Source organism: Sciurus vulgaris, assembly GCF_902686455.1.
Source record: "Sciurus vulgaris genome assembly, chromosome: 6".
Taxonomy (NCBI): Eukaryota; Metazoa; Chordata; class Mammalia; order Rodentia; family Sciuridae; genus Sciurus; species Sciurus vulgaris.
The window spans coordinates 71,600,763-71,811,263 of record NC_136466.1 but is presented as its reverse complement, the minus strand read 5'-3'; the positions used below and the strand labels follow the sequence as shown (position 1 = coordinate 71,811,263).

The 210,501-nt window shown below is 40.8% G+C and overlaps 5 protein-coding genes and 1 long non-coding RNA gene across 15 annotated transcripts; 4 read left to right on the top strand and 2 right to left on the bottom strand.

The window, feature by feature from the left end:
• The first annotated feature begins 20,032 nt into the window (after window positions 1–20,032).
• Window positions 20,033–27,911, top strand: PURA (purine rich element binding protein A). Of its 5 annotated transcripts, none has more exons than XM_079143983.1 (2): window positions 20,033–20,051; window positions 26,643–27,911. In XM_079143983.1, exon 2 carries the CDS (start codon window positions 26,793–26,795, stop codon window positions 27,762–27,764), a length of 972 nt encoding a protein of 323 aa, XP_079000109.1. In that variant the 5' UTR covers window positions 20,033–20,051; window positions 26,643–26,792; the 3' UTR covers window positions 27,765–27,911. The 5 variants fall into 5 exon arrangements, with proteins under 5 accessions (XP_079000109.1, XP_079000107.1, XP_079000106.1 ...); XM_079143981.1 differs by lacking the exon at window positions 20,033–20,051 and adding an exon at window positions 20,517–20,832; XM_079143980.1 differs by lacking the exon at window positions 20,033–20,051 and adding an exon at window positions 20,517–20,966.
• Window positions 27,912–36,501: 8,590 nt separating this feature from the next.
• Window positions 36,502–41,453, top strand: IGIP (IgA inducing protein). Its single transcript, XM_079144015.1, has one exon. It carries the CDS (start codon window positions 41,128–41,130, stop codon window positions 41,287–41,289), a length of 162 nt encoding a protein of 53 aa, XP_079000141.1. The 5' UTR covers window positions 36,502–41,127; the 3' UTR covers window positions 41,290–41,453.
• A 15,284-nt stretch (window positions 41,454–56,737) lies between these two features.
• On the top strand, window positions 56,738–61,383 carry LOC306663590 (uncharacterized protein). Its single transcript, XM_079143992.1, has 2 exons — window positions 56,738–57,420; window positions 58,618–61,383. Exons 1-2 carry the CDS (start codon window positions 56,775–56,777, stop codon window positions 58,680–58,682), a joined length of 711 nt encoding a protein of 236 aa, XP_079000118.1. The 5' UTR covers window positions 56,738–56,774; the 3' UTR covers window positions 58,683–61,383.
• An 18,003-nt stretch (window positions 61,384–79,386) lies between these two features.
• Window positions 79,387–144,776, top strand: CYSTM1 (cysteine rich transmembrane module containing 1). Of its 6 annotated transcripts, XM_079144007.1 has the most exons (5): window positions 85,897–86,265; window positions 92,446–92,556; window positions 102,583–102,783; window positions 135,630–135,670; window positions 144,295–144,776. In XM_079144007.1, exons 3-5 carry the CDS (start codon window positions 102,603–102,605, stop codon window positions 144,490–144,492), a joined length of 420 nt encoding a protein of 139 aa, XP_079000133.1. In that variant the 5' UTR covers window positions 85,897–86,265; window positions 92,446–92,556; window positions 102,583–102,602; the 3' UTR covers window positions 144,493–144,776. The 6 variants fall into 6 exon arrangements, with proteins under 6 accessions (XP_079000134.1, XP_079000132.1, XP_079000131.1 ...); XM_079144008.1 differs by lacking the exons at window positions 85,897–86,265; window positions 92,446–92,556 and adding an exon at window positions 79,387–79,495; XM_079144006.1 differs by lacking the exons at window positions 85,897–86,265; window positions 92,446–92,556 and adding an exon at window positions 85,680–85,890.
• A 1,282-nt stretch (window positions 144,777–146,058) lies between these two features.
• PFDN1 (prefoldin subunit 1) lies at window positions 146,059–205,513 on the bottom strand. The gene is made up of 4 exons (XM_079144013.1): window positions 205,392–205,513; window positions 202,935–203,101; window positions 178,461–178,545; window positions 146,059–146,476 (listed from the first exon to the last, which is right to left on the bottom strand). Exons 1-4 carry the CDS (start codon window positions 205,422–205,424, stop codon window positions 146,393–146,395), a joined length of 369 nt encoding a protein of 122 aa, XP_079000139.1. The 5' UTR covers window positions 205,425–205,513; the 3' UTR covers window positions 146,059–146,392.
• LOC306663613 lies at window positions 196,315–199,671 on the bottom strand. Its single transcript, XR_013764487.1, has 2 exons — window positions 197,426–199,671; window positions 196,315–197,369 (listed from the first exon to the last, which is right to left on the bottom strand). It is a non-coding gene; the product is annotated as an uncharacterized lncRNA (long non-coding RNA).
• Window positions 205,514–210,501: the final 4,988 nt, after the last annotated feature.

The window sequence follows — 210,501 nt, the reverse complement described above, 5'->3', positions numbered from 1 at the left end:
GATTCCAACTCATTATTTTACATCTGGAAATCTAGTCGTTCTAACACCATTTGTTGAAAATACTATTCTCTACTGAGCTGTCTCGGCACCTCCATTGAAAAAGGAAGCATTCGTTTTTAAGTCAGAAAATAAAATCAAAATGTAAAAATTTATATGTTATGTTCCCTTTTTTCTTTTCTATTACTTCTGTTACCATTTGTCAAGTTCATATGCTGTCATTCTCAGATTAACGCAACAGCCTTCCTACTATCTCATCTATCATTGACAGAGTAATATCTCTTCACTACCATCATGTTATTACCTGGTTCAAGGATAGGTTAGGTTGCTTAGGTATTAATTGGCGATTACACCTTAAGTATAAATGATGAGCTGGGGTTGTGACTCAGTGGAAGAGGGCTCACATAGCTTGTGTGAGGCCCTGGGTTCAATCCTCAACACCACGTAAAAATAAACTAAAGTTATCGTGTCCACCTACAACTAAATATATATACATATGTGTATGTGTGTGTATATATATATAAATATTTATAATATATAATATATATTTATAATATATAAATATTAATATAAATAATATAAATATATTAATATTAATAGATATTTATAATATATAAATATTAATTGGTGATTGTACCTAAGAGTACTGTTATTCCACCAAATGATAATTGCTTCTTTTTTTTTATTGTAAACAAATGGGATACATGTTGTTTGTCTGTTTGAATAATTTGCTTCTTAACCTAAAATAACCAGCCAGCCTTACCCATTACTAGACTAGAAGAAAAGCTGAATCAAAATATTATATTCAAGATGGAGGAAGAAGATAACTTTTTAGCAGAGGATAATTTTTTTTTTTTATAACAGGGACTGAACCCAGGTGTGTTTGATCACTAAGCAACATCCCCAGCACTTTTAGTATTTTATTTTAAGACGGAGCCTTGCTAAGTTGCTTAGGGCCTCACTAAGTTGCTGAGGCTGGCTTTGAATTTGTGATCCTCCTGCCTCAGCCTCCTGAGTCACAGGGATTACAAGTATGTGCCACCATGCCCAACTAAAAATATTATTTTGATCTCAAAATTATCATTTACTCTTTCCACAAATATTAACTGGATATTAACTTAAATATAATAAGATTCAATCACTGCTTTCTAGTTATTCAAAGCTTATATGAGATAGTTAAGAAAAAACATAAATTGAAATCCAACATTTAAGTGAAATAATAAAAGTTTGAATAAAACACTGGAATTACTGAAGAGAAGCAAGTGTCATAGTAAGAAGTTTTCCTTTTTTACTTCATAGATCTGTTAAATTGCTACTATAATTATCTAGAATTATCATTTTTCCCATTATCAGTTCATCTTTAATTCATTCATTTACAAATATTTATTATAGCCTTCTTAGTTCAGACAAAAAGACAACAGAATTTCTAATCTGGTTGGACTTGAGTTGTTACATATAAAAAGCTAAAAAGTAATAGTTATTTTGACATTTTAAATAGCATTTTCCAATTTAGTGATGTATTTTTAAATTATGTAAAATTAATACATTAGAAAATATAATATAGTGCAAATCAATAGCACAAAAGCTGACCAAAGGCAAGAACTGAGGGAGTAGTTTAGATCAGCTGTTCCCAGCAATGGGGTCTCAGTACCCTGGGTATGACACCTGTGAACTGTGAAGCATGCTACAGTAACATGTCCATAATTGTTATCAATTCACACATTATTTCACACACACACATGTACACACACATATTAGAAGGAATTGAAGTTTTTTTCTTGTTTTCATTTATTTACATCCTGTTAAGCTTACTTGGGTGCTTTAGCTCATGAATTATAAAGAGGGAAAAGTCAGTGTATCCAGGAAAAACTCCATGAAGAATTAAAAGAATGGCAGAAAGTATTCAGAGAGAAGTTAGGGGAGAGAATATGCCCCTCTGTAGGAAAGATGGGAATGTGCATGATGTATTGGGGAAAATAAATAGGTCTAATTGAGCAGAGATTTAAAGGGCGGGGAGAACAACAAATGATCTGGAAAGCCTTGTTAGTGGACAATTGTTCTGGTTGCTCTGCATCCTTTAAACTTTTTCTAGTAATAAGACTCTAACTTCCTCTTGCAAACCAACTCACCCTCTATTTTGAATGAATGAACTTTGAGTTGACTTTACTACAGAAGTGAATATATAGCTCAGATTTCTGGTGAATCACTGTCATATTCCCTGTATGCCAAGATAGCTCAGGAATGGACAAAAAGATGCAATGAAACGTTTACTGTCTTGCCTTCTGGAATTACTAATAGTAAGGACACTGTATGCTTGGCACTAGTGAGAGGTCAGTACTTGGTGCCAGGAAATGATTCTGAAATAGCAGAAGACAGAACTGGAAGATGAGAAGGAATGAATCCTGGTGACACAATTTCAACTGAATCAAGGCATGACTGAAACTAATTCTCTTTAGACTTTTCACTTATGTTAGTCAATGAACTTCTACATATATTTTAACCTTTTTTTTTTTTACAAAAAGGACATGAATTGACAAATAATAATCCAAATGAAAGCTATTTGAGGAATATAATTTTTTTCATTATCAAAGGAGCAAATCACCATCATAATAGGATGGACTAGCAGGAGTAGAAATGAGACTGAGTCCCAGACTTTCTGGGCTCTGAACTTGTTCTTCGTGTCAGTCTTTTATAGATAGAACTCAGTACTTCTCATATATGGGACACTATATTTTACTGAGTTCAAGTTTGGCACAGAAATTATTAGGTCTTGAGCAACTGGGCTTGTTGTTTTTTTTTTTTTTTTTTTTTTTTTTTGGTGGTGCTGGGGATTGAACCCAGGGCCTTGTGCTTGTGAGGCACGTACTCTACCAACTGAGCTATATCCCCAGCCCGAGCAACTGGACTTCTTAGAGGATGGTCCATTTTCATAACATGTTCAAGATAATATGGGTTTTCAATGAATAATAGAAATAATGTTGCCTATTTTAGCAACCAAAGAAATGTGACAGAAAATACAATGCCATATAAACAGTGCATCTAAAACTATCACATGTGAATTTTCAATGCATATTAATTATCATATAATATTGATAATTGATTTGTGAAAAAAAACTCAAAAGGGAAAACTAAGAGAACTGACTCCTACTCATATTACTCATGGTTACTGAACAGTATTGTTTGATTGAGTAAAATCACTTTCCTTCTCTAAATTTTCATACTTAAAAATTAGGAAAGCTGTAATACTGAACTTATATTCATAGTACAAGAAGATTTAAATGTGACCTGGATTTATATTTATCTTCATTTATATTAATCAGGCATTTAAAGAATATACACATATGCCTCATAAAAACCCTATAGGATAATACGATTATTATCCCCACTTTTCTGAGGCTCAGACACAAAAAGCAGAATGAAACATAATTTGAACCCAGAAAGGTCTATATTGCCTCACTACTTTTCTAATACTATAGTAAACAATCTAGAATAGATTGGGTATGACACCTGTGAACTGTGAAGCATGCTACAGTAACATGTCCATAATAAACATAAGGGGAAAAACTGAACACCAAAAGAGATGTCAAAGTTTTTAATGTTAGGTTGGGGAACGTAACACAGTGGCAGAGTGCTTGCATGAGTCCCCAGGTTTGATTTCCCAGTACCCCAAAAAGAAAAAATGTTTTTAATGGTTTTTCATTTTGTCCTAAGGAATTCTCTTGGGCTCCAGACCTATTGACTTTTATTTATTTATTATTTCTTCATTTCTAATTGACACATAGAAATTGTACATATTTATGATATACTATGTATTTTAATACATATATACAATGCATAAAGGCCAGGTTAGGGTAACTGGCATTATTCATCACCTCAGATATTTATCAGTTTGACTTTTATTTTAGGCACAATTAATAAGTGTACTAATGCTTTTCAAACCCATGGGAGATTATAAGGAAGAAATAAGAATATTCATTTTAAAGAAAAAGTTAAGAGGATAGGAAAATGAGAATCCTGAAGAAATAACATATTGCAGAGCAAGTCTGGGTCTCTTTAAGGTAAGGGCAAACATAGCTATCTATTGCCTTACCCAATGAGCATATCGCTATGTTATAGTATATGGACATTGATGTTCCCAGTACCTATCCTGAGTCAGCAGTTGAAAGTTAATGGATGGTCAACACTTTGTTAAAGAGAAGTTAGGTTCAAACTAGAGGTTCCTCTCCTAGAAACATCCCAGAGAGAGATTCTAATGAAAGGAAACCTGAGGATCATAGAAAGATTATTTCTTAGCAGCCATATGGGAAGTTCAGAATCCCCAAGAGAAAGAAACATCTTCTCAGCGCATACAGTCTCATTTATTGAAGAAAAATAAGGACTGAAATAGACTGAGAGGAGGTGACACATGCCTGTAATCCCAGCAGCTCTAGAGGTTGAGGCAGGGGGTCGTGGAGTTCAAAGCTAGCCTCAGCAACTTAGCAAGGCCCTAAGCTACTTAATGAGACTCTGTCTCTAAATAAATTATGTAAAAGACTGGGGAGGGGGCTCAGTGGTTAAGCGCCCCTGGGTTCAATCCCTGGTACAAAAAAAAGAAATAAGAAAAAAAAAAAAAAAAAGACTGAAATAACCTTCACTGTTTAGGTTAGAGAAAATTCTTCCCTATTCCACTAGCAAAACAAATCTGGGCTCTCTTGAGAGAGATAAAAAAGATGCTCCTTTGTTTCAATCCAAAATAGACATAAGAATAAAAGCTGATAAAGGTACCACAATCAAATAAAAGTTATTGAGAAATATTACTTAAGAATGGTGATGCAAAATAGTAACTAGCAAATGAAATTCAACATCTCAAAGTAATTGAATTCCAGACCAAGTGGGATCATAGCAGGAATGCTAGGATAGTTCAACATTAGGAAATTTATTATAAGAATTAATCATATGGACAATCAAAAGAGATGAAGTAGGGTTGGGGATATAGCTCAGTTGGTAGAATGCTTGCCTGAAAGTACAAAATGCTGGGTTCAATCCCCAGTACCACCAAAAAAAAAGAGAGAGAGAGAGAGAGAGAGATGAAGTATATTATTATCTCTTGAGTGATTTTTTTGATTCATTCATCCAACAAATACTTATTAAGTACCTACTATGTGCCAGGTACTGTATTAAGTGCTTGGGATATGGAAACAACCAACATATAAATCAATAAGTAAATAAATATTATTATCATTTATTAATATCTGATATTATATACTAATATTTGGTAGTGATAAATGCTATGGCAAAAATAAAACAAGTTAAGAGAGAGAAAATGATGAGAAGTATTCTATTTAATATGGGTGACCAGGAAAGATTCTCTGTTAAATTTAAGCCAGGTGTACTAGTGTGCACCTGTAACCTCAGCTAGTCAGGAAACTGAGGCAGGAGGATCACAAGTTCAAGGTCAACCTACATAACCTATTGAGACCTTGTCTCAATATTTTGAAAAGGGCTTGGGACATGGCTCAGTGGCAGAGTGTTTGCCTAGCACATGGTACCACCAACTAATATATATGTATGTATATATATATGTATATATACATATAACACAAACTAATATACATATATACACCCATATATATGTATATATAATATAATATATAATGTATACATTATATACATCATATACATCATATATTTTATAATATATAATGTATATATCTATATCAGTTTAATATACATATTAATTTAAGCAAGACCTAAAGGAGTTGAGGGATTCCAGGGAAAGACCAGAAGTGGAAAAGGGCTTAGCATTTAAGGTCATCAATAAGATTGGAGTAGAGTTAGCAAAATGGAGACCAGAAGAACACAAATTCTATAGGTCATAGTAAGGATATTGATTCTTATTCTGATTGAGATACTTAGTTTCTAGAAGGTTTTGAATAGAAGAGTGACATAATTTGGCCTTCATTATATTATGAAAGATTCTTTGGATTGCTAGTTTGAGAATAGAATTCAGAGATAAAGGTAGACACAGGTGACCAGACAGGAGAATGCCATAATACTCCAAGTAAAGAACCATGGTGATTAGCACCAGGGTCAGTAGGGAACGTGGTGAGAGGACGTTATATTCTGGATGTGTTATTAATTCCAGTATACTAGAAAGTTGACCTTTTCTTTTAAGTAGGGATCCTCAAATGTTGGTAATGTAAATATTTCCTCTGTATCCCTTCAGGTTCTCCAAAGATCCTCTCCTGCCTGGAGATAACCAGTCTTTGGCTCGCTTTTTGCAGTGGGGTAGGGAAAAGAGTAGAGCATTCTGTTTAGATTGCAGGTACGTTCTCATGTCACATCCTTATTTTCCTAAGCATTCCTTTCCTTAAAGCCTAATATTCTGAAGTCCAGATCCTTTCTAATTCAGTTTCTCCAGAGATGACACTTTCTGTCTTCTGTATGGTGACAGAGAAGAGAGTATTCGACTGCTTGGGTAGGCATGGGGGTAAACTGCTGGGTTCTACCTGATCCTTATATAGACTCTTAAGTAATCTGCCCCCTATAAGCCTCTTCCCTCCTTGCATAGTACTTCATTTCAATTTCTGTGCTTTCTGAGTTTCCACAGGACAAATTCTTTTTTTCCCACATTTTTTATTGGTGCATTGTAGTTGAACACACTGGTGGGATTTACTGTTACATATTCATACATCCACACAAAATAACAATATAATTTGGCCAATATCCTTCCCCAATATTTCCCTTCCCTTCCCTTCTCCCTCCCTCTGGTCCCTTTCTTCTATTTTACTGATCTCCCATCATTTTCACCAGATCCCCTCACCTTTTTTCCTTTTTCCTCTCTAGCTTTTACATGTCAGAGTAAACATAAAACCCTTGACCTTTTGAATTTGACTTATTTTGCTTAACATAATATTCTTAAGTTCCATCCATTTTCTTGCAAATGACATAATTTCATTTTTCTTTATGGGTGAATAAAACTCCATTTTGTGTGTGTGTGTGTGTGTGTGTGTGTGTGTGTGTGGGTGTGTGTGTATCCATTTCTTTATCCCTTCATCCATTGATGGATACCCAACCTGGCCTCATAGTTTGGCCATTGTGAATGGTGCTATTATAAATATGAGTCTACATGTATCACTATAGTATAATGACTTTAATTCTTTAGGATAAATACCAAGGAGTGATACAGCTGGGTCATATGGTGGTTCCAATTCTAGTCTTTTGAGAAACCTCCATACTGCTTTTCATAATGACTGTACTAATTTACAATCCTACCAACAGTGTAAAAATTATTCCTTTTTTCCATGGAACAAATTCTTGTGCCAATTGCTCAGGTTCACCTTTGAAGTACCTCAGTTTGACCTTCCTCTGCTTTGCTAAGTGATTTTTTCAATTCACCACCTACTTTTAACCTTCATATGCTATGCCTTGGGGTAAAGATGTTTCCTACCAGCCTGGGGATGTGGTTCAGTGGTAGAGTGCTTGCTTCATGTGCATGAAGCCTCTGGGTTCAATCCCTAGCATTGTGGGGGGAAAAATGTTTGTGTTTTTGTTTCTTGTTCTCTCCCATAAATGCCTTTAAACATGTTAAAATATGTCTCACATCACTCCTAATAAGAATCAGCAAATTAAAACTTCCTAAGATACCCCTTTCTGCCTATCAAACAACAAAGGTCATTAATAAGGTTTTTGACAACTTTAGTTCCTTGCCGGTTGTTGGCTGGAAACCTCAATTCCCTGCCATGTAAACCTTACCATAGGTAGGCAGCCTGAGTGTCCCCCCGTATAAATGATAGAGAATCCAAAGTTTCAGGGTTTTTTTTTTTTTTTTTTTCAAAACCATCCTTATTGTGATATCATCCAAATAATAAACGGTTCACCCATGAGAAGTGTACAATTCAATAGCTTTCGTATATATTTAGAGTTTTGTGATCCCTGGGTCTTTGCAGTCTTTTATAACCTAATCTTTCAGGTGACAGACTCTATTTTCGACATAGTCTGTTGGTCACACAGACCAACTCTCATATGACTTGGGAGAGAACTACACAGGTTGTGACTACCACAGGCAGGCCACTGGAGGCCATTTTGGAGGTTGGCTTAAATTACAGTGAGTAAGTGGGCATGTTGTAATCCATGTAAGGGCTTAAGCTCTAGCTTTGTCCCATATTTTAGATTACTACTTACAAAATAGAAAACAAACAATGCATACTCTGCAGGATGTAAAGAAAAGTCCTCATCTGGAGTTTTGGCATGAGTCAGTTGTGCTTCACCAGCACCAAATGTCCCTTGAACAGAATAGAAGTGAAAATCCAGCATTATAGGAATGAGGAAATGAGGCATAATACTTGTCTTTAAAAGAGAACACTGAAGCCAGATTCAGTGGTGTGCATACCTATAAGTCGAGCTTCTTGGGAGGCTGAGGCAGGAGGATCTCAAGTTCCAGGTCAGCCTCAGCAACCTAGCAAAAGTATCTCAAAATAAAATAAAGGGCCGGGATGTAGCTCAGTGGTTGAGTGCTTGCCTAGCTTGTGTGAGGTCCTGGGTTCAATACCCTAGTACTGGAAATGAGAGAGAGGGGAAAAAAAAAACTTGGAAAATAACCAATAACTGATAGAAACTTGACTGAACAGTGTTAATTGTATAAAGTTGAAAATACTTACTCCCCTGGCATAAAAGTATTTATTTACTTGGTGAATGATTTCTTCCAAGAATAGAAGAAAGTAAATATAGTTTTCTTGTGGTTTGGTCATGAATATTCACTCAGTCTTTTTGTCAATCAACAAATACTAATAGTATATAGGAGACTTTTACACTCCCTTAATATTCTATGAATGACCCTTTGAGATATGACACTGTACGTAGCAATATAATAGAGAAACATGAAATAAATATGCAGTCACCTACTTAGAAAAGCTTTCATACAAACATAGGAAGAAAGGGTTGGGGATGTAGTTCAGTGGTAGAACACTTGCTTAGTGTGCTTAGTGTGCTTGGGGTTCAATCCCCAGTGTGGAGGGGGTGGAAAAAGTCACAAGCCAGTATTTCTTTGTTTTAAATAACTGTAAGAGTTCCTAAAAACAAATATATATATATTACTATTTGTCTTGGATTTCTTTTCCATCTCCATGTGTTTTTAGTTATTGATGAAAACTGTTTATATACAGGATGGCTTTTTCAATTAAAATAAACACATTTTAGGGCACAATGCAGCAGCACTGTTGGGACTTATTTTTCTGGTTAATGTGTGTGGGGTCAATTCCACAGATAATGACAAAATGAATATTGGGGTCTTTGAAATTTCATTAAGAGATTAATTTGTGTTGTATCATGTAACATGTGAAAAGAGAGTGAGGGTAAGTAAAATCTCTTTGGTACAATTAAAATACAGGGGAATGCACGAATATATCTTTACTAAAATTGGTTCAGTGGAAATATTCCAGATGAACAGATTGAAGGAGCCTTTACTTAAAATAGTTTTGCAGATTGCTATAAGCTCAAAATCAGATTAATCTGTGATAGTAAAGAATATCATTTTTACATGTTTCTGTTTCTGTATTAGGAAATTTTAGAGTGCATATTTGATATTTATTTGCAAGACCAACTCAAAAGCAACATTCAAACAATCCTGTCAGCAGACTCCACTCCATCTAAGTTTTTATATCGTAGTAGAATCTATTACATAAATAAATAACTTTCTCTCAAAGAAACTTCCAAGTACAGTAAGGTCAAATGAGCTGCACATTCTTAATATAGAAAGAAGATATTTTAAAATCTTTAAGATGACTCTTTCTTCCTTATATTAAAAAGAGATACTAACATTTTATCCCCACTAGATTGGCAAAAAATTGAAAAGTACGATAATACTAAGCATTAAAGAGTACACAGAATTCTTATAAACTGTGGGAGAGTGGAAAATCATTTGGCGTTAATTGTGTCACCAAGTTGAATATTTGCATATTCCACAACCCGTTAACCCTACTCCTAGGTGGAAACACTTGCAGGTGTGGTCAAGAGGATTGCATAAGATTATTTATAGCAATAAAAATTATAATAATAAAAAATCTGGAAACAACCCAACTATGTATCAACAGAAAAATAAATTGTGGTGTATTCACAAAATAGAATGTTATATAGTACTAAAAATGAACAAGCTATCATATACAACATGAATGAATCTTAGAAATATAATGCTGAGTGAAAAGGACAAATCCCCAAATTCTCTATATCAGATAATAGCATCTTTATAAAGCTTGATAGCATGCAATTAAACATTGTTCTGGCATATATACATTCATGATCAAACTAAACTAAAATTTAAAAACAAAACTGTAGTGGAATGATAAGCATAACCCTTAGATTGCTGCTTACCTCTGAGGGCAGGGGAAGAAGAGGGCAGAGAAACACAAAGATAGATGCAAATGACTTGGAAATGTACTAGTTCTTGGGTTCCATAGAGGTTCACGGGTCTTTTTTAGATTACTAAGTTTTATACTTAATATATGTGTTACATATATATTTTGTATGTATTAGAAAGCAAATTTGTAAGAGGTTGATCTATTTCATCCTCACCTCCTTCAAGTGAGAAATAAAAAAGCTGATTCTTACACTGCATGCAAAGAAACTGAAGGTGGCATAGCTCTCTTCTCAAATAAGGAATGAGACAGAATTCCGCCAACTAGAACCCTTCTCAAAGCCATTGATAGTTTTCTTCTTTCTGTGTGTGTGTGTGTGTGTGTGTGTGTGTGTGTGTGCGCGTGTGTGCACGTTCACATTACTAGTGATCAAACCAGGGGTGCTTTAAGTTGAGCTACATCTCCAGCCCTTTTTAAAGTTTTGAGACAGGATCTTGCTAAATTGCAGAGGCTGACCCACCCATTTGAGATTACTCCTGCCTCAGCCTCTTGAGTAACTGGAATTACAGGCGTTTGCCATCACAGATGACTTATGCATAGCTTTTAAAGGGAATAATCAGTCTAGCAGAAGCCAAGAGAATGTAAGTAAATTAAATCCAGGTCAATTACATGAAACTTTCCTCCCTAATATGCTAATGAAATGTGCAGACCTCTTACTGGCCAGTCAGGAAATAAATTGTGATGTTGCAGGATGGAATCTCAGTATCACCAGGTGAAATTAAAATTTCACAGAAAAATTTTCAGGAAAGCTGAAATCAGAATAAAATACCCAGGAGAAAATGAGCAAAAACAGCAGGGCACGGTGGCACACTCCTATAATCCTAACTACACAGGAGGCTGAGGCAGGAGGATTACAAGTTTGAGACCTACCTGGGCAATTTAGTGAGACTGTCTCAAAATAAATAAAAAGGGTTGGGAATGTAGTTTGGTGGTAAAACGCTATGTGTTCAATTCCCAGTACTGGAAGGAAAGAGGGTGGGGGGAGCAAAAGCACAGAGGCTAAATGAATTAGCATAGATTGAGCAGCAGCTGGGAGTGAGTTCTTTATGGGTAGGCTAAAGAATAGAGATAAAGACAATCCCTACACTCAAGGAACTCACTCTCTAGTACTTAGGGGGAAACCTTCATGTATAAACAGAAGAGATACTCCTACACAGAGCCCATAAAGGGGTATCCATACAGAGAAAAATGATCCAAAACCAAAAAAAGGGAAGAATACTTGGAGGTTTTCAAGTATAACACAGTTAATGAATTTAGTAGTGAGAAACATGACAATTTTACTTAGGTCAAAGGATAGTAAAATATGAGAGCCTAGCAAGCAAACTCAAAGTGCCTTTTCCCCCTGGGTATTAAGAATATGAACAAGAGAGAGAACTTTGCTTGGACTTGGAGAGAAGGACCAGAAAAATGGTGCCACTGTGGATGGAGGGTCGCATTTATTGAGTACTTACTATGTGCCAGCTATTTTTCTAAAGGCTTCCTATAATTTAATCTTCATGATATACCTACGTGGTTGTTGGTATTATCATCTTTTTTTTTGATAAATGAGGTAACTAGGGACTATGAAGGTTAAGTAATTTGCCTATAATCACAGAATTAGGAACTTGAAAGCAAAATTTTGAACCTAGAAGAAGAGACTACACAGAACCATGTTCTTGACCACTACATGAAAGAAAGGAAGCTTCCAATCTTAAAATTAGGAAAAAGAGATGAGCTAAGAAGTTGCTGCCAGGGATGGCAATGCCCTCACTGTAATCCTAGCAACTCAAAAGGCTGAGGCAGGAGGACTGCAAATTCCAGGCCACCCTCAACAACTTAGCAAAACCCTGTCATAAAATTAAAATTTTCAAAAGTGCTGGAAATGTAGCTCAATGGTTGAGAGCCCCTGAGTTCAATCTCCAGTACCTGGAGGCGGGGGACATGAATAAATAAATAAATAATCAACAAATATTTGCTTATCAGGGTTGGGGTGTAGCTTGGTGGAGGAGTGAATGCTTAGCATTAGCAAGGTCAGGGGTTCAATTCTAGCACCAAATAAAGAAAAAAGTGGGGAGAGTTCTGGGAATGTAACTCAGTGGTAGAGATCTTGCCTATAATTGGTGAGGCCCAGCACTGAAGAAAGAGAAGGGAGGGAGTTCTTTGTCCATGAAGTCATTAATATAAAACTTTAATACAATTGAGGTAAATTATAAACATTAAATTTGTGTCCCTAAGACATTGCTATACCTTGCTAAACTTTACTGTGTACCTTAAAATCTTCATCCTGGACACTATGAGAAGCAGAACATGGCAAAGAAACTAGTGTAGAAGAGCTATATCTCCAGAACACATCTTAAGAGAAAACAATTTTTTTAAAATTTCCTCATGAGTTGATAGAGGTAGAAAGTTACTCAAGATAAGCCTTGGCAAAGTCCTCCATTTGTCATAAACTAAATTAATGTACTTTATAGCCAATTTCAATACATGTACATATTCATTCAATCTCTTTTTTCTTCCTCAGTAATTTAACAACTGAGTTGTTGGTTCACTTGGTTCAGTATTGTGCTAATGAGATAAAATTGATGGATTTAATTACTTTTTAGCTCTGAAGGCCATGAATTGTACCCCTAAACTTAGCCAACACAAGCTGTGAAACAACCTCAGAGAAAATGTTTGCCCCGGAACAAGCATCAACATCACACAAAAGGTAATACTTTATTCAAGGGCAACACATTAAGTTTCACAGAAAAGAACTAACATGATATACTTAATGTTTCACAATAGATCTCTAAGACAATCAAGAATAGATACTTAGACAATTCAATACACTATGACTTATTCAAACTGACCCTACTTATGTTAAAGTCATAATAGAATCATTGTCCATCCTCATGATCCAGAATCCAATCAATCCATCCTGCTTCTATACAACCAAAATAAATTTTTAAAAAATAACATTAAAAAACTCTTACCTAAGAACAAGCTAATGAAAACAAAATCAATTCCACCTCAAACATGCAAGTTTAATATGTCTGTAATAAAGTGACCTGAAGCAAATTATACAATTCATCAAGTAAGAGAAACCTACAAAACAGTAAAAGCTTCATTTAACAGGTACTACTGCAAACTAGATCCAAAATTGTAATGTTCTGACATTACAGATGTTTTGACATCTGCCAAAGCAATAACAGTAAAGGAAGGTGCCCTGTAATTATCAAAAGATATTCAGAGGAAAGGAAAAGAATGGTTAACATGAAAATTTATCAGAATGAGAATGAGGATAAGTAAATCTCCAATCTCAGTTGGAAAGAGAAATGTATACAATTATAGCAGACGCAAATAAAATGAAAAATATTTGTAAAAAATGTAAAGTTTTGATGTGCGATATTTCGGACAAGGAAAGGGTTGATATTTATTTATTTATTTATTTATTTATTTATTTATTTATGTATGTATGTATGTATGTATGTATGTATGTACCAGGGATTGAACCCAGAGACACTTAACCACCGAGCCACATCCCTAGCCCTTTTTATTTTTTCTTTTGAGACAGGGTCTTTTAAGTTGCTTAGGGCCTCACTAAGTTGCTGAGGCTGACTTTGAACTTGCAGTCCTCCTGCCTCAGCCTCCTGATCTGCTGGGATTATAAGCATATGCCACCACGCCCAGCTAATATTTAAAACCTCTCCAAAGTAGATTAAGTAAATACAAATGCAACAGAAATAGGGAATGTGGAAAAACAAAGAATTAAGAATGGAAGAGAAAGGAGTTAGTGGCAAAGAGTGAAACCTAAGAAGGAAGACTGTCTAGTTCAATTCCTAGTTCTGCCATTCAGTAACTGTGTGAATTTTGCAAGTTTCTTAATCTCTCTTCTCTCTGTGCCTTAGTTTTCTCATCTATAAAATGGAGATAATAGAATTTACTCATAAGGTTGCTGTAAGGGATCAAGCCCACCTCCCACCTCAATCTCCTTAGTACTGAGGCTACAGTGGGCACCACAGCACCAAGCTTTGTTACAAGAATTTGATGAGTTGATATATATAGAATGCTTACACAGCATAAGGTACATAATAAGAGCATTAAATAAACATTATTATATTAATCTAAAGATTAACATCAATTAGGGTTTTTAATCAGAAATCAAGAAGAAATCTTGTGGGGTGGGGGGGAGGGAAAAAAATAACAGAATGAATCAAACAACATTAACCTACGTAAATTTATGATTACACAAATGGTATGCCTTGACTCCATGTACAAATAGAGAAACAACATGTATTCCATTTTTTTACAATTAAAAAAAAAAAAGAAATCTTGTATAGGTCTATAGTACTTTATCTAAAATTCATTGGGGCTAGATGCATTTCTGAATTTTAAATAATTTTTCATATTTTAGGAATATAATACATGATATTATCTATTTTTACTTAACATGGGTATTTAACATTTACTTAACACACTATTCTGGGCAGCTGCCCAAAATCAAACACATTAATATTTCTACAATGAAATGTATCAATAGTTACACCAAGTGGAATAAATGGAGATTTAAAATAGACTATTTGTGTTCCAATTAGATTTTGCCACCAAATCAATTAAAAAATATTTTTTGGATTTTGGAATTACAGATAAGGGATTGTGAATTTATATCTGTAGAGAGTTATTTTATTAAATAAAAGAATGATAATCTTGGGAAATTTAGAGCAATGGTAATATTAAATAAAAAGCTTTTCTGAAACCTAATGACCACTTTTATGTCTTAAGAAAAAAAAATGCATACGTAGATATCAAATGAGATGTTACCTGAATTACACCTGAGTAACTTTGTGTGGCATAAATTGTTCCCAATTCCTGGAACACCTCCCCAAAATTTCTATTACAATTTGGGATCTCTGTTCAAATGTTACCTTTTCAGAGAGACTTCCTTGATCACTCTATGTAAAATATCAAGTGGGAGGCATGCACATATATATTCACCACAATCATAGAGAAACTCTTTTTTCCCTTTCCTATTTTCTTTTTATTCTTTGCATATATCACTGACATCATATTACATGTTTATTCTACTTGAGCATTTAAAACAATGTCTGGTAAATAGGTATTTAATGAATATTGTTCAAAAAAATGACTCAACAACAAAAGGTTTCAAGAATTAGTCCTGATATAGCAGGTTACATGTACTTCCCAGAAGGAGGTTCAAAGAAAAAAACCATGAATACATATTTTTTAAAGAATCAGCTGTACTATTTATGTAAATATCTATTAATGATATTCCAAAATAGTGATTTTAAAACATTTCTTCATCCTACACATGCTTCAATATTGATTACTATCTAGGAAGTAAAAGTTTATCATTACATTTATATTTAATTAATTAATTTTGAGCACTTAAACAGACAAGAAGAAAAAGTATACTCAAGGGCTGGTGTTGTAGCTCAGTAGCAGAGCACTTGCCTTGCACACATGAGGCACTGGGTTTGATCCTCAGCACCACATAAAAAAATAAAGGTATTGTGTTCATCTACAACTAAAAAAGAAAGAAAAAGTACAATCAAAAGATAAAAATAGGGGCTGGGGAGAGAGCTCAGTTGGTAGAGTGCTTGCCTTGTAAGCACAAGGCCCTGGGTTCGGTCCCCACCACCCCCCCCCCAAAAAAAAAAAAAAAAGATGAAAATAATTTCAACATACAAAATAATAAAGAACTTACTTTGTGTTTTTCACTTGGAGTAGTCTCTTGATTTTTCCCCAGGCACATATTACTCACCATAGATAGAACTTCTACTGATCTTCATCTAATTGCAACTTAACACTGCACTAGGTTGTAAGTATGGTCTGGGTTAGCTTCAGAAGTCAAAGGCATATGTATGTATGTTTGTATGTATGTATGTATTTAGTCTTGATCCAGATAGTAAAATGGCAGCACATTGATATTCTAAAGTAAACAAGCAAAAGAGTTTTAGGGTCATCCTAAAAGGTACAACAAAGTCCAATAATGCTTTTCAGTTCAGAGACATTATTTTGAAAAGCCCATCTCTAACTTCATTCACATTTTAGTTCTGATATTGGAATTGCTTTTAAAAAGAAGGAAATAAAAGTGAAAGGTGCAAATAAGAAGTTGGGACACATTTGGAAAAAGTATCAAGATTAACCATCATTTTCAAATTAATATACTTGTAAGCCTACAAACTGACATTCCATTGATCATGGTAAATATAAGACAGTAGTATTATTTTGACATCGGCTACTCCCCCCCACTAGGGACTGAACCCCAGGGGTGCTCTACTACTAAGCAACATCTCCACCCTTTTTATTTTTCCTTTTGAGACAGGGACTTGCTAAATGCCAGGCTGGCCTCAAACTTGTAATCCTCTTGCCTTGGCCTCCCAGTGGTTGGGATTATAGGCATGGGCCTCCCTGCCTGGCAAAATTTGTACTTTTTCTTCCCATTCCTCTTAATTGGAAGAAAAAAAAAATCCATCAGCACTTCAATGCCTTTCAAACTGTTATCCCAGATTTTGCAAGTATTTTCTGTTAAAATTACTTGAAAAAACAATGCAAATTAAGATTGTAAATCTGGTATGGTGGGGCAAACCTGATCCCAATAACTCAGGAGGCTAAGTAAGGCAAAAGGATCCCAAATTCAAGGCTAGCGTCAGCAATTTAGTAAGACCGTGTCTCAAAAAGTAAAAAAGGACTGAGAATGTAGTTCAGGAAGAAGATACCCCTGAGTTCAATTCCAGTACCACACACACAAAGAATATTTCCAACAGGAAGAGGAACCCCTGGAATAAGATGAATTAGCACACACATTTGTGTCAGGTGCTACATACTATTGACTCCAGGATGGGAGTGGGTGTGTCAAAAAAAGAAGTCACACAACTGATACCAAAAAAGATCAGAGACTCATAAATTACATAAAATTAATACATAAAATCTGATAAATGAAAGAAAGCTTAAAATTACTGGTCCCTTTGCGCTCAAGTTGCACATTGTTATCTAGTGAGTTTTATCTGAATAAACAGATTTTGGTGATATTGTAGGTAGAAGGATGAAGAATGATTTTCCCCAGTTCTATTCCCATAACAAAGAAGGCCTGCTTACCTGCTTAGGAGAACCAGTGCAATATCATGTTAGCATTTAAGGAGCAAAACCAGTGCAATATCATGTTAGCATTAAAGATTCACTTCAGTAACTCCCACACCAACAAAGAAAAATCTGTTCCTCTTCTAATTGAAAATTCAAAATTGCTTGCATAATCTATTGTAGGGCACATAGGAGCTCTATAAGTTTCAGGCTTCTGACCCTCGTCTTCAAGTCCCTAAACTGGACTAAAACCAGATAAATGCCTGAGAAACCACTTCGCACCCTAAACACGTGCAAACTTTGTTCAACAGAACATTTTACTGCCAAAATGGTGCTGGCAGAAGTTTGGAGCAAGGCCCCCAGGCTGCATGATCTGCTGGCACCAGAGAGTTTTAAAATCTTAACTTAATACTGTTGAGTTTAAGAATTACCAATTTGCTTAAGACTCCTCCCCCAGGTTTGACTTGAGAAAGATGGAAGCTATCACTGAGAAAAACTTTATTAACACTTTATTGTCTATGCAGAAATGATTTCCCACTCCTGATTGTCATACCTTTATATTCCTTGGTGGTTGTATTTACACAGTAAATCTAATGCAGTTCATTTTTCAATGCTTGTAAATTCAATTTTATTGGATTATTTGGATGAAGGGGAACTGGAAGAACTACTATAAACACACAAAATTAATTATGACAAAGTTCTACTTAGAAAATACTTAATCCAAATAACTTTCATATATCATAATTTATTATCCTCAAAAATGTAGAAGAGGGGCTGGGGTTGTAGCTCAGAAGTAGAACATTTACCTAGTACATGTGAGGCACTGGGTTCTATCCCCAGCACCACATAAAAAATGAATAAAATAAAGGTATTAAAATGAAACTTTAAAAAAATGTAGGAGAGATTAAGATACAAAATTACTTATAAATTGCTACCATTTTACATCTGGTTCACCTTGTCTTCTCACTTTCTAAATTTGAGTGATGGTAGTTTGCTTGTATGTGAACAATATAGGAAGCCAGGAAAGAGTCAAGTTCTCTTCAACAAGGTCAAGTGATAAGGAGTCTATTTGGGATCTTCATAAGCCCAATGGTGTTTAAGAAGAAAAACTGCACCTGAATTTGAAAATTGTAGTTAGAGAACTGGCAATTATACAACTAGCAACTTAATTTATATTTGATAAATATGAAGCATTGAGAAACCATGGCTTACTTCAGAAAGCTATATTGTGTCATGTTTCAATTAAGAGACCAGACTTAAAGATGTTACTTGCTCCTTACACAGTTAAAAAACAAAGTTTTTTGAAACTTTACAATCTTTTCTCTCAGAGGCTCCATAGCTTTTGTGGTTTTGCTCCTCTAGAACCTCCTAGGTGTTCTAATTCTCAGCTCCGATTTCATATTTTCACCAGCTTCTAATCTCTGCAATTGGAAGCACTGAAGGCAAAATATTCTTTAGGATATCAAGTTGCAGAACAGTGTAGTTTTAGATATATATAGTAGTGCTGCCACCTAAAGATGAGGTGAATAAAGAAGCAATTCAAGGAAACGACCCATCACTCTTAAACCAATCTCATTTTCTCACCTCTTACTAGGGATGAATATTTTGTTACTGTTGAAAGTATGGACTTGAATTGTTTTTCAATAACTTATTGCTGAGTCGTGATTTTCTAAGGCACAAAATTTCAAACTCAAAAATTTCTCTATGATTCTCAGCAGTTAAGCACTACCTATAATATATAAGACGGAGCATCAATAGAAACCTGAAAGAAACCCCAATTGAGGGACTGCTGGTTTAGTTGACAAAGTAAGCAACAGACCTGCTTGCCCCTTCACACCTCAATCCTACTTGCCTGGTAGGATTCACTACATAAACTTCTTAGAAGTTTAGTGAATTTAAAAGTATATTATTGAGGGGAGGGAGAGTGGCAGTATTGAGGATTGAAATAGTATATTCATTTATGTATATGTCAAAATGAACCCCACTAATTCTAATGTACTAATTAAAAAGTCTACTATTGCCTAAGGAAAGGGCGTTTTGTGGTGTATTTACGATGTAACTTCAAAACAAAATATAATCAGTTATTTAAGTTGGGGCAGTGTCTCAATTTTTGAAAACCGTAGGTTGACTTCTTTAAGATCTATTTAAATAATTACAAAGACGATGCAGTTTTTATTTTGAGGAATTGTTAGCTGATCGACGTTGCGTCTACATACATAGTACTGCAAAATTAAAATGTGACGGCATAAAAGACTTACCATGCACCAAAAACCTTGTCAAACTTTGTAAGATTGCAAGAAAACTGTCCTAAAGGACATTTTATAATTCAGCATTTCGCCTTTGCGCAGCAATTTATGAAAATTGTCAGCTCTTTTACTCTCTCCCTATCGGCCCAAGGACGCATAAATAATATTTATCAGTTTTGCCCTTAGTCACATTTCCTCAAAGGGGCCCAGCTTCACCTACACGGCGTGGGAGGCTGGGCAGCAACCCCACATTTCCTGTCGAGAATTCCTGAGGCTAAAGCCTGAACGTGATCTAGCCTTTCTTCTTTATGCTAATTCTGCCCTTCCAGCCCCTCTCCGCGGGTGTCTGAAGGCCAAGGTGAGACCCTCCCGGGAGATGAAAGGCCTATTGCCGCCAGAGGGAGGGGGCGGAGGGCAGCGGCTGCTGAGGAGGAGGCTGTAGCCGCAGCGACGTTATGGGCCTTAACTTGGAGCTGGCGCAGGCCCTTTGGGGTTCTATTCCCGACTGAGGTTGGCCTCGGCCTTCAAAAGCCCAAAGAGATCTAAGTTCTCCTTGGACTCTGGGCTGTGAGCGAAGGAAGTGCAAGCAAAGTGGCCCCAGACAGCACCCTCCTCAGACGCGCCCCAAGGCCTGGGCCGCGGGATGTTGACGCGCCAACGGCGGAGAAGGCGCGCTCACGCGCGAAAGAGACAGAGGGAACGCGCTCAGCGGCCGCCGTGGCTGCAACTGAAACCTAGGGACGCGAGAGCTGAAGGCGCGAGCCACGGAGGGGGGTGGGGAGCGCGGAGCGCGCGCTGACGTCGCCTGGAGTCACGCACGGAGCGCCGGGTTACGCGCCGACGTCTGGCTGCCACGACTTGCCGTCTGCGGCGGCGGCGGCGGCGGCGAGCGGATCCCGCAGGGGAAGGAGGAGGAGGAGGGAGAGCCAAGGGGGCTGTGAGTGAGCGGGAGAAGCAGGGTGTGAGCCGGACTTGCCCGCGGGAGGGAGAACGAGCGAGAGCCGAGCCAGCCATCCGAGCCGCCGCCTCCTCCTCCTCCCTTCGGCGTCCCGCCCCCGCCTGCCAGCCCGCCCTCCTTCCTTCTCAGCCCGCAGAGCCGGAGTGAGGCGCAGCTCGGCTCGCGCCGCTGTCCAGGACAGGTGTGCGCGCGCGCGCCCTCCTCCCCTCCCCCCTTCCTCGCGCCTGCCTAGCGCCTGCCTCGCGCGCACCCTCCCTCCCTCCAGACTGCGCCCTCCCTCACCTGCGGCAGGACAGCGCCCGCCCGCCCGCCCGGGTAAGCCCCTCGCGACCTTCCTTGCTACCGCTGACACAGCTCGAGGTGTCGCCCACCCCGTCCCCTTTAATTGCCCTCTCAGCCCAGCAATAATGATTGTACCATTGCAGACATCCCGCACCCTTCTTCTTGGGGACCCAGGCAGTGTAGCAACGCCCCCCCCCTCCGGCCTCGCACCCAGGAACGAATAAACCCCCTCCACCTCTGAAACAAAACCAAAATAACATCCCCCATTTCTTTTAAAAAATCCTACACCCGCAGGCGCTGGAGACCACCAGTCATGCCTTTTCTTAGCAATCCCTGAGCCCCATTTCCCCAGACCATCTTCGCCCCGGGGCCTGGGACAGCGCGCTAGACGTGGCCGACACTCCCTGAACGGCAACACAGGAAGGAGGGGAGAGAAAAGAAAATTCTGTAATTTAGATTCCACTACCAACCAACTCCTCCTCTCCACTGTTTCAAACCTACCCCCCCCACACACACCCATTGCATACACCCGCCCTGGATGCGTTGTTTAAAAAAAAAAAAAAAGCCAAAACAACAACAAAACCCCCCCATTGATGCTGACATCGCAGATGAAGACAGGCCCAAGGATGGGTGGCCCGAACCAGGCATTTTTACCGCCCCACAACCTCCTCTGCCTTTGTTCGGGGGCAAAAGGAATCGATACGAAGCTGGAGGGTCTTCCTTTTGAGCGACCGTGGGCTATGATATTTTAAGGGAAGGAACCCGATCAGTATTTCTGCCATAAGCCTGAACTTTGGTAGAGGCCCCGAGAGACTGGTTGGGTAACTTTGATTCGTAACTGTCGACCCCAGAATAAATGCCACCTTCATTTTCGTTGCCTCTGCGGGACTTTCTTGACGGTTCTACTCGTTCTGATTTGGGACCTTTACGTTTCTGTCGGGCCAGGGGCTTATGGAAAGCTCTTCGCGACGTTGTCTGTGCTTGTGTCCCGTGTCCTTGGTAGGGTAGTCCTAGTGTTTTACAGTAGGCTGGATTTGTCGAATTTGGTTTGACATCTTTTAGTAGACTGTCAGGGGGAAAAGGAAATGTGGGGATTGTTTCGAGACCCCTCTCTGCCCCCGCCCAACTGACGTTTGAGAATTGCGGTTCTGGAAATTGGAGTGTTGACTAGAGTGTGGAGAGTTGCTGATTTCATTCCTTTGGGCATAGCACTAGTAAAATCATTTAAGTATCAACCGGAAGAGAGGAAGCTTTTGACATTTGAGTCAGTTCTGTTTGGACCTTTTGGGTAAATGTCGGGTTTTCTAAATCTTTTATCGAATTTAGAATGTGTGTTAATTTTATTTAATCCTTTTACAAATGTTTAAAATGAAGACATTAGGGAAATGCAAAGGTTCTATCACATGAATTGTTCTCTTCAGATTTTTAATGCTTCATATCCTTAATCCTAAACATTAGTAAAGCATTGAAGAGGCATAATTTTCAAGAATAGGTGAGCCATAGAAAGGGGACATGCTTTTTAAAAAATGATTCGTGGAATGCTGGTATTATGAGATGATGTTGTTAAATGTTAGGATTTACTTCAGGGTTTCCTTTAACTTTCCTGATAGATATAGCCATGAGAAGAAATGGGTAATTTCTACACTTTGAACATTTACAGTACAACATTTGTGTTAATTTTAATGGTTTGGGTATTGAAGATAATTGTCTGGTTTAACCCAAGTAACACTTGAAAACAAGTTTAATGTTCACTTTTATTTTGGAAATTTGTGCTTTGGTTAAGTACTAATGAACATGTTGTTTCTGTTGGGAACTCTAGAATCAAAAGGGTTTACCAAAGGTAGATACCCTCTCTTTCCCAAGTTTAGTTTATAAATATGGGTTGATTTTTGACTTTAAGAAAAACAGAGCTGAATTAGATTATTTCCAAATCACCTGTAGTTCAGGATGAGAAGAATTTAGACGTTTTTCCTTCTTCTTCTGCCGGATGTCTGTTTTCTTGTGCAATTTTTTTTGTGACTAACAGTTTGCTAAATACATAGTGAGATTAAAAATAGTCTCTATGCTCTTTAAAATGTGTGTATAGTATTAATGAAATAAAAAAATCTAGAGATGTTTATCAGGTTTTTAAAATATAAGCAAGTTTTTAAGAGAAGGAATATTTTTGATGATTTTTCATTAACATGGATATTTTGCTGCATATTAATTAGCTGCATGTTATATTTCGTTTCCATTTTGTCTTTCCTGCATTGTAGTGAAATTGTAAATTTAGTTTTACAACTATTTGTTTTAAAGTAACAAATTCAAACAGCTGAATACTAGAATAGGTTTTTTATTCGAGTTAGTATATTATTTAGGTAACTAATAAAATGGCTAGTAGCCTTTTAAATCCACAATTTTATAATGACTCTTCAATGTTACAATACTCATATAACTTTGAAATTCTACTTAAGGTCCTAAACTTTTTCAGACTTTTCTACAAGTTAATATTCATTTCTCCTGCACAGCTTTTCATGACTGCTGTATACTGTAGTCTAATGAAGCCACCTTTTACTTCCTAGTCTGAGAAAAAGCCCATACTAACAGGCTTATCTTGAAATTAACTCTATTTTCAGTAATGAAAATATGCTGTCTCCTTTATTATTGAACTGTTTTGGGAAAGGCATTAGCCTTGTTACTTTTTAGATACATGTTTAGGAGAGAAACTGCCATAGAAGGGCAGAAATCTTATACATATGATGAGTAGTATAAAACAAGTAGTATTTATGTGGCAAGATCCAGGTCTCAGTCATTTGCTGGTTTTTGACTTAAAACTCTCAGTTTATGTGTGCAAATAATATTTAACTTATGTTCTGTCTAGAAACTTAATCAGTTGCCTCTGCATTGGGGAACTAAAGTAAATTCCTGGTGACAGTCGCTCGCGCGCGCGCCTCTCTCTCTCTCTCTCTCTCTCAAATCAGGGCATTCCCAAACTCAAACCGCTTCAGAACTCCCTAGACATAAATGTTTGGGACAGAAAGCAAGAAATTTAGACCACGAGGTTGGGCACTTTTGAGCCTAAGGCTTCTATCCCTGGTACAGTCATTGTTGGCAGGGACTGACAGGCGGTCTCCCTTCTTCAAAATCTCATTGATCTTTTTGCTCTCATTAAGGGACAGGAGTTTGGTTTATTGTAAGACAAACCCTTGAGGAAGAGCAGCAGCCTTTCTAGATCGGACTTCAACAGACCTTAGCCTTTGTTTACAGTTGGTATTTATATAGAGACCCTGCCACTCAGCCTTTATGTTCGGGGTCTATCCAGGGTCCTGATCACCTCTGTGTGAGTCTGGAGGAGACACTGCTTCTTCACACATGTATTTTTGTGTAGTAGAAGTACTCTAAAAGTTCCTGTGTATCCTTCCCAACAGACTGAGGGATAGAGGAAAGAGTGCAGAAAATAAAGCACTGAGGGAATCTATACTGATAGAGGCTGCCCCCAAATTTAAAATGTATTTATGGGGCCCAAAGCCTGGGTTTCTATCTCATAGAATGTGCCTCCCCTTTAGGAAGCGATTTCAGAGACCACTGGACATATGTACATGGTTTTGAGGCTGTATCATAGGACTACCCCAGTTTGCTCTTTGGTAGCCAGGGTTCTTTGCCCTGTTTCTTCCTCTTTAATGGGAACTAGTGAACTTCAGCCCAGAGCTGAAGAAGCTAACGCTGAGTAGAATGGGGCTCTTGCTAAAAGAAAACGGATGTTATAACTACCTAGCAGGCAGGTTTGCCCCCAAAGTGAAAGGATATATTATGGGACTTTGAGGGCTCAGGGATTGACAAGGCTTATGCCCTAGACTGTTCTTGGTTTCTTGATCATTAGTCTTCACTTTTGGGCAACCATGTAGTCATTTTGTTTCAATAACTAAGAGTGGGGGAGGCAGGTCTCCTTACTTTTGAAGTAGAGGAGATGTTCAATGGGAGTGGAAACCACCAATGGAAATAGTCACACTCTTTAAGATCCGAGGCGAGGCGGCAATCCTTGCTTGATTAAGCCAGGAATAAGACTGCACGATCTGTGTTCTCAGCCCTCTGCAGAAGGTGATGAGGAGTATGGGGGCATTGGTAGGGGTTCCCTGGAAATAGGCCTTAGCTTTCTCACAACTGTGAGGGCTGCACACTGCAGTGAGAGAGTTATAAGCATCCACTACCTAGCTGGGAGTTAGAAAATAGGGCCTAGATTATATATCAGATCTGGGAAAAAAAGAAACCAATTATTTCTGAGTCTCCTCTTTACTCCTCAGACCTTTTCTGTTATCAGAGAAGATCCCCTTTAGCTGTCACAGTCCAAAGAGTCATTGGTTAATTAATGGTCGGTAACGTAGCTGTCTGCATAAAACCCAGCGGTCATTTAATGTTTGACTTTTTGGGGGTGAGGCCCTCCTTGACACTTACAAGTTTCTGGGAGGAAGAGTAAAAGGGGCAAGCGAACCTGCTTTAATGAATCCCGTAAGGAACTGCGTTTCCCAGGAAATTCCTGACATTTTTAGCTCATGAATTTCCGAAAGCCTGCTTGGTTTTCGCCTCCATTCTGGGTCCTTCCAGAGAGGAAAAAGAGTGGGGTAGGGTCTGAATGCCCGGCAGGGCCTGGTTCATCCGCAGAGCTGGCCAGCAACCCAGGCTAGGCTCAGCCCTGAGCAGGGTGCCCCCCTTCCCCAAATCTCGGAAGGAGGAGGGGGAGGCAAGCAGACTGTCTTGGTCCCAAGGGGGGGCTGGTTGCAGGTTTTTGGGTGAGCGTGGGGTTCCTTTCTGATTACTATTTGAGAGTAAGGGTAGAGCCTATTGGAATAAACACTGCGGGCACCCCAGCCCTGGTGCGGCTACTGTCCTCCGCCTGGCTCCCCCCCGCCGGTGAGTGCGCCCGCCCGCCCGACTGTGCGGGGCTGCGGTTGGGGGGAGGGGGAGCGGGATCATCTGAGGCCAGAGCCGCTGCCGTGCGCGGGGAGGGGGAGCGGCGGGAGCGAGGGGAAGGAGAGGGGAGAGACAGGCTAGGTGTCTGCTGCTCCGAGCCACTGCTGCCGGCGCCCGGTTCTCATCCCCAGCAGCCCCCTCTGCAGCTAAGGGTTACCACCGCACCACCTTCTTTTCCTCTCCTGCTTCTGCGGCCAGGGCTCTGCGGTAGGAGACAACCTAGCTGGGTGGCAGGCGGGCCTGTCTGGGTTTGGGTCTGGGTCTGACTAAGGCCCGCATGGGAGGGGGTGGCTGTGACTCGGTGTCCCTTCTCTGCAGTGGGCTATACTGCGCTGCGCAGGCCCCTCCCCCCGCATCCTCTCTCTGGGGTCACTGGAAAGCAGAACTCAGTCTTGCTCCTTGTGTTTAGAATGGCAGACCCCTTCTCACCCCAGTCCCCCAACTCCTTGGGCCAAGGCCGCGTAAGGTCTGGCCAACAGCGACAGCCACAGTGGTGGTGGTGGTGGCATTGGCGGCGGCGGCGGCGGCAGCAGAGCTGCGACGCGGCGCGTCCCACTCCCTCCCCACCCCCAGCTGGGGGTGTAGAGTGAGGGCTAGTGGTGGGCGCCGCCTGGCGGGCGGGCGGACAGGGGGCTGGCATTGGGGAGGGGGCTCGGGTCACGTGCTGGCGGGCGGGTGGGCGCGTACAGTAGGGCGCCCTGCTACTGTACTGGGGAGTCAGTGCCCTGTTACCGGGTCTCGTCTGTCTCGTCTCTCCCGCAGATCTCGCGAGAGTGGCTGACTGGCTGTGGGGGTTGCGGCGGCAGCAGGCGGAGCCGGGGAGGGAAAGCAGCGGCGGCTGAGGCGACTGAGGCGGCGGGCGGAGCGGCAGGCGGCGGCGGCGGCGGCGGCGCGGCGGCGGAGCGCAGCATCATGGCGGACCGAGACAGCGGCAGCGAGCAGGGTGGTGCGGCGCTGGGCTCGGGCGGCTCCCTGGGGCACCCGGGCTCGGGCTCGGGCTCCGGCGGGGGCGGTGGTGGCGGCGGGGGCGGCGGCGGCAGTGGCGGCGGCGGCGGCGGCGGGGCCCCGGGGGGGCTGCAGCACGAGACGCAGGAGCTGGCCTCCAAGCGGGTGGACATCCAGAACAAGCGCTTCTACCTGGACGTGAAGCAGAACGCCAAGGGCCGCTTCCTGAAGATCGCAGAGGTGGGCGCGGGCGGCAACAAGAGCCGCCTCACTCTCTCCATGTCAGTGGCCGTGGAGTTCCGCGACTACCTGGGAGACTTCATCGAGCACTACGCGCAGCTGGGCCCCAGCCAGCCGCCCGACCTGGCCCAGGCGCAGGACGAGCCGCGCCGGGCACTCAAGAGCGAGTTCCTGGTGCGCGAGAATCGCAAGTACTACATGGATCTCAAGGAGAACCAGCGCGGCCGCTTCCTGCGCATCCGCCAGACGGTCAACCGGGGGCCCGGCCTGGGCTCCACGCAGGGCCAGACCATTGCGCTGCCCGCGCAGGGGCTCATCGAGTTCCGTGACGCTCTGGCCAAGCTCATCGACGACTATGGAGTGGAGGAGGAGCCGGCTGAGCTGCCCGAGGGCACCTCCTTGACTGTGGACAACAAGCGCTTCTTCTTCGATGTGGGCTCAAACAAGTACGGCGTGTTTATGCGAGTGAGTGAGGTGAAGCCCACCTACCGCAACTCCATCACCGTGCCCTACAAGGTGTGGGCCAAGTTTGGACACACCTTCTGCAAGTACTCGGAGGAGATGAAGAAGATTCAGGAGAAGCAGAGGGAGAAGCGGGCTGCCTGTGAGCAGCTCCACCAGCAGCAGCAGCAGCAGCAGGAGGAGACCGCCGCTGCCACTCTGCTACTGCAGGGTGAAGAAGAAGGGGAAGAAGATTGATCAAACTGAATGGAAAAAAAACCCACACACACGCACACACACACACACACACACACACAGCCACACACAGAGAAAATATACTGTAAAGAAAGAGAGAAAATAAAAAATTAAAAAGTAAAAAAAAAAAAGAAAAAAAAAAAGAAATAACTGTTAACTCCAAGGGAGCACCACCCACAGAACCTCCACCAACTGACAGTTTCTCTTCTTGACTTGCCACCCATCGCTGGATGTTGTCCACTTTATCCACCATATAAAACAGTAAGCAGCTGCTAAAAACAAAAAACAAAAAAAAAAAATACAAAAAAGTAATAACATTATATGAACTGTGTTTCCTACTTGATTAAAAAATATAAAGAACTGAGTGTTTATTTCCCTAATTAACCAAGAACTTTTGTACACGTTTAAGCTATTATTATTAAAAGTGTTTGCAAAATGGTCAAGATTATAATATTGCTGAATTATATAAAAGTCCTTTTCATGTTGAGCTAACATTTGACTTTAGCACAAAAAAGAGATATTTTAGAACACGTAAAATAATATTTTTAGTTTTTCTCATTTTGTTACCAAATTTCAAACCTTACATGGAGGTTATTATAGTATATTTGACACCCTATATACCTGTGATTAGAGATGTGTATATATATGAGGGCTAGGCATGCTGTGTGTCTGAGCTTTGTCTAAATGTTATGCAGAAGTTTGTAGAGTTAAAGGTACGTAGGTTTAATTCATGCAAGGTAAACAATAAGTGCTCTCTTTTATACAATATGCATTGCATCTGGACCTTAAGCATAAAAATGGTCAGTGAAACTTCTGTGAACATCAAGAAATTATTAAAAAAGGCATTTAAATGAAATTTGCTAAGTTGTGATTTTTATGGTTGGAACCAAAGTTATTCAAATAGTAAAAGGAAAAAGAGAAAGAAAGAAAAAGGAAATCTCCCATATTTTTCTGCATCTGTTTGCTTTGAGTAGGCGTTTTGTTATTGTGTATATGAGATGTACTTGTATTGTTCATAATATATTTTTTTTATTATATGTAGAAAGATTTTAAAAACTTAACTAACGTGCAGCAATTTCCAGTGAACCTGTACTTGGACTTCAGGTAGTGAGTCTATTTGTGATCACTAGCACTGTCTCCTAAACTTGTAAGAGGTCTGAAGCTATCCTTTGATTTTCGCCAGTGCTATTAACTTATGTAGACCTGTTAAAAAGCAGAGCAACACAATTATAGTTATCCTACTGAGCCATGGATTTTGAGTTTTATTTTAAAAGTGAAAGCCAAGTTGGTGTGTGTAAAGGATTTCCATGTAGCTGTGGTGCTAGTTATTACTGGCTACATTATATGCTAAGTGTATTTGTGTTCCCCAAGTGTACAAGCCTTCTATCAAAAGTATGTTCTATAACTCATATATTCAAAGCGTAGGGTATGAAAATGCAAAGCTTAGGAGAGCACTTTACCAAGCTAGTGTCCTCCAAACTGAAATTGTTTGTAACGGTAGTCTTTCACAGGTTTTCATTTAAAGATGTTTGTGTGCTTTTAATTGACAACTAACTTCTTGCTGCTGTATAGTAAAATATTAATATATTTTTATCATTAAACTGCTGCATGACTATCATCTTTGAGTGAAAAGAAAATGTTATAAAAAAGATGCCTTAAACAGTACATTTTGATTTTTGATTTGGAATTGTGTAGAAAGTATTTTGGTAAAAAAAAAAACAAAAAAAAAAAAGGATCTCAGATCTTGTCTGACAGAGAGTTCTGGGGATGGAATTGTTGGCAAATCCAGCCATATAGATCTAACTGCTGTATGTAGAAGACACCACCTGTAGGAGCGGGAAGGTATCATTGCTTCTCACGTTGTAAAGCATTTGGCCTAGGAAGGCGAAACAGTTGTCTTTTTGAAGGATTTTTTTTCTGCTGGTTCTTTGGGTTTTGATTTGATATTTTTAAGCTCCCTGGTTGAGTGTGTTGTCTTTGTTTTTGAGATCTACTGTATGTGTTGAATAACAAGCTATTTTCATTGTACTGTGCATTTTCCCATTAAATTGTTTGCTTTTAATATTCATACAATGTTAAATATGAGGTGACCGTACAGTAGTTAGGAGTTTCTTTACTTACTAAATCACTGGAAATGATTAAATTGCTTTTCCCCTTCCCCCAAGGTGCATTTTTCTTACTTCCATATAGTAAAGATGAGCTTTTACAGTGCATAATGTGACATTTGGAATGCTTATCAACTGCATGTAAACATTAATAACCTGAACTTTTTTGTCTTAAGGTTTGTTGAGCTGTTCTGTTCACTGTACTTTAACTGTGATATGGAAAAGATTGCATTCTCTGTGCTGTTACTAATTAGGAAAGAGAATTGCTTTGATTTTGTCTCTTGTTTACTATAGCTTCTTAAAGTTAAGCCTTGTACTACAGGTTGTTGGAGTACTCTTAGATCAGTGTTTCATGGTAGCCAGCAATAAGTAGTGCAAGTCAACAAAAACACAGCATACTTAGGCAAAGTGTCCTTTCTTTGAGATGCGAGTTCTTTCATGAGGTTTTCTTTAGGATCAGTTACCTAAAGTGAAGCCTTTCTTACCTATAGACTTCAGATTCTGTTTGGAATCCTACCGGATCAAGAAGCACATGTATTGTGCAGTTGTCTTTACACTCTTAACAGTTAAACACAATCTTACCAGGATTTTGAAACCATTGTCTGATTTATGGTCAGTGGATTTAAAAAGAAATCCACATACAGATCTTTTAAGACTTAAGAAGTGATCATAGAAAAGACTGACTGTAAAGATGCTCTTTTTTTTTTTTTTTTTTTTTTTAAAGCATCTCACTGTACCCTCCCCAAACGCCCTCTCAACCTTCCCTTCTCCCCTCTCCTGTTTCACCTTCTCCTACCTTCCCTCTCCCAGGTGCTCAGTACTTTACCAAGGTTCTATTATCTCAGTGTTTTATGTTATGTTGGAATTTCTCCTTGTTTTTATTTTACTAGTTGGTAAACCCTGTTTGTGCTGAAAAAAAAAAAGGTATATTTGACCATATGTGTTATTCATAGAAGACAGTATGATCAAATGTGCCAAAAATAAGCAAACAAAGCTTAATTCCTGACAAGTATGCCTTATTTTTATTGATCTGCTTTGTCTTATAAAGAAGGTCCAAAAGCTTGGTTAAACTGTTATTTGCCTAAGTAAAATAAGAAAACTTGAAACGCATTGCAATATTGACGTTCTTTAAAATGAGAGACACTGTCAAGTAATTTAATCCAGAGATCAACCACCAGATTTGAAATGCTTGTGTGTGTGTGTGTGTGTGTGTGTGTGTGTGTGTGTGTGTTTGGCGTTGTTGTTGTTGTTGTTGTTTTAATCACCAAATCTTTTTTTTAAGCTACTTTTTATTTGTACCTCCTATTTATCATGCTGATGTTAGAAGCAGCAGTCATCCAGCCACAGAGGGAGCTAAAGTTAACTAACCAGAACTGTAGAAATCATTATACATTCCTTTGACAACAAAGGAAGTTCATAAGAAAAGCCATGTCGGCTTTTCCTCTACTAGATACAGATTGGATGTAGATGAATATTTGCCAAATGGAAAAAAAGACAATGCTAGTCAGGAAAGACAGACTGTTTTCCAGCTTCTCAAAAGCCATGGAAAGTAGAAACCAAAACAACAGGGAAATTAAAAAAAAAAACAAAAAACAAAAAAAAAAAAAAAAAAACAACAACAACAAAAAAAAAACTTGAAAGTCTCACTTTCTGGTTTTCCCACGCAGGGGTTGAAATTTGATTCAAAATGGAAAGTATATCAATATTTTTTTTAGGCCTTCACATTTAGAGATGGATAACTCTTCCAGTTTGATTTTTCAGGTATGGAGAAAGCTGCTAGTAATTTTAACCCCTGCCTAAAGAAGACAATTTCATTTGGGAGCAAATACTTATTGCCTTGAAAAATAGCACTGTAATAGCCTATGGTAATTAGTCTTAGAATAACCTTTATCCCTTTCAGACTATGCAAATTATTAAATAAGTGTAAGTGAGAATTCAATTAAAGATAGTTGATTATATTGCAATCAGATGGCATTCACGAACTTAACTGGAGCATATACAAATAAAGTCTATTAGTTTAAAGAGTTTTTTATGCTAACAGAAAAATATAATTTAGCTACCTATTCTAAAAATGGTGAATACTATTAATATTGTATAATAGGACTGGGAAGACTGCCTCCTTTTTTGAAGAGAGATTAAGGATTTTTATAATTGTTTTTCATCAAATTTTAATATTTTTGTCAAATTTTTAGGTATTTAATTTGTAAAACAGTTTGCTTTGTACTGGCATACAGAAAATAGGGTATTGATTTTAAACTTTTTGAAGCCAAGTGATCAAGTACATTTGTAATAAAAGTCAATGGATCTATATCAGTTGTACTCACTGTTTTCATTTCATATTATAAATGTAGGAATGCTGTACTTTTTCTGCAGGAAAACTGAACTAAACTTGGGTGGAAGGGAGGGGAAAAGTTAAATCCGTTGATGATAAGAATCTGGGTGGGTATGATGGCCCAAGCACTTTATATCATCTTTAAGTCAGTTAAGATTTAGTATGTTTTAAAAAGATGCTATGTCAACTTTTTTCTTCCTGGTTTCTTGTGGAACTTAATGTTTGGAGAGGTTATCTCATTCATTTTTGTTTCTCTGCTTAACATTTTGTGTTTTGGCACTGTTGAAACTTTCTAAAGTAACACATTTTTCTTTTATGACATTTTGGGTTATCTGCCAGCCATGGTGACCCCACCATGAGCATGATTATTTTTATCTCCCACACATGGTTCACTCTCTCTTCTTCAATATTCCCACTCATTTTTTCATGTTAAACACACACACACACACACACACACACACACACACACACTCACACATACTCACTCCCAGATAATTTTAGAATGGGATTTTCTGAAATTATTGCTCTGGTAACTTCCATAACTGTACATTTCATTTTTTTAAACGTGGATATTCTTGTAAGATTTCTTATAAAAAGTGAGATACTAACGCTAATGAATTTCTTTTTCAAAGTTTTGGTTATCAGAATGAAATCTTGCTTTCTATTTAAAAGGATGCTAAAACAAGAGCACTTAGATTTGAAACAGTTGGTGATAATTATGACATAATATTTATAGTTGATTACCCCTCAATTTGAATATCTTAATAGTTTGGTAATATATGTATGTGTATATGTACATGTACATAGACATTTATACATATATGTACTTTTTCACAAGCGTGGAATAAATAGAATTTTGTGGAGTTAAGCAAATCAGTTATTTGTGTAAAGTTAAATTTTATTTTTAAATTATACATTGTAATATTTGTTTTTCTTCATTATATGTCAACCAAATTTAGGCCATTCATAATGAAGTGTGCCATAAACTAAAATGATCACTGCTATTAAAAATGCAGTTTTTACCCAGCAGCATTAATTACTGTAGAGTCTTCTTAGCAGAGTTTGCAATGTATTTTTAAGAAAAGCTGATTTATGAAGTTATTTGATCCTAAAATAAATCCTAAGGCCTTGGCCATTCAACTGACTCGTTTGAACAGAAATTTCATGATTATGGGCTAAGTAAAGATAATCTATACTACCATTAGCCTGAGTCAGGTAGAATTTCAAGGTGCAAGAACAATCAGACGAATTGTGAAAAATATGATTGGTTTTAAGTCAACAGTTTGTCATCTTTTATCTGCCAGACTGATTACCAAATTTTGACGTTAATTGGCCTAGGCAATTTGTCTTTAGAAAAGTTGACTATGGCAAAAGTCACTTGTTAAAAACATTTCTCTTAAGAATTTCATAGCTACTCATTCATTTAATTATCCATATTACATTTGGTATTGTTTCTTTCCTTCCTTTCTCTTCCCTTTCCTTATCCTTTCTTCTTTCCTTCTTCCTGATGTTCTTTGCTTTTGTAGAAAATTGTCTTGTTGATGGTGGTGATCCTCTAAGTAAAATAAGAACCAGAAATATTTTGCTCATTTTTGGAATCAAAATACATACTTTGTTGTGATGATTATTAATAACTTGCTTACTAATTATTTTGTAGCATTTCATGGGAAAAAAAATTAAGCTAGAGAGTTTAATTTTCTTGATTTTGAGTCCACTTTAATAATCCAAGAAGTCTCCAAATTTAAGGACCAAGCCCTTGTATTCTAGATTGTGAAAAACATGGAAATACCCTTGTTAGCATGTATGTTGGTCTAAGATGTATTAATACAGAAGGCTTCTAGGAGGATTTAGGAAAAGATATCCTTGTTAGGTAGCAGTTAAAGTTACTGGAGAGATGATGTCTATTTACCTTGACTCGCTCAGTGATGACCATCGAGTAAAGATTTTTTAGGATCATATTGAAATTGGGTCAAACTCCCATTCAGCTGGAGTGGATTGGCAATTTCTAGCAGTTGTTGGTGGCTCTTAAGCTACCTCCTTACCTTATATATCTGATATCTTGTCTCTCCTATCCTCTTTTTTCTTTGTTTCTCTCTCCTTTTCTTCTTTATTCTTGCCATAGGCCTGCCAGTGGCACTCAAGCTTACCCACTTGAGAAAGAAGTAAAGAAATTGCTGATTCCTGTCTTAGAACATAACTAACTGGTGATCCCAGAAAGATTTCTATATTATGAGGTAATTGGGTAATTTTTTTTTTTCTGACTGCTGTTCTCTCTGTTGTTGGCAATTTGAAGAGTATCTAAATTAATGTTTGTTAAGAAATTTGCAAATTGAAGAGAGTAAGAAGTATGTGTATTTTAGGTAAGCTACTGGGAACTGAGGCTTACTGGTTTGGCAATTTGAGAGCAGGAAGGGGAAAGCTGTTTAATGTGTTTGTGAATGGGGGTGTGGGAGGTACATAAGGGAATGGTTTGGAGGCAGAGTGGGAGGAATTTTTATTGGAGGTAGGAAGCTAAGATGAAGTCTGAATGAGAATTGTTTGCTAAGAACAATGAAGTTGATCTTCACTACAGAAGTTTCAATAGCCAGAGACAATGGGTTCCTCATTTGCTAAGAGAAAACTTTTGGTCTGTAGCTTGTTATGATGCTGATGATACATTATGCAAATCTGTTTTCATGTGTAGGATGCTTGCTTTTCTGAGACAAATTTAAGTAGCACAGTTGTGGAGTGGCAGCTTTTCTGGTCAAGGCAAGTTGGTGCTAGTGACTTATTTTGAGAAAAAGAAGGTAAAGTTTCAAACTTTCAGTTATCATTTTAATATATCAGTAATATTTATCACTACAGATAAGTATATCATTATTTTCTTGGGCACTTGTCACAGTGTAGTTTACTTTTACCTTTCAAAATGATCCTTATGTCACATTATTTGATTTTTGCAGTCTAAAAAGATCCATTTCCAAAGGTTCTTCCTTTTAAAGAAACTTCAGCATCTGGTCCACATATATTTCTTAGAAGAATAAACCAGGTGATGGCACTAAATTATAATTTTCAGTATTTTTTAAATTTCTTTGACATTTGCAGTCCTGGCAACCATTTAACACTGTGGACCTTATGAGGTCTTCAGTAATACTACATTTCTGAAATTAGACAGCACACCTCCTAAATTCATGTTACTATTTGTTTTCCCACTTTCTCTCTTACATTAAAATTACAGAATTCCCAAGAGTTCAGTGGTGGCAGATGTTAATTATATAATTTAGTACATCTTTGAGGTTCTTAACGTTCTTTGTAGAGTGAGCTGACAGTGTTTTCTGTTCTGTAATCCCAGGGGTATTTAAAATTATTTAAAATAAAGAATTGCTATATTTGTTTTTAAAGTTACATAATTTAGATATATTTGGATTAACTCTTTGTTGGAAAATTTACTATGAATTTATTCCCAATGATTTTGACAAATTACTTTCAAGTTTTGTTATAATCAGATCTCCATACATTACTGATAAAAATCTCTTTTAAAGTAGCCCATAAAGAGGTTCTGATTTTGTATTTGAGGTAATTTCTTTTTTATAAATGTCAAGTTCATTAACAATAGAGGAATTATTTTTACATAGCTTATTTTGTAAAGTTGGCATTTAGTGTATAATCTTCACATTTTATTGTGTCAGATTTTAAATTATAATAGTTACCTACTATAACTTAAGTCAGTGCAGAGCCTTCTTAAATAGCCCCTCCCTTAGGAGTCATTTAAAAAGAAGTGAATTCCCAAACCTGTGTCAAGAAGCAGTGATTTAAATGATTCTGAGACAAGTCTTTGAAAGGCTTCCTTGAGTCTAATCAGTGGAGATAAATGATAGCCCATTTCCATGCTGCATACAGTTGTTAGGGTTTACAAAGTTGTCAGTATGTTAAAGTGGAAAAGCAGGAAAGACTATGTAAAGTTGCCTATAAAATTTCTAGTTTTAATTATTTGCACTACTTATCTTTGCACTTGATTTTTTGAGAGTTAAGACTAGTCACTTTCACTTTTGTTTCTAGTCTTTTCTAGTTTCTTGCAGAATTATGTTTTCAATATCCCACCCAAAGCAAAACTTATATGCAATTAAATATGCTTTATAAGGACAAGAAAATATTCCTTAGTGTTAGCTATGTAATACAAAAATTTGTTTTGATAAAATATTTAATATGGACCTTTATTTGCCAATAAAATCCTTGTGTGAGCTTTATTAAATTGTTAAACTAAACAAAGTGAAAGCTTAAGAGAAAAGATATATATATGTGTATATGTGTGTGTGTTGGCTCTCTAAGAGCCAACTTCCACCCTGAAATAGTTTGGTTTTAGAGTGTTGGTCTGTTTTCACTTAATCAATGAGTCTTACTGGTTACATGCTTATAAAGGTGAAGTAGGTTGCAAGTGGCAGTTCCCTATTTCATGTAGTTTCCCATAATATTCATATAGTTGCCTCATGGTTTATATAATAGAACTGGTATTGAAATAATTACATTAAATGTCTATTCTTTGGTATTCAGGATTGATTCACATTTTGAGGGGTAAGGGCAACAAGGGATGAGACTGTTTTAACCAGAGCCAGTCTTACAACCTCAAAGATGTGCTCTAGAAAAAACAAAAAAATGTACCTGTGAGCATAATTTTTGTCTCAGTGAGATTGTGCAACTCTGTTCAGAACTGCAAAAATAATAATAATAGGTTTATCAATAGAACAGAAAGAGGTGTTTTGGCTAAATTTGTTTTTTGTAAGTTATTGAATTGTTTCATTTTATGTTTCTTTTCCCATAGCTTTTTACACACCTTATACTTAAAAACCAACAAGTGGAGAGGCCCTCTTTTCAAATCTGGTTTATTTTTGGAATGCCTGAGTGTGTTTCTGGATGGGGGGGGGGGGTGGTTTAATTCTTGACATGCTCTTCTCAGCATATTTTGCTAAGTTGTTCTGAATCTGTTTGCAAATTCTGTTGAAAATTCAGTGATGTATTTAAAATGAGACTGTCCTCTCTGACATAGTGTGAATGTTTCTGACCAGATTCTATTTTGGAAGATGTGGTTTTGTTTTTAATTTGAGTAAAAAGTTTTTAACTTCATTGTCCAGATTTTAGGTTTATCTAGTGGAATTCTGCCAGGTAGTTGTCTAAACATGGACCAGTTTGGGGAAATGAAGGTTAATAATGTGGTTTTGACTTTAGATAATCCTGTAGTCAAAACTGCAAGTTAAAGACTCACATCATTATCATTAGAGTTGCCTGTTTCATGTTGTGGATGATGTTCAGCGTTGTATCTATGAATTTCCTTCAGGAAAGGAGAAAAATTTAGTCTCTAAACCTTTTCTTAGAGACTAAATTTACTACTTATGGAAAATGAAAAAAATTAGAAAATGGTTTTGGTTATTTTTTAATGGAGTTTAACCAGCTTAATTAATGCTTTTTCACAGTTTGAAGCTCTGATTTCCCAAAGGTGAATAAAGGGAAAGATCAGCATTTTCCTTTCCACTCCCCTCTCTTTTAGGCCATTTTTTGTTTTCTATCCCCATTCCCAATCCTGATATAAATGCATTACGGGTATCAATCTAAGTCCCTTGTAACCCTTTTTTGGGGGGTCACAGGTACCTTTAATAATTTGATGAAAGTTATGGGACCCTCTCCCCAGAAAAAAAAATGCACATACACAGGTAATTTTGCATTTAACCTCAGGGGGGCATCACATATCTTCTGAACCCAAGTTAAGGATCTCTGCTCTAAGTAAAACTCTAGAGAAGATTGTAATACAAATAATTGATAAAATTAGGAACTAACTATTGGCCTAAAACATTTCAGAGTGGAATTTATTATTATTAAATGGTGGCCCCTACTAGCAAAATGTGACATTGCAACCAGCTTGTTTAACTTCATAACATCCAGACAGAAGGAAAAAAGAAAGCAAAGTTCTGAGAGCTATTTATAAGGAGTCAGGCATCTCTAGACATGGGAGCCATTCTTGGTTCAAGACAGGGGTCAGGGTGCCTGACAATTCTAGCAGGGTAGAGTTGATAAACCACAATGCTCAGGATGCCAAGGGGTTAGCCATTATCTTAACCCCTTCTTCACCAAAATAATTTAGTTTTGTCTGTTGGGAAACAAGATGTCACTAGGGAAAAAAAGATTTGCCTTACAACTTTGCTGGAACACATCAGTTTGGTGACGAATGGGACACTAGTTATTATTTTTGAGAAGGTGCATAAAAACCAAAGTAAATTATTCTCTATGTAGAACATTATTACTAGTAACATTTGTTTGGGTGTATTAGCTTTGACAATTTTACCAGTAAATACTGATTTATTTAAAACTGGGAATCCAGTTTATAAATAGGATAGTTGATATATCCATTCCTTTCCCCCATGTAAAGAATAGTTTAAAGATTTATGCATACTTTTTACTTTTCTCTCTTGACGCCATGGGGGGGAGGATCTTTGAGTCAACAACTGACAAAATGTCTTCAAATTTTAAAATTTGAGAAGCAGCACTTTAAGTCTAACTACAACCATTTTAGTGCATGTATTAGTTTAATGATTTTTGGTGGCATGCCTTTGGGCTTATTCAAAAGTGTACAATAGGAAAGTATATTTCCTTTCTTAGAAAGGAGATGTTTTTCTACTTTGCAACATGTGATTACAAGAATCTTCCTCTGTGGGAAGATTAACCATGTATTGAACTACTGAAAAGTATATATTTTTAGATATACAGAAGGAATCTACATGGAGCTGCATTCAGACCTATATAGAAGTCATAGCATTCTGTATAGGACCAAAAAGGAAGTAACATTAAACACTTAAACAGACTTTGTTGGGTAGAAATACCTTTCGATCTTGCATTGACTTCCAAAAAGAAAATGCCACAGAAGTTTGCTGAAACTTTTGTTGTTTGAATTTTCTCTGTCAGTGTATTTAGCCCAAATACAACAGCTTTGGGTTAGCACATATATAAGAATCAAAAAACAAAACTAAATAGATCAGTCTGGTCTGCCAATCCAGCTTGACTGAAATAAGTAAACTAATCACTTGCAACATGAAAAACTGTCCAACTCCTCTAAGTTTTGACAAAATAACCTTGGCCAATGTGGGAAGACTCCCACTTTATTTCTGACCTGACAGTGAAGATTCATGTTTGACATGATTTCAACCCTGACAGTGTCTGTTTAAGGAGCCATGGTACAGTTTGCTAATTCAATCCCAGATACCTGTTGATTACCTGTGAGATCTAGAGTCCAAAGTAGCCAGCAGCCGTATCCCTGAGTGCTCTGTGCCCATCAGATATCTTAAAGTAAGCAGGGTTGGGACAGGTCACAGCTCGGATGATTGACCTCAGGTGCCGTAGACAGCCCCAGATTCAAGAATCGTATCTGCTTTCTTAGGAGTCGTCACTGAACTTATGTCCCACACTGTGTTACTTACTGTAGATGCTCTCTTTTAGAGAAGGCCCAGAGCACACATCCTAATTGCTGGTGGTACTCAGAGAGGGGGTGCTAACTCTGATGCCCTGGCCAAATTCCAGTTTAGGGATGTGGGTCTTCTTGTCATTCTAATTGGAAATGTGCATCACTTCCCATTTTCCTGTTGATCACAGTGCAAACTACACTAATCTGTTTCTTTGCCCCAGTCCCAAGTCTCTAAGATACTGGTGTGTATTATATGGGCCAAGTTCATGCCTTATCCTAATGGACAAGAATTGGGGAATGAGTAAGCTTGGGACTCTTATGATGCAGTGGGGATGAAATCAGTCCCCTTTTGGCATAAGTTAGGGAATGTGCACTGGCTGGAGGTTTCCAGCTATGAGGTGTAAGCTGAATCCAATTTTCCCTCTTTTCTTATAGCATGATGAGAAAATCTGTTGGGTTTTCAGCAGTCAGGGAAGGCCGGAGTTCTGCAGCTTTAATCTGGTAACTGAGGCTGGTTTGAGCAAGACTTTGGTTAATTACTGGGTTCTCAGATGCCACAGACTCCGTGAGAAGTCACCATTATTTTCAATGGTTGTGATAGAATTTTCCCCTAGTAGCCATTATTTTAAGATTATATTGCAGAGTTGCTTTATTTTGAGCTTTTCGTGTATACACAATCCCAAACTGGAAGAAATTTTAAAAAAAGGAATCCTGCTGTGAAAGGTATATATTACTCTAGATTTTTCTTACTGTAAATATTGTAAGATTGTAATACTGTTGATATTTTATTAACCAACAAATGTTAATCTATGTGAATTCAGATTTATTTTAAATGTGCTTCTTATTTACTGTGTGTGGTCCCTGTTGCTGACAGTATTAAGTTATATTCTGATGTAAGATTAACTTTATTAAAGAATGTAAACATAATGTTTCCTTATGGGAAAACAAATAAAGTATAAAGAAGACAATTCTTTTCATTGAAATATACTGTGTATTTACACTTGCTAGACCCAGCACCACTTATAAATTTAGTACACTGTTCAGAATTTTAGTTAACACAGCTGACATGATTGTACTCTGTTGGAAAGTCTAAGAGTAGGTATTGTTGGAATATAAGCAGTTTGTATTTGTCTGCTGTGAATCATAACCTTGAAATTTCTAATCGTTTGTAAATTTTTATAATAAAACATTTTAATGACAATTTAAAAATTTATCTTCTCTAAAGATTGGTCAAAACAAGATCCTTTCAGAAATAGAATTGTTCTTTAATATCTTTCCAAAATGACTTTGGTTAAATGGACCAGATGTATATTAGTTAAAATTTAGAACTAAGTTGTTGATATTCTTTGAGTTTACAAGTTAATCCTTATTGGAGATGTGCCAATATACAGTAGAATATCATTAATTTGCACTGTTTGGGGACCCCATTTAAGAATGCTGAATTTTGCCAACTAAAAAATAAGCAAATGCAATTTAAAAAGTAAATTTGAGCATTCTGTATTAAATATGTGCAGTTATTATCACACGAAGAAGCGCAGTGTGTCGGGCTGTAATATAACCATATTTGCTGTCATGTTCTCCCATCTCAGTGCTGGGAACTCACCATGTGGAAACCAAGCAAACGTGTTGTGCATCAGCCGGCTTGAGTTTGTTCAATATCAAAGCTGAAACTAGCGAGGTCTGCTGTACTGCTTATTGAAGTATTGTGATTCTTTTAGGCATTGATTCTTAAAAAATATATACTGTAACAGTATACTTTGTACAGATTTAAATTTTATTTGAAAAAATGAAATAAAGTAGGCAAAAAATAAAGATGTTTATTTTTCATGTGACTATATAAACAGATTAGTCTTTTGTTTCAGTGCTTTTTGGGGGCAAGGGGTCTGGTGGCTCTGATTATTTTTTGTTTGTTTTGTTTGATAGATGGAAACCATTTTTAGGACTCAGTAGCTGGTACACTATTACTTGCCTGTTACTTATGATCATTAATTGACTGCCAACATTAAATTGCTCTCTCACACTGTAAAAGTCTATTACTTTAAAACAAATTTATTTATATATAAGGATTTTAAGTGACTAACAGGCATATTGGGTCAGTTTTTTTCTGATGGTGTGACAATTGACCAATCTATCACATTAAAGAGAAGGCAAAACCTTTCCTATAGGTCAGGCTCCTTTCCTGTGGAAGGTATTTTGTTTTCTGTCATTTTAAATTTGAGGTGGGTTTGGGGTAGTGGAAATATTGTAAAAGAGCCCATATTGAAAAACAAAGAGAATGCTCTGCAGAATATGTTGTGTTTTAAAATAAGCCTGCTTTGGTCTGGGGATGTAGCTCCATGGTAAAGCCCTTGCCAGCATGCACAAGGCCCTGGGTTTGATCCCCATCACCACAAAAACAAAAAAGAGAAAGGGAAAGAAAAGATTCCTTTCACTGTATAGAATGCATGGAATGACAGGGAATTAAGTTAGCCATGAAAACATGGCACAGGGATGGTCCTTCAGAATAGTTTCATTGGGACCTTCTCCTAGAAGAATAGATTATCTGACCAAAGAAAACCACCCCAGTTTTGACCTCTAACTCAAAAACTAGCAAAGTCCTTGGGTATGTTTTTTCCTCAACTTTTGAAAGTGAAGCTTGAAGTTTTATTTGTGGCTTTCTTCATTTGGTTTATCATTTTTGATACTTTCACTTAACCTGCAGGCTGGATATTAGGAAGATTAAGAACAAGTAGATCTCCAAGGTTCTTGGCAAAAATCACATTAAGGAAAATCTTTCAACATTATTTAAATATATATATGACAATGATTGGTTATATTTTAAAAACTGATGCATGGCCATAGAATATCTCAAGTTTATAGTACTACAGTTCTAGGCTTCCCAGCTCATCATTATAAATTACTGTGTATTGTTTTCTTGCTAAAATGACCCTCCTTTATAGAGAACAGCAGGAATGAAGTGGCCTTCACAGCTGACAACCACTGACTTAAAATAACCTTTATCAAAACTTAAAGCTGAGGGTGCCACTGTGTGGAGAGGTGGGTGGGATGCCTAAGAAACCTAGTTTTCCTTAAGTTCTGCAGTACCTCTGATTTTAGGGGATACGCAGAAGTACTTCCTGAAAAAGAGACCAGATTCTCCTATCTCCTCAAAAGTGAGAGCAGATGAATCTCTGGGTCCTAGAGTAGGACTTAGAAGAATAGGAGCTTGTGGTGAAAACTCCAGCCACCATTTGCTCCCAGCGAAAAACACCCCTTCCTAACTGTCCTGTGACCTTATTCTTTCAAAGACTCGAAGTGGTACCATGATAAATATGCCCAGTTGTTCATTTGGATAACAAGAGATCTGGAAGCAAGGTCCTGCAACAGGACCGCAAGGGGAGCATCCCAGACTTCAGATAGATAGGAACTACAAGGCAAGGCTGGTAGGGCCACAGGTTCATTCAAGCCAGGGGCCCAGCATAACATGTTCAAGAACTTTTTGTCACTTTTCTTTAGCACTTTGATTTCTAAGGTGATATAATTGGCAATCTCTTTCCACCCTCACCTTTAAGGGATATAAGCTTTTATTTAACTATATGATATATAGTTTATTTTGACTATTTTTGCATGGTTTTTAGAAATCTCTTTGTTCCTAGTTGTAGTACCAATTGCTTTCTAAGCAGAGGATTTTTTGGCTTAGGGTGGTGGATTTTGGAAGTTTCTGTTCATTCAGGATTAGAGGAAAGAGATCTCTTTTTCAGTGTCAGCTGCCAGCTTTCCCAGGGTCATACCTCCATTGTCATTTTAGCACTTTCCTCCATACTTCTGGAACTTAAGTAGGAGGAGCCACATTTTTTCCTGAAAATGGGGATTCCTCCTTAATGTTGCAATCTCTAGTGTGTTTCCAATAATGTCAATCCAGTATTCCTACCAACATTGATTTTTATTCACTTCAGTTCAAATCAGGCAATTTGGCACTTAGATTGGCAGTGAGAAAATGTCACAAAATAAACTTAATAAACGTTAGTGTTTAAAAGAGTAGGATATCCCCACATTACAGCCAGCAGGTTGTCTAGTTGATTCTATCATCCTCCCCCAACCTGCCTGATTCACCTCAGACCTCTGTCAGTCTCCTGTAGAGACTAGCAGCACCTCCAGCCTACCTCCATCTCTGTCTCTGGCAGCAGCACTAAGGATGGGTCTATGTTGCCACCATCCTAAATTTTTCTAAGCCCACCACCTTTTTATTTTCAAACACAAGTGCTTAAAATATTCAAGACACCAAGCTAAGCATTTTAGCTAAGTTATTTCATTCATTCTTACTACCACCCTGTGAGGTAGGCACTATTATTACCTCCATTTGACAAATGGTGGTGTTATAGCACAGAAAGATTAACATGCTCAGGGGTCCACAGTCAGAATCCAAAGTCCAGTCGGACCCAGTAGTGTACATCTGTAATCCCAGGGACTCAGAAGTCTGAGGCAGGAGGTGTAGCCTCAGCAACTTAGCAACACCCTGACTCAAAATAAAAAATAAAAAAGACTAGGGATGTAGCTCAGGGGCAGAGTGCCCCTGGGCTCAATTCCAAATACTGCTCCCCCCCCCCCAAAAAAAAAAAAAAGGTTTTGTTTTGTTCCTAAAATTCTGGTAGGCTGATGTCAAAGCAAATCCATGGTCTCAGTTACCCTACTTTATTGCCTTCCTCTGAAGTTTGGCCTCCACATCCCCTAATATGTAGTGTCTCCCAACTTTGACATTGTCTCACCTCATGATATATTTAGCTGGATGGCAAAGGCAGTGTTCTCTGTACAAAGATTTTCTCTGCATAGCCCAAAAGCCACACTTCCTGTTCTAGAGGTTGATTCATGAATGAATCCACATTTTCATTTCTCCCTCCCTTTTATGGGGACATGGCTTATAGCAGGTCTGAAGGAAGCTGGCAAGTGGCCCTTCCAGGCCTCTCTACTGCTCTTGCTTGAAGTAAGCACAACCCTGAGTACTATCCCTGCCTTTTCCCATCATTACCACAATAACCTAAATAAAGCCTTCTATGAGCCAGTCTCTTGAACTCTGTCTCATTGAATTTTTGGTTTCCTTCTGTCTCCCAGATTCTAGCTCCAGAAGACACCCTTTCTTCCATAGAGCAGGCCTTCTATCTGAGTGAGGCAGTCTCTAGGAGAGGATGTGGGTCTTCACAGATTCCCAAAACCTTTCTGTTCACCAACAATTGGCCCAGGAATTGGGTCAGCCAGAGTCAGCCATGCACTTTCCAACTCAGAATTTTGCTTGGGCTTTTAAGTTTCTGGAGGCATTTTCCTGCACCCTCTAAAATGTTGTTTCCCAGATGTTTTCTGACCTCCAGAGAAAGGTCCAGAGTCTGTCACTCTCCAGGGGCTTCTTCCAAAAATAAAATCTCAAATTCCTTGGGATATATGGGTGGTTCAAAGGGCTGTGGCATCTGTTAAACTTGTGTGAAAAGCAGAGAAGATAATTCAAACTTGAACACATCATGATTTTTTTGTAGCCTCTAAAGCAGTGGTTCTCAAAGTGTGAACACTGGATCAAGAGCTAATGATTAGCAGCCCCTTGGAAATGGTTGTAAATACAAATCTGGGGACCCCATTTCAGACCTAGCAAATCAGAACCTCTGGGGCTGAGGCCCAGTGCTCCCTGATGAAATAAGCCCTCCAGGTAATTCTGATGCATACTTCAGTGTGAGAACTACTGCTCTTTCTAAAGCAAAGGTTGTCTCTTTGGAGACTTAGGTTTGAAACTCATGAAAGCTTGGGGCTCTCTCAGCTGCTCTTCAGACCCTGCTAAGGCCCAAGTTAAGAATTACTGCTCTGAAACTTAAAGTTTATGCATCCCTCTCTGGCTACCACTACAAGAAGGGATGATTTAATACTCTGTCCTGTTATTGGTATGCCAGATGTCATCAAGGGTGTGGATCCCCTGCACCAGAGAGCACAGGGATAAGGGCTTGCTGCTCCCTGCATGTACTGCCATTGTAACCCACAGACATTAAACAAAAACCAAATGTTCAGGCACAGGCTACAGGTGACTCCTGGAACTGAGAACTGTATGTCATATCAGAACTGCTAAAAACTACTGAGCTTCTGTGACAGTCCTGGCTGTGCAAGTTGACTATAGCCAGTGGTTTTTCAGTGATAAGTTCCACTAGAGGACTTCCCAAGACAAGTTTCAGGCTTTGATTCCCTAGCTAAAAGCATCTTACCTGGCACTTTCATAAACTATTTGCACCTGAGTAGCCAGTGATTTGTCTCAGGTGTCAGTGCTCAGCTTTTCCTCCACAGTTGTTCTTGGGCCATGATAGAGCAACATCATTGGGAAAAGTCCCTATGTTAAAAGCAGGACCTTCAAAGAAGGAGACTGACTGAAAAGAATGCCTAATGCTGCAGAGCTTGGGCAGCCCTATGAATCTCTCCCTCTGGCTGGTAGAACTTCCTCATTCTGAGAGGTGGCCCAGGGAGAATGGCCTATTTCTGTACTCTTGACTTCACACATCTGAAACGGAAGCTTAATTACCTCAGGAAACCCATTTCTTCCCCCATGTTAGTTCTCGCATTGCAGTAAAGAGCACCACTATACACAAATTGCCCAAACTAAAAGCAAAGAGCTCATTCCATGTTCTAGTTTCTTACAACACTTGTAAAATATAACCTGTATCTGGTCACATCCCCTCATGTACACTACTGTGTGGTTCTCAAACTTGAACCTGTATCAAGATCTCCTTAAGGGCTTGTTAAAACACCCATTGCTTGCTGCATGGGCTGGGGGTGTATCTTGGTGATAGAACACTTAACTAACACACCTGAGGGCACTGGGTTCAATCCCCAACACTGCAAAGAACAGACTGTTGGGTCCATCCCGAGTTTCTGATGCAGCAGTTTTGAGGTGAAGCCTGAGAATTTGCATTTCTAACAGGTTCTTAGGTGCTGCTGTTGATCCTGTGGCCTGTCATATTCAGAATGTCCATTCATCTCACTTTGTCTGAAACTATCCTGGGTGTGCCTAATGGCCCTGCTTAAGTATTTGTATCAGTCTTGTTCACTTGCACAGGTGTCCCTGTTTGGATAACAAATTACACACTCACCCATTTTCTTACCTAAAACCTCCTCACTGGTCTCTGTACTGCCATTCTTACCCCTGCAATCCATTCTTCACACAGTAGCCAGAGTGATCTTTTTTAAAATGCTAATTGTGTGGTGTGATTCTTCTGTTTCTCTTCCATTAAGAGTAAAGTCTAACTCTGCTGTGGTTACAAGGCTGCTATGATCTGGCTCTGCCTTCCTTTCCAGCTTTCTCTCCTTCCTCTCCTCTCCTTGTTAATTTTTCTCAAGCCATGCTGATTGCCTTTCTGCTGCTTAAATGCATGGAGCCCATTGTCGCCTAAGGGCCTTTGGCTTTGCTCTTTCCTTTTCCTGGAATGCACTTCCTCCAGATCCTCCCGTGGCTGGACGTTTTTCATAATCAGGCCTCAGCTCTTCAAAGAGGCTTCCCTTGACAGCCCACACTGAAGGAGCCCCTCCCAATCATTCTCTGCTCTGTCCAGTTTTCTTCATACAGCTCACCATGGTCCAAATTGTCTGGCTCTTATTTTTGTTTTTGTTTCTACTGATGGTCTAATGCTGAGGGTAGGATTCACTGTGGCATCCCCAGTGCCCAGTCAAGTTTGGCACACAGCAGATACTCAGAAACATCTGATGACTAAATGACTTGACTCCAGTGAGTCTAGACCATTTCTGAGTCACCTGTCTCTGGGACTTGCTCCCTCATCCACTTTGAATGAAGGTTTGTTGTTATGTGTTATCTCATCTCTGGCCTACAGGTGGCATAGAACAGAGACCCTGAATAAGACATGACTCTCTGCCTGCTGCCAACCTCTTTAGCTTCCTGCACTTCCCATCTCTGTATAAACCTCTCCCAAGCTATTTCATCTACAAATGAGACTCTGGGGCAAGGAAAAGTAAACCTAGACTCATCAGATAGCTTAATGCCCACCCAAACCTTAGTTCCAACCCCCTCCCCCCCCCACCCCCCCCACCCTCCCCCCGCAAATTACCACTAGTTGTGGCTCTGCCATTCAGCACGCACTTGGGGTCCCTTTGGTCACTGGGCATATGATAGGCAGCATTTTCCTGGACCTTTTTCTTGGTGAGCTGGGCACTCTCCTGAATCCACTAGCCAAGGAAAGGGAGGGAACTAGCTATTTGAGGGGCAGTATATCCTATTTTCAAATATTGAGGATAGGAAGCACATGGGGAAGCCTGGCCTCCATAGAGCACTAGCGCTATTGGTGACATTTCACCAAATTCTGGCTTCTTTGCTTTCTGTTCTTCATCTCCTACCTTCCCCCTTCCCAATGCTAGGGATCAAACCCAGAGCCTCATGCATGCTAAGCAAGTACCCTACTACTGAGCTACACCCCCAAATCCCTTAGCTTCCTTGTCAAATCCTTAAAATGGAAGTGATGACAACCCTACCACCAACAATATAGCTTTCTAGGGGTGAAGTAGAAAAAAGTCTTCTTCATACTAAACTTGAGGTAGAAATGAGGCTCCTGGACTCAGCTGAGTTTAAAATAAAATTAGACTCCTAGATAAATTTAGGGCTGTGGAGTATGAATGCAAAGAGCAAAGTCATCTAGCAATGGAGATAGAACTTGAGAATTTCCAAACAGCTCTCCAAAAAGTGAGTCTCTTTTTGAGCACCAGACTGCTACTCAGTGGGCAGGGAATGAAGAGGGGTGGAAGACCATATCATTACTCTGGAGGACTTCTAAGACTTTTGTCTGAGTTCTGGTCTTTTGGGGAAGAAGCAGTGGGAGTAAAAAGTATTAGGTTTGAAATCAGGCCTGGGTGCAAATCCAGCTAGCTCCTGTGACCTTAAGCTACTCAGTATCTCCTGGTCTCAATTTCCTGATTTGTAAATGAGATAAGAGTGCCTACCTCATTTGATTGTTGGAAAGATTAAGTGAAATAACTTGTCAAGAATTTATAACACAGTGGTTGGCACAAAATAAGGTTTAATAAGTGCTACTATTATCATCATTATCCTCCTCCTCATTGTTATTGATAGAAAGGGAGTCCCATGTGGAAGTTGGATAATAGATAAGGGCATAGCCTCCAGTAGCCTCCACTTTCCCAGTAGGGATAATGAAAAAGATCAGGTGTCTCTCCAGGATGATCAACAAAGTCTTCATCTATCTGGAGGAAGGGAGATCCATTCTGACTCTTTCCCAGTGCACCTTTGGCTCCATCCTCATTTTCTCCTTTCCACCCAAGGAAGACCCTCAATTTATGGCTCTGACTCCACAGATTTGGCTTATCACTTTGTATCTGTTCCAGGCCTGAGCCCAAGGTTTTCGGTTGTGGGGTAGAGAAGAGTGTGAAAAACAAAATGTGGTCTTGTTCTAGGGACTTTACTTCCTTCTGGCTACAGGCAATATGTCTGCCATCTGCCAAGGATGTGGGACAACTAGAGAGAGGTCAGAGCTACATATTAATTCACCTGTTGGACATCTAAGATAGCAGCTGATTAACCCTAGGAAATAGCTCCAGTATAAGAAAAGGAGTAATTTGCCATTTACAGGACTCTGAAGCAAGGACCTTCAGGGTTTGTAAAGCTCTTAAAATTTTACACGTGATCAGACCTGTATGTGTAATGAACATTTTTCTGAGAACAGGATCCATAGTTTTCATCAAAACTCTCAAGGGAAGCCACATCCCACAGAAGTTCAAAATCATTGGTCCCAATCTGAGAGCAGAAGTAGAACCCTTTTCCTGGGAGTCTCTATGAGGTCTCATCCTTCTGCCTGACTGATTGGCAGGACTATTAGTAAAAAGGGTCCAGAAGCAGGGTTGCTTAGGCATCAAAGGAGGAGAGCTACTCTCCTCATTGGCTGGCCGGAGCCTCCTGTATCTATTTGAAAGTTGGGGGTTCTAAGCTCACTATCTCCTATTTTTCCTGAAAAATAGGAGTTTGATTAGAAGGCATTCTAAACTTCCATATTTTGTGCCAGATGAGTGAACTACTCTTGTATCACCTCAGAGGTAGGAGGCAGGGTTGGGTGACTTTGCTAGGTGTGTGTTGATGGTACTAATGGCAGGAGGTGCAGAGCTCTCTTCATGCTGCTCTTACTTGAATACATGGTACATAGTTGGTACTCAGCCATTGTCATGTGTTGATATGAAGGAGTTGTTTCCTTCTGTAGACATTGAAGCTAAGCTCCTTGGTCCATTTTGTAAAATTTCCCAAAGGTCAGTGGCTTCTCCTTACTGTTGTGTCATCCTTTCATAGGGGTCAGGAGCCTTGGCCTTAGCCCCAACAGCAAATTACTCCTTACTCTCACCCTCAAAATCCTGATGCTTCTTGGAATATGATTCCATCATTAAGTCTATGCTCCAATTCTGGCCAGTCACTTAAGTCTATTGCTCCTCTTAGTCATGTTACAAAATGGCATCTCTCTTCCTTGCTAAGAATTTTTCCCCTCTTCTCAAACCCCAGGTCCATGTGCTCAACCCAGTTTACCAACTAGCATAAAATACCACAAAATTTCCTGAGACTTGAATATGGCTGTTATCCTATCTGAATCAGGCAGACATTCTCTGAGCTCAGAGTCAGTTCACAAGTAGGAATGTGGGCTGAGAGTAGCCAAGCAGAGTGGTTCCCTGGCTCTCCCAAGAGCAGATCCTGATCCTCTTAGGGTGAGTTGGCTGATACATTCTTCACAGAAAAGTTTCTTTTTGTTTTGGGGACCTTGTATCAGAGTGTTCTCTAGACATGAAACAGAGTGAAGTCTCCAAGATATATGCCTCTGACTCAGAACTGTCAAACCATACGAGGCACCTCACTGACCTAAGAATATAGGCACAGCCATTATCACTGCCATTGTGGTCCAACAGCAGTTATCCTCCCAGAAGAGAACAAAGAGGGTCTCAGATGATTAAAGCCCACACTGGGTGACAAAATCCTCTCTATGCAGGAGAAATGAGGTCTTGGGGGCAGCTGTGTGTGCCACATCTTCTCTGTGAAAGATGCATTCAAGGACTGCAGGCTGATGTCTACTGAAGTAGTCCTTCCTCCTGCTTCCCACCTGAGGCCAGCAAAAGTCCTTTTATTTCTTCCATCTTGCTGTACCTTCTCCTCTCCGACATCCTGCTCCATTTAACCTATTTATCCTCAGCTGTTTCTCAGCAACTATGACTTGAGTTAGCTCTTGTCCGTAGGGCTCTAGAGATGACGGACAATGAAATGCAACAACCTTCTGGTATTTATTTACCTACTCCTGAACCATGACTTACACACTTGGAATTGTGAAGGAGCAGACAGGCCTCCAAGGCCATCTTATCTCACAGTCTGATCCCTAGAAGAATGAGCCACCCCAAACTCCAGACGGACTTTTTTTTAACTTTTAATAATGGTGCCTTGGGTTGTAAGAGATTTTTTTATTTTGATATCATCCAAATGTGTTATTCCTCTCCTTTATGGCTTGGTATTTTATGGCTTCTAAAGAAGTCTTCCCTATCTACAAATAATAATCATATTTCTACTTTCTTGTGCTTCATTTATGGTTATATTTGTGTTCTTTAATCCATCTTGAATCTATTTTCATAATAAATGGTGTGAGTTAGGGATCTAATTTTCCCCCCCAAGAGTTGGGTGCTGCCCAGCATTAGTTATTCGGTAGGCTATCCTCTTCCCCAGTGTCTTGAAACACTACTCTTCTCATATTCAAAACTCCTATAAAGCCAGACGTGGTGGCACACACCTGTAATCCCAGCAGCTCCTCAGGAGGCTGAGGTAGGAGGATCGCGAGTTCAAACCCAGCCTCAGCAATTTAGTGAGGCCCTAAGAAGCTCAGAGAGTCCCTTCTCTAAATAAAATGTAGAATAAGGGACTGGGGGTGTGGCTCAGTGGTTAAGTGCCCTTGGGTTCAATCCCCCGTACCAAAAAAGAAAAACAAAAAAACCCCAAACACCTCCCGTATATACAGGTACTGTTTCTTGATTCTGTTATTCTTTTTTTGTACTCTTGAACCCATATCACATCACTTTTGTTGTTGTAGCTTTGGGGTGCTATTTCATACAAAAGATTTTTCTTCTTTGTTTTTCCCTCCAAATCATTTTTCTGTCCTTCCATATTTTTTCATTCCAGATGCACTTTCTAATCAGCTTATCAAGTTTCGTTTAGGATGTCTTATTAGAATTTTGGTTGGGACTTTATTAATTATAAGAATTACATTGGGGGAGAGTTGACATCTTTACAATATTGAGTCTTTTCATCTAGAAACAGTGTCTCAGCTGTGTTCTTAAAGGACTCCCAGGGGAGACATTCTCTATTCTCCTGATTCCCGGAGTCCCTCTGCTTCCCTGGGCTGGTGTCTTGGGTCACCAGATCCTTGTATTGCCATGTCCTATGATCCTAGCTTACTCATTCCCTCATCCCACCCAGAGATAGATTAAATGGTTAGGCATTTGCTTTTGCCTAGGAATTGGGAGCTTTATCTTTCCAAGATCCAAAAGAACTCCAGAGAGATTGTCCTATCTCTCTTCTCCCCTATTCTTACAGCTCAGTCTCAATCTCCCTTCTCATCTTGCTCCTTCAGAAATTCTAATATTTCAAATCTGGAGTAGGTCAGTCTAGCATTTCCTTCAGTTTAAACTTCCCTGAGATTCTGGTTGACCTTGATACAACCCCTATTCAGACCTTCTCTGTTCACATTGCTCTGTATCATTTCTGAGCTCCACATGAACTCATATCTTGGAAGAAGAAGAGTGCTCACCAAGTATTTGGAGGAATAGCAGTGTTGGTGATTGTATGCCAGCTGCCCATAAGCAGAAAGAACTTATGACCCCAGATTTGCCAACAAATACTAGCCTATGACTCTGCTTACCTGCCTGACGTCCACAAAGCATCTATGAATTCCTAGCTTTTCTTCTTCTTCTTTCTCCCCCTCTTCCTCCCCTTCCTCCTCTTCCTCCTCTTCCTCCTCTTCCTCCTCTTCCTTCTCCTTCTCCTTCTCCTCCTTCTCCTCCTCCTTCTCCTTCTCCTTCTCCTTCTTCTCCTTCTCCTCCTTCTCCTTCAAAGAAGAAGAAGAAGAAGCAGCAAGTGCTGTACCACTGAACTAACTACATCCCCAGCCCCTAGCCATTATTGATCCCTGACTCTGCCAGGTGCACCAACCTCAGAGACAGGCTGTTACATCAGACTGAATGACAGAGGCCTAGGGGTGAAGGAAGAAGGGCCTAGCCCATCTACTCAAATCCCTTTCTGGAATAGTGGCATCCATTGTTTTTATTGCCAGTATGAAAGTTAGCCGTAACTACAGTTGCATAGGCCCTCAGACCAGGTGTAGCAGCCAGGTAATAGGGAAAAGGAGCCCTGAGGTCCCCCAGAACAGCAGAATGCGTTCAGGCCAGGTACATTAGCAATGCAGACATAGGCAGTTTGCCCAAAGCCTTTTGATTATATACCTTGACATTCAGAAAGGCCACAGAGTTTTGACATCCATACATGTTTTGCCCAGCTATTTCTGCATTTGCTTACCTCTCCCTGCATGACCTCCTCCTGCTTCCAGGTCCTGAAAGCTTGGAGTGGTGCTCAGTGGTAGAGTGATCCCCCAGATCAGCCCAAGCTAGCACTAAAATATTCCACCTGGCCTTGGTGAATCCTCTTCACCTAATGTTTATTCCGGGGATAATATTTCAGGGAAGGACTATGGAATTTATAAGAGTAGTTGGTAAGTTACTCTAACTTAAGATGTTACAGAAATGATTCCTAGACATTTGGGTTTCAAAGGACAGAATGAACTACTCAACAGAGTGAACCAATTTCAGGGACGAGAAATCTACCACAGTGGCTAAAAATTCTAGTAACACAAACAGCTAAAGCATTAGATTCCTTGAGATCTCCCTTCCAAAGAAAACACGCTACAAAGATTAGTCTCCCCAGCCAGTCCCCACCCCACCCCCAAGTCGCTCAAGGCCCAGCCAGCCACCCAGTTTTACATGTCTAAATCTGAAATCAAAGTCCCAGGCAGGGAGAGGGATTGTAACAAGTAGTTGCAACATCCCACAAGAATTTGGGAGTTAAAGGGAGCCAAACCTGGGCCTTCTCCAAAGCTTGCAAGTCTGAGATTTTGAGAACCACATTTGATCCTTCCAAAGTATTAGATGTAAATGTTTTGTCTTGTGTCTGCTTGGCAGTTCTGGAGGATTCTGCATGGCTCCTGCTAACCCATCATAGTGACAGGTGCACGTTTCCCTGGGAGAGGAAATGGTGAGGAACTGCCTGCCTTAAGCCACAGGTCCACAGAGTTGGTCTTCACCCTGAGCCATGCTCTGGACACTGCTCAGGAGAGGGTGGGGGGACTCTGAGAGGGAATGGGTCTCAGGTGGCTGCAGAGATGGACCTGGATGAGAGAAGAGGCACAGGCATCCTGCCTCAGCTTTATTTCCTTTTTCAGCAATTCATACACTCTCTCTGCCCTTCCCCCAGCCCTTACCTCATTTCTTACAGGTAATTTTCTTTTTTTCTTTCTTTTCTTTTTTTTTTTTTTACTTTTATTTATTTATTTGCATTAACTTTTTTTGACAATGATTTTTTAAAAATTCTTTTCATACATGTATATAGGGTAATGTCTGTCTCACCATCCTTCCCCTCCCCACTCTCCCCACCCCTCCCTTCACTCACTCCCTTCTGTACAATCCAAAGTTCTCTACAGGTCATTTTCATAGACATTATTTTGAGACTACGTTCTCCCTTTTTACATATTGAAAAAAAAAATCTTAAAACCAGGTGCAGTGGCAATGTTTCTAATCCCAGTGACTCTGGAGGATCTCAAGTTCAAGGCCAACTTGAACACTTGCCTAGTCTATGCAAGACCCTGGGTTCAATCCCCACTAAACAAGGAAAAACTAAGCCATCCTTAAAAAAAAAAAAAAAAAAAAAAAAGTAACTACTCTAACTATGTCTTGAGATAGCTGAGCATTATTGGGAGTATACAGTTGGTTGTTGTGATCCACATACTATCATCATCATCAAAATCATAGAATATCAACCATTTACTGAGCTCTTATTTTGTGCAAGGAAATGGGCAGCATTTTATAACCTTTGTAAATCCTCGCAACCCCTTTGCAAAACAAATATTCCTATTTTTTCATCTCACAGAGAAGGGACCAAGCCTGGCAAGGTTAAGTAGCCTGCTCCAGGTCTTCTGTTGGCCAGAGGGTCTAGGACGTTGCCGTAGCTTTTTTTTTTCCTGAAGGAGCAGAAAGCAAGGCACCTGCCAGCTCCAGCAGTCCCAAACTGCCAGGCACAGTTGTAAGACGTGTTCATACTATGTCTTTTCTGTGGCTCTCAGGCCTGCCCCAGCTGACCCAGCATCATCAGGATATGATGCTTTAGGGATGGGGTTGAAGTGGAGGTGAGTGACACCAAAGCTGATCCATGTTCTCTCTTTCAGCTTAGGGAACAGTATTCAACCCCTTGTGCCTGTCTGGGACTGGGAGCCAGAGCAGCCAAGGAGTCTGGCTATTGGGCTTCAAGCTACTTTAAGGAGCAAATGAGGTCCTGTGTACCTAGCTTGCTTGACCATAGTGTCTGACACTAAGTAGAAACTTATAAATTGATGACCGTGTTTATAACTTTTAAAAAGGAGTGGCAGAGAGACCATGTTTGAGAGACCATGTTTCCCCTTGGGGCCTGTTCCAGGAGAGAGAGAGGGATAATGGAAGCAGATGTTACAGGTGTCATAAGCCTTTAGGAGCACCCACATAGGAATCATATATGAATAAATGAGACAAGTTTCTCCCTGTGTTCACCTAGGCCCCTTATAGAAGAGGAAGAAGGCAGTGGCTGACTGTGGAGGAATTCAACCAAAGTAAGAGTAAATGAATTCTCCTTTAGATGCAGTTTGATTGATAAGGAAAGAAAACCTGACCTGGGCAAAGGAGCATGGGCCTGTGTGGTCCCCTACTAGGCCAGGACCCTTCCCCGCCTTCCCTCACTCCTGTTCCTGCACACACACACCTCTGGTCCACCCTGCTCCTACCCAGAAAACTTTTGACCCTGCCTCCTTTCCCTGGTGGTGTTTCTTAGGGCCCCAGCCCAAGAACCCATTCTGAGTTTGTTCCATCTGTACAATACCAGACGCTGGATGGGAAGGGGTCTTCCCAATTACCTTAAATGACTTCAATAAGGAAAATGGAATGGGAAATGGAGCAGAAACTGACACAGACTGCCAGTTCCTGCCAGCCCTGGTGGACCTGAAATTCAGAGGCCCCCACACCTGCTCCTGGTCCCTTAGTAAGCTCTTTTGTCTTCCTCTCCAGGAGGCTTCCTGTGCCTTCCTTCTTGCCCAAATGTCCCACCTGACTCTTTTTAATCTTTTTGCCTTTGGAACTAGCCTGGAGCTACTCCCTCCCCAGTGTCATGACCTGGGCTTCCTTCTTCCTGACAGAAACCTAGTCCAGTCTTTTGGAGAAGCTGGGGACACCTGCTGCTCCGCTGCTCAGGTGGCAACCTTCCTTTCCCTACTTCAGCCTGCACGCAGGTCTGCCTGCTGCTGCTGCTGCTGCTGCTGCCTCCCAGAGCAGCTTCCAGCCTCCAGTTCTTGCTCTTATTCTCACTGAAGAAACATACCCTTTCAGGGCCTCTGAGGTCTACCACCCTTGCTTTCCCACATCAGCCCTCCACTCCACTCCACTCCACTCCACTCCACTCCACTCCACTCCAGACTCGGCCAAGAATACACTCCCTTTCTCTTTCAAAATCTTGTCCATTTAACAAGTTTTGATAGCTCCAGTATTTACAGTCCATCCCAGCCCCAGTGTGCCCTCGCCTGAGGCTCCTGCTGCCAGGCACATCATCTCCTGAGTGTGTTTGTCTTCTGAGATTCAAAGAACCCAGAGGTCAAGATCTTTACCTTCCATAAGGCCTTGGGCGGTGCCAGACTCCTCGAGAGCACTAAAGGGACCACTTAAAATGCTGTTCCTCTTCCAAGGAACCCTCCTGGCACTGCCTCAGAGCTCTCCCAAGGGTGTCAGGCCTGGGGTGATCCTGAGGCTGGGTGGGCCAAGGCTGCTATTGTCAGGTCACTGCAGAAGGAATGGAGATATGGGCCCATGTTCCAGAAAGGGTGAGAATAGGCATGAGGCTTTTATTTCTAGGGAGTCTGGGTGAGGGAGGGGAGGACCATTCCGGTATGAGATCCCTGGGTATCAGTCACCATGCTAGTGGAGCAGCTCGCACAGGATTTGGAGGATATGATGCAGAGGAAACCTCAGATCTCACAGTTGTTTTGTTTAATCGACCCCCGCCTCCCAATTCCTTCCAAGCCTGCCTTCTTCTCGGGTTCCCAACCCAGGGCAGATTCTTGCGTGACCTCGGGCGGCGCCCAGTGCTGCTGTGGACAGCTCATTCCGCAGCGGCGGCGTCGCTTGGCTTGTCCCGGGGCCGCCAGGGGGCGAATGGGATGCCCGCCGGCTCCTCGGACGCTGGGCGCGCCCGCACAGCGCTCGGGAGAGGCCGGGCCAAGGGGGACGCTTCCCCGCGCCGCCGCAGCCCGGCCGGGCCGCGACTTCCAGCCCCGCCCTCAGGCCGGCTCGGTGGCCCTGCGCGCCCAGGCCTGGGACTGAGATGCAGCCGCTGCACGCCTGTCCAGGTGACCCGGCTGTTCGTGAGCCGGGCAGCGCGCTTAGGATGCTGCCCCCGGGACTCAGCGCGGTCCCTTCCTGTCCCACTGGCCCTCTCCGCTCCGGCTCTACTCTCGCCGCCGCCCGGCTTTCGGGCAGATGGTTAAGTAGGCCGCACCTAGGGTGCAGAGAACCTAGGACATTGAAATTTAAGGAGGAGCGAGGGAAGATCAGCTCTGGTCCCCGCTTTCTCCCCTGGCACCTCCGAAGAGGGTGCGGGGAGCCCCAGGACAGCGACTAGCACGCGCTGGGCACCTGTTAGAGCTGGGGTCTCAGCTTGGCCTCCTGGATACAGGCATCTGGACCGCAGTTGTCTACTAAAATGACCACATCTGGCTTTAGGTTTTTTAAAGGAAAACAAAATGAGAGAGAGGAAAAATGAGTTTACAGTTGCATGTGTGAGCCCCTCTCTGGGTCTGCCCTCAGGGAGGACCCTATTTCAGAAGTCTCTCATGGCTGTCAAACATCCCCATGGCTCAGGACTTCCCAGCCTTGGCATTGCTAGGGATCATTCCACTTGATAACATGCTGTTTCCATAGAGAAATACTCTTATTATTTGAATCCCAAGTCAACCTTTGTGAAAACTGCCAGAGTTGGTGATAAACCTTTTTGTGTTAAAAAAAAAAAAGTTCTCTGTGTGGCTACACACTAGCCTGCATCCATTCTAGATATTTCTACCTTTGAAGAAATGCTTCCTTACTACCCCCCAAAACAAATCAAGTTTAAAAGAGAGCCCTTGAAACAGCACCTCTCTGCTTGCCTGCTAGTCAGTCACTCACATTTTGTTTTGGTTTGGTTTAGTTAAATTTGGGGAGTTTGCAACCCCTGAGTTAAGATTAAATTAATTCTCAAGTGGCACATAAGCTGTGGTTTCAGATCCTAACATTAGCATAGGGCTGCCTCTCTGTCCATCTTGTTCTGATTCATGGCTTGTCAGATGGACACTCAAATCCTTGCCAGAGTGGGTCCTGGAGTGCACTCACATCAGGAGGTCCACAAGATACTTTACAACCTCAGTTGCTTTCATGCTCTGAGATGCCATTCTGAATTGGAAACTCCAGACCTCAAATCTGTTTAGAACGGCCCTGGGCCCCAGGAGGTCTTACCTCCTCAATTCATCCAGACATGAGGATGGGCCCTGTAACTCATCCCATGGTCAGAGACCTGGGGGACCTCCAACCCTGAGGAGAGGATCACCTCCCAGGACACAGTGCTGTCACTTTGCTGATGGTGCAGGGGATCTACTCCAAGCACGGCACAAGTCCCTATCCTGTTCTCACTGTTCTTCACTTCTCCAGATGTGTCAGAGAATTCCCGTCTGTGCAAAGGCAAGGGATGGCCTGAAGGTCAGAGCCCCATGTGACCTCAGGTCTAAAGAGTGGCAACTGTGAGGGCTCTGGATCCATTCCCCGCTCTCAGGAGGCTTTGGTGATGTGAGTGGGTAACAGCCTGTGTGGCCATGGCCTCTGGTCTTGCCCTGGGTTCTCCTCATTTTCTCAGAGGTGAGTGCTTACTAGGTGTAGGTCCCACAGAGCTTCTATATTCACCCCGACACAGCAACCTAACTGGAAGAGCACCCACAGTTCAACCCACTTGAGGCCTCACCTTTTTGAGACAGCACTGCCTTGTGCCTTCTCAGCCCCTCTGGGAACCCTTTGTTCCCAGGACAGCTACCTAGAGGAGAAGGCCATGTCCTCACGGCCTGAAGGATAGGAAGGGATAGATAAGATTCTCAGTACCACATTTTCAAAGGTCTCTCATAGCTCACCTTTAATCTCAGTCTTCTGTGATTGAGGAGCACCCATTTTATGCCAGGCACAAGGCCAGAGGTTGGGGATACAAAAATAAACAAGAAGTTTATGCTGTCTGATGGAGGAACTTATTATTTAATTCATTTACTCACCAAATGTATATTGAGCACCTACTTTGTGCCAAGCCCTGGGGAATGCCAAGTGCTGGGGAGGCAGTCATGAAGACAGGCATAGCCCCTTCCATCCTAATAGCACCATTCCATAGACTCATGATCCATAGGCTGTGTGGACATCAACCAAACCACTTAGCAAGTAGAGAGTTATGAACTGTGATAAAGAAAGAATCACAGGATCCTTTAAGAGTGGGGAAAGGGAAAACCAGGCTGAGTGGGGTTGGTGGGGACAGGACCTGGACACACACCTAGCGGAATCTGATTTGGTGCTTATCTTCCTCCTGAAACATCCTGGAGAAGGCTGCTCTATGCATTCTATCCCTTACCCCCCACACCCTGGAAATCAGCCAGCCTCTCCACATGGCCCACTCCTGAGGATGCCAGCATCTTCTCTTGCCACCTGTTGATTGGTGACAGGAAGCTGCAATGCCCTGTGTGGTTCCTGACTAAAGTTTCCAGGCAGTGAGAGATGGGGTCTTTGGCCATGGGGCTGTGGTATCCCAGCCTTCTGTGCTCCATCAGCCATAGGAGGAGGAGCTGGGATTGGGCACTTGATAAAAGAACTCCTAGGAGAGAAGCTATGGGGTTTGGCACATTGACATTTGCACACATACACCCCAGCCTCCACTCCCCTGGTTCTCTGGCCTTCTCATTTTCAAGGCCTGGCTAGGATACATCCCCAGCCCCCATTCCTCAGAAGAATGGCAGGGCCTGGGCAGCAGAGCTCCGGGCCTGGGACCCATCCAACAAAACAGCCATTCCAGATGCCTGGTCCTGACTGGCTTTGGCTTCTCTTCCACTCCACAGTCTGGCTGAATCTGGGTGGGACAGGCTTCTCTGCTTCCAGGTAAGGACTCACCACCCAGGGGCCAGAAGGCCTCCTCAGGAAACATCAGTACCCATCAGCCCCTCTGTGGCCCGGCCCTTTACAGACTGCTGAGAAGACTGAGGACCTCTGTGATCCCCCTAAAGAGGGGTGCAGGACCCCTCAACAGGATGCCAATACCACCTGTTCTGGTGGCTGGGAGGGAGGGTGCTGCATAATGCCAGGAGTTTAACCCAGGCCTCAGCCTTAAAGAGCAACTGTGGCCAGGGTCATCAACTGGCTTAAATCCTTGGGCAGAGCCTCAGTTTTATCCTCTTGGCCAAGGTGGCCTGCTTGGAAATCCCAGGGTCTCTCAACAGGCATACGAGTATGGTTATCCAGCTATAACCTATAGGCAATGAGGCAGCCTACACTCTCCAGCAGCATCTTTCTTCCTTTTTTCTTTAAAGGTATGGACAAGCTTGGTGGGAGTGGGGACCGAGGTTAATCCTTGAGTTCTTCAGTATATTGAGGTCAGAACCTTGGACTTGGGAAAAACTTTTTAGACCTGCTTTCCTCCTGTGGCCCAAGAACTTTGGGTATGTGGTTCTCTCAGCCTTCCCCCCTCCTTCTGGCTAGCCACTCCACACTGAGGGTGGTATAGAGCTGAACTTGGTTACCCCTGAGACCCTAGCACTGAGGAAGGGGGCCCTTCTGCTACTGGTGTCATTGTCTCTGAGCAATCTCTATAGAAAGAATAGATTAAACTTGCTGGAACACAGTGGCACAACCCTGAGACTCTGTCTCAAATTTTTTTTATTTTTTTATAAAAAGGGCTGGGGATGTGTCTTAGAGGTAAAGTGTCTCTGGGTTCAATCCCCAATACCATAAAGGGGGGGGAGGTGAGAATCTTCTGGAAAGCCAGAGATTGGCACTGAGCAAAGATATGATCTTCTTGTCATTTTTCTGGTCAGTAATCCCCACTACCCCACTTTCCTCCTTTCTAGCTCCTGGAGCACCCCATGGCCTCCAATCCATGATACATAGCCCTGGGTGGCAGAACTGCCTACCTGCCTGGGTGTCCCAACCAGGGAAGAAGTAACAAGATCTCCCCAAGCTCTGGGACATGGAAGGGGTAAGGACAGCTTGGGACCATCTGGTGCTCAGCAGGAAGCAGGATACAGAAAGCCATGGCAGCCCTGTCTGGGAATCTGGGGGCTTCTTTTCTCCCCTTGTTTGAGCACACTGAGCCCCTCTTTATGGAATCATAAATGTTAAGCAGACTCTGTTAGGTTGAACAACATTAAAGTATCCTAGGTAGATGCTGGAAACACAGCAAGGACAGATAATAATATAATATCAGGCTGGATGTAGTGCTGCATGCCTGTAATCCTAGCTACTCAGGAGGCTGAGGCAGGATGATCGCAAATTCAAGGCCAGACTGCAACTTAGACCCTTTCATAAAATAAAAGAATAATTCTTTTTAAAAGGGCTGGGAATGAGCTTGGCGGTAGAGTGCTTGCCTGAGCATGTGCAAGGCCCTGGGTCCAATTCCCTGTATTCCCCGACTCCCGCAAAATAATTCTGCCATTTGTTGTTCACTTAATATGTGCACTCTTGGCTTACTGTGTAAATTTTATTATTTGATCCTTTAATTCATTATTTAATCCTATTTAATTATTTAATTCTTACAACTTTTAAGAGCTATATGCTGCTGTTATCCTCATTTACAGCTTAGGAAATGGGGCTCAGAGAAATGAAGTCACTTGCCCAAGGCCACACACAGCTAGACTGCCTCCAGGCTTCACACCTTCCATCCCCTTTGTCCCACCCCCAGGCCCCTAAGCTGGGGGAGGAAGAAGCAGTGGAGAGAAGAGGTGGGTGCATGCTAGCCTCCACACCTTCCCCAAGTTCCTTCTGCCTCCACCCAGGCTGTCTTTCTGGCCTTTGGGACAGTGTCTGAAGGTGGGCAAATTTCCCACAATGCCTAATCTAATGACCCGGGAGGAGGCAGGCAGAACCTGTCATTCAGGGACTATGGTGGTGGGGGACCTGGCCTGACAAGTGGTCTCATTGAGCTTTTTGGGAAGGTTGGCCCTGGCCCTTTCTAGTGTGTCCTCTCAACTTGGCAGGGGGCAGATGGCCTGGCAGGGAGGTGACAGCTCACATCTTCTCAGATTCCCATCTTTCTGGTGCCTGAACTCCCTAAATACTGGAGCTGTCTGCCTCCACTTTCTACCTTGGGCCTAGATAGTGACTCCCCAGGCCTTTGGCATCTGGACTGCTGTCAGCACAAGACCAGGGAGGGGCCTGTGAAGTGAGAGGCATTCTCAGAGCCTCAAACTAAACAAGACCATGTAGTCAGAGAACCTTCTGCTGAAGCCACTCATTTTTCCCAGGACCTTTCCCTATAACCATATAGCCCAGACTGCTCCAGCATCTGCAGAGGTGTAGCCTGAGGGAGGAGATGGGGCAGGGCAGGGACAAAGGGTGCAGAAATGCTGCAACTGGAATGTCAAGCCAGACCCCAGAGCTTCCCTCCCCTCTCCACAGATCTCAGGCCTGGGGGAGGGGTAGGAAGTAAACAGGTGGGAGGCTTCTTATGGGAATGGTCACTTTCAGTCCTTATAGCCACCCTTAAAAAGTGCTGTTATTATCTCTTTGACAGAAAAGGGAACTTGGGTCAAAGTCCCTTAGTTGGCTGTGGCCCCACGCTTGACTCCTTTCCTGTACCCACCTCCCAGTCCTTATCAGCCTGTGACAGGAGGATGGAGTTGAGTAGAAGGAAAGAAGGCCTAGAACATAGGGCGAGGAGCCTCAGGTGTGGGAGAAGCACTTGTGAACAGGAGTCACCACCCCCACACCCACTGTGGCTCTTAAACCGACCAGATGGGACAACCCTCGTTTGTCCATTCTAATTGGGCACCTGCCTATGAAGGGCTTACGTACCAGGACTCAGAGATGACATGGTCCCTATCCCTGGGTAGTACTCTGGAGCCAACATAATGAGGGCCGCATAGAGTAAGTACTTAGGACAGGGAATGGGTCAGCCGGCTGGGCTGGAGTAAGGGAGGGGTCAGCAAGGTTGCCTGGAGGAGCCTTTAAAAAAGCATAGAAATTAGCCAGACAAAAAGATGATGGGTGGTAGGGGAAAGTTTCTGGCAGAGGGAGCCAAGTGGGCCTTTGTGGGCTGCTGAGGATCCGGGGGTGAGGTAGACAGAGGCAAGAGGACCGGCTTGGGGGCGCGGGGGCAGCCTAGGAATCAGAGGCCCTCAAGGCAGGGCCTGTGGCTTTCCAACAGGAACCTGGGGCCAGATCCGCCCACAGTCTCCCTGGACCTCGCTGCGAACTGGACCGGGAACATTCCAGCCTAATCGCAGCTCAGATCGGCAGCTCCAGCTCCAGCGGCTCTGCCTCAGGAACTCCTACAACCCGGAGTCTGCGCGGGTAGGCACGGCCTGTTGGAGTGCGGCGGAGGGGTCCTCGGATCGACCAGACTTTCCACAGTTAGAGAGGGTTTCCCCTGTACAGATTCTGGGGAATTGGGTAGAGATGGAACCAGAGGCCCCAATCACGGGAGAAGAGCAAATATCCCTACGCAGGAACAGGACTTTGGAGTAATCCCGGTTCTCAGGGGCCCCAGCTCAGCTCGCTATTTGTGGAACGGGCTGAAGGGCAGAATTTCAGCCCCAGCTGGGGCCCAAGCCTGCGCAGCGCCCTCCACCAGGTCCAGCCCCACCTGCCCTCGGCAGCAGGGAGGACACAGGCCAAGGATGTGAGAGCAACAGACCCCCAGCCCTGGAAAGGAGGTATAAAGGGCCAACTGGACTAAGGACTCTTATTGTCTTTTAAGATGTTGTTTATTCGCGGAAGCTCCCTTTCCTTTATTATGCAAACAGCACCATGCTCTCCAGGGCAGCTCTTTGCTTAAGGAGGTGGCAGTGGGGGCATGTGCTTTACCACTAAGGCACACCCCCAGCCCTTTTTTTTAAAGAGAGTCTTGCTAAGTTGCCCAGGCTGCCCTCGACCTTGCCATGCTCCTGCCTCCCACATCACTGGGGTTCTAGGTGTGCTCCACTGCACCCACGGCGACATGGGTGTTCACCACATCATTCAATGTCATCAATTTCAACCTGAGGTTTAAAAGACAAAGCCTGCCAGCCCCTTTCCTCTCTGTGTTGGGGAACCTCCTCTATGTCTTTGCCCTGGCTCCCTCTCTCTCCGTGGCATAGGAGAGCAGGTGAAAGGCCGAGAAGCAGTGAGTGGAAAAGAGGAGAAATCAGGCATCACCTTGTCCTAAGGGATCCCCATATCACCTCACAGGCTAGGTAGAAACCTTGCTTTCTGGAGGTCAGCAGGGTGTCAGGGGTGAGGTGGGGGGTGGTGACTCCCTCCTCTCTGTTTCTGTATCAGGCCCAAGGACCTGGTGTCATCAGCAGCATGATTAGGCAAGGAGGAGGAAAGCACCCGGCCCCTGCAGACTTGGTTGACCTCCCTCTGAGGCTTGGCCCAACTCTACGTGACCGTGACCGTGTCTCAGAGCCATCACCAGCAACAGCAGCCCCCGCAACAGTAAAGATCACTTACTGGGTGCTTGCTGTGTGCCCTGCCCTGAACTCTTCTTTATCTTTTTTAATCCTCACAAACCTCATGAGAGTTTAACTAAACCCATTTAACAGATGAAGTAACTGAGGCTCAGGGAAATGAAGTGACTTTCCAAGGTCACACAGTGTATAAGTGGCAGAGGCAGGATTCAAACCTGATCTGCCTTACTCCAGGGCCTGCAGATGGTAGCAGCCTAGGTCAGCATTACCCCTCCCCCCACCATGCCAACTCACCCCCAAACCCGAGGCCCTCCTGGCAGCGCCTCCTGCACTGTGCAGCCCATCTGACCTCTTCCTTTGTGAGGTCTTCCCAGCCTCCCAGCCCACCCTTCCAGAACTGGAGAGAGCAGAGAGGGCTTAGGAAAGTCTGCTTCTGCACCCTCACACCCCAGGGCTGTTTAATTCCAGTGTCTCAAAAACGAGAGTCATTTGGGTTTTCATGAGGGAACAGGCAACAGGGCCAGTGTATCCTGGTACAGGGGAAAGGGCTGAGTTCAGCTTGATGATTTGCCTGGACACAGCCTGGCCAGCATTAGCATTACATGTCAGAGGAGCCGTGGTCGCTTTTGTTAGGTGGGATTATTATGTTGAGGGAGGAGGAGAGAAGGAGGAGTCCCATACAAAGGTGGGTAAGGGAGAGGACACCACAAATTCCTGGGGGCACAGAGGCAGGGGCAGATATTCATGGCTCAGGCTGGTGAAAAAATCATGCCAGAGCTCTGTGGGTGGTCTTACCACAGCTCCAGCCCCTGGATCTGGGTGTGCACCTGCCCCAGTGATTTAATGGGCCCTTCCCACTCTTGCCTGTCCTGACTCCATTACACTGGTGCACTGGGCCCTGCAGGGAGCCCTTCCAGACTCCTGCGCTTTAGAAGAGGAGGTACGTGCCACCTTTACCCCAGTTTACCTTCATCGGTTGAATCCATGATGAAAATATGGTTTAAACAGAAGCCCAGTTTCTTTCCAAGCAGCCACTGATCTGGTCCCTCCCTCCATCTCCAAGGAGCACAGGTTTCAAAGTCAAAGAAACTTTAAGTTTGAATCTGGACTCTTCCACTTTTTAACCTGTGAGTGGAGTCCTACACAAGTTACTTAACCTCTAGGGTCTTAGGTTCCTCATCTCTAAACTGGCTGATTCTTGCCAGGCATCACACACATCTGTAATCCAAGTGCCTCAGGAGGCTGAGGCAGGAGGATCACAAATTAAGAGAACAGCCTCAGCAATTTAGTGAAGCCCTAAGCAACTTGGCAAGACCCTGTCACAAGATTAAAAAAAAAATTTTTTTTAAAGGCTGGAGATGCAGCTCAGTAGTTAAGTGATCCTGGGTTCAATCCCCAGTTCCAAAAAAAAAAAATAGCGAATTTGAACTGACTGATTTTTGTGATAAAAGAACTAATAAAAAAAAAAACCACTAATGTTTATCAAGTGCCCACCATGTACCAAGATGTTTCATGTCTTATCTCACTAAATCATCAAAAACACCCTGTGAGATTGGTACTGTTACATTGCTCCCATTTTATAGGCAAGATAACTGAGGTTTAGTTTAAGGGAGTTGCTGAAGCTGGCAACTGCAGAGCTGGGACACTCCCCAACACCCTGACTCCATGCCCAACCATGCTCTCAGCTACCCCGATGTGGATGGGCACCCATAACCACAGGCTGGTTCCCTACCCCACTCTGCAGTAGCAACCAGGAATGCTGACCCCAGGGGCTGGCTCACAGCCCAAGGCCCCTATCCCCACCCAGGTCTTGAACCCCTAGCAGGCTTCTCCTGACCACCTTCCTGAAAGACTGTGCTTCCTCCCCAGGCCTGGGGCTGGGGCCTAACATCCTGTGGCTGTGTGCTGGTGGCCCAAGTAAGGCATCAGGTCCCAGGAAGAGCCTGTAGTTAGGGTGTGTTTGCTTTGAATCTTCTCCCATCTGGCCACTTGCTTGACCCAGGAAGAGCCTAAGTTCCTTTGGGACATCGTGGTGTGGCTGTTTTAAGGGAAGGGTCTCTGGATAGCTCCTCTTTCTCATTCTCCAGCTCCCAGCCCTCAAGTCACATCCTCAGGGAATGTCCCAGACCAGGCCCTTTCCCCTATAAAAGTTAAAACAAATGCATTTTTTCCTGTGTTGCTTTGATCATTAAACACACACACACACACACACACACACACACACACACACACACACCCCACAGCAGAGACAGATCAAACCTCTAACCAGAGGGGAAGACCTGCCACCCAGGTAGAAGAATAGGCCCTACCAGCCTCAATTTCCTGGACCACTTCACAGAAAAAAAAAAAAAAAAAAAAAAAAAAAACCACAGACCAGAACTACCACAGCCCCAGACCCCTCACTTCAACTGGCACCTGCCTTGGGCACTTGACTGTGGCCTCCTTGCCCAATAATGGCAATGCAGCAATAATAATAATGACTAATATCCCTGGGTGCTCAGTGTTCCAAGCTCAGAACACACTCACAATGAACTTTAGAGAGACAGATGGCATTTTTATTCCCATTTTACAGATGAGGGGACTGAAACCCAGAAAGGTCCATATGTGCAAAGTTGCTCAACATATGAAGGGTGGAGGTGAAAACTGTGAAGCCAGGTGGCCAGAACCAGTCCAGATGTCTTAATCTAAAACGTTTTGCCACAGGGGCATTCCTCTCTAATTGATGGTCTGGGCTAAATGCTAAATGGGCCCAGGTGCTACCTGTGTTCACACATGCCGAATTCTCTGGAACTTGAAGGCCACTTCCACACCCATTGCTTGTTCAATGGACATCATTCACTCATTACATTCTCAGATTTTTATTGAACACCTACTATATGCTAGATACTGTACTTGGCACACTGGCGAACAAAATCAGACTCTGCTTTCATGGAGGGTGTATTCTAGTGGAAAATAATCAGACAAATATGAATCCTATTGCACATTGTGATATATGTGAAGAAGGAAACCTATAACTTGCTTTGAGGGAAAACAACAGGGAGGAAGGACATCATTGGGGGTGGGGTCAATAATATTTATACACTAACATAACCCGTCAATCAGATGGTTTGTTATTCCTGACCGGAGAGGCTGTCAGGGTTCCTCCTTCTGGGACTTGCTCAATACAGGGGCTCCTCTCTGTTTCCCCCCCACCAAGGAAAAGTACTGCACTTCAAGGCCATTTTGCCATTTGCTGAGGCAAGAGCTCCTGAGATTCCAGGTCTCTGTGACCTTAGAGTAAAGGGTCAGGGAAGGCAAATCTGACTCGGATTTTTGTCGCTCTGGGATAAAACAGGAAGGGCAAGGTTCCCCCACGCCCTGATCAGCGGTTGAGCAGCCGCCCCTAGCCTCCCTCCCGGCGCTCAAAAATGTGGTGCTCTGTCGCCACCTGGTGGAAGGAACAGACCATGCAGGCCCGGCCGGGCCGGCGCCGCCTGGGGTAGGACCCAGAATGCGGCTCCTTTCGGGCGGAGGCTAGGAAAGAGGCAGGCGGTTTGGGTGACTTCCTGGCAGGGGTCGGGGGTGGGAGAAGGAGCGAGGGTGGATGGGGAACTGCTGCTTGAAAGTCAACTGACTGGAGACCGACAATGGCCCCATTGTGTCCGGGGCCTTGACCTTGATTTCCTGCCACTCTCATCTCCGGAGTGGCATCACCCGGGCCTGATTGGCCCGGAGTCGGCTCGGCGACAGTGGGCGGGCCGCCGGGCCGGACACCCGGCAATGGGCTGGCTCCCCGAAGGCCGAGACACCGGGCTGGCCTGGGTCCCCCGGGAAACCCAGGGCGGGAGACAAGGAGCCTACGCCTCTGGAAAGTCATTTGGTGGTTGAGTCGTCCCCTACACCAGCAGGAGGCAGGCCCCGCGGCTCCTGAAAGGCTGCGCAGTCTGCGGGTTAAGACCTGCGATCTGCAGTCCTTAAAACCCGGCTCCCAATTAGCGCTGGGATTCCTGAACACGGGCACCACCCCCTCCCCCACGCCACAAGGCTGCACAGCCCCAGTGTGAAAAGAGTTATGCAGCACAATAAAAGCCCAGGCTCCTACCTTTACCACAGCCATCAGTCCTCCTCGGAGAACTATTATTGTTCGTTTAATGTGTGTCCTTCCTGACCTCACACAACCCGGAATCTCAGGAGCTCAATGCATTCATGCACCAGTTTGCACATATGAAAATATACGATTTGGTTTACTTGCTCTTCTGGGCCTCAGTTTCCTGATCCGAAGATGGGAATGATAATAATTAAATTATAGAGTTACTGAGAAAGCTACCTGAGATAATTCGTGTGAAGTGCTTAGCACAGAGACACCTGTTGTCATTGCAATGCTTATTGTCATTATCACTGGATCCCAGACTCAGTTCTGAGATCTCCTTTAGTCCCTCTCCACAGACTGCTCTTCCCTTCCCCCTTCTCCCTTATAGTGAAACATACTGTGATAAAAATCTGTGTTCCCTAATGCTTGTGTTTTTTAAAAGCTAGAAAGAGCATCTGGTGTTTCTGCATGTTCTTCCCTTCCCTCTCTTTTCCTCCCATATTTGACCTAGATGCGACCACTCATCCCACTTCAGAGAGAACATTCCCCTTCTGTGCCCACGTGGTGCTGTGGGAGCCCCAGCGACTCTCCCTGGCTGACCCCAGGTAAAGGTAGGGCTGGCAGCTGAAGCGGGAGGTCGGGGGCTCTGCAAGAGTCACATGTGGAGGAGATACGTGTGGGGTCAGCTGTTAGAGCATCCCAGGATGTGGCCAAAAGCAAATCACTTCACCTCTGAGCCTCAGATCCTCACCTGTACAGTGAGGCTATGTAACGCATTCAAATGCTGTGACGATAACGCGGTACCTGGAAAAACCCCTAATAGATCATAGTTCTTATTCTGTTATAAAACAACATGTCATGTTTGTTTAGCATTTCAGCTTTGCAAAGGAAATTACCAACATCTTTCTTCTCTTTATAACAAGCTAGCCTTTGCAGCATGGAGAAGGAAGTTTGATTTCGATTTTATAAACCTCTGGAGAAAGATAAACGACTTTACCTGTTGAAGTGCCCAGGTGCCATCTCTTGGAGTGGTTGCTGATACCCTCAGATCACCCACAGAACTCTCTCCACCCAGAGACCACTAGGACATCAAAGGACCTCAGTGTTGCAGAGGATGCCATGGGCAATATGTCAAATGCTATGGGGGTGAGCAGGGCCAAATCATTCATTCAGCAAGCACCCATTTGGGCACCTGCGCTGGGCACAGCTTGCCCTCCAGAGTGCTTCATAACCAGAGGGTCCCTGGAACACAGCAGTTTTTTTCTGGGGGAAAACACCACAAATACTGGCTAACATTTATTCAGTGCTTATTGGTAACAACTATTTTATAAGATATGAAACAAGTCTAAGACAGGTAAGATCCTCACCTTGTGTAACTTGCTTTTTTTTTTTTTCTTTTTATAACTTGTTTTTTTTTTAAATATATTTTAGTTGTTGATGGATCTTTATTTTATTTTATTTATTTATATGCAATGTTAAGGATTGAACCCAGGGCCTCACACATGCCAGGCAAGCGCTCTACCACTGAGCCTATAATTTGCTTTTTAATTAGTCTTCTGCACAGGGTACTTTCTGTTTTTTTAAAGATATAATTTATGTACATTAAAACTCATCTTTTTAGTATATAACTTTATGATTTTTGACAAACACATGTAGCTGTATACTCACCATCCTGATCAAAATATAGCACCCACAAGATCTTCTCTTGCTTTTTAGTAGTCAACTCCTCCCCGCATCCCCAGCCACTGGCAACCACTGATCTAATTTCTGTTTCTACGGTTTCACCTTTTGCAGAATGTCATCTAAATGTGTCTTTTGAGCCTGGCTTCTGTCACTTACCATAAAGCTTTGGGGATGCATCCATATGATTGTAAACATGAGTGGTTCATTTTTCTTTCAACTTATTATGAACATTTTCAAATATAAGAGAATAATACAATGAACACCCATAAACTGACACCTAGATTCAGTAATTGTTTTTATTTTGCCATATTTTAAATGATGTATATACACAGACATGTATTTGCTGAACTGTTTACAAGTAATTTATAGACACTTTGACACTTTACCTCTAAATCTTCAAACTACATCATCTAAAAATGTGGACTTAGGATAAGCATACATTATCACACCTAAGGGATGGGGAGGTAGCTCCATGGCAGAGTGCTTGCTGGCATGCACCAAGCCCTGGGTCAAATCCCCAGTAATGTAATAAATAAATAAATAAAACCAACGTTACAATACTGAAGGATATTGACAGAAATTATCAAATGTCATCTAATACCCATCCATTTGCAAATTTCCCCCAATGTTAAGAAGTCTTTCATAGCAGGCCACAGTGGCACATGCCTGTAATCCCAGCAACTCAAAAGACTGAGGCAGGAGGATTGTAAGTCAAAGGAACCCAGCAACTTCATGAGACTGTCTCAAAATAACAAATAAATAAGGGCTGAAATGTAGCCCAGTGGTAAAGTGCCCCTGGGTTCAATACCCTGTGTTAAAAAAAAAAAAAACAAAAAAAAAACTTTATAGCTTTTTACCCCCATCTACTAGAGTTTTATTTCTAAAGTTTGAAATAATAATAGGTGCATAGAAAGTTGCAAAAATAATAGTCTCCTCTACCTTTGCCCAGTTTCCCCAATAGCAACATCTATAAATGGCTGCAGTGCAATATCAAAACTAGGAAATTGACACTGGTGCATTACTTCTAAGCGGACCATGGACCTAATTTAGTTTTCACCTGCTTTCATTTGTTTGTGGGTGTGTGTGGTTCTATGCGCTTTATCCCACAGATTCATGTAACTATCTACCTAGCTGTCAGACCATCACAAAAAAACTCTCTAGTGTCACTTTCTTTTACTCACATCTATACCCACTTTTTGCTTCTCTGTGCCCTGACAATTACTAATCTGTTGTCCATCTCTAGTTTTGTCATTTTGAGAATGTTTTATGCATGAAATTATAAAGTATTTAACTTATTGAGGTTGAATTTTTCTACTGAGCATAATGCCCTTTAAGCTTGTTGATTCTTTTATCATAATTCCTTTTTTATTGTTGTATTCTTATATTTAGTATTTATCAGATGAAGTGTATTTTAATTGTTTTCCGTATGGGGCAATTATAAATAAAGTCCTAGTAAACATTTGAGTACAGGTTTTTGTGTGACTTTCATTTCACTTAGGTACATATCTGGGAGTAGGATTGTATTGTGAGTATATATTTATTTTATGACAAAGGGCCATACTCTTGCAAACTGACTGTACCATTTTGCATTCCCACCAGCAGTGTATGAGAGTGGCAGTTTTTCTGCATCCCTGTCAGCACTGGGTGTTACCACTGTTTTTAGTTTTGCTTTTGTTGTGTTTTAACCATGCCCATAGGTGGAGACACAACTTTTGAAACAAATAAGACCAAATTTTAATTCTCAACACCTTCCCGTGGCTTCCCATCATACTCACAGTAAAAATTCAAACTCATTTCTGAGGCCTGTCAGACCCTCCAACTGGTCTCTTCAAATCCATCTGCCCCCCGCCCGCCAGACTTTGTTCCAGCCCCAAGTGACCTCCTTTTGTTTCTCTGACATGCTAAGCTTGCTTCTCCTCACGCTTGTCACCTGTGGTTGCCTCTACCTGGGATATTCTTGCCTGGGTATTCATGGCTCTGCTCCTTCCCTTGTTTGCTCTCTAACACCAGGTCCACAGAGGCCTTCTGGTGGTGGCACTGAGCCACCAAGACTGCCCTCCCCGTGATGGTCCCTTATCCTGGTTGATCTTTGTAGCACTTATCTCTGTTTGCTATGACACTGTAGCAATGCAATCATTTCTCTCCATAAGGACAGGGCTTGGCTTATGGATGACACTCTCCAGTGCTTAGCATGGTGTTTGGCACATACAAGGCACCTATAAACGTGTGCAGGATGAACATGCCAGGAAGCCTCCTGGGACCCTCCCTTCATCGTTTTGGCTCTGCTTTCACTCGGCTGTCACTGTGGCAACCAGTTTGGAGCAGGTAGCAGCTCCTTGGCTTAGCTGCTCCTCCCAGCTCCTGCCTCCTTTCCTGGGCTTCTCTCTGGCCTCTAGCACTACATCCTGGGAGTCTGAGCTAGGTGACCTTCTGGAGCAACCTCTGGCCAACTCTGAGGGGCACTCCACACCACTCCTCAGCATTGTCCCAAGTGGATAGAGCCCCATTTGCCCCACAATAATGACCGGCCCCCAAAACACCACTGTACTGACTTTCCTGCCTTCCTATTTCACTCTCCTGGTCCCCTTCTCCTATTCCAAGGATCATGTCTTGAATTAAGCTTCCAAGTAAGCACTTTCTTTGATTTCTCTACCTATAAGTAGGTAGCAGGAATGGAAAAGAACCCAGATTTAAACAAGGACAAATGTATAGAACTTATAAAAAAGTGGAAAAGATCAATAATAATTAAAGAAAAAGAAACACAATTTAAATAACCAGTTGTGAAGAGAGAAACTTTTCAACCAATGGTGTTGGAATAATTGAGTAACCACATGGAAAGCAATGCAACTCAATCCCGACTTCACCCATACTTGAAATGGATCTAAGATCCACCTTTAAGAAAAAAAAAAAAAAAAGGAGGAGCTGGTTTGTAGCTCAGTCATAGAGCGCTTACTTAGCACGTGCGAGGCACTGGGTTCAATTCTCAGCACCACAGATAAATAAATAAATTAAATAAAGGTCCCATTGACAACTAAAAAAATGTTTTAAAAAATTTTAAATGAAAATAGCAAGAAAGAAAGAAAAAGGAAAACAAGAAAACTTCTAGAAGCTTTGGGGTAGGCAGTGACCACAGAAAGAGCCAAGAATATAAAGGAAGGAAGAAGGGAAGGAAGACAGCATTAAGAAAATGAAAAGGTAAGCCCTGCACAGTGAAGCACATGTAATCCCAGTGGCTCAGGAGGCTGAGGCAGGAGGATTGAGAGTTCAAAGCCAGCCTCAGCAACATGGAGGCACTGACTCAGTGAGACCCTGACTCTAAATAAAATAGGGCTGGGGATGTGGCTCTCAATCCCTGATACCCCCCCCCCAAAATCAACAAAAAAGAAAAGGTAAATCATACACTAGAAGTTTTGTGATATATATCTTTGACAATTTTTGATTTGTCTCTAGAACATAACAAGAAATCTTATAACTCAAAAATAAGACAAACAACCAAATAAAAATGTAGACAAAAGATTTTAACAAATACTCAATAAGATGTACAAATATTAAATGAGTACATGACAAGTTTCTCAATATCATGGCCATTAGGGAAATGTACCTTAAAGTCACAATGAAGCTGGGCATGGTGGCACTTGCATGTAATGCCAGCTACATGGGAGGTTGAAGTAGAAGGATCCCAAGTTCAAGGCCAGCCTGGGCAACTTAGCAAGAACCTGTCTCAAAATAAAAAATAAAAGGGGCAGGGATGTAGCTCAGTGGTACAGTGATTGACTAACTTGTGTGAGACCCTAGGCTCAATCTCACTGCAAAAAACAAAACAACCCACTGCAAAATGATATCACCAACGCATTAAGATGGTTAAACCTTTAAAAACTAGTAATAATATGAGTAGGTAAGGATGCAAAACAATTGGAACTCAGATGCATTGCTAGCAAGAGTTAATCACTTTGTTAAAAGGTTTGGCAGTCTCATAAAATTAAACACATGTTTACCAAATGCACAACAACCTCCATTACAGATGTTTATCCCCAATACATGAAAATATATTCATACAAAGATTTGTACATGGACTGTCAGAGCAGCCTTGTTCCTAATGGTTAAAACAGGAAATAGTCCAAGTGTCCTCAGTAGGTAAATGGATAAATTGTATTATATTTCTACAGTGGCTAGCTACTCAGTGATAAAAAGAGAACAAAATACTGATAAAATTCTACATGAATGAACCTCAAAAACATGCTGAATGAAAGAAGCCAGATAGAAGCATAAATTGTGTAGGCTTACATTTAAATCAAGTTCTAGAACAAGAAAAATTAAGCTGTGGGGACAGAGTGCAGAGCAAAAATTCGACTGGGGCTGGCCATGGGGAGGAGGGATATTGATTAGAAAGAGGAATTAGGAAAATCTGACAAGTTATGAAAATGTGCTATATCTGAGTGACAGCACGATGACACAGGTCACTTATTATATGCAAATTATATTTCAGTAAGGCTGATTTAAGAGTGAATTGACTAAAGCTTGTGAAAAGTACTAAAAAGGGAAGAAAATATGGAATTGTGAGAGCAAATATTGGAAATGGACTAACTTTTTTTCTTTTATGGTACTGGGGTTTGAACCCAGGGTGCTCTATCACTGAGCTACATCCCCCGGCCTTTTTATTTTGAGACTGGGTCTTGCTAAGTTGCCAGACTGGTCTTGAACTTGTACTCTTCCTGCTTCATCCTCCCAAGTAGTTGGGATTACAGGCATGTACCATCTTGTCCAGCTGAAAAGGGACTACTTTTGATTGATTGGCCAGGGAAGAACTCTTTTTTTTTTTTTTTTTTTTTTTTTGGGTGCTGGGGATTGAACCCAGGGCCTTGTGCTTATAAGGCAAGCACTCTACCCACTGAGCTATCTCCCCAGCCCCCAGGGAAGAACTCTTTAAGAGGTGATATTTGAGCCATGGATGTCAAGAGGGGGCCAGCCATGGAAAAATCAAGTGGAGGTCATCACAGAAGAAGGACACTGGGGAACAAAGTCTCAGGATCAGGAAAGAGTTTGGTGAACTTGTGACTGGGACACATGGGTAGGGCAGAGCGTGGTAGCAGACTGGGTGGAGAGGTAAGGGGGAGCCACGTCATGCAGGACCTTATCAGTCCTGATAAAGGTTTGGAATTTGAAATGAAGAAAATGCAAATCCCTCTCAGTCTAGTGGGAAGAAACACTTCTCCAAAGAAAAGTAATTCAGAGTCATGGATAATATATTTGGGAAGTGGACTGGGATAGAGGAGGGAGCGGTCCATGCTACCTGGGGACATTTGAGGAGGAGCTGACATTTCAGCTGAGACTTGAAGAGAGGCAGAAGCGTCATTCCTGTGGAGGACACAGTGTCTGTAGAAGCCCAGAGGCGGGAACGTTCAGAGCTTGAACATAATGTAAGTCTGACTGGAGTGTCCCTGTAGGAGGGGGCCAACAGGGGACAGAAGGCTGGAGGGAAATGATTCAAATGCCTTGTCATGCTTGATCCCACAGGAGATGGAAACCCCTGAAAAATTCTAAGTCAGTGAGATCAGGGCCAGATTTACACTTCACTTCAAGACCTCCAACCTAAGCTGGCAGCACCACCACAGGTTCTGGTGTGAGACAAGGGGACGGCCTCAAGGGGGTGGTGCAGGGAGAAGTGCCAAACTCTTTGAAGAGGTCTTTGGGGCTGCCCAGGTGGAGGGAAAGATCTGCAGAGTTTGAGGTCCCGGAAGACCATAAGTGCTAACTGTTGCATGCATCTGCTCCCTTGGAGGGCTTGTTACACCCAAAGAGCTATGGGCCCTCATCCTTGGGATTCAGAAGCAGTGGATCTAGGATGGAGGCCAGAAGTCTGCCACTGCCCACTCTGATACAGGTAGACTCCATACCTTGCAGATTGACAGCTGGACCTCTCCAGGGTCCTGGAGTGGTAAGCAAGATAGATACATTCTTATCTGGACTATAACTAAAGCAGCCCAGAGATCCAGGCAAAAGTGGCATCTAAACTAGGCTCTGGATGGGATGGGGACAATGTAGCAAGTTGTATTGCTACTGCTGCAGCTGAAGCACTGGAATAGAGTGGCCCTGGCCATCTTGTGTTACCAGGACTCCTGATCATCTTTCCAAGAAGCCACAGAAATAAGTGGTGGAGCCAAGACTGGAAGATAGACCTGCCTTTTAACTTTTAGGGTGTGAGCGGGGTGGGGAGGGTTCCTTGGGGGTGCAGTGAACTAAGGGCAAGTCCAATGCAAAGGGAACAGCTCATAGCATGCAGCATTTCCCCCACTAAATCCTCATGATGGCTCTGTGGGGTTGGTCCTGTATTATTGCCATTTTACAGATGAGGAAACTGAAGCTCAAAAGGGTTTAGTAAATTGTTTGGATCTCAAGGTGAGTATGCAGGAGCACCAGGCCTGGAACACAGGTCTCTGGACATTTCTAACCATAGCACTGCTCTGCCTCCCTCTGAGTGGGAAAAATCCCTGCATAGTCGAAAACAGTCTTCCAAGCAAGAGGAGGGGTGACAAAGTTTCTTTGTCCCATTCCTTTCGGAAGGGATCTGAGTCCTTCCTGTGTGTACCTCCCAAAGAGAAGGTCCGCAGGACCCAGAGGAGCTGGGGTTCAGTACTTTGTGGTGCAAACCAAGTTGCAGGGTCCCAGCTAGCAGTACTTGCCTGGATCTTCTAAGAATCTCACAACAGTGCCACATGTCTCAGCTTTATCCAAGCAACAGAAGGAGGTGGTGGAGGCGGGAACAGCAGCAGCAGCAACAGCAAATCTGTCCCCAGTGCACTACAGTGCTGTTTTGCTCTGATGAAACACACATGGCATATGGCTGCAAAGTTACTATCTTGAGAGCAGATAGAAATGGGATTTTTCCTGTGCCAGATTTCACTTCCCTTTCTGAAACAATTCTTGTAGTAAACAGAGGTTTTCTGATCTTGTTAAGATCTGAGAATGGGGATTCCTTTACACTTTTTAAGTAAGAATATTGTCTTGCAGAGTTTCAGTCTGTTGATGTCACAAATGTTTTTGAACCATGGAAGCCATTCTGTGCTCCCTGCCTCTCCCTCCAAAGGCCAGGACAGGAAGAGGAGCTGCTGCCACCAGGCAACAAACTCCATTCGTTCCAGACCACCCTGGTGATGAGACCTCCATATGTCATCCTGTGGCTGCAATCCCTTGGCAAATGGACTAGGGAAAAGGAAAGACTTGCTGAGTGTGGGAGGCCATGGGAGGAGGCAGCAAGGAAGGACCAGGAAGCTGGTAGAATGTGACTTTAAGGAGGAGAATTATTTTGAACTAAGCTTTGTGTGCTGACAGCATAATGATCATTATTAGGGCCTCAGATATAACACAAAGCCCGCCCTGAAGTTAAATTTTCCTTTTCAGATAAGCATGGCCTGTCAGCCCAGCATAAGATGGTTCTATGCCAGGCTCCTCCATGACAGGAGGTTGGAATGCTCTAGCTGTTCCCTCCCTGGTACCTCTCATTAAGACCTTTGCCTTTTGGGTAAATAAGGATCCTATTTTTTTTTTTTTTTTCACCTTTTAAAGTCAACCTGAGAAATACTTTATGTAAGCACAAAGATATTTTGCCCTTTTCTACCTACAGGGTTGCTATCTAGTATTCTACCTCTCCAGGGCAGCGTGACCTCTTAATGGAGAGGCAGATCTGTGGCCTGATTTGTGCCCAGACAGATTTTGCTTGACTTTCACAATGTTTTCTGAATTGGTTTTCATATCAAAATTCTATTTGCTGGCTTCTTTTGAAAAAAATCAGAAAATCTGACCACATAGAACTACATTCCCTTATAAAAACTGTCTGGTGCACCGAGTTTGTTCTCCAATGCACCATAGTCCCCAACACTCCCAGCACCCCCACCCACATCCCAAGAGAAGGTAGAAGCAATAGCAGATATGGGTCTATGGGTTTGAGTCTTGCCCACCCCTGCTTACTCTCTCTCTCTCTCTCTCTGATTCTGGGATTGAACTCAGGGGCACTCAACCACTGAACCACATCCCCAGCCCCTTTTTATATTTTATTTAGAGACAGGGTCTCACTGAGTTGCTTAGGCCCTTGCTAAATTGCTGAGGCTGGCTTTGAACTCATGATCCTGTGCCTCATCCTCCCGAGGTGCTGGGATTATAGGTGAGCACAACCATGTCTGGCAGATGTTCACATCTCTCTGAAGCCTGTTTTTAATACTTAGGAAGAAGAGAATAATGAGATGATGCATGTGGAGCCCTGGCAGAGCCTGGCATGGAAGAAAATTTACTGAGGATTTGCTATGTCTATTTATTGGTGACACAGAGGAGGCTTGAAGATGGCATATGAATGGACACACCTACTGGAATTTAAGCCTCATATAAGCAAGAATTTTAAAATGTTTTGCTTTCTTCTATATCCCCAGAGACTAGTATAGTTCCTGTCACATGGTAGATATGTGGATTCAATGTTCTCTGACTTCTTATTCTTCTGATGTGATATGCTATATTATTATCGGCCCACTTTATAAACATAAATGGAAATGGGCTTGTAGGCAGATTATTTCTAAACTACACGTGCTGATTTTCTTTTCTAATACTTTAAAAGATTGAAAAGCAGGGAATTGCTTCAGAATTGGTGGGCATTTTATTGCCATAGTCAGCTGAGTCATAGCCTGGAAGAAAAAGGTGTTCTCCAGTAGTCCTGGTATTCTAAGATGACTAGGAGAACACCAGGCTACTTCAGGAATCAGTGCTTCAGAAAGTCACAATTAGAATTGCAAGCATTTATGTGATGCCTCTTGAGATCTCCAGGTGCTGTACAAATACCTTTAGAGTTATTAAGTGCTCCTTGAAACACCTTCTTCAGAAGTGACACTTTCAGAGGAGAGTACACTTAAGTAAAATCAATGGCAGGTCTCACACCCTGCTCTTGACTGGGAGCAAACTCTGAGTCCTGGGGTTTGCTCAGCATTGGACGCAGCTTTCCTGGAAATGCAAAACAAGGTAAGCTGACTCCCAGATAAATTCAAGACTGCTGGACTATGATATCACATCAACCTGCAGGAGCTTTCAGTGGACCCAGTTTTCAGTATCGGTGACCTATAGGAGTCAGACGTGGTTTTTGTTTGTTCAGCAACCATTTCTCTTACTTCTGGTAAGTAACTTTCAATCTTCCTTGGGAAACCATTCCTTCCATACTTGCATCTTTGGGATTTGGGGGAGGCTAAATTCATTCCCAGATTCAAAGGAGAACACGGAATCAGCCAAGAGGTTACATCCCCTGGCTGCTGCCATACCTTCAGAGGAAAGCAAGTTCCTTGAGTCAGTCCGAACATTAAAATTCCGTTCTGGAGCTTTCCTGAGTACTAGGAAAGAAGAAACCTTTTGTTTGCTGGGACTTTTCACTGTGAGTGTGTAATTCTAACATTCTCAGGGGAACTACCTGAGTGAGAATGAAGTCATGCAGAGGAAATAGAGCTGAGAGAACAAGAGAGGAGATTCCTGCAAACAGTGTTTAAATTCCTGGATCCAGGTGTACCTGGAACTCAGAATGAATCCTGGATTTTTGGTTTCACAAACCAATATATTATCTCTCCCTCTTAAACTGACTTGAAGAGATTCCTGACTAGCAAGTTGGATTTTATTTGGAGGGGCGGGGCATGGTACCGGAGATTGAATCCAGGGCATACTACCACCATCGAGCTACATCCCCAGTGCCCCCCCCCCACCTTTTTTTTTTTTATCTCGAAACAAGATCTTCCCAAGTTGCTTACGGCCTTAGTGCTAAATTGCTGGAGGTGACCTCGAATTTGTGATCCTCCCCTGCCTCAGCCTACCAAGTCATTGGGATTTAAAGTGTGTGCCACCTGTGTAAAGTGGAATTTGGAAATGTAGATTGGAAAAAAGGCCCAAAACGTTAGACCCAACTGGGTGTGGTGACACATGACTAATCCCAATGACTCTGGAGGCCAAGGCAGAAGGATTGAAAGTTTGAGACCAGCTTCAGCAACCTAGGGAGACCCTGTTTCAAAATAAAAATGATTGGGGATGTGGCTCATTGCAAAGTGCCCCTGGGTTCAATCCCTAGTATAAAAACAAAAACAAACAAACAACAAAACCCTGTAAATCCCCATTGCTGCGGTGAAAACCCAAACCTTGAACTATGGCCAGAAGCAAACTGATGGCTTTGCCTCTTTGTATTTCATATGCGCCTCAAATTCTGTTAGAGCAGTAGACTAGGAAACAGTCGGAGAAGTGGGATTTTTTTTTTCCTTAATATCTCCACATGAAAGGAGACTCTGGCTGTCCTTCCCTGGTTTCTGTATTGGTCACACTCACCGGTTTTCCTTTCACATCTGTTCCTTTGTCTGTTTCCATCAGGGAGAGGCCTTGAAATAGGCCAGAGGCCAGGTCTTGGTGGACTTCTCCAGTGCTTTGAAACTCTGTACTTGACTGAGGGGAATTCTGCTAGCGTTTGCCATTGAGCCTGAGCGATGTTCAATTTGTGAAGCATCTAGAGACATTTAATAGGACTACTGACGACCTCTGTGTGCCAGGCTCCTATTCCCACACACACCAGCAACTGGACAGCTTTCTCTTTCTCAGAAGGGGTGGATTCTAGTCCCCAGTCATCCCTTCGTCATTCTCTGGGGCTGCCCCTTTGCTGTGGCCCTGCTCTCCCTTCTGAGCCAGCCTGAATACTGCTGCCAAGTATTCTTCACAAAACACTGCATTCCACTCCCGTTTCTCATGCAAGGAATTTCAGTGGTTCCCTAGAGTTTTTGTATTGAATCTATCTTCCTCTGCTCAACCTTTTAAAAACAAATACTATTAATAAACACTACTACTTTAGAGCACTCACTATGTGTCAGGCACCATACTTAGGCCACATAGGTTTCTCAGCTAATCCTCAAAATGATGCTATAAAGCAGACATCAACTTCATTTTTTTTTTTTTTTTTTTAAGATGAGGAAACTAAAGTAACTCACTCAGGTCATGATGGAGTTCAAATGCAACCCAACAGGGTTCTTGATCCAGACCTCATGCTCCTACCAGAAGAATCTGTTTTCTCCAAAGTTCCTCTACAGTCTGATATAACTGTTTTATTTCCCACAACTCTCTGGTTTTCACAGTCCACTTAGGCGAGTCTTATGGCAATGTCCACCATTCTGTAATTTTAGTCTTTGCATATTGTTTAATCATTCAATCACTCATTCAGTCAACAAAGCATTCATCAGGCCTACCTTACACGATGCCCAATAATTTCATGTTTTATCTTTTCTTATTCATTCATTCATTTATTCATTCACTCAACAAATATTTACTGAGCCTGTACTACCTCTCTGACCCAGAATGCTCTTTTCCTACCAATTCTCCAAATCTCACCTATTTTACAAGGCTCTGTTCCAGGTCCTTTCTTTCATGCCTCCTACCTTAGTCATGCTGCCAGCATGGTCCCCATTTCCATGAATACTGAGGGCACAGAAGGGCATGACATAGTTTATCATTCAACTTCACTGTGGTCTGGCAAGGTCTCATGCTGTCCCATCTTCCCACCAGGAGTCAGATGTCTAGAGAACCAAGCCAGAGTATGTGCTCCTTTCGTATCCATCCCAGTGTTGACTGCACATCAGACATCTAAGAAACATTCTTGGGGTTGTTGGGTTTTGTTTGGTTGGGGTTTTTTAGTGCTACACCTTCAGACCCTAAGAAATACTTCCATTCAATCGTTGAGTTGGGATGAAATGAATATGTAATGAATTCCAAGTTCAAGTTCAGCTTCAGCAACTTAGTGAGAACCTGTCTCAAAAATAAAACAAAAAGGGCTGGGTGATGTAACTCAGTGGTAGAGTGCTTGCCTAGCATGTGCAAGGCCCTGGGTTTGATCCCCAGCACCAGGAAAAAAAAAATCTAGGTTATCTTTCTTAGCCCTGAAATTGAACTAAAGTCTTTGATAGTCTTGTGCAATAGGCATTATTATCCTCATTTTATAATTAAGACTGAGACTTGTCCAAGTTCACAAAGGAAAAATCTCAGAGCATAGATTCCCAACCGCTGCACCAAGTTGCCTCCACAATTGTTGGAGCATTCTCCTGAATGAACACATGTTGAAGATCCATCAAAACTTCTGTAGCTAATAGACTTTCAAAAAAGGTATGCTTGGCTGGGGGTTTGTACCCAGACATGTTTCTTTATTTCCAGTAATGGGTACCCATTGCTCATTGTGGAAAAAAAAAAAAACAAAACGACTCGATGAAACTCCAGCAACTTCTGTGTCTAGTCTGCTGCTTGGTTCTGGGACTTTAGGTCAAAATCCTAGAGAAGAGTCAAGTGAGATGTGCTCCCTGGCCACATCTTTGGTTCTTGGTGGCTATCAGCAACATTCCCTGAGTTTTACCCATATGATAGCTTTCCTTCCTCAGTGATGGAGGCCGGGGTGAGGAAAGCTGTTTTTCCTTTGACAGTTACCCCTCAACCTACCTACTCAGATAAAGGGATGTGACCAGGAAACTTGCTGAAGATGTGCTTTAGTATCTTTTCTCCCATAGCACTCCCCCAATATTACCAGCTGCCATGAGACACTGCCCTCCTTTTCAGGATAATTACTCCTCCATTCCACCCCATCTTCACCTTGCTTGGACCAGATTAGAGGCAGGAGGTATGGAAACCCCTCAACCAAAAAGTCTTATTGTCTTGATGCATACTGTCAAGAGTGTAGTTATGGTCCCAAAATAGTTTAGGGTGTGCATGGATGAACCTCATCCTCAGAGGCAATCAGACCATGCTGCTTTTTCTCTGTCAGCCTATTGCCTGGTCCTGGGGAGATGTTGGCTGCCCTAGGTTCTAATCACATGCTTCTTCCTTTCAGCCCTCACTTCTGGAGCCTGGCAGCCTCCCTAGGCTCTTAGCACCCCGTCAGAGGACTCTTTACCTTGCACTTCCTTTCAGAAATCCTTTTCCAAACCACTGCTCACTTCTTTCTTTGGAGCCCTCCTCCCTGCCCCTGGAGAATTCCTCAAACCTCATTCTAACTCAACTTCCTCTCCCCACCCCAAACCTGCCCTACCAAACAGTTGGAATTTTCAGATCTGCAAAACACCCCAGGCCTGTTTTCACCACCTTCCTGCCCCCTCTTCTCTGCTCCTGGATATCAGGGCTCATGTTTTCAATCTCATCTCTGCTATTAAGCTCTTTTTATCTGGAGCCATGATTCTTCTCTACCGTTCACAATTATCTTACCTCCATTCGTATGCTAGTTTCTTCTAAAAATAAATTTATAAAAGTAAAAAAGTGCTGCTAAAATAAAACAATTAAACAATAAAACAGTATAAGTGGTACCTAAATGTGAGAACACAACACATATGCTTCCCCTGATCCCTGTGCTGGAGATGAATTTATTTACTCTTTGTAAAAACTTTTTTACAAAAACTTTTTTACTGTCAGAATACAGTGTATTCTGACATATTGCACATACATGGTGTATTACTTCCCATTCTTGTGACTGTACATGGTGTGGAGTTACACTGGTCACGCATTCATATATGAACATAGGAAAGTGATGTCAGATTGATTCTACTGTCCTTCCTATTCCCATCCTCCCTCACTTCCCTTCATTCCCCTTTGTCTAAGCCAATGAACTTCTATTCTTCCCTCCCCCCACTTGTGTGTTAGTATCTGCATATGACAGAACATTTGGTCTTTGGTTTTTTGGAATTGGTTTATTTCACTTAGCATGACATTCTCCAGTTACATCCATTTACCGGCAAATGCCATAATTTCATTCTTCTTTATGGCTGAGTAATATTCCACTGTGTATATGTACCACATTTTCTTTATCCATTCATCTGTTGAGGGGCACCTAGGTTGGTTCCATAGCTTAGCTATTGTGAATTGAATTGCTATAAATATTGATGTGGCTGCATCACTATAGTATGCTGATTTTAAGTCCTTTGGGTATATGCAGAGGAGTGTGATAACTGGATCAAATGGTGGTTCTATTCCAAGTTTTCTGAGGAATCACTGTACTGCTTTCCAGGGTGGTTGCACCAATTTGCAGGTCCACCAGAAACATAGCACTCATTCACTCTTGATCTTAAAGGACTATGTCTCAATCAACCTGGCACCAAAGGGTGCTCACTAGAAGTTGATTGTAAAATAACTATTTGGTCTGAGTCCATACTCTGACAGGGAAGGACAATGTATACAATATTTCATAGTGGCCCATCAGTGGGAGAGTAAAACTGAATGAAAGTCAACAAGAAGTAAAAGGATGAGATAAATGGTGTCTCTCAAGCTGAGTTCTCCATGGGATGTTTCATTTTCCCTTAATCTATTTAAATTCTTATGGTCTGTTGGGGGGGGGGGGGGGAAAGAGAGTCACAAAGGTATAGGCATACCATTACAGCAAACAAGAAGATGAATCTGGACAGAAAATCAATTTCTTTTCTTTTTGAGGTGCTGGGAATACCAGGGATATAAGCATACAGGCAACCATCCTACCACTGACATACATCCCAACCCAGAAAATTCATGCCTAAAATGAAAAAAAAAAATTTAAAAAGTGCAAGTAGGACTTGCAAGCCTGTTCAAGGCTTTGTTTCTGGTTGAGTTTCAGTGATTTGCCTACCTGTGTCAACAGGAAGAGACCATCAGGACCTTCCGGGTCTGAACTCAGCTTCTCCCATACCTCCTCCCCCCATTTTTAAAAAAAAAATATTTTTTGGTTGTCAATTAATCTTTTTCAATTTTTATTTATTTGTTTATCAGCTCCTCCCATACCCACATCCTGGGCTTTTTAAAAATATTTTTTAGTTGTCAATGGCTCGTTTTTAAAATTTTATTTACTTATTTATACGCGGTGCTGAGAATGGAACCCAGGGCCTCACACATGCCAGGCAAGCGCTCTACCACCGAACCACACCCCCAGCCCCCCGTCTTCTGTCTTGAAGCGAGATGTAAGGAGAAAAGTTGTCAGAGAGCAATCCAGTTATCAGCCTCAGCCCCAGCCAATCAGGTGCAGTTCGAACTCCTTAACCTAGATGGGTCTACACCGAGAAGATGCAAGGAGGCAGTAGACTACCCGCAGCAACGCTGGCCCTTTCTCCCGGGCGCATGCACTAGTGGCCGGTTGAAGTCTTGGAGAACCGATTTAATCAGAGGAGTGGGTGCCTGCTGGAGTCTCAGGTGTCGGTCGCAGCTCCGACGACCGAGCAGCGTCTAGAAGCTAGCCTCACGTCGGAGTGGCGCCTACTGCCGCCGAGCGCTCCCGGCGGCGTCCGGGAGGTAGCGCCTGGGGCGGGGCTTGTGCTGTGACGCCGCCCTTCGCCTCGCCCCGCCCCACGCGCGTTGCCAGGGAGATCAGGTGACTCCAGGCTCCAGGCGCTCCGGGCGGCAGTGACGTCAGGCGAGCGGCTGCTCCTCACTTGTTCGCAGCAGGTGCAGCGCGTTTAGTGCGGTCTCGTCCTGTCTCCTCCGGCAAGGACCCGATCGGTGCCCAGCCGGTTGGAGGAGAGGTGAGGAGCGGCGGACTAGGGAGGCACCAAGGAGGGGGTGAGGCATAGCGGGGCGCACTTGCCTGCGCTCTCCCTGGTTTCCCCAGAGGGCGCCCCGAGAGGCGGCAGACACAGAGACTGCCCGGGCTCCGGCGGGGCGCACACAGTCGCTGGGGAGACGCGGGGAGACAGGGAAGCGGCTGCAGCCCGCCAGACACCCACCCGGGCGTCCAGCGGCTGCCCTAGGGTTCCCACAGTTGCACCGCCCGCCCGGCTTCCCAGAGGTGGACTACGGGGTTCCAGGTTTCTGCCGGTCTCTAGTCTCCAGGAGTCGGCGGGCTGAGAGCGGCGCTTGCCCCACCCGGTCTCTGGGGACGTCCGCGGGAGGCTGTTGGATTTCTTCGCCTTGGGCTGCGATTTCTGAGGCGCTGCAGTACGTGCTCCAAGCTGAGCCTGCCGGGAGCTGGAGGCCGGTCGGCATCCCCGCGGTTGCGAGCAGAGGGCGGGGTGGACTGGATGCGGGGGACGCAGAACCGGGCGCTGGGTGGCCGGGCTTTCAGAGGTGTTGCGGGAACAAGGAATCCCGGCTATTGCTGAGAGCGCAGAATTGGGATCTGAGTAGACCTGTTGGGGAGGTGAATCTGAGCGATTTCTGGGGATTGGAAGAGTAGGCAAAGGGAAAGGGGGGATCCTTCAGAGCAGGAGACTATGAGCGTTGCACTGGAATTATAAGAAAAACGATTTGGTGATGGGACCGCGTGCTGGGGCTGTTCGGAGGTGAAAAGTTTGGAGAAATATGTTAGGGCCGATTAGAAAGAACTTGAGTGTCTAGCTGAGGCTTTGTGTGCTGAAGAGAACCACTGGGGCATATTTGGTGTGATAACCCGTAAAAGAGGTGACAGCACCCTAACTCTTCTCTGATGGAATTCCTTGAACCCTGCATATGAATTATTTATATCGGACATGGTGATGGCATAGGCACCCAAGTACCCATTAACACCCCAGCCACTGTTAACAGATTTTCAAAAAAATGCCTTCTTTGAGAAAGGACACACCCAACAGCAGCTCATTTTCTTATATCTCATTTGCCTATGTTAAATGACTGAGCTTCTCTCCTCAGTGTGCATGGAAATTGTAATGTCCACAGTACTTCCTTTTAAGTGTCTTGCAAAGACCTCTTACCCTAGCGCAAAATCCAAACCCCGAGTGACTGGTGGATTTAATTGAAGTTATTGAAGTGAATCAGCACCCAAAACACAAATATGAAACATTGCCTTAAGCTGTAATTGTAAAACAAAGATTTCTAGCTCAGAGCCTTTCCTACCAGCTTCTCTCAACTTACGGACTTCTCTTACGTGTAAGACTATTTAAATCTTAATTGGCCATTTTGTCTTAATTTCCTGACAAACAGGAAAAAGCTCTTTGGATTAAAAAGGGGAATGATTTAGTGATTTATAATTTTTCCCAGCCCTGAAGTATATTGTTGATGTGGCCAAAGATACACAAAGCTACCTATCCATTTTATATTGAAACCTTAAAAGTTCTGTTTCATTGGAGGAAGCCACTGAACCTTCCCACTAGTTTCTTGACTCCAGAAAACAAAATTGAACCCTCAGGGATCGTGTATAGGAAAATGCAGTTTAGGGAATTGCTAGGAACTTAGGAAGGTGACTGCAGCTGGTTGTGTATAAATGTGAAAACCAGCTGCAGCACTCCAGGGAGGGCAAATTCAGAGTGGTGGTGGGACCTGGGGAAAGGAACTTCCAGTCAGATAAGTGAAGTCATTCTCTGTACAAAAAGCCTGAGGTACTTTTAAAGCTTCAAAGTGTGTGAAAGGCTGCAGTAGTTTCTCAGGTGCTTTGCAGGAGCCTCTTAAGATTTGCTGGCAATTAGCTGTCTTGGCCACATTTAAAAAAAAAAAAAAAAGTTAACCATTTTCTAGACCTCTTTGATCATATTTTAACTGGCCAACTAATTATGCTTTCTTTGGAAAGAAACAGTCCACCCCCCTCCCTCTCCCAGACACAATAACTATATGCTGTCAGGAAACAAGAGGTTTTGGAAATTTTCCACTTTCATTCACCCCAGCCACCCCCACACGTTTCCCATTGGTAGAGCATTTAAGACCTCACTGTCATGAAAAAATGTTTAGTATATTGCCCTAAACACAATCTATGATTAAACAACCAGGACTGGCCTTCAACAGAAAGAGTCTTCCTTAAGGGGAACTAGGCCAAGGTGAGAGGCAGGCATGGAGTTTGGGTGAGGACATTCTGAGCCCTTTACCTTTGTCACCCAAGGACCTGGGCAGGGCACTCCTTTCTTGGCATAGAAACATACTTCAACCTTGAGCCAAGTTTCAGTACCCACTTCACATAAGTCACAAGGATAATTAATGAGAGGTTATATGAAATTTGAATTACTCCAAAGCAGAATATCTTAATTCTTGATGAATGGTATATTTTGAGATATAGTCAAATAAAAAAAGTGGGAGTTTTAAACTTTTTTAGAAGTCTTACTCAAACCCTCAGGTCTTTTTGTGTTTGTTTTTGTTTTTTTCCTGGAGTCTGTGGACTTAGGTATCAGTCACTCTATAATCAAGATCTGGAAGACCTGAGGTTAAGTGTGCCTTTTTGCATTTGATGTGTAAATAAGCTCAGATTGTTCACCACCTTTTATTCTTTACTGTGTCTTGGCTCTTGATCACCTGCTAAAGTGGGTAACACTGTAGGCTGCCGAGCTGGCAGCTTTCCACCCAGAATCCTTTTAACAAGTGTATTACCGGAAATTGTCTGAGCCCTAAAAGAAGTTAGTCATTAAGTTCATCAGAGGCAGAAGTAAATAATAATGCTCACTAAACTGGATGAAGAGTGAAACAGTCATCTTTTAAAATTTCCCTATTCTATATCAGGCCACCAGTCCTGCTACACAGTCTAGTGCAGATTCAAAGTGCTTGCCCAGGATCTTTATGAAACTACAACATCCGGCTGCTGGACTTCTGACATTTGTTGGCCAGGTACAGCTCTCTTACCTGAAGGAAATTCAGTAAGAATAGACTTCCTGTTTTCCTCAAGCTGACCTGACTGCTGTGTTCTAGGCCTCTAAGCTCCCCACGCTTGGCCAACATGATTAATTGGCTTGGCTATAAATGGGAGTCAGCAATTAAAAAGAAGCAGTATAGAAACAAGGGAATTGGACATGAGTTGACCCTCTAGCTTCTCAATCCAAAAGGTTTATACTACTTCGAAGACTATATAAAAAGGGATCTTCAGAAGAAAGTGATGTTAAAATTGTCTATGTAGGGTTTTGTTTTGTTTTGTTTTGAGACAGGGTCTTACTTTGTTGCCCAGATTGGTCTCAAACTCTTGGGCCAACTGATCCCTGTCTTAGCCTCCCAAGTGAATGCAGTCAACAGGTATGCATTACCAAACCAGGCTAGTTTTTAGGAGACATGTGAAATATTAGTACAGATGGCCCCTGATTTTATGATGGTTCAGCTTCTGATTTTTCTACATTTTGATGGTGCAAAAGTGCAAATATAGCCATTCTGTTTTTTACTTTCGGTACAGTATTAAGTTACAAGAGGTGTTCAACGCTTTATTATAAAATACACTTTGTGTTAGATGATAACTGCCTAATTGTAAGCTAATGTAAGTATTCTGAGCACATTTAAGGTAAGCTAGGCTAAGCTGTGGCATTCAGTAGGTTAGTTGATTGACTGCATTTTTATTTACAATATTTTGAACTTAACAATGAATTTATCAGGGTGTGATCCCATCATAATTTGAGGAGTATCTACTGATTTAGACTTCAAAGCCAGATCTGTGTGTAACTGAATGGGTCCTTACATCTAAAGCAAGAGAAACAGTACATGGTGGCTCACACCTGTAATTCCAGCAATTTAGGAAGGCAGGAGGACTGCCAAGTTCAAGGCCAGTCTTAGCAACTTAGCAGGACCCTGTCTCAAAATAAAAAATGAAAAGGACTGGGACATACATAGCTCAATGGTAGTGCACCATTGAATTCAGTGCCCAGTACTGCAAAAACAAAAAACGAGACAAATGGTTTGAATCCATTCTCTGTGGGCAGAAAGACTGTGGTATGACTTTGCCACAAATGAGGGATGATTTGTATTTTTCTGAACTTTTGATAAGAAGGTTTAAGAGCATTGATAGTTGTGCTGGGAGGAAGGTTTGTTCTATCTGAATTTACTCATTAAGAAGTAATGCCTCAATCAAAGGTGCCTGTCACTCATTCTTTGTGCTAAAGAATTGTTAACCTGTCCTGAGAGCATTGGGTCTGGAATGTACATCATAACTGAAAACTATCTAGTCATGCTCAGGGTTCATACAAAGGTAGGGATGGGGAACAGTTGAACTGCAAAGGTGTCTGGGGAGAGGAAGACCTGGGAAATGTCCTAGACTTCTGCCATGTTCAGTTTTAATGCTAAACATAGTACTTTACCAGTCAGCTTTCAGTATCAGGACCTTAGGTAAGATCTGTCAGGGAGATTATATATGAAGAGGGTGACATTTGTGGGAATGTGCCTATCCCCCAAGTCCTTATTGATAAGACTAAAATTTGATCCTTTCCTGCTGCCACAAGTCTCATGGACACTCTAGACTCTGTCCTCCTCATTCCTCCTCACCTCCAGTTTTTTCCCCATCACCACCCTCTCTCTAAGGCCAGTCTAATCTCTGATCCTACTTTCTGCATCCTTCTGACTCTGCTAACTTGAGAGTAATTCTGGGTGATTTTTAATGTCTGGTAGTGGCCACATGAGAAACTCCAGTAAGTTGTTGCATTTCAGGTGAAACCATGGAAACTCCCAAGTGTGTGACTCCCAAATGTGACCATTTTCGTGTTCTACCTACGTGAATTTTGTCTTGTCTCCATGACTCTTTATTGCTTTTTAAGTGACACTTTTTAAATCAACTCATTTAAAACAAAAAAAAAAAAGTAAACATTTGTGTAAAAGGAAAACTGTTCTGTTGCCTTAAATTGAAAACTATATCATATGCAACAAGTACAAGATAATTATAAAAAGTTGAAGTTGTTGGTCCACAAACATTCCCCAAATCATGCCACACACCCCATAAGTGGAAATACTGCCTCACCCAAGGGTCTAACAATGAGATTTTCAAGTGGCAGTAGGGATGGTTTGGGTAGGCAGTTCTTTACCCAGATCCCTTAAATTCTGTCCTCCTAAAATTTGTATAACTCTCTAATACTAGGAAGACCACAGAATGAAGAATCCAGAAGCTTAAAAAGAAATATGTGTAACACAAAGTTGCTGGCACTTTGATGCAGAGTTTGCCAAAAAGAGGCCTGACTTGTGGTGAGACTGTATACTTCGTTAAATTCTAGGCCCTTAACCAGGGACATGGCTTCATTGATGCTGAGCTATATTGTTCTTTCTATGCAGGAGTGCTCCTGAAAAAACTCTTAATTTTTCTTGGGGGCTAGGGGGAGAAATTTTTAAAAACTCAGTAGTACCCCAAACTACTTTGAGCCCTCTGTCTTTTACATGTAGAGGGCTCTCTAGATTTTACTAAAGACAGCATTTGAAGTTATTGTCTAGCATTTGTGTTTTCTAACCTTTGTTGTCTGTCCATGATGCCTGTGCCTTAAAAATCCTGTGGAAATAGGAAAGGACAAGGGTGAGCTGCCCTCTGGTTGTATGATCTTAGGGTGCTGCACATGGTAGGCATGAGTGGTACTTGCCAGTATGAAGTGAAATTCACTGTTGTCCCTTGGAACTGCCCGCAGTGCTAACTGAGCTGTGGCTTCCTAGATGGGTTAGGAAAAGCCACAGGAGCTGTGGCTTTAATGGTGGGGCAAAGCTGGGCTTGATATTCATCAGGAAGCAGGAGTGCTTAAATTGCTAGCACATTAAGCTACAGGGGCCTTTTTCTAAGCCATCAAGATTTCATCTTTCCCACAACGCCTAATCTAATGCTCTGGGAGGAGGCAGGCAGAACCTGTCTTTCAGGGGCTATGTTGGTGGGGGACCTGGCCTGGGAAGTGGCCTCATTGGGCTGGTTGGGAGGGCTGGCCCTGGCCCTTTCTAGTGTGTCCTCTCAACTTGGCAGGGGGCAGAGTTCTTTCCTCCTCTTCTCTCTCTCTCCAAGCCCTAACCTCTCCTTTCATTTCCCTAACTCACTTTCCATGTTAACAGCTTTCTTCCCTTTTCCCTCCCTTCTGTTCACTGCTGCCCTCTCTTTTGATCCTTTCTCTTGCTGAGCCTCATCTTCTCTCTGTTCTCACTTTGAGAGCTGACTATTTGAAGTTCCAGAGTTACAGTGCTGTCCTGTATGTCCCAGTGACTAGATGTAATTCAGAGGCCTCAGCCTTTTTTTCTGAGGCGGAGCCAACCTTTACTTCTCCACTGTCTTTCAGTTAGCCGTGTGAGCTTCCTACCACAGTCCCTGAGTTGAATGGCTGAGTGAGGCTGGGCGTGCCCCTCCCCCAGACGGGGGGGGGGGGGTCAGCATTGTGTGGGGAGGCTGTGATTTGCCAACAAGGTCAGACAAGGTGCTGATTAGACACTCCTTCCCGAAGCTGAAGGCAGGCAGGAGTCCTGCACTGAGGCAGTCCTCTGGTTTTTTTGCAGAGGACCATACATGATGAACAAAGGCTGGAGAAGGGGCCCTTGATGAACTCGGTCTGGAACCCGCAGGACTGTTAAAACTGTGAATCCTGCCTTGAAGCCAGGTCTTTCTAGGTAGCAAATGGTACAAACTGTGTTCTTGGTGAAGTCAGATTAACATTTGAAACATATATAATCATGACTTCCCTTCTCGATAAGTTAAAAAATGAATTGTTTTCTTCTCAAAGCCTTGTGGCTGACTTTAGCCAAAGATAATCAGCAGGAGTTTTAATTTTTATTGTTGAATATGACAGTATAAAAAGTATATTAACATAAATCTACAGTTTAATCAATAATTATATGCATTAATATAATTGTAATGCATTCAGGTCTAGAAATAGAACTTTACTTTTAAACCCAAATGGGGTAATTGAATCCACTGTGTTGTAAATCATTTTTTTCTCACCATGTTGGTGATTTTCCTTATCAGCACATGTAGTTCTTTCTCCTCCTCCTCCTGTTCTTGTTTTTCTTTTCAGTACTAGGGATTGAACCCAGGGGCACTCAGTCATCAAGCTGCACCCCCAGCCCCTTTATTTATTTGTTTATTTATTTATTGAGACAGGGCCTCACTAAGTTGCTGAGACTGGTCTCAAACTTGCCATCCTCTTGCCTCAGCCACCACACCTAACTCTTAAGAGTCACAGCAGTTCAATGATTTGGACATACCTGGTTTATTTAGTCATTCCCACAATGATGGCTGTTTGGGGTGTTATATATCGTGTGTGTATGTTATATAGCTATTGTAAACATCTGTGATAAACTTCTGTGTATCTGTATGAAGTTGGATTTTTTACATACTGGCACAAGTGTATACCTGTAAGATAAGGTAGAGTTGCTGGTTCAAAGGAATAGAGCATTTTATTTATTTGGGGTTTAACGAGAAATGTGTCTTTATTAAAGAGTTTATAAGACAAAATAATGAACTATTTAGAAAAAAATGAATGTTTCCTCCAAACAATAGGGAAGAATGGGACACCAGTGACAGAGTGGCTCAGAACAGGCCATTTTAGTCATTGATGTTTTCAGGTAATGATTTTTCCCCAAGGACTGTTTAATAAAAGTTATATCTTATGGAGCACTAGGTCCTGGATCCAACCAAAGATTCTTTACAGAAAACTTTATGCAGAAAGGTTTTAACAATATGTTATTCTCTGTTGAAAAAACCTTTGAATTCCCTCAAATTTTCCAAATCTGAAAGAATGGTAGTATGTACATACCAAGTTTAATATTGGAGGGAGAAAAGATTAATAGGCTGTAGCCATATTTTCAAATAATTGTGAATCACTATGGATAATTAATATGGGTATGACTCATCAGACTTTGTTGCTCCTGTTCCAGACTATCAGGGCAAGTTGCAAATGCTTATTACATCTTCGTGTTACCTTAATTTTGAGGATAGTGGCTTAAAGCAGTTACCTGAACTGCAAATTAGCGAACCATGTTACTAACTCATTTGTAGATAGTCTTAGTTTCATGCATATTATTTTAAAAGCAGCATATAGTTTTCATATCAAATATTCTTTCTTTTCTTTCTTTTTTTTTTAAATACAGAATTGAACCCAGGGGCACTAAACCACTGAGCTACATTCCAGCTCTTTTTTAAAAAAAAATATTTTTTGTTTTGAGACAGGGTCTTGAGACGTTGCTTAGGTCCTCACTAAATTGCTGAGGCTGGCCTTAAACTTGCAATCCTCCTATCTCAGCCTCAAGAGTCACTGGAATTACAGGCATGTGCTACCATGCCCAGCCCAGGCCTTTTGTCTTGCTGAGTTGCCCAGACTGACCTTAGCCTTGTAATTTTTCTGCTTCAGCCTCCTGAGTTGCTGGGAATACAGGCATGCACTACTTCCCTGGCTATATCAACAATTCTTTATGAGAGAGGAAAATTAGTGCCTGGACCTCTTCATCACATAGGCCAAAGACTCCACAGATAAATGACCCACTATTTTTGCCTTCTTTTTTTTTTTTTTTTTTTTTGGTGGTGCTGGGAATCGAACCTGTGGCCTTGTGCTTACTTTACCAACTGAGCTATCTCCCCAGCCCACTTTTTGCCTTCTGTGTGCACTCAGATGCTTTTTTTTTTTTCAACGAAGAGTGCCATATCCAAGTTGTGTGTCATTGTGTACTAGAGAGAGACTATTCTAAAGCCACAAGTTAAAATGGTGATTCAAAAGACATGTTCTAGCTGGGTGTGGTGACACACTCCTGTAATTCCAGCAGCTTGGGAGGCTAAGGCAGGAGAATTGCGAGTTCAAAGCCAGCCTTAGCAATTTAGAAGGTCATAAGCAACTTAGTGAGACCCTGTCTCTAAATAAAATTTTTATTTTTTAAAAAGGGGGCTGGGCATGTGGCTCAGTGGTTAAGCACCCCTGGATTCAATCCCCAGTGCAAAAAAAAGAAAAAAATATGCTCTGATATTATTCATTCATTAACTATACGAGGGTCTCATATAACTCTGGCAAACAAAAGATTGTGAACAAGGTAGGGGATGGCCAGTAATACTGGGTGGTCGATACCAGAATCAGTATTTGGACGGTAGGGGAGTAACTCTAGCTTATCTTCTTCCAGTCTGCCCTCCAAAGGGAAACAACATAGGAAATGGCAGTACACAGCAAAATGTGTTAGAAATGGTGAGCAAGTCATAAAACCAAAGATCTTGCCTTGATTATGCTAAGAATCAAAGGTCTCCTGATGTGCTGCTGCTGGGAGGCCCACTATCATCTTTAAAAGGGAGTTCCTGCTGTTAGTCTTCCCCTGAGCCCTTGGATTAAGCAGTCCATCTCAGGAGTAGTTCTTTTGAAGTGAAGGCCTAATGCTAGATTGGCTGTTTGGGGTTTGGATTTGAGATGGTCCTTTCTTTCTTCTGCTCCTTGTACATTCCTGTGTGTATAGTAGGACACTCCTAACTGGAGAGTCATTGGTGCCTCTACCTATACCTCAGTTTCAGTAATATTGTATTATTCTTTGGGATGACTGCCATCTGGATCTCCCAAAGTGGGTTTTTTCCTACTTTGCATAGCCAAACTATCCTTAATATACCCTTGAACTTTGGAGAACTTCCAGCATTTTCCATGTGACTTATGAAAAAGATAATTTGAAAATATATATATATTCAACTTTCCCACAAAGCTTAATCTAATGCTCAAGTTCTTTCTTGTGCCCAACTCTGGCCTGCGATAAATACCTGCCATAAGCAGGTATTTGATAAATATTGTTGAATAAACAAATGATTAAGTGACACATGCCTATAATCCCAGCAACTCGGAAGGCTAAGGCAGGAGGATCACAAATTCAAGGCCAGCCTCTGCAACTCAGTGAGACCCTGTCTCAAAATGAAAAAAAGAACTGGGAGTGTAGCTCAGTGATAAAGCACCCCTGGTTCAAACCCAGTACCATAAATGAATGAATGAATAGTTTGATAATGGTATCAACAAATATAGTTGCATGAATCCTTTTTAAAGAAATAAGGAATAACTATAGAAAACGAACATACAAAAATCCTATGAACTGATCATTAGGCTCATTTCATATGATTCACTCATAATGAACCTGTTTCATCCCTCAAATGGGCTTTATTCTTTCTTTGAGACTTCTCACATATTGTTGCCTCTGAAGAGTGAAGTTTGGAGTAATTCAAATTCCTCCTTATGCATAGCTCTCAGTGTGATCATCACTTCCTCTTGGAAGCTATGTCTACCCTGACTAGTCATATGTGTACTTTGAGCTTGCTGTACTGGGTGCTTCTTCTGTCTTACCTTGGTTTTATAATTTTTAGTGTCACTGTCTATTCCTCTCAGTAATCTGAAAATTGCTTATCACTGTCTTGGTAGTGCTTGAAACCACTAGTGTTGGATTATAGTTGATGTTCCTGGAAGTTTTCATGGAATGAATAAAAGACTGTGTGAATGGAAGACTAACCAGTCATCACTAAAATTTAATGAAAACTGTAAATCAGAGATGAATATGGTAGCACAAAATGGTAATTCTAAAGCCTTTTTTAGCCCAACAAACCACACAACTTACAATTTTGTAAATTACTAAGAAAGATGTTTAAGGATACAAAGATAAGCATGACTTGAGGCTTTGGTAGTAGGAAGTGTCCAAGGTAGGAAGTCTGCACGTAACCAAAAGAATTTTTTTTAATTTACCCCACATCTTGTATGCAACCAAGTGACTTCTCAGTTTAAAGTAGAAAGAAAACATTTCAGGACTCCAGGGAACTGAAGTGTCTTATGAAAAAAGAGTCATAACTACAAAAATCATGGCAAAAAAAGAGCAGATGTAGAATAGGGTGTTCACAGGAAAGATTGGTGGTCAGAGGGAAAACTGGTGTCTCAGAAATGTATAGGTCTAAATAGGTATCATAGTCAGTGAAAGAAAAAATAGGCAGCATGAAATCTCAGAGAGTTAAGAAAAAAAACAAAAAACGGAATTTTTTGGAGCTGGGGTTGGGGCTCAGCGGTAGAGTGCTTGCCCAGCATATGTGAGGCTTTGGGTTCAATCCTCGGAACCACATAAAAAATAAATAAAGGGATTGTGTCCATCTACAACTGAAAATATTTTTAAAAAAAGAAAACTGGAATTTTTCTCTTACTACTTGGGTTCTTCTATTGGAAATTTCAGAAACACAGGTAAGGATAAATAATAAAAATTACCCATAATAAGAGTACCTAGGGAAAACCACTATTATTTTTTTTCCTTTTAAGTATACTGTCTCTTGCTGTTCCTCTATACCTTAGGGTGTGAAAATTCTAATGTCCAATTCAGTAAGTGTAAATATGACTCAGGTCAAGATACAGAACATTTCCATCATACCTGAAGGCTACCTTGTGTCTCTCCCTCAGTGTTCCTAGATTAATCTTGACTCTTTTTTTTTCTTCCCCGCAGTACTGGAGATTGAACCTAGGGCATTGTGCATGCTAGGCAAGCACTCTGCTCTGAGCTGCATTCCCAGCCCTTTATACTTTTCACTTTGAGACAGGCTTGCCTCAATTTTGCGATCCTTCTGCCATGCTGGTTTTTCTACTGTATAAATATATCATAATTTGTCTGTTCTGTTGATGAACATTTGGATAGTGTCCAGATTGGAGCTGTTATAACTAAAGCTGCTTTGAACATTCTTGTTTATGCCCTTTAGTGGATTTATGCCCTCACTTTTCCTCAGTATACAGTCATGGACTGAATACATTTTGATCAGCAACTGGCTGCATGTACAGCAGTAATCCCATAGGAGGATATCACCTAGTGATGTAGTAGCCATCTTAGTTTGTGTAAATATATTCTGTGGTGTTTGCACAGCAAAACCACCTAAGGTCACATTTCTCAGAATGTAGAAATGCATTACTAAGTGTAGTGGCTGGGTAAAAAAATAAATCCTGCTAAAATCATGTACAATATGATTTTTCCTAAAGACTTGATTGTTTTATTTTTTATTTATAGATCTGTGATATATTGTGAATTGTTTTTTGTGTGTAAGGGTAGGGATCAAGGTTTGTTCCCACACATAGACACACACTAGGATGTCCAGTTAACTCAGACTATTTATTGAAAACACTACCTTTTCCTTTCTGAATAGCAGTGGTACCTTTCTGTTAAATTAGGTGATTATTGTGTTGGTTTGTTGTAGGACTGTTATTACACTGATCTGTTTATCAGTATTTTAAAGAAAGTTGGGGTCATGCTGACTATATATCTTTTAAATTTTTCTTACACAATGTTACATTAACTTCAAAAGCATAAATTAAAAATGAGGGCTGGGGGTATAGCTTTGTGGTAGAGCACTTGCCTGGCGTGCACAGGGCCCTGGATTCAATCCCCAGCACCATTAAGAAAAGAAAAAGGCAACAAAACAAAAACCCATACAATGATTATATAGCTACACAATAATGTATTTAACTATTTTTTTCTATTTTGGATATTGAGGGGTTTTTTTTTAATACTCTGCATATTGTTTTGGTCTGTCTTCTATGTGGGAGGATTTTCTCTAATGTCTAATGATCTTTGTCTATTCCTTTATGTATGTGATAATAAAAAAATCAATTATAAGTTCTGGGTGCATGGGCTTTACTGTGGGTGATTGGATATTACTATCTAATTAGTAATTAGATATTACTATCTAATTTTTTTTTTCCATTGACACTCTTCATTTTTTTTCTAGAGGAAAATTCACTGTACTGCCTGCAGTCAATGCTAGTCTGGCTACCAGGTAGACTGTAACTTAATATTTTTCAAAGTTGTTATTTTTTTATTTCCTGGATCTCTGCTTTGATGAGGTCTTAAAAAAAAAAAGTGTGGGACTGGGGCTGTGGCTCAGTGGTACAGCGCTTGCCTAGCATGCATGAGGCACTGGGTTCGATTCTCAGCACTGCATATAAATAAATTTAATTAATAAACAAATAAAATGTCCATCAACAACTAAAAAATATTTTAAAAAAAGAATGTTTTAAAAAAAAAGTGTTATATCTCTGTGGACCACATTCACAAAGAATGGTTTCTGCCCTTCTCATTGTACGGTTGAATGACTGCTAATCCTGTGACTGAGCGTGTCTTAATGGGATCGTGGGGTAGCAGTATTCAATAGTCTATTAATGGATCTTGGCTGCTGCACTGTTTGAGCTGTCCCTTTTGGAGGTCTGATTTGTCTTTAATGCTACAGTTTTCACTGTTTACATTTGATCCTTAGTGTAACACTTCACTATAGTAGGGCTTATGTTTTACCTGACCAAATTTATAAGGAAAGCAGTCATGTTATAAAGTTTAGATCATATGTTAAACTTAATCCTTGTTTGTATTTTGGTTATATTAAGTGGTTCATGTCATTGTTAGGTAATCTGTTTTACTTTGGTTTGCTTCTTTCCCAGCTTGGGAACAATTGATTCACACTGGGTGAAGCCCTGCTTTTCAAATGCCAGCCCTAAGATCTTTGGTTTTGTTCAGATGCTCTTTCTATGACTTCTGCTGTTCTCTTTCTGGGACTTTTTTTTCCTGCATAGAGGAAACTGAAAATAGACCCAGATCTTTATTCCTTCAAGATTACCGTCTGTCCTGGGCACACAGGGAGGGTGTGTGTGGGAGGGGATGATAGTGGCAGGAGCACCTTTGTGGTTGATGCTTTTTCTAAGTGCCTCTGAATAATAGCAAATGGCATTTTCCCTCTAGACATTACGTGATTCCTCAGATATAGGGAGAAAGATACACACTATAAATGAGTGGAAGACATGATTTAGGGTAAGTGGGGGGAATACATATACCTGGAAGAGAGTTTTGAGGCCCTGAGAGAGAATTGCACAGGATAATGAGGAATTGATGCAAACAGATGGATCAAGAAAAGACATGGAACACGATGGTCTGAAATTATAGTTCTCTGCTCTTCATTCTTTATTCCTCACTGCTCATTGTTCTTAGACGAATAATGTCTTCAGAGAAATATAGGTCCATACTTGGCCTAGAGTGAGAGAGATTGTTACTACCGTCTTGTTGGACTGATCAAGTTCAACTATGGTTTTATTAAAATTAGGTCACATACACTGAATTTCAGGACAGAGTAGTTATGCTAGCTGTGTTCTACTTCTGTGATTTAAAAATAAATAATGGAATGGGCATAGCTGGGTAATGAGACTGATTTTGGTTAACCCAGGACTCACTAGATTTTCCAAAGCCTTCCTGGTGGGAGAAAAGAAACAATGCCGAAGGGGCCAGCATTTACCTGTGGCCAGACTCAGGCGATGACTGTAGTGTTAGTTACCATGAACCTTTGCATTAGGATAAGCACAAAGGCTTCCTATAGATCTGGGTATGATGCCACGTTGGCATAGACCAGAGATCAGAGAAGGGGAAGAACTGAAGGGTTAATTTTTTTTTTTCAGTGCCTCTAAGGTCCTAGAAAAACAAGAGTTTCCAAAATGGGGCCAGAATGCAGGTCTGATCACAATAGCTATCCTGATTCCATGTGATAAAGTTTCAATTTACAATTACCTCCTTCAAGAGATTGTCTCCATCCTCCACCTCCTGCTGCTGGGTTTAAGCCCCTCCTCCAGCAGTCTATTTACCCTTTTCTAAAACTCATTGTCTCTCTGTTGTTTTTTCAACTAGTTGCCCAAGGAAAGGGTTTGAGCCATATTGATGTCTGTCCCCCACTACTTAGCCCATTGTCAGGCACTGAGTCAGCACTGCATAAATGTATGTTTGGGTAAATGTCACTCACAGGGGCTCATTAGCTTACCTTACCATTGGTTCTCAGGACTGGAAACTCTATAGAGGTAATTTGGGTTAGGCTGGCTTCAGTCTTTGATTTATGAGCTGTTATAAAGTCATCTGGAATCCCATTTCTTTTCTTCTTTCTGCTCTGCCTTTCTGAAGTACCCACTTCATCTTAAGGTTGACAAATTGGTTGTCAGCAATTTTGTAGGCCATGTCTTTCCTAGACTTTGCGTGTGCCTGTGTTAAGGGGAAGGATACATGGATGGGAATGTGAGGAGAACCTTTTACAGATTGAACCAGCTCAGAACCAGTCCCAGTGGCCAGGGGATACCATTTGTGATTGGGTTGGTCCTGGATTCCTTGAATCAGTTGTGATGGAAGAGGGGAGGTAATGCCCTGTGTTGCCTTAGACAAATTGGGCTCACCCTAGAACAAGATGAGACAAGCTTTCCCTGAAGCATGTCAGCTATGGGAAGAATGAATGGATCCTCAACTGGAAATCTGACTATTAAGGAGAATATGGATGTTGTGTGGGCGACCAGAAAATTCCACTGTTACTTTAATCCAGATTTTCTAGGCAACCTTATCTAGTGACCATTCTGCCCTTCATATGAAGTTGCTGAATTTATTGAATGCATGTTTTAGAAAAGAATTAAATTCTTTTATGAATTAAAAGTGAAGTTATTAAATCTTGAGTATGAGACTCTTACCATTTAGTCAGGGATAAGACACACTCAAAAAGTTAAATATCAGTACAAGAGTTGGGTAACAGTATAGCTAGCAGTATGGCAGGCATCCTGTTGTTTAAGTGAGTCATGTGTACAATGTATACTTAATTTTTTCCAATAATGGTTTGTCTGATTTTAATCTGGAAGACATTGAGCCAGGCACTGTGGAGATTACAAAAGGATGGAAACAAAATGTTAGCCCTAAGAGCTTTTAAGTCCAGTCAAGAGAATGGTTAATGTACTTGGGGGCTGGAAAGCATGGCCTGCCTCACAGAAGCAAACCTGGAGGACAGGAACCTGTAAACATAACTGAGGGGTCCTGGTGAGCTCTCCAGAGTCCTGGGAGCCTGCTTGGTTGAAGGAGATACTCAGCATTCTCCATAGGCAGCTCTGTGCAGCTGGTCAGAGTGAACAGATCAACCCATTGCCCATTGCCCCAGGGCAGGGGTGGGAGTTATAGTCTTGGTTGATCACTGCTGGCAGTGCTGCTTGACAGAAGACCCCACTGTGACCCAGCCCTGTTTATTGGAGAGTTTCTAATAGTGGGTCAGTTTCTATGGATCTGATTCATAGTGGTCTTAGAGTTTCTGCCATCTTAAAGTTATCCAGCTACAGTTATGAATATTTCAGGGAATTAAAAGAAGATCTTGTTATTCCATCAGCACATTTATTTAGGACACTGCATAAGTTTCTTTTTGGGTGGGGGGAGCTCCTGGGGGGTTGAACCTAGGGGTGCTTTACTACTGAGTTACAGCCCTAGTTCTTTTTACTTTTTGAGACAGGGTCTCGTTTAATTGCTGAGGCTGCCCTGGAACTTGGATCCTCCTGCATCAGACTCCTGAGTAGCTAGGAATAGGCATGTGCCACCACACCCAGCCACTACACAATGTGGTAGTGATCCAAAACTGACTTGAATCCCCCTTTTCATAACCTACAATCTGGTAGAGGAGACAGACAAAAAACAAACAGATACATAATTCCCAATTGTGATCATGAGAAGGAAACAAAACAGACAGAGCTAGGCATTTGCAAGAGTTTTGAGACAACTGTAAGGCGTTTTCTAAATGACCTCATGATTTGGAATATTTTTTCCCCTAGTGATTTCCATTAAGAAAAATGCAAATAATTAATCAGGTTAAATGCAAATAATTTCTACTCATTTGTCTCTTAGGTGCACTTTGAAGGTTCCTGATGAATCACGAGAACCCTCCACCGTATCCAGGCCCAGGCCCAACGGCTCCATACCCACCTTATCCACCACAACCAATGGGGCCTATGGCGGGGCCCTACCCACCTCCTCAGGGATACCCCTACCCAGGATATCCACAGTACGGCTGGCAGGGTGGGCCTCAGGAGCCTCCTAAGACCACAGGTGGGTGACTGTGAATATGTGGTGTATATGTGTGTGGTGCCACATCACCAAAGAAAATGATCATATATTTTTTTTGGCAGAGAAGAAACTTGCTTTTGTGATGTGGTTGATGTTTGGTGGGGATAACTGAAGGTGCTTCTCACTCAAGAGGCCCAACTCAGTTCTTCCTTAATGTCCCTTGTGCCCTCTATGGCTGATGACTTCCTGGCCAACATGTTCTCAGGGCTTCCTCCTGGGAGGAAATGCTGTTCTTGCTGTAGCCAGTTTTGCTTTTAGGTTTAGCCCATTCGGCTATTTTACCTGGCAGTGTGTTGACCTTCAAGTCATCCTTCTATTGGGGTTGGTATTCTTTACTAAATTTTTTCATAGTTCTTTTTAACCTGCTAGTTGAGTTTGCAGCCATCTTCTCATTCCTTCTCGTGTGCTTAGAGCAGTGCTACTCAAAGTTCAGTCTTCAGACAAATGCCAGTTCATGAACAGTGAGCAGTAATTGGACTATGATGAGAAGTACAGAAAGTGAGAGTAAACATTTAGAAATTTTTAAAGCACTTTGATATTCCTGTGACATTCAAGCATGTAATCTTGCCTTTTACAAAAAGTGACAGAGAAAGATTAAAAACAAAACATGTTGAGAAGCACTGTGCTAAATGTCTTGGTGACAATTTTATAACCCTTTGGTTTGCAGAATAGCTGTTCTCTTACAGTTTTTAGCTTTCTAAAGTCTAATTCTTACCAAGTGTTTGTTATGTGCCAAGTGGTCTCTCAGAAGACATTAACATTTAATCCTTGCAACAATCCTGTGAACTAATTCCCATTTTACAGTGAAGTAATTGAAGTACACAATACAGTAATGATTTGTTCAAGGTCACGCAGCTAGTAGCAGTACATCCTAGATTAAGATCCTGATAGTTTGGCTTAAATAATCTGAACCCATAATTTATTGCTGCATGTTAGTACGTCTCCTGCCTTTTCTGAGCTGATTCAGTCATCTGAATTAAGGGCCTTAGGCTTCCTCTGAGAGATTTTCCTAGTTTTAACTTCTTACTAATCAAAAACAATAACAGAATTGATGGTTTTTTTTATTCTGGGATTTGAGGATTTTTCAGAATAAGTGGAGTCCATGGAAGAAAAATATGTTTAATAGGAATTTCACAATCAATACGGGAAAGATGTATACTGCAAATCAGAGGCTCTTTTAAGGTTGAATAGAGTATTTGAAAGCCTTAAAACAATTTAGTTTATCTTCAAGGAGAGCTATTGTTGTAACAGCTGTTATAGTGCATGCTTGGAAGTATACAGAAGTACAACCAGTGAAATCAGAGTAGTTGCCATTCAGGTTTATCACCTCAGAGGGGGATTGCCTGAAAATAAACCTCATGAACAAAAACAGACCAAAAAGACCACATACTGTATGTGAATTTGTGTGGAATTTAAGAACAGGCAAAACCAATTTTTGGTGATAGAGACCAGAATGGTGGTTACCTTCTACGGTGGAGTGTGGGAGAGAGAACTAGAGTGGGGTAGGATGTTAGACATGGTTTCTGTCTTAATCTAGAAACATTCTTCAAAATGTACATTTGGGATTTTTGCACTTTACTATGTATTATACATCAGTGAAAAAAGGTCCAGCATTTGCGTCATCCAACAGACTGAGCCTAGTATGAACCTCGTGGTATGTCTTTCATCCAAAGTCCTCATGGTCTTTCTGTCCATTTCCAGGCCAATTTTGTTTATACCACTCCCTAATGTGCATTTGATGAGGTTGGAACTTTACTGAGTTTGTCTGCAGTAAGTCCTTACTAGGTTTGAACTTTATGCCGAAAACTCTCAGATTTGATCCTCTTTCTTACATTTGGTGTAATTAAGTATCAATATGTCTTTTTGAGAAAAAATAATTTATTTTTTCTTAGGATTAAGAAGATTGATATGATTGATAATACTCAACTCTTTTAGTTGAGTGTTATCAACCATGATTGATTTCACAAATGCAGTTGAAAGCTGTTTATAACATCCTTTCCTATAGATATATCCTGGAATTTCTTTTTCTGTCATTAGTTTGTAAATTATTAACTGCCAGAACTCATACTGCACCCAGACATTGCAGGTGATGTCAAGTGGTCAGGTTGTTTTATTTGGGGTCCAGGTTCTATGAATGGAACCCTTTGAGGGTCTAGGCTCACCAAGGGATGAACCCTTTGGGGGCCCATTTCATTCTTTGCTCTTGGTATTATTTCTGGAATATCTAATCAGAATCATGTTCTCCTTCTTTGTATCTGAGCTATAAGGAAATTTAACCTTTTTCTTTCCTACTGGGATGATTTTATATTTCTCTACTACAACAGATTCTCTGCTGAAGTTCAAGTGTGTAGCCCACTCTGTTAATGGCTACACAGGTAGAAATGGTTTCTTTTTCAAAGGAGGAAGGATAGCCTTCAGGCATTCTTTGGTTGTTGTGTTCATGTTCTTCTTAGATATGCATGACAATAGAGTGTATTTGGACATACTATACATACATGGAATATAACTTATTCTAATTAGGATCCCAGTCTTGAGGTTGTATGTGATGCGGTGGATTCATATATGAATATAAGAAAGTTATGTCCGATTCATTCTGTCTTTCCTATTCCCATTCCCTTCATTCCTCCTTGTCTGATACACTGAACTTCTGTTCTTCTCTACCTCACCTCCCCTTGTATATTACGTCTGCATATCAGAGAGAACATTCAACTTAAGGTTTTTTGGGTTTGGCGTTTTTCACTTGGCATGATAGCCACCAGATCTGACCATTTACCTGCAAAAGTCATAATGTCATTCTCTTTTTTTATTCTTTTAGCCATTCTTTTTTTTTTTTTTTTTTTTTTTTTTGGTACTAGGGATTCACTTCAGGGGTGCTTAACCACTGAGCCACATCCTCAGCCCTTTTTTGTATTTTATTTAAAGACAGGGTCTCAATGAGTTGCTGAGGCTGGCTTTGAATTTATGATCCTCCTATCTCAGCTTTCTAAGCCCCTCCAGCTGTTCTTTATTGATGTCTGGTACTTGGTGAGGTCTTAAGAAAGGTGTGATGCACGGCTGAGTTGGTGAAATAGATGACTTCTTCCTCATCTATTTACTATGCAGAGTTTGTTTTCAGATTGTAACAACAACAAAAATCCCCTTTATTTGTTTCAAGAAACCAACCCTTTAGAAACTATGTGACTGGAAGCAGCAGCTGTTGTGGGAATAGGCTTCCCGAAGGACATACCTGTAGGTTATGTCAAGGATCTGGATTTTTTTAGTTAGGATAATTATAACAACTAGTATTTCTTGAGCACAGTGCTTGATGTTAGCCTCATGTAATCTTCACAGCTCTGTAGCAGAGGTAGAATCTGAGGCTCAGAGAGGCCATGTTTTAGTTATGTATTGTATAGCCTATCCAAAACTCAGTGGCTTAAAATAACAACGATTTAATTATTTCTTGTGATTATGTGAGTTGGGGAAGTTCTGCTTCATGTGCAGTCTCCTGGGATCACCTGTGTGACTTAAATCAGGTGTCTCCTGGCTGCAGCTGAGATGTCCAAGATGGCCTCACTCCCATGATGAGGGTACCGGTTTGCCTCTGTGAGGTCTCCCTCTACATAGTCTCTCATCATTGGTGGACTAGCCAAGTTGCTTTAGTATGGCAATGAAGCTCCAAGAGGGTGAAAGTGGAAGCTGCCATGCTTTTGATGGCTAGACCAGAACTGGCACAGCATTACTTACCCTGTATTCCATTGTTCAAAGCAAGTCACAAGTCCAACCAGATCCAACAGGAGGGGAAATAGATACCATATCCCTCCCCTTTCCTAAAAGATAATTCACCCATTTAAAGTATACAGTCCAGGCTGGGGTATAGCTCAGTTGGTAGAATAGTTTGCCTCGCAAGCACAAGGCCCTGGGTTCAATCCCCAGCACCACCACCAAAAAAAAAAAAAAAAAAAAAAATTAGTATATCTACAGAATTTTTCAACCATCACCACTATAATCCTACAGTGTTTTCATCACATTGAAAAGAGATCCCGCACTCTCCCTCAGAGATCTCACTTCTATCTCACTCTTTTGGTCAAGGCAGCCACAGCTTTGCCTGGCCTAGATTATAGGGGAGGGGAAATAAACGTTGAATGGGTGGGTAGGTAGAATCACTTTGCAAAAATGGATGGGGAATGGAAAATCTTTGGAAACATTATCTCAACTTCCAGTGGTGCAGGTGAACTTTGGTTCAGTGAAGCATTCTAAGTAACAGAACTACTTCTAGGTTCTTACAAGTATGCCATGATAATAGGACTGTTTTTTGTTTGTTTGTTTGTTTTGTTTTGTTTTGTTTTTGTTTGTTTGTTTTGCATTGCTGGGGATTAAACTCAGGGCCTTGTGCTTACAGGGCAAGCACTCTACCAACTGAGCTATCTCCCCAGCCCTGATAATAGGACTGTTAAAGGAAAAAAAGAATACTATAGTATCTCTAGTCTTACATCAGAAAATAGCAATTTGTCTTTAAGGAAAGTTCTGTGAATTGTTTAGAAGGTCATGAAAGAAGAGTTTTAATTTAATTCATCAAATTATAATGATCCCTACTCAGATACCTCAAATCATCAGAAATGGGAAAAATTCTCAGTCAACCATCCAGATTAATCGCCCTCTAACCTCCTAGCAGACATCGCCAGTTCATTATGGCTCTTGCTTCCAGACGTGAATGTGGGAACTGCTGAATCCTCCTTACACAAGCATTCTAGGCAGCCACTATGCATAGGTTTGAATTATTAGAGAAGATGAACTCATTCACCATTCCTTACCAAGCTAACCCCCTCTTTTTAGAGATATTCAAACTGAAGCTTTGAGTGACTTGTCAGGGTCAGTGAGACTTAACTAGGGCGGAAGTCTCCTAATTCCAAACTGAGTGCATGTCCTCATTGGATGCTGCTGCTGTGATCCAGCGCAGATTCAGCAGAGATTCTCTAACACCCACCAAAGGAGAATACTTTTTTCCAGCCCTTTCCCTCCCTTATCTGGCCAACCACACCCTCCCAAAAAACTCCCTAGGAGTTATAGCAAGACACCAATTTCCTGGTAGACAGAGGCAGAGTGTGACAGAGCTGGATTCAAATCCCCTTATTAACTCTAGGATCTGGGCAAGTTACTTGATCTCCCTGATCTTTGAGTGTGCTCCCTTCCCTTTGGAAGCTTCAGGAAGGCAGAGTTTCTTTTGTTTTTATCTGTTTCCATAATTTCTAGAACAGTACTGAGTACTGTTTATATATATATATATATCCTATAAATATATGAATATTTATCCACATATCCTATTTGGATATATCATATTTGTGTGCATATCCTATTTATATACGTCGTGCACATGCGTGTGTGTGTGTGTGTGAATCCTCAGTAAATACGTATTGGATGAATGGAAATACTACTATTTTCAGGGGTGACTGTGAATTCATGTTAAGTGGTTCTCACAACTTTCTCTTTGAGATCCTTCCATTGTTATTTAACTTTTGTGTGTCCGTAGGTAAGGTTTTGTGGGCTGGGGATGTGTAGCTCAGAATGTAAAGTGCTTGCCTCACATGCATAAGGCCCTGGGTTCAATCCCCAGCACCACAAGAAAAAAAAAAAAAAAAGGTTTTGTAAATGTTCTTCTGAGTCAGGACTCTGATATCTGGCAGCATACTAATTTAAAATAAAATAAGCTCTATTTTAGCATCCCTTTGGGATGTCCCCATGGAGCTCCAAAGCCCAATTGACCTTTGAACCAGGTTTCTAAGCCAGAAGCTACCCAGTGTCCCTATTATGATTCTTTTTAATTGGAGGAAATGGAAGGGGAGTGCACCTTGAGGAGGGCCCCTCTGGCCTGTTGGGCCCTTGGCCAGGGAGCATGATGTCGAGAGGCCTCTTTTAGCCCACAAGTCAGAGAGATTATGGGGAGGTGATAGAATGGTGTGTTTTGCTTTCTACACACTATTCTTGGTGTCGCACACTGCTTTCTTTCATCAGTCAGTGTGAGGATAGAAGGGAAAGAAATTTCATGGTCTGGCATCTCTGGCTAATTGGCCTGAGGTGTGGAATTACAGCCTGGTTTGCCTGAGCTGAGCCTCGTGTGCTTCTTTCATCAGCAGTTCCTGTCAGGCAGCTGCATTCCCTGGGAAGCCTTTCCAGCGCAGACAAGTCTGCTCTCTTCTTTCTTTGCCAGGTGTCAGATGGCAGAACGTCCCAGCAAGGACACTGCATAGGGCCACCAAAAGTCACATTGGCTTTGAAATTTAGGTAGAGTTTCTCTAGTTCTCTGGACTTCCTTTTCTATAGAATTGGGATTATCAGACCATGGTAAAGAATAAATGAAGGAATACAGTTTATGACACCTTAATGGGTATTGGGGAAGAGTTAGTGCCCCCACAAACTTTTAAACTTTTGCTTGTGGATAAAACAGGAAGCTCTCAGGGGCAGGAGGGGAAGCCGGTTGCTGAGGGTCACTCCTTATCTACCCAGAGAGTCCCCACTGGCCTGAGGCAAAGGGGACAGCTCCAAAGTCACCTCTCATCTGCGACTAGAGTTCGTCCTTCCACTAAAGTCCCATGCTGTGTATTTTCTACCCAGACTCCCTAATAGCTCCTCATTTCTTTCATTAGTAAAAGCCAGCCCTTGGGGTGACCAGCAAGGACCTATGCGAGCAGGCTGCCGCTGACTCTCTAACACCTACCACCTGGCCACCCACTTACTCTGCTCCTTCTCAGGCTGACCTGGGCACTCATCAGGTACACTTCCACTCCAGGGCCTACGTGCTTGCCATTCTCCTCCCTTAGGGCTCCCACTTGGCTTATGACCTCACTTTCTTTTCATCTTTGCTCAGCTGTTCCCTAGCAAGAGAGGCCTCCCAGCCATTTACCCCACCTCCTGTGTGTAGCACCCAAACAGGCCCCCTATATCCCGATTCTTCTGCCCCTTTCCTGCCTGACAGAACTGTGTGTACTAGTTCCCTGGCTGCCCTTCTCTTCCCACCAGAATACAAGCTCCTTGAAGGCAGGGGCTTTCATATGTTATGTTCACTGCCTGAATTCCAAGTATTTGTTGAGTGGCCAAGTGCATCTCTCCCGTTGTCCTCTGGCCGCACAGGTATCTTGTGTGGCATTTCTTTTTCAGGCCTCCCTGGGTTTCCTTTTCCTCCTCATGTCATCTATATAGAATCTACTGAGACAGTGTCATGTGTCAAGCCTGGTGCTGAGCACTGCATATCCTTTATCATTTAATTAGCATGACAGTTAAACCTCTAGAAGATAATTTGCCCAAGGTCAGAGCCAACAAGTGGCAGAGCCTGTCTTGAGAGCTGCTTCTCTGTACTGTTCTTGCCTGTATGGCTCTACCTCTAGGGTAAGTCGCCAGCTCCTTTGGGCTCTGCTCCATTGCTGCTTCCCTCTTCAGATCTTGCCAAGGGCCATGCTTGGTGTATCTTGTGCCTCTTTTGGTGATTTTCCTTCTTGGCTTCCTGGCTTATCTTGTTTGTCTGCCTTCTTAGTGGCAGCAGTGACTTGTGCAAAATACTCTTCCATAAGTTGATCCTTAGTTTATTCTTATTCAATCCATTTCACCTTCCTTTCTCCTTTCACATTTCTTCACACATGTCTGGGACATTCTTTTGGATCTTCTAATGCTTGTAGTGTTTTGTAGATTCCTATGGAAAGCACCCTAAGGTCCCACATGGGCCTGGGCCAGACTTTAGTTGGGCTTGTCAGAGGTGTGAGAAGCTCATCGTTTAGGTTCAGCAAGTGGGGCTGGGCACAGACCTTTTGCTAGGGGAAGGGAGAGACGACTCTGAAAGCCTAAGGACCATTTTCTCTGGTTCCTCAACTAGAAAATAAAACAGTTTATGGGGTTTTGTGGCTTTTGAAAAGCATTCTGACATCAGCTGTATCTTTTAGTCTTCTTAGGGCCTTCTCTTTCCCTACCCCAGAGAGGGTATGGAGTGTAGAGTTTGCTGGTCTTGGGTTTGGAGGGAAACAATTCCTGTTTTCTTTCTGTAGTTTCCTTTTAGGCTTTGCCTCTGTACTGTGTTCTGTATGTACAGCATTAAAATTTAAGTATTTTTTCTGCCCTCCTTCTGATTTTTTATTGTTCTTAGAATAATGACCAGCATCCAGAGGCCTTGAAGCCCTTCAGGGGCTGACTCTGCTACAGGTGGGTTTTAGCTCCTCAGCCTCACCAGATACTCTCCTCCTACATGACTTTTTTAAATGTCATTTCCTCTGTATGAGCTGGGGAATTCTTTACCCTCTCTTGACCCTGTATAGATAACCTGTATAAATCCTTCACGCGTCACTCATGCGTCACTACTATGGTGACACTGATTGGTACCCTCTACCTCCCACTCTGGATTGGGCTTCTTTTTTTGTTCATTTTTTATTGGTATATTATAGCTGCACATATCAATGGGATTTGTTGTTACACATTCATACATGCACACAATACAATTTGGTAGATTGGGTTTCTACCCTGCAGAGTGCTGTCTTGATTTATAATTTTCAGTTTTGACTCTAGTTTAGGTATAGAATTAAATGTTTCTTGCTATCTAAAAGCTCCGTGATAGGAGACCTTGTCTAATTGGACTGAACACTAGATTTCCCAGTCACTGTTGAGAGATTAAAGATGAAGAGTTTAGAGATAATGTAGGAGAGAGGACACTATGAGACAGGAATAAGTTTTTTCAGGTTATTAAATTCTGGGCTTGATTTTGCAGAAAAGATTGTATTTCTTTCTCTCCCTTGACTTACTCATTTTTTGGTTTGAGGGCTGAGCAGAATATTCATTGTGTAGCAGGGGCTGGGGCGCTGGGCCAATACTGGCAGTCATAGACCTCTGAATAATCAGAATTGAGAGGTGTAGCTTGATGACATCCTTCCCTCCACTGAGTTCTGGCTTTTACTCTTTCTCTGCTCCATGAACATAGTAATAACATTCATTGACTTTTTAAAAATTCCATTCATAATCCAGCTCATCATTTTCATAGTATTTCCTGGGCAGCTCTGTCATTTTTACAGACACATGTCATTTGTATCTGGCTGTCACTGAAGTGTAGAGATCATTGTATATTGTATATCTGTATATTACAGAATAGTTAGCAGCATCCTAGCCTCTAGACACTAAATGCCAGTAGTATCTCCTCAGTTCTGACAACCAAAAATTTTTCCAGGCATTACCAAATGTCCCTTAGGGGCCAACGTCACTCTCCTTTGAGAACTACTACCACAGAGTCTGAAGAATTAAAAATTTAAGTGGGTCATTGCCTTTGAGCCCATTGAAGGAAAAAGCCTTCCTAATTAGCTTCTTCAGCAACTGAAAAATACATGACTTTTTCTGGTGGCCTGCCGAGGGAGGTAGGTTTGGGAATTTGGAACTATAAAAAACTCCCTTTGACCGGACAGGCTTTGTTTTTGAGCTTCTCTGCTGTACGGGGCTAGAGAATCTGAGTGTTCCATAGCAATTCCTATGTTGAAACAGAACAAAAGAAGTTTGAGGCCAGTGGTTCAAGTCTTTTAATTAATAAATACTATCTAAATAATAGAGTTAATATTTGCTTAGTAGTTAGCGTATGTTGGTTACGTTTGTATATTAACTCATTTAGTCCTCAGAACAAACCTCCGAGGTAGGTTTCGGTGTTATCTCTGTCATAAAGATAAAAAAAACTGAAGCATAGAAAGGTGAACTTGTTCATGCACACATCTAGGAAGCGGTAGAGTCAGACCGAAACCCAGTAGTCTCACTCCAGAGCCTGTCTCCTCAGCAGCCATGATTTACTGAGCACCTTCTGCCATCCCTGGTTCGGGCTGAGAGCTTTGTAGACATGGCTTCCGATTTTTATAATAGTCCTTCAGGGTAAGTTATATTATCCCAGATTTACAGATGTGGAATCAGGGGCTTAGGGAAGCTGTGTCCTGCCCATGATCCCCCAGGTTTCTGAGCCAGAGCCTGAAATAATTCCATGTATCACATGGCCTCCCATCTGTGAGTGAAAATTATATTTTTATAACCTTGTCTTTCTCCCCCCAACCCCCGGGGTCACCACTCACTTGTTCAAAAGAATATTAGTTAACTGACTTCTGTAATTTAGTATTAGTAACTAAATAAGGTCACAGTTCTAGTCAGATCTTATTCAGGGGCTTTGTTTACATTATCCTGTTTAATCCTTAGAACAGTCCTGCTGGTGTCCCATGTTGTGGCTGAGAAGACAGACTCAGACGAAATAACTCTCCTTAGTCCTATTGAAATAGTCACTAGCCGAGCCTTGACTTGAACCCTGAACCCAGGCCTATGTAGTTTTCAATTGTTATTCATAACCATTATTCTCTTTTGCATTCTGTTAGGGAATAACCTTAAAGTACCTCAAAATTATCACATATTGTTAGCAATGGTAAGGAAAGACTTTGTAGGTAAGATGTGTTTTCTGGTGGCACTCAATTGCAACTCCTTTCACAGAAGCAGATGAGAATGGCCTTTAGTGAGTATACTGTGGACTTAGCACCAACTTTGTCCAGAGATTGATGGCTGCAGGCCTTAACGACAGATCTGCTCGGCTAGGCCCAGCAATTCAGTGATGGTCTCCCTAATGACTGCACTGAGTTTCATGGACCTGTGTGTCATGTGAAGACAGTCTGATCATGAGGACATCAGGGGACTATAGACTCCTAAAGATGGCCTCTGCTTCTTCATCTTATTGGGAATAGAGACACAATCTGCTTTAGTCGAGTACTTCATACGAAACACTGTGCCTTGCCTTTTGAATGCCTTGGCCTGCGTGGCACTCTGAGGTAATGGAGTATGAAAAGACAACTGCTCTGGGCAGCTCCCATTTCCTCAGCTGGCTGGTGAGCTGGCTGGTGCCTGCTGGCTAGGAGCAGGCTGTGTTGGCCAGACCTGGCTGGCCTGGGGAAACAGAAGGTGTTTTGAAGTCTTCCTGCTTTCAGACCAGTTTTCTCATTGTTGTTCTTAGCCCTCTGCTGCCTGGTTGCATCCTGCTCTGCTACTGCTTTACCCCATCTTGCATACATGTCACACACAGTCCCTTCATCTCTTGCATAGCTTTCTTTAGTTAGGCTGTTGTAAACAGTGAGCACATTGGTTTGGTGGCAAGGAAAAAAATATTGCATTGGGAAAAAGGTAGGTAGGAAAATTGCAAGGTTCCGCTGGGTTAGAGTAGGTCAGTCCCAGAAGGATTGGAGCCAGGCAGGCATTGTTGGGACCTCCCTGTGCCAGCTTCCTTCTGCAGAAGAAGTTCATTGCATAGGGTGTTAGGGTGGGGGTGCTCAGGGTGACAGGAGTCTTCCCCTAGGTTGCACCCTTCCAAATAGCAGTGAAGCATTAGCTGCACTGGAGGGGCCCCAGGGCTTGTACACATGGTGATGTGGCTCTCACCACACCAGTTGCCTGTGTGGCACAGTGCCGAGAGGCACCTACTGCCATCCTCCCAGTGGTCAGTGTGGTTAGCCACACGGGAAACCTGAGGAGGAACCTCTTGACTACTGACAGCTTTTTCATTTTCCAAAACCTCTCCTGGGTTTTCATGGAAGTTACTCAGAAGAACTGGCTACACTGGTAGAATTTGGTACCTTTTGAAAAGTCTATATTCTACTTATTTTGTGGTTTCCCAGAGTTAAGATGCTCTAAAAGTTGGAATATGACACAGGGTGATTTATAATTAGATTGCTGACAAAGAAGATAGCAAGGACTGGTGTCTGCATCACTGGACGAGGACTTAGCCCAGCAGGAAGTGACATTATGAGAATCAAATCCAGAATGATCAGTGGACCAGAGAGCTGGTTTCTTTCCAAGCCCTGCTTAGTTCAGCTCTGCTAGCAGCACTCCAGAGCTTCTGGTCCCTCATACCCAGGTTCTCAAGGAGAAACCTGGCCACTTACTTAGAAATATCTTTTTACATCTAGGTGTGAAAGTGCATGCCTGTGACTTGGGAGGCTGAGGCTGGAGGATTGCAGGTTCGAGGCCAGCCTCTGCAACTTAGTAAGGACCTGTTTCAAAATAAAAAAAAATAGAGTGCTGGGGTTGTGGCTTAGTGATAAAGAACCCCTGGGTTCAATCCCTACTACCAGGATTTTAAAAAACAAAACCTTTTAAATTATAGAACTGTGTGTTCTGGACGGGAGCTGTAGCTCAGTGGTAAAGTGTGGGCCTCATACCCATATAGGTTCAATCCCCAGCATGGCCAAAAATTTTTTTTTCTTTCTAGAAAGTAAATAATACCTATAATTTTACTATCCAGAGATAGCATTTAGAATTTTGATATACTTTTTAGTTTTTTATGATGCAACCCTTTTTGAAATTCAACTAGTGTGTTAGTCTCTGTTCAGGGGATATATTTGCCATATTATATTTAATACTATATGAAAGTATTATGTATTCTGGTGTTTTTGTTTTCATTTTCAATTTGTCAAGTCTGTCCTCAGCTACATCTTGGCCTCTGAGAGCATGAATCTTCAAGAATGCATATCTAAGTTAGGCCCAGTGGTGTGCAACTATAATCCCAGCAACTTGGCTAGTTAAGGCAGGAGGATTGCAAGTTTGAGGCCAGCATGAGCAACTTAGACAGACTCTGTCTCAAAGTAAAAAAATAAAAAGGGCTTGGGATGTAGCTCAGGCAAAATGTTCTTAGGTTCAATTACCAGTACTGTGCGTGCACACACACAAAATGGGTATCACTAGTTCTCACTGAGTTTTCCATTTCAGATGTTAGTCTCACACTACTGACTTCATGCTGTGTTTTTTTTCCTAGCCTAAATTATTCATAGAATGATAGCCATGATTTATTGTCTGTTTTGTGCCAGGTACTGTGCTAACTACTTTTCAAAGACTATTTCATATATATAATCTTTCTAATAATCCTGAGAAGTTGGTACTGTTATTATCTTCATTTTTCAGGTGAGGAAACTGAGCCGCAGAGAGGGTATGGGGCTTTCATTGACTTCAGTGGACTATTAAGCATAACCTATGAATCTATGAGCCTGAATCTGTAAGAGCTGGACCTTGGGGATAAGAGATGAAAAGGATCCTGCTCCTGTCCTGTAAGCTAAGCTAAGAGGCTGGCCGGGGCCAGGAGTCCACAGAGGAGATCCTGGCCGTATTTGATTCTCTGCCCTGGTCTGGTGTTGCAGTCTTGCCTGTCTCCCTGTAGAAGTGGGTCTCTTCTCCAGCAAATATTTACTTTCCTATTGACTTTTATGAAAAGTCTTATCACCTTGCACCAGGAAGCTAGCTATTATGTGCTGTCAGGGCTGCTACTCTTTTGGTTTGGAGAGACCAGTACTAGTCCCCTCCTTTTCCTTTCCTGTTGGGCTCAGTGACCTTCCCCTCATTTGATCAAAGGTGACTTACATATTCAGGCTGCCATACTGATTGGAAAAGATAGCATCTCCTAGGGTCACCCTGACCATTCTCCACCTTTTAGACATAAGAGGCTTTCTGAAGCCAGGTGGGGAGTAGAGCTCTCCCCACCCTCACCATACACATTCTCTTTGTTTTTGTTCACACCTGAACTTTCTCTTCAGGGTCCTAGGCACCAGACGCTTTTCCCAGGGGCAAACCTGCTTAATATAACTTGAAAATACTCTAGAAAAGATTTTGATGCCTTTCAATTACATTTTTCTTGGTGAAGGGAAGAGGGTGGATCTCCATTAGACTTTTTTAAAACCTAGCATCTGGGTTCCCTCTGATCTCTGGAGATTGATCTCAGGGCCTTGCCCAAGCTGGGAAAGCACTCTGACGTGAGCTAACCCCTAGCCCACAAGCACTTGCCTAACTTGGAGGAGTGTGTAAGACTATGTTTATTGTGAGTTGTTCTTAATGAGTAAAAATGGATTTTTGCTTGTGACAATATGTGTATCATGAGTCATTTATAAAGGATAAGTATTCCTCTCCCTTCTTCCTGAGCCTCCAAAAGAGCCCTGTCCAAGACCCTCTGTCAGCCTGTGGGTAACCATTAACACCCTGGGGCTGTGGACAGGGTGTCCTAGATCTGAAGGAAAGGCTCCAAAGGGACCCTGTTAGGAAGGTGCATTCTGTGGCCACAGGGCCCATTCTCCTTGGTCTAATGACTCAGGACTCTGAGCTTTCTTTGTTGGCTTGACCCTCAGATCTCCTCCTAGGCACATTGTTCCCTTATGGTATAAAGTGATGCCAAGGACAGTCCTCAGCCCATTTCTGGAAAGTTTGGGGTGTGTCAAGATCACATTGGAAGGGTATGAATTGACAGAAGTGGGGTAAGTACCTTCTTAAGAGCCGGAGGCTGCTTGGGTCTTCTTGCATTTTCTTATAAGTGCTTCATAGTTGCTTCCCTGAGTAGCCAGCTAAGCCCATATTTGCAGCTTGCTTACATGCAGGCTTGAAACAGTATTTGAGTGGAGGTAATGAGGGCAAAGCAAATTGTTCATTTATTCATTCATTTGGCATCTCCTTTGTGCTGAGCCTATGGATTGCTCTGTGCTAGGCCATGGGCATAGAGTGATCCATGCATTGGCGCCCTCAGCATCTTTATCCAAGTAGAATTAGGTGAGGGTCACGAGGGTTCCTCTTGGACGTCAAGAAGTATTCCTGAATAGAACCATTCTCTTCTTCAGTAATGGGCCAGGGGTATGGGATTCTTAGTGACAGCCAATGACAGCTTGCTGGTATGGTGGGTGTAGGTAACAAGGGTGGCTATGTGGTAATGAATATCTCTGGGTGATAGCACCCTCAGTCTTCTTGGATTGACACCCAGAATGGCATTCATGAGACGTTGGACTGAGACAGTATCATAGTGAAATATCTCTTTTACTCCATTTCCTTGTCCTTTGTTTGGTCTTCAAAAAGACCTCAGCTCATTATGTGACATGGAACTGTTTGTAGGATCTACCAGCTTTCTGAAGACCCTGTTGCTTCCAGGTGTCTTAGCCACGGAGCCCTGTCTTATATCCATCAGGTCTGTTTTGGGAGTAACAGTAGCAGCTAATATACACTGAATCCTTGCTGGGAACTAAACACTGGTTTGAAAAATATAATATCAGAAGTCATATGGCAGGGATCAATTTGTGTTACTAAAATGTAATAAATATTGGTCTGTGTTAAATCACCAAATTTAAATTCAGCAATTATTAATATTTTAAACATGTCCCACACATTCTGTCCATTTCTTCTTAAAAAGAAAATATGTCCATCTACAGATGAATGAATAAATTAAATGTGCTATATACATACAACAAAGTTCATTTAAACTATAAAGAAGTATACAATTATGTCATTTGCAGAAAAATGTGTGGAAATGGAGAGCATTGTGTTAAGACAAATAAGCCAGACTCAGAAAGAAATCCACATGTTTTCTTTTATATGTGAATGATAACAGAAAAAAAATGGGGGAAAAGAGAATTCATGAAGATAGAAGGGAGACCATTATAATAGAGGAAAGTGATCATGGAGAAGGAGGAAGGAGAAGCAAGCAGAGGTATTGGGAAGTGGAATTGATTGAATTATGTTGCATGTGTATGCACAAATGTGTCCTAATGAAACCCACCATTCTGTATAACTAATATGCACCAATAAAAGAAAAAAGAAAAATTAAAAAACAAAAACAAAAACAAAACAAAACACTGGTTTGTGTAGATTAACTCAGTAAGTCCCTGAAGAGTGCAGTGAGGGAATAAGTGCAATTTATAGGCGAGGAAGTTAAAGCTGGATAGGTTTGTCACATGCTCAAGGTGGCACTGAGGCTAGAACCTAGGGTGTTGAAATGTAGCGCTGTCTCTCCAGTCTCTGCATTGTGTTCCTTGGCAGGCTGCCAGGCCAAGAGATTGGGTCTGCTTGTGCTGTGATCTGGGCAGAAGATGACCTCAGCATTGCAAACAGCCTGTCCAAGCATGTCCCCCAAGTTGCGTATGCACTGTGCTGGGCTTTCAGAGTCTGAAAGTGCTTCTGCTCTGTCTTGGGTTTCTACAAACTTAACCAGTGATGCTATAAATAAACTCACTACTTTGGGTAGCTGAGTGTTCAGTGGATGGGGAGAAATCAGATGCCTCTGCTTCCTGGCATATTGGAGGTTGCCTAAACATCTGACCCCTCTACAAGGTCAAGCCCACTTAGTTTTCCACTGGAGGATTTTCATGGCACCCATTAGCCTGTTTTAGTGGGAAAATGGGTTGTTCGTGAATTTGGGGTCTTGATCTGCCTTCGGTGACAAAACTGATAGAGGTGACTGTGGAAGGAGTTGTTTCCCTAAACTCCAGTCCTGTCTAGTCACAGTCCTGAAAGCCAGGCACTCCTTCCATGTTCCTTTCTCCACTGGGGACATTTCTGGCCTCACATTTGCCAAATAAGTATGTCTGTGCGGGTAAGGTGGTGGCTTTAAGACCTTTTGCAGTTGGTTTTTGGGTGGGTGTCAGCTTGCTACAGTGCTGCATGATGACAGAGTTGCCATGAACACTTGGCAGGGTCCCAGTGCCCCACAGTTCTTTCCAGATCTGCAAGGGTAACCTTTTTTTCCTCTGAAGCAGTGGCCAGTGTGCTCAGAAAGTAGAGGGGGGAGACATAGGGGACAGTCTTTACAGGTGAGGTCTGCCATGTATCACGGTTCTCACCAAGTTCGTGGAGATCGGTCATTCTCTCCCATTCCTGGCCTCAGAACTCTCTGTGTGCTGGGCTTTAAATTGACGTGCATTCAGGAGAAAACACAACTGTTTCTATTGGCATAAAATTAAGCCTGACAGTGGAGGAAGAAAACAGCCTGGGGTGTTTTGCATAAATATATCTGTGGGAGCTGTTAATCAGTAACATGAGAATCTGGTACAGCTAGAAGCCAGTTATGGTCTGTATACCTAAGATAAAACACACTTTGTGTCCAGTAAAAATGATAGGGCAGTGTTTGCCTTCTTAGAAAATGCGGCAAGTACTATTTGAATGAGACTCCTGAGGCTGGCACTCAATATGAGTCAGGCTGGCTTTGCCGATAACAGAGCAGCCTGTGCCTTTCTGTGCCTGTGCATTAATTGGCAAAACCCAACAGCTTCCTCCTTGGTGATCTCTGCCCATTTGGGCAAGGTCCAAAGAGCCAGCGCCCTTCAAAGTAACCTCTCCATTTCCCTTCTTATAACCCAGTGCCTAAAAACCAAAAAAAATTATTTTTCTGGTTTCTATTTAGCCTTCTAAATCTTGGCAGTAGTTATCTTATATTCAGAACCTCGGACATTGAGGGTTTGTGGTTCTCTGAGTCACTTAGTATTTTTGTTCCAATCTTCTTTTTTTGCTTTGTTCTGTGATTCCTTCGTTTATGCATCTCTTCTGCTGGAAAGGGTATGCAGTAGGTCATGCCTTACCCACCCTCATTACCATTCCATTCTGGGGGAAAGGGGCCATCAGGCCACAATGGCTCTGTCAGTCAAGAGAAGCCAGAGCAGGGGATGCAGCTCAGTGGTGGAGCACTTGCCTAGCATGTGTGGGACCCTGGGTTCTATCCCTAGCATCATAAAAAAGGAGAGAAGCTAGGGCTATAAGGACTAGCCATGGCAACCAGGGCCAGTGTAAGGAGATGCCCACTTCTTGGTGAACCATGAACTAGTCATCATTTACTTAAATTTCTTGTAACTGCAAGAAATTTGAAGAAGAGGAAGGTGGAGCAGTTGTACGATTGACATTCCTCCCACCTGAACTCACTGAAAGGATCTATCCAGATTCTGAATTCCAATTGTTTATAACTGGTCCTCCCCAATTTGGCATGTGACTATACACTTCCTCAGATAGGTTTATATCTCTTCTTTCCAAGTGGTTCATGAACTGCCTGAGGCAGGGACAATGTCTTTTATTTCTGGACTCCCTGCAGGTTTGGCTACATCAGCAAAACAAGAAGTGGGCATGTGAGGTAGGAGGGAGATAGAGCCAGGTGCCAGCAACCCTCCCTCCTCTCTTCCCCAGCATGTGTGCTGGATGTGAGAGCTAGCTGGTGCAGTCTGGAACAGTCTGCAGAGGGAGGTGGGCTACACAAGGCAGAGTGGAAATAATGTTTTGGTGACCATGACATGCCTTTGGCTGGCTGGGGTCCAGGCTGGCCCCAGGGACTGCAGGATTGATCCATGCTACCAAACTGAAGAGAACTGAAACTGCTGCTGGAACAGAATGTCCCCGAGCCACTAACTTACAGAGTTTTTCCTGCTGCAAAGCTCAGCTCTGGTGTCACCTCCCCAGGGTGTTGAGGTGTCTGGAATCTTCATGAATAAGCAGAATATTAAAGAATGAAGGTTTTTATGTGTGTAGTAACATATTCATAACAAAATTTGACATTTTAACAATTTTTGAATGTGTAGTTCTTTGGTACATTCACACTGTGGTACAACCGTACCCATCATTCTCTCTAAAACTTTTTTTTGTGTGTGTGTGTCTTCCCAAACTGAAGCTCTGTACCTGTTGAACAGCAGCTCTCTGTACTCCCCTCCCTCTGTTCCCTGGCTATAGTAGGGCACAGACACCATTCTGCTCTCTCTCTATGAATTTGTACTCTGGGTGCTTCATATAAATGGAATCATGCAGTATTTGTTCTTGTCTGAATGGCTGATTTCTTTTTAGCATAATGTCTTTAAGGTTCATCCATGTTATAGCACATGTCAGAATTTTCTTCCCTTTTAAGGCTGAGTAATATTCTGTTGTGTGGATATACCACATTTCATTTATTCACCCATCAGGAGATACTTGGGTTGCTTCACTTTTTGGCTATCGTGAACAATGCTGTAGTGAATGTGATTATACCAATACCTGTTCAAGTACCTGCTCTTAGTTCTTTTGGGTAAGGTTTTTAAAGCTCAAGAAGTAAGATGTCTTTAAAGATTAGTTACTGATGAATCACCCTTCTCTAGAAGGTGAGGCTAGACTTTCAGACCAAAAGTCAGCTTTACTCACCTTCTAATTTTAGACTTCAGCGTAATCACAACTGGTCACTCACAACATCATGCTTCATCACGCTTCATTTTGATATTGGTTAGGCTTTTGCAACATGCTACAATTCCAGTTTTATGTATCACCTTTCATTAACTTCGCTTTAGTTGGCCACATCCTTGTGATTGTGCAGACACCATGTTGACACTTGTTGGTGGGCACTGAGCTAGACTGTGCCCTACTACAGCAGCATGCTGCAGGAGTGTAGGGCCTTCACCCTCCTCTTTCCTGATCTGAGTAGGACTGGTCTTTTGACCTGTCGCTAGATCTGTCTCCATCTGGGAGCCTGAAACCATGAGCCTGTTGAAGACAAGGTCACTGCGCAAGCATGGTGTTATCCCGTTTTATGACTGATAACCTGCTTTTGTTTCATCCAATTCTTACACAACATGGAGAATTACTGGAATTAAATGTATTTTTTTTCCTAGGAAAGTAAAATACATTTCTGAAATACCTTGGCCTTTGGACTTGTTCCTGAACTGGTTTTTCCTGTACCAACTAAGAGCACACTTGGGGAGATAATGGGTTTTCTTTCTTTTTTCTTTTCTCTTCTTTTTCAGTACTGGGAGGGATTAGACCTAGGGCCCTGCACACGTGAGGAAATTTCTCTACCACTAAGCTACATCCGCTGCCCTTTTTATTTTATTTTGAGACGGGTTCTTGCTGAGTTCCTGAGGCTGACCTTGAATGTGTGTTCCTCCTGCCTCAGCTTCCAGACTAGCTTGGATGATAGGTGTGCACCAACACACCTGGCTGATAATGGGCTATTGATGGATACACTGTCCTGTCCTGAGTCTCTACCTTAAAATGAGGCTTCCTTAATCAGTGTCCCTCTATTGTATTTGCTGGACAGTAAGGAAATGGAGATGGCTGGTTACAAAACTCTTGTCTTATAGGCATGTGGTTATTTTCTGTTTTAATTTCTTACTAGAAATTCTCTAGACTCACAAATGAGCCAACTCAAACTTCTGCAGAGCTAAGGACACTAAGAACTGTCCCAGTGTCCTGGTATTCTTTGAGCCCATGACATGACAAGTACCTAGACTATGGCATGCAGCTCTTCCAAGTAGTGCAGGGACCCTGCCACTGCCCTTTAGTCACCTGTCCCTGCTACAAGGCTTCAGGTGCAGCCTGTGTAGATTGACACTGCCTGCTCACAGTTCCCATGCAGCCCACATTGTCCTTCCCCTGTTTCAGGCCCTGTGGGGCAATATGTGGAGAAAGATTGTTCCCCACATCAGAAGAACTTGGAGTCTAGTTAGGACAGATAGAAATGTTTCTGAGACACTTTTGTTTTGTTTTGTTTTGTTTTGTTTTTTATTCTGTTCTCCTGACAGGAGTATGAAGGAAAACCTCACTGGCATACAAAATAAAAGTCTATTCTTATTCATAGTGTCTCTGTTCTGGACACTGTACAGCACGAACTAGCCTTTGTCATCTCAGTACTTCCTTGGGCCCCTCTCTGCCTCCATGTTTTACTCTTCTGTTTTTAAGGCTTTTTCTGAATAGTTACAATTAGAGTGTGCTGGCAGGAATTTTGAGTCAGCAGGAGCTTTGGTGAGTGAGGGAAAAGTTCTCTTGGCCAGGCTACCTGGAGCCCCACCCCAGACAGTGGGCAGGATTCAACCAGACCAAGTAGAGGAGGAGGAAGAGGAGTAAGGATCTCAGATCCCTTGTTCCTTCTCTGTTGGGTTCTTCTCGAGGCTGGCCCAGCTTCTCCTGGTACTCTGACACATGGCTGCTGGGGTGGGAGGGGGAATGATCAGGTGACATTGGTTGCCAATGAAATTTCATCTTTGGCACCACTATCAACCCCGCTTTTTGCAGGTGAAGAAAAAACAAAATTTTGAGAGATTTTGAGGGACAGAGCTAAACTAGAGCCTGAACCAGGAAGGTAGGAGTGTCTAACAGTTCCCAGCTGGATGAGTGAAGAAAAGGGACCAATACCTGCTTAGTACCATGGCCACCATGTTATTTCCCTGATGATAGTCTTGTTTGTGATTGTTCTGGATGCTGGAAAATGAAGAGAGGAACCTGTCAGACAGATGAGATGCCTTTCAGAGAAGCAAGAGATCAGGTTGGGGCAAGAGGAGCTTTTCACAGGGTAACACAACTTTGACCTGGGTCCCTGGCCTCAGCCTAGGAGGGGCCTGCTAATGAATCAGGCAGCTGTTTTTGGAGCTGACCTGGGGATTGGGGGTACTTCTCTGCCCAGGGGCAGGGAGAGAAGAATGAAGAATTGTTTAAAGGGTATGTAGCCAGACCAGTTTCTGGAGGTGAGGAAGCATCTCTACTCACAGGTGTCTGCCCATTCAGGATCTATGGAAGACAGACCTGGCAGGTGGTCTAGGCAGGTGTAGGCAGGCCATGGTGTGGTTTCCAGCAGGGGTGCTGACATTGCCTGGGGTGTCCAGGCCTTCAGTAGGTGGGGTGGGTTTTTACTAGGCCTGGACCAGTCAATCAGGATATAGATGTCCCTGTGCTGCCCTCCTGATTGTTCCCGTGATACAAACTCAGCATATGAGCTCCCTGTCCCCTAACCTTGGAAGCTGCTCTGTCCTGGTCCTTACCTGGCCTTCCTAGTGTCATACTTTCCAAAGATGTAACCTGAGCTCTGGTGCCACCTGGTAAGTTGAGGCCAAAGGAAAAGTGACATGAGTATGCATGAGTTGCGCTGGTGGAAGTGTGTACACACAGGCAGGGTCCTGTGTTCCTGACAGTCCCCCATGCAGCATTCTTAATTTTCCTGCCATGGATATTCTAGTGCTAGAGCACTACCTCTGGTTATCCTCTGCTCCCTTATAATGGCTTTGGGTACATCCCTCCTCACACTGGAACTGTTCCCGTCAACATGTAGTGAAGGGCCAGCTGATCTTGCAGGACCCTTGCTTCTAGAACAGACTATGGCTTTACCTTCTGAATTCTTATTTATTTCTGAAGCTTCACCCCAGAATCCAGGTGAGCTTTCTTTCCTTTCCCCTGTCTAGATCTGTCTATAAGACGCCAACTCTTCCCTAGGTAATGGGAGTGGACTGGCTGAAAGGTCATAGTCTTGTGAGTAATGGTAATAAGAGCAGTGAGCATTTATTGAACACTTTACACTGTGTTAATCATTTTGCATGCATGATCTTTTCATTTTCCCAGCAACCCTACAAGATACAAATTACCAGGATTTCCCCATTTTATAGCAGAAGAAACTGAGGCTGAGAGAGGTTATCACCTGCCCAGGGTTATATAAAAATAAATAAATACATTTATTTATTTATATGTTTGTTTATTTTAAGCAGTACTGCAGATTGAATCCAGGGTCTTGTGCATGCCAGGCATGTTTTCTACCACTTAGCTGCATCTTCGACTCATTGATTTAAATTTTTTTCTTTTTTTATATTTTTGTGGTACTGGAGATTGAACCCAGAGACACTCTACCACTGAGCTATATCTCAACACTTTATTTTGAAGCAGGCTCTCACTAAGTCCTGACCAAGAACTTAAGATCCTCTTGTCTCAGCCTCCCAACTTATTAGGATTATAAGCGGGTGCCACCATGCCAGGCCAATGACCCTATATTTAAATCCAATTTGATATATGCTATTAAAATCCCTATTCCGAAATCCTGATTGTGGTCCTTTCCACTAAAATGGAACAAGATGTCCTTTGGAATTGTAACCTGGATTGGGGACATTCCCTGTGTCAGTAAACAAAGTTCCTATCTTTCCTCTGCTCCTGCACCATAGCAGTCCACGTAGACTTCTGTGACTTCAGAAGTTATGGCAGTTTCTCCCCACTAGCAAGCAAGCAGACAGTTCTGAAGAAGCCCAAGTGTCTCCTAATTCAATTTGGTTCTGATACTATCTACCTAGAGAGATACACAGCCCTGAAAGTCTGCCCCCCTTTAAACACCAGCCTCAGTCCCCCAAGTTTTACCTGTACTGACTGACCTGCTGTTAGTTCTCACAATCCTCTGCTTGGGTTCAGTTAATTTGATTGAGTAACTCAAAGAACTCAGAGAAAACACTTCTGTTTACCAGTGTGTTATGAAAGATGTGACAAAAGATATAGATGAAGAAATGTATGTATCTCGTGGCACTTCCATGCCTTCTCCAGGCACCACCCTTGGAGAGCCTCCCCAAGTCAGCTATCTGAAGCTCCCAAACCATATCCTTTTGGGTTTTTATGTTTTCTTTTGGTGGGGGGACAGTATCAGGGATTGGACTCAGGGACACTCAGCCACTGAGCCACATCCCCAGCTCTATTTTGTATTTTATTTAGAGACAGGGTCTCACTTTTGCTTAGTGCCTCGCTTTTGCTGAGGCTGGCTTTGAACTTGAGATCCTCCTGCCTCAGCCTCCCGAGCCCCTGGGATTACAGGCCTGTGCCACTGCACCTGGCTTTTGGTTTTATGGAGACTTTGTTTTATAGGCACGACTAAAGCATGGACAACTGTGTGAAAATGTGGCTGGACAGAGGGTCTTTCCTTCAGGGTGTGGGAAAGGACCCTCCGGAATGAGGAGGATCTTATGACCTACTTTACCATGGAGCTACATCCTGATCCTTTTTATTTTTAAAATTTGAGACAGGTTCTTGTAAAGTTGTTGAAGACCTTGTTAAATTGCTGACTCTGGCCTCAAACTTGTCATCCTCCTGTCTCAACTTCTGAGACACTAAAATAACAGGCTGCCCCACCATGCCCAGTTCAGAGAATTTTTAAATGGCCAATACCAAATCAGAAAGGCAGGGAAGTTAGAATTTCTATAATGCTTCTTGGAGAAGAGAAATTCTAGTTTCTATTGCCACATTGGGGAGGGACTTATGAGGCAGGAAACATGGAAGAAATCCAAAGTATATAATACACATCTTTCATACTCAGTATCAAGTAAGGAGGGTTTTTTCCTTTTTTTTTTTTTTTTTTTTTTTGTCTCTGAACTTTCCATTACCATAAGGTTGCAAGAACTTTCTGTGTCTTCCACCCACACTCCACCCACTGCTTCCTGCTGAACCTCAGGTTCCTCGGAAGAGATTCTGAAACACACCTGTGGTAGTGAGAAGGTCTAGGGAGACAGGGACATTGGTTGTCTGAGAACAAAGCTAGGACTGTCTTTTGGCATTTTTGACCTCCTACACAGAGGACCAGCCTGCCGGTCTGCAGTAGGCAGTCTGCCCACTGGAGGCATGTGCTCATGCACTCCCCTCCCACTGCAGTACACTGGTGTTCAGGGCAGCTCTGCCTCTGCTGTCCAAATCCAGCCACAAGCAGGCTCTTGCCTCCTCATGGCAGAGTTGTCCTCACCCAGCCTCCCAGTGACTAGAGTTCTGCAGCCACCAAATGCGGTCTTGGTGCTTGAAGCAGGGAGGAATTTCACCACACAGAATTAACACTTCTCTTTGGATTATTAGTTAGCCAGGCACTTGCCTTTTTACTGTGCATGTGCCTAGAATTGAGTTTCCTGACTTACATGAAGAGGAGGCCTGGTCTTCCATAGAGCACTGGAAGATCTCCTGAAAGGAGCTGTTCTCCCAGGCCAGCTGAGTCAGGCCTGTGCTGTGCTAAGAAGTAGCCTGCCTACCTTGTGGGGCAAATAGTTCCAATCCAGGTTTTGGCATATGCAAAGAGATTTGGCTCTGAGGCTCTGGTAGGCTGGGTATGAGAGATGCTGAACATTCCAGAGACACTCATGGTGTCTATGGAATCTAACTAAACAGTCTAGGAAAAAGTGCTGTAGGGAGTAGGAGCCTGGGTGTTGGAGTAAAGGAGTGACATGATAGGTAATTAATGTGGAATCATAGGAGTATGCTGCAGAGGGGTCAGGAAACTGATATGTGAATGCTCCTTTTTAGCTGACTTTGGACAAACTATGTAACCCTCTCTGAAGTGGTTTCCTCCTCCATAAAATGGGATCACAATGTGTTCTCTGCCTGTGAATGTGCAGGGCTTTACAGACTGGAGTCCAGTGATGAGGACAGAAAGGGTGATAGAGGATGAGTCTAGGAGCAGTAGGTGGGTGCCTTGGCTGGGAGGCTTCAGTCCCATATCCCAGCTTCCAGGGTGGTGATGGAGGACCAGGCAGAGGAAAAATGTGGAGATGTTTGCAGGACAAGGGACAGGATGTGCCCAACGACAGTGTTGCTGGTGAGAGAAGTCCAGGAGCACTACTTTGGGCATGCCAGAAGAGTAGGCACTGAAGATCCTGACAAGGGTACTGCTGAGGTTCTGGGCCAGCAGGGCAGAGAGCAGCTGAGTGTGAGTCAAGGTGGAGGGGCTCTGCTGAGAAGAGCAGGGGGGTCACAGTCAATGGGATGAGAGAGAGAGGGGAGCCAGGAACCACTGCCTGGCCTGCTCCCTCGTACATTCACAGGACCTGGATCAGGTGAGCTTTTGACTCTGCCCATATCCAGAGAGAAGAGGCTGGGGTTGGTTTGGTATATTCTGAAATGCTGCCAACTGGTATTGCTGGAGAGGGATATAGGTACAAAAGGAATGTTAGCAGTGAGCTGTTTGGGACTTGGCACAGGGTGGGGGAGGTGTTTTTATCGCATGGTCTCTGCCTTAGGAATGGCACAAGGATAGGGGTGCTCTCTGAACTCTGAGTTCTGTGCTAGGATGGTAATTTGATGGCATCTCCTGCTTGCCAGGTTTGCCCAGGGGGAGTCCCAGAGGTCACCCAGGGCTGACAGAGGCAGCAAGGCCTGAGAGGAGTCAGAACTGAATGTAAGGCATATCTGATAGATAAGACTAGGGGTTGGGAGGGGCTGGGTCAGTTCAGGTTGGGTGGAATGGGGTGAGTGAGGTGTCTAGGTAACAGCGACTTGGGAGGCAGTCTAGGACAGAGGACAGGACCACTGGTGCTAGGAGCCCAGGTCAGTCTATACCAGCTGCCTCCACATGCCCTATAGCCAGCACTTGTGGAGAAGCTAGAAGGGGTCAGAGTGTGCTAAAACAGTACAGATGCTGTCCTGATGGCAGGACTCCTGTGGGGACTGTAAGGAGTGGCTTTGGAATAAGACAAAGCTGGCTTTGAGAAAAACAAAAAAATACAAAGTGAAAACCTCCACCTCTTCTCCACATTCTGACCTTTTAGTTTCTTGTCTTCTTTTCAGAAACGTATATGTGTGTCCTTCTTGTCCAAATAAAAAACACTGCTATAGTCTTTGCTTTCATCCCCGCCTAAATTACTGGTCACATAGAAGAACTACCTAGTTCTTTTTAATGGATGTTTGGTATTCTATTATATGGTCTCCTTAATTTAGCCAATTGGACTCTAGCAGGTAGACACTGGCATTGTTGCTACTTTGGGGTTGTTTTGATGTAGCAGCAATCTTACTTTATGTAGACCTCTGAACACTGGGGCAATTATTTCTGTAAATTCTAGATATAGATTTTCTGGGTCAAAGTCGTTTCCCTCCCTCCAAATTCCCCTTCCAAGAGGTTCACTTGCCAGGTGCAGTGAGGCACGCACCTGTGATTCCTGGAGCTTGGGAAGCTGAGGCAGGAGGATCGCAAGTTCAAAGCCAGCCTGAACAACTTAGACCCTGTCTCAAAATTTTAAAAATTTTAAAAGAGCCTGGGGATGTGGTTCATGGTTAAGCACATCTGGATTTAATCCTAGTACTAAAAACAAAGAAGTTTCCTCAAATCATACTCCTGCTAACAATGTAGGGGAGTTACACAACGACAGGTACACAGAGCTGTTGTAAGGATTAAATGAGAGCTTGTGTAAGGCTTCCAGTCAGTTCCTGCCACATCAGGCTGCTGGGGTGGGGCTCAGGGCAAGAAAGTTCTCTGCAAATTGGATCACTCAGGACAGCATCAGATGAGGTGCTGGTTTTGTAGCTTGAAGGAGAGGTGGCAGGAAACAGGACTGACAGCTGCTGAGTACCTAATGTGTGCCAGACACTGGTGCAGGGACAGAGCAGTGGACCAGGCTCCTGCCCTGCCCTCATGGAGCTAACAGTCTAGCATGAACAAGTCTCCATGGTAAGTGCTGCCTCTTCAAGTCCCCTCTGACCGGGTCTCTCTCTCCCTTGCCTGCCCCTCCCTGCCCCTCAGTGTACGTGATGGAACAGGAAAGGAAGACGGACAGCGGGTGCTCGGCACTCCTGGCCGCGTGCTGGACTGCGCTCTGTTGCTGCTGCCTTCTGGACAACTTGGACTGAGCAGCCAAGACCCAAGTGTTCCCTGCAGCTCTGCTACCTCCTGTTACTGCAATAAACAACTAGAGTTGCACAATTTCAATTTTTTTCTTTCTTTGAAAACAACCTAATCTGGAATCTTAAAAATTTTAGTACCTATAATAGGTGTAAAATGGCACCTATTTTAATTTGCCTTCCCTGATTACTAGTGACTTTGAACATAAAAGTATAAATTTGGGGCCCTTTTTTTGGTACACATAGTAAATTGTTTATACATTTTCTTATCTCATTTTTTTCCCATTGGTTTGTCTTTTCCTATTGATTTATAGAGAATCTGTTTTGTTTTGTTTTTGTTGTTGTTGTTGTTTTGCATTGGGGATTGAATCCCAGGGGAGCTTTACTACTTAGTTACATCCCCAGCCCTTTTTATTTTTTATTCTGAGACAAGATTTTGCTAAGTTGCTGAGGCTGGGCTTGAACTTGATACTCCTGCCCCAGCTTCCCAAGTTGCTAGAATTATAGGAGTGTGCCACCAAGCCCACTCCTGCTTGATTCAGAGAATCTTTATATATTCTGTTCACTAATATTTGTCAGTTTTATAGGCTTTCAGGTATCTTCTTCCTATCAGACTCACTCTTAACCTTTTTCTTTTTTCGTGATGATGGGGATCAAACCCAGGGACCTTGTGCAAAATAAACACATGCTCTACCACTGAGGTACATCCCTAGCCCTTAGTATGAACATATTTAAATGTCATGTTTATCAATCTCTCCCTCATACTTTGGTTATTTTAATCTATGAAAAATCATTTCTATTCTAAGGTCATATGCTCTATTTTTTTTTTTTCTAAACATAAAATCTTTAATCCAGCTGAATTTATTTTTGATCAAGGTATAGGGTAGGGTTTTCACTTTCTTTTTCCATTTTGATAATTCCTGTTCCATTTACTGATTAGTTTGTTGGGTAGGAAAGACAGACTCTGAATCCGTTTCTCCTACTATACTGTCACAACAGAGTTGACTTCTGACAATGGACTGTGAAGTTTCTCCACATACATCAAGCAAACTATCAGTCCTGTAGCAGCAGCAGACACCAGCCAGGCATCCTCTAATTTAGTTCAGTTTGGACACTGCCCTCTGGGAGATGGTGTCAGATCTCACAGGTTGGGGCTCAGTCCCTAAGGCTGCTGCCCCTCTGATGCCAAGCCCAAGACCCAGGTTGTTTTACTTGTGCTCTGACCTACTGAGTGCAAATTGGAGTTCCCACACCCTCTTCTTGGATTCCATCAATTTGCTTGAATCACTCGAAGAACTCAGGGGAACATGTTTACCGGTTTGTTATAAAGGATATTACAAAGGATACAGACAGAGATGCTGAGGGCAACATATGGAGAAAGGGTGCAGAGTTTCCATGCCTTCTCCAGTGCACCACCTTCCAGGAATCTCTACATGTTGGACTGTCTGGAAGGGCTCTAAACTCTGTCCTTTTGAGTTTTTATGGAGACTTCATCACATAGGTATGACTGAAGCTTGGACATCTGTGTAGAAATGTGACTGGACAGAGGGTGTGATCTAATACAAATAGACTTGAGTGGGAAATCCAGCAAGGCCCATCCAGATGGTTCTTGGCCTCTCTGCAGCATTCCTTCCTCTCTGGTGGTCTACTATCAGATTGGAGAATTTGTTTATGGCCCGCTCACAGACAGAGAGGCAGGGGAAGATTAGTTTTTGTAACTTGCCTCAGGAAGAGAAATTCTGGTTTCTATGGCCTTCTTTGGGGAGAGAGTTACAAACCATGTTCAAAAACCATGTATCACAGTATCACACTCATCCTTTCCCCATTAATTTGAAATGAGATTTTTTACTTACAAAGTTCTCATATATGAATGGGCTAGAATCAGGAATCTGGTATAATAAGCATGCTCCCTTCCTCCAGTACAAACAGAAACACAAACCTCTTATTCTTCATAGTTTCCTTCACTATTCTTGACTGTTTACTCTTTATTTAAGAATGTGTCGGGGCTGGGGATATAGCTCAGTTAGTAGAGCACAAGGCCCTGAGTTCAGTCCCCAGCGCCGCAAAAAAAAAAAAAAAAGTGTGTAAGTTTCTACTGAAAAGCAAATGACTTTGGTTGGAATGGCAATAAGAGTCGACATGTTTATAATACTTCTTCCTATAACAAAGACGGTATCTCTCAGTTTTTTGTCTTATTTCCTTAAGTTTTGTAATTTTATTCATAGAGCTCTCACATACCTTTTGTTGGTTTTAAAATTCTATTTCTTCCCAGGTACATTATAATTTTAATCATATTGTGAATGGATTCCTTTTAAAAAATGGTCTATTATTCTATTGGCAAACAATTTCACCATACTGAGGTCACAGATTAGGAAATTTTAGCCTAGTCTTTATCACAGCATTATCTTGGGGCACTTTAGCTGTGGAAGAAGCAGTTCTTCAGCTTGCTCTATGCATACTGCAGGGGAACACCAACTTCACCAGGGACAGTCATCCACTACATACCCTCATCAGGCCTTGCAGTCTAGGAGGGGACCCAGACATTAACCCCCCAATTGGTAACTGACACTGTAGGGATATAATGACAACAGCTATCTTGTCATTACCATTATTTTTACCTGCTAGGTGACCCTGGCACACAATCAAAATCCTATTGGATGAATAAAGTTGTTAAGATACTCAGCCTAGGGCTGGGGTGAAGCTCAGTGGTAGAGCTGGTGCCTAGCAAGCACAAGCCTTGTGTTCCATCCCTAGCACCACACACACACACACACACACACACAGTAACCCAGTATTTTATGCCAGCTACTGTACCTGGACTACTTCTTAACTAAAGATTGGGGTATTAATAGTTAGACCCCCACCCCCAAAGAAAACCTGAGTACACTCCAGTTGGTCTTGGGACATCTTTATCTAGCTTAGCATGTAAACCCCTTCCTCTTGCCTCAGGAAGTGGGGATCCTTTCAGTTTTCCTGCCACCCAAGACATATTTCTGTCCATAAGTCCCTAATAAATTGTACTTCATGCAATTCTGGATATGTCCCCCTCTTTCTTCAGTCTTTCAGCACCTTCACCTTTGGTGGTAGTTCTCATATATCAGGTTTTTCTATAACAGATATACTTTTCCTATGAAGAAATAAAATGCTCTGAAAACATATAAAGGAAGGACAATTTGGCAGCATAGTCTAGGAGGGCTTCCCAATGAAGGTGCATGTTATGAGCTAAGATCTGAAAGATGAATCAGTGTTAACAGGCAAAAACATTATAAGAAGAGCAAGAGCAAGGCCAAAAGGCAGGACAGAACGTGGCTCATTTGAGAATCTAGAAGAGGAAATTGGTGTGGCAGAGAGCAATGGGATGATAGCAACAAGGGAGAAACAGCATTCATAGACAGAGTTTTAGGGGTTTTGGTCTTTGTCCTGTGGGCAACAGGAAGCCATTGAAAGATTTTAAGCAGAGAGGTGTTATCAGTTATTTAGTTTTTAAGAGATCCCTATAATTTCTGTATGGACAGTGGCTTTGAGGGGGGCACAAGTACAAGTACATGTGCAGATGACAGATTTAAAGTGAAATTAAACAGAAATTGTTAATGAATTGGACATATGGGTTGTGAGAAAAGGAGAATTGGGGCCAACTGCTGACTGGAACTGGATGCTTTGGTAGTGTTGTCAGCAAAGATTAGGAAAGGAACAATGTTTGGTTGGAAGGAGATTATGTTGGGTTCTGAGCGTGTTGGATTAGTTTGAGGTGGGTGTCTGTAAGAAGTTCAAGTTTAGATGTCAGGGAAGCACTAGTATGTATGCCTTCAGCCTGGAGGAGAGGGTTGGGCTTGAGACAGAAATATAGAAAGCCTTGTCATGGTGATGGTGACTAAAATCAGATCAAGTTGTGAGGAAACAGAGGGAAAAGAAAAGGTAACAGCATGGGACTCAGCTTTAAGGAATCCTGGTTTGGATTTTATAATGAACCTGCTAAAGAGTCAGAGGCAGAAAAACCAGGAGACTAGGATATCCAGAAAGCTGAATGAACATGTATTAAGAGGAGTGATCAGTGGCATCAGATATTGCTTAGATTAGGTAAAATGAGGACTCAAAAGTGTCCATTAGAGTTACCACTGCGGGGTGGACTTCTCTCCAGTCAAGGATACCTACTGAGGAAAGACAAGACTGATGGGACTAGAAGACAGGGTTGCTCAGGCCTAAAGGAACACAGACATTTTTGTAAGCATGGAACAGCAAGCTCAGAGGTGTAATGAACCAGCTGGAACATGAAGACCACATATATGCCACAAAACACTGAATTTCAGAAAGGTCAGACCCCAAGTGAGAAGTCATACTAATGTCACTCACTCAGCTTTAAACCTGGACAGGAGAAAACTGTTCCTTGAGCAGATCATGTCCTCATACCGAAGGGTCCAGCACATTGATAACCAAGCTGATCACCTATGCTCTGGGGAGGTCCTCCAGAACAGTAGCAGCAGTACAGATCCTTCATGAACACCACTGCAGACTTTGCTAATATCTTTTCAAAGGAAATCCTACATATAATTCCAGATTGGTAAGTAGATATGGAATTCCTATGGTTGAGGAAAGGGACCACTGCCTACATTTTAGGGAAGCCTAAGGACCTGAGGAATATATATGTAAGCTTTTTATTTTTTCAGAATGGTCCAGTATAGTTAGCTAAGGAAAATTTGGGCTGGATAGAGGTTTTACCCTAGAATGTCACTCTGGATACCACCTAGCAAGCAAAATGGAGCATGGAACTGCAGTGTGTTCTGTGAGGATCTGGAGGATACTCTACTGCTGAATAGTATTCCACCGTGTGGAGGTACCAGTTTATTCATTTAGCCTGTGGAAGGACCATTTGAATTGTTTCTACTTTTAAGTGATTATGAATGTAGTTGCTGTAACATTTAAGTTTTCATTCTGTAAGTGAATACCGAGTAGTGAAATTTCTGGATCAAAATGTTTTTAACTTCTAAGAAACTGCTACTGTTGGGCTGGGGACTTAGCTCAGTAATATAGTATTGCCTAGCACATGTCAGGCCCTCGGTTCTATTGCCAGCACACAAAACAGAGAAGAAAAAGAAAAACACTGCTATTCTTTTTCAGAGTGACTGTACCAAGTTCCAGTTGCTCTGCATCCTTGCTGCTATTTTATTTATATATATTTATGTGTGTGTGTATATATGTATTTTTATGTATATATAAACATAATGTATAAAATAAATATATTTTACACACACATATATATATATATTTTTTTTCTTTTTGACCATTCTGATGGATATATAGTGGTATCTTGTGGTGGCTTTCATATCCACTTTTCTTAAAGCTAATGATGATGCCATATGCTTATTTGCTCCCCTCATATCCCCTTTGGTGATATGTCTCTTCAAGTTCTTTGCCCACTTTTAAGTTGGGTTCTTTTGTTTCTGTGAAATTTTATAATACAAGTCTCCTGTTGGATATGATTTGCAGTATTTGCTCCCAGCCTGTAGCCTTTCTTTTCATCCCCTTAACACTATCTTTCACAGAACAAAGAAGTTTTTACTTTGATAAAATCCAGCTTACCAAAAATTTTTATAGATCATGCAAAACTAACTATAGATAATGAAGATTCTCTTGTTCTGAAAGTTTTATAGTTTCATATTTTACATTTTTTAAAATGGCTGAGGGCTTTATGTGTTTTGCATACCAAAATTTTTCCAGCATCCTTTGTCAAGACTATCCTTTCTCCATAGGTTGCTTTTGCATATTTGTCAAACCAGTTAGCCCTGTTCAGGTGAGTCTGTTATGTCCTCTCTGTTCTGTGCCTTTCATCTATTTGTTGGAATACATAGTCAGCATTTGCCAATACCATTAAGTTGTCTTGACTACTATAGCTTTATGTGAAATCTATTCTAGTTCTTGTCTTTCCATAAATGTTATCAATCTATAAAAAAAAAAATCCTGTTGTAACTTTTATCAGGATTACATTAACTCAAAAGATCATAGTGGGGACTGTGGGTTTTCAAATGGAATTGCTTGCTTGCTCACTCACTCTTATGTGCTATAACCTTTAACAACACAAGGCGACCTGCTGCTTCACTTGCTGTGTTCCAGTGTTAAAAGTCCCTAGCATATGATTACATTGGTGTCTTTTGAAGCCTAGCAGTAAATACAGCATGGTCTTCACCAAATTGGAAAGAAACATCCATTATGAGATGACCAGGATGTAGAGGAGCTTGTGAGCCAGGTTGTGCTCTGGATCAGGTCAGCCACCACCACTCGCAGTCTTGGTATCCCGTGTCTCACTTTTGAGAAAGATCATGCACTGCCTGCCAGCTATTAGAAGACTACCCCTGTCTCAGGGTCATAGAACTCTCATGCATGAAGCATAATCAGATTGTTGTGCTCCAGATTTTCCTTACTCCTCCCCCTGACCCTGCGTCTGGACTTAAACAGCCCCATTCATAATTATTTCTCCAAAATCTACATTAAGGGTGCAGTGGCACCCCTGTTATGCCAGCAACTCAAGAGGCTAAGGTTGGAGGACAGCCTGGGCAACTTAGTGAGACCCTGTCACTAATATAAAAAATAAAAGGAGGGGGTGGAGTTGTAGCTCAGTGGTAGAGCACTGAGTTTGATCCTCAGCACCACATAAAAATAAATAAAATAAAGGTATTGTGTCCATCTGCAACTAAAAATATTTTTTAAAAATAAATAAAAATAAAAGGAGTTGGAGGTGTACCCTAGTTAGCCTAGTTATATCCCCTTAGGTGACATGTCTCTTCAAGTCCTTTGCCCACTTTTAAATTGGCCTAGCTTTGTGGTAGAGCAGCCCTGAATTCAATCCCCGGTACCTACAAGAACAAAAATAACAACAAACTGCATTAAGGATATATTTATTTTATAATAAATTGCTTTCCTGCCTTCTGCTGTAGTAATGCTACCCATGACGTTGGGTTTTTAACATCAGAAAAAATTTTATCCTCTTCCCAAGTGTGTGTTGGGGCTTCTCACACTTGTTGATACCTTTTCTCCCACCTGATTTTTACAGTGACATCCTCACTAGATCACACACATGGTTCCTGTAGTCTGGTCTATATGTCTGAGGCAGTGGTATAAAAGACTTCTAGTGGAACAGTAGGGTGCTGAGGAACTGCTGTTCTCATCCTCTGTATACTTGTTCCCATTATTGCCCTTCAGTCCCCCACCAAGTCTCCTAGCTAACTTTAAGATAAAAGAAAACCTGCTTTCTACTTCAAACTCCAGTGTCTCTTCCCTCTTCCCCCTTCCCCTCCAGGCATATAAAATTGCTTGCTAAGGTCTTGAGTAGGAGTAATGGGGTCATCCCCCTAGTGAACCATTTGAGACTACCATTTGACAAATTTTTCCTTTTCTCACCAGCAAGAGAAACTACTGGTTATCTCCTTAGGCTTATGAAAGTAAAATGAATTGTCTTACTTAAATAAGTGTCTAAGTTTATGGTCAAGCTTTGTAAGTGCAGCCGGCAGCAAACAAGAATGTGTATGTGTTCTGTGCTGGAATGGAGCTGCTCAGTACTTCAGTAGCACTCTCATGAAAGTTAATTGGTGAAATGTCCTATATGATCTCACTATTTAAGAAATCCTGTGATGAAACTCTGTAAATTGAGCACTTTCAAGTTTGACCTGTCTTGATACTAACCTTTGTCCTCATTGCATCCTGCTGCCTTGTCCCAGGCAGGAGCTTCCACAACTCTCAACTCTCATCCTAGAGTGGAGGCAGCAAAGGCTTTTCAAAGAAATCAAGTGATTTACCTGAGGATACCCAGCTATGGAAGAACAGAGCTGGGACCTCGGCTCAGGACTGCCCAATTCCCAAGTTGGTAGCAGGGACACAGGGGACATGGGCACCCTGGTTTTAGCCTCTCTTGTTGGTCATGGTTTACTTAAAAAAGAAAGAAAGAAAACCTTATTTCTTCTAATTGGACAGGCATGGTCTTGAATGGAAACCACCACACACTTCTGAACCTCCATCCACTTGCACCAGAATAGTCAGTTTCCAGTGCTGAAGCTGCTTTTCACAGGAAGAAACTGGACACACACGTGCATTCTCTCACACATGCCTATTCAAGCTCCTCAGCATCGTTCTTCCTCCTCCAAAGATGCGGGTAGAGGATGCCCAACTTTTACTTTAATATTCTGAACTGGGGACAGGAAAGGTTTTAGCAGCTCCTTTAATGCATCTCAGCAGTTTCCCCATCCAAAAAAAGTCTACAGGCAGCCACAAAGGTACTCTCTCTCTCTATTTTTTATATATACATATATTTTTAGTTGTTGTGGACCTTTATTTTATTCATTTATTTATATGAGGTGCTAAGAATCGAACCCAGTGCCTCACACATGCTGGGCAAGCACTCTACCACTGAGCCGTACCCCCAGCCCTAAAGGTACTCTCTTTTCCCTAGGGGATTTATTTTTAATCCCTTGAGATTCAATGAACAAAATCACAAGTCTTGCTAGAATTTTTGACATTCAGTTTTGTACTAATCACATTTGATTGACTTTTACTCTTAATAATCTGAATTTCTTTCAGTTTGACCATTCACTGGTTTCATGTTACATTCTACAAACGGTAGTAGTGTCCGTTGTCTTAGTGGTGGTGGTAGACTCATCACACCTAAGAAAATGCTCACATGTGCCCATTTGAGGTTCTCCTTTATCTAAGGAAGTGGATGTTTCTCAATACTTCATCCTCTCTAGTGTTTAAAGGATTTGAACAGCTAAAGCTGTGTGTATCCTACCTGCCCTGCAGTCAGAGTGCCCCTGGCCTCCCCAATGGCCTTGCTTCTTCCTTCCCCTTCTCTAGGATCAGCTGTCCCTTGCCTCATCTGAACTGCTGCTTCCTCCACCTTTATCATCCTGTAGTGATTTGGAGCCACACGTACAAATACCAGTCTGAATGTGAATTGGTTGGAGGAGCCCCTCACACAGATGAAAACCTAGGCTTTCATCTCTTTGTGGGACATTACATTGTGGTTCCTATTAAATCTTCTCTTCTTTACCTCCCACCATGTCCTGCCAAGCACATTGCCTTCTCTTACGTTTTCATCACAACCAGCTTTTAATACTTCCCTGCATTTTGCAAGTGAGAAGACTGGGACACACCACACAGCCTGTCAGTGGCAGAATCAGGATTGGAACTTTCACCTATGAATAGAGTGATCATCCTTAGAACACTAAGCAACCTGAGGGGTAGTGAGGTTGCCAGGGAAGATCTGAAGTAGCTCTTTCAGGGCCTAGCTGCCTTGCCAGAGAATACTGGTCTAGGAAGCAGAAGGATAGAGTGACAGATCAGGACCTGCCTTTTAGTTCATGACCAGACCTCAGTCAGGTTGCTTTCCTCCTTTGAGCTTTAGTATCCTCTTACCATCAAAATATGACTGGCCCAGGTGATCCCTAAGGCAGTTTCATGTCAACCCTGGTTCCCAATTCTCAGCTCAATCAGTCTCAGAGTTGGTCTTGGCCCAAGACCAAGATAGCAGCCTCCTTACAGGATGGCCACTGAAACCTACACTTCTGGAGACCTAGGAGCAGAAACCCCACACAGGTCAGCAGGCTCTCACCCTTTCTAGACCAATTCATATCAGTGGCATTGACGGTATGGAAAGCAGTGGCAGGCTGCCTGCTGGGTCAAGTGGGTAGCAGGTAAAGGGTTGGCTCCATTTGTCCTCTTTTCTGGTCACTGAAGCAGGAAAGAGGAAGGTACTTGGAAGACCTGCTCTCTCCTGGCTCAGCTTCACAAAAGACTGCAAAGCCAGAGTTGAAGGTATAGGTGGCTGGAAGAGTAGGGCATGCAGGTTCTGGAACGTGGGGTGGCCCGGCTCACAGGCACAAGCAGCTGCTGTGGTGGAGCCTGGGCTATGGCTGCACCAGTCCTGATGCCCTGTGTTTTTCTGCAGGGGAAGAGGAAAGCAGAAGTCGTTCCCAATGTCTCCTGCCATTAACCTTCAAAGAATCTGGAATCCAAACTACAAACTCCTGATCTGCCCAAATAAGCCCTTAAGGGGATAGAAATTGGACTAGTTCCCTGCTGCCTCTGGCATCCTCCTCCCTTACACTCATGCTGCCTCTCTCTGGGCAGACTTACCTGGTGCTCACTGGGCTTGAGCAAGCACCTTCAGGACACTGTTCTCAGTAGTGTGGCCCCTTTGTGCTGGGTAGTAAATGATCCCACTGTACATAGACACTCAAAGAAAGGTAAACTGAAGGCTCAGCAAGTCCCTGCCCCTACATGAGGGACAGGAACCATGCTAATACTGCCTTGAGGTTTTACTTATTTGGAAATGTTTGAAGATCTCACTCTCCCTCCCTGTCTCTTGGTTTGTGTGAAATAAAAAGGTTATTCTTGTGTCCTCTGAAAACTCCCTGAAGGCTGGTTGGTCACCTTCTGTTGACCTAGAGGGCAACAGGTTCTCCTGTTCCTGGCAAAGCCATCAACTTCACTTCTCAGGAAGTAGTGTGGCTGTCTTTTGGTCATGGGGATTGAAGTACCCAGGGGTGCTTTTCCACTGAGCTACATCCCTGCTCCCTTTTATTTTTTGAGACAGGGTCTCACTAAATTGCTAAAGCTGGCCTCAAACTTGGGATCCTACTGCCTCAGTCTCCTAAGTAGTTGGAATTACAGGTGTGCACCACCATGGCTGAATGTGGTAGTTTTAATAGTAGAGGGCCAGTCCCAGCTACTCATTTACTGGTCTTAGCCACAAGGAGTCAGGTGCTGCCTCCTAGCTCCTTGTTTCTTCTTGTTGAAGGTCCCAGGTAACAGAACTTTCTGGAGGCCCAAGCTTCTTGATTACTTGATTTCTTCTAGCTCTTCTGGGTTGGAACTGCACAGGTGCACTCACAAGCACGCACAAAGGACCTAATAAGGCTCTATTACCACATCAGAGTATTTAATTAATCACTTAAAAAGTCCAAGCTGAGCAAGTGAAGGTTTTATATGCCAGGCTGATGGAGAATTGGAGCCTTCCCCTGAGAAGGCCTCTACTCACATTTCCTGCAGGTCACCCTGGCCCACTTGCCCACTACTCAGAACCAGGTTTCTGAGAAGCCTACATGGATGGTATTTGGAGTTGTGTAGTATGAAACAGTGCTAGATCCTGGGACCAAGGGGCAACTGGTTGGTGTGTCTGGAGACCAAAAAGTTGCTGTGCACACTGGTGGCAACCCCAGAATTTGGAGATCAGGCAGTGGGTTACAAGATCTTCCATTGTTTTGCTTCCACCACAAAAGCAAGAAGTGGGGTGAATGCCCTTGCCAGAAGTGGCTCAGCTCCTCCCACGGCTGCAATCCACTGTACCAAAACCCAAGATTTCCCTGGGCCTTTCTGACCTAGTCTGGTAACCTGGGTTATACCTGCATGCTCTCCTAACCTGCCCCTCCTCCCTTTGCACCATACCCACTTGGCAGAGTTCTTATGCAGGCCCCATACTGGACTGGGGATGAGTACAGAGGGGTCATTCGAAAGGTTAACTGCAAGCGAGAGAGACAAGCAATGAAGGGACCCCTGACATAAACCCCACTCAGACTGTAGTATCCTGGTGATAAGGATCCCTCCATCCCTGCTTGCCTGGGCACAGGCCCCTACCACTGGATGAATAGGGTCATCTGTGACACTGGATAGTCTGAGCTTAGCTTTTTGGTGATGCAAATGGAAGCCAGTCTTTAAGGCTCTGCACATATCGGAGCTGAAGCCCAGCCTTTGTTCCCAGGCTCACCATAGCTGGGTATTTGATATCCAAGATCTCAAGTCAGGCACTGAATGCTGATCTGTCCACAGGACATGGCCTGCTCCTACAATCACCCATTGCTCTTTTGACTCCTTCCCTTTTCTCCCTTCTTTAAAAAAATAGAAAGGAAGAAAGATCTTTTCTGGGCTGGGTGCAGTGGTGCACATCTCTAACCCCAGCGTCTTAGGAGTCTGGGCAGTAGGATCTCAAGTTTGAGGCCAGCCTCAGCAGCTTAGTGAGGCCCTAAGCAACTTTGTAAGAACCTGTATAAGGGCTGGTGATGTGGCTCAAAAAAGATACCATTCGAAAGTTTGCCATTTCTGGGCATCAAAGCCTTGCTTTGAGGAACTGGGAGGTGCCTTATGGCTTTCTCCTGGGCCAGTCACCCCTGGCTTGGAGTGACTTGAAAAGGAAAGCACAGGCCACTCCTGCCTTCAGATTCCACCCTCTAGCTACCTTCACCCTCCTGATGCTCAAGGGTAGGTCTGTCCTAAGTTGATTAAAGGGGGGAAAGTCATAAGGACTCTGTGAAGACTCAGTGCTCCTGGAAATTCAAAGGGTTGTGTGGGCACTCACCTGTCACAGCTGACAGCCCTCCAGTTTAAAGTCTGGTTCTGTAGCCACCCACCATTTCTAACCTCTGTCAGCATTAACTGAGAGTAATGAGCTCAAAGTTCCTAGTTCCCCAGGTTTCTGAGAATATGATGTAAAATAAGCCCCAGCAAGAATGACCTTGGCTGAGCTGAGGAGAAAAGCAACAGAGGAAACAGGACTAGGACATTTTGTTTCCCCACTTCAGCTGCTGAGGCTCAGTAGTTCTGACAAGAGAGAAAAGCACGACAGTTGCTCTAGCCCTGTCCTTGGGGTTGGGGAGGTGGGTGTCCTGCACCTATTTATTCCTCAGGGCAGTTAGGGTTATGTGGTACCAGGTGAAAGGCTTTCATCTTGGTCCTGGCTCTTATGAACACCTCTCTAAATGAGACCTCTCACAGACCAGGCTCGGCAGGACAAACTCTAGCCTGCAGCCGGCGAAGTCCTACATGTAAGTCAAGTAGGTTAGTTCTAGAGCTGGCAGAGGAGTTATTACATGGGCTGTGGAGCCCACTGTGTTTTATTTCCCTTCCACAGCTGCCCTAAAGGAATAGAGGAGGCAGGGGACATGGACAGGTCATCCAGGCAGATACTGATGACTGACTCTCTGCCAGGGGCTTTCCTGCTGCAGTGACCACAGGCCCTGGAGTGCCCACGCTCCAGTGGGTCGGGGCTCTGGCTGGGTGTGGGAGAGGACTGCACTGTAGCCCCAGTCACCCCTATGTTCTTCCCGGTCCCTTTTCTATCCCAATTGGGCCTGAGCAAGGACTGGCTTGCTACAAAGGCCTAGACTTAGACCCTGCCCGGACTCTGCCTGGTCACGTCTCTGCTGGAACAAGAGACTACCTCTCTAAGCTGAATTCCTCATCGGTGAAGTGACTAATGGTGTTACCTATCTATCTTGGGATTCTTGTAAGGATTAATTGGGGAATGTACCTTATGAAGCCTCAGAACAAACAGGTCGGCCTCTCCCCATGACAAGGCTTTCTGTTGGGGGTGGGTCATCTCCCAGTTCAGACCACCTTTGCCTATGTTGCTAAATGAGATCAAATTAAAATGGGTGGGTTAAAACTGTGCCATGAAAGGAAGAAGAGGAAGGTCCCCGGAGAGGGCCACTGATACAAGGGGAGGATTGGGAAAGCTCCCTGCTAAGCCAGCGCATTCTAGCTACGACACCGGCTCCAGAGAGAAGCCACCAAGAGAAGAGGTATAAAAATAGATACAAAACACAGAAATAGAACTGAAAGGAAACTGCCAAAAGGACTGCTCTAATTTAGAAGATTCATACATTCATGAGCTTTACAAAAGTTTGTAACTGCTTGAGTTTGATGATGGTTGTTTTAAGATTTTTAAAAAGTGACTACCAGTCATTTAGAAGAGATCCTGCACAAGTCAGCTGACAAGTAAAGAGTGGTGGGGGGTTCTTCTTGACCTGTGGATCTGGTTAGCACTCAGACTTCCAACACCCTCTAATGAAAAATAGAGCACCAAACTCAGGAGACCACCCCATGTGGTTCCAGCCATCTGTCCCACTTGACCAAGCTTTCTTCCCTGCCTGCTTTAATGCTTTGTGTCCCAGCATAGTTTGGAGGCACATTCTGCAACGGTGTATTTCCAGGGTACAAGAAGGGGGAAAAAAAAAATAGGGTTCCTGGTTTTTCTTTCGAGGCTTAAAGCCCTTTTTTTAGGAGATTTTATTCCTGTTCCTCTTAACTCCTAGGTGATGAAATACCTCCCAGACTCCTGTAAGGTGGAAGATCTAATACTCCTTGGCTTATCAACCACCTAGGGTTTGCCAACTCTGGCTCCCCAGGCACAGGGCTGCTCTGTAATCTCCCTAGTACTCATTCTTGTGAGACTGATTGTGTCCTTAGTCTGAAGGAATAAAAATAGTTGATGAACTGCTCTTCCTCATCTACTGCATGTGTAGGAGCAAAAAGACTGCACCCAGGCTATTTAATGGCTTTTGCCAGCTGTGGCCCTTCCTTGGTCCTGAGACATTAACTTTGAAGGCCTGAGGTCTGCATCAGATTATTCTCACCCTCCCTTTCTCCCTCCAGTGTATGTGGTGGAAGACCAAAGAAGAGATGACCTGGGCCCATCCACATGCCTCACAGCCTGCTGGACTGCTCTCTGTTGCTGCTGCCTCTGGGACATGCTTACCTGATCAGCCCAGCCCTCCTGCCTCGACAATTCAACTGCCACCTCCAATAGGTGTGCCCACCCCATCTCTTCTGATTGCTGTAATAAGTGACTAGCTCTGCAGACACCTCTACCTTCAACACTATGGGATTCTAGATTAGTGAGGGTTGCTGCTGTTTAATTCAGTGACTTGATCTTTTTAATGTTCAAAATCCATTTCTTATTGATCTTTAACAAATGTGCTAAATGACTCTCCTTTTATTTTTTGGCCAAAGGCTTAGTTATGAAATATATATTTATAATTTTTAAATTATACATTCAAGGTAGTGACGAGATTTATTTAACACCACTGAATGATTTCTCTGCTAACACCCTATTTCAATAAACATGTCCAAACCTCCATTGTCTAAATTATTCCAGATAATCTAAGTGCCTCGGGTCTCTGCTTCCTGTGTATCCTGAATTCCATTACTAACTATTCGTCTGCTCACTAAGGCTGGTAAAAATGTGGGTAACGTAATTTAGTGGCCACCGTCCAGGGCATGATAAGGAGCCTCTTTAATTTTTCATTCTGGCCACTTTACCAACAGTGTGGATGTTATGAGGAAGGCAGGCTCCCAGACCAGGTAGGTGTCCTTCACCTCCTTAGTGCCACTCTCACGGACTCAGGAGCATTCATCAGTATGGTTCAGATTTGCTTTTGCCCATGGTTTAGGAAAGGAGCCAGCCTCTTAGTAACTGGGCTTCCCAGGCCTCATCTCTAGAAGCTGAGGAGCCCTCATTCACGTGGGTTGTTCCCACCCACCTCTTCCTTCTACTCAGCTATGTCACTCATTTCACCTTTGGCCACGGGGTGGCGCTGAACTGCCACAGAATGGGTTTAGCTTTCCTCCTGTTTTTATCAGAGGCCACAGCTGACAGCTCCCCGCCAACCTCTTCCTGCCTGTTGCAATCAGAAGTAATGCTGTACCAATATACATTTAACTACTAGTTCTAGCTCCTTAGAAAAAAAGTATTTTGTAACATCTCTTTTGTCTTATGATGTAAACGCCCCCACCATGCCATGGCACAGAAGCACGCTATCGAGTAGTACTCCCTACCCCCAGAATACAGTAGATTCCTAATCTCAAGAGCATATGCAGTGGCCAATTAGGAAAGGATGAGTTTTGAATATTTACTGTCCTTGTTTTTAATATATAATTTCTGGTACATAATTTAGATTTTAATAATGACTGTCTAATAACTGGCTTGCAACGAAATTCCTGAAGGTTGGCACTGATTTTCCTGAGCAGGTCCAGGTCCAACACACCACTGCCCCTAAGCCTCTCTCTGGCTTCAGGATCATAGTGTCCATCTTAGATACTGGTCAAAGGAGATGGACTTGGAGGTGCTGATTGCTACTGAACTTTCTTTTGGAATGTTTGGGGGAAAGCAGGGAAAGGAATCTTGAGGCCAGCTGCCACAGAGAAGCCATGCTTAAGCTATGAACTTAAATCATCTTATTTGCGTGGTACACCTGCATGCTACACAGAGGCCCAGGAATTGGGGGTCAAAGAGCCAAAGGGAAGACAGAAGAGGACAAGACTCCACTCTGCAACAAGGGAAAGGCTTCATTGTGAAGGAGATGCCACTGCCCATTCCTTCCTTCTCATCCCTTGATTCAAGAAAAGCAGACAGCAGAGTGGAACAAAAGCCTTTTATTGGCCTGACCAGCCTGCCAAGTGGCAGGATCAGGCAGTGCTTCCCATCTGCCCTGGTTCCCATTTTTCCTCTTCTGGGAGTTCATGGCTCATCCCAGGAGAGAAGAGTGTCCCAGGCAGGGACAGCAGGCAGAGCTGGGGGAAAGTTAAAAGGGTGGGACCTAAAAGGAGTTTGAGACAATACAGAAAATGTGGGGTTGCTAAGCCATTCAGATAAAAATGTCCATCCAGGCAGAGGGAAACTGTTACCCTGCAAAGGCCCCTCCACCCTTGCCAGGAGGGGAGAGGTAAGAGAAGAACTTCCCCTTAGAGGCTCCTACTGTGCCCTTCGCGCCATCAGCATCTCCCGGATGTTGTCCTCAGCTTCCTTAACACTCCGCTCCAGGTAGGACTTTTTCTGCTGCAATATGAGAAAGAAGGGTTAGGATCAGGGTGAACAGGCCAGGTTGGCAGATGCAGCTTTTATGCTCAAAGGTTATGGCATCTCCTCTAATCAGTTTTCCAGAAGCATACTTGTCTACTGGAAGCAAGGTGCACCCACAGTGCTTCCGTCACCTGCAACCCACAGGTAGACCAATGGGCAAGGAGAGGCAGTGGCCTGGTACAGGAAGCAGAAATGCCCTGTGGAGGGCAGGCAGCTGCACTCTTCTCTCAGAAGGAAGTGGGCTCTAAAAACAGGCATCTCAGTACATGAAGTTTTACCAGACAAAGACCAGGAAATTCCAGGACAAAGCTTCTGACCACTGACAGACTGTTTTCCATGGCTCAGGCCAGGTGCCCATAGCACACCAATGCCACAGAGCGGACAGTGTACATTGGTCTGTCCAGTGGGCTATAGGCTGCTGTGAGTACAGAGAGTCAGATCACCCGTCTCATTGAGGCAGATGAGTCAGGGTGGAATCTGCTTTTCTAATGAAATTGCTGCTGCCGGGAATCCAGGACAGTGACACACCGACAAAAGCAGACCTTTTGGAAGTTTACCTCCTGCCCCATCTGGGTCCTAAATTAAAAATCTCAACTAGACAAAGAATTTAACTACTTTCAGAAGCAACATCTGGACCACTATTACAAAAGATTAGTCAAAGGAAATGATGTGTGTACATTATTTGCCCTGTGCTCACCCCAGAAGTATGGTGGCTTTACCACTGCTCCCTCCCCTGAGGACATAGTTGTGGCTGTATCCCCACTTAGCAGACATGAAATGAAGGTTTTCATTTGGAGTAATACAATTCATGTCCTGAAGGAATACTCAAAATTATGCCCTCCCACCATGCATGTGACTGAGCCAGGCTGAAGCCAGTAATACGGAGTCTGGTTCAGGCAGCCTAGGTGCCACCAATGCCCTTCTCAGCCCCTGCCTCTTCACCCAAGTGCCCATATGATCCAGGGAAGTCCAAGATAGGCTGGGGCAGAGGGCAGGCAACATAACCTGCTCCACAGGCTTTGCTTGAACACTGCCACCACTGTCATGGGAAAATCTAAACAATTTATTCTTCGTTACCTTCACCAGCAAACCTATCGGGTGCCCGATGTACATGTCCCCATCTTTAACTTCTTCCACTCTGTCTAGATGTTTATTATATGATACATTCTGAGGTTTTTCCCTATAGGAGCCAAATGTCACAGACAAAACAAATCTTCATTGGCTTTTGTGCGAACCTCTGATTACTACTTATCCTCCTTAATTTTCTTTACTGCTAGAAAGAACCTGGTCTCTTTACTCATCTCCCATCTGCCAATTTGCACATACTTCCTCTCGCAATACAACAGGGGCTCTATAAAACTGTGACCATGAGAACAATTCAGTGGCCACAAATGTACACTGTTGCTAAGGAATTTTATTTAATTACACTGCCAAACATGATATAGTTCTATCATTATGATAGCAGAGTGGGAATTTGAACTTCCTTTGATAAACAACCCTTAGACTTGTAAGTTAAAAAGAGGCACATCTTAACTCCTGACACACTGCTGAAGAATGTACACACTGGGTGTTGCACAGAGGGGGGCAGCAGCCAGAGTGAGTAACACGTACCACCTGGCACCTTTGGGCCCAGTCTCTTAAAGGCTGAGCTGATGGAAGAAGCAGGGTTCTCTCCTGCCATAGCCTGTGCTCAGGGACCCACGTCTGCTGTATTCAAACCTGACCAACTTGCTGTCACATCTGGCAAAACCATAAACCTGGAACACCATCAAGGTCTGTGTACCCTACTGCCAGGCCTCTGGCCAAATTCAGGTTTTGTAATTCTCAGCTTTAAAAATTGTTTGTTCCATAACATCTCTTCTTTTTGTCTTCCATTTTACCACCTAAAAATCCTAAGGTCTTCAAGTTTCAAAAAATAATGCAAATGAGCTTATCAATCTTTAATTAGTTTAAATAAACTTAACAAATTCTTTTTAAAAAAATTAATTCCAACAGATGGGGCAGCCCTAGCACAGTGGGTCACATTTTCCAACTATTTCAATGTTCCTATCTCATCCTCAAGCAGATTTAAGTCCACAAGATCCTCATAATCAAACCCAAAAAAAAGAAAGGAGGTTGAGTCATATTTTACAAACAGGCTGAAATTCTAATTTCTGGTACCTGTGAAAATGACCTTATTTGGAAAGAGGGTCTTTGCACATATAACTAAGCTAAATCGAGGTCATACTGGATAACAAAAGACCCTAAACCCAATGTTTAATGTCCTTACAAGAAGGCCACGTGAAGGCAGGGATGCAGAGAAAGAATGCCACACTTGGTGGAGGCAGAGACTGAAGTGACTGGTCTATAAGAAAGCTAGAAGAGGCAAGGAAGGATGGTTCCCTAAATGTTTTGGAGGGAGCATGGCTCTGTAATACCTTGGTTTTGGATCCAAGCCTCCAGAACCGTGAAAGAAGAAATTTCTGTTGCTTTGCGCCAACAGTTTGTGATAATAGGCAGCCATGGCAGCACCTGAAAGACTGGCCCCAGATAGTTTATCCCAAAGCTCTTATGTAAGCCACACTTATGCAGAGACCTAGGTAAGTGTCCCTAAAAGTATACATGCCAGGATCATACTCATCCCAAAAATAAATGGCAGAATTACCAAATATAAATGCTGTCAGAGAAAATGAAGAAGATTAAGGAACCAATGATTAATCTTTTTCTTCCTTGAATCTCCATAGCTTATTTATAAAACTATTAGTCAAGTCAGAAATTCTGTGAAATGCAGTCTCCTCCATTTCTGTAAACGACAGCTCCATTTGTACAACTGCTCTAGACAAGAACATTTTACATTATCCTTGAATCTTTCACACCCAACATCCAACTAAGCAACAAAACCTGTTACCTCTGTCTTAAAATGTATCCAGAATCTGACCTTAAAGTTTAGATTCCTAGGAAGTTTCCTTATTTCTGCTCTTCACCCTTTGGTTCCTTTTCCACTGTGGCTAATCATCTCTTAACACTTAAAAGTCCTCCAATGGCACCCCATCTTAAAAGGCAAAGCTTCACCACTTTTGGGCTGCTAAAACAAAACACCACAGAGTGGCTTATAAACAACAGGAATTTATTGCTCACAGTTCTGAAGGCTGGATGTCCAAGACCAAGACAGATTCAGTACTAGTGAGGATCACTTTCTGGTTCAGATAGCGCCGTCTCACTGTGTCCTCATATGATAGAAAGCCAAACAAGCTCCCCTGGCCTCTTTTTATAAGGGCACTAATCCTATTTGAAGGCTCCAGCCTCATGATCAAATCACCTCCCCAATGTCTCATCTCCTAATATCACCACAGGTTTTTCAACCTATGAATTTGGAGATGGAAGGTTGGGGAAAACAAAAACATTCAGAACATAGTGCTTTTCAACTGTGAGAAAGCCATGCATGGTCTCACTCTCAGCTAAGTCTCTAATCTTTGATAACTCTCCCTCTCATTGCTTCAGCTCCAGCCATACTGGCTTCTGTTTCTCCAGCCCACCAGGTTTCTATTCCTGCTGGTGCCTGCCCTTTGCTATTCTCTCTGTGTAGGAACCTGCTTCCCCAGATATCCATCTAACCTTACTTGTTCTCTTACTTCCTTCAGGTCTTTCTCAAGTGCAACCTTATCTGAAAGGCCCTCTTGATTATGTGCCACCCTATATACCCTATTCTCCTTATCCAGATTTTTCTCAGTAGCATTTATCACCACCTAAAACAATATCTATCTGGCTTCCCTAACAAGAAAGGTCCACAAGGGAAGGACTGTGTTCTGTCCCACGATATTCTTCTATTCTACTGTCTAGAAGAATGGCTAGCACATAATAGGAACTTGTCCCTTGTTGACTATAGTGTATTTATGGGAATATGATGTCTATGGATTTAACTCGTCCACACATTGATGTTTTCCTAATTTAAATAAATGAGGAACATGCAACTGATGAAGCAAAGACAGAAACTTACTGTTCTTTGCAATTGTCTTGCAATTGCAATTGTTTTGGCGTTGCCCCTTAACCTCTTGCTCCCCAGATATACAAATATCTAAAACTCAGTCTCACTGATCCCAATGGGAACATCAAAGCCTTTCTCTTATCTACAGAATAGGCCCTAAAGGTCAAGTTCTTAGGCTTAAGCAGGTTGATTTGGAAAACTACAAAACAGTCTCAATTCCCCATGTCCCGGACTCTGAAATCCTTAATAAACTGTTCCATTTGATGTTGGCTTCAGGGTTGCTATAAGACATGCAGGGACAATCACTCTCCTGTAAGTTTCAGGGGGCAAGTGGAGCTCACACATTTACCAGCAGTCCTGGGAAAGCATGTGCTGTTCTCAAGGCAGCCTCTTTCTGTCTTGCTGAGCAATCTCCCTCAGAACCCTGTCCCTAGGAAATTCTACAATGGCATCAAACCACAAAGCTCTGGGTGCAGTGACATTCTTGTGGGGCCTTGTCCTGATGAGAAATTCTGAGATTTCCTGTGGGGCTCAGCATCACAAGGGGAAGTGACATCGCTAGTCATTGCTCATCAGCCTGAGGTTCTTTTTCTAGGAGGCAGACTGAGGGGCTGGCATTTCATACTCATTCTCTTTGGAAGGGAAGAGGTTCAAGTCCCTAGAAGTTTCTTGATGTTACACAATCTCTCAGACTCCTGAGGTAATTCATCTTGTGATGCTATCTCTATAGACTTCTTTCTTTTCTTAGGAACTTTGTCTCTAGCTCTCCTTCTCTAAATTAGTATTATTTTCCTGTCTGTCATGCCTTAGGATATAAAAAAGTTTTTTCCTATTTTTCCATTTACAAAATGAGAATTCAGACAAGATCAGTGGGTCCTACTCTGTCCCCTTTTTTTCTTTAGCAACAGAACCCTTTCTTCAGATGAACTCTTGTCTTAAAGACTAAACAAATAAAACAAGTAAAATGGAGCTTAGAGGAAAAGGGAGACATGGTGGACCAAAGCAGCTCTTCTGGCTGGCCCCCCACCTCTAATCCAGGCTACAAGGGCAACACACAAGGCAGTCTTAGGTTCTCTTCTGTCTTTGGTATTCTATGACCTTCTGCTCTGAGTCTCACCTACCCTGGCTAAATACCTCTCCCCTGTGTTGACTCCAAGCTTCCAGGTTCTGTAGACCCCTGACAACTTTAAGCACTACCATTAATAAAAGTAAATAAATAAAATTTTAAAAATTAAATTAAATAATAAAAAAACAAAACTGAAGTAAAGGCTGTCTTCTCACTGCCTCTCCCCATGACTTTCAAATTAAAAGCCCAAGAGCCTCACTGACTCTTGTCTTCTCTCAGTCACAGAACTAGAGGTGGTAAGAGGATGCCAGCTGCCTCATGGGCAAGTTTAGCAAGAGTCAAGGGGCTGAAGGAGCCTGCTTGGTAGACAGGGAACAAAATGTGGAAGGCAGGTGAAACAAAAGGAAAAAGAAAAAAAGAAAGGCAACAAGGCACAAGTAGAGAAATCAGAAAGGGAAATGATGGGAGGGTGGGGGTGCAGGAGACTGTGGTCACCAGGAACAAGGCAGAGCTCTGACAGAATAAGTGCTCCCATGACCTAAACAGGTGAGGAGCACTCAGCAAAGAGAAAGAGCAGGTGAAGCTTGACCCTATATTTGATGCTAAGAAAGCCCAAGATATAACCATTTGTGAACTCACTGCGTACATTTACTTTACTACTGAGGACACACTAGGCTCTATGCTACTGCTGAATACAGTACTGGGAGACAAGCTCAAAGAAAGACAAAGCAAGCTTAGACATGAGCAAGAGACTAAAGAGAAAGCTCAGAAGGGATTACTGTCCCTGCATATTCTAGGAACTCTTTTAGAAACACCACTCATATTTTTCCTTATTTTTCTCTCAGGTGTGGTTGACCTGCCAAGGGACTGATACTGCTACTGTGTGAGATCAGACTCCCAGACCCTTCTCTATGATCAGCTAGCAACAACCTCCAACTCAAATCTGCCATGACAAACCTCTACTATACTACTCAAGCACATTAAAGCAGACACACTGGGGTGGCGGGGAAAATCTTACTTCTTCCAATCTACAGTGGTAAGCCACTTGGTCTCCCTAAGATTTAGGTGATCACTACCTACTGCTACTCGCCCTAATACTCAAACTACTTTTGAGTCCCAGAGAAAGTCCAGGCCTCTGATAACCTAGGAAGACAAAGAAGAAAGATCATAGTTAAGGCAAACCTAGGAATGGCAACTGTTCAAATGCACTGGCACTGATAAGACTTCATCCAAAGAAGCACTGCATTTCACTAAGCTGCAAAGCAATAATGACAATCCAGTAAATCATGTCAAGTTATAGCATTGAAGTAGGTCAGGATATATGGTTCAGAAGATTAAGGGTATGTGTGTGTGTGTGTGTATATATATATATCTAAAGCAATGGCTCTTAAAGTGTGGTTAATATACCAGAAGCATCAGCATCACCCAAGAACTTGTCAGAAATGTGCATTCTTGAGCTCCAACCCAGAACCACTGAATAAGCAAGCAATCTCTATTTACAGCCCTCTAGGTGCTTCTGAGGCACACTAAAGTAAGAGACCCACTGCTCTAAATCAGAACACAGCATTTTTTTCCTATAAAGAGCCAGATAATAAATATTTCAGTCTTTGTGGGGCTGTGTTACTACTCACCTCTGCCACTGTAGCACAAAGGCAGCCCCAGACTATGTGCAAATCAATGGGTGTGGTGTCAGTAATGGACACAGCTGTGCTTCCAAACCACAAAAACAGGTAGGCTGGATCTGGCCAGCAGCCTATAATTTACCAATCTCTCTTCTTAAAAAAGATGGAGTTTTAAGAGTAGAATTGAGTACATCCAGTAGAGATTTCAGAGCCTTTAAACTTTCAATGAAAGCTATCTAATAAAAGCATAAATTTCCATCTGTTCATCTTTCCATTCAGTCATCTCACTGCCAAACTACCTCTTACCCTTTTTCCTTCAACAACCCTGGTTCTTGAAATTCATGGAATCATGCACCCCCACATGATTCCCTCTCCAACAGGCTGGGTATTAGCCCTTCTCCATCAATGGCTCTGTCTTTCTCTATACCACTGATTATGCAATGAAAGTTAATTTCAACTAAAATACACATGATCCATCCAATACATGACCTCTTCTCCCCTAACAATTTTTACTTTATCCCACTCTGGACATCCAGTCCAAGGCACATAGATCTTGTCAATAATACCAATAATTGTACTACCCTGAAATTTCAATTTCACTACCACTACCTCATATTCTTCTAGTCACTTCCATCCAATAACTCTTCACCCAGCATTTCTTTAGCCTCATCACTCAACAAATTCTTCACTGTTCATTATATTTTCATGGCCTTTTCCCCTCTAACCCAGCTTAGATGAACCCAGGTCTATCATTCATAATTATTCCCCTCGTGCATACCATCTCTCTCTTGCCCCCCACCCTGCCACCAAGCTGTTGCACTTACCTGGCAAAATGCCAACCCCAGGTTAAAACCAATTACCCACACACTCCATGCCTATACCAAACAGCACAATGTTTCTGGAAGAATACACTCAACTGTGCCAAATAGTCTTGTTTAAAATTCAGGGCCATGAATATCAAATGGGCACTCAACACTATCAGGAGGAAATTCTATTGAATTTCCTTAATACATTCACTTGTTTGCTCTCCAGAACAACTGTTTTTCAAAATTTGTCGTCTCCTCAAATCTTCTATACTCCTTCCCCTCAGCTAAGAAAATAAAAGCAATCAGTCACTCTTCTTCCCACTACCAAATCTACTAACTGACCTACGCTTATATAGAGTATTTTCTTTCCTTATTGTTGAAATGCATAGGGTCCTTGTGTTTTTAAAGGAATCAAAACAACACTTCAATTTAGATAGTGATTCCTTCCCTATGTGCCTTCTCAAAAACTTAACTCACAAAGTTATCCTTTCTTCTTAGTCCTCTATTTCTTTCTCGATAAGATCCTTCTTGGTGAGGCAAACCATTAAAAACTCCTTTCTTGACCTCACAGCCCCCTTTTCACCCCTCCTTAGCAAAACTTTTTGAGTCAACTGTTTTTAGTAGCTGCCTCCACTTCCACTTGCTCCTCAGCCCTCTCCAACAATGCTTCCACCTGGCACAATAAACTAACTGTGGTCCAGGTCCAGTGACCTTGATATTGCCCAAAGCACGGGCCACTTCTCTATTATTGTGTAACTTGATCTCTTGTATTCAACAAAGTTCTTTTTTTTTTTTTTTTTTTTTTTTCTTTTTCTTTTTTGAGGTATCAGGGACTGAACCTAGGGTTTCCTGCATGCTGGGCAAGCACTCTATCACTAAGCTACACTCTCAGTTCTTTCTATTTTTTAAAACAGGACCTAAATTGCCCAGGCTGACAAATTTGCAATCCTCCTGCCTCAGCCTCCAGAGTAGCTGGGATTACAGGTGTGTGCCACCACACCTGACTCAACACAATCCTTGAAATACCTCCTTATCTTAGTTTTTATAGCACCACATCCTACTTTCCTCCTATACCACCAACTGCCCTTCTAAGTTCCCCTTGCCAACTAACAGCCCCTCCTCTGCTCAACTTTCAAACCTGTTGGTTTCTAGGAAGCTGCTCTGGAACTCCTCCCCTCCTTCCTTTCAGGAACACCTCCTAGACACTCTCAGCCATGTCATACCTTTGAAAACCATGATTCCCAAATTTATATCTCCAACCCTCCAACATGTTTAAAGCACACACAACACTGATTTACAGTCATCCCACTCCCTTCCCATCTTCCCCATCTCAGTAAATAGCACTCATCCAATTGCTCAATTTCAAAACTTACAAAAAGAGCTGGTCATGGTGGTGCACGCCTGTAATCCAAGCGACTCAGGAGGCCGAGACCAGAAGATTGCAAGTTCAAGACCAGCCTCAGCAACCTAGCAAGGGCCTAAGCAATTTAGTGGGACCCTGCCTCAAAATAAAAATAAATAAATAGATAGGGCACAGTGTCGCATGTCTGTAATATCAGTGACTTGGGAGGCTGAGGCAGGAGGATCGAAGTTCATAGCCAGTCTCAGCATCTTAGAGGGGCCCTAAGAAACTTAGCAAGACCCTGTCTCTAAATAAAAATATTTTAAAAGGCTGGGGATGTGGCTCAGTGGTTCCCAGTACCAAATAAATAAATAAATAAATAGTACTGGAGATGTGGTTCAGTGGTTAAGTGCCTCTGGGTTTAATCCCCAGTACAAAAAGTTACCCCCCCAAAAAAAAAAACCAGGAGCTATGCCCAATTCTTTTTTCCCCCCCTCAAACCCTACCTCCCCCACCAGCAAATACTAACTTCCAATATCATTAGCAACTCATACTAATTTAGTTCCAATATATTCCCAAACCATACCCTTCTAACATCATTACTACCATACTAGTCTAAACTGCATTATCCCTTACCTTAGACATCTAACATTTTTATCTTAACATGCGAATCAGGTTACTCTCTCTGCTCAAACCCTCTTCTGGCTTCCTGTCACACTTAGAATAAAATCCAAATTCCTTAACCTGGGCAGTAAGGCTGTACGTGATCTGGCCCCCACCAACCATACTGCCACACTCCCTTCTCAACAGCTTAAATAACTCCACCAACTTATTCCTGTCTTAAGACATTTTACTATGTATGCCTTCCACCTGGAATGTTCTTTAAGATACTTTTAAGAGACTAGCTGCTTCTTTTTATTCAGATCTTGGCTGAAATTTCACCTTGTAAAAGGCCTTTCCTGAATGCTCAACTAAAAATAGTCCCCATTTACTCTCTCAAATACCACCTCCATTACAAGATGGAGTTCTTACTTAGTTCTTGTTTGCATCTCAGTGTAAGTTCTATAAGAATAGGAATCTTGGGCTGGGGATGTGGCTCAGTGGTAAAGTGCTTGCCTGGCATGCAATGAGGCCCTAGGTTCAAAGCCCTCAGCACCTCCCCCCCCAAAAAAGAGTAGGGATCTTGTCTGATTTGATTAATGCTTCACTCCAGCACCAAAAGCTAGCACACAATTCATTATACCAACATTTATTGAGCACCCAACATTATGTTTCAGAGATGTATGGGATGCTCTAATGTGCATGAGCACTAAGATTAGAGCAGTTCACTATCAAGGGACACATGGACATTGAACTACCACTGTTAAGTTAGGGGTCTGAGGGAAAGCACAGTCTAATGCAGTAAACACCTGATATAATCAAAGAAACCACAGAGGCACTTTTGAACTTAGGTCTGAAGGATGAGGAGGAATTAATTAAGTGGAAAGGTTCAAGCTGGAGGGAAAGGAGCAACTCTAGAGTAATGGAAGCAGCATGTGCAAAAGGCCAAATGGAGCATGGCATGTTTGGGGAACTGAATGATAGTCAGTAAAACTGAAGCATGGAGAAAGAATGAATGAGTAGAGAGATGAGGCTAGTGAGACTGAATCAAATCATGCAACGTCTCACCCACCACTCCCCCCAGGTCTGTGGATTGAACCCAAGGGCACTTAACCCCTGAGCGACATCCACAGTCCTTTTTATCTTTTATTTTGAGACAGGGTGTCGTTAAGTTGCTAAGGCTGGCTTTGAACTCAAGATCCTTCTGCTTCAGCCTTCTGAAATGCTGAAATTACAGGCATGGGCTACCACGCCCAGCTTACTCCCACATTTTTTTACTGGTACATTATGGAGGCACTCATGCAGGACCTCAACATATTAAAGTCTTGGTATTTATCTTAGTGGCAACAGAAGGTCATTAGGTTTTAAGCAAAAGTGACAAAAATCAAATCTCCACTGAAGAGTCTCTGACTGAAGTATAATGAATTAGAATAGCTTCCCACAGAATGCTCTGAGTCATGAAGAGATAATAAATGGTACTCAACATACTGATCCCTGTGGCCCCTGGAGCAGCTAGGTGGAGTCCTGAGCAGCTGCCTCCAACTCTGAGCACTCTTGCCCAGTTACCCCAGGGAATTGTGTAAATACAATTTTCCAGGTCCTATGATGTAAAAGATTCAGAAGGACTGGTTAGACAATACAAGTGTGAGTACTGAAAACAATTAGGAGACCACTGCAACAGTCTTTGCAAAGAGTATGGTGGTGACAGTGGAGATGGAAAAAAGCAGATTTAAGAAATAGGAAAATAAACAATAGAACTTCACCAAGTCCTTCACCATAACCTTCATTAGGGATCAGAAATTGCGGGGAGGGGTGCAATGTCAGGAATAACCTCCTAGCTGGGCATAGTGGCACACACCTGAAATCCCAGATACTCAGGAGGCTGAGACAGGAGAATCTCAAATTCAGGCCAGCATGTACACTCAACAAGACCCTGTCTCAAAATATAAAATGGGCTGGGGTTGTAGCTCAGTGGTAAAGCATTCCTGGGTTCAATCCTCAGAACTGTGAAAAGAATGACCTCCCAATGTGCCTCACTTGGGCTTGCACACTGGCTGGTGTTTCTTTCACCGGGATAAGGCATCCCGTGATCCACTGAGACCAAGTCTGAAAGGGAGTATTATGAGTTTTGTTTGCACCCTACTAAATTTAAGGCACTTGTGAGACATTAAAGTGAGATGTAAAAAGAAGACTAGGTTGGCTCTGAAGTCCACAGAAGCAATCTGGGATAGAGATATAATTTTCCGTAAGGGTAGGACCTAAAGAGAATGGATGAAATTCATAGAAAGAACACTGAGTAAGAGGACTCAGCCCTAAATAACTTTGACACTGGAAAACTGGAAAGAAGAAGAACTAGCAAATAATACTAACAGGGAGAGGCTGTGTTAAAGATATCAAGAGTAATTCAGGAAAAAGGGTGCAATAGCTAGAAATCACTAGATGTGTTCAAATAAGGAAGTTACAATAGCAAACAGAAATGGCCAGGGGCTAGAGAGGGAAGCACTATATCAAGTGGCCTCTAGGATATCTTCCAACTTGAGACCTGACCCTACAGTTCCATGAAAGAAAATAAGCTGATATTTGAACTGTCATAGATGAGCCTCAAGAGTCGTACACATGCAATACAATGTCAGGGCAAATAATTTTACTTCTTATCTTCAAAGAGACACTGGGTTTTGCACAGGCCCAACACGAAGTTATAGGAGCATTGGTATAATTATACCCAAGGAAATGCTAAGAAGGACTGAAATGCTACGTTCAGGAAATTAAGGAGCCAAGAGAATGTTCTTCAGAGATCACACAATGCCACATCTGAGAATTCTGCGCGGCACAAATATACTAAAAGGATAGTAAACATGAAATGTATTTGTTTCAGGAACTGAGCAAAAAATCAAAAAAAAAAAAAAAGAAGAAGAAGCACCAACAGCACTACTACCAATATCACCACCAAGAAACCCAACCCTGCAATCTGATTCCTTTCTCAAACAAACTAAACATTAGAGCCTACACAGAACAGACGTCTAAACCCCATCACAGAAGACAAAGAAATGTACCCAGTACATAATAAAGAAACATGAAAATACATTTTACAAAATCAACAAGTTCTCAATATGTTATTTTTAAGGATTAAAAACTCAAATGTTTTTAATAATCAATCAGAAGGACTAGAGGCACTATGAAAACTACCAAATAAGCAGATGATAACAACACAAAAAGTCCCAAAATTTCATCTTTAATAGTCTAAGTCTTAGAGGAAGAGCAACAGAATGAAGTAAGCAGTGTGGCAGTGGAATTTGACCTGCAGGCACAGTAAAGGCAAGTTAAGGTGTGTCTGCTGCTGAAAGAGGAAGGAAGGACAACACCTTGCATTCTTAGAAGTGGAGGTGTAACTGACTCAACTCAGTTGAGGGCAGGATAACACGCAGGTGTGTGTGGCCAAAACCTAGAGTCACTCTAACCCTGCTCTCTGCTCCAAACAACCCAGAATTCCAATCTTTTTACAACTTGACAACAAAAAGACAAAGATTTTTGTTAAGAAAGTTAAAAAACAAGCAAAGGACTTGAACAAACATTTATCCAATGGAGAGAAATTGCTGACCTTTAAGCACATGAAAAAATGTTCAACATAATTAATCATTATGGAAATACAAATAAAAAACATAATGAGATATTACTTTACACCAACTAGAATGGCTATAATCAAAAACAGAAAATAACAAGTACTGGCAAGAATGCGGAAGAAACTAGAATCCTCATAGGTTGCTGGTGGGAATGCAAAAAGGCTCAGCTGCTATGGAAAATAATCTGGCAGTTACTCAAGAAGTTAAAACATAAAATTACCATGACCCAGCAATTCCACCACACTGAGGTATACGCCCAAGAGAAATAAAGTATTTAAACAAAAACTTGTGAATGTTCATTGCATTATTTGTAACAGCCAAAAAATGGAATGCAGATGTTCATCAACTGATGAATAGATCAAATGTAGGATATCCATATAATGCAATATTACTCGGGCAAAAGAAGAAATAAAGTATTGATACCTGCTACAACATGAATGAACCCTGAAAACAAGGTAAGTGAAAGAAGTCACACACACTAAGCCACATTATTATATGAACATACAGAACAGGAAATCTACAAAGACAGAAAATAGATCAATGATTGCTTTGTGTTTGGCTAATGGTGGAATGGGCAGTGACTGTTTGAGAGGTAATGCATTCCTTTCTGGAGTGATGAAAATATTCTAGAATCAGTGGTAATGGTTATGCAACACTGAATTTTATAGTACATGAATTTTACCTCAATTTTTTAAAAAAAGGAACTGTTCTCAAAATGTTGCAGGACAAGGGGTAAAGAAAGGGACAGCAAAACTGTCTGAAAACAGGCCCAGCCAAGCAAGTTTCTAGAATAAACTATTTTCACCAGCAAATCAGTCTGTATTCCACCCAAAGACTTAGAGTAATACACAAACTGACTAGGGTACTGGCACTTATTTCTGAAATTTTATGAAAATTAACTTCAATGTTGTAAGAAGCAGCACTAAGCATTTAGATTAATGTGTTAATATAGTAAACTCTAGGAGAGCCAATGGACAAACAAGGGCAAGGAAATTTCTATGTGATCACATTATTACTTTCCAATCAAGTAACATATTTATACAACTAAAAAAACAGAGATACGGCAACCGGAAACCCATAAAAGGACCTGGAGACAGTGAAAACAAGCAAGAGCTCAAAGCCCGAAAGCACAGATGCATGACTCATAGGCACCGCCTGGGCTGATTTGTATGGGTCAGCAGAGGGCAGAATTGGAGAACTACAAATATGCTCCCATATCAAAGGACTATTTATAACTTTCCAAAACCCCTAGCTTTCTTTTCATTAAGTAAAAGAAAAACTCATAGGTATACCTGTCTAGGTCACCAAAGCAACAAGGATCTTTCTTTGTTCATAGCTCTGAGTGTTCTGAAAGGTACTGAGAGGTCAGGTCCACATCACCCATTTCTTTATTCAGCCCGATATAGGAATTAGACCATGATGAAATCACTCTATAGACCAAACGTCACGACTGTCACTTGTCCCCAACTCCACACCCACCAAGTTACCAAGGAACTGGGATAAACAGAATGGAGTTTTAATATGCTATTTGCTCTGATCTAAGTAGCTGACATAATACTAATTAAATTTATAATGACACTGGAGTAATAAAAAGCCCTTGGCACAATTCTCTTTGCAAACATGATTCAAGGGGTGGTTTTCATTTTGCTCTTTCTTCAACTTCCAGACGCCAGGCCATTTAGAAACCACTCATAATCTCTTACCCAAAAGAGTTAGTGTCTGGATGTTTATCATTTTATAAGAAAAGGACCATAAATATTAGATGGCCCAGACACTCAGACTATCCAACCACTGCATAAGAATCCCCATTTCTTTAAAAGTAAAAATAAATGGTATAATGGCTGGAGTTCAGAACCTGGAATCCTGGGTTCCCACTCTGATCCCCCTCATTCTCTGACTCTGGCTCTGAAAAGAACATGTGATTGCCATTTTCAAAACATAAACAGAGGCAACCAAGTTCATGAGATGGCTTCACCACAGAATTCATGGCTATTAGGAAACAAGAACAACAGTTACCACTGACCTGGTGTCACTTCCATCCTTAAACCCATCGAATAGCCCTACCCATGGCTATATTTACACTTCACAGAGGAGTCACCAAGCCCTTTGGCCACATTTACATGGTATATACTGAAACTATCAATACTGGATCCTTTAAATAAAATACAGAAAGTTACAGATTTTTATGGACTACCCTACAGCAACTGACATGAATGAGCTACACAGATTTACTAGGGTGGATAGAGTTCAATAATCTGCTGTTGAATGAAACAAGGCAAACTGTTGAAAGATGAACGTGTCATTTGCCAAATACAGGATGCATATATAACCTGGAATAGGGAGACACAGACCAAACTCTTAAAATAGTAAATGCTCTGAGCAATGGAGGTAAGATTAGCATTAAGGGTGGGAGAGATGTTTCATTAAGTATTGTTTGATTTTTGCATAAAACACACATGCACCAAAGTAATTATAAAATGTAACATTCATTAAATCTGGGTGGAAAGACACATGTGTTTGTTAATTTAACTTTAGTAAAAATTGTGTATAAAATAGCATTTGTCCTTTTTTATGCTTTATGCTGTGGAGGGGCTGTAGTACTGGGGATTGAACCCAGGGTCACTCCACCACTGAGTTACATCCCCAACCCTTATTTTAAATTTTATTTTGAAACAGGATCTCACTACACTGCCAAGGCTGGCCTTGAATTTGTGATCTCTCTGCCTCAGCCTCCTGAACAATTGGTATTACAGGCACGCAAAACCTCTCTCTGGCACCTTTTATCTTATCAGCACTGGGGGGCAATATGCTCAATTAAAAAACAGTCGCTAAGCATGTACCATATGTAAATATTTAGTGAATATTTACTATGTGACAGGCATAGTACTAAGTGATTTGTGTATGAAGTTAGAAGGCAGGTGTTTCTTTATAAGAGATGCTTATTCTCCTTGCAATTTTCATTAGCTATAGTTGTTACTGCTCTTGAGAAGACCAGTATCTTTCCTAAAAGGCACAGGAGAAGAAACCATGGCTCCGCCTCTTTGACTCTACCAGGAACTGACCGCATGCAGAAGGCACATATTTCTTTGGTAAGTCTTGAAGACAGGTTCTGGCTGCCTCTGCAGAGAAATACCTGTGGCTGTCCCACCCTTCCACGGATTTGTGAATAAGAACATATACTTTATATACCTAACTTGATCAGTATCAGAAACCTGTTATTGCTACAAACTAGGCCTCATCTTTTAACTAAATCTTTATCAGTAAAAAAAGGCAAAGGATATTAAAAAGATGAAATTTTTTTACATCCCTCTGCCCAACTTTCAATTGGCAGTGTCAGAGTTCAAATTCATTATGCACATCAGAGCAAAGAAAAGAGTAATACTTGCTAAGAACCCTTAAGATAAAATCAAAAATTATTCTAAAAGGAATAGCTCCCTAACCATGGAGGGCATTGGTCACAATCTTTCAGCCTGGACTTTTTCAGCAGACGATTGCCCCAGTGGATAGTCACTCAGTTCTCTGGACTCACACTGTACATTGTCCATATCTCTGAAAGCACTTTACACTTACTAAAGAGACCCAGGGTTCAGGTCACAAACCTGAACTTTCTCTACCTTTTTCCCTTAGTTGACCTAATCCAGTACAATATTTTAAATACCACCTATAAATTGACAATTTATAGAAAATTTTATTTCAGTAGCCTAGAGTTCTAGATTTATATATATCCAATTATCTATTCAACACCTCTACCTGGATGTCAGTATCACAAAGATAACATGTCCCAAACCAAACTTACAATTTGCTTTTAAAATTAGTTTTGAAATTTGAAAATGACTAGAGAGAGCTGGGGATGTAGCTCAGTTGGTAGAGTGCTTGCCTTGCAAGCACAAGGCGCTGGGTTCAAACCCCAGCACTGCAAAAAAGAAAAAAAAAGAAAATGACTAGAGAACATTGATCTATGAATTAGCAATAGCACATCTATTCCTACAAACATGTGGAATGTCTGCAGCAGTATAATCTCTGTGGAGTCCACATGGAATGCTCTGTGCAAATCAGAGAATGAATCACACTGGCACTGGGAATAGTTACTTGCCCAGAATAGGTAATACACAGAAAAAGTGAACAGAAGCAATGCTGATTTCATTCATGTTAACTTCAAATCCTTTCCCATGAAACTTTCCAGCCTAATTTCCCATTGTAACACTCCAGGACAAATATCAGTCCACTTCCAGATTTTTGTCTACACTATTTTTTTTTTTTTTCCTATGCCTTGTGCTTGCAAGGCAAGCACTCTACCAACTAAGCTATATCCCCAGCCCTTGTCCACACTATCTTTGATTTGAAATACCTTTTCTTCTCAGCTGCAGTCCCATCTAGCAAAATTCCAACTAACTTTCAAAACTCAAGAGAATCAGGTGTGATGGTGTATGCCTGTAATCCCAGCAATTTGGGAAATCTGAGGCAGGAGAACAACTTCAAAGGCAGCCTCAGCAATTTAGCAAGATGCTGCCTCAAAATTTTAAAAGGACTGGGGATGTGGCTCAGTGGTTAAGTGCCCCAGGGTTCAGTCCAAACAACAACAACACAGCTCATGAGAAATGCCTGCTCTCCCATGAAACCATCTCAGACATCCACGACTGGACAGTGAAAATTATGAGGAAGAGGAAAAAAGTATGATCCCTTATCACAAATCCAAAGCTTTAGTCTTTTTAAACCCCTCCCTTTCACCCCTACACATCTTATCTTGTGACACATCTTATCTCTACCTTAAAATCTATCCAGATAGGGCTGGGGTTGTGGCTCTGTGGTTGTGGCTCAGTGGCCTAGCACACGTAAGGCACTGGATTCAATCCTCAGCACCACAGAAAAATAAAGGTTTACTGTATCCATCTACTACTAAAAGAGAAAATATTTTTTAAAAAATCTATCCAGGGTCTGACTACATCCACTGCCACTATTCTGGCACCAAGCTGCCAATATCTCTCACCTAGATAATGCAAGTTTTCCATCTGATTAGAGAATGAGGCAGGCTGGCAACTTAAGAAATGTCTTAAAAGCAAGTGTTCCCAAAGCCTATGTGGTCTAAATACTCAGATCACAAAGCTGTAGTTAAACACAAGGTTCTATATTAATATAGGGCTTTCCCAATAAATTCCCATGTCCTCCTTCTAAGAACCTCTAATTAAAAACACATTTTTTCTTTGGTGTTAAAAGTAGTCAAGTTCAGACACCCTTCACCCCCAAAAACAGAACGGTAAAAAGGAAAAGATTTCGGATGAAACTTCAGTATACAAAAATCAGTAAGCGCTCATGAGTCAACAAAGAACATAAAATACTAGAAATGTAACAGAAAATCTGATCCTGATTTTCATACTCAATCACTACTAAATACATGGCAAGGGTTAAGAAAGGCATTTAAATCATTCCTTCAGTGATCTTCAATAGCTTTACAAATAAGTACTATTGTTATCTCTACAGTTATTTATTTTATTAGGAACAAGTCAAGGATCAGAGAGGTCCAGAGCCAAATCAAAGTGGAGCTTTTATACAGGCAGTATGGGTAGTATTAGTCTCATGTGTAGTTAATTCTGTCAAACAACCTGATTCTAAACAGTTAAATTAGGGGACAGTACTAAAGAGATTTTTTTTTTTTTTCTTCTCCACACACTAACTCCATTTCTAACCCCTTCCCTCCCCCTTCCTCCCTCCCTCCCTCTCTCTTATAGGTTAACTGCACATTTCCACTGTCAAAAGCCACATTAAAAGACAAGCAAAGGCCCACAATTGCCTGGTTAATCTCTAGCACAACCACTGAATCAGAGCATGCTCTTTGAGCCCCCAGGTTCTGGCTCAACACTGTAAGTGGATGTGGGTACACAAGCCCTATGGGGTTTGGTAAAAGGGAGAGCTCAAACAATGTTCTTGTCAGCACTTTAAACAAAAAAATCCATTCAGTGAGAATGGCACCATGTTCCTTTTGCCCTTTCTCCCTAGGAACTAAATTAAACAGATTACAGACAGTGGCAATAGCTGGTCTTAGAACAGTCTTCCCCTTATTTGTTATTTTTAGCAATTTAGTCCGACAACGCCTGACAACTAAACATGCCTAGAATAGCTAAAGGGAGGGGGGATTATCAGATACTACCGGCAAAAAAACACACTAGTCATCACTTCCTCCAACCCTAAGAAAGAATCATTTTCCATGTCTTTACAGCATCACAGTTTGAGCCTTTAGAGTGACATACAAAAACAGAGTACGTATGAAACACCAGTGGAAACTGATAAGGTTTCCTGACCTGGAGTGCTGTTCCACCCTCATGTGTTTTCCTAAAAACAAAAGCAGAAGCAATTGAATTAAACTGTTCTATACAAAAGTGAGGAGTACAATGGCTCTGTGCCCACGGTGGAAAAATTCCCTCATAAGATGATTATGTACCCAAAAGAATGGCTTCATGAATAGTGATGGAATTCAAATATTTTTATTATGCTGGTGGCAGGTGAGAGATCTGTTTGAAAGCAAGACAAAGTGAGACTGAAGATATCATAATCAGCAACACAGAATCATTCCCATTTTATTTATAAAAGAAATATAGAAAAATTAATTGAAAAATGAATAAACAGGTAAAATAAAAATGGTAAAGCTCTAAGAAAGTAATGCAACTTCATCAGATTAACTGAAATTCATAAAATATACTATATAAAAGATACATCTTACAAAATGCAAGGAATCTAATCATTATCAACACTTTCTAAACAGAGACATGCATGTCAACATTCTAAGTACCAAGTATTTTATACGACAATATAGGATAAAGCACTACAAATGAATAAAATGATGTCTTTCTAGGTATGTTAATTTATGTATGTAAAGTAAGTTATCAACACAGTTCTAGCCAAAAGTTTGCATCTCTAAAAGGTGATGCCTAACAGATACTACCTTTAAGCCATCACATGTACATCTCTGTGACTTAAGTACTACTACAAAGATATCAAAAGAGATGCCATCATCTTGTATTACATTTTAGATGGCAAAGCTGTAGGTAGACAACTAGTTTTATTTTTGCTTCAAAAATAGGGTTCCAGGGCCTGGGATTATAACTTAGTGGAAGAGTGCTTGCCTTGAATGTGGGAGGCACTGGGTTCCATCCTCAGCACCACATAAAAATAAAGATATTGTGTCCATCTACAACTAAAAAATAACTGAAAAAGAAAAAGAGGGTTCCAATAAATCATTTCAAGTAAAGTAATGATCTGGACATGAAAGGAAACAGTGAGTTAGTTTGAGGGTTTTTTTTTCTTCTGTCTTCTTTTTTTGCTTCTTTCCATCTTTTCATTTTAAGGAAGCATTTTTGTTCCTAAAGTGGCAGTTCAGAAAAAGATCAAAACTACAATGATAAACTAGATTCAAGTGACTGCAATGACCCTAAGAACTTCTAATTCAATCCTCTAGTTTTATAGATGAGGAAACTAAAGCTTAGAGAATAGCAACCTAGAACTAGAATCAAACTAGTTCTAGAACCAAGGATTCCTAAATTACTATGGGCTTTTAAATTAGAAATTTAGGGTAATGAATGCTCTGCTGTAAATCTAACAGACTTGGTTCAAAAGTTAATTCTTTGAATTTTGTTCATCTGATCTGACACATGTACCATGCTCATTAATATAGGTATGGCCTTCCCCACAGTGAAAACTGAACAACCTTGCTTTTTCTGGCCCATATCTATAACTTCAGGTTAGAGGACATCTATGATGTATGAAGAGAGCTGATCAAAGGAAGAAGCCAGTGTAAGGAAAAATACATTGATTAATTTCTCCTTACCATACAGTTACAAGAACAAGGGGTATATAATAATATGAAAGTAAATTCAAAGTCTAATTCATCGAAAGAAATTACTCTAGAAGTCTGAAAATGACTTGAGGAATTCTCAGGCATGGGGAGAGAAGGGTAAGGACATATATTTATGATCAGACACAGAGAAAAGTATTACACCATATAAAGAATATAACAATGAAGGTTAAGGTCAATAACTTTCTGAAGCATTCAAAGAGATAGTCTAATGTGGACACAGCAAGTACTCCAAGGAGGGAAATAAGACACTGCAAATGTATACGGGAAGAAAAGAATAACTGAATCAAAATGCAAAAGACTGAACTCTTGGCTAACTGGAATTCAAACCCAATCCACAAATCTTTTCCCTTAATCAAAATGAAGATGTACCATCAGGGAACATATCAAATCAAAGCTATGTGTATATGTGCATGTAAAATGTCTGTAAATATGTATTGTACAGATAATTAAATAAAAGTTATCTAATTAAAAGGATCACTCTACATGAACTGTTCACATCGAAGTTCTCACACCAAAAATATTTCTTTTGAGAAAATAAAATACATCACAGATAGTTTACATTCGGGCAAATTTTAGAATGCAGATTGCAACACATATACGCAAAGGCATTAATAATATTGATAATAAGGAATGATCAACCAGAAAAAGAGCACATATAGGTTTGTGGGGACCTATTCCTACTCTTCTCTGAAAACCACAAAAGAGGATTCTGTAGCTACATTGAGCCCTCATTCATCAAGACACAGAGATTATATATAGATAACTATAAACTCTGCGGTTTCCAACCACCAAGCTCTTTCATACTTAAATCTTAAATAGCTAATCACTATTTTAAAACAAACATTCATTTTTATAAATGTTGAGAATGCAAATGAACTCCACAAAGACATAAGTATTCATATCTGAAATTCTAACACATGTGACAATAAGAGAAACCACTTGACCCAAGATTCCCCAAGTCAAAACAACACAGAAAAGAGATTAAGTTGGCAACTTGCATTTACTTTTTTAAAATTAAAAAAGAAAAGGCAAGGACTGGAGTTGTGGCTCAGTGGCAGAGCGCTTGCCTAGCATACGTGAGGCACTGGGTTTGATTCTCAGCACCGCATATAAATAAATAAAAATAAAGATCAACATCTAAAATAAATATTAAAAAAAAAGGCATCTATAAGTGCCTACCTATCTAGCAAGAGGGTAAAGATATTTAATACTTTTTCCAAAACTCAAATGAGGGTTAGAGGTGGTCTCTGAACAACAGCTCTCCAAGCAAGAGTCTGAGATAAACTGTACACTCTGAGAGCATCTCAATTTGTTAAGGATAAAAATGGACTATCTGCCTGCTACTTATATATATAATGGGCTACTAGACAGAAATGGAAGTGAACAAATCACAATATCAGATAACAATATGTATTTCACAAACACATGTTGAGCAAAAGAAGGCAAAAAAGAATATAGAGTGATTTTGTTCACAAAGTCCAAGAACAAACTAAATTACGTTGTTTCAGAGACACATTGTAGGCAGTAAAACTGTTTTAAAAAGGAAATAATTATCATCCAAGTTAAGGTAGCAGTTACCTGCAGAGCAGGCAGGGATGGCAGTGTAATCAGGGAGTAGCCAACAGAGGGGCTGGGGTGCGGGTAGATCACTGTCTTGCCAATATTCAATTGCCCAGCCTGAAAATCATTACAGGGAGTTATTTGCTTTATAATTATTGATTCAGTTAAATGCATTATTGCATATTTCCATAAATGCTCTATTTTACTACAAATAAAATTTTAATGAATTCTGAACTTTGAGTTATGCAAGCAGTTGAACCATTTGGATGCTTCTTATAACAACAACATATCATTGGTTCTGCTCTCACCATCCGTCCTCTCTCCACTGAAAACACAGATAAGTATCAGTGCCCATCGTATAGTAGTCCACTTGACATTACCTCCAAATAGGGATCCCATGATATACATAATAGCACCAGCTCAAAAATGCAGTACCTACGGCAAAACTGAACATCCACGCAAATGCAACCCATGCTATGGAAAAAAAATCACCCTTAAGAGGCAGAATAAAATTTCTTCAATCATGGGAATTCCTCCAAAACATGTTCTCATCAGAATATCAGAAATAACCCAACTGCAGAGTGTCACAGGCACCTCCTGTCCAGTTCTCTCATCACTTTTCTTCCCACTTAAGTTCAGGAACCACTGTGTGACCAAACTGTCATTTCTGTGGGAGAGTCAGGACATTACAAGTCAGGGCTTTACATAATTTTTTTAGATTTTACTGATACCCTGGACTGGAGAACTATTTCAACAACCCAAGAATTCCAACACTATGTATCAGAAGCAGCACTAAGCCAGAGACAGAAGGTCCTGGGTTTCCTTATTCTGTCATTGCTGAGTTAACTGGAAGGTGGAAGGGACGGTAATCCTGCTGGAGAATAGAGGGGAAGGATGGTGTTTAACCAGTATATGCATGTGCCTAAAATATAAGAGACTTTAGATTGAAGCCAGATTAGCCATAAGTAGTAATTTTTTGGTCCACACCTGAAACAAGAGAGAACATGTGTCATGGGAACATGTGTTATGGGAACAATGGTCTAAATGTGTTCACACATATCACTTAGAGTTTACAGCTACCTCTAGGATTCACAATAGTGGAGAGTCTAGCTCATCTGAATGCTGAAGTTAAGTTTTCAAAAATGCAAAGAAGGTCACTAAGTATTTCCTTCTTAAGTTCAAAAGAGTGAGCAAAAATATAAGATGCATTTTGCACTCTTCAGAAGACACCAATCTCTTCAACCAATAATTTTAACTTTAAAACTGAATTTCATCAAAAAGATTTCTTTATAGTAATGTTACACATCTTTTTTAAAAAACTACTTTACAAAAAACAATGAGACTCACAAAATTCATTATTCTAAATCCCAAACAATTATATTTATGTTTCTGGTGGAGTTTTTTGTTGTTTGGTTGGGTTTTGCTATTCTAAGGTTTCCTCAAACCAGAGCCTGTGTAGGCTAGGCAAGGACTCTACCTCTAAGCTACATCCCCACCCCTTTTTTTAAACTTTTATTTTGAGGAAGGGTCTCACTAAATTGACCAGCTCAGCCTTTAATTTGTGATCCTCCTGCCTCAGCCTCCAGAAAAGCTGAGATTACAGGTCTGAGCCACCAAGCCCAGTTTTATTCATGTTATTTTTAAAACCTATGCTTTTATATCTTTTCTAATAACAATGTATGCTATATTAAATATTATATACACTTGGTATCTCATTTAAGAAGTTACTTACTATTAGTATTTTTTTGGTACTGAGGTTTGAACCCAGAAGCACTTTACCACTGAGCTACATTTCCAGCCCAATTTTTATCTTTTATTTTGAGACAGGGCCTCATTAAGTTGCTAAGACTGGTCTCAAACTTGCAATCTTCCTGCCTCCAAACTGCTGTCTTCCTGTCTTCCAAACTGCTGGGATCATAGGCACGCACTACCATACTTGCTTACTATCAGTATTTTTAAAAAATAAAGAACCTCCTCAAATAATGACATAAAGAACATGGTTACTCTAACATCCCAAAACCACTGTTTTGTATTTTCTCATAAACAGGACTAACATCGCTGATCTACTAGTCACCATTTTGATAACATGGTTATAATTTTCTCCTAGAACTTGATCTATCATCTTTATAAAGGAAAAATAAAAATCTATAAAATACTATCATATTGTAATTCTGTTATGAAAATACTTCCCAATTAATTTCATTAAAATGATTATTGTCATTTTACATACATACATTTTACATACATGCTGAGACAGTGATGTCTTTATCCTTCTGGTAAGGAATGTCACTCCCTATCAAGAGGACCCCATCCCTGTCAGTCAACCTACTAGTTATCAAAAGTCAAACAAATTTTAAGTAAGTTTTGCATTCATTTTAAAAAAATGAAATTAAATAAATGGGGGAGTGGATCTGAGGACAACACAGCAAAAACAGAGCTGAGTAAAAGGGAATCTGAGAAATAACCTAAAGATGAGCTCTCAGGTCAGAGAACCTGAAGAACTATATCATAAAATAGGTCTGTCCACAGTGTCATTCATACAGACTACTGGTTGGAGGTGAGGAGGCAGTGGACTAATTAATAAAACAAGTTAACACTTTTAATTAAAAACTGGACTTATGGCCCAGACCAAAAAGAAACTTACTCTTTCCAAGATGAAAACGTGTAAAAGGAAACAACCTGTCCTTTGTCTGCAAAGTTTTGAATAAATTATGTTTCCCCCACTTAATTGCAAGGTATGATGATGGGGATGATAATTATACAGGATTAACATGAAATGAAATTGGGCTGGCAAGAAATACGAGGGTCCACAAGAAAATACTGTATTTAGAGGAGGAACAACTGAGATGCCTAAGAAAAAACAATTTAGAGATCTATATCAAACTTTCCAAGTAATACTGAAACTGGATTTTCAACTTCTGTTACTTTAGGCAGACCCCAGTCTCCTGCCAGTGCCTCCCCCTTTTCGAGTCTTGCTCATGAATTAGCTAAGAATGAAATCCATAGATGAGGAAGAGTGATACTGAGAGCAGGATTTATTTAAGTGAGAAGAAAAGAAACAGAGATCCTAAAGGATGAAAGGGAAACCAACAGGGGTTGCCATGTAAATGTACTAGTCTTGGGGATTATATAGCTAGGGTAGGGGTACTAATCAATATCTATGCTAATCAGGTCTTGGAAAAGTACCAAGGCTGTTAGTCAATATCTATGTTAAGCAGGTATTAGCAAAGTTCCAATGCTACTGATCAAAATCTCTGCTAAACAGGTATTGGAAAAGTACCAACGCTATTGGTTCAGCCCATGACCTTCTAATTGGCTGTGCCCTTTTAGTCCTTGAGTCTGAACTTTCCTATAACCTCCATTCAACTCTACCCCATTCCATTTTCCCCACCAATCTGGAACAAAGGCTTGGCTGCAATGTTTGGAATGCTTCTGGTTTATTTTCATGGAGTGGCCTTTATATTTAGGGAAAGAAAGCCTTAACCTATCCTGTCTCATTCAATAAGAAATCATCCTTGTGATTTGCTTCAACTAGTGATAGATCATATTCCCAAATTCCTATACTGTGCTAAGAAGCTAAATGAATAAACAGCGAGTACAAGGAAGCAGCACGTAATTTAAGAAATTAGGGGTTGGGGATATAGCTCAGTTGGTAGAGTGCTTGCCTGTCAAGTACAAGGCCATGGGTTCAATCCCCAGCATCACAAAAAAAAAAAAAAAAAAGAAGAAAGAAAGAAAAAAAAGAAATTAGAAAATGCTTCTTGGGAGAAGTAGCCCTATCCTAGATTCTGAAGGATTAGTAGATGGAGCTGGTAAAGGCAGAAGGACATGTTCAGGTGGAAGGAACTATCTTTAAAAGATCTACTAGAGGGGCTAAGGTTGTGGTTCAGTGAAACACACACAGGTTTTGTGTGCACGTGCACACACACAGAAGCCAGGGAGAAAAGACCAATTAGTAACAATTAGACATCTCATAGCAACAATGGAAGCCAGGTCAGTGGACTGTGAAATGCTATCTTTAAAAGAACTGAGCAATTCCTAAAAACATAAAACACAACTCTGAGCTGTGTATGCAGTAATGAAGAACACCTGCACATCAGCTAGTAGTCTATATACCACTGCTCACTTAATAGACTATGGAGAAATTTTTAATACCATCATAGAAAGAGACCTCACATATCTCTCTCATCAACTAACTGAAAAGCAAAACAAAATCAGAAAATGAAAATCTGAACACTGTAATTAACATGTATGTAAATGAGTACATAGGTGGGTAAGGCACATGCACACATTTCGAGCTAAAGTTAACAAAACTATAAAGGTATAATAGCAGTAGAAAAGTAAATGATTGCTTCAAGAAAGAGAAGGCAGTATATAGAGGCTAATATTGCTAAAAATACAGGTTGGGGCAGTATATATAGCCAGGCGTGGTGGCACGTGCCTATAATCCCAGCAACCTGGAGGCTGAGATACGAGATTCATGAGTTCAAAGCCAGCCTCAGCAACTTAGCGAGGCTCTAAGCAATTTGGTGAGAACCTGTCTCAAAATAAAAAATAAAAAAGGTCTGGGGATGTAGTTCAGTGGTAAAGCACCCCTGGAGGTTCAATCACTGTTACCCCCCACAAAAAAAGGTACATACATACCTCGTTTCACTGTGCTTTGCAGATAATGCATTTTTTCCAACAGCATGTGCTCACTTTACATGTATCTGTGTCAAATTCTGATAATTCTTGCAATATTTCAAACTTTTTATTATTATATCTATTACGGTGATGTGTGATCAAGGATCTTTGTTTGATGTTACTATTGTAACTGTTTTTTTTTCCCCCCCGGTGCTGGGGATTGAACCCAGGGCCTTGTGCTTATGAGGCAAGCACTCTACCAACTGAGCTATATCCCCAGCCCCTATTGTAACTGTTTTGAAGCACCACAAACCATGTCCATATAAGATGGCAAATTTAATTCATAAATATTATCGACTGGCTGTTCTCCCATTTTTTTCCATTTCCTCAGGCCTCCTATTCCTTAAGATACAATACTGTAATAAGGGCAATGAATAACCCTACAGTGGCATCTAACTGTTCAAGAGAAAGGAAGAGTCCAATGCTTCTTGCTTTAAATCAAAAGCTAGACATGATATCAGAAGCTTAGTAAAGAAGGCACATTGAAATACAAGATAGGTTGAAAGCTAGTCCTCATCACCAGTTAGCCAAGCTGTGTAAGCAAAGGCAAAGTTTTTGAAGGAAATGGAAAGTACTATTCCAGTGAACATACGAATGGTAAGAAAGCAAAATAGTCTTACTGCTGATATAGAAGTTTTGATGGTCTGTATGAAAGATCAGAACACTCACAATATATTCTTAAGCCAAAACCTAATTCAAAGCAATCCCCTCTCTTCAATTCTATGAAGGCTGAGAGAGGTGAGGAAGTTGAAGAAAAGTCTGAAGCTAGCAGAGTTTGTTCAAGAGGTTTAAGGTGAGACGTTATCTCCATTTCATGAAAGTGCAAGGTGAAGCAGCAAGTAGTAATATAGAAGCAACAAGTGATTCAGAGATCTCGCTAAAATAACTGATGAGGGTAGTTATGCTAAACACATTTTCCTCCTTTTATTTATTTTGCAAAGGGATCTCACTAAATTGTCAAGGCAGGTCTCAGAAACTTTCATTTCTCTTGCCTCAGCCTTCTGAGAAGCTGGAATTATAGGTGTATACCACTTTACCCAGCCAGATTTTCAGTGTGACAAAACAGCTTGCTATTGGAAGACACTTTCTGGGACTTTCATTGCTAGAGACAAAAGTCAATGTCTGACTTCAAACCTTCAAAGAATGGGTTGACTCTCCTATGAAGGGGTAATGCAGCTGTGACTTGAAATTGAAGTCAATTCCCATTTATCATTCTGAAAACCCTAATGCCCTTGAGAATTAAACTAAATCTATTCTGCCCATATTCTATGGAACAACAAAGCCTGAATGACAATAATCCGTTTACAATATGGTTTACGGAGTATTTTAAGCCCAATATTGAGAACTACTGCTCAGGGGGGAAATAAAATTCCTTCCAAAATATTACTGTCCACTGACAATGCACCTGGTCACCTAAGAGTTCAAGATGATATACAACTTTTTTTTTTCATGTCTGCTAACAAAATATCTATTCTGTAGCCCATGGATCAAGGAGTAATTTCTATTTTCAAGTCTTATTTAAGAAACATATTTCATAAAGATACAAGCTGCCTCAAATGGTGTATCCTCTGATAGATCTGGTGAAATAAGTTGAAAATCTGAAAGGAGTCACCATTCTAGATGTCATTAAGAACAATTTGTGATTCATGGGAAGTTGTCAAAATACCAACATTATTAGAAGTTTAGAAGAAGGTGATTCCATCACGCATGGCTTTGAAAGATTCAATGTTTCCATGGAAGAAGTAACTGGAAATGTGGAGGAAACAACACAAGAACTAGAATTAGAAGTGAAATCAAAATGTGACTCAATTACTACAATCTCCATAAAACTTTAACAGATGAGGAGTTGCTTCTTATGGATGAGCAGAGAAAATGGCTTCCTAAAATGAAACCTACTCTTGATGAAGGGCCTGTGGAAACTACTGAAATGACAATAAAGGATTTAGAATGTTACAGAAATTTAGTTGACAGCAGAGGCAGAGTTTCAGAGGACTGACTTCAATTCTGAAAGAAGTTCTACTTTGGGTAAAAATGCTGTCAAACAGTATCTCCTGCTACAGAGAAATCATTCATTAAAGGAAAAGTCAATCAATGTAGCAAACCTCATTTGTCTAAAAACTGACATAGTCAACCCAACCTTCAGTAACCACCACAATGATCAAGCAGCAGCCATCAACAATGAGGCAAGATCCTCTACCAGTAAAAAGACAATGACTTGCTGAGGGTCCAGATTATTGTTGGCATTTTCTAGCAGTAAATTATTTTTAAACTAAGACTTTTTTTAGGGTTAATGCTATTATTGCACACTTAATCAGACTGCAGGATGGTAAAAAGAAAAAATGTATATGCACTGGGAAACCAAAAATTTGTGTGACTCATTTTAACACAATATTCATTTTATTGTGGAGATCTGGAACCAAATCTGTGAGATCTCCAAGGTATGCCTGTACACTAAATGCAAAAATAGTACTTGTGCAGTAACTGTTAAGGTAACAGAAGATGCAATGGTGGGAGAAATGGAAAACAAGAAATAAAATATAAACTAGATTTATATTACTAAAGCAGAAAGTTGCCAGATAAAATAGAGTATATATTGCATAGTTCCTCTTTAAAAAACAATTATGCATGTGTATGTGAACGTACTTATATAAACACAAAAGAAAGTTTGGAATGATTCATAACAAAGTATAGAGGTGAGGCTGGGGTTGTAGCTCAGTGGTAGAGCACTTGCCCAGCATGTGAGACACTGGGTTCAGTTCTCAGTACCACATACAAGTAAGTGAATAAATAAAGGTCTATCAACATCTTAAAAATATTTTTTTTAAAAAAGTAAAGGTGACATATGGAAGTATTCAAGGGAAAGAAAAATTTATATTTTCATTGTTTACTTTAATAATGTCTTATATTTTGACTTTTTTCTTAATATTACATTTATAATATAAATGACATGTAAAATTAAAGAGTAAAAAGAAAAAAAGAACTAAATTAACTTCCAGGGTAGAAGTTAGATTCTCGTCCTGCTAGATTTTTGTAGCTATAATCAGCATTTTCAACATGTACCCAAACCAGTTAACCTGCTTCTATTATATGAAAGCTATAAGAATACTTTACTAGTATTTGAGAGACTTCACAAAAGGAAACTTTTGGAAAACAAAATTCCTAATACTTTGCAGCAATTTTACATAGGCAAGTGTTATACCACTGAGCTACATTCCCCAGCCTAATATTTTTTTAATTATAAAAGTTAATGCATATTTGTTATAATTTATTCATCACAGAGATTATAAGAAAAAAAAAATCACTTATCCCCATGCCCCATATAATTTCCTCAGGGTAAACAGTGTTAACAATTTAATATATAGCCACATACATATCATTTTCAATATCCTTACACAGATCTTTCTTTTCATAAAACAAGAACTATGTAAAATTACCATTCTGAAAACCCTAATGCCCTCACTGCTACTTATTAATCAGGAAAATTTTCAGAAACATATACCTAGTTGCAAAAACACAGTATTTGTCTTAACCTAGATATGAAATACTTTTAGGGGGCTTTTCTGAATATTTTGTTTCTTGTGAGTGAAAACACAAGATATAAAATTTACACTGGCCTGCAGGCCTGTAATCCCAGGGGCTCAGGAGGCTGAGGCAGCAGGATCTAGAGTTCAAAGCCAGCCTCAGCAAAAGCAAGGCACTAAGCAACTCAGTAAGACCCTGTCTCTAAATAAAATACAAACTGGACTGGGGGTGTAGCTCAGTGGCTGAGTGCCACTGAGTTCAATCCCTAGTACCCCAAAAATAAATAAAAGATATAAACTTACTCTACAACCTTGGGCTGATAAAAGTAATACAATTGGATACAATAATTACCTGGCTACCACAGGCCAACAGTTTTTTCTTCACTAGGTTTCTCACGGTTTGCCACTTTTGTTTTTACAATGCATCTTTCTAGATTTTCTCAAATCTGTCATTGAGTTTGTTTAAATGATCAAATAAAAATAAGCCTAAGAAATCTAAGATACTACATACTATCAGGTGCTGCCAACTCAGTGCCCTGAAAAATCCCCAGGGATTACAGGGGGCGGCTCCCCAATTCAGCAGAGAGCTGAGTCAGATTCTAAACCAGTGCTCCAAATAATACAGAAATTAGATAAAGTGACCTATGAAATCATAACACATCCACCCCCACCTTGGGAAATCTTAATCCCTAAGAAATAATTACCAGTGGTTTGTCCAACCTAACATTTACTATACACAGGATGGACTTTTCACCAAAGCCCAAAATGAACACTCCACCAAGTTTTAATATGTAAGGAAACTATAGTAATAAACTCCAATTCCCAAAGATTTACTAACTTATTCTTACCTATCATCTTTCTCCCTAACTAAAAAGAAAATATGTTTTCTTCATTGAAGAACCATCCTTCAGTTAATTTGTTATAGCTCACTTCTTAGTTCTTATCTAGAACCTACAGTAAGTTAAAGGAATGCATAAGAGACACTACATCAAGAGCCTTTAACAACTGTTAACATTACCCACACTCTTTCCCCATCCTCCAACAAGCCACTACCTACATGGTTTTAAATATGCACTGCTCCCTTGTTTATGGTTTTTAGAAATGTCCAAAGGCAATGGAGAAAATACATTCAGATTAATAGCATCCTATCTTCGAAACTGCCCACAGCTCCAAAGAAGAAACTGTTTTGCTTTATACACTGCCATGAATATGACTTCACAGCTCTAACGTAAACAATAAAAATGTGATATTTTCACTTAACATGTCACAAGATAATTACTTTTTCATAAAAGTTGACTGCTATTGTCAATATTCACCCAAACCTTACCTCTAATTCTTTAATTTTTTCTTCTGCTATTTTCTGTTTCTCTAACAGCTGATTGTGAATTACCTCCTTGGACTGAAGAATAAACCTACAAAACACAAAAAGTTGAAAATTAATACACAGGACCACTGTATTTGTCAAAATCAATAGCTATATACCACAAATATTAAGAAAACTTAAAGGATAATATCCCAATTCAGGACAAATAAAATACACTGATATATTAATGTAATAAACTCAGAAAACCACCACAGGTTTTAAATCTTCTTAGCTAAGAAGGAATAAAAGCTTAGAAGTACACTCTGCTTTCTAGTTTAAGAAGGGAATCGGACTTCAAGTACATTCATAGATACAAAAGAAGTATAAGAAATATAATGCCCTATAGCTTATTTGTTATCTAATTTAGTTTTATCTAGATTTTTTAAAGTAATATTTATAAATTGGAGCTTCCCTCCATCTTTTTCTTTCCTTTTCTTTTTTTTGTAACAGCAGTAACTCATGACCTTTTAAAGTCACAATCAACTACTGTTAAGATCAATGCATTAGTGTTATATGAGTTCCTCACACAAAAAGGACTGAATAAGCCCTAGTATCTTTTATTATTATTTCCAGAGAATATAATACCTCTGAAAAACTCAAAATGCACAAGTGGAAAATTTCAACTTTTTCCAACATAGGCACATTATTTGCCACTGATGAGGGGTGGAAATATGGGAAAGCTTCTTTAAAAATTAACACTGAATCTGTTTTGTGGCTTTATGTTCATAATTTTTGCTTCAGGGAAAGGAAGAACAAGCTGTTTTAGTGCTCAAGTCAATGAACTGAAGGAGTTCCCTTCCACAGGAACCAAAAGAAAACCCCAGTTACTCAAACTTCTCTTTCAGGATTATCTAAACTAAAAAAGATTTCATTAAAGATTATAATTAATTAATCAGATTATTTCTTCTCTTTGCACATAGAGATCAGCAACAAAGAACTAAATAACACTTCTTAACAAAAAAGTCATATCAAGGTTGCAATATGCAATTTTCCATGCCAGCTCTACAAAAACAACACTACTCGTTAGGCTCTCAAGCAGAAGGTAATGTGTTATCACAGATATAAGACAAACAGAGAGTCCAAAAAGAACACCTAGCTATGCCCTCACATTTTGGGAGGAAATTTCTTGTTCCTTCCTCATGAATACACCTTGTCACATATATTAATAAAATCTGGTGAACTACTTTTTCATTCCACTAATTATTAAAGTCGCACTCCCAATATAGCTATCCCAGATAATTTAACCAGTGATCCAATCTTCAGTAGTAACTTGATCCTTTGTTTTTTTTGTTTTTGTTTTTGTTTTTTTTAGAAAAAAAAAAGCAAAACAAAAAAACTTGCTCATACATGTACTGGAAAGGTTGACCATATTCATGCAAAACAATTATTAAATCTAAGTCGCCAAAGAACCCTTGGTGTCTGAAATGTTCTTACTTATTGGGTCCAAGACACAGGTGCTATTTTGGATAAGACTACAGTGAATTTTTTTTTTTCCCCAGAACAAAATCATGCTAGTATTTGAGAAGAAGAATTGTTTTGAACTGCATTAGGTCTCAGTGACACCAAAGAAAAGGTATTATAAAATAAGAGTTGCCAAATTATATCATTGTATGCATAACTTCACCAAGTCTTTTAGCCATGAAACTAATTTTCAGAGTAAAATATACATTTTTAAATAGCATTGATTGCTGGCCAATTAGTATTCTCAAATAATAGGTCATCAGACATCAAATCTTTATTAGTGTCTGGGAAATTTTCAAAGCTAAGATTAGAGGTCAAGTCATTACTTATGTGTCCTTTAAAAAGAAAGTATCTGCACAGATACTAAATCCCTTGAGCAGAAAATAAAATTACTAGAAAGCAAGAACACTAACAACAAAAACATGTTTTTCCATGGTCACACACCCCTGAGGTAGTTATACTGGACTGTGCCAACTTTAAAGGCCTGAGGCTGGCCAACCTACTACCATAAGCCTAAGGCATTTCAGTCATGAAAATTTTAAACAAGGATGAGTACTGTGTAAACTCAACTGTTTACCTTAAAGAGTAGTTACATAGTCAAAATTCACACAAGAAAATTTATGAAAAATTTGGTTTAGTTCCCAAATCAAAAAATGGCATAGATGCACTGTATGGAGACTGGAAAGGGCTCCAAGAAATGCCTAGATTTCTAGAAAAAAAGTTGTTAGGAAACACCTTATCTGTTGTTTAAAAAGGCAAATGTAGCTTAGTGGTAAAGCACCACTGGGATTAATCCCTAGTACCACCAAAAAAAAAAAAAAAAACTTCTGTCATGTAGCTGTTTCATTCATTCATGCTTGTTACTGTACATCTTGTTTTAATACACCATAGCATATTTATTTATTTCACTCTTAATGGACATGTGGCCTACTGACAACCTGAGAATTTTTTAAACACCACTGTGAACACACAGGAATGTGTGTGCTTCCACAATCACACAACTAAGTTTGTTTAGGGTTATGTGTTGGGAGTAGAATTTCTGGATCAGGGTATTTGAATTTTCAATTTTACTAGAAAACACCAAAATGTTCTCTAATTTTCATCACCAACGGCCCTGTTTGAGATTCCTATTGCCCTCTATTTGCATCACTGGGGACCGGCTTGGTAATGCTGAGTGACAGCCCCCTAATTTGCTGTCCATTACAGCCAGCTGTTGGATCACTGCAGGTTCAGGGCTGATGAAGCAGCCTCTACCTTTAACATGCTGTTCTCCTAGGATTTTTTACTTTACCAGACAGACAGTCATATAATCTACAAATACAGACTATTACTTCTTCCTTTCCAAAAAAAAATAAAAAGGCAGTGAAATATCAGATTCTATTTTGAGATATACCATGATGATACAATTGTAAGTCTTATTATCAAAGACAAATATTAGGTACACAATTTCTCCAAGAAGAGACTCTCACAGAGATCCTGATTTTTAATGAAAAGCCATATAGAAGAAAAAAGGATTCTGGAGTTCATGACGTGCCACAATAGGCAAAATAAACCATGAAGAAGAATAGTATTCTAATACGATAAATGATATACAGATAATGTGCTTATAACACTCAGGATTATAGAACCTGGATTAGAGTTACTATTTTGTAAAAGGGATCTATTTTCATCTGAAAATCAAAGTCACATGGCCCTATAAAAAAACGAAAGACCTCCCGTGTTCACGGATTTGAAGAATATTGTTAAAATGTCCATTTTACCCAAAGTGATAAACATTCAATACAATCCTCATCAAATAAAATTTTTCACAGAACTAGAAAAATAATCCAAAAATTCATATGGAAGCACAAAAAGACCCAAATCACCAAAGCAATTCCAAGCAAAAAGAACAAAGCTGAAGCACTAAATTATTGATTTCAAGACATACCAGAGAGTCACAGTAACCAAAACACCACCATACTGGCATAAAAACACACATATAGACCAAAGGAACAGAACAGAGATCCCAGAAATAAGCCTACATACCCATAGACTACTAATTTGTAACAAACATGCCAAAAAACAAACACTGGAGAAAAAACAGTATATTCAATCAACAATGCTGAGAAAATTGGATATTCACATGCAGAAGACCGAAACTTGAACCCTATACTAAAATCAACTCAAAATGGATCAAAACCTAAATATAAGACCTGAAAGTCAGAAACTATTAGAAGAAAACAGAGAGGGAACACTTCAAGACATTGTAGGCATTCATACAAGCAATGATCTTCTGAATAAGACCCCCAAAACACAGGAAACAAAAGCAAAAATTGATAAATGGGATTATATAAAACTAAAAAGCTGGGTTGAGGAGATAGCTCAGTTGGTAGAGTGCTTGCCTTGCAAGCACAAGGCCCTGGATTGGATCCCTAGCACCGCAAAAAAAAAAAAAAAAGCTTCTGCACAACAAAAGAAACAACAGAGTACAAGGACAACCTACAGAATGAGAAAAAGTATTTGCCAAATATTCATTTTGACAGTTAATATCCACAACATATAAGGAACTAAAAATCTTTACAAAAAAGTAATCTAATTTTAAAATGGGCAAATGACTTAGATACTTCCTAAAAGAAGAAATACAAATGAAATATATGAAAAAAACCTTTTTTATATATTTTTTAATTGTCAATGGGCCTTTATTTTATTTATTTTTATGTGGTGCTGAGTATGGAACCCAGTGCCTCATACATGCTAGGAGAGTGCTCTACCACTGAGCCACAACCTCAGCCCCTAAAAAAAATTCCTGATATCAGGGAAACGTAAATCAAAACACAATAATCTGGGCCTGGGGTTGTGGCTCAGTGGTAGAGCGCTTGCCTGGCATGTGTGAGGCACTGGGTTCAATTCTCAGCACCACATAAAAATAAATGAGTAAAATAAAGGTCCATCAACATCTAAAAATACTTTAAAAAAAAAAACACAATAATCTCACCCCAGTTAGAATGGTTATTACCAAAACAAAACAAAATACCAGTTATAATAAATGCTTGCAAGGATACAGAGAAAAAGGAACTCATTTACTGTTGATTGGAGTGAAATTAGTACAGCCATTATGGAGAACAGTATGGTTTCTTTAAAAAAAAAAAAAAGAACTAAAAATGGAAGACTATCCCACTCTTCTGGTATACAGTCAAAGGAAATGATAACATACCAAGGACATCCCTTCATGCTTATGTTTATTTTGTCACTATTCACAATAAATAAGAAATGGAACTGGCCTAGCAGTTCATCAACAGATGAACGGATAAATAAAACGTGGTATATACAAACAATGGAGTACCATTCAGCCATAAAGAAGAATAAAATCCTGTCATTTGAAAAAAAAAAAAAAAAAAAGGTGGAACTCAAGATGATATATTAATTAAAATAAGCAAGACACATGGAACCAGCATATGACCCAGCTATACCATTCCTCAGTATGTATCCTAAGGAACTAAAGTCAGCATACTACAGTGATGCATGCATACTTAATTTTACAGCAGCACGGTTCACAACAGCCAAACTACGGAACTAGCCTAGGTGTCCATCAACAGGGAAATGGGTGAAGAGACACACACACACACAATGGAGTTTTATTCAGTCATAAAGAAGAAAGAAATTACATCATTTGCAGGAAAATGGATGGGACTTCAGAATATTATGTTAAACCTAATAAGTCAAACTCAGAAAGTCAAGCGTCATGTTTTCTCTCACGTGTGGAAGCTAGAGAGGAAAAAAGGAAAATAAAGGTGGGGGGGCATTCTCACGAAAATCAAAGGGAGATCAATAGAGGAAAGAGGAAAGGGGAAATACTGGGGAATGATATTAGCCAAATTATATTGTTATATTCTCTGCACATACAAATATTTAACAAATCTCACCATGTGTTCAATTATAATGCACCAATTTTTTAAAATGGAGGAAAAAACTTTTAAAAAGAAAAGAAATAAGTGAGACGCAGAAAGACAAGGATTGTATGTTCTTTTTCATATGCTGGAAGCTAAAAAGAGTTGACCTTACAGTATAGAACAGTAGAGACTGGAAGCAGGATGGTGATTAGATTTTATCACACTGTATGCATGGAAATATCATACTGAACCACATTAATATATACCATTCACACATGCTAATAAAATTTAATTCAAATTTTTTAAAAGGAGTATAACATGGCAACTTAAAAGGAAATGAAAAGCACTGAAAATCATATAAAGTAACATGAACATAATAGATATTTGTCCTGTAATGACAATAGACATATCATTTTAAATACAGTTGGTTGGCAAACTAGTTTGCAGGTCAATCCAGTCATGCTCATTTGTTTATATAAAGCCAACGGCTGCTTTCTCATTACAATGGCAGCACTAAGAGAGAGTAGTGGCAGAGATCCTATGATTAGCAAAGTCAAAAATGCATTATTACTGGCTTACTACAAAAAAGCTTGCTAATCCCTAATCTAAAGCAAAAACAGTAACAATACACCATGAGCTCAATATATAAAATGTGTAACAATAAAACAAAGGATGGAAGAGAGGAATCTGACATATGAAGATGAAATGGATAATAATATGTGAAGTAGATATGATAAATCAGAGATGGATAATATAAAACACAGACAACCACTAAATTTAAAAAATCTAACAGGAGCTACCTATAATCCCAGTGGTTCAGGAGGCTGAGGCAGGAGGAACTCAAGTTCAAAGTCAGCCTCAGCTGAGCAACTTAGCAAGACCTGTTTCAAAATTTCAAAAAAAAAAAAAGGAGGAGAGGATATGATTCAGTGGTAAGTGCCACTGGGTTCAATCACTGGTACCCCCCAAAAAAAGGAATCCTAAGGAATCCTAATAAAGCAAAGATGAACATAAAACAATCACAAAAATAATCCAGGGCTGAGGATATAGCTCAGTGGTAAAGCATTCACCTAATATGTATGAGACCCTAAGTTCAATACCCACTGCAAAAAGATAAAAAAATAATTAATCCAAGAAAGCAGAAAATAAAAAAGGAATCAAGAATAAATGAGACAAGGGGCTGGGGAGATAGCTCAGTTGGTAAAGTGCTTTCCTTGTAAGCACAAGGCCCTGGGTTCGATCCCCAGCACCCAAAAAAAAAAAGAATAAATGAGACAAAAAGAAAACAAGTAGCAAGGTAGCAGATTTAAACCCAGTCATAGCAACCATTGTTAGAAAAAATTAATATGAACTAAAAGACAAAGACTGTCACTCTAGATTAAAAGCATGGCCCATTAACATGCATTAAGAAAACTGTTTAAAATTTTAAAAATAGAAGTAAAAGGATGATCACACTCACTAGAACAGAAATAATCAAAAAGATAATAATTGCTGGAAAGAAAACTAGAACCTTCATACTTTTCTGTCAAGAATGCAAAATGGTATAGCTGTTATGGAAAACAATTTGGAAGTTAAGAAATTAAAACATAATAGAAGTGGGCGTGGTGGTGCACACCTGGAATCCCAGCAACTCGGGAGGCTGAGGCAGGAGGATCTCAAGTTCAAGATCAACCTCAGCAATTTAGCAAGCCCCTAAGCAACTGAGCAGGACCCTATCTCAAAAAATTAAAAGGGCTCAAAAAAGAAAGAAGGAAAAAGGAAAGAGGAGAGGAGAGGGGAGGGGAGGGGAGAGGGGAGGGGAGGGGGGGGGGAGGGGAGAAAGGAAAAAAGTGCTGGAGATGTAGGTCAGTAGTAAAGCACCCTGGTTTCAATCCCCAGTACCCAAAAAGGTTAAAACATAGAATTATTATTATTATTATATGATCCAGCAATTTATCTCCAAGAAATATAACTGAAATGAAAACATGTCTGCAAAAAAACTTGTACACAGACGTTCATAAGCAACATTAGTTATAATAATCAAAAAGTGGAAACAATTCAATGTCCACCAACACTTGAATGGATCCTTTACTCCCACCCCTGGAAACCACTGATTTGCTTTATTGTTGAACAACATTTCAGTATGTAGCTGTATGACAGTTACCTACAGATGGAAAGATGGGTTGAATAAAATATGATTAGTCTATAAGAAACCACTAACTCTTTCCCAAGTGGCTTTAATAAAAAACAAATGACTGATGCATGTAGCAATATGGAGTAAACTCAAAAGCATTATGCTAAGTCAAAGTAAACACCAAAAGTCTACATATGTTATAATTCTTTTTACATAGCACTCTTTGAAAAAAAAAAAAAAAAAAAAAAAAAAAAAAAAAAAAAAAGCAAAACTACAAGGACAGAAAACAAATCAATGTCTGCCAGGGAATGGAAGTAAAAGGAGAGTATTGAACATGAAGGCATGCTTTGAGGTGATGTGACTATTCTCTAACTTGACTGTAGTGATAATTACATAATAGCATGCATTTGACAAAGCTTATAGAACTGTGTAACTAAAAAGGATATATTTTACTCTATGTCCTTTATATCTCAAAAAATAAAAAATAAAAAGCCAAAAACAGGCATGATGGTGCATTCCTACAGTCTCAACAACTCTGGAGGCTGAGGTGGGAGAATTGCTTGAGCCCAGAGTTCAGGGCCTCAATAGGCAACATAGTGAGTGTCTTTAAAAGACAAAAAAAGTCAGTAACAATCCAGGAAATGAGTTTACTTCCAACAAAATGATAATAACAGCCTAATCAAAAAATGACTTTAACATAAGTATATTAAAGAGTCTCAACTAAGGAAAAGAATGTTCATTTTTAAAAGTTATGAGTGGTAGAGCACTTGCCTAAGATACATGAGGGCCTGGGTTCAAACCCCAGTACTGTTAATAAATAAATAAAAGTGACCTTTGCATACTGATACACAAAGACAAAGGGAGGTACCATATAGCTCTTGGAGATGAACTAGTCCTCTAAGAATGATCACACAAAACTTTACCACCGTACTAAGCAGCTAGCCAAACATGGCTAAAAACCCAGACTGTCACATTATCATGTGACTGAATGATTCAGAAACACCAAAAATTAGCATGTCGTATTAAACCATTTTTAAGATGAAAATAAATGTGTAAATTCGCATAGCTAAATTATGGAATCAAAATCTGATGTCCATTCATAGATGAATGGATTCAGAAATTATGACACACACACACACACACAAAACGGAGTTCTACTCAGTCATAAAAAAGAATGAAATTATGACATTTGCCAGTAAACAGATAAAAATGGAGAATATCATGCTGAGTGAAATTAGCCAAACTCAGAAATTCAAAAGTCAAATATTTTCTCTTGGTATGTGGGAGCTAGAGTAAAATAAAGGAAAGGGGGAGGGAAGGATATGATAATATGAAAAATCAATAAAATATAAATTACTAGACAAGCAAAAGGAGTCAAGTAGAGCAGAGGTAGGAGAATGGAAGAGGGGAGTGAGGACCAGAAGGAAAAGGAAGAGGGAAGAGAGAGAGGGAAAAGGGGGAGGGATATGGGGGATCATGAACTGAAACCGATTTCCATGCATATATGAGTTTGTCATGATAAACCCAACTACTATGTGTTAACTATAAAACTCTAATTTAAAAAATGTTAAAAAAAAAGAAAGAAAAGAAATGTGTAAAACAGATAAGGATTTACATAAAAATGTTATCACAATTATCCATGGGTTTACTAATTGTTTAAATTTGTTTTTTCAAGAGGTATAAGAAAACAACTCTGAAAGTGCCTCACATGTACACTTAAATAAATAAATGGATGGGAAAAAACAAGAGCCAGCCAGGTTTCTCACTATCAGCTAAAATTACAGATAAGCAAAAAAAAAGACTAGAATGAACTCTATGGTAGTGAATAAGAACAGGAGATGTCAGTGTGAACTCATGGTTAGCTTAATATACATATACTGATGAACAGACACAAAAAAGTATAGATATGTATACACACAAGTTAGTATATATACATCTATAGCCTGTCTCTATTCACTGAGAGAACCTAGAAATAGTGAGACCTCAGTGACAACAAACACCCAATGACCAGAAGTTAGTTTCTGAACACTATTCTCCAATAAAAGGAATCAGGACTTCTTAGAGAAATGACTGAATACCAGGTCTTGGGCAGGGAAATTTAAGATGAACCTGGAGTACCTCATAATACAGGAAAGTCAGGAAGTACCATAAAAGCAAAAGGCTAAAAATAATGGCGGGGAGGGGGCACCCATGGGAGAAAATATTTGCAAAATATATCTGATAAAGGACTTGCATCTTAATTATATGAAGAACTCTTAAAATTCAACAATAAGAAAACAAACAACTCTATTTAAAAATGGGCACATGATCAGGACAATTACCAAAGAGAGACAAATGAATGCAGATAGACATCATATGTCATTAGAGAATTGTAAACTATAACAACAATGAGCTATTACCCACCTACTATAATAAATAAAATTCAAATCTGACCCATCAAATGCTGGTGAAAGTACAAAGCAACAGAAACCCTCATCCACTGCTGGCAAGACTGCAAAAATGGCACAGCCCACATTGGAAAACAGTTTGGCATCTTCTCATAAAGCTAAACATAATCAAGCAATTGCATTCCTCAAAATGGACCCAAATGAGCTGAAAATTTTTTTATACATAAAAACCTACATGAGTTTTTACAGCAGCTTTATTCACAATTGCCAAAACTTGGAAACAGCGAAAATATCCTTTAATGAGTGAAAAGACAAACTATGGTATACCCATATAAAAAAGAATGCACTATCAAGCTACAAAAGGACATGGAGGAAACTTAAACACCTATTGCTAAGTAAAAGAAGTCACTGTAAAATGGCTACATAGCATGTAATTCCAACTATATCACCTTCTAGAAAAAGTCAAACTACAGAGACAGTAGAAAGAACAGCAGTCACCATGGAGAAGAGGCAGCAGGAAGGATGTGGTGGGGAGGAAGGAAAGGGTGAATAGATGGAGCACATGGAATTTGAGGGACAGGGAAACTATTCAGTATGGTATATATGGTGGATACAAGACATGTCAAAACCCAGGACTGGACAAAGAATGATCCCTAATGTAAACTATGAATCTTAGTTTACAATAACCTGTATACCCATGTTTTGAGGCACTATTCATAATATCCACACTATGCAATCAACCTAGATGCCCATCCACAAATGAATAAAGAAGATATGGTATATATACATAATGGAGTATTACTCAGTCATAAAGAACAAAGTCATATTCAGTGGCACACCTACTTGAAGTCTGAGGAAGGAGGATCACAAGTTCAAGGCCAACCTGGGAAAGAGAGACACTGTCTCAAAATAAGCTCAGTGGTACAGCATCCCTGGATTCAATTCCCAGTGCAGAGGAAGAGAAAAGAAGAAGAGAATGAAATCATGATATCTGAAGTAAACTGGATGAACTAGAGACCATCATGTTAAGTAAAATAAGCCAGACACAGAAAGATAAGTATGGCAAGTTTTCTCTTCTATGTTGAGTCTAGAATTTAAAAAAAGAAAAGAAAAAGAAAGAGACAGTCTAGAAGTAGTGGAGGGAATGAACACTAGAGAAGAAAGTGGGGGAGTAAGGAAGAGTAACAGAAGGGAGGATATAATCAAAGCATGACATATGCTTTTATGGAAACATAGTTAAACCCATTAATTTGAACAATGTGGGTTATTAAAACAAACACACTAAAACTATTTTTTCGCTATTTCTTCACCAATTTTGACAATTATACCATACTAATGTAAGTCAATAACAGAGGAAACTGGGGAAAGAGGAGGTAGAAAGGGAATATGTGAGAGCTATCTATTCTTTCTGCTTACTTTTTCTGTTAAACCTAAAACTGTTTCAAAAAAATAAGTTAGGAACATGTTAAAAGGACATGGGCAACAACCTGAAAGACCTCTCAATGCCCAAACATATCTCACTACATTTCCCAGACTGTCCCTTAGAGTCAGCCTCTATTTGAACAACAAAATAAACAATGTAGTGCTAGCTAGGGGTAGTGGCACATGCCTATAATCCCAATTACTTAGGAGGCTGAGACAGAAAGATGGCAAATTTAAGGTCAGCCTCAGTAACTCAGTGAAACCCTGTATTAAAAATGAAGACGGGGGGGGGGCTAGGGTTGTGGCTCAGTGATAGAGTGCTTGCCTGGCACATGTGAGGTACTAGGTTTGATCCTCAGTACCACATAAAAATAATTTTTAAAATTGAAGGTTTAAAAAAAAAAAAAAGGCTGGGGATTTAAGTCAGTGCTAAAGCGCCACAAGGTTCAATCCCACTAGCAAAATAACAATAATAAAGTAGTACTAGATCATAACTGAGAAATAGAGCACTTGGACCTGCTGTACCTCAAGCAAAAAAAATCTATAGAGAACACTGTAGGCTCAAGTCTAACTCTGAGGGATGCTGTTTCATCTCTATACTGTACTATCCAGTGCTATATCCATAAAACCTTCCTTCCCTTTCTTCTCCACTGCATACACTGCAAGCACTACACGAGATTCTCAGCTATAATCTCTATCCAAAGAATTCATTTATTTTCAAAAGTTCAACCGGTACAATGACCCTCAAAATGATATCGACCCCCTTAATCTGCACTACATTCAGCATCTAAAGGTCATTTCTACTTGCATGTCCCACATTAAGCTCATTTTATCTATCCAACATTCCGGACAAGCAGTTTCAATGCCTCAACTTCAGCCTCTGTTAATGCTATCACTAAATGCCTACTCACCTAAGTCCCAAAACTGCAGGTATCTTCCTTGCTTCCTATAATCCCAATTTATCACTTCTTTTCATACCCTCTATATCTTCCACCAACTTATGTCCTTATTACTACATTGCTTAATTATTTCAATGGTTTTTCTCTCTGTACTCCCTAATTAAACTCTATTTAATTCATTCTAAATATATATCAACAGCTTCCATGCAGTTACCCTTTAATTGTTGATCACCACAATGATTGTTTGTTTATGACTTTAGCAGATGCTCCCAGCTGGTTATCCAATATCTGTTACTTTTTCTTTGATGTACAGCCGAGTTGTGTTTGAATCCCTCTACTTCCCCAATTAACTCAGGAAAGTGAAGTCGAAGCTGAATCAAGTCCTAGTCTTGATTCATGTTATCCATCATGACAGTTCATCCTTTATGATTTAAGCCCAAGGACATGACTCAGTTTTTGTCATGAAATGTGAGGGGTGACCCATTGGAAGACTTCTGGAGAAGATTCGAATATTATGAAGATGACACAAGGAAACATGGTACTAACTCTGGATATTTTCACGTCTGAATGAAGTTCTTGGAACTCCTAAAGCCAACCTAAAGATGGAGTTGGTAACCAAAGGAAGAAGGTAAAGGGAGGAGTACCAAAATAAGTGAAATAAAGCCTAACATACAGTCCCTGAGGAGGCCTGATGTACACAACATGAGAAAATCTCTTAAGGGCATATGCTCAGTGAAAGAAGTCACAGTCAGAAACAGATACAGATACAGATACAGATACACAAGGTGTGAAGCCAGGACATCAGGTTCAAGTCCTAGATCTCTCACTCCAGGCAGATCAGTGAACCTGCCTGAGCACAATTTTCTCTTTTCATACAAAGAGGATAATAGCACTTGCTCTGAAAAATCCACAGGTTTAAAGATCAAATAGTATGAAGAAATGATTTTATAAACTAAAATAATATAACATATTGCTACTTTGTGTATTGATTTCACTGGTGTACCCAGGGCTTGGACTTTTCAATTGTCTGTGGTATTGCCTTTTAGTTGGTTCTTCTAGAGGAGATGAGTTAAGTCTGTTTCTTTGATCTAAGCAAGGTAGACTGGCTCTTTCTGAGAACATCTTTTGCAAATCAAGGGCTAATGTAACCTTTTCAAATGGTTATTTTTAATTTCTGAAAGGTGATTTTCTTTACTTTTCCCTAAGTAGCCTTTGGCCTTTCAAGTGGCTGTGAAACCATTGCCTATGGTTTCCTTTTCTTTTCAATTTTCAATTTATCTGCTTTGTTGTTGTTTGTTTATTTAACTTTTGCAATACACATACTTGTTTACAAAACATACAAAGACTGGAAAACTCAACAATCAGCAAATAATGCAATTAAAAATTAACAAAACACATACAGAGCTATTTCATTGTGGAGGATGATCAAATGGTAAATAAGCATATGAAAAAATACCCAGCATTATTTGTTTTTAGAGAATTTCACATTAAAACCATTAAATGGAGCTAGGGTTATAGCTCAGTGGTAGAGTGCTTGCCTTGCATGCGTGAGGCACTGGGTTCGATCTTCAGCACCACATAAATAAAATAAAGGTATAATGTCCATCTACAACTGAACAAACAAACAAAAAAAATGATACCTAAGAGACTGCCTATGGTACAATAAGTATATATACATGTACACATATATGTATACACTATTTTTGTTTGCAAAATAAAGTGTTAACAGTGAAAAAAAAAGTGGTACATACTGTACTGACTGCATTTATATATTCCATTTATCTGAAGTTCTAAAATAAGAAAAATTAATCTACAGTAATAGAGATCAAATTAGCAATTGTCTAGAACAGGGATTGAGGGAAGGGAAGACTGACTTGGAAGAACTTTTTAAGGTAATGAGATATTCTACAGCATAACTGAGGAAATGGATAAATTCACTCAGCTGTAATGTGTGTATGCATGATAATGGGGATTGAACCCAGGGCCTCATCCATGCTGGGCAAACACTACCACAAGCCACATTCCCAGTCCTCCAATTTTACTCTCAAAATTAGTGCTTTTGGGGCTGGGTTGTGGCTCAGTGGCAGAGTGCTTGCCTAGCATGTTTGAGGCACTGGGCTCAATTCTCCGCACTGCATATAAATAAAGATCTGTTGACAACTAAACTAATACTATAAAAAAAAAAATTAGTGGGCTGGGGATATAGTTCAGTTGGTAGAGTGCTTGCCTCGCAAGTACAAGGCCCTGGGTTCAATCCCCAGCACCGAAAAAAAAATAAAATAAAATAAATTAGAGCTTTTGAGTTGGTGATGCAGCTCAGTGGTAGAATACTTGTGTAGTATGTGCAAGGTCCTGGGTTCAATCCCCAGTACCATTTAAAAAAAAAAAAAAAAAGAAAGAAAAAGAAAAATTCAAATAAAATAAAATTAGTATATTTTGGGGTATATGTTCCACCTTAATACAGTTGATTTGAGTAACACAGACAATTAGTACTATGGTAATCCCTGCTTGTCCATGAGGAATATGTTCCAAGACCCCCAGTAAATGCCAAAAACCACTGATAGTATTAAACCCTCTATATACTATGTTTTTTCACATACATACATGACTATGATAAAGTTTAACTTATAAAAATTACCACAGTCAAGAGATTAACAATAATAATAACCAAATGGAACAATTTTAACAACATACTGGTCTTTTTCAAAATATTTGTACCATACTCATCCCTCTTGTGATGATGTGAGATGATATACTTCCATGGTTAGATGAAATGAGATGAATAAGATAGGCATTGTGATGTATTGTTAGGCTACTACTGAGCTTCTGATGATACATCATAAGGAGGATCATTTCAATCACTGAGCCATATTGATGTCAATGTGAATGATGTCAAGAACAATTTGATAACCCGACAGCTAAGTGACTACCAGGTGGACAGCATTATGTTGGACAAAGGGATGATTCAGGTCCTGGGCAGAACAAAGTAGGACTGCATGAGATTTCATCATACTACTTAAATACTGAACAATTTAAAACTTATGAATTACTTATTACTGGAATTTTCCATTTAATATTTTCAGACTGTGGTTGACTGTGGATAACTAAAAGCATGGAAAGCAAAACTGTGGATAAGGAGACTACTGCATAGTAGGTCAGATGGTAATAAGGGCTGTCAAGAAATAAAAAGACAAAAAATAGTACAAGAGGAAAATACGTATGTAATTTTAAATAGGATGGCCACAAATGGTCTCACTGCCTTTTCAGTAATGACCTGAAGAAAGAGCAGTGTGCCGTGAAGATACATGTAAAAAAGCTTCAGGTACAGAGACCAGCAAGTGGAAAAGCCTATGTCTTTTTTCACTGATGAAATGGGAACCCATCTAAAGATTTAAACTAGAGTCATCTGACTTGTTTTTAAAGGACGACTTAGGCTGCTCAGTTGAAAACAAGACTAGAATGTGGCAAGGACGGAAGCAGGGAGTAGTCAGGCGGTAATTCAATGGTAATTTAGACCAGGGCAGTGTCAAGCAGAAAGAGTTCAGATGATGTACAAAATTTAAAAACAGAATCTACAGTATTTGCCATGGATTGAATATAAGATTGAGTGTGAAGAGTCAAGGATGACTTCAAGATTTGGAAGCACTGGAAGGACAAGAAAAGCCATTTCCTGAAATGAGGATGACTGAGAAAAATGGTTTATTTGTTGACAGCAAGAATTTTATTTTGGTCAAGCTAATTCTGAGATGCTTGTTACATTATCAAATGGAGATGTAAATTAGGCAGCTGGATTTACAAGTGTGGAGTACAGGGGGGTAGTCTAAGCTAAAGGTAAAAATCTGGGGTTTGTATGTAAAACAGCATTTAAAGAAGTAAACCTGGATAAAGACATGGATGAGTATAAAGAAGAAAAAAAAAAATTCAAGAACTAAACCAAAGGTTAATCTAATATTTATAAGTGTGAAAGGCAAGGAAATAGTAAAGGAGACTAAAAAGGAATGGCTACCAAGGTAAGAGGAAAACCAAGAGTTGGTACCCTGACGCCAAGGGGAAAAAGTGCATTAAGGAAGAAAGAAAGACCAGCTGGACTAAAGACTACATCAAGTAAGATCAGAACTGAGAATTTACTGGAATTTCTAAGAGAATCATAATCTCTTCAGGAAACCAATTCCACATAAAAATATTCCCTGTTCTAGGTAAGTGACACACTGCTAGGTTCAACTTGTACCAATTAAAAATCACTGTCTATTTTAAAATCAAAACTACTCCTGAAATGGAAGCAGTACTATGTTAATCTATTTTAAACATGATGCTTATTTTGGGCTACTATCTGGCATTCTAAGAATTCTGGTAAATAATCACCTCTGATGTTTACCACTTTTACACTGGCCTTACCAAACCCCAAGCATTTCCACACATAAGCAAGCACAGAGCTATTCTACAACTTTTTTTGAGATGTGATCTTTATTTTACTAGTAGGTTAAAATATAACACTGAATAAAATATAACCACTAGACAGTTAAAAAACTTACTGTCACACAATTACTGAAAGACATACACAAAACAGAAAACTCCTGGTACAAAAGCAGAGAGTCGTAGAGAAATATAAATATACTTGGGCACATAGCCTCGGCAACTTAGCAAGGCCCTAAACAATTCAGTGAGACCTTGTCTCTAAATAAAATATTTAAAAAATATTAAAGTCATGGTTCAGTGGTTAAGACTGGTTCAATTGCTGGTACAAAAAAAAAAAAAACTTGGGCACAAAAGTCTCAGACACACACACAGAGGATGCATATTGTGCTTCAAATCTTTTTATTCTGAACCATATAAAAGGTTGGGCTTAGGGTAGTCACACTCTTTTGTATTTAAAGTTACATTTTTAATACTAGGCTTCCGATGCTAAGAAAATTTTTATATGAGAACATCTCAAATCCTCTTCAAAGCCAAAATACTGTCTTAAAGAAATCTGGTCCATTTCAAGTTCCTCAAAACAAGAACTGGTAAAGAGTTCCTGGACAGGACAATGAGATACTCTCCCAGACACATCCAAACTTAAATTCAAAAAATAAAATGTGCATACATTCTTCACAAAAGCACAGGCATAAATGGTGCAAGCAACACACTATAAGCTTACTTACTCCATCAGGGTAAAAGTTATTTGCAATACCCAGCAACTCTAAATATAAGTAATAAGAAAGAGAAAACTACTAACAAACTATTACTGACCATATCTTCATACATGTAGACTGACTCTTACCTTTTAGGTCAATATTTTTCTGGACTCTTTTCAAACATTACATTAAGCAGATTACATTCCTTGACACGAACATTTCAGTCATCTCAAACAGATTAGATACTAAATTTTTCCTAAATCTGCAGCTAAAATCAGAAAACTCTTAGTACAGATTAAACTGTTTTCAGAGAAAACCAGCTAGAGTTAAGTCAGTTACAACACACAGTTCCTCAGGGATAACAATTCAAGACTGGTGTTACCTTTGTTTTTATTTATACAGGAACAGCAAGTAAAATGGTACTTTTCAACCTTCCTTCAGTTAACTACATTGATTCTTGCTTATCACCAACTGAGACACAATGAAGTATCACTGTATTGTTGCAAAACCACTACTTTTATCCAACAGAAGAAATTCTTTGTATTTAAAAAAAAAAAAAAAAAAAAAAAGGCCAGGTCTTTTGATGTCAGGAACAGACAGAAAGAAGTCCTCCAAGTAAACTTGTTTTTTAAAGAAGTTCAAAGCCTAAAATAAGTAAACCCATAACAAGGACACATTAAATACTCTATTTTAACATGTTAATACTCAAGATAACAGACTTCTTTTTACCTTTTTAACAAAGACTTCTAATTAACATGACATTTTCAAAATTAATTTCCCATTTCAGTGAGAATCTTTAGATTCTGGGGGACCTGGAAGGTGAATAAGGGTAAGAATTATTAAAAAGTACTCATCTGTAGAAGGAACATGATTATGTACCTCTTACGCAAATGTTTGCTAACCTCTCCTGGCATAAAAACAGTGATGTCACTCTAGACAGCAGTAGGACAGAGTTATAAAGAACATTAAGTTTTCAAATCACTGACAACTTTAGAAAATTAAGAACATTACTCAAAAATCTCTCCCTAGAGTACTACATCTGTGGAAGAGGAGTGTATGTCCATCTGGGGTTACACACATATTTGACATCAACAGAACTGAAGTCATTTCCCTCTGCACAACAGGAAAAGTTGTTTTTTTCTTCCCCGCCTCCCCGCAAGAACTCTGAGCAATGAAAGCCATGACTTTAAATGACTCTGTATAAAAACAGAAGAAAAGGGTGGGTCATATTCTACTAGTAAAAGCAGCTAAGCACCAAGAACTTTTAAAATAAAATCCAAAAAATTAAAAAAAAAAAAACACAAAATTTCTTATCTTTTAAAAATTATCTTTGCTTTGTTTTCCCTACTCTAAAATAGAGACTAACACCTTTAAAGAGCACTAAAAGCATTTATAAATTTGCAATATGGCTCTCACACCAAAGTATTCTACACATTTTTTCCCTACTGTAGTAAGCACTAAATATTGAAACTTGATTCTGATGAGAACAACAATATGACTATTTTTACTACACTATCAACAGTATTTACTACATCAAGACTTTTTAACTTTATTTTCTAATCTCAGGAATAAAATATAGTATGACTAGTTCTCCAACTTAAAAATTACCTCAAACATCTCAGGAATAAAATATAGTATGACTAGTTCTCCAACTTAAAAATTACCTCGAACTGGGCCAGGTGTGGTGGCACATACCTATAATCACAGTGGTTGCAGGGCTGAGGCAGGATGGTGGGTTGAAAGTCAGCTTCAGCAATTTAATGAGGCCCTGAGCAACTTAGCAAGACCCTTTCTCTAAATAAAATATAAAAAGGCTGGAGAGGTGGTTCCATGGTTAAGCACCTGTACCAAAAGAATAAAAAACCCACAATCTCAAACTGGCTGGAAGATCAACTCTAAGGCTATATGAAAATATAAAAGGGCCACAAAACCTAAGGCAGCAGGTTTTTTATTAAGATTTAACATATCTGAACTTAGAAAAATTGCTAAATTATTCATTCTGCCTTTACCAAATATCACAATTCGAATTAAGGGCAACATCCACAATAACAAGATCCCCACAAAACCAACCTAAGATTTAAACTAAAGGTAGTTCAACCAAGCAGTCATGAAGAGTTCAGATTTCTACAACCTAATTAGGTGTAGAAATTGCTTAACTAGGCTTTTTAAAACGTGTTACCGAACAGGAATACATCTACTGTTTAACTTTCTACCTGTGTGCCATTCATCTTAAATTTATACCTCTGGATCTTTCAACCATCAGAGATCAACCACTGAATTACTTCAGCAAGTAGAAATAGCAACCCTGTTCCCAAACAGCAATTTCTGCATTGCTAGACACTTATCTAGTTGATGGATTTATACCATTGTTCATTCTTAGTTCCTTAAATGTAAAAAATACCCACAGAATGGTAACATACCTCTAAATTAGTTTAAATATGGCACATAGCTATAATTAGTTAAGGTTCAAGCTTTAAAAAGGCACTTATGATTTTTCTCAAAGGCTAATCTACTCAAGTTCCTCCTATATTAACAAAAATAAAAGCCTAATTTGTCTCTCTTGAAAACTAGAAATGTTATTTATGTAATGCTCAAACAAAAAAGGTGTTAGAATAAGTTCTCACACCAAATCAGAGTCAGGATCATATTGTTAATAAATTATCTATAAGTTTGGTATTTATTCTAATGATGGTTCTTTGAAATGTTAGCATGATTAAATATCAGTTATGTGTACTTTGAAATATAATTCTTACAAAAACATTAATTTTTTAAAACACTTATCTTCTACCATGCAAAGTAAGAAAACCCCTACAAGTAACTTAGTTCTTATTCATGAAAAATATTGAAAAGATATAAGAAATATTCATATAACATTTATTTAAAATTTGTATTCCCTCCTTGCATGCTAGAAAGATGCAAAGACGAACACTTCCAAATATTCAGACGGATCATCCCACAGTTGTAACTTTCATCATAGTTCTCAAAGCAGTATGGTGAGGTCAGCTCACAAACAGCTTAAGTAGCAAAACTAGAAATTGGTGGTAGTAGTATCAGGCTACATAACAGCCTCTCCAAAGAATATGAAGTAAGAGAACTAAAATGTGCTGGCAACATGCCAAAAGACCGGATGGAATATAGCTGTGAGCAATCAGTACTAGGAGCTTACAGTATATAGCAATTCATCTCCTCTGATCCTATTGGTTTGACTTTCCTTGTTTTAAACCAAAAATAGCCATGCGTAAAATTTAACACATTCAAACCTCTCCATACTTATGAGCTAAAGGGCATTGCAGGTCTAAATGATTTGTTAAACACATACCCTTAAAAGAAAAATCTGTCTTCTATGTAAGACAAGGAAGGTAAAATGGATATCATTATACTGATATCAATCTGCACAGAACAGCCTTTATTCTCCAAGAATTATACTTCCCTCCAAATATTTCTAAAGGTTTGGATTTTTGACACTGTCATTTCTGAATGCCATTTAGAATTAATCGACCTTCTCAATGGAGTTAATAAACAATCAATCCTGTCAGTTAATCCTTTTAGATAAAAGGACAATTTTGGTCAGAAATTCTGACCTTAAAATGTTACTTTTATAATTTCACCTTGACTAAATTATATATTAAAATCAAATAATAAACACTGATTCTTAAGTCTCTGACACTTTCCAAACCTAATTTTTCTTTTAAAGAACCAAAAGAAAATTAGTTTTCAGGCAAGAGAAAATCAGATTCAATTCAAATCAATACATATTTAACACCTATTCTATGCCAGACATTATACCAAGAAATGAGAAAACATAAATGAGAAAAACCAAATAGCCAGAATAAATATGTAATTGCCATACAGACACTACACTCAATCCATGACAGATGTCACTAATCAATCAGAACATGTTTAAAGACCACATGAATGACACATAATGGGGGGAGGGAAGGGTTAGTGTTAGGGTTAGAGTTAGGGTTAGGGTTAGGGAGGGGGGCAAGTATGGAGGAAGGAAGCACTGTATAGAGGGAAAAGAGGGGTGGGAGAGGAGGGGGGAAGGGAAAAAATAACAGAATGAATCAAACAACATTACTCTATGTAAATTTATGATTACACAAATAGTATGCCTTTACGCCATGTACAAACAGAGAAGCAACATGTATCCCACTTGTTTACAATAAAAAAAAAAAAAAAAAAAAAAGACCACATGAAACTTCAAGTCCCCAACAGATAACACAAAACCTGTAGAAATAAAATTTATGTGCTATCCAGCCTGAGGTTAGATGGGTAATTTAAGGACAGGTTATGAATGACCATGAATGCTAGGCTAAGTTTAGATTTTATCCTGTGGACAAAGGAGGATGCACAAAGGATTTTACAAAAAATATTAACATGATCAATTCTGGCAGATATAAGAAGAATGGATGTGGACAGAATGAAAGCAGGAAGAACAGTGAAGATGCTATTACAATAGTAAGGCAAGAAATAGAGGCCTGAATTTCACAAAAGAAAAATATCTACTGCAGGTTCTAAAAGAGTTTTTGAATCTTATAATCTGTGATTATAAATTAAAAATTTGTGAAAATTAATATTGTAATCAGAATTCCCAAATAATTCTCAAAAGACAATTTAAGGTAAACACTAGAATTAAAGAAGTGAATCACAATGATACCCAAGATTACTCAAGATCATAAATTCAGAAATAGATATTTCAGGTTTAGCATCAAGAAAGAGAACATCCTCATGACCAGACTAACACTCAGCAAGTCTTTTCTTCCTTTCAGGGCACTAATACTCCAGCCAAACAACAAACAGTACTCACCTTACATGCCCTACAACGCAGGGTCAAACTCATACTCCCAGTAACATGCAGAAAGCCCAAAAGTCAAATTTAAAACAAAAGATTGTCCAAACACTTAAAACTATACATTTCTTTAAAGAAACATAATTTGTATGAACTAAATCTTCTGAAAACATCATTCTACTATTAACTAATCCATATCCAAGCCTTTAAACTCTAAAATTCTTTGCACAGAATATAACCTATCTGGAGGATTTTGGACATATTTAAAAAAAAAAAAAAAAAAAACTATCCTATCACTTCTGCAGAATGTTCAATAAATGAAATTATTCCAATTAAAAATAAAAACTTTAGCTCAAAAGGCCAAAGATACTAAAAAAGTGTTTCTATTTTGAAAAAAGATTTTTTAGGTGTTACACAAGTACAGATTTAAAATCCAAGCACAATGTGCTAATAATCGTGCTAGAAAAGCTAGCATTACTGTTTTAAGATTTCGGGATATTCACATTAAGGATAAAAATTACCCTATAGTAAATACCAATGTACTTCATGCTATACAGACACATAGTTCTACTTTGTTCTCATCCCAATTCTTTTGTCCCATTAATAAATCCTCAATTTGGGACTCTCTCTTACAAAGGAGCCAAAATGAAAAAAAACTCAGATAAAATTTATGTGACATATTTGTCCTTCTAAGAAAGCTAATCAGAAAAGTTTACTATAATCCATCTCCTACCCAGAAAGAAAGAAATTAGTCAGGAACAGGGTCTATTTCTCATGATGTCATCCTGAAGTCATTACTAAATTTTACACATGCTATGCTTCCTTCAAGGCAATCACAAAACAAGTCATCCCAAGACTGAGGTCAAATTCCATTCTAACTAAGAGACCTCCGAACTTGAAGTAATGGTGCACTTAAATAAAGATCAAATTCCAGAAAAACCCTCCTCCCCTATCTTCCCCACCTAAATAAAAGTCTTCTCCTTTTAGCTCATAGGAATGGAATGTGACCTGTACTTAACAGCTTTTCCATTCCTCATTTTCTGCTTAGAGAATATGAAGCCGTCCTATTCTCTCTCTTAAGAATAAAGTTTTGGCCAGGCCTGGTTGCCCACACCTGTAATCCCAGTGGCTCAGGAGGCTGAGGCAGAAGCATCTCTGCTTCAAAGCCATCCTTAGCAACTTAAGCCCTAAAGCAACTCAGCAAGACCCTGTCTCTCTAAATTAAATACAAAAATGGGCCAAGGATGTGGCTCAGTGGTTAAGTGTCCCTGGGTTCAATCCTTCCCATCCCTGGCCCTTTTTTATATTTTATTTAGAGTCAACATCTCACTGAGTTGCTTTAGGACCTGGTTAAGCTGCTCAGGCTGGTTTTGAATTGGAGGTGCTCCTGCCTCAGCTTCCTGAGCTGCTGGGATTACAGGTGTGCGCCACTAGGCCTGGCCAAGAATGCTTTTAAAGAGGGGGGAAAAAAAGTAAGCCACACGCAGTGGTACATACCTGTAATCCCAGCAACTCAGTAGGCTGAGGTAGTAGGATCACAAATTCAAGGTCAGCCTCAGCAACTCAGCAAGACCCTGCCTCAAAATAAAAAACAAAAAATGGCTAGGGATGTATCTTACTGGTAAAAGCACCCCTGGGTTCAAATCCCCAGTACAAAAAAATTTTTTAAATAAAATAAAAAGGGGAAAAAAAGTGAAATTTTGGTGGTTAATTGTGTAATAATAATTAGAACAAAAGGTAAATTGACTTACTAGATTTCTCACAAGTTTTCCTATTAGAACAATGCATGACACTTAGAATGAGAGTGTTTAAATGGCAAATGAATATTTATTTTTTTATTTTACAACTGAGGTCAGACATCTAAAAAGATTTATGATTTGTATGATTTCTAATAAATTAAGTAAAGAAAGGGAGATTCTACCAAAATAAATCTTCACAAAATGCCTAAGAACATTTTCCCATTAAAAAAAATCATATTTTTAGCATTAAAGCTACATACTTCTCTTTTCTCTATAAGAAAACAGTAAAATATTTAAGAAATGTACTTCAAAGTGCTTTTTTTTTTATTGGACAGTATTGAACCCAGGGGCACACTACCACTGAATTGTATCCCCAAGTCTTTTTTTTTATATTTTATTTGAGACAGGGTCTTGCTAAGTTGCCCAAGGCTGGCCTCAAACTTCAAATACTCCTGCCTCAACCTCCTGAGTGGCTGGATTTATAAACATGTATCCATATATCCATCCTCAAAGTGTTAATTTAAACTATCTATGTGGGGTTCAATTCCTCACTTTAAAAAAAAAAAGAAAAAGAACAAATTCTATGATTTAATTCAGACAAAAGCTCTCAAGACAACAACATTAAGGACTAATTTTACTTACATTCTTCCTACACCTTCATACATGTTAGTCTCATCTACCAAAGTCATAATCTCTGTATCAGTAAGATGCGCATGCTTTTTCGTTCTGTTTAGCTGTTCAATCTGTATGTCTGCAAGCTTCACCTTCTGCTGAGTGTCAATAACTTTGGCTTGAAGCTCTGTGAAGGCCTACGAAAACAAGTACTTAATTTAGCAGTTTAAACACTTCACAAAAAAAATTTAAGTCAAATCCAAACTTATTAGAACATCCTAACCAGAAACTAAGCTGTGAAATTTACTAATGCAAACATCAAAGAGTCAATATAAGTGTAATGTTAACTACAATTAGCATTACAGTTAGTTATGCTAAATACTGAATTTATCTATCCTCTCCTTAGAAGATGCAATCAGGGGCTGTGACGGTAGCTCAGTGGTAGAGTGCTTGCCTAGCATGTGTGAGGCACTGGGTTCCATCCTCAGCACCACATAAAAGTAAATAAAGATATTGTGTCTACACAATAAAAAAAAATTTTAAAAAGATGCAATCAATTATAAAAAAGCAAAATAAATGAACATTAAATATAACCATATCAAGTAGCCAAAAAATATTAAAAACAACCCAATAGAGGATGAAATCCACAGACTCAAAGTAAGAAACATCCAAGTAACAACTGACTAGATTTGTAATACACAACTAGATTTCAAAGCACCTTCCCACATTAGTTCAAAATATTAGCACAGGAATATTACTGAGAACTTTAATGAGGGATATAATAATACATATCTCACTCCTCCCAATAATCCTAAGGAAGGGGTGGCAGTTTCATCATTCATATATTACACACAAGTAACTAAATGAGTCAAAAGAGAAAACTGGCTTGCACAAAGTTGAACAACTATTAGGTGGAAAAGGCAAATACTTCAACCCATTTCTTCTGACCCCTTAGTAAAGGAATCTTTTCATTCTACTCTCTCAAATACTCAGAAAGCAAACGTTTTAAAGAGAAGGACCAAAACAAAAAGAGAAAATGCTAGGCAGTGTGAGAACTGCATCATGATCTTCATCTGCACATACCAGGCCAAATGTGACCCTTATATACACTACTTAACTTGGAAGATAAACACAGTTCTTGGATACTTTTATTGAAGTGCCTGGAATGACTTTCACATGTTGTCAGATTTATGCCTTAACAACATTTGGTAGCTGCAACACACGGCAAAGGCTACTGCTTAACTTTTATCCTGACCTTGTTGTCACCTACTAGTAAGGTTTCAAAAGATTTACTTTGGAGGTAGACAGGTGTCTGTAATTTCCTACTAGTTTAACCTACCCCCCCCCCCCAAAAATTGTAAAGGCACTAGATAAAAATCTTTAAACAAGTCTTTATTATTATTATTTAACACGTTGTCAGTCTTCTAAAGTCTGCAATCATTTTCTATTTGCATTCATAGTCCATATTATCAACAAATTCAAATGTAGGTAAAGTCATTCACAATTGTACTGTTAGTTTGTTCACTAAACCATGAAATGGCTTAAATCTGAGCAGAAAAAAAAAAAGGTAAATTTTTAAATGCACAGTTTTTTAAAAATATAAAATGCCAGGTATCATTTCAGTTGTTCTGCATTTTATGCAAAGGTTAACCAAAGGCAGTCATTTAAGTAAGGTATTACTCACCTAAAGACACTAAACTAAAACAAAAAAGGTGAAAGGTAAATCAGACAAAAATGAACATAGTCCCCATCTTTGAAAACTCCGTAGGAAAACATATTTAAACTAGTAAAATACACACGGTTTGGATCAGTAGTGTAGTTAGAAGCCTGACCACTCTCAGTGGCAAATGTTTCTGAGTAACGATCCATTAACAAGAAACTGTTTGAACAAGAGAGAAATACAATCCCTTCTGATACTTTACTGGAAAACTTTACTAGATTTTTTGACAAGTCTTTCCAAAAGGGGCCGGGGAAGGGAGCTTAAGCCCTGAAATGAACACTGCTATGTCAACGTCAGATTTTTTGAAGTGTTGACACTACTACCTTTCAAGGTATGGTATCCAATAAATGGTTGAACTCGAGGCTTCTCAAAGTAAATAATGAGGTCGAATTATAGATACCTCAGTTCCGGCAGGCGTTCCGCAGGGGCTTCATTTGAAACGCTCTCTTCAGTTCTTACCATAAAACTAAATACCTGAAGCTTCCAAATGCAGTGGAAGGGCTCTAGAACTCAGAATGGGGAAACACACTGGCGACGGGTTCCCCATAGGCAGGTACACTTATCCCAGCCTAACCAGTTCTACCCAGCAAGACACGCTCGCCCCTAACCCCAGCTAGGAGCGCTGGTCCAGCCTCAGGACTCTAGGAAACCATTCCTTCCTCCCCTGTAGCCGCTTTCCTGCTAAGACTGGGCCTCCCTCGATATTCTCGTTCACAGTCCTTAATGCCCCAAAGAGAAGGTTCTGCCTGCTCAAGACCCCCTCTCACCTTCTTCAACTCCAGATCCACGGGGGCCGCCATCTTGATGCACTCTCTGCGCCTGCGTGCTGGGAGAAAGCTAGAAAGAGGGTGGGGGAAGGGTGCGCCTTAAGGTTTGGTTGTCCGCTTTCCTTCTGCGCCTGCGCCAGAGTCAAACGAACTCGTCTCCTCCCAGCAACCCTATCCCAGCGCCTCTGACCCGTGACCCTTAAATGTTCGACGTTCCAATTAAGTTGGTCTTCGCTATGTAACCGGTCAGGTCGAACTTGCTCCTTTACATCTTCCAAGCCAAAAATGCAGAATTTTTTTGTGATTTTATGCGATTTGACAAACAGCTTTGTTTGTGCTTCTAAATTGAGATGTATAAAGATCAGTTCAACCCCTCATCTGTCGTACAATCTTTTTGTTAGTCCCTGTGTTGTCAAGGATAATAAAGACCAGAGCTTCAAGCATACCATTGTGGAGAAGACCATTAGAAAACTTGAAGCTTAGTTAGAGTGTTCTTCCAAAGAAGAACTTATTTCTTCGAAGACCTGTAGATACTGTGGTTCTCATGATAAGCCAAATAAGTTTGCTTTACAGAACAAACGGAGCCGGTGCTGTGGCACAAGCCTGTAATCCAGGGAAGCTCGAGAGACTGAGGTCGGAAGGATCACCCGTCTCAGCAATTTAGTGAGGCCCTAAGCAACTTAGCTAAACCCTGGCTCTGAATTAAAAATAGAAAGGGGTGGGGATGTCGCTCAGGGGTTAAGCCCCCCTGTGTGCAATCACCAGTACCAAAAGAAAAAAAAAAAAAAAAGATTCTAAGCTGGGAGTGTATAGCTCAGTGGGGAACACCCGCATAGTATCCACAAGGCCCTGGGTTCAAAATGGAAAACCTCAAACAAACATTCCCCTGGCTCATTCCAAACTTAATTACTTAGAATCTTGGAGAGTAAGGGCCGGGAAAGTTGGCAAATCTCCCCCATGACTTGATGATGCAAATTGTCTGCAAGGCACATCTTGAGAATCTCTGGTGTAAAAAGACCTGGTATTTGAACCAAATGAACACATAATAATTGGCTTTTGAAAATGAAATTCTTTTACCTATCCTAAAAACCATTAGAGAGGTAAAAGGGCAGGGAGTTTGGAACCAGCCAAATCTGAGTTCAAGGATTGGGTCCACCTTGAGCATACTGGTTTCATTTACTAGCTGTGTGGTTTTCAGGAATTCACTTATCCTTGATGAGTTTTAATCTCCTCATATTTAACTTGAGAATAACAATACTGACCTAACAGTATTATCGTGAGAAATAAATGATCTCAGGATGAAATGCTTCAAATGTAGCACCATACACGTGGTATGTGCTCGATAAATAGTTAAATTAATATCGTTCGCATTGTCCTGTTTGTCTTTTGAAGTCCAGCAAATTAGTAGCATATTCCCTGTCATACAGAACAAAGATAATTTCTCCTTTGAACTCAGCTCAGGACAACTGTTCCTCTTTCAACACATGACCCTTTGTGGCTGAGGATGTAGCTCAGTAGAGTGTGTGTGTCTAGCATGCACAAGACCCTGGGTTGCATCCCCAACACCAGAAGGAAAAAAAGAGACAACTCTTTCTTCCTTTTAAAAACATTCTTTGGGAGGAAATGAAAAACAACAATGTAAGTCAGCAAAGGGAGGAACTACCTTAAAGAAAAATCACTCAAAGGAGAAACCAAGCCAACTTAAAAACCAAAAATAAGCCAAATGACTGGGAATACAAATCATATCTTAATAATAACCCTGAACGTTAATGGCCTAAATTCATCAATCAAAAGACATAGAATGGCAGAATGGATTAAAAAGAAAGACCCAACAATATGCTGCCTGCAAGAGACTCATCTCATAGAAAAAGACATCCACAGATTAAAGGTGAAAGGATGGGAAAAAACCTACCATGCACATGGACTCAGTAAAAAAGCAGAGGTTTCCATCCTTATATCAGATAAAGTGGACTTCAAGCCAAAGTTAGTCAGAAGGGATAAAGAAGGCTATTTCATACTGCTAAAGGGAAACAGAAATCAGGAAGACATAACGATAGTAAATATTTATGCCCCAAACAATGGTGCATCCCTGTACATCAAACAAATCCTTCTCAATTTCAGGAACCACATAGACCACAACATCATAATTCTGGGTGACTTTAATGCACCACTGTCACCACTAGATAGATCTTCCAAACAAAAACCAAACAAAGAAACCATAGAACTCAATAACACAATCAATAACCTAGACTTAGTAGACATATATAGAATATTCCATCCATCAACCAGCAGATTCACTTTCTTCTCTGCAGCACATGGAACCTTCTCAAAAATAGACCATATGTTATGCCACAAAGCAGCCCTTAGGAAATGCAAAAAAATAGAGATAATGCCTTGTGTTCTATCAGATCATAATGGACTGAGAGTAGAAATCAATGACAAAATAAAAAACAGAAATTACTCCAACTCCTGGAGACTAAATAATATGCTATTGAATGAAACATGGATAACAGAAAACATCAGGGAGGACATTAAAAAATTCTTAGAAGTCAATGAGAATGACGATACAACATATCAAAATCTCTGGGACACCATGAAAGCGGTACTCAGAGGAAAATTCATTGCAAGGAGCACATTCCAGAAAAGAATGAAAAGTCAACAACTAAATGACCTAACATTACAGCTCAAAGACCTAGAAAAAGAAGAACAGAATAACAGCAAAAGTATAGAAGACAGGAAATAATTAAAATCAGAGTTGAAATCAATGAAATTGAAACAAAAGAAACAATTCAAAAAATTGACAAAACAAAAAGTTAGTTCTTTGAGAAAGTAAACAAAATAGACAAACCCTTAGCCACACTAACAAAGAGAAGGAGAGAGAAAACTCAAATTACTAAAATTTGTGATGAAAAAGGAAATATCACGACAAACACCACTGAGATACAGAACATAATGAAAAGCTACTTTGAAAATCTGTATTCCAACAAAATAGAAACTACCGAAGACATTGACAAATTTCTAGAGACATATGCTCCTCCCAAACTGAACGAGGAAGACATACACAATTTAAACAGATCAATATCAAGCAAAGAAATAGAAGAAGCCATTAAAAACCTACCATCCAAGAGAAGCCCAGGACCAGACAGATTCTCAGCCGAGTTCTACAAGACCTTAAAAGAAGATCTCACTCCAATACTTCTCAAAGTATTCCAGGAAATAGAAAAAGAGGGTACCCTACAAACTCATTCTATGAAGCTAATATCACCCTCAGACCCAAATCAGGAAAAGACACATCAAGGAAAGAAAATTTTAGACCAATATCCTTAATGAATATAGATGCAAAGATCCTTAACAAAATATTGGCAAACCGTATCCAAAAGCTATATTAAGAAAATTGTGCACCACAATCAAGTGGGGTTCATCCCTGGAATGCAAAGATGGTTTGACATCTGTAAATCAATAAACATAATCCATCATGTCAATAGACTTAAGGATAAGAATAATATGGTTATTTCAATTGACGCAGAAAAAGCGTTCGACAAAATACAACATCCCTTCATGCTCAAAACACTAGAAAAAATAGGGATAGTAGGAACATACCTGAACATTGTAAAGGCTATTTATGCTAAGCCCATGGCCAACATCATTCTTAATGGAGAAAAACTGAAACCATTCCCTTTAAAAACTGGAACAAGACAGGGATGTCCTTTTTCACCACTTCTATTCAACATTGTCCTCGAAACTCTAGCCAGAGCAATTATGCAGACTAAAGAAATTAAAGGGATACGAATAGGAAAAGAGGAACTTAAGCTGTCACTATTTGCTGATGACATGATTCTTTATTTAGAGGATCCAAAAACCTCCTCCAGAAAACTTCTAGACTTCATCAATGAATTCAGCAAAATAGCAGGCTATAAAATCAACACGTATAAATCTAAAGCATTTTTATTTGCAAGCGATGAAACAGCTGAAAGGGAAATGAGGAAAACAACTCCATTTGCAATAACCTCAAAAAGAATAAAATACTTGGGAATCAATCTAACCAAAGAGGTAAAAGATCTCTACAATGAAAACTACAAAACATTGAAGAAAGAAATTGAGGAAGACCTTAGAAGATGGAAAGATCTTCCATGTTCTTGGATAAGCAGAATTAATATTGTCAAAATGGCCATACTACCAAAAGTGCTATACAGATTCAATGCAATTCCAATTAAAATCCCAATGATGTACCTTACGGAAATAGAGCAAGCAATCATGAAATTCATCTGGAAGAATAAGAAACCCAGAATAGCTAAAGCAATCCTTAGCAGGAAGAATGAAGCAGGGGGTATTGCAATACCAGAACTTCAACTATACTACAAAGCAATAGTAACAAAAACAGCATGGTATTGGCACCAAAATAGACAGGTAGATCAATGGTACAGAATAGAGGACACGGACACAAACCCAAATAAATACAATTTTCTCATACTAGACAAAGGTGCCAAAAATATGCAATGGAGAAAAGATAGCCTCAACAAATGGTGCTGGGAAAACTGGAAATCCATATGCAACAGAATGAAACTAAACCCCTATCTCTCACCCTGCACAAAACTCAACTCACAATGGATCAAGAACCTCCAAATCAGACCAGAGACCCTGCATCTTTTAGAAGAAAAAGTACTCAGCTATAAAGAATAATAAAATTATGGCATTTGCAGGCAAATGGATGAAATTGGAGAATATCATGCTAAGTGAGATAAGCCAATCTCAAAAAAGTAAAGGACGAATGACCTCACTGATAAGTGGATGATGACACATAATGGGGGGTGGGAGGGGGGCAAAAATGGAGGAAGGAGGGACTGTATAGAGGGAAAAGAGGGGTGGGAGGGGTGGGGGGTAAGGGAAAAATAACAGAATGAATCAAACATCATTACCCTGTGTAAATGTATAATTCCACAAATGGTATGCTGTTACTCCATGTACAAACAGAAACATGTATACTACCATTTGTTTACAATAAAAATGAATCAAAATTAAAAATAATTTAAAAATAAAAAATAAGAATAAAAAATAAAATAAAATAAAATACACACTTTGGAGTAGGGCATGTTGACATGTTTGAATTCTG

Bases quoted from the DNA above. Each gene is read 5' to 3' on its own strand.
- PURA (XM_079143983.1), top strand. From the start codon at position 26,793: ATGGCGGACCGAGACAGCGGCAGCGAGCAGGGTGGTGCGGCGCTGGGC.
- IGIP (XM_079144015.1), top strand. From the start codon at position 41,128: ATGTGCAGTTATTATCACACGAAGAAGCGCAGTGTGTCGGGCTGTAAT.
- LOC306663590 (XM_079143992.1), top strand. From the start codon at position 56,775: ATGAGGCTTTTATTTCTAGGGAGTCTGGGTGAGGGAGGGGAGGACCAT. The intron at 57,421-58,617 runs GTTAAGTAGGCC...TCACTTCTCCAG, and splicing joins GCCCGGCTTTCGGGCAGATG to ATGTGTCAGAGAATTCCCGT.
- CYSTM1 (XM_079144008.1), top strand. From the start codon at position 102,603: ATGAATCACGAGAACCCTCCACCGTATCCAGGCCCAGGCCCAACGGCT. The intron at 102,784-135,629 runs GTGGGTGACTGT...CTTTCTCCATAG, and splicing joins GGAGCCTCCTAAGACCACAG to GTTGCTTTTGCATATTTGTC. The intron at 135,671-144,294 runs GTGAGTCTGTTA...TTCTCCCTCCAG, and splicing joins AACCAGTTAGCCCTGTTCAG to TGTATGTGGTGGAAGACCAA.
- PFDN1 (XM_079144013.1), bottom strand. From the start codon at position 205,424: ATGGCGGCCCCCGTGGATCTGGAGTTGAAGAAG. The intron at 178,546-202,934 runs GTAAGTAAAATT...TGTGTTTTGTAG, and splicing joins TATGAAGGTGTAGGAAGAAT to GTTTATTCTTCAGTCCAAGG. The intron at 146,477-178,460 runs GTAAGGTTTGGG...CTCATATTGCAG, and splicing joins AAAAAATTAAAGAATTAGAG to CAGAAAAAGTCCTACCTGGA.